Raw genomic sequence first — 288,358 nt, forward strand, 5'->3', positions numbered from 1 at the left:
CATTACATAGTAATGGCATTTGTGTCCCAAATGGCACTCTATTCCCTTTCTAATGCAATACTTTTGACCAGAACCCTATGGGCCATAATCTCGGTTAACCCAGAACTAAAGTGTCACGTAATTTGTCAGCTGCTCGATTAAATTCTGGGCCCATACGTGTTGAGAAGAGATGCTAGAGAGGGGAGCAGAACCCTCTCTCTCTTCACATGTTACAGGCCAAATGTCCCCCCTCATACCAAAATATGAAAGAGGTGAACACCTGAGAAATCAGGATTTGTACAAATAACCAGCGCCAGTAGTACTGCTGCTCATTGTCCTCCGCATTCAGTCCTGACAGATTCTCTCGGTTTACATGAAGAATCTTTCCACGAGAGATTATATGGGCCACACTAAAAAGTAGTGCACTACTTGGTACGCGTACAACACTAACGGTCTGAGGACGTGATGTTGGACATGCTGAAGCCTATTAGGGACAGACATTTACCATTTCAATGGTTACGTCCACAATGGCACACTATTCCCTATGTAGTCCACCTTTTTTTTACTTTTATGATTCCGATCTTGTCTCATCGTTGCAACTCCCCAACGGGCTCGGGAGAGGTGAAGGTCGATTTCATGCGTCCTCCGAAACATGACCCGTCAAGCCCTGCTTCTTAACACCCGGCCTCGCTTAACCCGGAAGCCAGCTGCAGCAATGTGTCGGAAGAAACACCGTTCAAAGTGCCTTAGACCGCAGCGCCACGCAGGAGGCCAGTGCACTATTTTTGACCAGGGCATAAGGTTTCTTTTTGACCAGGGCATAAGGTTTCTTTTTGACCAGGGCATAAGGTTTCTTTTTGACCAGGGCATAAGGGAGCCCTAAAGTTTCTATTGACAGATACACAGTCTACAAAACATTAAGAAACACCTGCTCTTTCCATGACAGACTGCCCAGGTGAAAACCATGATCCCTTATTGATGTCACTTGTTAAATCCACTTCAATCAGTGTAGATGAAGAGACAGGTTAAAGAAGGATTTTTAAGCCTTGAGACAATTGTGACATGGATTGTGTATGTGTGCCATTGAACAGGGTATGGTAGTAAGTGCCAGTTGCACCGGTTTGTGTCAAGAACTGCAACCCTGCTAGGTTTTTCACGCTCAACAGTTTCCCATGTGTATCAAGAATGGTCCACCACCCAAAGGACATCCTGCCAACTTGACAACTGTGGGAAGCATTGGGCCAGCATCCCTGTGGGAACGCTTTCGACTCCTTTTGTAGAGTCCATGCCCTGAAGAATTGAGGCAGTTCTGAGGGCAGAAATGGGTGCAACTCAATATTTGGAAGGTGTTCCTAATGTTTTGTACGCTGTATATGGCTACAGCTGCTCCATTACGGTAAGCACATCTATGGTGATTTGTGTTCATGGTTGTAATTTCATTACTTAGAATCATGATCTTCAGTCATATCCTACTATGTATACATTAGTATTGTTTAAGAGTATACACATCTACATCTGGTACAGGGTTACTAGTTATCATCACACAGTAGATAGAAACAAATAAAAAGCCTTCACAGGGTATTGCTGCTACATACAAAACCTCTCTGTCCATGTCTTGATTCACTGCAGCCGTCATATTAAATAACTCACAAAACATGATTTAAAAAAAAAAACGATTTGTTACTATCACACAACAGCATTTGATGGACTCGTACCCACTACTGCAACACAGTGCAACCGACAGTCTGTTGCTTACAACAGCAACTACACTCCCCTCCAGATTTATTTGGACAGCAAAGCTAAACCTTTTCATTTGGCTCTAAACTCCAGCATTTTGGATTTTAGATCACATGATTCATGAGGGTATTTTCATACATATGTTTTAACATTTAGAAAGGAAAGCACTTTATCTAGCCCCCCCATTTTGAAGAATTCACTTAGTGTAAAATAATCAAAAGTTGAGCATTTGGCTACATATTCCTTGAACTCCGTGACTACATCAAGCTTCTGGCTCTACAATTTGTTGGATGCATTTGCAGTTTGTTTTGGTTGTGTTTCAGATTATGGGGGGAGGGGAATGGATGTGGATATGTAAACCCGCGAGCAACTGCGGCCCCTCGTGATGAGTTCATATTTTTGGTGTAGACATATTGTACGAGCGCACAATACCCACAAACACATTTTACATTTTAGTCATTTAGCAGACGCTCTTATCCAGAGCGACTTACAGTAGTGAACGCATACATTTCATGCATTTTTTTTAAATATTTTTTTTTGTACTGGCACGGGCATTCCCTGTGCCGTTTCAGAAAGTTGCAGGTAAATACGAATCACTGATGCATTTTGTTGTATTATGTTAATCTTAGGCAAATGAATACAGTGAGGGAAAAAAGTATTTGATCCCCCTGCTGATTTTGTACATTTGCCCACTGACAAAGAAATGATCAGTCTATAATTTTAATGGTAGGTTTATTTCAACAGTGAGAGACAGAATAACAACAACAAAAAACAGAAAAACACATGTCAAAAATGTTATCAATTGATTTGCATTTTAATGAGGGAAATAAGTATTTGACCCCCTCTCAATCAGAAAGATTTCTGGCTCCCAGGTGTCTTTTATACAGGTAACGAGCTGAGATTAGGAGCACACTCTTAAAGGGAGTGCTCCTAATCTCATTTTATTACCTGTATAAAAGACACCTGTCCACAGAAGCAATCAATCAATCAGATTCCAAACTGTCCACCATGGCCAAGACCAAAGAGCTCTCCAAGGATGTCAGGGACAAGATTATAGACCTACACAAGGCTGGAATGGGCTACAAGACCATCGCCAAGCAGCTTGGTGAGAAGGTGACAACAGTTGGTGCAATTATTCGCAAATGGAAGAAACACAAAATAACTGTCAATCTCCCTCGGCCTGGGGCTCCATGCAAGATCTCATCTCGTGGAGTTGCAATGATCATGAGAACGGTGAGGAATCAGCCCAGAACTACACGGGAGGATCTTGTCAATGATCTCAAGGCAGCTGGGACCATAGTCACCAAGAAAACAATTGGAGTAACACCACACCGTGAAGGACTGAAATCCTGCAGCGCCCGCAAGGTCCCCCTGCTCAAGAAACCACATATACATGTCCGTCTGAAGTTTGCCAATGAACATCTGAATGATTCAGAGGACAACTGGGTGAAAGTGTTGTGGTCAGATGAGACCAAAATGGAGCTCTTTGGCATCAACTCAACTCGCCGTGTTTGGAGGAGGAGGAATGCTGCCTATGACCCCAAGAACACCATCCCCACCGTCAAACATGGAGGTGGAAACATTATGCTTTGGGGGTGTTTTTCTGCTAAGCGGAAAGGACAACTTCACCGCATCAAAGGGACGATGGACGGGGCCATGTACCGTCAAATCTTGGGTGAGAACCTCCTTCCCTCAACCAGGGCATTGAAAATGGGTCGTGGATGGGTATTCCAGCATGACAATGACCCAAAACACACGGCCAAGGCAACAAAGGAGTGGCTCAAGAAGAAGCACATTAAGGTCCTGGAGTGGTCTAGCCTGTCTCCAGACCTTAATCCCATTGAAAATCTGTGGAGGGAGCTGAAGGTTCGAGTTGCCAAAAGTCAGCCTCAACCTTAATGACTTGGAGAAGATCTGCAAAGAGGAGTGGGACAAAATCCCTCCTGAGATGTGTGCAAACCTGGTGGCCAACTACAAGAAACGGCTGACCTCTGTGATTGCCAACAAGGGTTTTGCCACCAAGTACTAAGTCCTATGTTTTGCAGAGGGGTCAAATACGTATTTCCCTCATTAAAATGCAAATCATTTTATAACATTTTTGACATGCGTTTTTCTGGAATTATTTTTTTTTTTTTTGGGTGGGGCAAACGTACAAAATCAGCAGGGGATCAAATACTTTTTTCCCTCACTGTAAATGCTCTAAGTTCAATCCATTTTTTTATATTGTTGAATTATGTTTTAATGTCTGCATTCTGTAATTCTGTCCACATTCTATGCAACGCGGATTTTATAGGGCCCTAAGAAGTGTGTGTTGGGGGGGGTGGTTTAAACCCAAATGAACCCACCTGCCACTCTGTCGTAGTCCTGCTTGGGGTCATGCCAGTACATGCTGGGCGTTGTGCACCACTGGCGGTAAAGGCGGGTGTGCAGCACAGAGAGTGCCAGCAGCACCAGGAGGAAGCCCAACGCTGCTGCTGCCCACACCGCCTCGTCTGTCCGCGGAGTGGGCAGCATCCTGTCACTGAGTCCAGCCGCGGCGCCCCCTAGCGGAGCTACGGTCTCAGTGCACTCGCTGTGGCCCACCCTACCATCACAGTCTGCTCTCCTGTCCTGGCTGTTCGCCTGTGTGACAGCCAGCTGCTTGCGCCGACTCTGAGACAGAGGCTTTTTCCTCTTGGTTGGAGTGTTACGGGGCTGTGTCTCTCCCTCGTGTCTGCTGCTCCTCACCTTTCTCTCCTGGATGTCTCCCGTTTTCCTGCTCTGCCTCTTGTCCTCTGCTTCGTTCTGGTTCAGCCAGTCTGTTTCTCTCACTTTGCCTGGGGGCTCTTTTTCATTTGTGTAATTTTCTCTGCGGCGAGGTTAAGTCACTTTGAGTCCTTGGTCCGTATCTCTCTGTGTAACCCTCACTGTGGCTGGGCCCTGTGCTTCAGGTCTGTTCGGCACGGTTTTATCCAGGGTAGTCCTGCTGGTCTTGGTGACTGCTAGAGGCGGCACCACGGTGGTCCATCTCTCTTTCTCCCTCCCTTCGTTCCCGAGTGCAGCTCGGCTCTTGCGAACCCTCCCTCTCCTCCAATCTGTCACCTCCAGCCGTCCATCCAGCAGCAGAGAGAGGGTCTCCTCACAGCACTGCTTCAGAGACTGGTGATGATCAACAAATAGGCACACTCAGTAAATCATACAGTCAAATCATTCTACGACAGCTTCAGGACATCATGTTACTTTACACCAGTGCTATTCAAAGTCGGGGTCGCGACCCTGGTTGTGGGAAAATTCTAGTGGGTTCGCCAAATACCTAAAATGTATATATTTTCAGAGTACAGAATATTTTATGTATATTGGTTCTTTTAATTTGGATAAGAGAGATGAAAATGTAATGAATTGAAGGTCATTTGTTGATGTGAAACTCAAAATGTACAGATTTGAAGGTTGTTTCATTAGATTTGGGGTGGAATGGAGTCCCCAGAAATTCTGGCCCAGAAAATGTGGTCCCCACTGAAAAAGTTTGAATACCACTGCGTTACGCTGTCTTTCAAACGTTCAAACATGCAGTGCCCTCTCCTCTCTCTGTCTTCTGGCTCACCTTCTTTGGGTATGCGTGTTTGTGATCCGCAGGATGGGTCAACAGCAAGTTATACTTCCTGTTTGGACCCACATCGCCACTGTTACCTTGTGCCGCTGTCAACTGCAGCAAATCACAGACCTCACGGGGGGGTGGTCACCTGGGACAGCTCCAGAGTGCGACCCCAGGACACCAGCGCTGACGGCTTCAACAGGAGAGAGATTCAGTCACCACAGGGTAATGTTCAGTAGGCACCAAATGGAAAAAAACTGATAAGTGCTTATCCAATAAGAAATGCTTGTTTTCCTCGTTTTGTAACTGTGTACCCTAATGAACCCTCATTTCAATGACATGCCACTGAATATATGTGTTCTACTGTGTTCCCCATTGTTAGAAGGAACATTCTGGTGTCTTGTTTCACCGTCACGACTTTGTCTATGCATCTGTTGGGATTGCAATTGAATGCCCTGCTGTCACAATAGACATGTTGTCGTCTGTTTTCAGTGTACTCTATAATCAGGTTCAACTAAGCCCCTACGGAGTGCCATCGTGGGTTTTCTAGAATCCTATTGGGAAAGACATGGTTCCCTTGGGATTTTAGCACATCTATTGGGATATCAGCCAATTCACAAGCTAGTACAGAGTAGATGGTAAATTACTTCTACTGATATCTTAGTGTCAGTAAAGGTAACGTTTCCTTTGAGACTGTCTTTATCGTGTGTGTGTGTGTGTGTGTGTGACTCACTCACCCGGTGTGTGCTGAGGTCAGGGTGTGGCGTTATGATGTAGTCAGACAGACAGCAGTGGCCCAGGACAGACAGCAGGTCACTCTGACGAACAGGAGCACACGGATGGTACAGCAACACTGTTGCTCCATGCCACACACACACACACACACACACACACACACACACACACACACACACACACACACACACACACACACACATCAGTAGAGGCTGATTAGAGAGTTGGACAATCAGTTATGGCAATACTGGACTCATGAAAAATATTAGCTATCTCTGAGGTTGGTTGTGTGTGTGTGCGGTCATGGTTTTAGTGGTTACCTGCAGGTTGTTGAGCCAGCGTTGAGGGGGGCAGTACAGGTACTCTCCACTCTCTGCCCCTACAGTCCGGTGAGCTCCACTATACAAACCACCCACATAATGACAGTATAGCAAATGGAACCCAACATAGGAATTGACATTAAGCTCTCAGAGGCACTTGTCCATCATGCAGGTCAGGAGCTGTTTCTATTTATGGTTGTCACTTGCCCAGAAAATGTATTTGGCTGTTTACATACATTTATTACATTGTCACATTAAAGAGTTATTACAAAGTAATATTTAACAGCCTGTCATATTTAACTGACAATGAGATTTGACACAGGTTCCCAGGTGAGTGTGTATTTTGTGTACTTGGTGATGTAACACTTCCTGTGTGTGTGTGTGTGTCTGCAGCATCTTACCTGTTGGGGATAGTGTGATTGTAGGTGATGGGTGTGTCCATGCAGACGTGCTCAATTGGCTGAGGTCAGACAGGAAAAGACATACAGCAGACATACGTATCAGCGCCATGAGCCGATACAAATCTCATGAAGAGACCAGGCGTGATTTCTCATTCTGCATGTCAGAGGCATGCTTAGTTCTACATAATACATCTCTATGTGAACGTTCTGCAACGCTGTGCCCTGCTGAACGGGGCCCAGGATTAGGCGACGGTCAGCATCCTATCGTTCCAGACAGAAACACTGTGATATGTTGTCTTGTTGCTGCCTCTGAAGGATAAATCGTTTTTTTTTTTTTAAATGTATGATTGGATTACATTTAATTGAACAATCAGGTCATGTGTGGATCTTTGATAGTATTTTTGTGTAAAGAATCAGTCGCTCTAAAGACTCATCACTATCAGTTATAGCTACACTAAGGGGTTGGAAATAATGTGTTCATAACGAAAGATAATGCTATTCTGCTATTCTGTTTGACAAGTTGATTGATTTACCTGTGGGGGATACTTTGTGTCAATGCTAGGAATCTTCTGCAAACAGAGGAGAGAGATCTGGTTTGCACTGCAATGGATTTGCTCGGGGAAATGCACACAACAAATGCACAATATGAAGCCAACTGCACAAGATAAATAGGCTACATAATCAGAAATGCTCAAGTTTACATGTAACTCATGCTTACAGTAGTTTACTACCAGTCGGTTTGTATGTTATGTGGAACAGTGGTTCAATAGGTCAAGTGGTTAGCTCTATGGTTACCTGGGTAGTGGACTCAGGCCAGGAAATCACAGGACAGCTCCATACAACTGACTGGGGCAGGTCTCTCCCCAGCAAGAGCTGTCAGTCACAGAAAACACATCATACAGACACAAAACTGCCACAGTTTGCTTGCTGTCTAGAGTGGTAACATACAATCGATGGCACATATATTAATCATGTCATTGCATTGTGATAGCTATGGTTTTTCTTCATGGTCGTTGTTCAGAGCGTCTAGCAATTATACTCGATGCAGGCAATACAAAGTCAAGTGAAGTGACATATGGCAGTATAAAATAGTCCATAATGATTCAAAGTGTACCTTCCCATTGTCACAGGCTTGCCACATCGACCTAGCAGCACAAGACAGAACCAAGAACAGCCACAGTCCGGACAGCAGAGTCGCCACCCGTGGAGAAATTCTGCTGCACACAATGGAGAGTGTGCTAGTCACGGCGCTGTGATCATCTTCTGGGATGTATCATTTCAGGTCATCTCTTTAGCTAAATACATTTTGTTTTTCAGAACAACCATTAGTCAACATGTGGATCATCCCATCCATGTACCTCCCACGGCTAGGACCATCAGCGCGAGCTACTGTAAGCCATTAACACTGGCTACGGCAAATCAAAGGGGACATAAAATGTAGGTTCTTTGTCCATGGTTTCTACTAATTTCTTCCACATGGTGGCGCCAAAGTATCACGTAACCATCTGAACGCTGAACACTTGCGGGCAGCAAATTTGAGACCAGTGCCGGGCTGCCCGCAAATGTGTATGTGGAAATCCCTATGGGAAATCCACACCTCAAAATTAATCTTCAAAATGTGATTGATAGGATGAACAAATACTTTCAATTACAATTACATGTAGTGAGTAGGCTTATAGAATGTGGTGTCCTCTCACCATTCCCCAAATGTTTGACCAGAAAGGTTTTGCCTAAATGTAGGCAACCTTGCAACGAAAATGAGAGTTTCTATTGGACAAATTCAGGTAGGTTCCTCCCGTTTAGTTTGGTTCCTAGTGAATACACCCCAGTGTAAAATTGACTACATTTGATCCCTTCAATACTATACCAGGATGAATTTGATTGATTAGAAATTCTTTACCCACTTTAAAGCGCCAGGCAGCTACTTGCATTCTGTGCTTTTATACCACACAGCCCTACTCAATTCCGAATTTTATTTTATTATGTTATTTATTATTTTATTATTACACTAATTTGAAGGGGTGTCCACATACTTTATTCCATGGTCATTCGTAACTTTATTCAATGCATTAATTTGGTCAGGGCGTCCTCGTGCATTTAATTGTTAAATCTTATCATTGCGTATTGATGCCCATGCTTCAGCCTATTTATTAAGAGGCACTATGCTGCATCAGTTGGGCTACAGGTGATATAGCACACCTGCCTGATAATATGGACTAATATATGATATTGGGCTCATTTATAGAGGGGAAGTATTTATTTTAAATGGTGTCAATATCATTTACATTTTTATTCATTTTGGAGTAGAAAAATCAATGTCAGAAATGTCCAAAGTAATCAGCCTCTCTTATTCCAGGTTTTCCAACACAAGACTTGTACAATTTTATTCATGATATAAACTTCAGCCTAATTAGACCTGATTTCCTATAAGACCTCATTTGCGACGATGTCTTGTCTATATATCGTTGTCAAAACAAGTCCGAGGCGCTGCGTGCTAATGGTTAGTTCTGGTGAGCGATTGGATAGCATGCACTGCAGCACACTGGGCAGCTGTGTTTCAGATAATTGGATTACTGCCAGGGGTGGTTAGACTGCGCCAGGCAGTGGTCTCATGTGGGCATGAATGTAATCCAAAACCAACCTTCATGTAAATCGTGATGATCTCAGTTACACAAATCTCACAGAAATTAGCCTACTTACACTTTTTTGTAAATTTTAGCATTGGAATAAATGTTTCTGACTAATATCAATGCCACATAGGCCGTTTTCAACCAGAGAAGTTGATTTTTGCCTTCAGTTGTTGCTATTTAAAGTAATACATAAAAATATTGGTATTTGAGTTTTGATTGGGCTATATTGACTAAAATATCACCAAAGTGTTGGATGTACAGCTATTTCTTTTAAAATGCCCCAGACCCCCTTACAGGGTGTTGACCTTGGAACCCACATCCATACCCACACATACAGTCAAATTGTGCAATCGGCCCCAGCCTTTTGGGAGCCCTAAGCGAGATTTGGTTGGTAGGCACCTGTACTTTGCGTGCAAAACATTTGACTGCCCCCCTGGCTTGATGGCAGAGAGAAACATTTTAGTTTTACAGTTAATTTCCTGCAATTCTACACATTTTGCCAAGGAGCTTAGAGAAAATGTTGCAGTTTTAAAGCACGTTTTCTGCAGTTCTACACATTTTGCCATGTGGCGGAAGAGAATGTTTTACAATTTTTTAACTAATGTCATGCAATTCTACTCATTTTGCCATGGGGTGGAGAGCAGTTTTAAAGCATTTTTTTGCAGTTGTAAAGCAAATTTCCTGCAATTCTACACATTTTGCCATTACTTGTGCCATGTTAATATGATGTCTGAGTGAGGGGGACTAACAAAATCAATGGGGGCCCCCTGGAGGTCAGGCCCCCTTGACACGCCCCATCGGGCTAATTGAGTGGTGGACATAACAAGAGAGAAACTACTGATAGACAACCACATTTCGAAATTGCACCCTGTGTATTCTACTTTCCTAACTCTCAACAGTATATTTAATTATTTATTTATTATTCACATTTTTGGTCGTGGGCCTCGTTTTTGGAAATTGATCATCAGGCCTACAAAAGGGGGGCCAACCCTGCTTTATGGTCAGAGTGGGATCTCTGGTACTTTCAGAGAAATGGTCCAATTTGTAACCATTACCACAGAGCTAGGTGTTGTGGTGGAGAAAAAAAAACAGCCAGGCTTATCCATTTCCTCTGGGTTTTTTTATCCATTCCCTCAGATGTTTTATCTGTTACCTCAGATTTTTTTATGAATTTCCTCACTTTTTATTCGTGCCCTCTTCTTCTTATGTAGGCTACCATGACGGTCCTACTTGGCCATAGCATATTGCAGCCTAAATGTAATTCTATTTAGTTAATTACATGTTTCAAATGGTGATGAGCCTATTTACAGTTTGTGTTTCATTCCCTCATGTTCCCTCATTCCGTCAAGTTCCCATGAAGCTACAGTTGTAGTCGGAAGTTTACATACACCTTAGCCAAATACATTGGTCAGGGCTTTGTGATGGCCACTCTAATACCTTGACTTTGTTGTCATTAAGCCATTTTGCCACAACTTTGGACGTGTGCTTGGGGTCATTGTCCATCTGGAAGACCCATTTGCGACCAAGCTTTAATTTCCTGACTGATGTCTTGAGATGTTGCTTCAATATATCCACATAATTGTCCTGCCTCATGATGCCATCAATTTTGTGAAGTGCACCAGTCCCTCCTGCAGCAAAGCACCACCACAACATGATGCTGCCACCCCCGTGCTTCACGGTTGGAATGGTGTTCTTCGGCTTGCAAGCTTCCCCCTTCTTCCTCCAAACATAACGATGGTCATTATGGCCAAACAGTTCTATTTTTGTTTCATCAGACCAGAGGACATTTCTCCAAAAAGTACGATCTTTGTCCCCATGTGCAGTTGCAAACCATAGTCTCTCTTTTTTATGGTGGTTTTGGAGCAGTGGCTTCTTCCTTGCTGAGCGGCCTTTCAGATTATGTCGATATATGACTTGTTTTACTGTGGATATAGATACTTTTGTACCTGTTTCCTCCAGCATCTTCACAAGGTCCTTTGCTTTTGTTCTGGGATTGATTTGCACTTTTCACACCAAAGTACGTTCATCGCTACGAGACAGAACACGTCTCCTTCCAGATCGGTATGGCAGCTGCATGGTCCCATGGTGTTTATACTTGCGTACTGTTGTTTGTACAGATGAACGTGGTACCTGCAGGCATTTGGAAATTGCTCCCAAGGATGAACAAGACTTGTGGAGGTCTACAATTGTTTTTCAGTGGTCTTGGCTGATTTCTTTTCATTTTCCCATGATGTCAAGCAAAGATAGTCCTTGAAATACATCCACAGGTACACCTCCAATTGACTCAAATGATGTCAATTAGCCTATCAGAAGCTTCTAAAGCCATCTCATCCTTTTCTGGAATTTTCCAAGCTGTTTAAAGGCACAGTCAACTTAGTGTATGTAAACTTCTGACCCACTGGAATTGTGATACAGTGAATTATAAGTGAAATAATCTGTCTGTAAACAATTTTGGGAAAAAGTACTTGTGTCATGCACAAAGTAGATGTCCTAACCGACTTGCCAAAACTATAGTTTGTTTACAAGAAATTTGTGAGGGGTTGAAAAGCGAGTTTTAATGACTCCAACCTAAGTGTATGTAAACTTCCGACTTCAACTGTATAGGGGAAAACTGGGCTAAAATGTAACACGAGTTAGTTGTAACGGATAAGCCTACATGATTCAGTCTGTATCAAATCAATAGACTTTTTCACTGTCTATTACCAGAGTGTGCTTCTGTCTGGCAGTGTTTCACAGCGACTCATGCTACAAAACATGTTGCAGCAGGACACAAGATGCTCGCAAATGTGTTTCGAATTTTGGAATATTGACAAGTAGCAGTTGGGATGCAAGTGCACATCATCTCAATCCTCATTTTGCCCCAAACAGTGGCAGACTTGAGTGATCACTATCAAACACCAACAAGTGACCACTCAATAAAGGGCTTAGGGTCCAAGTGTGCTTTCAACACAACATTGGTGAGGTATTGTCTCACGTAAACAAGTCCGAGACAGAGTAATGTGGGCAGGTCTGTCTCACTGTCTGTAGGTTCTGTTACTACGTTTGGATAGAGCGCAATCAGCGCAGCTGTTTCTCTGTGCATGACAATTCTCTGTGCATGACAATTCTCGTGTTAGTGGGCATGATTGAAATCAAAACCCAATCCTCAATTGGATCTAGGAAAGTAATAGCTTCTGTAAATCTCTCAAATCTCAGTTTTGGAAAACACTGACTTTATGACCAAAATTATGCTATTTACACTTTGCGGTCACTTAAAAAAATTGAATCAATGTTTCTGACTAATGCAACATAGACCATTTTCAACCAGAGAAGTTGTTTTTGGACTTCAGCTGCCTTTTAAGTTAATTAGGTATTAGAAATGAGTCATTTCAAAACCATGTATCTATCTCTGTTGCATCCCTAGTTATAAATTATGAGGTTAACTGTATGGATAAAAGGCAACATTCTGATGCCCTCTTCATTGACTTGTCAAATGCTTTCGATACTGTTGATCACTCACTGCTAATTCAGAGGCTTTCCTCAATTGGCCTTGACCAGGCTGTATGTAACTGGTTTAAAGATTACTTGACAGATTGAGTTCTATGTGTATCTATTGATGGTGTTTTAATCAGGTTTCCTGGATATTACGAAAGATATCCCGCAGGGGTCGATTCTGGGTCCTGCACTGTTTACATTAACAATATTGACTTGTCTGTAAAAAACTGTAACCCTGCACTTGTATGCCGATGATACTGTTGTGCATGCTACTGCCCCAATAGTTGACCAGGCTCTATCTGAACTACAGTCTGCTTTCATTGTATTACAGAAAAACTTTATTGACCTGAAATTAATATTGAATGCAGATAAAACTAAGTATATGTTGTTCTCTAGAGCGCATAAAAATAAGCTTATGTACTTTGTATGGTGTCCATATTGATCATGTCCCTGCTTACAAATATCTGGGCATCTGCATAGATGAAAGCTGTCTTTTTAAAAAGCATATCGATAAGTTAGTAAAGACGCTGAGAATAAAAATGGGCTTCTTCTATAGAAATAGGTCCTGCCTCTCGCTAAATAGTAGGAAGCCGATTTATTTAGTCAACGTTCCTATTGATCCTAGACTATGGCGACCTCATCTATGTGAATGCAGCTGCCACTTCATTAAAGCTGTTAGATGCAGTTTATCACTGCATTCTCCAGCAGAAAGTTGGTTGGCCCTCTTTGATGTCATGTAGTTTGATACATTGCTATTTTTTCATTTATAAAGCCCTTTTACAAAAAGTCCCACTCTACCTAACATCTTTACTTTAGACATACACGTTACCACCTCCGGTCTCAGGGATGGCTAACTCTAGAAATTCCTTTGGTCTCTAGGGTGTTATGTAAATCAGCTTTTAGTTTTCTTGCACCTTATTTGTGGAACAATCTTCAAAATGTTCTTGAATTTGATGTTTTGGTGCCTCTCGTGCAATTCAGAAGGCTGATTGAGGACCTTATTACTGATGAATGTGTTTGTTTTTTATGACCTTGTTTTTCTTTCTACTTGCATTTTGTGGTCATATTAATGTGTGTATTTTCTGTCATTTATGTAATTCAGGGCTCGTCTGTAAAAGAGACCTTGGTCTCAATATGACTCCCTGATAAAATAAAGGTTAAATGAAATTAAAATAAATGTAGCCTACTAGCCAAGTGTTGTGAAAGGTAGACTACACAAATAGAATAATATGTTTTAACATTTACTGTACATAAAGAAGGGGTGGTGGCTTACTGAACTGTTAGAGTTAGACCAATGGTTTAAAGTAATACAGAAAAATATTGGTATTTGAGTTGTGATTGGGGTATATTGACTGAAATATCAAGTGTTGGATTTTCCCTGTAACATTCACCAGAAACAACCATTTCACAGCTACGATATGCTATTCCTTTAAATAAATGCCCCAGGATGCCCCAGGATCCCCCATTGACCCTGACCCCAAGTTATACCCTTGGTTGGCCTACATAACCCTTTAAATTCTAACCAAACAATGTCCATAATTTGCCCCTTGGCTGTAGTTGAGAGATCAATTTTAGCACTCCAAGATATCAAAATAAAAAATTGTATTCAGTGCAATACTGTGTGTCATCACTGACCATACTGACAGGTGTAATGTTTTGACAATTATATGTTTATACACTTATTGTTTTTTTTGTACCTCCATGTACTGTGAGAAGAGATAATACATTTGGACAAACTTACAAAAACATATTATATAGATCAGACATAATGTCACGTCCTGACCAGTGAAAAGGGTCATTTGCCATAGTAGAATGGTCAGGGTGTGGCAGGGGGGTTGTTTTGTGTGGTTTGGCGTTTGTTGTTTCTAGGGGAATTTGTTCTAGTTTTATATTTCTTTGTTTATTTCATTTTCCATGTTTGGCTGAGTATGGTTTTCAATCAGAGGCAGGTGTCTTTCATTGTCTCTGATTGGAAGCCGTACTTAGGCAGCCTGTTTTCCTTTGGGTTTTGTGGGTGGTTATTTTCCATTTAGTGGTTGTACCTGATGGAACTGTTGGTCGATTTTGTTATTTTGTAACGTGTTATTCATTAAAGAATTAAGAATGAGCACTATCCACGCTGCGCCTTGGTCTATTCAATACGACACTTGTGACACATAAACAATATATATTTTTTAAAGATATTAGGCTAATGTTCTACATGCAATGTGAAAGGTCAGCCCATTACTGTGAAAAACGGATTTACCTGTTCTGCACAGGCCTACACATTTAAACAACACAACACTCACACCTTGGCCGATGGCCATATAGAAGGAGTTACTATCGTTGTAACTCAGTCAGTTCACCATTTCACAGCAAACGACGAGGTGTAACTGGAGCGGCTGTTGAGTTGAATGGAGTTCAACAGACCCAAAGGTATGGTGATCATGCACTTTTAGTGACTTTTATAGATTACCGACATATGTTTAAAGCTTTATGTGGTGTTAAAAATGTAATGGGTCTCGTTCTTTAAGTATATTCCCCGGTAAAAGTAACAATAATTTCTCATTATCACCAACTGTATAATCTACTCCAGTCTACTTTATGCGTACATTTGAAACATGTAGATATATGACACTTGAAGCGGTGCACTGTTTTGTAAAGCTCTACAAATATGTCTTTTTCAGGGTCATGCAGGAGCGTGGTCAAAATAAACCTGAAGTAAAAGTCATGCAATTCTGTGCTGTTGTTGTCACTCAACATGCATAATTCAGTTATGTCAGTTATTCTACTTAGAACAGACAATATATAGATGTAGTCAATTTGTTTTGTGCATTATGGCTGCAAATGTACTCTGAGGTGAATGCATCATTACATGGGATAGAGTACAGTGTGAGAGATAAGGAAGTGCATTAGATAATGTTTCAACCATAATATTAATAGACTTATGCCATTCATACATGAACAGTTGGCCTACGCATGTTTTGATACTCTGGTTCTCGTTTTTGGATTGTGTTTAATATTGTTTGCACTGCAAAAGCCTCAGTCTGTAGGTGATTGGTACAATAGGATACAAGTCTAAGACAACTGAACAAATATTCTAACACATGCAATACAATAAACATTGATTTGTGAATGGAAAATATAATTGTGTATTAATCTATGCTGGTTTGTGTAGTTCCAGGGCCTGTAGATGGAGATGGAGTGGGGGGAGAGGGAGGACGAGTGGTCCTGAGCCCGCTGGATGAGATCCAGCCTGGGAGGAGTGAATGGGTGCTTGCAGAGCATGGAGGGTTAGGAGGGCTGTCGGCAACCGACACCACTAACGCAGCCAAGACAGAGCCCAAAGCCCCTGCAGGAGGATCTGGAAAGGTATGTCGGAGAGGGTCAGGTTCAATGGGAGGGCTGGGGAGACAATGAAAGTAGGCCAAAAATGTTGTGATGGGGGGAGAATATAGTGCACGTTTCTTTTCATGGTTTAGTCAAAGACTCTACAAGGAAAGCAACAATGGGTCAACTAGCGTGTGTGCTAGTGCATGCGTGCAGTATGAAAGCAATAGTATATTTAACATCTATTTTTACTCTGTCATATCCATCTGTCAGTTGTAACAATTACATTCTCTCTCTCTCCTTCAGGTTGACCTGTACTCATTTGACAGCTCCCAGACTTCAGACAGCGAGGATGAGGACAAAGGCAAGAAGGAAAAGAAAAAGAAGAAGCTAAAGAAGAGGAAAAAGAAGGTGAGTCGCCTAAGTGGTTCCAGTTTTAACATTCCTTACTTGGAATGTATTGCTTACTAGAGCCTCTCAAATTTGGTAAAAGAGACCCGAACGTAAATGCAGTGTCATGTCAGTGTGCAGTTTCAGAACTGTACGCTCTACACTACTCGTTTAGGGTGTAGTCGCTCCACAGCTGAGGATGGATTTTTTTATTTGACCTTTATTTAACTAGGCAAGTCAGTTAAGAACAAATTGTTATTTACTATGACAGCCTACACCGGCCAAACCTGGATGACGCTGGGGCAATTGTGCGCCGCCCTATGGGACTCCCAATCACGGTCGGTTGTGATACAGCCTGGACTCAAACCAGGGTCTGTAGTGACGCCTCTAGCACTGAGATGCAGTGCCTTAGACCGCTGTGCCACTCGGGAGCCCCAAAAACATAGATGTATTTTGTTATTGTGTTTGCAGTAACCTATTGGAGAGTGGCTATCTGTTACCTGTCTGTCATCTCTAAGTATGTTATCTAGAAATATTGGGGGTTTTTTAATAGTGGGGCATTCTGTAAGACCCTTTTTAAATGCAATAGAGAAGCATATCCATTACATTCACGCATGAAAGGTGAAGTAGGAACTAACCAAATAGGTGAGGTATCTACTGACATGTACTTTAGTGGTGTCAATTATGCAATAACCTCTTTATTTTTCTTGTACACAGGATTCCAGTTCATCCTCTTCCTCCTCCTCCTCCTCTGACAGCAGCTTTTCAGACATTGAAGTAAGCTATGCAAATCTCTTAACATGTGACCTAATGTTCATCAGCATCACAACAAGATCTGGGCTTGATTGAGCGTGTATTGTGCAATGGAACAAATAGAAAAGTCACACAAGTGTGAACCCTGCCCATCTGGCAGTCCAGTCTAAAGCTGCCTGTTTGGAATGAGTCACTGAACAAACAGAGAGAGAGAGAGAGAGTACGTTTTGGTTGGATTGGGCTGTGTTTAGTTTTAGACAAATATCTTGTTCATGCGAAGCCAAAAGGAGACTTGAATCCCCCAATGACACAATTAAAGTGAAAGGAAGCCAAATTGCTTTATAGAGCGTGTTTTGGCAAAGATGGTATCTAACCTGAAACCAATCCAATGTTGCTTTAATCCTGAGAATTCTCTTGTCAAGCGTATCCAAATTAGGTTTCTTGCCATAGCACACAGCTTAATAAAGTGGATGTAGTATCATCTTACTATGCCACATTGGGCTGGGCAGTTTTTATTTGATAAAAATGTGACTAATGTAATTGCTTTATTTAATCTTACTCTTCTCACTTTTAGATGTCCAATCATTTAGATTTGTCTTTCATACAAGGATAAAAATGTGAATCACATTTTTTGGGAAATTTGTCTTGGGAAATGAGTGCACCTGTTTATTCGAATGTGAAATAAGTTAATTTGTTAAGATTTGCTTTGATTATCGAATGCAGGTACTTTGATGCCACAATAGAAACTCAACCGCCAGCACTGTATGCTGGTCTGGAACAACGGCACTCTGTTCTGTCAGCGTTAGTAAGCAGGAGACACAGGTTTCATTGCTTGAGATATGTGGGGTTGAAAAATGAGCTGAAAGACTAAAAGCCTCAATGAAACCCATATGGTAGGCATGCTGTGACCCTCGGGACCCAGATTTAAGATAGGCATAGGAAACACACCCAGTCATAACCTGTTGAGCTGGTGCCCACATGATCAGGAATCAGAGAGGTCCCTTACCACTCATGTGGTAGGGATTTGCTTACTCTCTGGAATATGCACTGATATGATCTGTCAAAACACTCAAACTAACAAACAAACTAACAATTATGCATAAGGTGGATGTACCTGTATGTGAATGGTGTGTGCGTGGCTGCGTGTGAATGGTATGTGGGTGTATGTGCGTGCGTGTGTGTGTGTATAAGTAATTTATTAGTCATGATTGTTTATTTCTGTTGAATGAACCTTTTTGTCACGGCAGGTCCTGGAATAAATCTTTGTTTACACCCCAATATGCCTTGAAAGGAAAGTACACCCAGTGACCTAAAAGGAGATGTAGCCAATGTTCCTACAGGCGCTTTTGTCCAACCTGTCAGGGTATATTTTTTGTTCTGATATGTTAACGTTAGATGAATGAGTCAAACTCGCTGTGAGTGTAGTAACTTCTGTCTGCAGGATGAGAAGAAGAAAAGGAAGAAGGCAAAGCAAGAAGGCGCTGGGGATATCATAGTACACGGTGGAGCCTTCATATCTGAGCCTGGTGAGTGAGTCAGTTAAGAACAAATTCTTATTTTCAATGACGGCCTAGGAACAGTGGGTTAACGGCCTTGTTCAGGGGCAGAACGACAGATTTTTACCTTGTCAGCTCGAGGATTCGAAGTCCAACGCTCTAACCACTAGGTTACCTGCCGCCCCATGTGTGTTTGTGCATGTGTACTGAAAGCTACGCACTGTAGTAAATGACTGTCTTTATACACAAATGACCCTACCTTGTAACCTGTGGTGGAAAAAGTACTCAATTCTCATACTTGAGTAAAAGTAAAGATACCTTAATAGAAAATGACTCAAGTAAAAGTGAAAGTCACCCAGTAAAATACTACTTGAGTAAAAGTCTAAAAGTATTTGGTTTTAAATATACTTAAGTATTAAAAGTAAAATGTAGTTGCTGAAATATACTTAAGTATCAAAATATTTAAAAAATCCTTATTAAGCAAACCAGACGGAATAATTTCATTTTAATTTTTTATTTACGGATAGCCAGAGTCACACTCCAACAGTCAGACATCATTTAAAAACCAAACATTTGTGTTTAGTGAGTCTGCTAGAGTCTGTGCGTGAATTGGACCATTTTCCTGTCCTGCTAGCCATTCAAAATGTAACGAGTACTTTTAGGTGTCGGGGATAATGTATGGAGTAAAAAGTACATTATTGTTTTTAGGAAAGTAAAAGTTGTCAAAAATATAAATAGTAAAGTACAGATAAGTACTTTAAAGTATTTTTACTTAAGAACTTTACACCACTGCTTGTAACCAAATATTACACCTACCTGCCTACTGCTCAAGTGACACATTCACCTCAATTCACATATGTATAGACACCATGGTTATGGCACGATTTGTTTTATAATAAAGCAATGGAATATGGGTAGGCGAGGGTGTGGTAGGTGGGTAATCACAGTCTAAAGAGCATGTATTGATTGCAATTTTACAGTTGATTGTACTTTTGTTGACTGTTGGCATTTTATCTAACCATGTGCATTGTTTATGTTCAATCAATCATCGTTATACAGAAACACCACAGAATACACAGAACAATGATACTATTCTAAATATTATATTCTTGTTCACTAAAACATATTGACATGCTGTTTGCAGGGCTTGAAGGCTGCACTGATCTAAACCATGAGGAAACACAGAAAAAGAAGACAGATGATGTAAGTGGGTTTCATAACTTGTTGTGTCATTTCTTATCATCATCATGGCCAATTTCCTTTTCCAGGAGTGTGTACAGTAACAAGAAGCGACATTAAGACTCTATATCGCAGAGTAAGTCCGCGTTTACTTCAATGTTACCGTGGCAGTATTTAGAACATGCATTTTTGTCCCCACCTCTTAGAATTCAGGCTCAGACATTGAAGAGGACAAGCAGAAGAAGAAGAAGAAGAAGATGAAGAGGAAGATGAAGAAAGTATGTACTGTACCTCTCCTGTATCAGGTGGTAACGTGTGAAATGTCTCATGAAAGAGGTCCTATTCGATGTTCCTGTTTTCTGTCTCTCAGGATTCCCGTTCCTCTTCTTCATCTTCCAGCTCATCATCCTCTTCATCATCCTCGTCAGACAGTGAGGAAGAGAAGGAGAAAAAGAAGAAGAAAACCATGAAGAAGAAAAAGGTTTGATTTCAACATGACATCAGAGAAATGTGTGGTGCCCATTTTGTCTATACAGCACACTAACTATTTGTTCGGATTATTTTTCAGGATTCCAGCTCCTCATCGTCATCCTCCTCATCGGACAGCGACAAGGACAAGAAGAAGAAGAAGAAGAAGAAGAAAAAGAAGAAGAAGCAAAAGAAAAAGGTAAGGAAATGTCTCATTGCACCATTGTGGCCAAACAATATCAAAGTGTTATAAACTGGATATCATTCCTCAACCAAATCAGCAAATCTGACTGAAACCTTACAATATGACCTGACATTATTGTGAAACATTTACCTGACGTCCTGACTCATGGACATTTCTCTTCTAGGATTTTGGCTGTTCCTCCAACAACGAGGCTGACAAAAATAAGGTAATATACAGTACCAGATTAGGAGTTCTAGCGTGTTGGTAGCATGGCAAAAACATTGAAAGCTGTTTTTAAAATGAGTCTAAAGTTACATTTGTTCTGTTCTGTTGTCTTTGGGAACAGGGAGAAGAGGGAGACGGACAGGGCAAGGATGAGTACAGCTGTTCTGCTGGCGTTTCAGCAGCTCGTATGTCATTTCTTCTTTTCAAATGTCACAACATGTCTTTTCACAGCATGTTCTACATGCAAAGCTATTCTCATCCTCGTCATTGTAAACAGAACATCACATCAGATCTTTCATGTTCATTTATCTAACGTCAATAAACATGTCCACAATGGACGCCTATCTACTTGGTTTCACTGGGCAGAAAAAATGGCAACAAGAAATGATGACCGAACCCATGTATCTCTGCAGGCGAGGAGGGTGCCGGACTGGAGGGCACCCTGGGACAGAAATCATGTCAAGGAAAAAAGAAGAAAGATGAGAAGAAGAAGAAAGACAAGAAGAACAAGAGAGACAAAAAAAAGGACAAGGTGAGGTCATCGAGGTGCATGACAACATGCACCTCATGCACCTCAGTTTTAACCTTGAAACATGTCACGTGCTGAAGCGGAAATGGTCATAATGTGGTCCATCAATGGTCATAATAAGCATGATTAGCTTATTTTACATGCATCTCTTAACCTATATCAACTGTTAAACTCTGAGCGGTTGTTTTGGACCCAGTACAGCGTCGGCTCAGCTTAAGTGGTACGCACTCCGTGGGAAGAGCAGGTGTTCCTAATGTTTTGTACACTCAGTGTGTATTTATTTAGCTTTTCCTTGCCTGCTGTTGCTCTGGCTCTGTAATAGTCAATTGGTTAATGTACACCCGTATCAGAAGCCCACGGTTATTACCTTTCTAACAGTACTAAGCGTGTGTTTGTAAGACTTATAGTTTTGAAATCGAAATGTATCTAATGAAGGTAGTTGACAATATATGTGTCGCTTAGAAAATGTCAGCAGAGAGCGTCCGAGATTAACAGGTTAAAGTTTCAAAGGAATTCAACCTCTCACTCTTTCTCTGGGCTCTGTGTCAGAGTGATGGTGGTGACAAGGTAAACACAAACATATCTACAGACAGACACTCCTCTCCTCAATTTGAATTGAAACTCTCTGTATCCACTGAATGACTGTGTCTGTTGTAATACCCTCTCCCCTATCACAGCGCAAGAAAGGCAAAGGAAAGGAGGGTGGCGCAACAGCTGAATGGATTTGTAAGTATATCCAAATAGAATTGTCTCAGAAGAGATATGGGGATTATGAAGGGGAAATCTTGAGGATGATAAAGTCTTCCTTCCCGTGACCAAAGGTGGTGGAGATGTTCCTGAAGGAATGGAAGCTGGAAATATGAGTGATGACGAGAGAGACGGAGGCAAGAAGAAAGAGAAAGAAAAGAAGAAGAAGTTGAAGAAAAAGAGGAAGGTACTCAACTCAGTTCCCATTGGCTCCCTGTGCTACAGTACAGACAACCTTTCCCACAAGTATTTAGCTGAGCTGTGTTATTCTGCCCTAGGACTTGAGCTCCTCTCCAACAGTGTAATGTATTGAGCTCATGTATTTAATTAAGTAATATAGCTGTAATTAACCTACTGAGTGTTTTTTTCAATTGAAGAACTCTGGCTGTTCATCAACCTCTTCATCCTCGGATAGCTCTTCCTCTTCAGACAGCGAGGATGACAAAAAGAAGAAGAAAAAGAACATGAAGAAGAAATCTGAGGTTTGTGGTTCCAAACTAGCAACTACATTGTTTACTATGGTATTGTTGGATGGTCCACACCATCCCAATATGACTGACGGATTGGACACTCTGTCTTTGCCACAGGATTCCAGTTCTTCTTCCTCCTCCTCCTCCTCCTCTGATAGTGAGGAGGAAAAGAAAAAGAAGATGAGAAATCCATGTGTTGTATGATTTAACACAAAACAAGCTTATTGTTTTTGTTGACTCACTATTGACTGTGGTAACTTCTGGATCACAATAAAAGTGTGTAACACCATAACTAAAACTATGGCCATCTATAGCCCTATGACAGACATCTGTCCTAGAAAGATGTTAAGTACTTCATAGTGACCTGCTTTTTGTTGTTGTCCCTCAGGATTCTAGTTCTTCATCCTCTGACAGCTCCTCATCCTCCTCCTCTGACAGCGATGGTGACAAAAAGAAGAAGATGATGAAGAAGAAGAAAAAGAAGAAGAAAAAGGTAAGTGCAGCAATGAAATGTCGATATTGCCCTAGCTACTCCGTTGGCTATTGCATTCCTTTTGGCTCTATCTCCTCAGCATTACAGCACGGAAGCAAAGGCAGACATGTTAAAAAGCTTCTTCTTCTTTGGAAAACACAGGATAGATGTCTGATTTAAAGTTTTGTCTGTTTCAGGATTCCAGCTCTGATGATTCAGATAGCGAGAAAGACAAGAAGAAGAAGAAGAGGAAAAAGAAGAGGAAGAAAACGGTGAGTGCCGATGCATACAGATGTTATTTTGAGAAACCCAGGGTGCAGGGTTATGGTTAGAAGCCCACTGGTAAGGGAATTAATTACACTCTCTTCATTTTTGGGGGGGACAGGATTCCTGCTCATCAGACAGCGAAGACAATACGAAGAAGAAGAAGAAGAGGGATAAGAAGAAGGTACGTTTTCTTCTATTGTTTGTCTTGGGGGAGGGTCTTTTCAATTTTGAAAGATATCGGCAATATCAAATGAAATTGTTCTTGTGTGTCCAGGACAATTCTGTCAGCGAGGAAGACAAGAAAAAGAAGGAGAAGAAGAAAAAGAAGAAGGATAAGGTGCGTTTTCTACTGTGCTGTCTTGGGGAGGGTCCATTTTTTAAAGAACAGTTAATTTGCGATATCTTATGACAAGAATATTTATCTTGTGTGTCCAGGACTCTGACAGTGAGGAAGACAGGAAAAAGAAGAAGGATAAGAAGAAAAAGAAGAAGGTAATGTTTCAAATGTCTGTCTTGAGGAGGGTATTTATTAAAATGTTTTATTTTGAAAGAGCAGTTCATTTGAGATATCTAATGACCTCTGGATGACCAGCATATTTCTATTTGTGTCCAGGACTCATCTGACAGCGAGGAAGACAAGAAAAAGAAGAAGAAGGACAAGAAGAAGCATAAGAAGGTAGGTTTTTTATTGGGTGTAAAACACAATTCTAATTGAAATAACTGTTCATTTGAGATATCTAATGACAACTGAATGAGCTGAATATTTCTTATGTGTGTCCAGGACTCATCTGACAGCGAGGTTGATAAGAAGAAAAAGAAGAAGAAGAAGAATAAGAACAAGGTATGTTTTTTAATTGACTGTCTTGGAGAGTGATCCTCAAACTAACAACAGTAACTATCAGAATGTGACTGTGGAACGTTCCTCCTGTGTACCCAGGACTCTTGTTCTGACAGCGAGGAAGATAAGAAAAAGAAGAAGGATAAGAAGAAGAAAGACAAGAAGAAGAAAGACAAGACGAGGAAAAAGGTAAGTTATTTATGAGCCCCTCTATGAGTTTTGAGCCCAGTGCACATAGTTGAGGCTAATAATATAAGATTGTTATGGATCAACATATACTGTATTTTATGTGTGTCTAGGACGACTCCTCGTCTGGAAGTGATGACGATAAGAAGAAGAAGAAGGAGCAGAAGAAGAAGAAAGAAAAGGTAAGTCCCCATAAAAGTAAATGTTATTTGGCGATGAACAACAGTGAGGTAAACACTGGAATCTGACGGACCATGTCCTCTGTTTGCCCTGTAGGGCTCCTCTTCTGGAAGTGATGATGATGAGGAGAAGAAAAAGAAGAAAGACAAGAAGGTAAGTACCAAGAAAGTAAATGTTATTTGGAGATGCACATGATACTGAGTTGAACACTGTCTTTCCTCCGGACGTGAGAAGGACAAGAAGACGATAAAAAAAGTTAGGGAAATTCCTGGTAGACTTTTGTTGTGTATACAAACAAACATGTGATACAAAAATAGCTTAGAAACTCATTCTCCTTAAATGTACATTGGTCATTTTTGTTGTTGTAGGACTGTTCCGATGTTGAGGGAGAATCTAAGAAAAAACAGAAGAAAGATGACAACAAGAAAGACGTAGGTATCAGGAAGTGAATATTGGAATTCTATGCAAAGAGAAAGCCAAACCCTCAAGGTTTTCCCTGGTGTAGTCCAATCATCTCCTCAATGTCTCAGTTCAAAGCAGGTATTTAGGACAGCTTTGAAGTAAAAGCCACTCATAGGTGCGAGCCTGGGAGAAGAGTTTCATTAAAACATATCAGTTCCATTCTAATAACATCCCCTTTATTCCCTTTTAGGATGGACCTGAGAATGAAAAGTGTGGAGAGCTGAAGAAGGAGGGGAAACATGCAGGTGGCTTGGTGATGGGAGGAGGGTGCATGGATACAAAACCATCTGACGAGGGATCAGCTGTTTCTCCAAAACCCACCCTGAAGTTGGAATCCTGGGGGCTGTTGGCGGACGCCAGACCCAACACTCGCCATGAGTTCCTTTATAGCTCCTCATCCTCTCTCAGTCCCAGGGATATCAGCCCCTCCCGCCTGCCACTCAGTCCCATGGAGGCCCTGATGGGGAACCCAGCCAAGACCAGTGATGGTGACCCACTGACCGGGAGAGGACCAGCCAGCAGCAGACCCACACTGCTCAAATCCATTGATCTGTTCAGGGGCCCTAAGCCTTATCAGCCTTAATTAACATGGAGATTGGAAAATAGGTCAAGATGATTCATGCTCATTACAATCAGGTGTACAGGCTGAAAAGTGATCAAATGTAGAACATTCTGTCAGAAATAAAGAAATCATGTCAATAGGTACAATTTTGTGAATCTCTTTTCCAACTGAAGCTGGTCAACTTTTACAATGAATAATCTTTTGGCTCTTTGGAAACCTCACGTGTCAGAAGGTGGGTATAGCTGGTGCATGAAGTCAGGCGCAGGAGAGCAGAATGAGTGAGCAACGTACTTTACTCAAAATAAAGGCACAAGGTAACAATACACTTGACCAACAATAAACGGTAATCAATTACGCACGGGTGAAAACGACACCCGTCGAAATACCAGCCATAACGTACCGAATGAACATAGAAACAATCACGGACAAAAACATAGGGAAAACAGAGTTAAATACATAAACATGTAATTGGGGAATGAAACCAGATGGAAAATGAAAAGTGGATCGGCGATGGCTAGAAGACCGGTGACGTTGACCACCGAACGCCGCCCGAACAAGGAGAGGGACCGACTTCGGCGGAAGTCGTGACAGTACCCCCCTTGACGCACGGCTCCAGCAGCGCGCCGACACCGGCCTTGGGGACGACCCGGAGGGCGAGGCGCAGGGCGATCCGGATGGAGACGGTGGAACTCCCGCAGCATCGAAGAGTCTAACATGTCCTCCACCGGCACCCAGCATCTCTCCCCCGGACCGTACCCCTCCCACTCCACGAGGTACTGAAGGCCCCTCGCCCGACGCCTCGAATCCAGTATGGATTGAACTGCATACGCCGGGGCCCCCTCGATGTCCAGAGGGGGCGGAGGAACCTCCCGCACCTCAGACTCCTGGAGTGGACCAGCCACCACAGGCCTGAGGAGAGACACATGGAATGAGGGGTTAATATGGTAATCGGGGGGAAGCTGTAACCTGTAACAAACCTCGTTCAGCCTCCTCAGGACTTTGAATGCCCCCACAAACTGCGGGCCCGCTTCCAGCAGGGCAGGCGGAGGGGCAGGTTTTGGGTCGAGAGCCAGACCCCACCCCCAGGTGCAAACACCGGGGCCTCAATGCAGTGACGGTCTGCTCCAACTTTCTGGCGCAGCACGGCGCGCTGAAGGTGAACATGGGCAGCGTTCGATGTTTCCTCCGCGCCGGAACCAGTCGTCCATCGCAGGAGCCTCGGTCTGACTCTGATGCCAAGGAGCCAGAACCGGCTCCAGTATGCACTGGAAGGGAGAGAGGTTAGTGGAGGAGTGGCGGAGCGAGTTCTGGGCCATCTCTGCCCAGGGCACGAACGCCGCCCACTCCCCCGGCCGGTCCTGGCAATAAGACCGCAGAAACCTATCTACATCCTGGTTCACTCTCTCCACCTGCCCGTTACTCTCACGGTGAAAACCTGAGGTAAGGCTGACCAAGACCTCCAGACGTTCCATGAATGCCCTCCAGACCCTTGACGTGAACTGGGGACCTCGATCAGATACTATGTCCTCAGGCACCCCGTAGTGCCGGAAGACATGTGTAAACAAGGCCTCCGCAGTCTGTAGGGCCATAGGGAGACCGGGCAAAGGGAGGAGACGGCAGGACTTAGAAAACCGATCCACAACGACCAGGATCGTGGTGTTACCCTGTGAGGGAGGAAGGAAATCCACCGACAGGTGCGACCACAGGCATTGTGGAACGGGTAAGGGTTGTAACTTCCCTCTGGGCAGGTGCCTAGGGGCCTTGCACTGGGCGCACACCGAGCAGGAGGAAACATAAACCCTCACGTCCTTAGCCAAAGTGGACCACCAGTACTTTCCACTAAGACAGCGCACTGTCCGACCGATGCCCGGATGACCAGAGGAGGGTGACGTGTGGGCCCAATAGATCAAACGGTCGCGGACAGCAGACGGAACGTACAGACACCCAGCTGGACATTGGAGGGGAGTGGGCTCTGTACGTAACGCCCGCTCGATGTCCGCGTCCAGCTCCCACACTACCGGTGCCACCAGGCAAGAGGCTGGGAGTATGGGGGTGTGATCCATGGGCCGCTCCTCTGTGTCATACATCCGGGACATTGTGTCTGCCTTCGCGTTCTGGAAACCTGGTCTGTAGGATAGGGTAAAAACAAAACGGGTAAAAAGCCTGGCCCACCTTGCCTGGCGAGGGTTCAGTCTCCTCGCCGCCCGGATGTACTCCAGATTGATCAGTCCAGATGAGAAAAGGGTGTTTAGCCCCCTCAAGCCAATGTCTCCACGCCTTCAAGGCCTTGACGACAGCCAACAGCTCCCGGTCCCCCACGTCATAGTTTCGCTCCGCCGGGCTGAGCTTCTTCAAAAAGAAGGCACAGGGGCAGAGCTTTGGTGGCGTACCCAAGCGCTGAGAGAGCACAGCTCCTATCCCAGCCTCGGACGCGTCCACCTCCACTATGAACGCCAAAGAGGGATCCGGATGAGCCAGCACGGGAGCCGAGGTAAACAGAGCCCTCAGGTGACCAAAAGCCCTGTCCGCCTCAGCCGACCACTGCAAACGCACCGGTCCCCCCTTCAGCAGTGAGGTAATGGGAGCCGCTACCTGACCAAAGCCCCGGATAAACCTCCGGTAGTAGTTGGCAAACCCTAGAAACCGCTGCAACTCCTTTACGGTGGTGGGAGTTGGCCAATTACGCACGGCTGCAATGCGGTCACTCTCCATCTCCACCCCTGAAGTGGAAATGCGGTACCCTAGGAAGGAGACGGACTGTTGGAAGAACAGACATTTCTCAGCCTTGACGTACAGGTCATGCTCCAATAGTCGACCAAGCACCCTGCGCACCAGGGACACATGCTCGGCGCGTGTAGCGGAGTATATCAGGATGTCACCAATATACACCACTACACCCTACCCGTGCAGGTCCCTGAAAATCTTGTCTACAAAGGCCTGGAAGACTGATGGAGCATTCATCAACCCGTACGGCATGACGAGGTACTCATAGTGCCCTGAGGTGGTACTGAAAGTCGTCTTCCACTCGTCTCCCTCCCGGATACGCACCAGGTTGTAAGCGCTCCAGAGATCCAATTTGGTGAAAAAGCTCGCCCCGTGCATTGACTCAATCGCACTGGCTATGAGAGGTAGCGGGTAACTGTACCTAACAGTGATCTGGTTGATACCTCGATAGTCAATACACGGGCGCAGACCTCCATCCTTCTTCTTCACAAAAAATAAACTCGAAGGCAGGTGAAGTGGAGGGTCGAATGTACCCCAGCCCAAGGGATTCAGAGACATATGTTTCCATAGCCGCCGTCTCCTCCTGTGACAGGGGATACACGTGACTACTGGTAAGTGCTGCGTCCACCAGGAGATTTATCGCACAATCCCCCCGTGAGCCAAATCGGCATATTCAGAGGGGATTGCCCACGGTGGAGACCTGGTCTGGACTTTCCACCGTAGTCGCACCAACGGAAACCCCTAAACACCTCCCCGAGCACTTTCGTGACCACCCCGTGAGAGCTCTCTGCTGCCACGAAATAGTGGGGCCATGACAGGCCAACCAGGGTAGGCCCAGCACCACGGGAACGCAGGAGAATCAATAAGGAAGAGACTGATTCTCTCCTTGTGACCCTCCTGCATCACCATGCCCAGTGGAGCGGTGGCCTCCCTAATTAGCCCTGACCCTAATGGTCGACTATCTAGGGTGTGAACTGGGAAGGGCATATCCACTGGAACAATAGGGATCCCTAAACTATGGGTAAATGATCTCTCAATAATGTTCCCAGCTGTGCCTGAATCTACGAACGCCTTATGCTCGGAATGCGGGGAAAACGAATATACAAAAACATGTGTGCAACAGAGGGCTCTGGGTGAGCCTGGTGCTGACTCATCTGGGGTGACACGAGAGTGCCCTGTCTGCTGCCTCGACTCCCAGAGGAACCTCCCCAGCACCGACCGGCAGTGTGCCCTCTGCGGCCACAGATGGTGCATGGACCGGCCCCTCTTCCGGTCGCCCTAAGTGCAGCACCTCCCAGCTCCATGGGCGTAGGAGTGGTGGTGATGGGGGATGGAATCGACAGACCCCGATCTGGACGCCCGCGGGTAGCCAGCAGGTTATCCAACCGGATGGACATGTCCACCAGCTGGTCAAAGGTGAGAGTGGTGTTCCTGCTGGCCAACTCCCGACGGACGTCCTCGCACAAACTACAACGGTAGTGATCGATCAGGGCCCTGTGATTCCATCCCGCACCCGCGGCCAGGGTCCGAAAGTCCAAAGCGAACTCCTGTGCGCTCCTCGTCCCCTGCCTAAGGTGGTCGAAAACTGTCCGGAAGCGGCGAGTGAAATCCTCGAATTGGTCCAACACCGCTTCTTCTTCCCCCCATACGGCGTTGGTCCACTCCAGGGCTTTCCCTGAGAGGCAGGAGACGAGGGCGGACACGCTCTCACGGCCTGAAGGAGCCGGGTGGACGGTTGCCAGGTAGAGCTCCAGCTGGAGTAGGAACCCCTGACATCCCGCAGCCATCCCATCATACCCTTCCTTCACCCGGTCCCAGTGGGATTCGGCTCGCTCTTCCGAGGGAGTAAGTAGTGGTACCCTTGGTGGTGCTGGAGTAACTCCTCTTCTCTCCCAGCGATCCATAGTCTGCAGGACGCAATCCATGGCGGTGCCGAGATGTTGTAGCATGGCCGCATGCTGCTGGACGCGCTCCTCGACCCCTAATATGGGGGTGTCTGCTCCTGCTGACTCATATGGGCATGGGTGCGTGATTCTGTCAGAAGGTGGGTATAGCTGGTGCATGAAGTCAGGCGCAGGAGAGCAGAATGAGTGAGCAATGTACTTTACTCAAAATAAAGGCACAAGGTAACAATACATTTGACCAACAATAAACGGTAATCAATTACGCACGGGTGAAAACGACACCCGTCGAAATACCAGCCATAACGTACCGAATGAACATAGAAACAATCACGCACAAAAACATGGGGAAAACAGAGGGTTAAATACATGAACATGTAATTGGGGAATGAAACCAGGTGTGTAGAAAACAAAGACAAAACAAATGGAAAATGAAAGGTGGATCGGTGATGGCTAGCAGACCGGGACGTCGACAGCCGAACGCCGCCCGAACAAAAGAGGGACCGACTTCGGCGGAAGTTGTGAGTGACATGCAATTTGTTTATCTAAAGAAAAGTGAGAAGACTGAAGATAATTGTGTGTGTGTGTACACATGCAGGAATTTCCAGCAGTGTTCATGCAGGCTTAGCTGGTCAGACTGCACACCAGAGCCCGATACCACGAATGTAGTTTAAGGAGTTAGCAAGGTAACTTTGGGACAACCCGGACCATGAAAGTGGTTCACCTTTAAGCCAGGTAAATTTGGTAAATCTGCTCCGGGGCAGGCTAACCCAGGGCTAACTACTTTTATCCTGAATGAAGTGTCTGAGTTGAGGACCAATTAAATCAGATTCTCTCCCTCTCGCAAAGATTACTTCATCATCCACTTCATTTGAGGAAGAAAACTGTCTCAAATAACTAATCTATGTAAAAATATATATATATATTAAAACTGCATGCATGATCAGAAGGATAGCTAAATATTTACCAGGAAAGATTCTTAAGCAAATAACCCAAGCATTAATTGGGAGTCAGGTGAACTACTGTTCTGGGGACATGCATCAGCAAGTGAAATTAGGAGGCTGCAGATTGAACAGAACAAAGCAGCAAGGATTGTTTTAAGGTGGAGATATGGTTCTTCTGTGGTAGTCATGCGCAATGCTCTTGGTTGGTCATCAATAAACAAGATAATTGAAAAAAACATGCTTATTTTATTTCATAATATACACCATTTAAAACGGCCAAACTCTATTCACAATAGTATTCAGTTGGTAAGAGACAGACATTCAGTAAATACTAGGTTGTCCACCATCTAAACTCAACAAAAAATGAAACGTCCTCTCACTGTCAACTGTGTTTATTTTCAGCAAACTTAACATGTGTAAATATTTGTATGAACATAACAAGATTCAACAACTGAGACATAAACTAAACAAGTTCCACAGAAATTGAATAATGTGTCCCTGAACAAAGGGGGGGGGGGTCAAAATCAAAAGTAACAGTCAGTATCTGGTGAGGCCACCAGCTGCATTAAGTACTGCAGTGCATCTCTTCCTCATGGGCTGCACCAGATTTGCCCATTCTTGCTGTGAGATGTTACCCCACTCTTCCACCAAGGCACCTGCAAGTTCCCGGACATTTCTGGGGGGAATGGACCTAGCCCTCACCCTCTGATCCAACAGGTCCCAGACGTGCACAATGGGATTGAGATCCGGGCTCTTTGCTGGCCATGGCACAACACTGACATTCCTGTCTTGCAGGAAATCATGCACAGAACGAGCAGTATGGCTGGTGGCATTGTCATGCTGGAGGGTCATGGATCAGGGTCAGGATGAGCCTGCAGGAAGGGTACCACATGAGGGAGGAGGATGTCTTCCCTGTAACGCACAGCGTTGAGATTGCCTGCAATGACAACAAGCTCAGTCCGATGATGCTGTGACACACCGCCCCAGACCATGACGGACCCTCAACCTCCAAATCAATCCCGCTCCAAAGTACAGGCCTCGGTGTAACGCTCATTCCTTTGACGATAAACGCGAATCTGACCATTACCCCTGTTGAGACAAAACCGCGACTCGTTAGTAAAGAGCACTTTTTGCCAGTCCTGTCTGTTCCAGCAACGGTGGGTTTGTGCCAATAGGCGATATTGTTGCCAGTGATGTCTGGTGAGGACCTGTCTTGCAACAGGCCTACAAGCCCTCAGTCCAGCCTCTCTCAGCCTATTGTGGACAGTCTGAGCACTGATGGAGGGATTGTGCGTTCCTGGTGTAACTCGGGCAGTTGTTGTTGCCATCCTGTACCTGTCCCGCAGGTGTGATGTTCGGATGTATCAATACTGTAAAGGTGTTGTTTCACGTGATCTGCCACTGCAAGGACGATCAGCTGTCCGTCCTGTCTCCCTGCAGCGCTGTCTTTAGGCGTCTCACAGTCCGGACATTGCAATTTATTGCCCTGGCCACATCTGCAGTCCTCATGCCTCCTTGCAGCATGCCTAAAGCACATTCACGCAGATGAGCAGGGACCCTGGGCATCTTTCTTTTGATGTTTTTCAGAGTCAGTAGAAAGGCCTGTTTAGTGTCCTAAGTTTTCATAACTGTGACCTTAATTTTCTACCGTCTGGAAGCTGTCTTAACGACCGTTCCACAGGTGCATGTTCATTAATTGTTTATGGTTCATTGAACAAGCATGGGAAACAGTGTTTAAACCCTTTACAATGAAGATCTGTGAAGTTATTTGGATTTTTACGAATTCTCTTTGAAAGACAGGGTCCTCTTTTCTATTTTTTTTCCTGAGTATATGTGTTATCCAGACAGAAAAGAAAAATAGGCAAAATAACATTTTGATTTAGAGCAATAAAGAAATGGATTACTTTAACTAAGCAAACCAGAAACCTTTCAATATATAAATTGAAACAACACTTTAAAACCATTTAAATATAATACATAGGAAGGTTGTGCTGGACTATGGTAGATGAAGAATCAATCTTTCTTTTCAGACTGTTAGAGTATTTACCTGGTCAATATGTCAGTGTATTATGTCTGTTTGTAACAGTGTGTTATATGTGAAATGTGATCGTATTATACATTTTATTTTAATGTTTAAGGACTCTTGGAAGATTAGTCCAAATGAGGACTAAAAGAGAGCCTAATAAAATAAAATAAAACTGCAAGGTGACTGGGTATATGGCCAAATACAAACAGTGTAGTCATTCCCTCCGCAAGGCAATCAAACAGGCAAAATGTCAGTATAGAGACAAAGTGGAGTCGCAATTCAACAGCTCAGACACGAGACGTATGTGGCAGGGTCTACAGACAATCACGGATTACAAAGGGAAAACCAGCCACGTCGCAAACACCGACGTCTTGCTTCCGGACAAGCTAAACACCTTATTCACCCGCTTTGAGGATAACAGTGTCACCGATGCGGCCTGCTACCAAAGACAGTGGGCTCTCCTTCTCTGTGGCTGATGTGAGTAAGACATTTAAGCATATTAACCCTCGCAAGGCTGCCGGCCCAAAAGGCATCCCTAGCTGTGTCCTCAGAGCATGTGGAGACCAGCTGGCTGGAGTGTTTACGGACATATTCAATCTCTCCCTATCCCAGTCTGCTGTCCCCACTTGCTTCAAGATGTCCACCATTGTTCCTGTACCCAAGAAAGCAAAGATAACTGAACTAAATGACTATTGCCCTGTAGCACTCACTTCTGTCATCATGAAGTGCTTTGAGAGGCTAGTTAAGGATCATATCACCTCTACCTTACCTGACACCCTAGATCCACTTCAATTTTCTTACCGCCCCAATAGATCCACAGACGATGTAATCGCCATCGCACTGCACACTGCCCTATCCCATTTGGACAAGAGGAATACCTATACAAGAATCCTGTTCATTGATTATAGCTAAGCATTCAACACCATAGTACCCTCCAAGCTCATCATTAAGCTCGGGGCCCTGGGTCTGAACCCTGCCCTGTGCATCTGGGTCCTGGACTTCCTGACGGGCTGCACCCAGGTGGTGAAGGTAGGAATAAACACCTCCACTTTGCTGATCCTCAACACAGGGTGCCCCCTCCTGTACTCACTGTTCACTCATGACTGCGTGGCCATGCACGCTTCCAACTCAATCATCAAGTTTACAGATGACAACATTAGTAGGCCTGATTTACCAACAATGACGAGACAGCCTACAGAGAGGAGGTGAGGGCCCTGGGAGTATGGTGCCAGGAAAATGACCTCTCACTCAATGTCTACAAAACGAAGGAGCTGATCGTGGACTTCAGGAAACAGCACAAGGAGCACGCCCCTATCAACATCGATGGGACAGCAGTGGAGCAGGTGGAAAGCTTCAAGTTCCTCAGTGTACTCATCACTGACGATCGGAAATGGTCCACCCACACAGACAGTGTGGTAAAGAAGGTGCAACAGCGTCTCTTCAACCTCAGGAGGCTGAAGAAATTTGTCTTGGCACCTAAAACCCCCTTTTATAGATATACAATTGAGAGCATCCTGTAAGGCTGTTTCACCACCTGTTATGGCAACTGCACCGCCCGCAGCCTTGGGGCTCTCCAGAGGGTGGTGCGGTCTGCCCAACGCATCACCGGGGGCAAACTACCTGCCCTCCAGGACACCTACAGCACCCGATGTCACAGGAAGGCCAAAAAGATAATCAAGGACAACAACCACCCGAGCCACTGCGTGTTCACCCCGCTATCATCCAGAAGGCAAGGTCAGCACAGGTGCATCAAAGCTGCGACCGAGAGACTGAAAAATAGCTTCTCAAGGCCATCAGGCTATTAAATAGCCATCACTAGGCGGCTTCCACTCAGTTACGTAACCCTGCACCTTAGAGGCTGCTGCCACATATACATAGACTTGAAATCACTGGCCACTTAATAAGTGGAACACTTTAATAATGTTAACACATATTTTTGCTTAACTCATCTCATATGTACACTACCGTTCAAAAGTTTGGGGTCACTTAGAAATGTCCTTGTTTTTGAAAGAAAAGCTCATTTTCTTGTCCATTAAAATAACATCAAGTTGATCAGAAATACAGTGTAGACATTGTTAATGTTGTAAATGACTATTGTAGCTGGAAACGGCTGATTTTTAATGGAATATCTACATAGGCGTACAGAGGCCCATTATCAGCAACCATCACTCCTGTGTTCCAATGGCACATTGTGTTAGCTAAACCAGGTGTATCATTTTAAAAGACTAATTGATCATTAGAAAACCCTTTTGCAATTATGTTAGCACAGCTGAAAACTGTTGTTCTGATTAAAGAAGCAATAAAACTAGCCTTTTTTTGACAAGTTGAGTATCTGGAGCATCAGCATTTGTGGGTTCGATTACAGGCTCAAAATGGCCAGAAACAAATAACTTTCTTCTGAAACTCGTCAGTCTATTCTTGTTCTGAGAAATGAAGGCTATTCCATGTGAGAAATTACCAAGAAACTGAAGATCTCGTACAACGCTGTGTACTACTCCCTTCACAGAACAGCACAAACTGTCTCTAACCAGAATAGAAAGAGGAGTGGGAGGCCCCGGTGCACACCTGAGCAAGAGGACAAGTGCATTAGAGTGTCTAGTTTGAGAAACAGACGCCTCACAAGTTCTCAACTGGCAGCTTCATTAAATAGAAAAGAAAAGAGTAAGATGGGCAAAAGAACACAGACACTGGACAGAAGAAGATTGGAAAAAAGTGTTATGGACAGACAAATCTAAGTTCGAGGTATTCGGATCACAAAGAAGAACATTCGTGAGATGCATAAACATTTTTACGATGCTGGAGGAGTGCTTGACCCTATCTGTCAAGCATGTTGGAGGCAATGTGATGGTCTGGAGGTGCTTTGGTGGTGGTAAAGTGGGAGATTTGTACAGGGTAAAGTGGGAGATTTGTACAGGGTAAAAGGGATCTTGAAGATGGAAGGCTATTACTCCATTTTGCAATACCATGCCATACCCTGTGGACGGCGCTTAATTGGAGCCAATTTCCTCCTACAACAGGGCAATGAACCAAAGCTCCAAACTATGCAATAACAATTTAGAGAAGAAGCAGTCAGCTGGTATTCTGTCTATAATGGATGGAGTGGCCAGCACAGTCACCGGATCTCAACCTTATTTAGCTGTTGTGGGAGCAGCTTGACCATATGGTATGTAATAAGTGCCCATCAAGCCAATGCAACTTGTGGGAGGTGCTTCAGGAAGCATGGGGTGAAATCTCTTCAGATTACCTCAACAAATTGACAACTAGAATGCCAAAGGTCTGCAAGGCCGCAATTGCTGCAAATGGAGGATTCTTTGACAAAAGCAAAGTTTGAAGGACACTATTATTCAATTAAAAATCATTATTTATAACCTTGTCAACATCTTGACTATATTTTCTATTCATTTTGCAACTCATTTCATGTATGTTTTCATGGAAAACAGGGACATTTCTAAGTGACCCCATACTTTTGAACGGTAGTGTATTCCATTCTGCTGTATTTTAGTTTATGCCACGCGAACATTGCTCATCCTAATATTTATACACTGCTCAAAAAAATAAAGGGAACACTAAAATAACACATCCTAGATCTGAATGAATGAAATAATCTTATTAAATACTTTTTTCTTTACGTAGTTGAATGTGCTGACAACAAAATCACACAAAAATAATCAATGGAAATCCAATTTATCAACCCATGGAGGTCTGGCTTTGGAGTCACACTCAAAATTAAAGTGGAAAACCACAATACAGGCTGATCCAACTTTGATGTAATGTCCTTAAAACAAGTCAAAATGAGGCTCAGTAGTGTATGTGGCCTCCACGTGCCTGTATGACCTCCCTACAACGCCTGGGCATGCTCCTGATGAGGTGGCGGATGGTCTCCTGAGGGATCTCCTCCCAGACCTGGACTAAAGCATCCGCCAACTCCTGGACAGTCTGTGGTGCAACGTGGCGTTGGTGGATGGAGCGAGACATGATGTCCCAGATGTGCTCAATTGGATTCAGGTCTGGGGAACGGGCGGGCCAGTCCATAGCATCAATGCCTTCCTCTTGCAGGAACTGCTGACACACTCCAGCCACATGAGGTCTAGCATTGTCTTGCATTAGGAGGAACCCAGGGCCAACCGCACCAGCATATGGTCTCACAAGGGGTCTGAGGATCTCATCTTGGTACCTAATGGCAGTCAGGCTACCTCTGGCGAGCAAATGGAGGGCTGTGCGGCCCCCCAAAGAAATGCCACCCCACACCATGACTGACCCACCGCCGAACCGGTCATGCTGGAGGATGTTGCAGGCAGCAGAACGTTCTCCACGGCGTTTCCAGACTCTGTCACGTCTGTCACATGTGCTCAGTGTGAACCTGCTTTCATCTGTGAAGAGCACAGGGTGCCAGTGGCGAATTTGCCAATCTTGGTGTTCTCTGGCAAATGCCAAACGACCTGCACGGTGTTGGGCTGTAAGCACAACCCCCACCTGTGGACGTCGGGCCCTCATACCACCCTCATGGAGTCTGTTTCTGACCGTTTGAGCAGACACATGGACATTTGTGGCCTGCTGGAGGTCATTTTGCAGGGCTCTGGCAGTGCTTCTCCTGCTCCTCCTTGCACAAAGGCGGAGGTAGCGGTCCTGCTGCTGGGTTGTTGCCCTCCTACGACCTCCTCCACGTCTCCTGATGTACTGGCTTGTCTCCTGGTAGCGCCTCCATGCTCTGGACACTACGCTGACAGACACAGCAAACCTTCTTGCCACAGCTCGCATTGATGTGCCATCCTGGATGAGCTGCACTACCTGAGCCACTTGTGTGGGTTGTAGACTCCTTTTCATGCTACCACTAGAGTGAAAGCACCGCCAGCATTCAAAAGTGACCAAAACATCAGCCAGGAAGCATAGGAACTGAGAAGTGGTCTGTGGTCACCACCTGCAGAACCACTCCTTTATTGGGGGTGTCTTGCTAATTGCCTATAATTTCCACCTGTTGTCTATTCCATTTGCACAACAGCATTTGAAATTTATTGTCAATCAGTGTTGCTTCCTAAGTGGACAGTTTCATTTCACAGAAGTGTGATTGACTTGGAGTTACATTGTGTTGTTTAAGTGTTCCCTTTATTTTTTTGAGCAGTGTACATTCCTTAATTACATTTTACTTTTTGGTTGTGTGTATTGTGTATGTTGTTGTGAATTGTCAGATATTACTGCACTGTTGGAGCTAGAAACACAACCATTTCGCTACACCCGCAATAACATCTGCTAAACGGTTACGTGACAAATAAAATGTGATTTAATTTAAATATTAATCAAATGTGTTTTGTGTGTTAAGAATTGTCATGTTAAAATACCTTACACATTTAGCAATGACAAATGCATTTGATACTTCACACAGTAAAACGTTTATCGATAAGAGTGAGAAAAAAGGTGCTGTGTATTGATAAGCACACCAAAGGCGGCATTAACGATAAGTAGTAAAATAAAGACGACACTTCTAAAAGCCTATTTCACACCATAACCTGCTGAATTTGAAAGATAACTTTTCTTTCATTTTGATTTCGGCACAAATGAAAATGTGGCACATGGATTGATGTTTCAGTGTTGTCTTCAAATTAATTTATATAGCCCTTCTTACATCAGCTGATATCTCAAAGTGCTGTACAGAAACCCAGCCTAAAACCCCAAACAGCAAGCAATGCAGGTGTAGAAGCACGGTGGCTAGGAAAAACTCCCTAGAAAGGCCAAAACCTAGGAAGAAACCTTGAGAGGAACCAGGCTATGAGGGGTGGCCAGTCCTCTTCTGGCTGTGCCGGGTGGAGATTATAACAGAACATGGCCAAGATGTTCAAATGTTCATAAATGACCAGCATGGTCAAATAATAGTAATCACAGCCTGCGGCTATGGTCAGGGTTCCATAGCCGCAGGCAGAACAGTTGAAACTGGAGCAGCAGCACGGCCAGGTGGACTGGGGACAAGGAGTCATCATGCCAGGTAGTCCTGAGGCATGGTCCTAGGGCTCAGGTCCTCCGAGAGAGAGAAAGAAAGAAAGAGAGAAAAAGAGAATTAGAGAGAGCATATTTAAATTCACACAGGACACCGGATAAGACAGGAGAAATACTCCAGATATAACAGACTGACCCTTGCCCCCCGACACATAAACTACTGCAGCATAAATACTGGAGGCTGAGACAGGAGGGGTCAGGAGACACTGTGGCCCCATCCAATGATACCCCCGGACAGGGCCAAACAGGCAGGATATAACCCCACGCACTTTGCCAAAGCACAGCCCCCACACCACTAGAGGGATATCTTCAATCACCAACTTACCATCCTGAGACAAGGCCGAGTATAGCCCACAAAGATCTCTGCCATGGTACCACCCAAGGGGGGGCGCTAACCCAGACAGGAAGACCACGTTAGTGACTCAACCCACTCAAGTGACGCACCCCTCCTAGGGACGGCATGGAAGAGCACCAGTAAGCCAGTGACTCAGCTCCTGTAATAGGATTAGAGGCAGAGAATCCCAGTGGAGAGAGGGGAACCGGCCAGGCAGAGACAGCAAGGGCGGTTTGTTGCTCCAGTGCCTTTCCATTCACCTTCACACTCCTGGGCCAGACTACACTCAAACATAGGACCTACTGAAGAGATGAGTCTTCAATAAAGACTTAAAGGTTGAGACCGAGTCTGCGTCTCTCACATGGGTAGGCAGACCATTCCATAAAAATGGAGCTCTATAGGAGAAAGCCCTGCCTCCAGCTGTTTGCTTAGAAAACCTGAGCTACAGCCTTCCCTGTAGCTCAGTTGGTAGAGCATGGTGTTTGCAACGCCAGGGTTGTGGGTTCGATTCCCACGGGGGGCCAGCACAGGGAAAAAAAATGTATGAAATGAAATGTATGCATTCACTACTGTAAGTCGCTCTGGATAAGAGTGTCTGCTAAATGACTAAATAAAAAACCTAGGGACAATTAGGAGGCCTGCGTCTTGTGATCGTAGCGTACGTGTAGGTATGTACAGCAGGACCAAATCGGAAAGATAGATAGGAGCAAGCCCATGTAATGCTTTGTAGGTTAGCAGTAAAACCTTGAAATCAGCCCTTGCCTTAACAGGAAGCCAGTGTAGGGAGGCTAGCACTGGAGTAATATGATACATTTTTTGGTTCTAGTCAGGATTCTAGCAGCCGTATTTAGCATTAACTGAAGTTTATTTAGTGCTTTATCCGGGTAGCTGTAAAGTAGAGCTTTGCAGTAGTCTAACCTAGAAGTAATAAAAGCTTGGATTCATTTTTCTGCATCATTTTTGGGCAGAAAATTTCTGATTTTTGCAATGTTACGTAAATGGAAAAAAGCTGTCCTTGAAACAGTCTTGATATGTTTGTCAAAAGAGAGATTAGGGTCCAGAGTAACGCTGAGGTCCTTCACAGTTTTATTTGAGATGACTGTACAATCATCAAGATTAATTGTCAGATTCAACAGAAGATCTCTTTGTTTCTTGGGATCTAGAACAAGCATCTCCGTTTTGTCCGAATTTAAAAGTAGAAAGTTTGCAGCCATCCACTTCCTTATGTCTGAAACTCAGGCTTCCAGTGAGGGGAATTATGGGGTTTCACCATGTTTCATTGAAATGTACAGCTGTGTGTCATCCGCATAGCAGTGAAAGTTAACATTATGTTTTCGAATGACATCCCCAAGAGGTAAAATATATAGGAAAAAAATTGGTCCTAAAACGGAACCTTGAGGAACACCAAAATGTACAGTTGAATTGTCAGAGGACAAACCATTCACAGAGACAAACTGATATCTTTCCGACAGATAAGATCTAAACCAGGCCAGAACTTGTCCGTGTAGACCAATTTGGGTTTCCAATCTCTCCAAAAGAATGTCGTGATCGATGGTATCAAAAGCAGCACTAAGGTCTAGGAACACGAAGACAGATGCAGAGCCTCGGTCTGATGCCATTAAAAGGTAATTTACCACCTTCACAAGTGCAGTCTCAGTGTTATGATGGGGTCTAAAACCAGACTGAAGCATTTCATATACATTGTTTGTCTTCAGGAAGGCAGTGAGTTGCTTTTTGTAAAATATTTGAGAGGAATGGGAGATTTGATATAGGCCGATAGTTTTTTATATTTTCTGGGTCATGGTTTGGCTTTTTCAAGAGAGGCTTTATTACTGCCACTTTTAGTGAGTTTGGTACACATCCGGTGCATAGAGAGCCGTTTATTAGGTTCAACATAGGAGGGCCAAGCACAGGAAGCAGCTCTTTCAGTAGTTTAGTTGGAATAGGGTCCAGTATGCAGCTTGAAGGTTTAGAGGCCATAATTATTTTCATCATTGTGTCAAGAGATATAGTACTAAAACACTTGAGTGACTCCCTTGATCCTAGGTCCTAGGACTGCAAAGTTTGAGTCTGCAAAGTTGTGCAGACTCAGGACAACTGAGCTTTGGAGGAATACACAGATTTAAAAAGGAGTCTGTAACTTGCTTTCTAATGATCATGATCTTTTCCTCAAAGAAGTTCATGAATTTATTACTGCTGAAGTGAAAGCCATCCTCTCTTGGGGAATGCTGCTTTTTAGTTAGCTTTGCAACAGTATCAAAAATAAATTTTCAATCCTCAATTAACTTGGAAAAATAGGATGATCGAGCAGCAGTGAGGGCTCTTCGATACTGCACGGTACTGTCTTTCCAAGATAGTCGGAAGACTTCCAGTTTGGTGTGGCGCCATTTCCGTTACAATTTTCTGGAACTTGCTTCAGAGCTCGGGTATTTTCTGTATACCAGGGAGCTAGTTTCTTTTGACAAATGTTTTTAGTTTTTAGGGGTGCAACTGCATCTAGGGTATTGCGCAAGGTTAAATTAAGTTCCTCAGTTAGGTGATTAACAGATTTTTGTCCTCTGACGTCCTTGGGTAGGCAGAGGCAGTCTGGAAGGGCATCAAGGAATCTTTGGGTTGTCTGAGAATTTATAGCACGACTTTTAATGCTTCTTGGTTGGGGTCTGAGCAGATTATTTGTTGCGATTGCAAACATGATAAAATCGTGGTCCGATAGTCCAGGATTATGAGGAAAAACATTAAGGTCCACAACATTTATTCCATGGGACAAAACTAGGTCCAGAGTATGACTGTGGCAGTGAGTAGGTCCGGAGACATGTTGGACAAAACCCACTGAGTTGATGATGGCTCCGAAAGCCTTTTGGAGTGGGTCTGTGGACTTTTCCATGTGAATATTAAAGTCACCAAAAATTTGAATATTATCTGTTATGACTACAAGGTCCGATAGGAATTCAGGGAACTCAGTGAAGAACGCTGTATATGGCCCAGGAAGCCTGTAAACAGTAGCTATAAAAAGCGATTGAGTAGGCTGCATAGATTTCATGACTAGAAGCTCAAAAGACGAAAACGTCATTTATTTTTTTGTAAATTGAAATTTGCTATCGTAAATGTTAGCAACACCCCCGCCTTTGCGGGATGAGTGGGGATATGGTCACTAGTGTAACCAGGAGATGAGGCCTCATTTAACACAGTAAAATCATCAGGCTTAAGCCATGTTTCAGTCAGGCCAATCACACCAAGATTATAATCAGTGATTAGTTCTTTGACTATAACTGCCTTGGAAGTGAGGGATCTAACATTAAGTAGCCCTATTTTGAGATGTGAGGTATCACGATCTCTTTCAATAATGGCAGGAATGGAGGTCTTTATTCTAGTGAGATTGCTAAGGCGAACACCGCCATGTTTAGTTTTGCCCAACCTAGGTCGAGGCACAGACACGGTCTCAATGGGGATAGCTGAGCTGACTACACTGACTGTGCTAGTGGCAGACTCCACTAAGCTGGCATGCTGGCTAACAGCCTGCTGCCTGGCCTGCACCCTATTTCATTGTGGAGCTAGGGGAGTTAGAGCCCTGTCTGTGTTTGTAGATAAGATGAGAGCATCCCTCCAGCTAGGATGGAGTCCGTCACTCCTCAACAGGCCAGGCTTGGTCCTGTTTGTGGGTGAGTCCCAGAAAGAGGGCCAATTATCTACAAATTCTATCTTTTGGAAGGGGCAGAAAACAGTTTTCAACCAGCAATTGAGTTGTGAGACTGCGGTAGAGCTCATCACTCCCCCTAACTGGGATGGGGCCAGAGACAATTACTCAATGCCGACACATCTTTCTAGCTGATTTACACGCTGAAGCTATGTTGCGCTTGGTGACCTCTGACTGTTTCATCCTAACATCGTTGCTGCCGATGTGGATAACAATATCCCTATACTCTCTACACTCGCCAGTTTTAGCTTTAGCCAGCACCATCTTCAGATTAGCCTTAACATCGGTAGCCCTGCCCCCTGATAAACAGTGTATGATCACTGGATGATTCATTTTAATTCTAATACTGCGGGTAATGGAGTCGCCAATGACTAGGGTTTTAAATTTGTCAGAGCAAATGGTGGGAGGCTTCGGCATCTCAGACCTCGTAACAGGAGGAATAGAGACCAGAGAAGGCTCGGCCTCTGACTCCGACTTGCTGCTTAATGGGGAGAACCGATTGAACGTTTTCGTCGGCTGAATGAGCGACACCGGTTGAGCATTCCTACAGCATTTCCCTCCAGAAGCCATGAGAAAGTTGTCCGGCTGCGGGGACCGTGCGAGGGGATTTATACTGCTATCTGTACTTACTGGTGGCACAGACGCTGTTTCATCCTTTCCTACACTTAAATTACCCTTGCCTAACGATTGCGTCTGAAGCTGGGCTTGCAGCACAGCTATCCTCGCCGTAAGGCGATCGTTCTCCTGTATATTATGAGTACAACGACTGCAATTAGAAGGCATCATGTTAATGTTAATACTTAGCTTCGGCTGTTGGAGGTCCTGACGAACCATGTCCAGATAAAGCGTCTAGAGTGAAAAAGTTGAATGAAAGAAAGTTGAGTGAGGGAAAAACTAAAATTATAAATGGTAATTAAAAAGTAAAAACCGTAAAGTTGTCAGGTAGCAAAGTAAGGTTAGCAACAAAAACGCACAGCAGCACGTAAACAAGTCTGCAAGTTGTGACCGGAAATGACACATCTAGACTTAATGAAGAGTTCGGCGTTCGACTAGCCACATGCGAAATGCACGTGCAGTTCCAAGCTTGCTAGAGTTAGCGGCAGGCAGAGGCACCATCGTACTACGGATAAACTCTGAACTGGAATGGGAAACCATCTGAAGCTGGCTAGCTTTGGAAAACCCTGAGTAGATCTAGCTTGCTTCGGAGTATACCCCTTTGGTCAAATAGTTTAACCAACCCAGCTCATTTAAAAATGAAGTACCTTACTGTGATTGTTTTCAATTAGAATGGTCAAAATTAAACAAAAATAGCTTCTTAGCAAAGAGCAATTTCTCAAGCAAGACTTTTGCTATGACTGTCTGGGAGTGGTCTGAGTGGGGAGGGGAAAACTGAACATTAGCTGTTATTGGCAAAAAGGTTTGGAACTCACTTTCTTATTGGTCTATTAACCCCCAGGTTTGTTAAACATACTTCCATGGTTGGTTTAATTGACTCTTCCCTTGAACTGCCCCTAATTGACCCATTTTTAGCTACAACTTCCATTTATGTTGGAGAGGATCAGCTTGAGCAAAGTGAAGTGTAGAATCACTGATCTACAAATAGTATTCCCTGACAAATAATAGGCTTTGTGTGATTAAGATTCCTAGAGGTACGCCTCCCCTGGCTTAGGCAATCCCCCCACCGATTGTCACGGCTGGGGGCCCTCAGATCCTCAAAAGGTTTTACACCTGCACCATTGAGAGTATCTTGACTGGATGCATCCCTGCTTGTTATGGCAACTGCTTGGCATCCGACTGTAAGGCTCTACAGAGTGTTGAGTGTATGGCCCAGTACATCACTGGGGCCGAACTCCCTGTCATCCAGGACCTCTAGATCTTCGTGGGCTATACTCGGCCTTGTCTCAGGGTAGTAAGTTGGTGGTTTGAAGATATCCCTCTAGTGGTGTGGGGGCTGTGCTTTGGCAAAGTGGGTGGGGTTATATCCTGCCTGGTTGGCCCTGTCTGGGGGTGTCGTCGGACAAGGCCACAGTGTCTCCCGACCCCTCCTGTCTCAGGCTCCAGTTAGTATGCTGCAATAGTTTGTGTCGGGGGGCTAAGGTCAGTCTGTTATATCTGGAGTATTTCTCCTGTCTTATCCGGTGTCCTGTGTGAATTTAAGTATGCACCCTCTAATTCTCTCTCTTTCTCTCTCTTCTCTCTGAGAACCTGAGCCCTTAGGACCATGCCTCAGAACTACCTGGCATGATGACTCCTTGCTGTCCCCAGTCCACCTGATCGTGCTACTGCTCCAGTTTCAACTGTTCTGCCTGTGGCTATGGAACCCTGACCTGTTCACCGGACGTGCTACCTTGTCCCGGACCTGCTGTTTTCGACTCTTTCTCTCTACCGCACCTGCTGTCTCTAACTCTGAATGATCGGCTATGCAAAGCCAACTGACATTTACTCCTGAGGTGCTGACCTGTTGCACCCTCTACAACCACTGGGATTATTATTATTTGACCCTGCTGGTCATCTATGAACATTTGAACCTCTTGGCCATGTACTGTTATAATCTCCATCCGGCACAGCCAGAAGAGGACTGGCCACCCCTCAGAGCCTGGTTCCTCTCTAGGTTTTCTTCCTAGGTTCCTGCCTTTCTAGGGAGTTTTTCCTAGCCACTGTGCTTCTACATCTGCATTGCTTGCTGTTTGGGGATTAGGCTGGGTTTCTGTACAGCACTTTGTGACATCGGCTGATGTAAAAAGGGCTTTATAAATAAATTTGATTGACTGAAATTTGATTGATATACCAGGCGGTGTCAGAGGAAGGCCTGTTCTCTCTGCTACCGCACAGCAAGCGATACCAGAGTGCCAAGTCTGGGACCAAAAGGCTCCTGAACAGTTTCTACCCCCAAGCCATAAGACTGCTGAACAGTTAATCAAATGGCTACCCAGACTATTTACGCTGACACTCCCAACACACAGATACACACACTACATACACACACACTAAACACACACACACGTGCATATTGATGCAACACTCACACATAGACACACGTGCTGCTGCTACTCTGTTTATTTTCTATGCTGATTGCCTAGACACTTAACCGTACCTGTACACATTGCCTAAATTACCTCAATTACCTGTACCCCTGCACATTGACTCAGTACTGGTACTCTTTGTAAATAGCATCGTTATTCTTATTTTACTGTGTTACCATTTTCCTTTTTTTATTTAGCAAATATTTAAATTTTTCTCTCACTTTAACTCTGCATTGTTGGCAAAGGGGTCCTATGTAAGCAGTGGCGAAAATCTGATATCAACTTTGGGGGGGACAATTACATGAAATTTTCTCAAGAGCAATTCCTGAGGGGGACACCAAAAGTAGTGCTGTAACACATAGCCTACATTGTAATATGGTAAATGTATATTGAGGAACCAAAGAAATAAGGTGTTTGCTGTACTCCTAACTACCGGTACCCAGAACTACACAACTACTCACAACAGCAATACCATTGCCTTTAACAAATCTTAGTTCAGTCACCAGTTTAAGTTGAGAGTGGGGGTATCCATGGCATTTTCCAATTATGTTCCTATTTTACAAGTAAAAAAAATGGAGAACCTTTCATAATGTTGCCAAACAAAGACTCAACAAACTTACCTGAGACTGCCAGTCTGTCCCTGCATATCTGTCCCCAACTCTGCTGTCTGTGTGCCATCTGTTGCCTGCTCTGCCTAATGACATCATTGTGAAACATTTCCATTAGAATTTCATTTCTTTCTTATGAACATTTTATCAACTAGTCTTTGAGATATTAGGCTACTAGGGTTCTTACTTTGCGTTTTGGTGTACTGATAAATACTCTGATGTCCATCTTTTATTTTTCTGCCATTTTTCTACCTGGCTGGCTGGCTACACACACACAGGTTATTTAGGTTATTTACAGTAGGAGATGGGCTTCTATCATCTTATCTTTTATCATTCTATTTGGGCTTCGATCTAAAAGGTAGCTAGCAAATGTGAAACGTATTAAAATGACAAGAGTTGACAGCTGTATGAGTTCACCATTTACACAACATATGCTGCAACCTTTTGTAATTTTAATAGTTTGTTTCATATTGGCTGGCTTCCAACAATAGCTGAATTTGCAAAGCAAGCGAGCACCAATTCCGTTTCAGTGGTGTTTGCTATAATCTTTGCGACCCGGGTTAAATTTTTTTTATTTTTTTAAATTCCCTTGCGACAATTTAGCTTTTGCAACGAGACTATTAAATATATTTAAGATAATGGTAGAAGAGAGTGTAGTTCTGTTCAGTTTGGACTTCAGTTTATCGCTAACCTTATCACAGGGACTTTGAAGCACTAACTTACATCATCTGCATGCTGATCTCGGAATAAATTGACGATAGCAAAGATTCCATCTTTGACGAGGCCACATAAATGGAATAGGTACTAGCTAGCTTAATAGTTAATATTTGCGCGCTAGCTCTGCATATTCAGCTAGTGTGTGCGCGCGATTGACTGGATTAACCTCACGTCAGTTATGTGCATTGAGTGCCTTTCAGACAGTAGACACGACCCCTCTGTTACCTTGCCAGTGGATCAAACCATTGTGAGGAAAAGGGTGGGGGGGGGTCGCAATCTTTTGAAACTTAAAAACGCGCTATTAAGTGTCTATAATCAGCACAATTGCTTTCATTGAGTACTATTAATATTATTTAAATTACATAGTTATGTTTCAGTGATATATTGGGGGGGACAAATCATATTTTTCCCAGGATGGGGGGGTCGTGTCCCCCCCGGGATTTCCGCCCCTGTATGTAAGCATCTCACGGTAAAGTCTACACCAATTGTATTCGGTGCATGTGACAAATAAAATGTGTTTTGATTGGAGACTGCCTGCCGGATGTGCTTCTCCCATCGCACTCCAGTGACTCCTTGTGGCAGGCGGGGCGCATACACCCTGACTTCGGTTGTACGATGTTCACTGGTCCTGTTTTAGCAGACCAATATAGACATCTTCAGGGTTGGCATTTTTTTTATTTCTGCATGCTCTGGCCAAACGCTACCCTATGTAGGCCCACGGACGTCACATCAATGGGCTCAAATCATGCGGTCAATAAGGACATCATCCACACAGGTTATCATCCAGAAGAAAAAATGTTATTTTTTTTCGAAATAAATGTTTGAATTTACAAAACGTTTTTATTGGGAAGGCAGATAATGCATTGTTATTAAAAGGAATTACCTTTGCATGTGAAAACACAATCCCACTCATTACTACACGTGCGTGGCTATGTCACGTTTGTTTTGGTCAGTGTTCGCGGTCGGCGAGCGCTGGGCACTGGCTCACGCCCCGGAGGCAGCCCCGTTCCAAAACGAAAGCAATCACGTTTCACCCGGTTCAAACTCTTCGGGCCAGATAAGCGAACCCCCTCCGTGATTGCAGTCTCAGACTAATTTGCCTATGTAGCGGACGAGACATTAGCCGAATAATTTAGTTTTAATCGTCATGCTACCGGACTAAGACTCCACCAGGTAAATGCCACCCTGGCCCAATCAGGGGCTCTTTCAAAACCGTTAAAAAAACATGATCATTGTTATTGGACAAAATCAGATAGTCCCGCCTCCATTTAAAACTCCTTATGCCGTTTTGTGCCTTCTGACCAACGTGAACGTGTGTTGGTCACGTGGTCGTGGGGTGGGGTCAACAGGTAGGTGAGTTGCATGAGTTTTTCCGTTGATAAAGTGCAACATTGCTCTTGCTGGCTGTAACTACTGCCGTGTGCTCTCAAGACAACATGGATTTCGATTTGGATTCAGGTAAATCTTGATTTCTTGAATCATAATTGAATTCAGCTCGTTCCACTCTAAAATATGATCTGAAATACAGAAACTACATTGTATGCATTTCTCAATTGATTTGGTGGTTATTAGTCTGAGATGTGAGCCTAATATTTTCCTATTATTTGAGCTGATTGAATGCACTTCACACCTATTAAGCATTTCATTATTCTGAAGACTGCCTTAGTTGAGACAATATGTTTACATTATTAATGACAGAAGGCAAATATGCCTCTGAAGGACTTATATATATATATATATATATATATATATATATATATATATTTATTACATGATTAGCAATCGAACATGGACAGGTGGAGTAGGCCTTATGTCCTTTCAGTTGAAGAACGCATAGTGCCACTGTCTATTTATTGCTATTGAGGATGGTAACCTATAATTTTTATGAAAAGGTTCTGGCCAGTTTATTAGGGTGTGATTGTTCATGTAAAGATAACTAAGCCTACATGTTCTGTCTGTTATTTTCCACAGCTGTAGGTAAAGATGATCAGGTGAAAAAGGATGATGCCTCTGGCCAGGAACAGAACGCCCTATTTGGATGGGGGAAGAAGAAGGACAAAGATGGGGATAAGGTAAGAAACATACTGTTACCATTACCTAAACCAGTTGCTTGATGAGTGCTTCAATTGTATTTCAGCCAACAATGGCAATTTGTGTGCAATTAATGCTGACAATCATACACACACTGCATACAAAGTATTCTGACTGTATACCAACTGTCAGTGTGTGTCCAAGGACAAATCAAAGGACCATGACAAATCGAAGGACTGTAAGCACCATGACAAATCAAAGGACCATAAGGAGGACAAAGACAAGTCTAAGGAACATAAAGACAAGAAACATGGTGACAAGAAGGACAAAGGTCATAAGAAGAAGAAAGACAAGAAGCCAAAGGAGCATAAGGACAAAGATGATGGGTCATCATCTTCCTCGTCCAGCAGCGATGAGGTAGTGCACATTAGCCTTGATTTGTTATTTTTGTTGTTGTGATTATTGTTCCAACGAATGTTAATATATGACTGCTATAGAATGGGGTCCAACAAGTCGTGTTGACAACCACTCCTTTAGTTCAAGGGTTCCTTACTATCAATATGGGTAAGTCAATAGAGGCTCTGCAGGTCATGCCAGTTGTGGCAGTTTTCAGGTTAAACACCCTAGTTATGTAGGTGTGGTTGTTGCCATTTACAACACTTGAGACTCAGAACTTCTACTATCACATGCGGTTCCATACACTATCAGCTAGTAAAACATCATTTTAGAAACAGATCTCCGTTTGCAGTCTATTCATGCTACCTCTTACTGTAATGGTTATCTGTTGTCGCTAGGTATCTTGGCAAGACAGTAAGACTCGTAACCTTGGTCGTGCCTTTAATGTGAAAGAGGAAATGGACAAGAATTCTCTGAGTTACTAGGTGTGTCTGTGAAAACAGATCAGACAGGAGAGCAATAAAAAGGTGTTACCTGCCTTACAGTCACATCAGGGCCTGACTGCGTATTTCACCCAAGACAAGTGTTTATTATTAGTACATGTAATGGTTCATACTGGCACCTTAATGTGATACATAATCACTAGGGTTATCTTTTATTAAATGTATGTCTTTTGTCATTTTAGGATGAAGGCAAGAAGAAGCATCACTGATTCTGGTGCTGTGAGGAAGTGCTACTGCCGGTGAACTCTTACAATGTTTTGTACTGCAATGTTGCATGCATGATATTTACTGTGTACTGTTTCCTTGTTGCTCCTGATCATGTTTTGATGTGCCAGACTGTAAAGTAGTGGTTTTACAACCGAATATTAAATAACCCAACAACCAGGATATATGGTGAATGTCAGACTTCTTTCCTCCCTAAGTAAAAAGTCTAATGTCCACCAGAAGGGGGAGGTGTTCTTCATTGAATGTTTATTTAACCTGTTGGGGCTACAGGTTAGCCTCTCTAGGCTAGGCGGGACGAATTCGTCCCACCTACGTAACAGCCACTGCTATCCTGTGGCGCGATTTTCAAAACCTTAAAAATCCTATTACTTCAATTTCTCAAACATATGACTATTTTACAGCCATTTAAAGATAAGACTCTCGTTAATCTAACCACACTGTCCGATTTCAAAAAGGCTTTACAACGAAAGCAAAACATTAGATTATGTCAGCAGAGTACCAAGCCAGAAATAATCAGACACCCATTTTTCAAGCCAGCATATAATGTCACCAAAACCCAGAAGACAGCTAAATGCAGCACTCACCTTTGATGATCTTCATCAGATGACAACCCTAGGACATTATGTTATACAATACATGCATGTTTTGTTCAATCAAGTTCATATTTATATCAAAAACCAGCTTTTTACATTAGCATGTGACGTTCAGAACTAGCATACCCCCCGCAAACTTCCGGGGAATTCGCTAACATTTTACTAAATTACTCACGATAAACGTTCACAAAAAGCATAACAATTATTTTAAGAATTATAGATACAGACCTCCTCTATGCACTCGATATGTCCGATTTTAAAATAGCTTTTTGGTGAAAGCACATTTTGCAATATTCTAAGTACATAGCCCAGGCATCACGGGCTCGCTATTTAGACACCCGGCAAGTTTAGCACTCACCATAATCATATTTACTATTATAAAAATGTCATTACCTTTTGTTGTCTTCGTCAGAATACACACCCAGGACAGCTACTTCAATAACAAATGTTGGTTTGGTCAAAAATAATCCATCGTTATATCCGAATAGCGGCGTTTTGTTCGTGCGTTCCAGACACTATCCGAAATAGTAAAGAAGTGTCACGCGCTTGGCGCAATTCGTGACAATAAAATTCTAAGTATTCCATTACCGTACTTCGAAGCATGTCAACCGCTGTTTAAAATCAATTTTTACGACATTTTTCTCGTAGAAAAGCGATAATATTCCGACAGGGAATCTCCTTTTCGGCAAACAGAGGAAAAAATCCCAAAGGCGGGGGCGGTCGGGGTCACGCGCATAAGCTAGTGTCTCTTGATCGGCCACTTGAGAAAGGCGATAATGTGTTTCAGCCTGGGGCTGGAATGACGACATTCTGTTTTTTCCAGGGCTCTGAGCGCCTATGGACGACGTGGGAAGTGTCACGTTAGAGCAGAGATCCTTAGTAAATGATAGAGATGGAAAAGAAGTTCAACAAATGGTCAGACAGGCCACTTCCTGTAAAGGAATCTCTCAGGTTTTGACCTGCCATTTGAGTTCTGTTATACTCACAGACACCATTCAAACAGTTTTAGAAAATTTAGGGTGTTTTCTATCCATATGTAATAAGTATATGCATATTCTAGTTACTGAGTAGGAGTGGTAACCAGATTAAATCGGGTATGTTTTTTATCCAGCCGTGTCAATGCTGCCCCCTAGCCCTAAAACTCACGTTTCTCAGATTTATGCGCAGGCGCAAAAAAATGAAGTGATGACATGTCAACTTCCTTGGATTCTAATTTGCTCTCTGTTTATCATAGACGCTTCAAACAACTTTATAAAGATCGTTGACATCTAGTGGAAGCCGTAGATGTTTTGCGAAATGAATCCTTTCTCACTATGGTATCTATAAAACAATGACACTAAATAGTACAGTCACAAAATTCACATTTTTTTTTTATCTATTTTTCACAGGTTTTTGCCTGCAATATGAGTTTTGTTATACTTACAGACACCATTCAAACTGTTTTAGAAAATTCAGAGTGTTTTCTATCCGAATGTGTTAATAATATGCATATCCTAGCTTCTGAGTTGGTGTAGGAGGCAGTTAAAAATGGGCACATATTTTTTTCAAAATGTCTCAATACTGCCCCCGAGCCCCAACAGGTTTTAATAGATTGAATTCAATTGCTTTCAAGTTTTTTTTGTTAAATTGTCCAGTTCAAAAGATTGAATTGCATTCTCTTTTGTTTATTTTAGCACAACTTATGGGAAAGCTCAATGTTCTTAGTTTGAAATAAAAAGCATAAGGGTGCATATACCCAAAGGTTTTCTCAACAGGGGATAGATAGTGTTGGGAGTGGGACGTAGGTACCGTGCATCAGGGGCAAAAATCTGATATCAACTTTGGGGGGGACAATTACATTACATTTTCTCAAGAGCAATTCCTGAGGGGGACACCAAAAGTAGTGCTGTAACACATAGCCTACATTGTAATATGGTAAATGTATATTGAGGAACCAAAGAAATAAGGTGTTTGCCGTACTCCTAAATACCGGTACCCAAAACTACACAACTACTCACAACAGCAATACCATTGCCTTTAACAAATCTTAGTTCAGTCACCAGTTTAAGTTGAGAGTGGGGGTATCCATGGCATTTTCCAATTATGTTCCTATTTTACAAGTAAAAAAAATGGAGAACCTTTCATAATGTTGCCAAACAAAGACTCAACAAACTTACCTGAGACTCCCTGTCTCTGCCAGTCTGTCCCTGCATATCTGTCCCCAACTCTGCTGTCTGTGTGCCATCTGTTGCCTGCTCTGCCTAATGACATCATTGTGAAACATTTCCATTAGAATTTCATTTCTTTCTTATGAACATTTTATCAACTAGTCTTTGAGATATTAGGCTACTAGGGTTCTTACTTTGCGTTTTGGTGTACTGATAAATACTCTGATGTCCATCTTTTATTTTTCTGCCATTTTTCTACCTGGCTGGCTGGCTACACACACACAGGTTATTTAGGTTATTTACAGTAGGAGATGGGCTTCTATCATCTTATCTTTTATCATTCTATTTGGGCTTCGATCTAAAAGGTAGCTAGCAAATGTGAAACGTATTAAAATGACAAGAGTTGACAGCTGTATGAGTTCACCATTTACACAACATATGCTGCAACCTTTTGTAATTTTAATAGTTTGTTTCATATTGGCTGGCTTCCAACAATAGCTGAATTTGCAAAGCAAGCGAGCACCAATTCCGTTTCAGTGGTGTTTGCTATAATCTTTGCTACCCGGGTTAAATAAAATAAATAAATAAAAGTTCCCTTGCGACAATTTAGCTTTTGCAACGAGACTATTAAATATATTTAAGATAATGGTAGAAGAGAGTGTAGTTCTGTTCAGTTTGGACTTCAGTTTATCGCTAACCTTATCACAGGGACTTTGAAGCACTAACTTACATCATCTGCATGCTGATCTCGGAATAAATTGACGATAGCAAAGATTCCATCTTTGACGAGGCCACATAAATGGAATAGGTACTAGCTAGCTTAATAGTTAATATTTGCGCGCTAGCTCTGCATATTCAGCTAGTGTGTGCGCGCGATTGACTGGATTAACCTCACGTCAGTTATGTGCATTGAGTGCCTTTCAGACAGTAGACACGACCCCTCTGTTACCTTGCCAGTGGATCAAACCATTGTGAGGAAAAGGGTGGGGGGGGTCGCAATCTTTTGAAACTTAAAAAACGCGCTATTAAGTGTCTATAATCAGCACAATTGCTTTCATTGAGTACTATTAATATTATTTAAATTACATAGTTATGTTTCAGTGATATATTGGGGGGGACAAATCATATTTTTCCCAGGATGGGGGGGTCGTGTCCCCCCCGGGATTTCCGCCCCTGTATGTAAGCATCTCACGGTAAAGTCTACACCAATTGTATTCGGTGCATGTGACAAATAAAATGTGTTTTGATTGGAGACTGCCTGCCGGATGTGCTTCTCCCATCGCACTCCAGTGACTCCTTGTGGCAGGCGGGGCGCATACACCCTGACTTCGGTTGTACGATGTTTACTGGTCCTGTTTTAGCAGACCAATATAGACATCTTCAGGGTTGGCTTTTTTTTTTATTTCTGCATGCTCTGGCCAAACGCTACCCTATGTAGGCCCACGGACGTCACATCATTGGGCTCAAATCATGCGGTCAATAAGGCAGCATGGTCCATCATCCAGAAGAAAAAATGTTATTTTTTTTCGAAATAAATGTTTGAATTTACAAAACGTTTTTATTGGGAAGGCAGATAATGCATTGTTATTAAAAGGAATTACCTTTGCATGTGAAAACACAATCCCACTCATTACTACACGTGCGTGGCTATGTCACGTTTGTTTTGGTCAGTGTTCGCGGTCGGCGAGCGCTGGGCACTGGCTCACGCCCCGGAGGCAGCCCCGTTCCAAAACGAAAGCAATCACGTTTCACCCGGTTCAAACTCTTCGGGCCAGATAAGCGAACCCCCTCCGTGATTGCAGTCTCAGACTAATTTGCCTATGTAGCGGATGAGACATTAGCCGAATAATTTAGTTTTAATCGTCATGCTACCGGACTAAGACTCCACCAGGTAAATGCCACCCTGGCCCAATCAGGGGCTCTTTCAAAACCGTTAAAAAAACATGATCATTGTTATTGGACAAAATCAGATAGTCCCGCCTCCATTTAAAACTCCTTATGCCGTTTTGTGCCTTCTGACCAACGTGAACGTGTGTTGGTCACGTGGTCGTGGGGTGGGGTCAACAGGTAGGTGAGTTGCATGAGTTTTTCCGTTGATAAAGTGCAACATTGCTCTTGCTGGCTGTAACTACTGCCGTGTGCTCTCAAGACAACATGGATTTCGATTTGGCTTCAGGTAAATCTTGATTTCTTGAATCATAATTGAATTCAGCTCGTTCCACTCTAAAATATGATCTGAAATACAGAAACTACATTGTATGCATTTCTCAATTGATTTGGTGGTTATTAGTCTGAGATGTGAGCCTAATATTTTCCTATTATTTGAGCTGATTGAATGCACTTCACACCTATTAAGCATTTCATTATTCTGAAGACTGCCTTAGTTGAGACAATATGTTTACATTATTAATGACAGAAGGCAAATATGCCTCTGAAGGACTTATATATATATATATATATATATATATATTTATTACATGATTAGCAATCGAACATGGACAGGTGGAGTAGGCCTTATGTCCTTTCAGTTGAAGAACGCATAGTGCCACTGTCTATTTATTGCTATTGAGGATGGTAACCTATAATTTTTATGAAAAGGTTCTGGCCAGTTTATTAGGGTGTGATTGTTCATGTAAAGATAACTAAGCCTACATGTTCTGTCTGTTATTTTCCACAGCTGTAGGTAAAGATGATCAGGTGAAAAAGGATGATGCCTCTGGCCAGGAACAGAACGCCCTATTTGGATGGGGGAAGAAGAAGGACAAAGATGGGGATAAGGTAAGAAACATACTGTTACCATTACCTAAACCAGTTGCTTGATGAGTGCTTCAATTGTATTTCAGCCAACAATGGCAATTTGTGTGCAATTAATGCTGACAATCATACACACACTGCATACAAAGTATTCTGACTGTATACCAACTGTCAGTGTGTGTCCAAGGACAAATCAAAGGACCATGACAAATCGAAGGACTGTAAGCACCATGACAAATCAAAGGACCATAAGGAGGACAAAGACAAGTCTAAGGAACATAAAGACAAGAAACATGGTGACAAGAAGGACAAAGGTCATAAGAAGAAGAAAGACAAGAAGCCAAAGGAGCATAAGGACAAAGATGATGGGTCATCATCTTCCTCGTCCAGCAGCGATGAGGTAGTGCACATTAGCCTTGATTTGTTATTTTTGTTGTTGTGATTATTGTTCCAACGAATGTTAATATATGACTGCTATAGAATGGGGTCCAACAAGTCGTGTTGACAACCACTCCTTTAGTTCAAGGGTTCCTTACTATCAATATGGGTAAGTCAATAGAGGCTCTGCAGGTCATGCCAGTTGTGGCAGTTTTCAGGTTAAACACCCTAGTTATGTAGGTGTGGTTGTTGCCATTTACAACACTTGAGACTCAGAACTTCTACTATCACATGCGGTTCCATACACTATCAGCTAGTAAAACATCATTTTAGAAACAGATCTCCGTTTGCAGTCTATTCATGCTACCTCTTACTGTAAAGGTTATCTGTTGTCGCTAGGTATCTTGGCAAGACAGTAAGACTCGTAACCTTGGTCGTGCCTTTAATGTGAAAGAGGAAATGGACAAGAATTCTCTGAGTTACTAGGTGTGTCTGTGAAAACAGATCAGACAGGAGAGCAATAAAAAGGTGTTACCTGCCTTACAGTCACATCAGGGCCTGACTGCGTATTTCACCCAAGACAAGTGTTTATTATTAGTACATGTAATGGTTCATACTGGCACCTTAATGTGATACATAATCACTAGGGTTATCTTTTATTAAATGTATGTCTTTTGTCATTTTAGGATGAAGGCAAGAAGAAGCATCACTGATTCTGGTGCTGTGAGGAAGTGCTACTGCCGGTGAACTCTTACAATGTTTTGTACTGCAATGTTGCATGCATGATATTTACTGTGTACTGTTTCCTTGTTGCTCCTGATCATGTTTTGATGTGCCAGACTGTAAAGTAGTGGTTTTACAACCGAATATTAAATAACCCAACAACCAGGATATATGGTGAATGTCAGACTTCTTTCCTCCCTAGTAAAAAGTCTAATGTCCACCAGAAGGGGGAGGTGTTCTTCATTGAATGTTTATTTAATAGATTGAATTCAATTGCTTTCAAGTTTTTTTTGTTAAATTGTCCAGTTCAAAAGATTGAATTGCATTCTGTTTTGTTTATTTTAGCACAACTTATGGGAAAGCTCAATGTTCTTAGTTTGAAATAAAAAGCATAAGGGTGCATATACCCAAAGGTTTTCTCAACAGGGGATAGATAGTGTTGGGAGTGGGACGTAGGTACCGTGCATGTTACTTCAGTACGTTCGTATTGTACTCCATCTATGCAGAGTTTAGATGGCAGTCCATTCCTTGTCTAACCTGAGTTGACTTAGTGAGCAGGTGCACTGGCCTTGAGTAAATTCATTCTACAAAAACTAACTAGGAAAAGCAAAGCTGTACATGACTGGGGTACACAAAATGCGTGACATGGAAATGGGAAATGTTTCCGTAACACTGGCATCAATATTGAAGTGGACCTGAACTCTAACATGGGTTGTCAGGAAAGAGGAATTAAAACATTTAACATACGGAAAAGGTTCAAATACTTAATCTTTTATACCGGGCGGAAAAAGAAAATGGAGCGATTGCAAAATGTATCAATAAATAAATAGTGTGTGGATGCTGCTATTGCAACTCCTATCACACTAGGCTGTATCACTGTTGGGATGCATAGGAGGAGAAATGAACAGATATACAGCCTGTCTTTCTAGTGAACTTGTCAGCAGAACTAGACGGTCACTTTTCATTTATGTTTTCATGGTTTATGAAATGAAAAACAAATGGTATGCTCATATGGTGTATTGGCTACTAAACTCAGCAAAAAAAGAAACGTCAACTGCGTTTATTTTCAGCAAACTTAACATGTGTAAATATTGGTATGAACATAAGATTCAACAACTGAGACATAAACTGAACAAGTTCCACAGACATGTGACTAACAGAAATTGAATAATGTGTCCCTGAACAAAAGGGGGGGTCAAAATCTAAAGTAACAGTCAGTATCTCGTGTGGGCACCAGATGCATTAAGTACTGCAGTGCATCTCCTCCTCATGGACTGCACCAGATTTGCCAGTTATTGCTGTGAGATGTTACCCCACTCTTCCACCAAGGCACCTGCAAGTTCAGACATTTCTGGGGGGAATGGCCCTAGCCCTCACCCTCCGATCCAACAGGTCCCAGACGTGGTCAATGGGATTGAGATCCGGCTCTTCGTTGACCATGGCAGAACACTGACATTCCTGCCTTGCAGGAAATCACGCACAGAACAAGCAGTATGGCTGGTGGCATTGTCATGCTGGAGGGTCATGTCAGGATGAGCCTGCAGGAAGGGTACCACATGAGGGAGGAGGATGTCTTCCCTGTAACGCACAGCGTTGAGATTGCCTGCAATGACAAGCTCAGTCCGATGATGCTGTGACACACCGCCCCAGACCATGACGGACCCTCCACCTCCAAATCGATCCCGCTCCAAAGTACAGGCCTTGGTGTAACGCTCATTCCTTCGACAATAAACGAATCCGACCTGGTGAGACAAAACCGTGACTCATCAGTGAAGAGCACTTTTTGCCAGTCCTGTCTGGTCCGGTGTCGGTGGGTTTGTGTCCATAGGCGACGTTGCCGGTGATGTCAAGCCCTCAGTCCATCCTCTCTCAGCCTTTTGCGGACAGTCTGAGCACTGATGGAGGTATTGTGCATTCCTGGTGTAACTCGGGCAGTTGTTGTGGTCATCCTATACCTGTCCCACAGATGTGATGTTCAGATGTACCGATCCTGTGCAGGTGTTATTACACGTGGTCTGCCACTGCGAGGACGATCAGCATCCATCCTGTCTCCCTGTAGCGCTGTCTTAGGCGTCTCACAGTCCTGACATTTCAATGTATTGCCCTGGGCACATCTGCAGTCCTCATGCTTCCTTGCAGCATGCCTAAGGCACGTTCACGCAGATGAGCAGGGCATCTTTCTTTTGGTGTTTTTCAGAGTCAGTAGAAAGGCCTCTTTAGTGTCCTAAGTTTTCATAACTGTGACCTTAATTGCCTATCGTCTGTAAGCTGTTAGTGTCTTAATGAGTGTTCCACAGGTGCATGTTCATTAATTTTTTATGGTTCATTGAACAAGCATGGGAAACAGTGTTTAAACCTTTTACAATGAAGATCTGTGAAGTTGGATTTTTACAAATTCTCTTTGAAAGACAGGGTCCTGAAAAAGGGATGTTTCTTTTTTTGCTGAGTTTATATTTTTATTATTATTATTATTTATTTTTTCACCTTTATTTAACCAGATAGGCTAGTTGAGTACAAGTTCTCATTTACAACTGCGGCCTGGCCAAGATAAAGCAAAGCAGTGCGACACAAACAACAACACAGTTACACATGGAATAAACAAACATGCAGTCAATAATACAATAGCAAAAGTATATATACAGTGTGTGCAAATGAGGTAGGATAAGGGAGGTAAGGCAATAAATAGGCCATAGTGGTGAAATAATTACAATATTGCAATTAAACACTGGAGTGGTTGATGTGCAGATATACATTCTCACACGTGTGTCAAATGTATTTAAGAATAACTCAAGTTTTACTGCTTTCTCAAATCATAAGGTAGTTAGTTACCAGGGGTACTTTTAAGATACAGTAATCACATCTGATAACATATGCCAGGGTTCTATAAAACGGCAACAGTATATCAGAAATAAAACAATCTGAATGGCCTCGGGCAACATAAGGAGTAGATATTTGTACCTAAAGTCAGGAGTGACAGACATATTCTTTGGAAACGCTGCCAACAACCCCAGGCAGTACGGAAGAGCTGGTTGAAACACTGGCCCTTGTCACGCCTTCTCCTCTTCTCTCATACATTTTTAATTACTCAAGTCTAAAAAGTTGAATAAGAGAAAAAGTTTTCATCAAATGTTTGTCTACAAAGCCTTGACAGATTACCAAAATATAATAATAATATATAAATATATTGGGACCAGAAGTGCTCAGGCTCTATGCATGCAGTGTTTAGTGAGACACAGGGAGTATTTTGTGCTGAGCTGTGGTGAGATCACATTTTGTTCAAGAGAACACATTGACAGTAGCCTCCCTTAGAGTTCTGTTGTTCTGTGTTGCTGGCTCTCTAATACAGGCGGTGGTGACAAAGACAACTGTGTTGGGCTTGAAAAATAACCAAACAGTGTTGGTTTGCTGTTACATGCATGCAGAAAACAACTTTTTGAAATTGAATTAGGCTTAAACTTTCTGAAAAGCTTGTCACTTCTGCAGAATTAAGATGTGCATGAAAGCTGGAGCAATCAATCAAACAAAACTTTTCAATAAACCAGATAAATGGTAACCTGGCAAGTCCATAGACTTTATTTACTTGATATCAGCTTTTATTCAGCACGTGCACTGCATTGTATGCATAATGCATTACATCCGTACACATTGGAGCTGGCTTGGAGCTGGCAGCCGTACAGTTTAATTTTTTTTACACCAGAAGGGGGCATTACTACCTCTAGTCTAGACCGGCGTCACTGGTCTCCTGGCAACAGCCCGGGCGAGTTCTCGATCAAGGTTCCAAATAGAATGCTGTACAGAAAAGGAGTGCATGTTTTGCGTTGAGAAACATGGGCCAGCCTTGTACAAGAAGAAACAACTACCCTCCAAGAAATTGTACTGTTTCATGTCTTCTGTGAATGTGTATCTACAACAACAAGACTGTCGACAATTTTCAGACCGTGCGTAAATTAATTAATGGTAAAATACCAAGTACTGTCAGCAGGCAAAATAGTGCGAGAGTGTGCGACCAACAACAAACAAATAACAGTGAACAACGAAAAGATAGGACGACCAAGAAGAAGCAAAGGTTTGGGGTGGTGGAAGTCTATGAGGAGATGCAACATTTTGTTACTCTTTCGACTTTTAGAAAATTGAACATTTTGTTTTGCGACATTAAACGCATCTGATTATTGCGTAAACCATTGGGACTGTATACATGTATGCTGTTTCGAGAGACCGTTACTTTCCATCAAATAAACTGTGAAATAACGATTTATTTAATCAAGAAGGCACACAAAACGACTTGCCAAGTAGTTACGAACCATGATGAAATTCCATAATTCGGACCTATGGATTGCTTGGCTGGTTTTATTTTGCATGGAAGGTAAGACATTTATTTATTACTTGAAAAAGTTTTTAGGCCTAGCTACTTGAGTGACATTAAACTGTCCCTGCCAGTCTAACACCATGACAAAATGTGATGGATTTTTTTTTTTTACCACTATTGACATTCATTTGAACAAACATAAGACCGGCCTACACAACAATCTTTACATGAGATGTTGTATTATATCAATGTGATCATAAGTAAGTGATTGGGATACAATATTGCATTTATGTAATCTATGATTGCAATATAGGCGACTTTGGAATTACAATTGTGCCATGGAAGCAACCTCGCCAAGAGCGCATGCCATGCTTACGTTTGATCCTTCCCTTAATATATTTGAATCTCTCTGTAAATCCCCTCCATTTCAGCACAATCTAAAGCAATGATTTAGAATTACTTTGCTTAAATAGGTTTTCCCATATCGCATGAAAATCACTTTTGATTGCTTTCATATGCACACGATGTGCGTTTTTTTGGAACATCGGACAGGGAGCTCAAATCTTTATTCTCTGTTGTTGCCAATGCCATGGATACGGAGTGAAACATGTAGTGGAACATTCAGTGTTTGTCTGAGATAGAAACGCAGATCCGTCCAGACGACAAAGGGTGGCATCGGATAATCCGCGCGATTAAGAAGAGCACTCGATTCCCTGTGACGACGCGCCCTGGCCGCCTTATCGTTGTAGCTGTACAACCTCATAAGAAGTTTTCAGAATATATAGATGGGAACTAGGTGGGGGTAGACGACAATAATATACAAAGTCAACTTTATATTACCACAAAGTATGTGCAGAACAAGTTGAAATGGCCAATGCTTGTGTAATATATTCGCTACATGAACCTGCACCCTCTGAATTCTCCCTCACATGGTTGTGTATCACAGAGAAGTGTCACTTTGCATTCTGGTTTGATCCAATTGAGTGCTAGTTATTTAACATAACACTATACTTTGCTATATGTCTGATGTCATCCTTATTCAATAGTGGACAGAGACAGAGCATCCTTCTCCCCATCCCATCCAAGTCTACTCCTGTAATCAGGGTCTCACTTTATCTGCTCTGTACTTAAAGTAATCCAGTGGAAAATGCAAGAGTTCAAAGGGTGAGGTGCAGCAGTTCTCCCTTGTACTCGAAAGAGATGACCATGTGTGGTTCATACTGTACAATGTATCCAAAGAAGACACATAACTGAACACAAGCTGTTGATTTACTTTTCAAATATGTCCTCTTTCTATCTAGGTGTTTGTCTATAAATACAGTGAACTGGCAATAGATTTCTTCTTGTTTCTGCTGTATATTGATATTGACCGCCCTTGGGTGCAATGTGCATCTCATGCATCATCACTCAGTTATATGAAGTGATCTGATCAACTCATTATAAACTCCCTGAGTTACATCACTAGTATGGGGAAGCTAGGTCTGTTGATATGGTACTACTGGTTTGTTGGGGTAAAGTGTTTGGGTGAAGAGGAGAGATACAGTGCACTCTACTGGCCCGTATTACTTCAGCGTCACTTCCCACTGGGCACAAACTGGTTGAATCAACGTTGTTTCCATGTCATTTCAATGAAATTATGTTGAACCAATGTGGAATAGACATTGAATTGATGTCTGTGCCCAGTGGGTTGTCTCCCCGTGCTGTGCTGTGGTCTCTCTTTAGCTGACTGTGGCTGTTAGTTTCCGCTAGAACTCCCCTGTGTCTGGGAGAAACCGTGTCACAAGGGAACTCTCTCCACACAAGTGACGCCAGACATAGTCCCCTTCACACTGTCGAGTTCACTGAAAGTCCCTTCAAACTGTCACCCTTAGTTGGAAAAGTAGCCTGTCCTCAAGCCTTCCAACATAAATGTTGCATTCCTGTCAATTAGCTAAGGCCAGGCAGACAGAGTACGGACATTCAGATACATGCAGAGCACAAAGTGATGCAGAAAAAGTTTTATGTAAAAAAAAAATCCAGAGCTGGTTCAAGGGACTTTTAAAAGGACAGAATAAATGGCGGATTGGTTCTGCTTGTGAAATTATGCCCAGGGCCATACCCAGAGTGTGTCTCTCCGTGGCCGGCTCTAAAGATTTCACTAGATAGCTGGAGGGCTGGAGAACCAATCCGGCATGCTGATCAATTCTGCAAATTAAATTCATCTGAAGTGGTGTCCCTGAACTTTTCAACTAGTTGTTGTTGAATATAATGCATTTTAAATTGCCTGGTTCCACCAGTGCCCCGATGTAGTGGCATCTCGTTTGAAGTTCTCCGCATCCCATGAGTTAAATGCTGTGTTGGGAAGATGAAGAGTCGGCCTAGGCGAAACATAAAAAATAAAAAAAAGCAGCAATGGAAAAACTCATAATAGCAGTAAGGTACTTTATCAGCATCAATTTAACACCGATTTCTTGGCAATAAGAGTTTCTATGCAGGGACTGTAAGCTTTAACCCTCCAGACATCAACAGGCTTTCTGAAATACCATAACCCGGGCAAAAAGTAGGGGTGTTAGCCGGGTGTCTTGGCTGAATTTCCTGGTCCCTCATAATGCTGTGGCCAGTTTCCTCTACACTGGTAATTTAGAATAAGTTCAATCAAAACACATGGTCTCTGTGATCATCTGTGGTCCTTCATGATGAGTCTCCCTTCGAAATGATATTGAATATATGATTTCAATAATCAATTATTCTTTAAAAACACATTAGAGTACGATTTATACATTAAATACGTGCTCAAGTCATTTGTGTTCGTTTTCTCTGGAAAATGTATGCGAAAATAAAAATGTTCACCGCTAAAAAGGAGCAGCTGGAATGTGTGTAGGACAGATGGAAGTTTCCACCTCGATTATTTTAAAGCTAAAAATATCTCCTCAAAAATTAAAAGACCTTTGGGACTACTTGCAAAGTGCATGAGCGACAGAGACGAGCTAGGAGGACAAGCCTTCAAAAGATGACTGTGATAGCTGGTTCTGGGGAAATGTATAAATTAATGATGGAGATATTAGAGAGAGAGAGAGACACCCAGAGAGAGAGAGAGAGAGAGAGAGAGAGAGAGAGAGAGAGAGAGAGAGAGAGAGAGAGAGAGAGGAGAGAGAGAGAGAGAGAGAGAGAGAGAGAGAGAGAGAGACCACTGGCAGACCACTAACAGTACCCAAAAGAGAAGCTTGAGGCTATTGAGCTGAGGTCATGCCAAAACACCTCAGTGCAATGTTTGGATTCGGCGGTTTGGTAGCCTAGCTGTTAAGGGCGTAAGGCCACTAACCAAAAGGTTGGTGATTCGAACTCCCAAGCTGACAAGGTGAAGAATCTGTTGATGTGCCCTTGAGCAAGGAACTTAACCGTAATTGCTCCTGTAAGTCGCTCTGGATAGGAGTGTCTGCTAAATGACTATAATGTCAATCTCATTAGTGTCATCAAACTGAGCTGTGAGAATACACACATTTTAATTGAATAGAGATAGGAGAGAGTTTGTCAGAAGGGCAGTGGATTCAAACCCTTGCTGAGACGGTATATGTGCTCTGAAGGTTGTTGCTCTAACCACTAGACTGCACGCATACGGTATGAGCAGGATTGGGGAGTAACGGAATCCGTAACATGTAAGGGATTACGAAAAAACGGTAACTGTAATCCGTTAGGTTACCAGCAAATATATTGTAATCAGATTACAGATACTTTTGAAAAACTAGATGATTACTTCAAGGATTACTTTTAAAATCAGAAAGGAAGTTTGCTAAAAAAAAAATCTTTGACACTTCTGTTTTCTCAATGACATTCAAATCAGCATTGAAAAAAGGCGCACTTTTAAGTTTGTTCCACCTGAGCGAGTCTGACTACAAGTCAGAGACCACTAGGATGACACACCAAATGGGTTTGAAGGAGCATGGGAAAGAGCTGGAATAGGATTTTGTAGGCTACAGTCCAAGCTATGTCTTCCAATGGTGCGACCGCTGTCAGCATCCAAAGATTATCCAATTTGAAAATACGCTTGGAGGTAAGGATGACAGCAGTGATGTAGTCTACGGCGATATGGATATCACTTATTATTGATATCTACATAGCGCATTGATGTGAATCACTCTGCTGCTTTCTCATTTAGCTATTTGCGCCTCATGGATTGTGGTTGTTGTGAATGGCTGTTCACAAATCTAAATGTGTGTGTGAATTCAAGAAGTTTAAGCTGCCTATCAATCATTGTTTTTGAAACCAGTGGACAGACAATGAAAAATGTGCTCTTGCAACAGCTGCGTAGTGTGGATTCCAGCCTATGGAATAAAAGTTTATTTTATTTTTTATTGCTCAATCTAATTCATGGTGATAGACTTAAAGGGGCAATCTGTAGTTGCTACATCCATTTTTGGACTTATAAATGATATATGTGGTCCCGTGTGGCTCAGTTGCTAGAGCATGGTGTTTGCAACGCCAGGGTTGTGGGTTCGATTCCCACAGGGGACCAGTACAGAAAAAATTTATGAAATCGATTCACTACTGTAAGTCGCTCCGGATAAGAGTATCTGCTAAATGACTAAATGACTATTTCTTTCATCAGACTCTCAGTGGGTCAGAAGTTTACATACAGTCAATTAATATTTGGTAGCATTGCCTTTAAATTGTTTAACTTGGGTCAAATGTTTTGGGTAGCCTTTCACAAGCTTCCCACAATAAGTTGGGTGAATTTTGTCCCATTCCTCCTGACAGAGTTGGTGTAACTGAGTCAGGTTTGTAGGCCTCCTTGCTCGCACACGCTTTTTCAATTCTGCCCTCAAATTTTCTATCGGATTGAGGTCAGGGCTTTGTGATGGCCACTCCAATACCTTGACTTTGTTGTCCTTAAGCTATTTTGCCACAACTTTGGAAGTATGCTTGGGGTCATTATCCATTGGCGACCAAGCTTTAACTTCCTGACTGATGTCTTGAGATGTTGCTTCAATATATCCACATAATTTTCCTGCCTCATGATGCCATCAATTTTGTGAAGTGCAATAGTCCCTCCTGCAGCAAAGCACCCCCACAACTTGATGCTGCCACCCCCGTGCTACACAGTTGGGATGGTGTACTTTGGCTTGCAAGCCTTTCCCTTTTTCCTCCAAACATAACGATGGTCAGTATGTCCAAACAGTTCTATTTTTGTTTCATCAGACCAGAGGATATTTCTCAAAAGTATGATATTTGTCCCCATGTGCAGTTGCAAACCGTAGTCTGGCTTTTATATGGTGGTTTTGGAGCAGTGGCTTCTTCCTTGCTGAGCGGCCTTTCACGTTATGTCGATATAGGACTCGTTTTACTGTGGATATAAATACTTTTGTACCTGTTTCCTCCAGCATCTTCACAAGGTCCTTTGCTGTTGTTCTGGGATTGATTTTCACTTTTCGCACCAAAGTACGTTAATCTCTAGGAGACAGAACGCGTCTCCTTCCTGAGCGGTATGACGGCTGCGTGGTCCCTTGGTGTTTATACTTGCGTACTGTTGTTTGTACAGATGAACGTGGTACCTGCAGGCATTTGGAAATTACTCCCAAGGATGAACAAGACTTGTGGAGGTCAACAAAAAAAAATCTGAGGTCTTGGCTGATTTCTTTTGATTTTCCCATGATATCAAGCAAAGAGGCACTGAGTTTGAAGGTAGGCCTTGAAATACATCCACAGGTACACCTCAAATTGACTCATATTATGTCAGTTAGCCTATCAGAAGCTTCTAAAGCCATGACATTTTCTGGATATTTCCAAGCTTATTGTATGTAAAGTTTTGATCCACTGGAATTGTGATAAAGTGAATTATAAGTGAAATAATCTGTCTGTAAACAATTGTTGGAAAAAATACTTGTCATGCACAAAGTAGATGTCCTAACCGACTTGCCAAAACTACAGTTTGTTAACAATACATTTTTGGAGTGGTTAAAAAATGAGTTTTAATGACTCCAAACTAAGTGTATGTAAACTTCTGACTTCAACTGTATGTATTTATTCTTGAAGAATATAAGTTATAAAAACCTCATTAGCTTATATTAACTGTCACACTCCATGAGAGGCCAAAATATTAGTTTGTTTTTCTCCAATGTTTGTAAACATTGTAAATGTAAATAAACACTGTATAGCCTCATACCATGGTTAAAACTTTTGACCTCATGGATGGTCAATCCTTGCATCCATAGCTCTGTCTATTAATCTGAGAGTGGTTACATTTCTCCAGGCCCATCCCTCAGCTTTTTACCAAAACAGAGGCGGGGCAACCGTTCTGTTATTGTTTCATCTGTGGAATTGCCCTTTAAACAGCTGCATATTACCAAGATATGAAAGTGTCGCCAACAAAAAGGTAAACAATATGCCTATAGTAAATGCAGCATATGGCATTCATTTGTCACATGTAAATGGCACTTTTCAGTAGTGCTTAAAGCATGCCATTCCATGAGCGCAGCATTCATTTTTCAACTCGAATCAATGAGCCCAATCAGTCCTCAATAACAACAAAATCATAAACAACAGAGTAGGGCTGGCTAACAAGTCCTTCGTTTTGGGGTTATGCTCAGGTAAAACAATTTTCACTAATCAATACTTCCATATTTCCAAGTCCTATTCTTGAAGATCAAGGGGTATAACATTTATTGGAATGACTGGAATTCTGATAGACTTTGTTTTTTAATGTAAAAATATAATGTAATCGTATTATTATATGTAGTAGAAAGCAATGGGTTAGAAGAAGCCTACATAACCAACCCATAAAGTAAAATGTAACATCCATATGGCCAGCTATGTAAACTTTACATTGATTTATCCTGCAATAGATGTTGTTCAATTGGTAAAATACATTTGTGTCTTCTTCTAATACCTCTTAAGGGGAAAGTAAAAGTAACTTAATGTAATCAGATTACGTTAATGAGTTTGGGTAATCCAAAAGTTACATTACTGATTACAATTTTGGACAGGTAACTTGTAACTGTAAGAGATTACATTTAGAAAGTAACCTACCCAACCCTGGGTATGATTGTACGTCCACAACTTCCTGTTGTGAAACTGTTGGGAGTAACTTTCTGTTGTGACACTTTTGTGAGTGAGGAGAGGGACACATCTGTGGTTCACACACTAACCTGTCTTTAATGTGGATTTCCTGTCCCTGTGCGTTGCTCCCAGGGCTTATGCATCTTTTAGGCGGATGTTGTCCTGCTGTAGTAGCATCCAGAGAATGGCCTCAAATTGCCATTTTGATTTTCAGCTTCAGTGGCTTGAAATTTGATGGCCTTGCAGGGGAGGGTTTAGAAATATTCTTTGTCTATCTATCTGTAATACAGAGACAGTCTTGTATCGTGCTTTATGAAGATGGCTAATTTAGTGCTGCACCTTGGTTCTCCATTTTAACACCAACGTAAAATGTAAAGCTTGCATGGCAAGCATTTTAAAGCTATCATTAAACTTCCCAGGTGCAGTTATTATTCGTAAGCCACATTCTATAACATTTAAACCTACAACACCTATAAGACACCTTGCCTCCTTGTGCGTTAGCCTATCATAATCCTCCAACAGTGTCTGATAGAGGATTATTATGTATCAGGGCATTAGCAAGGATTGTTTGTTTATAAACCGAGGGGTCAGGGGAATCAATGGGTCAGAAGGTAGAGTAGTGTGCTCTAATTCCCTTGGCATGGCAGTGACTGAGCATCCCAGAGGTTTAATGCTCTCCTGCCTTGTATGACCACATAGCTGCTGTAATCCACCTCACACACTGGCCACCAACCAGCATCACTTTATGTTTGTATAGTGTATGCATGTAAGCTTTTTCTCAGGTTCAAGGATTTATTCAATCTCAGCTTTTGTTGTATAGTGACATATAAGTAATATCACCATAGTGACAAAAAAGTAATATGTCACCTCAAGTGACATGTAATTAATATGTCAGCATAAGTGACATACAGGTAACTGCCAAAATAAGAGTAACACTTGAATAAATGAGGCATACAAAGTATATTGAAAGCAGGCGCTTTCACACAGGTGTGCATCCTGAGTTAGGTAATTAACATCCCATCATGCTTAGGGTCATGTATAAATATGCTGGGCTGGCCATTATTTTGGCTAAACCATATGCCATGGCCGTCTCGGTCACCAGATCTCAACCCAATTGAACACTTATGGGAAATTCTGGAGCGGCGCCTGAGACAGTGTTTCCCACCACCCTCAACAAAACACCAAATGATAGAATTTCTTGTGGAAGAATGGTGTTGAATCCCTCCAATAGAGTTCCAGACTCCGAGCATGCGTGACCAACTGGCAAGTGTCTTCACTGACATTTTCAACCTGTCCCTGACTGAGTCTGTAATACCAACTTGTTTCAAGCAGACCACCTTAGTCCCTGTCCCAAGAACACTAAGGTAGCCTGCCTAAATGACTACCGACCCGTAGCACTCACGTCTGTAGACATGAAGTCCTTTGAAAGGCTGGTCATGGCTCACATAAAAAACATTTTCCCAGAAACCCTAGACCCACTTCAATTTGCATTCTGCCCCAACAAATCCACAGGTGATGCAATCTCTATTGCACTCCACACTGCCCTTTCCCACCTGGACAAAAGGAACACCTACGTGAGAATGCTATTCATTGACTACAGCTCAGCGTTCAACACCATAGCTAATCACTAAGCTAAGGACCCTGGGACTAAACACCTCCCTCTGCAACTAGATCCTGGACTTCCTGACGGGCCGCCCCCCAGGTGGTAAGGGTAGGCAACAACACATCTGCCACGCTGATCCTCAAACCTGGGGCCCCTCAGGGGTGTGTACTTAGTCCCCTCCTGTACTTCCTGTTCACACACGACTGCTTGGCAAAACACAACTCCAACACTATCATTAAGTTTGCAGGCTACACAACAGTGGTATGCCTGATCACCGCCAACGATGAGACTACAGTAGAGGGAGGAGGTCAGAGACCTGGCTGTGTGGTGCCAGGATAACAACCTCTCCCTCAATGTGATCAAGACAAAGGAGATGATTGTGGACTACAGGAAAAGGAGGACCGAGAACGCCCCCATTCTCATCGAAGGGGGTTTTATGCAGCAGGTTGAGAGCTTCAAGTTCCTTGGTGTCAACATCACCAACAAACTATCATGGTCGAAACACACTAAGATAGTTGTGAAGAGGGCATGACAAAGCCTAGGGTCCTCAGATCCTCAAAAAGTTCTACAGCTGCAACATTGAGAGCATCCTGACTGGTTGCATCACTGCCTGGTATGGAAACTGCTCGCCTCTGACCGCAAGGCACTACAGAGGATAGTGCGTGTGACCTAGTACATCACTGGGGCCAAGCTTCCTGCCATCCAGGACCTCTATACCAGGCGGTGTCAGAGGAAGGCCCTAAAAACCCTAGTCAGAGCCTGTTCTCTCTGCTACTGCACAGCAAGTGGTACCAGAGACCCAAGTCTAGGCCCAAAAGGCTTCTTAACAGCTTCTACCCCCAAGCCATAAGATTCCTGAACAGCTAATCAAATGGCTACTCAGAATATTTACATTGTCCCCCCCCCCCCCTTTTACACTGCTGCTACTCTATTATTATCTATGCATAGTCACTTTACCGCTACCATGTACATATTACCTCAATTACCTTGACTAACCTGTACCCCCGCACATTGACTCTGTACCAGTACCCCCTATATATAGCCTCGCTACTGTTATTTTACTGCTGCTCTATAATTATTAGTAAAAAAAGATATATATATTTTTTAACTTATCTATTTTTTTTCTTAACACTTATTTTTCTGAAAACTGCCTTGTTGGTTAAGGGCTTGTAAGAAAGCATTTCACTGTTGTATTCGGCGCATGTGACAAATACAATTTGATTCGACACTTGTAGAATCCAAGCCACGGTGCATCGTGGTGGCCCAATGCCCTATTAAAACACTATGTTGGTGTTTCCTTTATTTTGACAGTTGCCTGTACTTTGGTTAAATGTCACTATTTTGACATATTCAAATGGGACCATGTTGCTTTTGTATACTGTAGGCAGAGGAAATTCCAACATAAGCACTGTGAGTGTGTTCTTGTTACCATAAATTCCCCTATAGACTAGAAGGAATAGAGACATAACCTCTTGAACCTGGTAGAGCTGATGATTGGAGGTTATGCCCCCGATCATAGTAATGGCTTCCAATTCCGAGATATTATGTGGTTGAAGACTATTATGTCTGATGTCTGTGATAAAATCACTGAATATTACACGGCTCCAGTGAAAACAGGAAGACCAGGAAAGTGTCTTGACCAGATAATTACCATTCTCTAAAAATACATGAAGGATAATTCATATTATTCTGAATGTAATTTAGAAAAATTGCACATAGTTGCACCCAGCGTGTCGTCTGGCGCTCTGTAATGGTGACTTCCGCGTTTCATCCCTCGAGGTACGGTTACTGACCTCCGTCGATAGCTTTCATGTGCCTGGGAATACTTTCACTTTTATATATTTAGTGTGCCAGCATGAGGTGTGCAAAATTTAAATGCTTTGAAAAGGGTTTTCTGTTTATTGGCATTTCAATGTTAGAAGCTTTTAAATGTTAAGGGAGGTGGTGTGCTCTCACTGATGGCTGTATGTAACGCAGCCAGTGGCTAGTGTATGTTTTCTTTTTAACCCAGAAAACCCAACTCAGGGGACACTGTAGTACAACGTCAGTCAAGTGCCACTGTACTACAAAATGCCTTGTTTGTCTAGATTCTCTTCCTCTGGAACTGGTCGTTCTATTGCAATTTCATGCTGTTCCTCTGACATTAAGCACAATTAATAGATATTTACCCCACCATTCAAGAGTTTGGGGTCACTTAGAAATGTCCTTGTTTTTGGGAGAAAAGCATTTTTTGCCCATTAAAATAACATCAAATTGATCAGAAATACAGTGCAGACATTGTTAATGTTTTAAATGACTATTGTAGCTGGAAACTGACATTTTTTATGGAATATCTACATAGGCACATTATCAGCAACCATCACTCCTGCGTTCCATTGGCACATTGTGTTAGCTAATCCAGGTTTATCATTTTAAAAGGTTAATTGATCATTAGAAAACCATTTTGCAATTATGTTAGCACAGCTGAAAACTGTTGTCCTGATTAATAAAGAAGCAATAAAACTGACCTTCTTTAGACTAGTTGAGTATCTGGAGCATCAGCATTTGTAGGTTTGATTACAGGCTCAAAATGGTCAGAAACAAATAACTTTCTTCTGAAACTCGTCAGTCTATTCTTGTTCTGAGAGATGAAGGCTATTCCGTGCCAGAAATTGCCAAGAAACTGAAGATCTCGTACAACGCTGTGTACTACTCCCTTCACAGAACAGCGCAAACTGTCACTAACCAGAATAGAAAGAGGAGTGGGAGGCCCCGGTGCACACCTGAGCAAGAGGACAAGTACATTAGAGTGTCTAGTTTGAGAAACAGACGCCTCACAAGTCCTCAACTGGCAGCTTCATTAAATAGTACCCGCAAAACACCAGTCTCAATGTCAACAGTGAAGAGACGACTCCGGGATGCTGGCCTTCTAGGCAGAGTTCCTCTGTCCAGTGTCTGTGTTCTTTTGCCCATCTTAATCTTTTCTTTTTATTGGCCTGTCTGAGATATGGCTTTTTCACTGTTGAAGTTGAGACTGGTGTTTTTTTTTTTTTGTTCCTGTGATTTTCTGATGCTCAGTTTTAATGAAATCTGTAAAGGAATCATCCAGAGAGATCTTCAGAGAAGCAGCGGAATATAGAGACACTGCTGCATTAAACATGCCACAAGTTTTTTTTTACAGCCATAGGTAATTCATAACCTGACAGGGTGTTATGTTATCTCTCTCTTTTACAGCCATAGGTAATTCATAACCTGACAAGGTGGGTTTTTTTTCTCTCTCTCTCTCTCTCTCTCTCTCTCTCTGTCTCTCTCTCTCTCTCTCTCTCTCTCGATGAATATACTTGTCACGTCCTGACCAGTAATAGGGGTTATTTGTTATTGTAGTTTGGTCAGGACGTGGCAGAGGGTATTTGTTTTATGTGGTTCGGGGTGGTGGTTTGTTTAGTAGGGTATTTGATTTATGTATTCCGGGGGGGGGGGTTTGGGCACTGTTATATGTTAGTGTATTTCTATGTTCTGTCTAGTCTTTCGTATTTCTATGTTTTGTTAATTGGGGTTGGACTCTCAATTGGAGGCAGGTGTTTTCTAGTTGCCTCTGATTGAGAGTCCTATATATAGGTGTGTGTTTGTTGAGTACTTTGTGGGAGATTGTTCTGTGTATAGCCTTGTGCCTTACCAGCCTGTGAACAGTTGTTGTGGTTTCTTTGTGTACGTGTTTATTTTGGTTCTCCTTCTTGTCCGATTATAATAAAGAAGATGAGTGCACATTTCCCCTCTGCATTTTGGTCTAAATCCGACGACAGCCATTACAATACTGTACATCGTGAAAAGATCTCAGAATATGTATGCAGCACAGGTTCAGTCTGGCAAAAATGTGTTTCAACTAAACATGAATAAGGTTGTAGCTAAGTGATGGACAGCGACTAGCAACGGTACATTTAACACACTGTAGAAGTTTATTGCATGATATTTTACTTCTCCACCAGAGGACAGCCAGGTTAATGTGTGCTGAGTGTCTGAATTGATCCCTAATGGTGTGTTGTCTACACAAAGTTTTCACCAGTTCCCTTACCTCACCAACTTAAAACAAGAGCCAAATGGCTTTCCAAGGCCGTGCAACATTACTTGAGTATGAACGAGCACGTCAGGTCTGATGCGTGTAAGAACTGCAGAGTGAGCATGCAGGAGATCCCATCTGTACATGGTTACAGCAGATTTCACTGACAGAGCCGGGGCCCCTGTCATAGAAGGGAGAAGGGCTACTGCAATGTGCGTATTCTGGGGGGGGGATGGATTACGTCCCCATAATCCACTAAACTGTCCTCAGTCACTGACCACACTTTGAAACCACGCTCTCAGAGAAAAATGTGATAACCTCTACCTTCACGTCACTGTGTTACGACATCATGATCACATCTTTGCACATGATGCGCAAACAGACCAAACACAAGACACAAGCTTCGTTTGGTCTTGGCACAGTTTTCCCTCTCTGTTCCAATGCAGACATGGTCATGCAACACCAACCAACAGCAGATTTAATATGAGGCACCTAATAAACAATGCTACAATGTACAGACTTACACTATATATACAAAAGTACAGGTGTATAAAATCGAGCACATAGCAATGCAATCACCATAGACAATCATGGGCAGTAGAATGGCCCATACTGAAGAGCTCAGTGACATTCATAGTGGCACCGTCATAGGATGCCACCTTTGCAAAAAGTCAGTTTTTCAAATTTCTGCCCTGATAGAGCTGCCCCGGTCAACTGTAAGTGCTGTTATTGTGAAGTGGAAACGTCTAGGAGCAAAAATGGCTCAGCCGCGAAGTGGTAGGCCACACAAGTCACAGAACGGGACCGGCGAGTGCTGAATCGCGCAGCGCGTAAAAATTGTCTGTCCTCGGTTGCAACACTCACTACTGAATTCCAAACTGCCTCTGGAAGCTACGTCAGCACAAGAACTGTTTGTTGGGAGCTTCATGAAATGGGTTTCCATGGCAGAGCAGCCGCACACAAACCTAAGATGCTATGCCAAGAATCGTCTGGATTGGTGTAAAGCTCTCCACCATTGGACTCTGGAGCAGTGGAAACACGTTCTCTGGAGTGATGAATCACACTTCCTCATCTGGCAGTCCGACCGACAAATCTGGGTTTGGCAGATGTCAGGAGAATGCTACTTGCCCGAATGCTTAGTGCCAACTGTACAGAGCCCTGACCTCAAAACCATCGAACACCTTTGGGATGAATTGGAACGCCGACTGTGAGCCAGGCCTAATCGCCCAACATCAGTGCCCTACTTCACTAATGCTCTTGTGGCTGAATGGAAGTGGGTCCCCGCAGCAATGTTCCTACATCTAGTGGAAAGCCTTCCCAGAAGAGTGGAGGCTGTTATAGCAGCAAAGGGGGGACCAACTCCATATAAACGGCCATGATTTTGGAATGAGATATTCAACGAGCAGGTGTCCACATACTTTTGTCCATGTAGTCTATCTATCAGCCCTGATATTAGTTGTGTCCCAGATGCCTTGTCCAGTGGTGTGTTACCTATTAGTGTGTGTTATCCCACAGCAGAAAGGATTAGTAGATTCAGGCTATTGAGGGGCTTTAAGCTAGTGTGGGGCGTAATTTAACGACCGCAGTTCGCAAGTACCACATGGACGCGAGACAATGTGTAAAATATTAAAGTGCTCCTCTGTTTATTTGCCCCAAATCGTTCACTAAGACAGGCTTTTCGGCAGATTACAACCCTCAGTTCCCTATGCAGTGATTTATAGATTATAGATAGCTTTGGGTTTATGTATTCACGAGACTCAGTGGACAGCAAGCCTCTTTGGCCCTAACTCACATGAACGAATTCTCTCCTCTCTCTACTTCCCTTCTTGTTCTCCTCTTTCCCTCCATCTCTCTTCTTTTTTCTCCAGCCTCTCATCATCCCTCGGTGTGCTCTGCCCTCATCCCACCACCATAATTTCTCTTTTTCCTTCCTGTATCGTCACACTTCCTGCTCCTCTTCCCTCTCCTCCCTCTGAGCCATACTTCACTCTTCTTCTGTGGATCCTGAGTAAAAATACAGCACAGTGTTATGGCCATGGGAATGAGCTAATGATTAGAGTTGAAAAGGTCTTTGGTTTGAAGCCCTGGTCCTGCGTGGTGTCTGTTTAGGTCCCCTGTGGTTATTTTTCAGTTCTCCAATATGCAATACACAGTGTTAACAATGCAATTAACATCAATCTAGTCAATATGGGTAATTAGCCATGCACAATTCATTATTAATTCATTAATCCCTGCATGTTATCACAGCAGTAATTAGCCCAACCCAACAATAACCATGCAATTGCCATGCTGTCCCATCTCTCAATGCCAACACGAAGAGTATTTCCTGTTGATAGATACTGGTGCTTTGAAGTGCTTTGAAAGGCTGGTCATGGCTCACATCAACACCATCATCCCGGAAATCCTAGACCCACTACAATTCGCATACCGCCCCAACAGATCCACAGATGACACAATCTCAATCACACTCCACACTGCCCTTTCCCACCTGGACAAAAGGAACACCTACGTGAGAATGCTGTTCATTTACTACAGCTGAGTGTTCAACACTATAGTGTCCACAAAGATAATCACTAAGCTAAGGACCCCGGGACTTAACACCTCGCCCTGCAACTGGATCCTGGACTTCCTGATGGGCCACCCCAAGTGGTAAGGGTAGACAACCACACATCTGCTACGCTGATCCTCAAAACGGGGGCCCCTCAGGGGTGCGTGCATGGCCCCCTCCTGTATTCCCTGTTCACACACGACTGCGTGGCCAAGCACGAATCCAACACCATCATTAAGCTTGCTGATGACACAACAGTGGTAGGCCTGATCACCGACAACGATGAGACAGCCTATAGGGATGTCAGAGACCTGGCAGTGTGGTGCCAGGACAACAACCTCTCCCTTAACATGAGCAAGACAAATGAGATGATAGTGGACCACAGGAATAGGAGGGCTGAACACGCTCCCATTCACATTGACGGGCTGTAGTGGAGTGGGTCGAGAGTTTTAAGTTCCTTGGTGTCCACATCACCAACAAACTATCATGGTCCAAACACACCAAGAAGGTCGTGAACAGTGGTGGAAAAAGTACCCATCGTCATACTTGAGTAAAATTAAAGATACCTTAATTAATAGAAAATGACTCAAGTAAAAGTTGAAAGTCACCCAGTAAAATTCTAGTTGAGTAAAAGTCTAAAAGTATTTGATTTGAAATATACTTAAGTATCAAAATTAAAAGTATAAGTTATAAAAAATTCCTTATATTAAGCAAACCTGACAGCAAAAAACATTGTCTTGTTTTTTTAATTTATGGATAGCCAGGGGCACACTCCAACACTCAGACATAATTAACAAACAAAGCCTGTGTGCTATGAGTCCGTTAAGTCAGAGGCAGTAGGGATGACCAGGGATGATCTCTTGATAAGTGCGTGAATTGGATCATTTTCCTTTCCAGCTAAGCATGTAAAATGTAAAGAGTACTTTTGGGTGTCAGCAAAAATGTATGGAGTAAAAAGTACATTATTGTCTTAGGGAATGTAGTGAAGTAAAAGTAAAAAATGATAAATAGTAAAGTAAAGTACATATACCCCAAAAAACAACTTAAGAAGTACTTTAAATGTTTTTTTTCTTTACACCACTGGTCGTGAAGAGGGCACGCCAACACCTTTTCCCCTTCAGTTGAATGATTTGGCAGGGGTTCCCAGATCCTTAAAAAAGTTCTACACTACAGAATTCTGTGGTAGCCATGCTGGTTAAGCGTGCCTTGAATTCTAAATAAATCACTGACAGTGTCACTATCAAAGCACCCCCACACCATCACACCTCCTCTTCGATGCTTCACGGTGGGAACAACACATGCGAAGATCTGCGTCTCACAAAGTCACGGCGGTCAAAAATCTCATACCTGTCTAATGTCCATTGCTCATGTTTATTGGCCCAAACAAGTCTCTTCCTCTTATTGGTGTCCTTTCGTAGTGATTTCTTTGCAGCAATTCAACCATGAAATTTCCAAGGCTGGTAACTCTAATGAACTTATCTTCTGCAGTTTAGATAACTCTGGGTCTTCCTTTCCAGTGGCAGTCCTCGTGAGAGCCAGTTCCATCATATCGCTTGATGGTTTTTGCTACTGCACTTGAAGAAACGTTCAAAGTTCTTGAAATGTTCCACGTTGACTGACCTTCATGTTTTAAAGTAATGATGGACTGTCATTTTTCTTTGCTTATTTGAACTGTTCTTACCTTAATATGGACTTGGTCTTTTACCAAATAGGGCTATCTTCTGTATACCACCCCTACCTTGTCACTACAACTGATTGGCTCAAATGCATTAAGAAGGAAATAAATTCCACAAATTAACTTTTAACAAGGCACACCTATTAATTGAAATGCATTTTAGGTGACTACCTCATGAAGCTGGTTGAGAGAATGCCAAGAGTGTGCAAAGCTGTCATCAAGGCGGCGATGGCTACTTTGAAGGATATCTAGTTGTTTAACACTTTTTTGGTTACTGCATGATTCCATATGTGTTATTTCATAGTTTAGATGTCTTCACTATTATTCTTCAATGTAGAAAATAGTAAATGAGTAGGTGTGTCCAAACTTTTGACTGGTACTGTAGAGGAAATATTATTATAAAAAAATGTCTTGCCCATTTTTTCCCCAATTTCATGGTATCCAATTGGTAGTTACAGTCTTGTCTCATCGCTGCAACTCCCGTATGGACTCGGGAGAGGCAAAGGTCGAGAGCCGTGCATCCTCCGAAACACAACCCAACCAAGCCACACTGCTTTTTGACGCAATGCCCACTTTACCCGGAAGCCAGCCACACCAATGTGTTTGAGGAAACACTGTACACCTGGTGACCGTGTCAGCGTGCACTGCGCCCAGCCCGCCACAGGATTTGCTAGTGCGCAATGGGACAAGGACATCCCTGCCGGCCCTCCCCTAACCTGGACGACGCTGGGCCAATTGTGCCCCGCCCCATGGGTCTCCCGGTTGCGGCCAGCTGCGACAGAGCCTGGACTCGAACCCAGAATCTCTAGTGGCCCAGCTAGCACTGCGATGTAGGCTGAGCCACTTTGAGGCTGAGCCGTTGTTGCTCTTAGACGTTTCCACTTCACAATAACAGCACTTACAGTTGACCGGGACAGGTTTAGCAGGGCAGAAATTTGACAAACTGATTTGACAAAGATGGCATCCTATGACTGCCACGTTGAAAGTCATTGAGCTCTTCAGTACGAGCCATTCTACTGCCAACGTTTGTCTATGGAGATTGCATGGCTGTGTGCACGATTTTATACACCTGTCAGCAACGGGTGTGGCTGAAGTTGCCAAATCCACTAATTTGAAGGGGTGTCCAAATACTTTTGTATATATAGTGTGCCTGTAATTTCCTTTCAAATCTACAAAGGGAAGAAAAAAAGAATCCATTTCATATTCATCATATCCAGCACCACCCCAACATCAAGATATGTGAAAATGTTTATGTTTTGTAGTAAAAAAGATAGAGGAAGATAAGTGTTTCCAATGACATCATCGGTGTGCATCGTGTGATTTTAACCAATTATGAGCAGGCATTGCCTGGTAATTGCCTAGCAATTGGTTGATGATGTCATTGGAAACACTTATCTTCTTTACTACAAAACATAGAAACGCACCATTTTCATATATGTTGATGTTGGGGTGGTGCAGATGATGAATATGGAGCTAAACATTTTTTAAATGTCCCTTTAAGTGTACAAGAAAGGAAAGATTATTGAAACGCAACCAACATCCTCATTTAGGACCTAGAGAGGAAGGCCTGTTCATAATCATGGATCATAATCAGTGAGTGAATAACAAGAGATCAGTCAGCCTCCCATGTGTGGACAAGGCTGACATTTTCACTTTAAAATTAGCACAGGTATTTCATGACACTCTCCAGAAAAAAAGGAAGAAACAGAAATGAATGGCATTGTTGGGTCTGAGGTTGTTTTGAGCAGGGTTTTCAATACATTGGAGGTATGCTTCAGCTGTCTTATTGAAATTGCCTATTGACTTTTAGCTGTGACTAAAGCTTTAGGAGAGTGGAAGAGGGACTGTAATATGGTGGTGGGCGCAGAAAGCGATGGCTTCGCTATTAGAGGTAACACAATAGAAAATTGAGGGTGGTTGAAAATGACAGAGAGCCCCATTGAGCCAACCATCCTTTTGCTCACACAGCCACGAGATGCTATTTTCAATTGCTAAAAATGGCGCCTAGATAAAAGGGTAAACGCCTGCTCGACCCAGCTATAACTGATTATATTTCGCTATGCATGTCAAAATTAGCGCAATTTTAATTCATCCTTGTTTAACATTAGGATGAAAAATTCATTGCACATTGGTATGCAGATGAGCCTGTGTGAGACTGTGTTGTAGTCAGAGTTAATAAACCGTAAAAGGGAGTTGGTTTTAGCTGTGTCGTTAAAGTGTGAGCCCAGGAATAAACTGCATACTTCCCTTTAGTTATCTGACAGACACTCCTCAGGAGAGACCAGTTGACTGTAGATGGAGAGGTCAAAGTGAATCTTTTAGAAATGCATACATGGTTGAAAGAGTCACCCACCGAAGCAAATTTCACACACGACTGCACAGCATGGTAAGGGCTGTACTGCCTCTCTGCCTCTATCTTGAGGAGAGTCAGTCAGTCAGTGTACTGTCACAGTGCAGCAGGATTACAAGGGAAAGAACTACAACACTTTGCTTGAGCTTCCTCTACCCACTTGACTTTCCTCCTTTGTGGTAACAGACCTGGGTTCAAATACTATCTGAAATCATTTAAAATACTTTAGCTGGGCGTCACTGAGCTTGCCTGTTGCAAAGAAACCAATAGAATAGCTTTGAAACGGCAAACCCTGACCATTTGGCACTCCAGGCAGACTGAAGCAAACTCAAAAAAATATTGGATTTTTTTCAAATAGTATTTGAAGCCAGATCTGCCATGGTATCTGAAAAACAATTCTAAGTTAACATCTGGATCATACCACCATGTCTTAAATCCCTGCTCTAACACCATTACCACTTGTTTGCATGCTGTCAGCTCTAATTTTGGGCAGAGGGTTTGAATCCAAACGCTTGATTTTTTGTTGTTGCTGTAAGGTTCTGTATTTATTTTCTTAGTCAACCTTGTGTTCTGTTTTGTTGTGTTCTTGAACGTTGCCCTGTTTTTCATTTTTGTTCATTGATTTCATCTGTGTTAGTTACTCACCTGGTCTCATCAGCTCCTTATTTAGTTCAGTTCATTCTGTTTGTGCCTTTGTGAGGTATTGTTCGTTTTGACTCTACTAAGCCTTTTCATAGCTCGTTTGTGAGAACCAGTTATAGCCTTCAGTCCTAGTTTTGATTCACCTGCCTGTTTACCTACCTGTGTATGACCATTGCCTGCCTGTGACCACGATTCCTGCCTTCTGCGAAGGCAAATTAAACACCTGCCGCCCTCTGTGCGTGAATCTACACCTTTTTCTCCCTGAGTTTTCATTATAGTTGCCTGGGGAGCAGTAAAATAATACTTTATTTTACATTTTATTTGGGCTTCGTTGTCTTACACCCTGCCTACAGTACCGAGGACTCAGGTGGACTGTGCATATAAAATAGAAACTAACAGCGATGACGTGTTTGGAGAAAATCACACATGCGACAGATGATATGCAAAACAGCATTCCAATACAGCCTTTTACAGTAGGAAATATACCAAGGGAAGCTGTGTGTTTTTCTTTGCTGAAAGACAGTCCTCTGGAAAGCCTCGGTTCGTTCAGAGCTTTGTGGAATCCTTAATGCCCTCACTGTCCCTAGGCACTGTCAGGGTCCCGTTTCCAACTGGTCTCCTTGGCGATGGGTCTTTGAGAGAGGGCTAGCTGGTGCCAGGACACTGGAGGTTTTGATTGTCCTGCTGCATGGCTCATTATCATCTGAATACATCATGTTTCCTGCCACCATGTCAACGGGAACAAGAGGCCCCCTGTTCCACTGGCCAGAGCTTGGGTGAAGCCTGGGCTCAGTGTGGTTGGTTGGTTGGTTTCTTGGCTGCTTGGCTTTTCAATGGCACTACTTACCAGACGTTTGTGAGCTGCTGCTGCATCACATCTCCTCCATATTCCGACCTGTAGATCTGGGGCACAATATTAAAGGGATAGTTTGCTGTTTTGAAGATTGAGCTTTTTCAACTTTCCTAAAGTGAACTATCCATTTAACCTGGCTATGTGGTGTTTCTCGGCCAAAGTGATGGTGTAAGTGCTAAAACACTTCACAACCTTAACTTAAGCCTTATTAACTGATCGTGCCCAGAGCCGGCTCCAGGAATAAGAGCCCCCGGCCCAAAGCGACCACTTTCTTTTTTTAAGGAACTCAGTCGGGGTTTCAACTTACTGTTGAGAGTTAAAATAGTAGAATACACAGAATGTAAGTTATAAATGTGGTTGTGCGTCAGCAGTTTTTCTGATATGTCAGTCACTGACAGTCACTCAATTAGTCATGTCAGCTAACAATTATTTAAACTTGCCAGTTATCTAGCCAGTTATTTAAACGTGTAGTAATCATGGCCAAATACCAACCTCCAGGGGGCCCCCGTTGATTTTGTTAGTCACTCTCAGTCAGATATCATTAACATGGCATAAGTCATGGCAAAATGAGTAGAATTGCATAAAAGTTGTTATAAAATTGCAACAACAAAAAATCGTCCCATGGCATACAGTGCATTGGGAAAGTATTCAGACCCCTTTACTTTTTACACATTTTGTTAAGTTACAGCCTTAGTCTAAAATGGATTAAATCTTTTTTTCCCCTCATCAACCAACACACAATACCACATAATGACAAAGCAAAACAGTTTTTTAGAAATCTTGCAAATGTATTTAAAAAATAACAAATACCTTATTTACATAAATATTCAGACCCTTTGCTATCAAACTCGAAATTAGGTACATCCTGTTTCCATTGATCATCCTTGAGATGTTTCTACAACTTGATTAGAGTCCACCTTTGGTAAATTCAATTGATTGGACATGATTTGGAAAGGCACACACCTGTCTATATAAAGGTCCCACAGTTGACAGTGCATGTCAGAGCAAAAACCTAGCCATGAGGTCGTAGGAATTGTCCGTAGATCTGGGGAAGGGTACCGAACAATTTCTGCAGCGTTGAAGGTCCCGAAGAACACAGTGGCCTCCACCATTCTTAAATGGAAGAAGTTTGGAACCTCTAAGACTCTTCCTAGACCTGGCCGCCCCGGGCCAAACTGAGCAATCGGGGGAGAAGGGCCTTGGTCAGGGAGGTGACCAAGAACCCAATGGTCACTCTGACAGAGCTCCAGAGTTCCTCTGTGGAGATGGGAGAACCTTCCAGAAGGACAACCATCTCTGCAGCACTCCACCAATCAGGTCATTATGGTAGAGTGGCCAGACGAAAGCCACTCCTCAGTAAAAGGCACATGACAGCCCGCTTGGAGTTTGCCAAAAGGTACCTAAAAGACTCTCAGACCATGAGAAACAAGATTCTCTGGTCTGATGAAACCAACAATGAACTCTTTGGCCTGAATGCCAAGCGTCACGTCTGGAGGAAACCTGGCACCATTCCTACGGTGAAGCATGGTGGTGGCAGCATCATGCTGTGGGGATGTTTTTCAGCGGCAGGGACTGGGAGACTAGTCAGGATCGAGGGAGAGATGAACGTACCAAAGTACAGAGAGATCCTTGATGAAAACCTGCTTCAGAGCGCTCAGGACCTTAGACTGGGGCGAAGCTTCCCCTTCCGACAGGAAAACGACCTGAAGCACTCAGCCAAGACAACGCAGGAGTGGCTTCAGGACAAGTCTCTGAATATCATTGAGTGGCCCAGCCAGAGCCCGGACTTAAACCCGATCGAACATCTCTGGAGTGACCTGAAAATCCCCATCAATCCTGACAGAACTTGAGAGGATCTGCAGAAAAAAATGTGAGAAACTCCCTAATACAGGTGTGTCAAGCTTGCAGCGTCATATCCAAGAAGACTCGAGGCTCTAATCAATGCCAAAGGTGCTTCAACAAAGTACTGAGTAAAGGGTCTGAATACTTATGTAAATGTGATATTTCAGTTTATTTATTTTTTGTTGCAAAAATGTATAAAAACTGTTTTTGCTTTTTTATTATGGGGTATTGTGTGTAAATTGATGAGGGGAAAAAACAATTTAATCCTTTTTAGAATAAGGCTGTACCGTAACAAAATGTTGAAAAAGTCAAGGGGTCTGAATACTTTCCTAATGCACTGTAATGTGTAGAACTGTAGAAAACTTGCTTTAAAACTGCAACATTTCTCTAAGCTCCTTGGCAAAATGTGTAGAATTGCAGGGAATTAACTTTAAAACTAAAATGTTTCTCTCCCGTCAAGGCCGCCACTACATTTTTAGCTGCTTGGTGAGGGGGGCCCCAACCAAATCTCACTTAGGGCCCACAAAAGGCTAGCGCCGGCCTTGATCGTGCTGACAACGACTAGTTCTCTTATATATAAGACAACAGCAAAGGTCAGGCCTCAGCCGCGGCGGAGTGATTTCACTGGGACCAATTTAAAAGTGTAATAGTGGATGGTGTCATGCCCAGGGCCTCAGGGGCCCCTGTGTACTGTGTGCATTCCCATCCTCCATATCACTGTTCTATACATGAGGCTATGGATGTGTAGCAGATTGAAATGTTACACACGCCGGTCTACCATGGTATAGCCAGGTTAGATAGTGGTGAAGACCGTTTCTCTTGCATATAAGGCATACAGAGGAGGCCTAAGTATTTCTTCTGGTTATGTTTGCATAATAAAAAATCGACAATCATGATACCTGGCAAATTTACTTCAAAATGTTTTGTAGCTTTAATGCGGCAGAAAAATGGTGGGTTCCATACACTTAGGAAGCAAGTGGGGGGGCGTCATGTATAATTGAAAATGTTGTAGAATGGTTTTATATTAACTGCAGATCTACCACACTAGAGATAGAGGGTGGAGATGGTGCTGAAACCCAGAGACCTAGGAGAGCCAGTAGGCACTGTGCATAAGCATGTATCATACACCACCCTGTAGGTTTCCTCTGTAACCTTCATCTCGTGTGTGTGTGTGTGTGTGTGTGTGTGTGTGTGTGTGTGTGTGTGTGTGTGTGTGTGTGTGTGTGTGTGTGTGTGTGTGTGTGTGTGTGTGTGTGTGTGTGTGTGTGTGTGTGTACAGCCAAAGGATTTAAAGCCCAAGTCTCCCTCATGTTCTGATCTCATCCTGTATTTAATGTTAACCTCTGATTAAGACAAATGTAATCAGTCAATCTGACTGTTGTTGTGGGCTTTTGGAACCAGGCTCCTCATCACCAGTCTTGGCAGATGACTTGGATCCCGTTTTCTCAATATTTTCCTGGCTGTATCCAAGTGGTGGTCTAACTTTGTGGGGGACTCATCATTGACCTTTTGACATCCTTTTCCTTTTAGAGTCCCTGTTGCTGATGATCAATATCTTTTGATATTGGCCAACGATATATGGGTATTTAATTGCAGTGATGGGGTTACACATACTGTACAGTGATTGGTTTGTCGATTGTTCACAAAGCAGAGTAAGCAGTGACAGTAGTTAATTAGTACTGTCAATCGGCCTATGGGTTTATCTTATTTTGCTATTTATGATGCTTTTTATATACTGAAACATTGGCATTATGATTTTGCAGGGAATACTAGTCTGGGTGAAAGTACTTTTGGGGTGTGTTTTGGATGAAATTATTGGTGGTGCTGCTGGTCCACACAAAAATAAAGGAAATATTGCACAGTATGTGTTCATTTAGGTGCAAATGTATTATATTTGAGCAATATTAAAAGGTCTGATCATCAATGATTAATAGTCGTTGTGCTGTAATCTAGGTTAGGGCCCAAGAGGGAGTGGGGATGCAAAATAAAACAAACAAATCATTCTGTATAAAGAAAACAACATGTTTTACTATCGGGCCCAGATCCTGTTAATTATACAATATAAATGTACATTTGAATGACAAAATGATCAGTAACACGTTTACTGAGGGTTTCTGCATCAGACTGTCATTATTATTGTAAGACATGCTTGCTCACATGCACACACACACAAGCACGCACAATTAAACAAAGAAGTTAATACTTACTCTTGAAATAAACAGCTTCAATTTTGACTCCTGAAAGAAAACCAGGTGCAAACACCTTGGGTCATGAATTCATGTGTGAAACTACAATCAAGTTGTGCTAATCTTCAAACGCTGTTGTTATTCTCAAAATATCTTCTAAGAGTACAGGGAAGCTTAACACACAGGACTGTGTTTTATAGGATTCGGGAGCTTAGTCTGAGCAGAACTTGAAAAGAACTGGATGAATCAAATGGCAGAATCCTACACAGTATCAAGCGGACCATGACCCAATAGCCGCTCATGCTAGTGAGAAGATAGCTTTTTAAACCAAACCAATGGGACTTGATCATGTGCTGAACCTACAGACTCATTGTGGCACCATTTGGGATGTGCTTGCAGATGAGGGATGTGTGATCAGATCGGTCTCATTCATTGCACCCAGTTATGAGGAGGTCAGTCTGAATGCGGCGAGTATTGACAATAGGAGAGAGAGGATATAGGCTCTTGGAAGCATGAAAATGGTCTGTTTTTAGAAATAAAGGCTGCATGGACGGAGGGCATCAGGACGGGGCTATCAATTATGTGTTAGTGACCTGCTTTAAGCTTGCAGGTCACTATACAATCTGGTCTTGGGAAGACTAAGGAACTGACCCGATAGCATCTTACTGAATCTATTTCTATTAACTGTACTACCACACTCCGCTGAATCCTGCCACTGCAGTTGTAACATGTTTAAGTCCACTGCCAAGCTAAGATTTAGCATGGTTTACCTGGCGATTCGACCAACAAATACCAGTAACATTTAAACCAACTACCAAAGTACACTAAAGCCAGTGTCCTCTACCTCTCAAATTATGTCTTTCTGTGCTGTCATTTGTTTACATTGCCTTGATTCATATGTTTTAATCTCCTTTTAAAACTTTACTTTGAGTACCTCTGTGAACCAAAAAATCAGCAAGGGGAATATTAGCAAAGGGATACTTGTGCTACTTGTGTTGTTAAATATGAAAACAGATTCTCAAAATGAAAACAAACTTGATATCATCAGTTTTGACACTTCTTAATTCATCTCAGTGCTTCGTACTTGTAGTGTGGCGAGGAGGTTAGAGCCAGGGTTCTACAGTAGCAGCCATCTCCGTGGTAACTGTCATTCTCTTTAAGGTGCTTGGCTGTTAGCGGACAGTTGTTTGCCTGGGTAATGGCTTGGAATTCTCACCAACGTGCTTCAAAGGTCGGAATTAAATTCAAAGGGGAACTTCAATGAAAATTGCCTTGTTCGGTTGGTATTTCTATCTAAAAAGGCTTCTGTTACAGCCTGTGATTGTCAACTGTTTTCAAATATTCATGTTTGCAACCCTGTTTGGGTTTAACCCTGTTAAAAAGCACTTTATACATGCTACAGTACATTCACATTAAGCATAAGACTGACACACCTGAAATAGAACAGGTCTAATGCTGTGTATGCTGGAGTGAGATTTACACAAAAATGATTATTGAACATTAAATCAGAATTTGTGGTCTAATTCTGTCAGTCATACGATCACTTCTCTAAATATCCAAACGACAGTGGTTTCTTATGTTTCCTGGCAGTTATCATTCATGGTAGAGGACAGCCTAGCTACTGTACATGCCTGAATCTCGGTAATCTACCGAGATTCCCTCTTTCCCCAGCAGCCAATGCTCTTGAAGGTAGCCTATTTCAGTCAGAGCACTCTGGCCCAGCTTGACAGCTGATTAAATGATTGCCCCTTCGTCTCTGAAATGAGAGCACTTTAGCGATACAGCAGGTACTATTAAAATCAATGGTGATAGCCTGTGAACGTTCTCAGTATAGGAGCAGTGAGGCAAAACGTCAGCTTCACATCTCGTTGCCAGTTCATGCAGAAAATATAGAAGATTATTAAAGGAGTCCGCTGTGCTTTGGGTGCATGTTCCTCTCCTGAAGCCATGGGGGTTTTAAAATGCTCATTTACATCAACTGGAGAATTTCTAACACTTGAAGATGCCAATGTCCAGAATATCAAACTCCAACCTTTCTCCAATGGTAGACTATATTGCATTTCACATTGGGTGTGTAATGGCATTTAAAGTGAGCGGGGAGCGTACTGCGCATTTGAGAACAATAACATTATCTGAAATGCAGTGTATTATTTACATTGATAGCGATTTCTTTGGCTGTCAACGTGGAAAAGGGGGATGGGGAAGTTGTTTGTATGATGCACCCTCCCTTACACGATACAGTAACAGAGAGTGGAACATTTCCCGTAAAACCAACTTAAGTATGACATCCAGACTGGTCCTCTCACCCCATGCAGTGTTTTGATGGCATGCCTAATGAGCTCTAGTGCTGTTATTGGTATGCTGGTGCTCACTCCAGTGCTCACTCCAGTTTCTAAGGATTCTACTCTAGGACTGTACGTTTCAGCTCGACAGAGAATCAAAGGTTCTGTATACTGTCCCCCAGAGCAGGGTTCATGAAAGCCAGTTTTTCACATGATTCTCTTCAGTTTATCGAGGCTGCTTGGGTTCGAGCTAGCCATGGAGACGCTGTGTGTTCTTCTGGGCCGTTGGATCTATGGGAGGGCACTGAGAGAGGTCCATTTAACACCAGTGGAGAGAGCAGTGAAGACGCCACCATGTTGCAATCTCTAGTTAGAAACATTCTAGTGTATCAGAGGAGAAGAGCCTGTTATTGGCCAGATATATCAAGCAGCATGCAAAGCTTGAAGAGCTTTATCACAGAAGAGCTTCCTCTCTCTCTTCAGCAGTTACTGTAACTACAAGTAATATGCTGTTTGTTATAATGTATCTCTAGATCAGGGAAATGTTAATTCCAGGAAAATAGGATAAAGGGGAATGAGAAAAATGGGATTTATGGAAAGACCCTCCTTTGGCAACATAGGTGATATTGCTGTAGCTTGAATTCCTCGGCGATGCATATTCAATTAATCTCTTAAATGCAGATGCAGTGTATGTAATACATATTTGTTATCATGCACTTTGTATACACAAGCTATGGGGTAGATAGACCCCCACACATTGACTCTGTACCGGTACCCCATGTATATAGCCTCGTTATTGTTATTTTTCTGTTACTTTAAAAATGTTTTACTTTAGTTTATTTAGTAAATATTTTCTTGACTCTTATTTTTCTTAAAACTGCATTGTTGGTTAAGGACTTGTAAGTAAGCATTTCACGGTAAGGTCTACCTACACCTGGGGCATGTGACAAATAAAACTTGATTTGATGTCAATACATATTATTATGATAAATGAAAGCCCTCCAGGACTTATATAAACTAGACTTAATATCCCTGTATCATGATGCCTGATTTATGCCTGTAAGGTTAACTCACAATGTGGTCAATTATAGCCAATCGTAATGGCGACAGCGGTGCTGATTGTAGTGGCACATTGTGGAAAACCAGTCAGCGGTGCCGTCGAGTCATTTGATCTGTTTGGCACACGATTCACTCAGTGGGGCGATGATGCAAAGCTTGTTCCCCGTTTGCAATGTGAGCTCTAGGGGATAATGGGGGTGATGGGGGCAGATCTATGAACTGTAATTACATTACCTACTGTACCGGGGGACCTTTTTAATTAAGTGTCCCATGTCAAACAGTATATGGAAAATAAATCGATGTGTTCTGACACGCTGCAGCAAATAGAGCAGGGTGCATTGAGTTTGCCATCAATTAGTGTTTCTTTCTTTTTCCAGGGATCTAAAATCACACCCCCTTGACTGCATGAGTTCAATAGAGCAAGAACAATTACACTTGACAAGGTGCCCTACCAGGAATTCAGTGTAGACGGGGGTGGATTGCCTTTTGAAAACCAACAGCTGTTCATGTTCTTGAAATGCATATTTGCATTACTTTATCTTTACTATGTATAGGCCTAAGCTCTTTTACATGCATGCAAGCGTTTGCTTCAATACTTAGCATTGTTTTCTTATTCTCTTTTCTCAGGTTCAAGATTTGATCTACACACAGGAACAGGTACCTTTTCAACACAGTTTTTGATGATTCAAGAAATAAATACAATGATGATCGTAGATTGTGCAGAATCCATCCACTAAGAGTAGGGTGAAGTGGTGGAGACATATTGAAATGCAAGATGAGAACGTCGCTCGGATGTTCAGGTGTGACACTAGTTTGAATTAAACCCTTTTTTAGGAATGGTAAGTCATTAATTTGATTAGAAATTAGTCACATTCGTCCCCTATGTACTGTTAAAGCACTGGCCTTAATATATAGTCAGGTCCATAATTATTGGCACTTTATTAAGATGAACAAAAAAGACTATAAATAAATAATACAAACTGAGCTATATTGTATGCTACATTTTGGGGGGAAATTATATTTTATACTTGTACAATTACTCAGAGAAAGAGATTTTGTTTAACAAGAAGCAAAAACAATCTGGTCCTGGGGCCCTTGTTAAGGTAAACGGCACCACAAACTTTACCTAGTACTAGCACATTTTACCCAAAAACCTGACACTTGGCCACAAGTGGTTCTCTTCCAACAAGAAATTGTATATTGATTAATTGACCACAAAAGCTCCCTGTGAGGAGTCAAAGGAAATCAAAGATCTGGAAAGATTCTGTATGGAGGAATGGTCTAAGATCTCTCCCAACATGTTCTCCAATCTCATATATACAGTACCAGTCAAAGGTTTGGACACATCTACTCATTCAAGGTTTTTTCCCTTTGCCTCCATGACAGCTTTGCACAATCTTGGCATTCTCTCAACCAGCTTCACCTGGAATGCTTTTCCAACAGTCTTGAAGGAGTTCCCACATATGCTGAGCACTTGTTGGTTGCTTTTCCTTCACGCTGCGGTCCAACTTATCCCAAACCATCTCAATTGGGTTGAGGTCAGGTGATTGTGGAGGCCAGGTCATCTGATGCAGCACTCCATCACTCTCCTTCTTGGTTAATTAGCCCTTACACAGCCTGGAGGTGTGTTGGGTCATTGTCCTGTTGAAAAACAAATGATAGTCCCACTAAGCGCAAACCAGATGGGATGGCGTATCACTGCAGAATGCTGTGGTAGCAATGCTGGTTAAGTGTACCTTGAATTCTAAATAAATCACTGACAGTGTCACCAGCAAAGCACCCCCACACCATCACACCTTGTCACGGCTGTCGTACTGGAGAGAAGACCAAGGCGCAGCGGGTTGCGTGTTTATCATGATAATTTATTAACTAAACGTGAACACGGAAAAACAATAAACAAAAGAGAACGACAGACCGACAGTTTTACAGGCTAGGTACTTACATACAGCGCAATGCAAAAACAACTACCCACAAAATAACCAAACCAAACACACACCTCTATATAGGACTCTCAATCAGAGGCAACTAGAAACACCTGCCTCCAATTGAGAGTCCAACACCCAATCCTAAACATAGAAAAACTAAACTAGACAGAACATAGAAATACATACACAACACAAACCCTCTGCCATGCCCTGACCAAAACTAATACAATTACTCCCTCTGCTGGTCAGGACGTGACACACCTCCTCCTCCATGCTTCACGGTGGGAACCGTGAGATCATCTGTTCACCTACTCTGCGTCTCACAAAGACATGGCGGTTGGAACCAAAAATCTCCAGTTTGGACTCATCAGACCAAAGGACGGATTTCCACTGGTCTAATGCCCATTGCTCACGTTTCTTGGCCCAAGCAACTCTCTTCTTATTGGTGTCCTTTAGTAGTGGTTTGATTGCAGCATTTTGACCATGAAGGTCTGATTCACACCGTCTCCTCTGAACAGTTGATGTTGAGATGTGTCTGTTACTTGAACTCTGTGAAGCATTTATTTGGGCTGCAATTTCTGAGGTGCAATTTTTTATATGTTTTATTTAACTAGGAAAGTCAGTTAAGAACAAATTCTTATTTACAATGACGGCCTACATCGGCCAAATCCGGACGACGCTGGGCCAATTGTGCGCCGCCCTATCACAGCCTGGTTTCAATCCAGGGTGTCTGTAGTGACGCCTCAAGCACTGAAATGCAGTATCTTAGAACGATGCGCCACTCGAAAGCAACTCTAATGAACTTATCCTCTGCAGCATAAGTAACTGGGTCTTCCTTTCCTGTGGCGGTCCTCATGAGAGCCAGTTTAATCAAAGTCCTTATGGTTTTTGTGACTGCACTTGAAGAGACGTTCAAAGTTCTTGACATTTTCCGGATTGACTGACCTTCACGTCTTAAAGTAATGATGGACTGTCATTGCTCTTTGCTTATTTGAGCTGATCTTGCCATAATATGGACTTGGTCTTTTAACAAATAGGGCTATCTTCTTCTGCTCGCCTCCCTACATCTGCGGAAGCACAGTTCCCGCTCAGCCCAGTCAAAACTGTTTGCTGCTCTGGCACCCCAATGGTGGAACAAGCTCCCTCACAATGCCAGGACAGCGGAGTCAATCACCACCTTCCGGAGACACCTGAAACCCCACCTCTTTAAGAAATACCTGGATAGGATTAAGTAATCCTTCTAACCCCCCCTACCCTCCCCCCCAAAAAAGATATTGATGTACTATTGTAAAGTGGTTGTTCCACTGGATATCATAAGGTGAATGCACCAATTTGTAAGTCGCTCTGGGTAAGAGTGTCTGCTAAATGACGTAAATGTAAATGAATGTAAATGTATACCACCCTTACCTTGTCACAACACAACTGATTGGCTCAAACGCATTAAGAAGGAAAGAAATTCCACAAATTAACTTTTAACAAGGCACACCTGTTAATTGAAATGCATTCCAGGTGACTACCTCATGAAGTTGGTTGAGAGAATGCCAAGAGTGTGCATGCTGTCATCAAGGCAAAGGTTGGCTACTTTGAAGAATCTCAAATATAAAATGCACTTTTTTGGTTAGTACATGATTCCATAGGTGTTATTTCATAGTTTATTCTACAATGTAGAAAATAGTAAAAATGAAGAGAAACCCTGGAATGAGTAGGTGTGTCCTAACTTTTGACTGGCACTGTATATATTTTTTTAATTAAAGGCTCATTGTCATTATCCTCGCAAGGGGAGGGTGCTAGAGTATTGAAAAAAAGGGTGCCAATAATTTTGACCTATCTTTTTGAGATAACTTGTTAAACAAAATCTCTTTCTCTGCGCAATTGTTTTATTATGAAATAATATAATTTCCCTTTTTTTTGTGCAAACAATATAGCTCAATATTTGTATTATTTATTTTATACTGTCTTTTTTGCTCATCTTTTCCGAGGGTGCCAGTAATAAAGGACCTAGCTGTACATATTCAGTGTGCAAACAGCCATAATCAGTTTAATCACATTGACTACATAGTGTTTACCATGGTGGCGTTGGCTTTAGCATAGAGCTGGTCCTAATCACGGTAAATCGAGAGTGTGTTTGTGTGGACACTAGTAATAGTGCTCTAATATTTTGTAGGGACAGTCCTAATGAAACTGTTTGGAATTCCCTTCCCCTCTCGGCTCTTTAGTTCCCCTGGGCACGGCTGTTATTCTCATATTATTACTTCTAGTATTTATTGTTGTAATGAGTCAGCACGGACAGTGCGAAGCAAAAAAGCCCAACAACATGGATATCCATAGACGCAGAGGCATGCTAGTCGATTGAACGCTTCGTCCTGCTTTTATGGGTATTTCTAGCAGATGGAGTCTTGTTGCGATTTATGTCTCTAGCCTCCCTCAGTGGATCGCAGAGTATTTTAGTCCCGAATAATCCCCACCATCTGCTGTCTCCTGTACTACGTGTTTTACTCACCTCACACTCACTCACTCACTCACTCACTCACTCACTCACTCACTCACTCACTCACTCACTCACTCACTCACTCACTCACTCACTCACTCACTCACTCACTCACTCACTCACTCACTCACTCACTCACTCACTCACTCACTCACTCACTCACTCACTCACTCACTCACTCACATACATACATACATACATACATACATACATACATACATACATACATACATACATACATACATACATACATACATACATACATACATACATACATACATACATACATACATACATACATACATACATACAGCAGATCCAGTCTGGCAAATGTAATCTGGACTCTGGTCAGGGTAGTGTTTCCTCCTGCCAACCCTATAGGCCCCTTACTGTTGGCTATTGACCAGTAGCATATTCATGTGCCTGGTGCTTACGCCTAACTGATGTCTGTTACTGTTTTATCCAGTAGCTAGATTTGAATTTAATGTTTGCTAAGTAAGCGTTATATTTGCTACACTATCAGGTAAATATTGTTATGGCTGTCAATGAGGAACAAAACTGTCAGCCATATGACCTTATGTGTACTGCTGCAGTGCGGTTTGCATATAAACATTCTCGGCTCAAAATATCAAGAGTCTGTTTCAAATGCCAGACAGCACTCTAGCATGAACGGATCAAACAATGGTTGACCATGCACAGGATGTAGTGATTTCAAACAACCAGGCATCCAGGCCTACTGTATAAACACTATACCTTACATGTTCGTCCGCCATGTTCATGTTCTATGGATTACTAATGGTTATGAATGGATTATGGAGGAATACAAATAAACTAGTGGTGACTAGTGGGGGCATGTGAGTATTTGATAAAGCCATCTATACCTCAACAGAGATAGACGTCTCATCATCAGGCACAGCTCTGCTAATGATAGATAGACACCCTCTGAGTGGATAGGATTCACATTTTCCACCCAAACCTATTATCCATTTCCAGGAGACAGTCTCTCTGCTCCGTTTCACATTGACTTTTCTCCGGATAATTCGTTTTTTCCTGAAACGATATGATAAGCCAGAGACCGTCAAAGAAAAACATTAGGGCTTATAAGCTTTTGCAGTGCGGTGTGGATTGTGGATTCCAACTGCCTAAAGTAGCTAGCTATCCAGTGAACCCATTGCAGTTTAACAAAGGCCAATATCCAAATGATGTAATTCCGCTTGCCATACAGCAACTTCGAGTTAATTATCCTTACAGTGATTTGAATGTTGGATTATTGTAATAGTCATTAATCTATTGGTTATTGAAAAATACGCTCCTTATTGAATGCTGAAAGGCACTTTTGGGTAATCAGCTTTCAGCTTGGATATGTAATAGTTTGGAGATTCTTAGTACACAGAAACCACTAAATCTTTATTAGAACTCAATTCAACCACATTTCATTGTGCTAATCTGCTGGAACAATGGGCACTGCTGCCGAAGTGAAGCAGTGTTGCAATAATGAGGTGATGAATCCTCTGTTCACAACATTGAAGTCAGAGGTGTCAGACAGCCGCTCCACTTAACACATTGTCTGTCTGAGATTGAAATACATCTGCAATAAATTGCAAATGCTCTCTGTTATACAGTTTGTATAAGCACATTGGTAGAGAACAGGGGAAAGCTCCGCACAACAGGATTTGATGGAAATTATACAACGGGTGGGTTTAATCCTGAGTGCTGATTGGTTAAAACCACTTTCCAGCCGGTGTCTATTACACAACTTACCACCGGCTAAATCTATGATGTCAAAATGCTTATTAACTCTGTTCCATCTGACTGCACAATCCACTGTCTCATCAGCCCAGCCAGGCAATTTATAAACTTGATCTCCACTATAAAAAGCATCTAGACATTCTCACATTTCTTTTACACTAACATGTAGCTTTCAACAGCGGAGATTTCTATAAACCTTGCTGTCTGTATCTCCGACAATTGCAACATTGTTTCAATTTTCAAATTCGATCTCCAGCTGTCCAGTAGTAATGAATGTGTTGGGAGTCGGGACGAGACAGACAGGCAGGCAAGCAGCGTTTCTCAGCCAGTCATCTGGCATAATTTTTATGGCTATATACAAAGAAATGTCTATTGAAAAAAGGAAAAACTAAATGAAGTGCAGCTAGTTTGCAGTCTTTCCAGCTTCAGTTTGAAGTGATTGTGTCAAAGGGGTCGTAAAATGGAGACCAAGACGCAGCGTGGATAGTGCTCATTTTCAAACTTTTTAATGAACACACTTAATAACAAAATAACAAACGACCAACACAGTCCCGTCAGGTACACTAGACTCGAACGGAAAACAACTACCCACAACCCCAAAGGAAAAACAGGCTGCCTAAGTATGGCTTCCAATCAGAGACAACGAAAGACACCTGCCTCTGATTGGAAACCATACCCGGCCGAACATGAAAACCAACACATAGAAAATGATAACTAGAACAAACCCACATAGAAACAGAAAACCCAAATTACCTTCAAAACAAACCCGCCTGCCACGCCCTGACCACTCTACTATGGCAAATGACCTCTATCACTGGTCAGGACGTGACAGATTGTGTTAGCTGTGTTGTTGGCTATCTCCTCTCAACAACAGTGTCCCGACGAATGAGCAAAGTTTCTATGCCAGGCGAAATCGTGCCTCATTAGCGCATTGTTATGGTTGTATCCAAATAAATGTCACTAGAAAACAGCCTAAACTAATGGAAATTCCGCTACTTTTCTGTTACTCTGGCTGCACTTTTTGACATGACTGTAAGTTAGCTGTAGTTAGCAAGCTAGCAAGCAAGGGATAAGAACGTTGTCAGCCAGTATTGCAATGGAACATTTGGAAAGAATGACTGGGTCGCGTCCATAGATACAGAACAAAAAGACTGAACGACTGGGTCGCGTCTCTAGCAACTCGACTTCTTCTCGGGCCTAACAACACCCATGCCAATATATCCTCCAAACACCGGTTTCTTGGGCATTATCGCTTAAATAAACGGTAGAAATCAGATCCTTCAGTTTTCAGAGGAAGTGGATGATGAATTCTTAGTTCAATTCATTCCTTGGTAGCTACAAGCCCCATACTCTATCTAAATTCCTTAGCACACCATAGGTTTGTGGAACAGTAAGGCATTTGCTGCCATCTCCATATGAGTCATTGGTAGTGTAGCAGACTGTTAGCAGAGGTGCTACTTGGCCGTGTCTCATACCACTCATTCCTCACAACTCCGACCCATATCTGTTAGAGTCCAGCCTCTGGAGAGAAGAAAAGTAGAGCAAGACCGCATGACCCAACACACAACACAGCTAGACTTGGACTCCTGGGAGATACTAAAGAAAATGAACATACCACTCAACCAACCCAGCGCCAGATCCTACTGGTTACATACTGTAGAGAACAAGGCCTGCATAGACAACAATACGGTTCACTATTTCCTTTTTGATTACTGCTAGTCAGGGTTGGGTAGGTTACTTTCTAAATGTAATCCATTACATTTACTAGTTACCTGTCCAAAATTGTAATCAGTAATGTAACTTTTGGATTACACAAACGCAGTAGCGTAATCTGATCACATTCAGTTACTTTTAGATGACTTTCCCCTTAAGAAGCATTAGAAGAAGATAAAAATGTATGTTACCAATTGAACGACATCTATTGCAGGATAAATAAATGTTAAAGTTTACATAGCTGGCCATACATGGACGTAAAATTTTACTTTATGGGTTGGTTATGTAAGCTTCTTCTAACCCATCGCTTTCTACTACATATAATAATACGACTAAATGATATCTTTACATTAATATATAAGTCCAAAAATCGATGTAGCAACTACAGATTGCCCCTTTAAGTCTATCAAAAGTGTGCGAGTTTGAGCGTGTGTCCATTAGGCCTATGGATGTATTTTCTTATCAGCATGAATTAGATTGAGCAATAAAAGCCCTACTTTCATTCGATAGGCTGGGATCCGCACTATGCAGCTGTTGCAAGAGCACATTTTTCACTGGCTGTCCACTGGTTTAAAAAACAATGATTGATAGGCAGCTTAAACTTCCTGAATTCAACAATTATTGGGTTCAAATATACATTTAGATTTGTGAACAGCCATCCACAATCCGTAAGGCACAAATAGCTAAATGAGAGAGCAGCAGTGTGATTCACGTCAATGTGCTATGTAGATATCAATAATAAGTGATATCCGCATTACTGTAGACTACCCCATTGCTGTCATCCTTACCTCCAAGCGTTTATTCAAATTGGATAATCTTTGGATGCTGACAGCAGCCGCACCATTGGAAGACATAGCTTGGATTGTAGCCTACAAAAGCCTATTCCTGCTCTTTTCCCGCGATCCATCAAACTAATTTGATGTGTCATCATAGTGGTCTCTGACTTGTGGTCAGATTCGCCCTAAACTTGCGCCTTTTTTCAATGGTGATTTGAATGTCATTGAGAAAACAGAGAAGTGTCAAAGATGTTTTTCGCAAACATCCTTTCTGAATTTGAAAGTAATCCTCGAAGTAATCATCTAGTTTTTCAAAAGTATCTGTAATCTGATTACAATATTTTTGTTCGTAATGTAACGGATTACAGTTACCATTTTTTTAATCATCCCTTACATGTAACGGATGACATGTAATCCGTTACTCCCCAACCCTGCTGCTAGTGGATACAAAGATCAGAGAGAAAATTGATCCAGGATGTATAGTGTGTGTGAAAAGGAATCACTATGGTGCTTGTTCTCCCGGATCAATCGGTTGGATGTACACTCATAGATCTCTGTTAGATCTCATATATCTCTGTTCACTTGAGTATATATCTACAGTGCATACTGTTACATTTGCTTCATTTAGCAGACACTCTTATTTAGTGTCAATGCATTCAACTAAAGTAGGTAAAAACACCCACATATGACAATATGTGATTTGCATACCACGCATACCACTTACAATTCACATATTGAAGTTGTCTGATAGCATTATCCCATGAAACCAAAAATGGGCAGTGCTAGCTAGCCATAGACCCTCTAGGCAGTGCTAATTAGCGCAGGCAGATGCCAACGATGGCAGAGAAGAACAAAAGAATGTCCTGATTCTCATTCTTCATAACACCTAAGTGTGTGTTCCCACCCGGTTCAAATCCAAAAGACCTGGGCCCCACTCATTAATGAGTCACAATTGGGGTGATATTTTTGCGGTAGGCAATACATCATGTGCACTGTTGGAAATACACATCTGTCTTCTGATGAGTAGACCAGCAGTAGCTTCTTAATCCACCCTTGTATTTGGTTTTTAGAAAAACAGATAGGCCTACTTGCTATGTTTGTGCTTTTAGATGATATATTATGTACACTATATATACACAAAAGTATGTGGACAGCCCTTCAAATTAGTGGATTTGGCTATTTCAACCCACAACCGTTGATAGCTGTATAAAATCGAGCGCACAGCCATGCAACTTCCATAGACAGTAGAATGGCCTTGTCATAGAATGCCACGTTTCCAACAAGTCTGTTCATCAAATTTCTGCCCTGCTAGAGCTGCCCTGGTCAACTGTAAGTGCAGTTATTGTGAAGTGGAAACATCTAGGAGCAACAACGGCTCAGCCGCAAAGTGGTAGGCCACACAAGCTCACAGAATGCGACCGCCGAGTGCTGATGCGCGTAGCACGTTTTAAATCATCTGTCCTCGGTTGCAACACTCACTACTGACTTCCAAACTGCCTCTGGAAGCAACATCAGCACAAGAACTGTTAGTCGGGAGCTTCATGAAATGGGTTTCCATGGACGAGCAGCCACACACAAGCCTAAGATCACCATGCGCAAAGCCAGTGTCGGCTGGAGTCATGTGAAGCTCACCACTGTTGGACTCTGGAGCAGTGGAAATGTTTACTCTGGAGTGATGACTCACGCTTCACCATCTGGTAGTCCGACGGACAAATCTGGGTTTGGCAGATGCCAGGAGAATGCTACCTGCTTAAATGCATAGTTGCCAACTGTAAAGTTTGGTGGAGGAGGAATAATGGTCTGTGGTTGTTTTTCATGATTTGGGCTAGGCCCCTTAGTTCCAGTGAAGGGAATCTTAATGCTACAGCATACAATGACATTCTACACAATTCTGTGCGTCAAACTTTGCGGCAACAGTTTGGGTAAGGCCCTTTACTGTTTCAGCAGAACAATGCCCCTGAGCACAAAGCGAGGTCCATACAGAAATGGTTTGTCGAGATAGGTGTGGAAGAACTTGACTAGCCTGCACAGAGCCCTGACCTCAACCCCATCGAACACCTTTGGAATTAATTGGAATGCCGACTGCGAGCCAGGCCTAATCGTCCAACATCTTTGCTCGACATCACTAATGCTCTTGTGGCTGAATGGAAGCAAATACCCGCAGCAATGTTCCAACGTCTAGTGGAAAGCCTTCCCAGAAGAGCAAAGGGGGGACCAACTCCATATTAATGCCCATGACTTTGGAATTAGATTTTTGGCGAGCAGGTGTCCACATAATTTTGGTCATGTAGTGTACACTATCAAATGATGACATAATGATGACATTATCAAAGACTGGGAGATGGGGTTGTGCATGGCGTTCACTGGGGTGAAGGTGTACAGCTAACCATCCGGCTTGCCCTCTGCCCTCCCCGCCCTGACCCCCTTTACCCCTCACCCATCCTTCCCTTCTCCCCGTGGGCTCCACCTGCTGCTGGTGCTGGCTGTGAGGCATCCCTCACAGCCAGGGCTCAGAGACGATTAGCGTCGCGCTAAGGGACAGCTAATTTAGAGCCTGCCGCGTCAGAGTAATAGGATCTGTAAACAAACTGCCTCCACACATCCCTGGCCGGCACCATTTAACTGAAGCACCTCCTCCCTCCTAGGGGAGGGAGAGGAGAGGGAGGGGGGAGAGATCTCTGGAGGCGTCTGTCTCCTCCAGTGCCTCTGTGGAGAGGCCTGGTAATGATGTGTCGCAGATCACAGCTCCTTTAGCTAGTTCCTACGTGCCTCTTCCCCCTCAGGAGGTTGAAAAAGTTTGGCATGGGCCCTCAAAACCTCAAAAAGTTCTACAGCTGCACCGTTGAAAGCATCTTGACTGGCTGCATCACTTCTTGGTATGGCAACAGCACCGCCCTCGATCGCATGGCACTTCAGAGGGTGGTGCTGACAGCCCAGTACATCACTGGGGCCGAGCTTCTATACCAGGACTTCTATATATCAGGTGGTGTGAAAGGCCCAGAAAAACGTTAAAGACTCCAGCCTCTATGCTTCCGCACGGCAAGCGGTACCGATGCAAGTCTGCCACCAACAGGTTCCTGATCATCTTCTATCCCCAAGCCATAAACCTTCTAAATAGCTAACAAAATGGCTACATGGACTATCTGAGTTGACCCTTGTATTTTTGTTGCACTCTCTCAATGCACACTATATGGACTCTATATACGCTCACGCACACTGACACTCCAACACACACATAACATGCACACACATTTATACTGACTCTACACACACACACACAATCTTCATTTACGCTGCTGCTTCTCTGTTTATCATATATCCTGATGCCTAGTCACCATCCCCTATACATATCTACCTCTATCACTCCAGTATCCCTGCACATTGTAAATATTGTATTGTTGGATTTTGATCTTGCAAGAAAGGCATTTCACTGTACCTTGAAACCTTGGTCATACCGTTGTAGACCCTTCTGGAATCAGAGAGCAGTTAGTGGTACGCTGTGTTCTGTTACTGGGAAGGTGGCTTAGTCCCTGGTTCTTGATATCAATGTGTTGGTGATGGATATGAATCACAGGCCACTTTACGGAGAGATCTCTGTCAGATCAAGTACAGGTGAATGGGATTGTGTTAAACCCTGAGCCATTAAGTAAATCATGTTCTTAGGTCAGAAAGACTCTCTCAGCCTTGTATCTGAGTCAGTGAACTCACTAAATGTGCTTACACACACACACACTGGCTGCTCAGTACAGGAATTACATTTTTGCACTCCAATGCATTCTTACAAATTTTTCATAAATCATATAATTCCAATTGTTTACATGCTTCCTACATAAATGACCAGGCCCAATAAGAAACACTGTTGTGCCACAGCATAGGTAAAACATACAGAGTGGTGATGGTTGTGGTCTAGCCTGTTAAGTGCCTTGCTGTAATTTCATAAACCCAGCCAGTAGCATGAAGCCACCATGTGCTGTAAGCCTAGAGTCTTCATGATCTGTCATATCTTATCTGGGAGGGAATGAGTGATGTCAGGCAACACATTGATATACTAAGTAATTATGAAGCAATTTGTTTTGGGGATGATTTGGACCACGCCACGCCATAGTGGAATCTATGAATAATGAATGTTCTCTGCTGCACAGGAGGAGAAAAGCAATAAACATTTGTATCATCTGTTATTCTTGGTGGGAAATTAAAGAATATTCCCTTTGAAGCACAGACCCATGGATCATGTTTTCCAGTCATTGTTTTTGATAACAGCTAAACATTTGCATGCTTTAATATTGTAACATTTGTCGTAGTGGAGAGAAGACCAATACGCAGCGGGAATGTGGATACTCATCTTTTTTTAATAAAACATGAGTAAAGCATCCACAGAGAAAAAACAATACTCACGACACGACCAGTGCGGCAGGCTAAACAAAGCAGTGCTCACAAACAACTACCCACAACCACAAAGAAAACCACACACACCTGTTTATAGGACTCCCAATCAGAGGCAACTAGAAACACCTGCCTCCAATTGAGAGTCCAGCACCCAACCTACACACAACACAAAACCTCTGCCACGTCGTGACCAAAACTAATACAATTACTCCCTCTGCTGGTCAGGATGTGACAAATATCTGCTCAAGGCAGGGATTGCATACGTCAAAGTCGCTGTATAGCGAGATAGCAATATTCTGTTTAAAACGAGACTATCCTCCTGTGGAATAGAAATTGTACAGAGATCTGTTTTATAGATTCGTTTGGATTAGGGTTGAATATTTTCCCGGTATTTTACAAATGTTCCATCCTGAGAATAAATCACGTTTCTCCCGAGTAACCTGGTGTTTCCCGCCGGAAGTGTAATTCAAACGCATTATAAAGCATATAAATAGGCCTATGTCTACAGTAGATTTGATTAGAGCTTTGATAGAAAATTCAAGCCTGATGCTACCTAAGCTTGATGGGCCATACATTAAAGACATTTAATGAGCCCAAGCCCAAAAAGCCCAAATGATTGTGCCGTTATCCAATACATACAGTACCAGTCAAAAGTTTGAACACACCTACTCATTCAAGGGTTTTTCTTTATTTTTACTATTTTCTACATTGTAGAATAGTAGTGAAGACATCAAAACTATGAAATAACACATATGGAGTCATATAACCAAAAAAGTGTTAAACAAATCAAAATATATTTTATATCTGAGATTCTTCAAAGTAGCCACCCTTTGCCTTGATGGCAGCTTTGCACACTCTTGGCATTCGCTCAACCAGCTTCATGAAGTAGTCACCTGGAATGCATTTAAATTAAAAGGTGTGCCTTGTTAAAAGATAATTTGTGGAATTTATTTCCTTCTTAATGCATTTGAGCCATTCAGTTGTGTTGTGACAAGGTACCGTAAGAGTGGTATACAGAAGATAGCTCTATGTGGTAAAAGACCAAGTCAATATTTTGGCAAGAACAGCTCAAATACACAAAGAGAAACAAGTCCATCATTAATTTAAGACATGAAGATCAGTCAACTTTGAAAGTTTCTTCAAGTGCAGTCATAAAAATCATCAAGCGCTATGATGAAACTGTCTCTCATTAGGACCGCTACACGAAAGGAATACCCAGAGTTACCTCTGCTGCAGAGGATAAGTTCATTAGAGTTACCAGCTTCAGAAATTGCAGCCCAAACAAATGCTTCACAGAGTTCAAGTAACAGACACATCTCAACATTAACTGTTCAGAGGAGACTGCGTGAATCAGGTCTTCGTGGTCGAATTGTTGCAAAGAAACTACTACTAAAGAACACCAATAAGAAGAAGAGACTTGCTTGGGCCAAGAAACACGAGCAATGGACATTAGACTGGTGGAAATCTGTATTTTGGTCTGATGGGTTCCTGCTTTGCTGGTGACACGCTCAGTGATTAATTTAGAATTCAAGGCACACTTAACCAGCATGGCTACCACAGCATTCTGCAGCGATATGTCATATCATCTGGTTTGCATTTAGTGGGATTATCGTTTGTTTTTCAACAGGACAATGACCCAACACACCTCCAGGCTGTGTAAGGGATATTTGACCAAGAAGGAGAGTGATGGAGTGCTGCATGACCTTGCCTCCACAATCATCCGACTTCAACCCAATTGAGATGGTTTGGGATGAGTTGGATCGCAGAGGGAAGGAAAAGCAGCCAACCAGTGCTCAGCATATGTGGGAACTCCTTCAAGACTGTTGAAAAAGTATTCCTCATGAAGCTGGTTGAGAGAAGGCCAAGAATGTGCAAAGCTGTCATCAAGGCGGGTGGCTACTTTGAAGAATCTCAAATATAAAATCTATTTTGATTTGTTTAACACTTTTGTGGTTACTACATGATTCCATATGTGTTATTTCATAGTTGTGATGTCTTCACTATTATTCTACAATGTAGAAATAATGAAAAACCCTGAGTAGGTGTGTGTCCAAACTTTTGACTGCTACTGTATATATGATATAGGCTACTGCACAACAGAAAAACAGAAAAACCCAATGATTTAGCTAGCTATATGCACTCTTGGGTAAAGAAATGAAACTAGCTCCAGTAGGCTAATCTTTTTGAGTGTGAACTGTATTGCTGTATTGTATGGACTGGAATTATGCACATCGTTCAAACCATGATGAAGCAGGGAGAGAACATGTGATTTTGGTGCAGCACATGCCTACAGAGTTACAAGTATAGGCTATCGAATTTGATTTAAAATGTTAAATAAAATAGGGCCTATTTGTATAACTAGTAGGCTGACGCATATACACCTTTCAGAATATTTCCCCTAATTTTTAGCCCACCTTCTCTCTCTCTATTGTACCTTCATTCCTTACACGCTTTCAACAGTTGAATGAAATACGTTTTGTTGTTCTTATCTTCATCATTCTAATGGCATCCTTGAATAATATAGGACTAGAATTAGATGCAGAAGGCTTTCACTTCTCTTCACGAAGATTGAATGGTTATGGGTCTGATTAAATAACTGCTATAGCCTACCGCCGTAGCGGGTTGGCTCTTCTTTCAAACTACCTGTGAGTTCTATAGGCTGTTGTATTTAACATTCAGCAAACAAGAGCTTGTGTCCCTCTTTAAATAGTCTATTGGTATAAGAAATGCAAAAAATAAAAGAATGTCCAGCAAGCTACAGTATGCTAGTTTAGATTTTCCTGCATGGGGCCTCCCAAGAGCCAAGGAGCGTTTTTTAAGGAGAGAGGCCAGCTGAGCACAGTTGGGTGCGTATTGCGCAAGAGACAGAGGCTATAAATTATAAGCTTCTTATGCATAATTAGTCACATAACATTAATTAGCTAAATATAAGGCTAATACTGCATTGAATTTATTACCTGAAAGAGGTAGGCTAAGACATCTATATATAGGGATATATATCAATCTAGAACAGGATTATCTATTTTGGATGCAATTTGAATGGAGTTGATGGAGAGACAGAGACTGCGAGAGAGTGCAGTGATAAACTGTTTTAAAATTGCAGCTGCAATTTAAAGATAATCATCTTTTCAATATAAGGTCACCTTGAAAGTCAGATGGAGAGGGGTAAATTAGATGCGCATGGTCTATATATTACTGTAGCATAGACTATGCTGCAGCAAATGCAGGCCTACCTGCCACAAGAAAAAATGTTACCATGATGAGATGATAGGTTTACATGCATTGTGAAATGCGCTCCATATTGAGATGGACTGTCTGTTCCCACCCCGAGCATTGATGATTAATCGTGCAGAGGCCGTAGAGAAGCCAGATTTAGACATTGCATATCATTTAACAGTTCAATTTCACGCCATGCTGTTCACATAAATAATTTATTGTAATTTACTGGTTTCTCGCAGTTATTGATCACGGGAAAAGAGAGTGGTTTTGGCGGTAAATCTCGGTAACCGGGTTCATTCAACTTTAGTTTGGATGTCACGATATGTGAAGTCTCGGTTTGGAAGTTCTCATTATTCAGCATGGTAGTTAATGCTACATACAAACTTCTGGTTTTTAGGTAAAGGCTACTAGACATGTTTTATTTAGTCCCCGTGCATTATTCAATAATTATTTCTACAGTCGTGGCCAAAAGTTTTGAGAATGACACAGTTTTCACAGTCTGCTGCCTCAGTTTGTATGATGGCAATTTGCATATACTCCAGAATGTTATGAAGAGTGATCAGATGAATTGCAATTAATTGCAAAGTCCCTATTTGCCATGCAAATTAACTGAATCTCCCAAAAAACATTTCCACTGCATTTCAGCCCTGCCACAAAAGGACCAGCTGACATCATGTCAGTGATTCTCTCGTTAACCTCTATGGGCTAGGCGGGACGAATTCGTCCCACCTACGTAACAGCCACTTGCAGCCTGTGGCGCGATTTTCAAAACCTTAAAAATCCTATTACTTCAATTTCTCAAACATATGACTATTTTACAGCTATTTAAAGACAAGACTCTCGTTAATCTAACCACACTGTCCGATTTCAAAAAGGCTTTACAACGAAAGCAAAACATTAGATTATGTCAGCAGAGTACCAAGCCAGAAATAATCAGACACCCATTTTTCAAGCTAGCATATAATGTCACAAAAACCCAGAAGACAGCTAAATGCAGCACTCACCTTTGATGATCTTCATCAGATGACAACCCTAGGACATTATGTTATACAATACATGCATGTTTTGTTCAATCAAGTTCATATTTATATCAAAAACCAGCTTTTTACATTAGCATGTGACGTTCAGAACTAGCATACCCCCCGCAAACTTCCGGGGAATTCGCTAACATTTTACTAAATTACTCACGATAAACGTTCACAAAAAGCATAACAATTATTTTAAGAATTATAGATATAGACCTCCTCTATGCACTCGATATGTCCGATTTTAAAATAGCTTTTTGGTGAAAGCACATATTGCAATATTCTAAGTACATAGCCCAGGCATCACGGGCTAGCTATTTAGACACCTGGCAAGTTTAGCACTCACCAATATCAGCTTTACTATTATAAAAGTTTGATTACCTTTTGTTGTCTTCGTCAGAATGCACTCCCAGGACTGCTACTTCAATAACAAATGTTGGTTTGGTCCAAAATAATCCATCGTTATATCCGAATAGCGGCGTTTTGTTCGTGCGTCCCAGACACTATCTGAAATGGTAAATCAGGGTCGCGCGCGTGGCGCAATTCGTGACAAAAAAAATCTAAATATTCCATTACCGTACTTCGAAGCATGTCAACCGCTGTTTAAAATCCATTTTTATGCCATTTTTCTCGTAGAAAAGCGATAATATTCCGACCGGGAATGTCCATTTATCTAAACTGAGGAAAGTAAACAAAGCTTTCGGTCGACGCGGGCACGCGCCTGAGTTTCACAGTACTGTAACCAGCCACTACCCAAACGCGCTACTTTTTTTCAGCCAGAGCCTGCAAAGCCACGATTCAGCTTTTTGCCGCCTTCTGAGACCCTATGGCAGCCGTAGGAAGTGTCACGGGACAGCTAAGATCCTCACTCTTCAATAAACAGAGACAAGAAGAACGACACCTTGTCAGACAGGCCACTTCCTGCCTGAAACCTTGTCAGGTTTTTGCCTGCCAAATGAGTTCTGTTATACTCACAGACACCATTCAAACAGTTTTAGAAACTTTAGGGTGTTTTCTATCCATGTGTAATAAGTATATGCATATTCTAGTTACTGGGTAGGAGTGGTAACCAGATTAAATCGGGTACGTTTTTTATCCAGCCGTGTCAATACTGCCCCCTATCCTAAACAGGTTAACACAGGTGTGAGTGTTGATGAGGACAAGGCTGGAGATCACTCTGTCATGCTGATTGAGTTCGAATAACAGACTGGAAGCTTCAAAAGGAGAGTGGTGCTTGGAATCATTGTTCTCCCTCTGTCAACCATGGTTACCTGCAAGGAAACATGTGCCGTCATCATTGCTTTGCACAAAAAGGGCTTCACAGGCAAGGATATTGCTGCCAGTAAGATTGCACCTAAATTAACCATTTATCGAATCATCAAGAACTTCAAGGAGAGCGGTTCAATTGTTGTGAAGGAGGCTTCAGGGCGCCCAAGAAAGTCCAGCAAGCGCAGGGACCATCTCCTAAAGTTGAATCAGCTGGGATCGGGGCACCACCAGTACAGAGCTTGCTCAGGGATGGCAGCAGGCAGGTGTGAGGGCATCTGCACGCACAGTGAGGCGAAGACTTTTGGAGGATGGCCTGGTGTCAAGAAGGGCAGCAAAGAAGCCACTTCTCTCGAGGAAAAACATCAGGGACAGACTAATATTTTGCAAAAGGTACATGGATTGGACTGCTGAGGACTGTGGTAAAGTCATTTTCTCTGATGAATCCCCTTTCCGATTGTTTGGGGAATCCGGAAAAAAGCTTGTCCGGAGAAGACAACGTGAGCGCTACCATCAGTCCTGTGTCATGCCAACAGTAAAGCATCCTGAAACCATTCATGTGTGGGGTTGCTTCTCAGGCAAGGGAGTGGGCTCACTCACAATTTTGCCTAAGAACACAGCCATGAATAAAGAATGGTACCAACACATCCTCCGAGAGCAACTTCTCCCAACCATCCAGGAACAGTTTGGTGATGAACAATGCCTTTTCCAGCATGATGGAGCACCTTGCCATAAGGCAAACGTGATAACTAAGTGGCTCGGGGAACAAAACATTGATATTTTGGGTCCATGGCCAGGAAACTCCCCAGACCTTAATCCCATTGAGAACTTGTGGTCAATCCTCAAGAGGCGGGTGGACAAACAAAAACCCACAAATTCTGACAAACTCCAAGCATTGATTATGCAAGAATGGGCTGCCATCAGTCAGGATGTGGCCCAGAAGTTAATTGACAGCATGCCAGGGCAGATTGCAGAGGTCTTGAAAAAGAAGGGTCAACACTGCAAATATTGACTCTTTGCATCAACTTCATGTAATTGTCAATAAAAGCCTTTGACACTTATGAAATGCTTGTAATTATACTTCAGTATTCCAGAGTAACATCTGACAAAAATATCTAAAGACACTGAAGCAGCAAACTTTGTGGAAATTAATATTTGTGTCATTCTCAAAACCTTTGGCCACGACTGTAGATGGAGACTGCTACCATCTATGAATGTTTAAGAAATTATAATGATCATTCTCCTCTATGTATTAGCCATATGCCTTTAGTTTTAACATTTCCAGTAATCTCACATGGAATGTATCGAGAGAGATGGTGTGATTCAGTCGCTTAAGTATAGATGGCTGATTTGGCTCCTTTGGACTTTTCTGTTCCAGCCAGGCCTGAGCGGTGCTATGGTGTCCCCAGCCTCTCTCTTTCACTCTTCACTCCTAAGTGTATGTGTATGTGAACAATATGCATGCATTCTCTATTTATTTATCTCTCTCTCTCTCTCTCTCTCTCTCTCTCTCTCTCTCAATTTATATTTTCTTCATACCCTCTTACTCTCCTTTCTGCCTTACCCATATTGAAACAATCTGTCTCTCTGTCATATTTCTCTTATTCTGTCTCTCACTCTGTTTTTCATCTCTCCGCTTTCGCCTCTCATCTCTCAATCCCCTCTTTCACCCCTCCCCTCTCTCCCTCCATGTTTCTCTATCTCTTTGATCCCTCTCGCCACATTTCGTTTCACAGTGAGACCTCATGCACCAATGAGATCTTGTCGAAGGGCTGGTTTCTAGTTGTCGAGTACGTAAGATTTAGCATAGGAAGTCTTGATTCATGCATTTGCGGTGTAGCGTGCATAATGGAGCAACTTAGTTTGCCAAACTCACGTTTATTGTGATACAAAAAACTGCTGAAGAATGTATCTTAACTTTATTGAGTATGTTGAATTCCGTTTGCCTCCTTATCAAGCAAACACACCTCTTATCATCAATACCTTAACCCCTTCAGACACTGAACTGGTTCGATCTTCAGATGCAGTCTCTCCTCTTTATCAAACCCTCCTGCCTCTCTCCTCTCATCTGTCTGATCCTCCCATTATCAAGTTCCTCGTTCGTCACACACTGAAAACAGAAATATGACAGATTACCTGCTATTTTTAGGGAGTCTCGTACAGTGCATCATGCCATGCATCTCTCTGTGCCCCGAGCCACTGTACACGCTTTATGTTTGGGATGCAATCTCAGTTTAACCCAAATGCAGAACCCAGAAGCTTTCTGCTTTTGCCTATCTGTCTGTAGGAATGCAAGATCTCTTAATAGAGAAATACAGACCATGGAGAATAAGAGCACCTCCTCTCAGCTGCCCACTGCACTGAGACTATGGAACACTGTCACCACCGATAAATCCACGATAATCAAGAATTTCAATAAGCATTTCTCTACGGCTGGCCACGTTATCCACCTGGTTACCCCAACCCCGGCCAACAGCTCTGCACCCCCCGCAGCAACTTGCCCAAGTCCCTCCCGCTTCTCCTTCACCCAAATACAGACAGCTGATGTCCTGAAAGAGCTGCAGAATCTGGATCACTACAAATGAGCTGGGCTAGAAAATCTGGACACTCTCTTCCTAAAATTATTCGCCGTCATTGTCGCAACCCCTATTACTAGTCTGTTCAAGCTCTCTTTCGTATCATCTGAGATTCCTAAAGATTGGAAAGCGGCCGCGATCATCCCCCTCTTCGAAGGGGGAGACACTCTAGACCCAAATTGTTACAGACCTATATCCATCCTGCCCTGCCTTTCTAAAGTCTTTGAAAGCCAAGTGAACAAACAGATCACCGACCATCTCGAATCCCACCGTACCTCCTCCGCTATGCAATCCGGTTTCCGAGCTGGTCACGGGTGCACCTCAGCCACGCTCAAGGTCCTAAACAATATCATAACTACCGTCAATTTTTTTTTATTAAGTACCGTGCAGCCGTCTTCATCGACCTGGCCAAAGCTTTCGACTATGTCAATCCCCGTATTCTTATCGGTAGACTCAACAGCCTTGGTTTCTCTAATGACTGCCTCGCCTGGTTCACTAACTACTTCTCAGATAGAGTTCAGTGTGTCAAATCGGAGGGCCTGTTGTCCGGACCTCTGGCAATCTCTATGGGGGTGCCACAGAGTTCAATTCTCGGGCCGACTCTTTTCTCAGGATATACACTGCTCAAAAAAATAAAGGGAACACTTAAACAACACAATGTAACTCCAAGTCAATCACACTTCTGTGAAATCAAACTGTCCACTTAGGAAGCAACACTGATTGACAATAAATGTCACATGCTGTTGTGCAAATGGAATAGACAACAGGTGGAAATTATAGGCAATTAGCAAGACACCCCCAATAAAGGAGTGATTCTGCAGGTGGGGACCACAGACCACTTCTCAGTTCCTATGCTTCCTGGCTGATGTTTTGGTCACTTTTGAATGCTGGCGGTGCTTTCACTCTAGTGGTAGCATGAGATGGAGTCTACAACCCACACAAGTGGCTCAGGTAGTGCAGCTCATCCAGGATGGCACATCAATGCGAGCTGTGGCAAGAAGGTTTGCTGTGTTTGTCAGCGTAGTATCCAGAGCATGGAGGCGCTACCAGGAGACAGGCCAGTACATCAGGAGACGTGGAGGAGGCCGTAGGAGGGCAACAACCCAGCAGCAGGACCGCTACCTCCGCCTTTGTGCAAGGGGAGCAGGAGGAGTACTGCCAGAGCCCTGCAAAATGACCTCCAGCAGGCCACAAATGTGCATGTGTCTGCTCAAACGGTCAGAAACAGACTCCATGAGGGTGGTATGAGGGCCCGACGTCCACAGGTGGGGGTTGTGCTTACAGCCCAATACCGTGCAGGACATTTGGCATTTGCCAGAGAACACCAAGATTGGCAAATTCGCCACTGGCGCCCTGTGCTCTTCACAGATGAAAGCAGGTTCACGCTGAGCACATGTGACAGACGTGACAGAGTCTGGAGACGCCGTGGAGAACGTTCTGCTGCCTGCAACATCCTCCAGCATGACCGGTTTGGCGGTGGGTCAGTCATGGTGTGGGGTAGCATTTCTTTGGGGGGCCGCACAGCCCTCCATGTGCTCGCCAGAGGTAGCCTGACTGCCATTAGGTACCGAGATGAGATCCTCAGACCCCTTGTGAGACCATATGCTGGTGCGGTTGGCCCTGGGTTCCTCCTAATGCAAGACAATGCTAGACCTCATGTGGCTGGAGTGTGTCAGCAGTTCCTGCAAGAGGAAGGCATTGATGCTATGGACTGGCCCGCCCGTTCCCCAGACCTGAATCCAATTGAGCACATCTGGGACATCATGTCTCGCTCCATCCACCAACGCCACGTTGCACCACAGACTGTCCAGGAGTTGGCGGATGCTTTAGTCCAGGTCTGGGAGGAGATCCCTCAGGAGACCATCCGCCACCTCATCAGGAGCATGCCCAGGCATTGTAGGGAGGTCATACAGGCACGTGGAGGCCACACACACTACTGAGCCTCATTTTGACTTGTTTTAAGGACATTACATCAAAGTTGGATCAGCCTGTAGTGTGGTTTTCCACTTTAATTTTGAGTGTGACTCCACATCCAGACCTCCATGGGTTGATAAATTGGATTTCCATTGATTATTTTTGTGTGATTTTGTTGTCAGCACATTCAACTATGTAAAGAAAAAAGTATTTAATAAGATTATTTCTTTCATTCAGATCTAGGATGTGTTGTTTAAGTGTTCCCTTTATTTTTTTAGCAGTATATATCAATGATGTCGCTCTTGCTGCGGGTGATTCCCTGATCCACCTCTACGCAGACGACACCATTCTGTATACATCTGGCCCTTCTTTGGACACTGTGTTAACGAACCTCTAAACGAGCTTCAATGCCATACGACACTTCTTTCGTGGCCTGCAACTGCACTTAAACACTAGTAAAACTAAATGAATGCTCTTCAACCGATCGCTGCCCGCACATGCCCGCCTGCCTAGCATCACTACTCTGGACAGTTCTGACTTAGAATATGTGGACAACTATACAGTGAGGGAAAAAAGTATTTCATCCCCTGCTGATTTTGTACGTTTGCCCACTGACAAAGAAATGATCAGTATATAATTTTAATGGTAGGTTTATTTGAACAGTGAGAGACAGAATAACAACAACAAAAATCCAGAGAAATGCATGTCAAAAATGTTATAAATTGATTTGCATTTTAATGAGGGAAATAAGTATTTGACCCCGTGTTGGCAATCACAGAGGTCAGACGTTTTTTGTAGTTGGCCACCAGGTTTGCATACATCTCAGGAGGGATTTTGTCCCACTCCTTTTTGCAGATCTTCTCCAAGTCATTAAGGTTTCGAGGCTGACGTTTGGCAACTCGAACCTTCAGCTCCCTCCACAGATTTTCTATGGGATTAAGGTCTGGAGACTGGCTAGGCCACTCCAGGACCTTAATGTGCTTCTTCTTGAGCCACTCCTTTGTTGCCTTGGTCATGTGTTTTGGGTCATTGTCATGCTGGAATACCCATCCATGACCCATTTTCAATGCCCTGGCTGAGGGAAGGAGGTTCTCACCCAAGATTTGACGGTACATGGCCTCGTCCATCGTCGCTTTGATGAGGTGAAGTTGTCCTGACCCCTTAGCAGAGAAACACCCCCAAAGCATAATGTTTCCACCTCCATGTTTGACGGTGGAGATGGTGTTCTTGGGGTCATAGGCAGCATTCCTCCTCCTCCAAACACGGTGAGTTGAGTTGATGCCAAAGAGCACCATATTGGTCTCATCTGACCACAACACTTTCACCCAGTTGTTCTCTGAATCATTCAGATGTTCATTGGCAAACTTCAGACGGGCATGTATATGTGCTTTCTTGAGCAGGGGGACCTTGCGGGCGCTGCAGGATTTCAGTCCTTCACGGCATAGTGTGTTACCAATTGTTTTCTTGGTGACTATGGTCCCAGCTGCCTTGAGATCATTGACAAGATCCTCCCGTGTAGTTCTGGGCTGATTCCTCACCGTTCTCATGATCATTGCAACTCCACGAGGTGAGATCTTGCATGGAGCCCCAGGCCGAGGGAGATTGACAGTTCTTTTGTGTTTCTTCCATTTGCGAATAATCGCACCAACTGTTGTCACCTTCTCACCAAGCTGCTTGGCGATGGTCTTGTAGCCCATTCCAGCCTTGTGTAGGTCTACAATCTTGTCCCTGACATCCTTGGAGAGCTCTTTGGTCTTGGCCATGGTGGAGAGTTTGGAATCTGATTGATTGCTTCTGTGGACAGGTGTCTTTTATACAGGTAACAAGCTGAGATTAGGAGCACTCCCTTTAGGAGTGTACTCCTAATCTCAGCTCGTTACCTGTATAAAAGACACCTGGGAGCCAGAAATCTTTCTGATTGAGAGGGGGTCAAATACTTATTTCCCTCATTAAAATGCAAATCAATTTATAACATTTTTGACATGCGTTTTTCTGGATTTTTTGGTTGTTATTCTGTCTCTCACTATTCAAATTAACCTACCATTAAAATTATAGACTGATCATTTCTTTGTCAGTGGGCAAACGTACAAAATCAGCAGGGGATCAAATACTTTTTTCCCTCACTGTAAATACCTTGGTGTCTGGCTAGACTGTAAACTCTCCTTCCAGACTCATATTAAGCATCTCCAATCCAAAATGAAATCTAGAAGCGGCTTCCTATTTCGCAACAAAGCATCCTTCACTCATGCTGCCAAACATACCCTCGTAAATCTCTCTATCCTACCGATCCTTGACTTCGGCGATGTCATCTACAAAAAAGCCTCCAACACTCTACTCAGCAAATTGGATGCAGTCTATCACAGTTTCATCCGTTTTGTCACCAAAGCCCGATATACTACCCACCATTGTGACCTGTATGCTCTCGTTGGCTAGTCCTCGCTACATATTCGTCGCCAAACCCACTGGCTCCAGGTCATCTATAAGTCTTTGCTAGGTAAAGCCCCGCCTTATCTCAGCTCACTGGTCACCATAGCAACACCCACCCGTAGCACGTGCTCCAGCAGGTATATTTCACTGGTCATCCCCAAAGCCAACACCTCTTTTGACTTCCTTTCCTTTCAGTTCTCTGCTGCCAATGACTGGAACAAATTGCAAAAATCACTGAAGTTGGAGACTTAAAGTTGAATTCGGAAGTTTACGTACACCTTAGCCAAATACATTTAAACTCAGTTTTTCACAATTCCTGACATTTAATCTCAGTACCACTTTATTTTCATAATGTGAAATGTCAGAATAATAGTAGAGAGAATTATTTATTTCAGCTTTTATTTCTTTAATCAAATTGCCAGTGGGTCAGAAGTTTACATACACTCAATTAGTATTTGGTAGCATTGCCTTTAAATTGTTTAACTTGGGTCAAACGTTTTGGGTAGCCTCCACAAGCTTCACACAATAAGTTGGGTGACTTTTTGCCCATTCCTCCTGACAGAGATGGTGTAACTGAGTCAGGTTTGTAGGCCTCCTTGGTCGCACACGTTTTTTCAGGTCTGCCCACAAATTGTCTATGGGATTGAGGTCAGGGCTTTGTGATGGCCACTCCAATACCTTGACTTTGTTGTCCTTAAGCCATTTTGCCACAACTTTGGAAGTATGCTTGGGGTCATTGTCCATTTGGAAGACCCATTTGCGACCAAGGTTTAACTTCCTGACTGATGTCTTGAGATGTTGCTCCAATATATCCATATAATTTTCCTACCTCATGATGCCATCTATTTTGGGAAGTGCACCAGTCCCTCCTGCAGCAAAGCACCCCCACAACATGATGCTGCCACCCCTGTGCTTCACAGTTGGGATGGTATTCTTTAGCTTGCAAGCCTTTCCTTTTTTCCTCCAAACATAACGATGGTCATTATGGCCAAACAGTTCTATTTTAGTTTCATCAGACCAGAGGATATATCTCCAAAAAGTACGATCTTAGTCCCCATGTGCAGTTGCAAACCGTAGTCTAGCTTTTTATGGCGGTTTCGGAGCAGTGGCTTCTTCCTTGCTGAGCGGCCTTTCAGGTTATATCAATATAGGACTCGTTTACTGTGGATATAGATACTTTTGTACCTGTTTCCTCCAGCATCTTCACAAGGTCCTTTGCTGTTGTTCTGGGATTGATTTTCACTTTTTGCTCCAAAGTACGTTCATCTCTAGGAGACAGAACACGTCTTCTTCCTGAGCGGTATGATGGCTGCGTGGTCCCATGGTGTTTATACTTGCGTACTATTGTTTGTACAGATGAATTTGGTACCTTCAAGTGTTTGGAAATTGCTCCCAAGGATGAAACAGACTTGTGGAGGTCTACAATTTTTTTTCTGAGGTCTTGGCTGATTTCTTTTCATTTTCCCATGATGTCAAGCAAAGAGACACTGAGTTTGAAGGTAGGCCTTGAAATACATCCACAGGTACACCTCCAACTGACTCAAATGATGTCAATTAGCCTATCAGAAGCTTCTAAAGCCATGACATAATTTTCTGGAATTTTCCAAGCTGTTTAAAGGCACAGTCAACTTAGTGTATGTAAACTTCTGACCCACTGGAATTGTGATACAGTGAATTATAAGTGAAATAATCTGTCTGTAAACAATTGTTCTAAAAATGACTTTTGTAATGCACAAAGTAGATGTCCTAACCGACTTGCCAAAACTATAGTTTGTTAACAAGAAATTTGTGGAGTGGTTGAGAAACTATTTTTAATGACTCCAACCTCAGTGTATGTAAACTTCCGACTTCAGCTGTATATCTCCCTCACCAACTTCAAGCATCGGCTGTCAGAGCAGCTTACCAATTGCTGCAGCTGTACACAGCCCGTCTGTAAATAGCCCATCCAACCAACTACCTACCTCGTCCCTATATGTTTTTTTCTCTTTTTTTCTGCTCTTTTGCTCACCAGTATTTCTCCTTGCACATCCTTACCTGCACATCTGTCACTCCAGTGTTAATTGCAAAATTGTAATTAATTCTCCACTATGGCTTATTTATTGCCTTACCTCCTTACTTCATTTGTATACACTGTATACAGATTTTCTATTGTGTAATTGACTGTTGTTGTTTTTGTCGCACTGCTTTGCTTTATCTTGGCCAGGTTGCAGTTGTAAATGAGAACTTCTCAACTGGCCTACCTGGTTAAATAAAGGCGAAATAAAAAAAAATGAAAAAGATGGACTTTCATTATTGGTGATCTTAAAGGTGATTTGTTTATCATTATGGTAACACAGTATAATATATATTTCAGTGCTTTCGGCTTCTTTTCCCCTCCCATTTCTTCACATACAGGCTGGTTGCTGTAGATTTCCCTGTGACAACCTCACCTACTCATGTCATCACTTGGCTCCGCCATGATTAAGAGGGCTCATATGAGTCTCCTTAGGTGTGTTGAACATCATCCATGATATGTGCTAAGCATCATCCATGACAGGGGTAGGCAATAATTTTGTCTCGACCGGCCACATTGGGATTTCAATATTCAGCGGGCCACACAGATTATTTTCTGTATCGAATGTTCATCAAAAGCAATGTGGGCCAGAAAAAGTGTTTATTTTAAAACGTATAGGTCCATTAGAATTTCTATACACTTTCTATCTAGTTTTAGATGTTCAAGAGTGGCATGGAGTGATTTATAACCCCAAATAATTCCCCAGATTGTATGGGCTCACGGGCCAGATCCGGCCTGCGGGCATCATCCGTGATATGTGAGGATAACAACAAGCTGTGTGTCTGATACAACAAGGATCATCCCAGATATCTGTTTTTGTGGAGAGTGTATTTTCCCCATTGTGGAGAGTGTATTTTCCCCAGTGGTCTGCTAAAGTGTTCTTACAAGGCTGTAACCTCACTTGATGAAGTGGGACATACAACGAGCTTAAAAAAAATGCAAGTAAAACTGAGTGCATGCTCTTCAACCGATTGCTGCCCGCACCTTCCCGCCCGACTAGCATCACTATTCTGGATGGTTCTGACTTAGAATATGTTGACAACTACAAGTACTTAGGTGTGTGGTTAGACTGTAAATTCTCCTTCAAGACTCACATTAAGCATCTCCAATCCAAAATGGAGCTATTTAAGCCTTTTACAAGGCAAAATAGCTTAAAAATATTTGCCCCCCCACCAGAACAGGAGGTATCTTTTCTGTCAAAAACGGCCTCTATTTAAACTATCAAAAAATGAGGAACATATGTTGGTAATAACTAAAATTAAAAAAAAGCTTAACAAATATAAAATGGGCCATTATGGCCTCATAAACTACTTATATCTCCAAAGACATTGGAGTGACACAACTGCACACATCATCGCATCTGTTTTTTCCTCTTTAGAGGAGGAGAGGACAGAGCTTTTAGGAAATGATCTGTCCTCATACATTTGTGTACGTGCAGGCCATTTGACAGAGAGCGCACTGCACAGCTTTTTCTGAATACGGATTATTACTTTACATTACAGATGGTTTTACTGTAATGTCTGTTGTTTTACAGTCTCCTGTGTCTGTCCCCTATGGTCAGTCAATATTAAGACAGTGAAGAGTCAGAGCTCGCTCATAACAGATGAGCATACAGATGTAGGATCTTAATTTGTTCACCTTGTTGCAGGAGAACTTCCCTACAGTACAGGACAGTGTGAAACTTGTAGTGTATTTAAGGTTTAAAAAGGCTTCTGAAGTTTGTAATTTCCCATTTGAAATTTGACTTGATTTTCCCTTACGAAAAATGAATGATCCCCTACAAAAATATTGAAATGTCCATGAATTATATTCCACATAATAATTCACATTTCCTGTTGCTGCAGGAATATTTTCCCACTGTAGCAAACTGACTCAAATGTAGATCTTACATGTGTACTCATATTGCTCTCTCTATTTACTTGTTAATGGTGAGGCAGCCTGTGATATTTTCTATCCTTCTTTCTATTCAGCCCACATTTAGAAATGGGGATGGCTGGAATTTCAGAGGAGTTATTCCCCCATATGACTCAGAGAAAGTATCACTCTGCACATCATCTATATACATTCTAATCCTCAAAGAAGTGTGTTAGAGGCACAGGCCAGACTGAAATGGAGAACCTCCCCTAGGAGGTAATTGATGTTATCGCATACATTTTCATCAAACCAAGATAAGGTACTGTACGCTACCCCTCTCTTGGAATCCTAGAGATTAATACAATTTCTACATTTCAAATTAGATTTTCTTTCTTTGCCAGAAGCAGGGTTTCTTTTTTTCGACAGGCTTTTGTTAGAGTGCAAGAATATGTGAGGGGCCAAGAGACAAATTGAAGGCATAAAACTCTGTTAGCCCTTGACATTCCACTTAATTTGATTCATTATGGGATGCTGCACATGCACAGTAGTTCCAGCTGAATACAGGCAACGTCTACTTATAGAATAAGGTTCCTCAGTTCTCCATATAGGCTAGTGGTCAGCAGAGAGATAGTCAGCTGGGGATCCATATTCCAAATAACAGCAAAGCATATTTCAGTAAATCTGTTCACTGTAGTAGTCATTTTCTATCCGAGGGTAGAATCAGGGTGATGGATATTACTGGTGATACAGTACATTGGCACCAACCACAGTCTATTTGTCTGCTTGGTGTTCATGACTCATGAACGCACTCGTTTGCATGCGGAGGCTGCCAAACAGTGTCAGTTCATTTACCAGGCAGTGAGCTATACAGAGGGAACCCCCTCATGGAAAATGAAAGATCTTAGGGAGGTCCATGCAGTATGATATGAAATTGGATTGAGTGTGATTGAACATTTTATTTTAATATTCACTCCCCTGACTTTGATGACCAGACAATCCATGAAATGTACCTGTATAAATGTCCTTTATGTCAGTTGGAAGGAAGAGACAGAAAGCAGAGTGTCTTTAGGCTTCATATTGGTCAGCAGTGTCATTGGAATCAATGTACAGGCTATTCTCTGTCACTGGTCAGACAATGACAAAAAACCTGTAGTGGACAATGAAGAATACAGCTTTTCAGCAGCCAGTCCATTTTTCACTGTCAATATCAAACGACTTCCTGTCACTGGCATCCCAAAGAGTTAGGGATGGAGAGTTTGCTATTGTTCTCCATGACAACCCACAAATCCATGTAATACCCAAACAGAGATAATCGGAAATAGGACTTTAGTGTGACTCTGTCTACCCTGAACCTTGTTTTTTTTTCTTCATTTTGTATGTTGAATGTAATAACAAGCCTAGTTTCTCTCTGTGTAAAACATACCTTCTCCGATCTTACCCAGAATGCTGATGATCCACCATCTTTCTATACTGTAGTACTCTATTTAAATACCATACAGTATCACTACTGCTGCTGCTCTCCACCATCACCACCTTAAAGTCATTTGATTTCTAACACCTCCTCGGGTGTGCCATAAATCACCCTATACAATAAATCATCCTATACCGTAGGCCGCCGAGGCACTAGCAAGGTGACACATATCCACCTGGCACAAACCCAGAAACACTGTCAGCACACCACAGCACTGGAGGTAGGAAGATCATTACCCATAAAGGAGTGTAGAACCTCTTCCCAACCCGTCTTAGTGGGTGGGTTGTCTTTCAAACAAACTTGATTCACATGTGAACATTAGAGAGATAGAGACATGGAGTACACTTTATTAAATCCCAGTGGGATCTATCTACCTTTAGGAAAAGTACATGTTTTCAGTTGTAGAATTGCAGGCTTCCTATGGGCATTAAGGGCACTGGTGCACAATAGAAGCCTGTTGTGTCTTAATCAACTCTGATCCGATGACTCCTTGTAGATCTTGTGATTCTCACATCATTTAACCAGTGTGAGCTACTGACCCATACAGTGTGTGGCCTGTGAAGCAGGACTGTCTCTTTGCTGTATAGTTCATGTCTAACACCCATGTACACCAGTCAGTTTCGGTTCCACGCATTTAATCACTGTGACTTGAGAAATATGCTAGTTTAACCTGTTATTTTTACTATTGACAAGTGAATATTAGGTCAGTATTTCAATGTACATGAATAGCCTACTGTACAACTTGCATCACATTCACAACATAATCATATCACTCTTTTGACTGTATTTTGATCTTATGAGCTCTTGCATCCTTTACACAATCTAAAGTAGGGTTCTACAACTGGTGGCCCGTGGGCAGAATTTGGCCCACAGTTGATTTCATTTTTATTTGTTGGACATAACAAGACTTAAAACATCAGTAAATCACCTACAAGTGATTTTAATTGTGGAAATCTGTGCCAAAGTATTCCCACGCATAATAGAGAGATATATGTGATTGTATACATATGTAAGCAAGGTTTGAAATGGTTATGTTTTAGTCAAATGTTATATCTGTTTGGGATTCTTGCAGTCAATTTGCAGTCTACAAATGATTACAAATATATAAATATAACATGCAATCATTTCAACGATTTTATTGAGTTACAGTTCATATAGGAAATCAGTCAATTGAAATAAATTCATTAGGCCCGAATCTATGGATTTCACATGACTGCTGTCCAGATGGCTGGTCTCAGACAGGTAAAGGAGCCGGATGTGAAGGTCCTGGGCTGGCGGGGTTACACGTGGTCTGCAGTTGTGAGGCCGGTTGGACGTACTGCCAAATTCTCTAAAATGACGTTGGAGGCGGCTTATGGTAGAGAAATTAACATTACATTCTTTGGCAACAGTTCTGGTGGACATTACTGCAGTCGGCATGACAATTGCACACGTTCTCAAAACATGAGACATCTGTGGAATTGTGTTGTGTGACAAAACTGCACATTTTAGAATGGCCTTTTATTGTCCCCAGCGCAAGGTGCACCTGTGTAATGATCATGCTGTTGAATTAGCTTTTTGATATGCCACACCTGTCAGGTGGATGGATTATCTTAACAAAGGGGAAATACTCACTAACAGGAATTTAAAGAAATTTGTGCACAACATTTGATAGAAATAAACTTTTTGTGCACATGGAACATTTCTGGAATGTTTTATTGCAGCTCATGAAACATGGGACCAACACTTTACATGTTGTGTTTAGATTTTTTCAAAAAAATTGTCTCTCCCTCCTTTCACCTTCACTCAATCTTTATCTGTGCATAGTGTGTATCTCACACAAAGTGTATATCAGAGTCAGACAATGGGAGTACAGAAACCAGCTTTCACAGTGCTACATTCAACACCTTGAAGTGTAATGAACTCAGGCCAGTAAAGGAGGGAAGGTTATGAGAATAGCTCAGCAGTAGGTAGCTATGCAATCACCACCATCTCCACAGAGGGTATTACAGTACCATTTTCACACTACTGAGCCAAACGGAGCTGAGCCAAGTCAAGCTGTACTAGGATGGCCTGGTTACGCATCCAACATAGTTGCTGAAGAGGGCATAAAGAAAAGAAAATATCTGAGCCAGCACAGTACAGTTCGGGTCAGCCCTATAGTGGGAATCAAGCACAGGATGGATGTTAAAAATAAACTGCAGACTACACTCTGTAGTTGAGGGTTGAGGGTCAGGTGGGGACTCCAGCTGGTTCTCCAGTTCTCGATGAAAGGCATCGTAGATGACAGGATATGCACAGCTGATTAAGCCTCCAAGTTTTTTCTGTTGGTGTCAGCTTGACATCAGCTCACGCATGGCTTCCTCTCAACAAGTACACCCCCCCCCCCCACCCCCCGAACTGAAACACAGCACAAAGAGCAAAGCAAGTTCTTAAAACCATTCCTCCGTGAAGCTGTTATTTTTTTTTTATCTCACTGTGTTTTCTTAAGACATATACAGTACCAGTCAAAAGTTTGGACACACCTACTCATTCCAAGGTTTTTCTTTATATTTACTATTTTGTACATTGTGGAATAATAGTGAAGACATTAAAACTATGAAAGAACACATATGGTATCATGTAATAACCAAAAAAGTGTTAAACAAATTCTTTAAAGAATTCTTTAAAGTAGTCAACCTTTTCCTTGATGGCAGCTTTGTACACTCTTGGCATTCTCTCAACCAGCTTCATGAGGAAGTCACCTGGAATGCATTTCAATTAACAGGTGTGCCTTGTTAAAAGTTAATTTGTGGAATTTCTTTCCTTAATGCGTTTGAGCCAATCAGTTGTGTTGTGACAAGGAAGGGGGGGTATACAGAAGATAGCACTATTTGGTAACATACGAAGTCCATATTATGGCACAAACAGCTCAAATAAGCAAAGAGAAACGACAGTCCATCATTACTTTAAGACATGAAGATCAGTCAATACGGAAAATTTCAAGAATTTTGAAAGTTTATTCAAGTGCAGTCACATAAAACATCAAGTGCTATGACGAAAATGACTCTCATGAGGACCGCCACAGGAAAGGAAGACCCAGAGTTACCTCTGCTGCAGAGGAATAGTTCATTAGAGTTACCAGCCTCAGAAATTACTGCCCAAATAAATGCTTCACAGAGTTTAAGTAAGAGACACATCTCAACATCAACTGTTCAGAGGAGACTGCGTGAATCAGGGCTTCATTGTCGAATTGCTGCAAAGAAACCACTACTAAAGGACACCAATAAGAAGAAGAGACTTGCTTGGGCCAAGAAACACGAGCAATGGACATTAGACCGGTGGAAATCTGTCGTTTGGTCTGATGAGTCCAAAGTTGAGATTTTTGGTTCCAACCGCCATGTGTTTGTGAGACGCGGAGTATGTGAATTAATGATCTCTGCATGTGCGGTTCGCACCGTGAAGCATGGAGGAGGAGGTGTGATGGTGTGGTGGTGCTTTGCTGGTGATACTGTGTGATTTATTTAGAATTCAAGGCGCACTTAACCAGCATGGCTACCACAGCATTCAGCAGCGATACGCCATCCCATCTGGTTTGCGCTTAGTGGGACTATCATTTGTTTTTCAACAGGACAATGACCCAAAACACACCTCCAGGCTGTGTAAGGGCTATTTGACCAAGAAGGAGAGTGATGGAGTGCTGCATCAGATGACCTTGCCTCCACAATCATCCGACTTCAACATAATTGAGATGGTCTGGGATGAGCTGGATCGCAGAGGGAAGGAAAAGCAGCCATCAAGTGCTCAGCATATGTGGGAACTCCTTCAAGACGGTTTGAAAATCATTCCTCATGATGCTGGTTGAGAGAATGCCAGGAGTGTGCAAAGCTGTCATCAAGGCAAAGGGGGGCTACTTTGAAGAATCTCAAATATGTTTTGTTTTGTTTAACACTTTTTTGGTTAATACATGATTCCATGTGTTATTTCATAGTTTATGTCTTCACTATTATTCTACAAATGTAGAAAATAGTAGAAATAATGAAAAACCCTTGAATGAGTAGATGTGTTCAAACTTTTGACTGGTACTGTATATGTATTTTTATGTCAGCCCTTGTCATACATGTCTGTGCCTGCTCATGGCTTTTATTTAGTGGGCTATGGAATGGAGTGATGCCCAGCTCTGTCAGGGTGTATTGGGTAATGCGCACACACACAAACACACACAGACACACACACACACAGTCGTCTTTCTTGCTGTAGTCAATTCTTCTGCATGGCTTGAAGTGCTTCTAGCTTGCTCGATGGAGACATTTCGTTTTCCAAATTCATTCTATGTACAATAACCCTGTATACTCAACCTCTCCTTCTAGTGAGACAGACTCTCACCCAATCCCATACATAACTCTAAATAGATCTGAACAAAGCAATTCTCTCTCTGGTTGTCTGCAGTGAGTCTGTTCTCTTCATACCACTTTTGAAGTGCTACTTTTGTGTTTACATTTGATCAGAATTCTAAATGTAAAAATAGAAAATGAAAATATAAAAATAGCTAGAGCCGCATGGACACTCTCACACGTACACACACACACACACACACACACACACACACACACACACACACACACACACACACACCTTGAATGACTGTTCTCACCAATTACATCCTTGCTCGTTGCCTTGCTGTGATGTGCCAGACAAATATCATTGAGAGTTTCACACCTAAGCATTTCATTACTTTTGCTCGACAAGTGGTTCTGTTTATAGCCGTATCCCCACTTGATCACACATGTATAGCCTAGTTGACAATATTTCAAAGCAGTTTGGTCCTGCCAAGTTATTAACCAAGGCAGAATTGTACATATTTTGCCTGATGATAGCGCACAATAATAAAGTGCCCAGAATTGGAAATGTTAGATTGTAAACGAACTCATATATCCTGGGCATATTCTCCTGTGCTATTTAATACACACGGGATTAATTAAAAGTTTGCACTTAAACTGCAAGTTGTCTTCACTTCATACTTAGTTTTTCCTCAGGCAGATGCTAGACTCTATATACAGACCGTTTCTCCTCAATCCTCAGATGCTAGACTCTATATACAGACCGTTCCTCCTCAACCCTCAGATGCTAGACTCTATTTGCAGGCTGTTTCTCATCATACCTCAGATGCTAGACTCTATTTGCAGACCTTCTCATCAATCCTCAGATGCTAGACTATTTGCAGACTGCTTCTCATCAGTCTTCAAACTGGGATGTCAGTGAATTCTGTATGTGGCACGTGGAGCTCCAAAATACACCGTTGAGCTCCAAACTACACTGTGGATCTGCAAACTACACTGTGGAGCTCCGAAATACACTGTGGAGCTCCAAACTACATTTCTGCATATAGAGGATAGTCTAAAACCACTCATTTGTACCGATGTGGCCCTACAGCTACGAGACTAGTGTGTACGGTATTGTAGAGTACATCAAAAGTACAACTGAATCTTGCTCATGAAAAGCCTTTGTGGCTGTGTATAGCTCTGCCAAAGATGTCCGGGGAGGGGAGTGGAACAAATATTAATTAATTGGCAAGTGTTCCATTCCAACTTTGGAATGCACTTCAAAGTCTAGGGCTCATGTGTTAAACAATTAGTGCCTAAAGTGAAATAGGTTGAGAGAGCACACACTTGAGGATGACTGCTGCGCTTCTAGGGGAAAGGCAGCACACACACGGCTGTTGTTGTTATTGTTGTTGGAAAAGCCTTCAGGAGGCATGAATGTTCTCGCTACATGGATCATTTAACGCTACTGAAGCGGGAGCGACTTAGAGCGCTTATATTGACTTATTGGTTAACCAAATATGCATGTGGGTAATATAATGTTTTGTACGGAATGATTTGTTTTAGAGCTTACTGTTTTACATAGTTTTGTAGTGGAATTTGAAAAGGCATACTGGTGTAACAGCTGCCCTATGCTATTTGACAAAGAACAACATTCCATACAGCACCAACCCAAATATACAAAATATTTAAAAGGTCAAAACATTTAGGATACTAATGCATGTGATGATTTACATTGATTCCCGAGAATGTAGTTAGGGAGAAATTATCTACTGCACTGTACAGAGAGAACGGCTTAGCTATGCCTCTTTTTCATAAAGACCCAGTTCCATCTTTCTGACAGACAAGAGGTTTCTCCAATTTCCCCACCAATAGCCTACTGTTTCGTGTTTCCCTGGCTGTATCTCTGACCCAGCTGTCCCATGTCCCTGGCCTCTCTCTCTGACTGTGGCTCGCAGTGGCTCTGTGTTACCATCACACCTGGGTTCAAATATAATTTGAAATAATTTCAAATACTTTATCTGTGCTTGTTTGAGCATGCCTGAGGCAATGACACCAATAGAAAAGTCTCAAAAATGCAAACCCCGCCGACATTGCATTCCAGGCAGGGTTAAGCAAATGCTCAAAGCATTTGAAATATTTCGAATAGTATTTGAACCCAGGTGTTGTTACCATAGAACCCTTTTCGCTGGGCATTGGTGTACATCTATTCCAGGGATCTGAAGAAAAAGGTCAGCCACGTAATCTACAGTCTGGGCAACCAACGTGGGTCACATAATTGGTCACATGATCCCTCCTCGGTCTACTCCCCGTCCAGTGGTGCCAGCTGTCGCTTTAGTGTGAAATAGAAACAGGCCAAAACCCCAAATCTCTCTCCCTCTCGCCCAATCCTCAGTGCACGCTCTTCTTCATAACTCACTCTCATTCCACTCTCTATTTCTCTCTCTTTCGCTCTCTCTAAATCCTCAGCGCACACTCTTCTTCATAACTCACTCTCACTTCACTCTCTCTCTCTAAGCGTCGCTGTCTGTCTGTCTGTCGTGTCTGTCTCTGTATAGACTCTCCACTCTGGTCTCAATCTCCTCTTACCCATGCCTGACAGACCCTCTCTAAACTCACTGGCTTCTCAGATGATTCTTGGTCCTCTCCCTTCTGCTCAATGCAAACTCTTTCCCTGAAACCTAATCACAGCAGAGAATGACTACTGCTCAAGGGCTGGAGGGACTATTGTGAAACATTACAACATGGTTTATTTTCAAATATATTAATCTGTTCAACACACCCCAATCAAGTAAGAACCTTAAATAACAGGTTTTAACTGCATATGTTTCTAACAGTTTAATATTTAAGCCATAAATATATATTTTGACCTTTTTGGTGGTTTGTAGAGCTGGCAGATAAGCTCCAACTGATTTAGGCAGCCTTCAGGAAATTACCAAATATATCTTCCTCCATTCGTAATGGACATTCCAGGAAAAGTATCAGTATGTCTGGTTTTAGGTAGACATTTGATTTAGTCCACATTTGTCAAACTCTGCAGGTTTTCGCTCCTCCCTTGTACTTGATTGACGAATTAAGGTCACTAATTAGTAAGGAACTCCCCACACCTGGTTGTCTAGGACTTAATTAAAAGGAAAAAAACTAAAACAAGCAGACACATGGCCCTCCATGGAATGAGTTTGACACCCCTGATTTAGTCCAACAACAACTATTCCAAAACAACTGGAACTGAGGATCATGAAACATGTTGATCCATTCTATTTCTACACATTATATTTCTATACAAATCTATACATTCTACTTCTACACATTCTATGCTGGGGACTAGGGTTATACATTTTGGGGAATATTCAGAGGTGGAAACTTTACGTGGGAATTAACGGGAATATAGGGGAATTAACGGGAAAATATGGGTATTAACGGAAATATATGCAAATTAATATTAATGCCATTTAAATGTAGATGTTTTTTGCATTTTATATACACTGCTCAAAAAAATAAAGGGAACACTTAAACAACATAATGTAACTCCAAGTCAATCACACTTCTGTGAAATCAAACTGTCCACTTAGGAAGCAACACTGATTGACAATCAATTTCACATGCTGTTGTGCAAATGGAATAGACAACAGGTGGAAATTATAGGCAATTAGCAAGACACCCCCAATAAAGGACTGGTTCTGCAGGTGGGGACCACAGACCCCTTCTCAGTTCCTATGCTTCCTGGCTGATGTTTTGGTCACTTTTGAATGCTGGCGGTGCTTTCAGTCTAGTGGTAGCATGAGACGGAGTCTACAACCCATACAAGTGGCTCAGGTAGTGCAGCTCATCCAGGATGGCACATCAATGCGAGCTGTGGCAAGAAGGTTTGCTGTGTCTGTCAGCGTAGTGTCCAGAGCATGGAGGTGCTACCAGGAGACAGGCCAGTACATCAGGAGACGTGGAGGAGGCCGTAGGAGGGCAACAACCCAGCAGTAGGACCGCTACCTCCGCCTTTGTGCAAGGAGGAGCAGGAGAAGCACTGCCAGAGCCCTGCAAAATGACCTCCAGCAGGCCACAAATGTGCATGTGTCTGCTCAAACGGTCAGAAACAGACTCCATGAGGGTGGTATGAGGGCCCGACGTCTACAGGTGGGGGTTGTGCTTACAGCCCAACACCGTGCAGGACGTTTGGCATTTGCCAGAGAACACCAAGATTGGCAAATTCGCCACTGGCGCCTGTGCTCTTCACAGATGAAAGCAGGTTCACACTGAGCACATGTGACAGACTTGACAGAGTCTGGAGACGCCGTGGAGAACGTTCTGCTGCCTGCAACATCCTGACCGGTTTGGCGGTGGGTCAGTCATGGTGTGGGGTAGCATTTCTTTGGGGGGCCGCACAGCCCTCCATGTGCTCGCCAGAGGTAGCCTGACTGCCATTAGGTACCGAGATGAGATCCTCAGACCCCTTTGTGAGACCATATGCTGGTGCGGTTGACCCTGTGTTCCTCCTAATGCAAGACAATGCTAGACCTCATGTGGCTGGAGTGTGTCAGCAGTTCCTGCAAGAGGAAGGCATTGATGCTATGGACTGGCCCAGACCTGACTCCAATTGAGCACATCTGGGACATCATGTCTCGCTCCATCCACCAACGCCACGTTGCACCACAGACTGTCCAGGAGTAGGCGGATGCTTTAGTCCAGGTCTGGGAGGAGATCCCTCAGGAGACCATCCGCCACCTCATCAGGTGCATGCCCAGGCGTTGTAGTGAGGTCATACAGGCACGTGGAGGCCACACACACTACTGAGCCTCATTTTGACTTGTTTTAAGGACATTACATCAAAGTTGGATCAGCCTGTAGTGTGGTTTTCCACTTTAATTTTGAGTGTGACTCCAAATCCAGACCTCCATGGGTTGATAAATTGGATTTCCATTGATTATGTTTGTGTGATTTTGTTGTCAGCACATTCAACTATGTAAAGAAAAAAGTATTTAATAAGATTATTTCTTCCATTCAGATCTAGAATGTGTTGTTTAATAAGTGTTCCCTTTATTTCTTTGAGCAGTATATTTACCATATTATATGGAGACAGAAACATAAACCTTTTATCTTATTATAGGTAGACATAATTGCAAATGATTAATCCTTCCAATAGAAATAAAAAAAACAATTTAGTTATGAATTTAACTTTAATTAAATGAGTTGACTCTTCACATGGGATGATTTCACTGAAGAACAAAATAAAGGGAATATTGAATGATCCCCAATGATCCATCGCATCTCCCAAAAACGTTTTCAACATACATCTGTAAAATGATAGTCTAGAAACTACAGCTTTGGTTGTCTTCCTCTCAGGCTTCCATGTCTTCTTCCTGGACCTCTTCAATATCCACCTCTTGAACATCAGACTCTGAGGCCTCATTGTCACTGTCACTTTCCGACCTTGTTGAGTATGGCTCGTTGTAAGGCTAAAAAAGCCTCAAATTTACCCTTGTATTGGCTAGCCTGTTGCGTGCTTTGGTGTGTGTGTGTTCCCAAACAAGGACCAGTTGCGCTCTGAGGCAGCTGATGTTGGTGGGATTTGGAGGATGATGGAGGAAACAGGGGAAATAGCCTCAGATACACAAAGCCCCTTCCACCAGGTGGCTGATGAGATATGTTGGCACGACTGCCATATTGCATCTCCATCCCAAAGCCCTTGCTTGGAAGTGTACTTTGCCAGACTGCCAAGAACCTTGCCCTCATCCAGGCCAAGGTGGCGAGACACGGTAGTGATGACACCATAGGCCTTGTTGATCTCTGCACCAGACAGGATGCTTGCCAGCATACTTGGGGTTCAACATGTACGCTGCGGCGTGTATAGGCTTCAGGCAAAAGTCTTCATGCTTTTTGATGTATTGCAGAACTGCAGTTTCCTCTGCTTGGAGCAACAGTGAAGTGGGCAGGGCAGTACAGATTTCTTGGAGAGACTCCTTCCCCTTCAGGAGACTGTCAAACATGATGGCAACACCACCCCAACAGGTGTTGCTGGGCAGCTTCAATGTGGTGCTCTTATTCTTCTCACTTTGCTTGGTGAGGTAGATTGCTGCTGTAACTTGATGACCCTTCACATACCTAACCATTTCCTTGGCTCTCTTGTAGAGTGTATCCATTGCTTTCCGTGCCATGATGTCCCTGAGGAGCAGCTTCAATTCATGAGCAACACAGCCAATGGGTGTGATGTGAGGTTAGGACTCCTCCACTTTAGACCAAGCAGCCTCCATGCTCGCAGCATTGTCTGTCACCAGTGCAAATACCTCCTGTGGTCCAAGGACATTGATGACTGCATTCAGCTCATCTGCAATGTAGAGACCAGTGTGTATGTTGTCCCTTGTGTCTGTGCTCTTGTAGATTCCTGGTCGAGGGGTGGAGATGATGTAGTTAATTATTCCTTGCCCACGAACATTCGACCACCCATCAGAGATGATTGCAATACAGTCTGCTTTGTCTATGATTTGCTTGACCTTCACTTGAACTCTGTTGAACTCTGCATCCAGCAAATTAGTAGACAAAGCATGTCTGGTTGGAGGGGTGTATGCTGGGGGAAGAACATTCAGAAATCTCTTCCAATACACATTGCCTGTGAGCATCAGAGCATCACAGCTCGAGAAAGACATTCATCAGCATTTCTCTGACTACGTTCCTCCATTGAGTCAAAAAAACTTGATTCCAGGAGGACCATGAGCTGTTGCTATCAATACGGTTCATCATTTTAACCTTGAATAGAAATTTACCGGAAAGTTTCCGACCCTTTGCAACCCTACCGGTGATCTCTCGATTGCCCTGTGGTGCAAATGCTTGTCTTTTGGAATGCACAGAGTAGCACTAACAGGAATAAGCTTCATATAGCAGACAGGGTATCAACTGGTTTCATGCGAGTATACACTGCAAAAACAGCACACACTGTAATGGAGAAAGCCAGTATGGTCCTGTGCATGGATTTTCTTCCCGGCAAGCTAAGTTACCGTACCTAGCATTGCCTTTCAAATCAAATCAAATCAAATCAAATTTATTTTTATATAGCCCTTCGTACATCAGCTGATATTCTCAAAGTGCTGTACAGAAACCCAGCCTAAAACCCCAAACAGCAAGCAAAGCATGTGAAAGAAGCACGGTGGCTAGGAAAAACTCCCTAGGAAAAACTCCCTAGAAAGGCCAAAAACCTAGGAAGAAACCTAGAGAGGAACCAGGCTATGAGGGGTGGCCAGTCCTCTTCTGGCTGTGCAGGGTGGATATTAAAACAGAACATGGTCAAAATGTTAAAATGTTAAAATGTTCATAAATGACCAGCATGGTCAAATAATAATAATCATAGTAGTTGTCGAGGGTGCAACAAGCACGTCCGGTGAACAGGTCAGGGTTCCATAGCCGCAGGCAGAACAGTTGAAACTGGAGCAGCAGCACGGCCAGGTGGACTGGGGACAGCAAGGAGTCATCATACCAGGTAGTCCTGAGGCATGGTCCTAGGGCTCAGGTCCTCCGAGAGAAAGACAGAAAGAGAGAAAGAGAGAATTAGAGAGAGCATATTTAAATACACACAGGACACCGGATAAGACAAGAGAAATACTCCAGATGTAACAGACTGACCCTAGCCCCCCGACACATAAACTACTGCAGCATAAATACTGGAGGCTGAGACAGGAGGGATCAGAAGACACTGTGGCCCCATCCGATGATACCCCCGGACAGGGCCAAACAGGCAGGATATAACCCCACCCACTTTGCCAAACTGTAATTCACAGAGTAAGCTTCACAAGATAACAGAGAATGGAAAAACATGATCAAACACATCTCATGTCAACTAGATACTAGCCCAAAAAGAGATCAGATATATTTGGATTTTAACTATGCCCTCTCTACTTGTCTGTGGAGTTTCACCATGCATTTTCCAGCAAATGAATTAGCATTCTATCATTGATCATCTCCTTATGTGTGACTTAGCCTAACATTTTTTTTGAGACACCTCAAGACTCTTTTTTTGTAAGTCCCAACAGCTGTGGCATTTGAAAGATTGAGAAATTGTGTAAACAGTTATTTACAGCAAAGGCAACCAGGAAGGCAGGGATCAGACTTTGAAGGCCTGGCCAAACTACTGGGGTAGGACCAATGACTCCCCAGCCTGGCCTGTTATGTGAAGCCAGGGAAGATAGAGTTTCCCATGTCGCTGAGTGAGGTGGTTATTCCAAGGATACGGTTTAATCTTTGCAATGTTCAAATACCAAGGCTGTGACTGTCTCAAGAAGTGAGTTCTAATTCGGAGCCCCTTCTCAGATAGTGTCACATGCCGGTAGATGTGCGTCTCTTTCCAGGACGTGCACTTTATGAGAGCCAGTCCGAGTGGGGGAATTGAGGGCGTCAATCATAGAGTGTCAAGGTGCTCTTGGTCGGTAAATATTGCAACTTAAAGCCCCGTATTTGTCAATTACTGGATAATTGCCTTGATAATTCCTTCTTGTACTGGATAGGAGACTTTTGACATGATCTATTCTGTTGATTGATCATTATGACAAAGCTGTGAGAATTGTTTTCTTGGGTTGATCTTCTCTTTAGGTCTGTGAGAACTGTGGTGCATATGATACGATTTGCAAGCGATCACTTTTAACCATTCGCGCTGCATAGAGGTAGTGTTATGCACCTCACGTCAGCGCCAATTAAGCCAGTGCAAACCGGAGCCCCTTAAGTGTGATTCTTCACAGAGGGAGCGTGAAATCCCGAGGATGAGATCCAAATTACACAAAATCTATATTCAGACCCTAAACCGAGCTGCTGCCCTTATACCTCCCCATGCCTATGAGTCAATATTCCCCACACGTCCTTGTTGAGGCCCCTCAATACCATACAAGTATATCTGCTCTGCTCTCTGGTGACACTGGATGAAATGTCTGACAGGTTCTATGGATAGTTTTCCAGCAGAATCACTGGATGGATATTCTCAAGTCTGTTCATGTTGGTAACTCTGTATGTATTGTGGTTAGCTAGGGTGTGAACTGACAGTATTTTTAGACACACAGTTCTCTCTCTATCTGATTGCACTAATGGAGTTCACACGTGTGGTATCACACTCCGAGGTGTGAATGTCTGAGCCAGGTGTGTATACAGTACGTGGTTCCAGAGAGAGATGGGACTCAACATGTAATTAGGAACTAAAGTGTCTTAAATGATTTCTGTACTGTTGAGTGATCGTAAAAGGCTTGTTAAATTGTGAGGAGACACAATGCCCTATTTGAAGTAGTATTAATAGCAAACAGTCTTTAATAGTTGACCGTTGCCTGAAATAAAAATGGCCATTTGTCTCAATGTTCTGTCTGGTGTAGAGGAGGTCATATAGGCTGCAGTCTTGTCTTCTTCCTATGCCCAGGGATGTAGTCATTACTGCAAACCGTAGAAAATAGTTTTGCGTTGCAAAATGTGAGTTTCTATTGGGCAAATTCTGACAGGTCCCTCCCCGTTTCATCCTGTTTGGGTTCCTTTGTCCTAGTGAGTACATCCCAGGACTGTGTTCTTTAATAAGACAGCATAGCCCTGTTGAATAGACTGAATCATAGGACAGTCATGACCCAGTCTGGCTCCATGAATGAAGACTACAGAACCACTAACAGAAGACAGTGGCACTGTCATGTGGAAAGAGAAAAGGACTCTATGGGTTTCTGTGTTCATTCTTCAGTTAGGTTAGAGCTTTCTTCGTAATATTTGGCTGGCTTGGAGGGGCTCGGATTTCAAACCAGTGAATATGCTGTTGAGGGCTTGTCACAGACGTGTGGTATGATGGAGTATCCAATAAGCAACAGAAACCTATGGAAATTTGGAAGTCTAATCTGCCTTATGCTGACCAAGATAGGAGTGCAGCTGATGTGCTGTTTACATAAATTCATATTACAACTACTGATCCTTTGGTCTACCTCCTTCTCACGGTGTAGTATGTGTTGGCCAGATTCATAATCCTCACTGTTAGTAGCATAACTGTGACGTCCTTGAAACAGCCCATGGGTCAATCATGTGAATTATCTTTCATTTAAGAAGAGTGGCCTTGTTGTCCGACACCCACACATCCAAAATACATTAGTTACAGTCCACAGTCTCAAATACTTTTTTCTTAAAATTAGAAAAAAACTCTCAAAACCTATTTGTCTTTATTTAAAAGGGGTGGGGGATAGAATTTAAGAGAATCTGATTATGCTAATTGATATTCGAAACTTGCACATCTCATGCCGTTGGCAAGGCCAATTTCTATTTAATTATATAGGATAACTTACAAAACTTTTTTTGGTCTATCTAAGCATAACTTTAGATTGCACTACTTGAATTATTTTAGCAGACAACCTCCAGAGGACAGTCTTCACTTATTTCTCTCAAGAGCGTTATCATCAAGTTTTAGGAAACCATCTTGAAAATAGTCACTCAGCAGACAAGTTACCTTACAACTGGCAGACAAGTTACCTTACAACTGGCAGACAAGTTACCTTACAACTGGCAAAAGCATGTATTGTAATACAACTTCACCTCAACATAGCCCACATGCAGTAAACAAGTTACTGTAGTTGAAGAAAACAATATATTTTCCTAGTACTGTAATGTTGTTTCCTGAAGTCTGAGAAGGACCTTCTGGCATGTCTAGAATCTTGGCTGTAGCTGTCGGGCCAATCTGTGCCATTATAGTGATTTTCAACATGATCAGGAGCATGGTACAATAGATAGGTAGCTATTTTGGTCAGACAATAATGCCATATGTCCTAGAAAGAGGACCATCCCCAAGACAAGACCTCTCCAGCAGAGTCTTTCTGGGACCATCCCCAAGACAAGACCTCTCTCACAACTGTTCCAAGGTCATCCATTTTTCTTTCTGCCTTGACAGCTCCGTGGTAATAATGTGGGTCAGGGTGTTCGAGCACGTGCTCAGTTTCACCTTCATTCATTGGAAAGGAGATCTGGAAATCTCATTGGTTTAGATAATGAACCCCGTTTTATTGACGTACTATGGTGTCAAGAATTGCGATAAGCCTCTCCAGTATAGTGAGAGCGGCTTTATGTGACTTTTAGATTGCGAAAACGTCTATCATACATGTCAGATTTCATAACATGGTGGATTGTCTTCTCTCGAATGAGCCATTAATCATATTTTTGCGATATTCCTACCTAAAGAAATATGTAATTTAACAGAGGGTTCACCACATTTCTCCTATTTGTCTGCCTCTTCAGTCCAGGGCGCATTGCATGGTGCCGTTGCATGGCCATTGCGAATGTCAGACTCCACTCTGAGGCACGTCAATCTGCAAGTTGAACATGGTGAGACATTTGTGCCATTTTCTTTAGAGATATACACTTTTTGTGCGTATGGAACATTTCTGGGATCAAACATGGGACCAACACTATACATAATGTGTTTATATTTTTGTTCAGTGTATTTTGTCATTTTGAAAATGTATAATGAAGTTTGAGGAGGCATATACATGATTCTGTTCTCGTCATATCTGTCATCTATTTAGGCATATTTTACAGCATACTGCACTTTCATGTGATCCTAACTCACGAAGCATGTTCAGAGTTACGTAACCTAGAGTTAACCATATCAATTTGTAGCCTCATCCATAATCCAAAGGAAAAACATTAGCTGGCTCTCTCATGTCTGACTAGTCTATGTTCAGGCTCTCTGACTGCCTCTGCGCTGTCTGAGGCAGTGGTGATTCAGAGGAGGAAACACAGGAGTAGGATGGGAGCTACACTGAGTATACAAAACATTAAGAACACCTGCTCAGTTCATTACATAGACTGACCAGGTGAATCCAGGGGAAACCTATGATCCCGTATTGATGTCACTTGTTAAATCCACTTCATGAAGGGGAGCAGACAAGTTAAAGAAGGATGTTTAAGCCTTGAGACAATTGAGACATGGATTGTGTATGTGTGCCATTCAGAGGGTGAATGGGCAAGACAACAAAAATATATATAAGTGCCTTTGAACGAGGTATGGTAGTAGGTGCTAGGCACACCGGTTTGTGTCAAGAACTGCAACACTGCTGGGTTTTTCACACTCAACAGTTTCCCGTGTGTATCAAGAATGGTCCACCACCCAAAGGACATCCAGCCAACTTGACACAACTGTGGGAAGCATTGGCGTCAACATGGGCCAGCATCCCTGTGGAATGCTTTCGACACCTTGTTGAGTCCAAGTCCCGATGAATTGAGGCTGTTCTGAGGGCAAAAGGGGGGTTGCAACTCAATATTAGGATGGTGCTCCTAATGTTTGGTACACTCCATGTAGGTGTTCACTATGTCAGTGATTAAACCTCTGTGTGTGTGTGTGTGTGTGTGCCTGTGGATCTGGGTCGATCAGGTATCCCTCCCTACACACTCTAGGGTGACTGCACGTTCTCAGCGATGATGAGATTACGTAATAACAATGTTGCGGAACCTTGATAGTTGATAAACCCAGCTTACCGTGGATTATTTTCCACCCCCTCTGTGGTCCTCTGTGGGGGGGGGGGGGGGGGGCAGTGGTGAATGACGCCGTAAACGCTAAAGCCAGATGGGACAGGCCTAAGCTGCTTAGAGTCACATTAATCATGGGGCTAAGTTGCCATCAACGGTGTGGCATCTCATGCTAGAAGGGGTACACTGTACACACACGCCCATATCAGTGAAACGCTAGAGAGAGGGAAAGGGAGCAGAGCAGTAGGAAGCACAATTAACATATTAGTCTGTTAAAGAGAGCTAGAGAGTGACAAAAGAGACAGTATTACGCTCATCCTCATGCTACCATGATATTAGACACGAGAGTATGGAAATTACATGGTGGGTGTCACACTAGAAGGATGAAGGCCTTAGGGAATGGAGAAAATCAATATTGTTTTGTCAACAGCAATCTGTTCGGAATTGAAAGTTGAAAAAAATGTATTAAGGAGAAAGAAATAAAGTGAAATGTTCAGTGACTCCAGCCTTCCATCCCTTCCACAAATACACAGCAGACATGGAACATCAAATCACAAATCATGTGTTTTGACGTGCTGACTTCGTTGCGTAAACACATGAACCATAACAATGTTATGAAGTGTTCTCTTTCAAACATTTTATTTTTATCTGCACACCCACTCTGAGGGAGAGCCTTCGCCACAGAAAAGCTGCAATACCCACGAGAGTGCGTTGCATGAATGTATTTACCTACATCAGTATTCAATAATGAGGCAGTAGCACTTCACAAAGGGAAGTAATCACAAATTTATTTATTCGTGTTTTTGATATGCCATACAATCACACATCCCTGTTCTCAAGCTCCCTAAAAGCAGTATAGGAAATACCGTGGTTCACAGTAAAACTGACCGACGTAAAGACCACTATCTATACTACTATAGCCCGCTAGATCAATGATGGACATTAGAATACGGTTTTTATAGCACTTTTTATGGTCTGTGTTTATAGTGACTGAGCTGCCGGAGAGTATCGTAGTCTTTGAAGGTAGAGTGATGACAACCAGTCCACTCTCCCCTCATTAAATATGCAGCTTGCTTTTGATGGTATTCATTTGAATACAAATGTCCTCCTGATGAAAAGCTCTCATTGCCTGAGTTAAAATGTTACCATAGTAATAGTAACACACGTATTATCCTGGAGCTATTGGAGGTGTAATCTCACATTTGTTAGGAATGTCCTGAAGCAGACATTTTGATTGAAAATCAACAATCTATTGGAATGGGGGAAAACATTAACACGCTAGCGTAATGAAATTCCTTATCAGTCTATAGAATTGATCAATTAATTAATCAATACATGTTTTACTGTTATTTCTTAATTGTCAATAGAAAGCCAAAGGATCTAGATGACATTGTGTGTGTATTAACATCCACAGGGCAAAATAATGTGAAATGTCACAGTGCTGCTGCTCACTGTTACATAGAATACCAATTGCTAGCTACAGTAGCTACATTGCTTGGTTGTTGTCAGTGGAAAGGTTGAAGTAGGTGTTAGCATTCTCTAAATGCAGCTACAGTTAGATTTGAGGGAATGGCTTTGTGTCACGTTCTGACCAGTAAAGGGGTTATTTGTTATTGTAGTTTGGTCAGGACGTGGCAGGGGGGGTATTTGTTTTATGTGGTTTGGGGTGTGTGTTTATGTAGAGGGGTGTTTGGTTAGTGTTTTCCGGGGTTTTTGGGCTATGTTCTATGTTAGTATATTTCTATGTTCTAGTCTAGTCAGTTCTATGTTTAGTTTATTGATTTGGCCTTCAATTGGAGGCAGCTGTTCCTCGTTGCCTCTGATTGAAGGTCCTATATAGAGGGGTGTGTTTTGTTTGGGTTTTGTGGGAAGTTGTGATTGCATAGCTGTGTTTAGACCGTTCGGTCGTTCGTTTTCTTGTTTTCTTAAATGTTCAAAATAAATATATAATGAGCACTCAACCCGCTGTGCTTTGGTCCACTTACTACGACGACCGTTACACTTTGTCTGTGTTCAGTACGTTCCAATCTCCGTGTAAAACGACTACAGTACTCCTGGAGGTTTTCAAAGTCTTTCAGTTGACTCCTGAATTCAAACTCTTTGTTTTCTGTACTTTTCACCCTAAGGCTTCATCCCCCCTTCCCCACCTCCCTTCATGTCCTATCTAGCCCTCAGGACTTCTCTTCCCAGCGTTGTCTTCTTTTTCGCATGCCTTTTGCCCTCTTTCCTTAACTTGCTGCTTCGTAGAGCTCTTTTCTTATTGCGTTTAGGGTGCATGCTAACTTGCATTTCAACCCTTCCACTTCACCTATGTTATCTTTCCTCCACTCCCGTCTCTCACTCTCTAGGGTCTCCTTCTAGATTATATTGTGGTTATATAAAATTCGATCATATACAATTTATATTTGAAGAAGTGTATCCTTCTATAACCACAATGAATCACTATGTATGTTAATTTGATTGTAGGAGTCATCCTTCCGACCTGCTGGGGATCCAGCCAACATAATATAAGGACTCTCCTATAGTCTGCTGCACCCCAGGCTTGTCTTTGACCTATATTGATACCACCTATCATTGGGTGGGGAAAGCGCTCCCCTGTTCACCCCACCCTCATATACTGTATCACCTGGCATTTAGCCTTCACATCTCATATCTCCTCCATTATGTCATCATATCCTCAGGATGATGGGCTCTTCACTTTTTACCTCCATATTTCATGTTACAGTAGCACTCTTCCTGAATCTACCCTTCTTAGTCCGTCCAAGAACGAAGGTTATTGAACATAACCCATTTTATAGTCCATTCAACATGATAGTCTTACATCTCTCGTTATTTTTTCATTTGCAACACTATGGATTTCCATTAGATTAATAGATGAGGGGAAATGGCAAATTAATGAAATTGGACTGAAAACTCAAAGTTTTTTTTTTTTTTTTTTCTTGAGCGGATGGTAGGTGGGCTGGAACATGTTAATTTGAAGACCTTAAGAAGCCAAAACAGATATAATATTTGACTAAAACATAATAATTTCAAACCTTGCCTACATTTGTTCACGATCACATATTTCTCTATTATGCATGGGAATACTTGGGATCATATTTCCAGAATTAAAATCATTTGCAGCTAATTTCCGGGTGTTTTTACAGTCTTTTATGTCCCCCAAAAATGATAAAATAGAAAATAGTTGGGCCCAGAAAACTTGGGGCCAAATATGCCCGAGGGACACCAGTTGGGGAACCCTGCTATAGACATTTTTTAAGCGATTGCGTTTAATGTTCTCTTTGGCATACGAGACAACAATAGAATATGGAGGGTAACTGTTTGTATGGTAATTAGTCTGAATATGTTTACATTTACATTACATTTTAGTCATTTAGCAGACGCTCTTATCCAGAGCGACTTACAGTAGTGAATGCATACATTTCTTTTTTTTTTGTGCTGGCCCCCCGTGGGAATCGAACCCACAACCCTGGCGTTGCACACACCATGCTCTACCAACTGAGCTACAGGGAAGGCTAATGTTCACTCCTGCAGGAGATGGGTGTGAATAGCTCAAGTGGTTATTGAAGACTAGGTGATTAAAGGAAATGAAAACAAGGATTTGGAGAGACTTGAGACCACAGTCAGCCACAGCAGTATTAGCAGCCACAGTTAACACAGTAACTGTCTCGGGCATCATACGGTCAACCATCAATGCTCTGCAGTTATAAAGTGTCAGACGTCTTATGAGTGGTCATAGAACACTGTCACGTCCTGACCCTTGGAAGAGGTCATTTTCCATAGTAGAGTGGTCAGGGCGTGACAGGTGGTTGTTTTGGGTTTTCTGTTTATATTTGGGCTTTTCCTAGATTTCTATTTCTGTTTTGTTTTCTACTTTTTGGTTTCCAATCAGAGGCAGGTGTCTATCGTTGTCTCTGATTGGAAGCCATACTTAGGCAGCCTGTTTTTCCTTTGGGTTTTGTGGGTAGTTGTTTTCCGTTTTGTTTATGTACCTGATGGAACTGTTGGCTGTCGTTTTTGTTATTTTGTTTAAGTGTCGTCATTAAAAGAAATATGAGCACTTTACATGCTGCGCCTTGGTCCCCTTCATACGACCTTTGTTACACTCACTTTAATATCCCACCACAGTGCATTTTATCTATTGAAACAGAAGCATGATTTGTAGCAGCACGGCTCTTGTACTTGTGTAAAAGGGTGTAACATATCACGCCTTCAACATTTAACCCCCAGATTGGATTGACTCTGGGTGAGGGCTTGGAGTCTGGCCTCATAGGGGCCTATATAATGGGATTCTCTCTGCTCTGACTGGTGTGTTTGGCAGGTGATAATCTATCTGCCTGTGGAGGCTATGAATGCTGGGTAGGGGGGTTTAAGAGACAGATCCTGCTTTCTGGGACCCCCAGGGTCCTAATATCTTAATGCCCTACGTCAGCACTCCTAGCACCCGTCTCTCGTCTCCCTCATCCCCCAAGCTCTCAGTCCAACAAGCTCTCACAGTCTCACTGCAAACGTCAAATTTCAAAATGTTTTTGACACCCTGGGTTGCCCCTGCTGCTCTGTATCGTTCCTTTTCTCCAAACACATTGTTCTACTGTGCATAGGGTCCTTTGGGGGGCATGGTGGTTGGGTTGGAGGGTGGGTGGGTGGCTAGATGTAATTTACACCACCTTTGTGATTAATCTGGGCTACAAATTACAGGAAATCGGAGGAACGTTTGTCTCAGAGTGACTACATCAGCTGTTGTGATGTTTGCTGCCGGCCATGATGATGCACCTGAATTGTGTCTCGGGTTCCTGTTTCTTCTCGCTCTCTCTTATCCCCCTCTCTCTTTCTCTTCTCCCTCTCTCTATTCTCCCCCCTCTCTCTTATGCGGAGGAGGAGGAGTGCTTACCAGCCCATATGGCTTTGCCTCAGGCTCCGGAGCAGATGTGCTTGGCATAGGGCTCCGCAACCCTGTGCTGCACGCCTGTTACCGACTGTAGAGGTCACACACTTACAAAAACCCATGCTACCCCCACTGCACTGGCTGTCATGTACATGCAGAGCAAAGCACATAGAGCGGCTCACACTCATTAGCTAGCTTCGCAACAGGAAGCGTTTCCCCCCTCTAATAGAAGGCTATACACTGAAAAGAAAAGACAGTCAGATGCAGAAATTTCACAAGTGTGCCGTTGAGTGAGTGGTTTATGATGTACTGTAACCAGCAAATGAAAGTCCACTTTCTGTGTGGTGCTCTATGGGGGCTCCATACAGTGTTTTCTCATTCAGTTTGGGTTGTAGGCTAACAGGCTAACCCATTGCTGGTGGGTATGTTTTAAAAACCATCCAAAGAAAGTGTCTGTAGTTTCCGTGTATTTAGAGAAGCAACCTGTTAGTGCAGCAAGAGAGATAGCCGAGTCAGCTTATTTGTGTTGATTTTCATCCCTGCTTTTTGCTGAATACTGGGGGAGAAGGAATGCAAATGATGACCAGCGTGCGGTATGAGAAAGTTTCCCTGAGCCGTTTGCTGAGGCAGCATTTGGCCTGCAGACCCCCAGAGCAGACAAGGCGCTAAAAACCTTAAAAACCTCATGGTCAACACTTAGACATACAGAATATCAAAGGGAAATCCAGGCCTCAATCTAACATCACTTGCTGTACAGTGCCTTCGGAAAGTATTCAGACCCCTTGACTTGTTCCACATTTTGTTACGTTACAGCCTTATTCTAAAATTGAATAAATACTTTTTTCTCCTCATTAATCTACACACAATACCCCATAATGACAAAGCAAAAACAGGTTTTTCGATTTTTTTGCTAATTTATTACAAATAAAAAACTGAAATATCACATTGACATAATTATTCAGACCCATTACTCAGTACTTTGTTGGATCACCTTTGGTAGCAATTACAGCCTCGAGTCTTCTTGGGTATGACGCTGCAAGCTTGGCACACCTGGGCTCCCGAGTGGCGAAGTGGTCTAAGGCACTGCTTCTCAGTGCAAGATGCGTCACTGCAGTCCCTGGTTTGAATCCAGGCTGCATCAGTCCCAAAGGGTGGCGCACAATTGGCCCAGCGTTGTCCATTGTAAATAAGAATTTGTTCTCAATTGGGGAGTTTCTCCCATTCTTCCCTGCAGATCTTCTCAAGCTCTGTCAGGTTGGATGGAGAGGGTCACTGCACAGCTATTTTCAGGTCTCTCCAGACATGTTTGATCGGGTTCAAGTCTGGGCTCTGGCTGGGCCACTCAAGGACATTCAGAGACTTGTCCCGAAGCCTGTGTTGTTTTGGCTGTGTGCTTAGGGTCGTTGTCCTGTTGGAAGGTGAACCTTCACCCCCAGTCTGAGGTCTTGAGCGCTCTGGAGCAGGTTTTGATCAAGGATCTCCCTTTACTTTGCTCCGTTCATCTTTCCTTCAATCCTGACTAGTCTCCCAGTCCCTGCCGCTGAAAAACATCTACACAGCATGATGCTGCCACCACCATGCTTCACCGTAGGGATGGTGTCAGGTTTCCTCCAGATATGACTCTTGGCATTCAGGCCAAAGAGTTCAATCTTGGTAGTCAGACAAGAGAATCTCGTTTCTCATAGTCTTTGCCTTTTGGCAAAGTCCAAGCGGTCTGTCATGTGCCTTTTACTGAGGAGTGGCTTCCGTCTGGCCACTCTACTATAAAGTCCTGATTGGTGGAGTGCTGCAGAGATGGTTGTCCTTCTGGAAGGTTCTCCCATCTCCACAGAGGACCGGAGCCGTCAGAGTGACCTTCGGGTTCTTGGTCACTTCCCTGACCAAGGCTGTTCTCCCCCGATTGCTCAGTTTGGCTGGGCGGCCTGCTCTAGGAAGTGTCTTGGTGGTTCCAAACTTCTTCCATTTAAGAATGATGGAAGCCACTGTGTTCTTGTGGACCTTCAATGCTGTAGAAATGTTTTGGTACCCTTTCCTAGATCTGACACAATCCTGTCTCGGAGCTCTACAGACAATTCCTTCGACCTCATGGTTTAGTTATTGCTCTGACATGCACTGTCAACTGTGGGACCTTATATAGACAGGCGAGCGCTTTTCCAAATCATGTCCAATCAATTTAATTTACCACAGGTGGACTCCAATGAAGTTGTAGAAACATCTTAAGCATAATCAATGGAACATAATCAATGGAAACAGCCAGTTTATAATGATTAATTAGACATTGATTGTTGTGTTTGTAACTTCATTGGTGGTAATAGTGTCTCTTTCTCTGGGTGTCTCTCTCTCTCTCTCTGGGTGTCTCTCCTCTCTCTGTCTCTCTCTCTCATATTCAATTTGCAGCAATGTACATATTGCCAAAGCTTACTTTGGATATTTACAATATGAAAATAATAAGAATCAAAATTGACAACTGTCGCAACAATAACCAAGGGTCAAAGTAACCATACATTGGACAATAATAATAAGCATACAATAGAGGACATGTGCAGGTTGATTGGTCTATCAGACACTGTCCCTCAACTTATGTCAGGCAGCAATCTAGTGCGCTGCCAATCCACAGCTCTCTGCGTCCTCCCCCAACAGGACGGGTAGCCTATCCTCATCAGAGAGGTCTTTGAATCCTTGAATAAGGGTTTCACATTTGGAGAAATGATACTCTAATTGTTTTATATTTTTGTCAGCTCTCGCTCTCTCTCTCTCTCTCTCTGTGGGTGTGCCTCTCTTGTGTGTCCCGTGTGGCTCAGTTGGTAGAGCATGGTGTTTGCAACGCCAGGGTTGTGGGTTCGATTCCCACGGGGGGCCAGTACGAGAAAAAAAAAATGTTTTTATGAAATGTATGCATTCACTACTGTAAGTCGCTCTGGATAAGAGCGTCTGCTAAATGACTAAAATGTAAATGTAAATGAAACAGGATGCACCTGAGCTCAATTTTGAGTCTCATAGCAAAGGGTCTAAATACTTATATAAATAAGGTATTTCTGCTTTTTGAATTAATTAATTTGCTAACATTTTCTAAAAACCCGTTTTCACTTTGTCATTATGGAGTATTGTGTGTAGATTGCTGAGGAAATTGCTTTATTTAATACATTTTAGAATAAGGCTGTAATGTAACAAAATGTGGAAAATGTCAAGTGTTCTGAATACTTTCCGAAGTAACTGTATGTACCGATTGATATTTGAAGAATATCACTTATAAATGCCTCATGAGCTTAGTTCAACTGTCGTACCCCATCAGAACCCAAAATATATACGCCCAAATCAAATCAAATTTTATTGGACACATAAACATGGTTAGCAGATGCTAATGTGAGTGTAGCAATATCTAACAAGTAATCTAGCAATTCCCCAACAACTACCTAATACACACAAATATAAAGAAATGAATGAGAATATGTACATGTAAACATATGGATGAGCGATGGCCGAGCGGCATTGGCAAGGTGCAATAGATGGTATAAAATACAGTATATACATATTAAAGAGGCATTATTTAAAGTGACTAGTGATCCATTTATTAAAGTGGCCAGTGATTGGGTCTCAGTGTAGGCAGCAGCCTCTCTGAGTTAGTGATTGCTATTTAGCAGTCTGATGGCCTTGATAGAAGCTGTTTTTCAGTCTTTCGGTCCCAGCTTTGATGCACCTGTACTGACCTCTCCTTCCGGATGGTGTGAACAGGCAGTGGCTCGGGTGGTTGTTGTCATTGATGATCTTTTTGGCCTTCCTGTGATATCGGGTGCTGTATGTGTCATGGAGGGCAGGTAGTTTGCCCTGGTGATGCGGTCTGCACACCACCCTCTGGAGAGCCCTGCGGTTGAGGGCGGTGCAGTTGCAGTACCAGGCTGTGATACAGCCCGACAGGATGCTCTCGATTGTGCAGCTGTAAACATTTGTCAGGGTTTTGGGTGACAAGCCACATTTCTTCAGCCTCCTGAGGTTGAAGAGGCGCTGTTGCGCCTTCTTCACCACACTGTCTGTGTGGTTGGACCATTTCAGTTTGTCTGTGATGTGTACGCCGAGGAGCTTAAAACTTTCCACCTTCTCCACTGCTGTCCCTTCGATGTGGATGGGGGGTGCTCCCTCTGCTGTTTCCTGAAGTCCACGATCATCTCCTTTGTTTTGTTGACATTGAGAGGTTGTATTCCTGCCACCAAACTCCGACTGCCCTCACCTCCTCCCTGTAGGCTGTCTTGTCGTTTTTGATAATCAAGCCCACATAATCAAGTGTCATCTGCAAACTTGATGATTGAGTTGGAGGCGTGCATGGCCACGCAGTCGTGAGTGAACAGGGAGTACAGGAGGGGGCTGAGCATGCACCGTTGTGGGGCCCCGTTGTTGAGGGTCAGCGAAGTGGAGATGTTGTTTCCTACTTTCACCACCTGGGGTCGGCCCGTCAGAAAGTCCAGGACCCAATTGCACAGGGCGGGGTTGAGACCCAGGGCCTCCAGCTTGATGATGAGCTTGGAGGGTACTATGGTGTTGAATGCTGAGTTGTAGTCAATGAACAGCATTCTTACATAGGTATTCCTCTTGTCCAGATGGGATAGGGCAGTGTGCAGTGTGATGGCGATTGCATTGTCTGTGGACCTGTTTGGGCGGTATACAAACTGAAGTGGGTCTAGAGTGGCCGGTAAGGTGGAGGTGAAATGATCCTTGACTAGTCTCTCAAAGCACTTCATGATGACAGAAGTGAGTGCTACAGGGCGGAAGTCATTTAGTTCAGTTATCTTTGCCTTCTTGGGTACAGGAACAATGGTGGCCATCTTGAAGCATGTGGGGAGAGCAGACTGGGATAGGGAGTGATTGAATATGTCTGTAAACACACCACACACGCCAGCTGGTCTGCGCATGCTCTGAGGACGCAGCTAGGGATGCCATCTGGGCCAGCAGCCTTGCGACGGTGGCACGGTATTATCGGGACGCGACGGTGGCATGGTATTATCCTCAGAGCGAACAAAGAAGGTGTTTAGTTTGTCTGGAAGCGTGACGTTGGTGTCCGTGACATGGCTGGTTTTCTTTTTGTAGTCCGTGATTTCCTGTAGACCCTGCCACATATGTCTCGTGTCTGAGCCGTTGAGTTGCGACTCCTTTGTCCCTGTACCGGCATTTCGCTTGTTTCATTGTCTTGAGGTGGGAATAACTACACAGTTTATTTTCAGCCATATTCCCAGACCTCTTTCCATGGTTAAATGTGGGGATTCACACTTTCAGTTTTGCACGAATGCCACCATCCATCCACGGTTTCTGGTTAGGGTAGGTTTTAGTTACAGTGGGTACACCATCTCCAATGCACTTTCTTATGAACTCACTCACCGAGTCAGCGTATAGATTGATGTTGTTCTCTGAGGCTGACCGGAACATATCCCAGTATGTGTGATCAAAACAATCTTGAAGCGTGGATTCCGATTGGTCAGACCAGCATTGAATGGTTCTAGTCACTGGTACATCCTGTTTGAGTTTCTGCCTATAAGACAGTAGGAGCAAGATGGCGGCGTGGTCAGATTTGCCGAAGGGAGGGCGGGGGAGGGCTCTGTATGCATCGCGGAAGTTAGAATAGCAGGGATCGAGTGTATTACTCCCGCGAGTACTACAATCAATATGCTGATAGAATTTAGGTAGCCTTGTTCTCAAATTTGCTTTGTTAAAATCCTCAGCTACAATAAATGCAGCCTCAGGATATATGGTTTCCAGTTTTCATAGAGTCCAGTGAAGTTCCTTGAGGACCGTCGTGGTGTCTGCTTGAGGGGGAAATGTACACAGCTGTGACGATAACTGACGAGAATTCTCTTTGGAGGTAATATGGCCGGCATTTGATTATAAGGAATTCTCGGTTGGGTGAGCAGAAGGACTTGAATTCCTGAATGTTGTTATGATTACACCATGAGTCATTAATCATGAAGCATACACCCCCGCCCTTCCTCTTCCCAGAGAGGTGTTTATCTCTGTCGGCGCGATGCATGGAGAAGCCCGGGGGCCGAAACGATTCCGACAACATATCCCGAGAGAGCCATGTTTCAGTGAAACAGAGGATGTTACAATCTCTGATGTCTCTCTGGAAGGCAACCCTTGCTCGATTTTCGTCTACCTTGTCAATATACTGGACATTGGCGAGTAGTATACTCGGGAGTGGTGGGCGATGTGCACGTCTACGGAGCCTGACCAGAAGGCCGCTCCTGGTCATAATGTTGGTAAGTTGATGTCGCTCTTATATCCAATAGTTCTTCCCAGCTGTATGTAATAAGACTTAAGATTTCCTGGAGTAACAATGTAAGAAATAATACATAAAAAACCAATATACTGCATAGTTTCCTAAGGACTCGAAGCGAGGTGTCACACCCTGGCCATAGAGAGGGTTTTATTCTCTATTTTGGTTAGGCCAGGGTGTGACTAGGGTGGGCATTCTATGTCCTTTTTTCTATGTTTTGTATTTCTTTGTTTTGGCCGGGTATGGTTCTCAATCAGGGACAGCTGTATATTGTTGTCTCTGATTGGGAGCCATACTTAGGCAGCCTGTTTTCCTTTGGGTTTGGTGGGTGGTTACTTTCTGTTTAGTTCATGTTCCTGACAGAACTGTTTAGCTGTCGTTCGTTTTCTTGTTTTGTTGAAAGTGTTCTATTAAAAGTTAATGATGAGCACTCAACACGCTGCGCCTTGGTCTACTCCTTTTGACGGCTGTTACACGAGGCGACTATCTCTGTCGGGAACCATCTTGTGAAGCTTGATTCACTCCAATGTTTGTAAACAAAGTAAATGTAAACAAACACTGTATAGCCTCAAAATATGGTTTAAACTATACATTTGATATCATGGATGGTCAGTACTTGCATCCATAGCTCTGTCTATGAATTTGAGAGTGGTTACATTTCTCCAGCCCCATCCCTCAGTTTTTTTACAAAACAGTGGTGGGGAGTGTGGGTGTGTAGAGCTTTGGAAAATAATCTGTCCATTTGCAAACATTTCTAAAAACCTGTTTTCGCTTTGTCATTATGTGGTATTTTATATATATATATATATATATATATATATATTTATATCACACTGCCAATTGGTCTACCAACCAATGAAACACTTATTACTCACATAACCTTGGGCTTGTTTCCTTCCTCTTCTGTAGTGCGTTCAGAATAAGGCAAATCAACCTGGAACCTTGATGCTTAATTTAATTATTTTGGGATTTCATAAGAACTACTGCCCATCCTATATACTATTTTTTGGGAGTTTATTTTTGACCAGATTTCATCAGAACTAAACCGGATCACATCCATTGTCTGATGCTAGACCACTAGCATAGCGCAATCTAAATGAGATTATTAAAATAGTTTACAGGAAATCCCCAAACAATAACATTGCATTGCATGGTTATTTATCATCAGGATTTCTGTATTCAGTGGGACCAGTTGTCCATAGGGTCTCATGACCTTTGCCCTCTGTACATTTGACCTGCTGTGGACGAAGGTCACAGGGGTCGTGTGTGTGGCTATGCCTGTCAACTCTTAGAGGACTAGAGGGCAGTCAGACTCAGTCAGCCTTCTGCTTTCTCTGCTTCCTACCTTGTAATGACCACTGATCTGACTTAATTGAGCGAGGTTACTACAATACCAAATTACAGATGAGTCAGATGAGTGGTTTTTACCACAATGAACGAATGAAGGGAGAAGGGATTGTAATAGTATCTGAACAGGGCCGGTGATTTCCTTTCTGGGGTTGAATAGTGATGACCGTTGGGATTAAATGGTAATGTCCATTGTCAGATCCTTTGGTTGGTGGCGTTGCCCTTGTCTGACCAACAGTCCCTGTGCACTTTTCAGTCCTTTGACTCTCTTCTGACTGACACTGATCTTGTCCTGTAAAGTATGCACTCAGCCTCTTTTCTACCCTCTCTGTCAATTTCTCTGTCACTCAGTCAACTTCTTTCTCTGTAAAAAAAATGAAAAGCTACAACCTTCGGTACAGGCATTTTCTCCCCCACTTCTCCCCTCTGTCCTGCTTTTTACATCCAGTGCATTTAGAGGCTCAGTCTAACAATCACTGACATTTTCCCCATTTGACAGAGCCTGGGGAGAACATTGCTACTTATACAGTAGTTTCCTCTTGTCTTACTCATGTATTTTATGCCATTGCTTTAGGCGTACGGTAGCTAGATCACTAATGGTTTACCTGTCATGGAAGTGAAAGCAAACCATTTCATCATGCATGCTAGGCTATGATTAGTCCATGAATGTTCTATTACGATGCATAGAATAAGTAGGAGTTGAGGTTGAGATTGAGTTCATCGACGAGTTAAAGTAAGATGCTGATAAATACTGTTGGCCCTGACGACTTGAGCACGACTGACCAACTCACCGGCAGACAAACAGCCATTGCTGTGAGGCTTGGCCAGCCCTGGCAGGCAGAGCTCTTTATCGGCAGGCAGTGAGAGGGAGAGCCAAGAGGTATTTTACAGGAGAGGCTATTATCTACAGGCAGTATGGAGGCCAGCCAGAAAGGGAGGGAGGGAGGGTTTACCTGCAGCCACAGCAAGGAAGGAGGTCGTTCCTGGAATAGCCCCTTATCTGCAGGTGGTGTGAGGGCATGCCAGGCCGAGACGCGAGAAGAAGCGGCTTACCTGTCCTGTCCTGCAGATAGACAGTGTGGAGGGGAGGCCCTATCAGTACCCAATGGCAGCAGCCCCAGTCCTGGAGTGGTTGGCTTGGCAGGGATACTGTCTGTCTGTCTCTGTAGCAGTACAAAGAACGGGGAAGTCCCTATACCGACCAGCCATTGGAGATGGAGCTACTTTAGTCACGTCACAGATGATGCGAAAGCCGTGCTGACCACCGCTAGCTGCGAGGATAATGCTGTGCTTATTCAAGCATTGCCTCTAGAGACCCAGGAGCACATGACAACAGCACGTCTGTTTTTCTTTTGTTGGGTTGCCTCACTATTCTGATCCAGTGGTTGTATGTAGGCCTGTTGGTTATATGTTGTATGTATTAGTTGTATTACAATATGTATTACTCTACCCTGTTTGTCTTCTGCAGGCAAGGCTGAAGCTTGGGGACAAATGTGGTGGTCCTATAGTGTTAAAACCTGTACACTGCACTACTGCACAAAGGCAACGTAGTCATGGCAATAATGCTCATGCACACAGACAATTTGTGGCTGTGCTCTGTCCAAACTGCGCTCCCTGTGTTAACAGTGGTGCTAAATAGCACTAGCCTACTGCTGTGTGTGTAAAACCACAGACACTCTCTGGCCAGGCTGCATGTGCGGGAGACCAAGCCATCTGTCTGCAGCTTTAGCAGTCTTCTCTTCCAGCACTAGCTAGGTGGGGTTAATCCGGGCATGAGGGGCCCTGGCCTACTTTAATGTTCTGCTCATCTCACTGTCGCTGGTCACTCACTGTCCCTCGCTGCAAGGCTCTTGTGTTCACAGTCTCACCAGTCTGGAGTGCTGAGAAAGTCCAGGACAGAGTGGATGGCTGGATGCAGTTTACAGAGAGCTCTGTCTCGTTCCACCCGGGCCTGTGTTTACACATAAACAACATCTCTCACAAAAGCCCCTCTTTTCACTGATTGTCAATAATACCAGTGAAAGGGGACATCATGGCCGAGCCCTGCACTAGAAGGCTACTTTTAACTGCAGTGATGCTTCAGTGCCATCCTGTGCATGGCTACTAGCACTTTCTCACCAACCACCACTCTCTCTGACCTGTGTGGAGACTGGGGAAGCTAGCCTTCTCAGCCCTGTGAGGGCTAACACAGTAGTGTGTGGGCTACTGTGGGGCGGGCTAATTTCAGTGTAGGTGGAGCGGTGTGTCTGTGTTAAAGACTGGTTGGTCAGTTGGTGCTGAGTAGTAGTAGTAGTAGTAGTAGTAGTACTAGTAGTAGTACACTGCAGTGGCAGTGTTTACAGTAGCAGTGTAGGGCAGTATTAGCCTAAGTTATGTTGAGCAGGCTCCTTCAGCATGTGTGGGCTGGTGAGAGGGGTGGCTGTGGCTGGGGGTCACGCGGGCTGGGGCCGGGCGGGGGAGGGTGAAGAGGAGGGAGGAGAGGGTTTATGGTTCTTTCATTGGGCTTGGCATAGCGGGAAGAGGGGGCCAGCTGGATTAAGCATGGACAGTCATGTGAAAAGTTCTGGCAGACAGCTGACATTAAAAAAAAATATATATATATATATATATATATTTCACCTTTATTTAACCAGGTAGGCAAAATAAAGGTGAAATATATATATATATATATATATATATATATATATATATATATATATATATATATTTCACCTTTATTTAACCAGGTAGGCAAGTTGAGAACAAGCTCTCATTTAACAATTGCGACCTGGCCAAGATAAAGCAAACCAGTTAGACACATACAACAACACAGAGTTACACATGGAGTAAAACAAACATACAGTCAATAATACAGTAGAAAAATAAGTCTATATACAATGTGAGCAAATTAGGTGAGATAAGGGAGGTAAAGGCAAAAAAGGCCATGGTGGCAAAGTAAATACAATATAGCAAGTAAAACACTGGAATGGTAGATTTGTAGCGGAAGAAAGTGCAAAGTAGAAATAGAAATAATGGGGTGCAAAGGAGCAAAATAAATAAATAAATAAATAAATATAGTAGGGGAAGGGGTAGTTGTTTGGGCTAAATTATAGATGGGCTATGTACAGGTGCAGTGATCTGTGAGCTGCTCTGACAGCTGGTGCTTAAAGCTAGTGAGGGAGATGTGTTTCCAGTTTCAGAGATTTTGGTAGTTCGTTCCAGTCATTGGCAGCAGAGAACTGGAAGGAGAGACGGCCAAAGGAGGAATTGGCTTTGGGGGTGACCAGAGAGATATACCTGCTGGAGCGCGTGCTACAGGTGGGTGCTGCTATGGTGACCAGTGAGCTGAGATAAGGGGGACTTTACCTAGCAGGGTCTTGTAGATGACCTGGAGCCAGTGGGTTTGGCGACGAGTATGAAGCGAGGGCCAGCCAACGAGAGCGTACAGGTCGCAGTGGTGGGTAGTATATGGGGCTTTGGTGACAAAACGGATGGCACTGTGATAGACTACATCCAGTTTATTGAGTAGGGTATTGGAGGCTATTTTGTAAATTACATCGCCGAAGTCGAGGATCGTCAGTTTTACGAGGGTATGTTTGGCAGCATGAGTGAAGGATGCTTTGTTGCAAAATAGGAAGCCAATTCTAGATTGTTTGATGTGAGTCTGGAAGGAGAGCTTACAGTCTAACCAGACACCTAGGTATTTGTAGTTGTCCACATATTCTAAGTCAGAACCGTCCAGAGTAGTGATGCTGGACGGGCGGGCAGCTATCGGTTGAAGAGCATGCATTTAGTTTTACTTGTATTTAAGAGCAGTTGGAGGCCACGGAAAGAGAGTTGTATGGCATTGAAGCTCGTCTGGAGGGTTGTTAACACAGTGTCCAAAGAAGGGCCAGAAGTATACAGAATGGTGTCGTCTGCGTGGAGGTGGATCAGAGACTCACCAGCAACAAGAGCGACATCATTGATGTATACAGAGAAAAGAGTAGGCTCAAGAATTGAACCCTGTGGCACCCCCATAGAGACTACCAGAGGCCCGGACAACAGGCCATCCGATTTGACACATTGAACTCTATCAGAGAAGTAGTTGGTGAACCAGGCGAGGCAATCATTTGAGAACAAGGCTATTGAGTCTGCCGATGAGGATGTGGTGATTGACGGAGTCGAAAGCCTTGGCCAGGTCAATGAATACGGCAGCACAGTATTGTTTCTTATTGATGGCGGTTACGATATTGTTTAGGACCTTGAGTGTGGCTGAGGTGCACCCATGACCAGCTCTGAAACCAGATTGCATAGCGGAGAAGGTGCGGTGGGATTCGAAATGGTCGGTAATTTGTTTGTTGACTTGGCTTTCGAAGACCTTAGAAAGGCAGGGTAGGATAGATATAGGTCTGTAGCAGTTTGGGTCAAGACGTTTAAAAAAAAAAAAAATCAAGAGTGTCCCCTCCTTTGAAGAGGGGGATGACAGCAGCTGCTTTCCAATCTTTTGGAATCTCAGACGACACGGAAGAGAGATTGAACAGGCTAGTAATAGGGGTTGCAACAATTTCGGCAGATAATTTTAGAATGAAAGGGTCCAGATTGTCTAGCCTGGCTGATTTGTAGGGGTCCAGATTTTGCAGCTCTTTCAGAACATCAGCTGACTGGATTTGGGAGAAGGAGAAATGGGGAAGGCTTGGGCGAGTAGCTGTGGGGGGTGCAGTGCTGTTGACCGCAGTAGGGGTAGCCAGGTGGAAAGCATGGCCAGCCGATGGAAAAATGCTTATTGAAATTCTCAATTACAGTGGATTTATCGGAGGTGACAGAGTTTCCTATCCTCATCATCCGGTGACCAGCTGAATTCCCCAGCCAGTCAGCATTGACGTTGTGCAGGGCAGACTGAAGACACTAGGCTAGGCTAAGCCCCGTTGTTTTGCTCCAGCCCAGCCAAGGTTGTGTGCAGAAGCTATGGGGGCACCGTGATAAAATATGAATTAGTTTCTTTAATGTAGTCCCTCAGGTGGCTTCAGAGTGAGCAACTCGAGTCTCATCCCCCCTCTGTTCTGTTCCACACATCATGCAAGGAGCTGCATGTTCCTCAGAAACAGCTTTTAGAACACTGTTTATTACTTTTTTTGTTCATGTCAAACATTTATGCCGCTGTACTGTTGAGTCCAATGATTCTATGATGAGGAATTCACAGGTTTCAAAATCAGAGACGATATGGGTAGTCATAGTCCGTTCATGGAGAAGTTATTTGATATAGAGGACATCTTAAAGGTTAACAAGTGAAGCTTGAAAGATGTACGCTAAAGCAGAGACAAAGCAAACAGTGTTGCTTGTTAGAGGAGTGCAATTTCCGAGAACGCTTGTTTTTTCCCCCCTTCTCTGCGACGCTTTGAGCGGAGTCATTTGGAAGGTGCCAAGAAGCAGCTGGGCCCAGCTACCACCTGAGTTTCACACGGTAGGGCCTCGCGGGGCCCTCACAGATCACAGGCCCTCTCTGTGAAAGCACCGCACTGTGAAGCCCCTGGGCCCCAACAAGGCCAGGGACAAATAACCCTTGGTTTGTGTGTGTGTGTGTGTGTGTGTGTGTGTGTGTGTGTGTGTGTGTGGCTCCATGTTTCTGCCTCCTACTGACTTTTTGTCTTTGGGAACACTTTGGTCTGGTTCCTGTCGTTCTGTTGCTGTCCAGAGGTTCAACAGTCATGGCAAGGCCACTGGGAGTGTGTATGAATTCAGAATGGTGTATATGTGAGAAGAGATTGGGGAAGCAGGGATGTACCCAACACAAGCAACTTGGTGCCATTCACATCACATCAGCTTTCCTTCCTTTCAAGAGCATTAGAATAGCACTCATTTTTGGGTGCTGGTAAAGAAATCCCAAAAGGGACTATTTTTCAAAGATGAATAAAAAAGGGACTATGTTTCCGTAGTGACCCAGCTGAGTGATGAGGTTAGATCTTTCCACCATCCTCGAGTGCGGTGTTTGTTTTAGCCTCAGGCCACCCAGTGATGGTACAGCAGCAGTGTACGCCAGCCCAGCAGCAGTAGATCAGAGCATCAGGGCATCTGTTGGAAACAGAAATGAAAGTAGCAACATGAATAAAAGAACCCCATGAATAAAAGCACGGGCCTGTGATGCAAATGAGCTGGCTGGGAGTGAGGAATTTAGAGTGAGGCTGACTCGCCCATGGCAGAGGTGCTACTGTGATGGCATGGAGAGCTGTACACAGAGCGAGAGAGAGATAAAATGATGTGTTTTCACTTCCATCCCCTATGCTCATTTGTAGCATGGCAGGCTTCCTATAGGCATCAAGGGCACTGGCGCACAATAGAAGACGGTTGTCATGTCTAAATCAACTCTGATCCAATGACTCCTTGTGGATTTTTTGATCTCAGTAGGATATTCTCACATCATTTAACCACTGTGTGTGTAAAAGAGAGAGAGAGACAGATCTCCTCGCAGTGGTATGGTTCCCATGCATTAATAAACAGGAATTCTTAACACTCGGCTCCTGGATGAAAAGAGGAATCTGTTTTAAGCGAGATGTCCGCTGCAGGCTCTTTTAGGACTGCCTAAGGTGACTTTTTCCATTAGAGTTCCCTAGGAACACAAACACAGCCTCACTCCCACTGTCGGTGAATGGACATATATACTGTACAGTACAGTCGACCTCCAGAGAAGAGGGGTAGTGCATAATAAAGCCCAGTTAGCGGTAGTAGTAGTGTACTCCACATCCTTCCAGGCTGGCTCTGGGGCTTCAGCAGTGGAATGGAAGACAGGATGTCTATTAAAAAGTCATGGGACGAGTGGGGTAAACAAATGGGTGTGACATTTAGCTCATTAGCATTACACACTGTCCTACACAAGCCGAGAGAGGGGGAACACGTCGATGTACAGTACTTAGCACTCAAGCGTGAGTGGTTCAACTCCAAACTCGTATGCTGGTAGGTTTGATTACCAACAACGACGAGGTGAGAGCCCTCGGAATGTGGTGTCAGGAAAATAACCTCACACTCAATGTCAACAAAACAAAGGAGATGATCGTGGACTTCAGGAAACAGCAGAGGGAGCACCCCCCTATCCACATCGATGGGACAGTAGTGGAGAAAGTTTTAAGTTCCTTGGCGTACACATCACGGACAAACTGAAATGGTCCAACCACACAGACAGTATGGTGAAGAAGGCGCAGCAACGCCTCTTCAACCTCAGGAGGCTGAAGAAATTCGGCTTGTCACCAAAAACACTCACAAACTTTTACAGCTGCACAATCGAGAGCATCCTGTCGAGATGTATCACCGCCTGGTACTGCTACTGCTCCGTCCATAACCGTAAGGCTCTCCAGAGGGTAGTGAGGTCTGCCCAATGCATCACCGGGGGCAAACTACCTGCCCTCCAGGACACCTACACCACCTGATGTCACAGGAAGGCCAAAAAGATCATCAAGGACAACAACCACCCGAGCCACTGCCTGTTCACCCCGCTATCATCCAGAAGGCGAGGTCAGTACAGGTGCATCAAAGCTGGGACCGAGAGACTGAAAAACAGCTACTATCTCAAGGCCATCAGACTGTTAAACAACCATCACTAACATTGAGTGGCTGCTGCCAACATACTGACTCAACTCCAGCCACTTTAATAATGGAAAAATGTATGTAATAAATGTGTCACTCTTTAAACAATGCCACTTCATATAATGTTTACATACCCTACATTACTCATCTCATATGTATATACTGTACTCTATACCATCTACTGCATCTTGCCATATTGATGTAATGTATCACTAGCCACTTTAAACAATGCCACTTTTATATGTTTACATACCCTACATTACTCATCTCATATGTATATACTGTACTCTATACTATCCACTGCATCTTGCCTATGCCGTTCTATACCATCACTCATTCATATATTTTTCTTATGTACATATTCTTATTCATTCCTTTACACTTGTGTGTATAAGGTAATTGTTATGAAATTGTTAGGTTAGATTACTCGTTGGATATTACTGCATTGTCGGAACTAGAAGCACAAGCATTTCGCTACACTCGCATTAACATCTGCTAACCATGTGTATGTGACAAATAAAATTTGATTTGATTTGAACTACAAGACTAGGTTTGAGCAATTCAATATCTACACCAATGCTTTATCATAAAAGGACGGTTCCCTTACTCTTTCTGTGGACACTTTATTTATGCATGAGCATTTCATTTTTCAGAGCTTCCCCACTGGGTACAGACGTCCCTTAAATGTCTAGTTTTGGTAGAGTTGTCAGCTGACGTGAAATCAACAGAAAATGTCACCATGTCTGTGGATTTAGGTTTAAAAAAAGACTAAATTCTCTTACGTTGATGACTTTTTGCAATTTCCAATCAGTTTTCCAAGTTGATTCAACGTCATCACATGTCATTTTTGTTGTTGAAATTACGTGGAAACAATGCTGATTCAACCAATTTTTGACAAGTAGATCCAGGCTGTATCACAACCGGCCGTGATTGGGAGTCCCAAAGGGCGGCGCACAATTGGCCCAGCGTCATCCGGGTTTGGCCGGGGTAGGCCGTCATTGTAAATAAGAATTTGTTCTTAACTGACTTGCCTAGTTAAATAAAGGGTAAATAAATCTATAAAAATAAAGAAGAGCTGGTGCAGCTCTCTCTCACAGAAAAGAGAAACATAAAAAAACTAAAACATGTGAAGTGGTCAACTGATTATTCATGTAGTTTTTCGAACAAACATTCACATTCTGGTGACCTTATGAGGGTTTAGTAAAATGGGCGTACAGGAATCCATTGCCAAACCATAAATTAAAAATGTTTCAGGTGGTACTGTACATTTCTCCTTGAGGCCTCTTATCTAAGGATGGCGCGGGAACGGGTATGGGAGTGGATTCTGGCTGGTATGCTGGGGCTGTTCTGACTCCTCATCAGCCCATTACATTTTAAGATACATCACTAAGTACTTTTAGTAGTCCATTATCCACCCTTAAGTACTCACAAGTTTGGGTATACCATTTAACAGTCTTGGACATGGCCATTTTCACTTTTCCACCAACAGGTTAAGCACTGCAAAACTATCAGGCATGCCAGCCGATCACTTTGCCTTCCTTTGGTGTTAGATCTAGCAACTCAAATGTCACTCAATTTCCCCAATGCTTTGTGTGTTCCCAAGGGATGGCCAGGCCATGTGCATACATCTCTCCAGGCAGTAAGATTTGAGTGTGGTGCATTCTGCAGTCATGAGAGCTTAGGCTCTTGAGCACTTGTCCCCATAATCCAGTTTTTTGAAAAGGAGACTCCAGCTGTTCGGGGCAGAAAGCTGCAGCCTTGGAGGAGTTTGGAAAAGATAAGCGCTTGTGTCTTCCATTTTGCCTCAAGGACCTTTTTCTTCTCGTGCGACTGGCTTTCTTTCTTTCTTTGCACTGCTTTATCTACTTTTAGAATACACTTATTATAGGGCTGAGAAAGTATTAAAAATGTATGTTCGGCCTCCCGAGTGGCGCAGTGGTCTAAGGCACTGCATCACAGTGCTAGCTGTGTCACTAGAGATCCTGGTTTGAGTCCAGGCTCTGTCTCAGCCAGCCGTGACCGGGAGACCCATGGGGCGGTGCACCATTGGCCCAGTGTTGTCCGGGTTAGGGGAGGGTTTGGCCGGCAGGGATGTTCTTGTCCAATTGTGCACTAGCGACTCCTGTGGCGGGCCGAGTGCGCAATGCACGCTGACACGGTCGCCAGGTGTATGGTGTTTCCTCTGACACATTGGTGCGGCTGGCTTCCGGGTTAAGCGGGCATTGTGTCAAGAACCAGTGCCACTTGGCTGGGTTGTGTTTCAGAGGATGCACGACTCTCGACCTTTGCCTCTCTCGAGTCTGTATGTGAGTTGCAGCGATGAGATAAGACTGTAATTACCAATTGGATACCATGAAAAAGTGGTAAAAAAAATCAAATACATATGTTCATGTCTTTTGGGTTCAGAACAGACCTGGGTTCAGATATTATTTGAAATCGTTTAAATATTTTGAGCGTTTCATTGTGGCGGCCTGGAGTGCCAGATGGGCGGGGTTGGCACTTTTGGAACAATTTCATTGGCTCCTTTGCGCCAGGCTAGCTCACTAAGTGCAGCTAAAGTATTTGAAAGAAAACAAAATTCTACTAGAATCCAGATTTGGTTGTTTGGGTTCAGAGGTTTGAGTTGTTCCATTGAAATGGGACCTCCATGGCTTTGAAAAAAATCTCCTGAGGTCAAGGATGGATCACAGTCACCTAAGGCCATACATAGCCTGTGTTATATTAATTTATATTCCTTTCTTGTTGTATTAACTTCCTTCATTTCTCACTAATCTGAGATAAATGTAGAGATTGATTTAGAAACAAATCATTGGAGTTTCTCAGTATTAGAGATGAATAGACTGACCTTTACAATTGTTGACAGTGACTTTTTTAGATTATTTTATAAACTTTCTCAGATTTGACCTGAAAGACAATAATAGCCTGACAGCCACATTGTAAAGTAGAAGCAAAGCTTGAGAGCAATTGAGTGGCAGTAGCCACAACATCTTAATATGTTTGTAATATCGCAGAGAAGTGTTTCAACCAGGCCTACCTTTAATGCTTTAGTCTCTATTCCATTGGGTTTAAAGGCCCAATGCAGGCATTTGTATCTACATATCAAATCATTTCTGGGAAACAATTTAGTACCTTTCTCTAATAGTTTTCCCTTAAAATGGTAAAAAATAAACAGAAATAACAAAAATAATTTCTCAAGCAAGACTTTTGCTGGAACTGGTGTGAGTGGGGAGGGGGAAATTGAAAACTGGCTGTTACTGGCAGAGAGGTTTGGAACTCTTTGTTATTGGTCTATTCAAACTTATACTGCCTGGTGATGGCACCAGGCAAGCGAAAACCCGCTGATTATAACGTCCTGTGTAGAGGATCTTTTCAACCAGAAATGTTCAGGAAATAACTCTGATGCAATTTTTTCACACATTTACAGTGTTAGTTTCAGCAGATGTCAAATCAAATCAAAGTTTATTTGTCACGTGCGCCGAATACAACAGGTGTAGACAGTGAAATGCTTACTTACAAGCTCTAACCAATAGTGCGAAAAAAAGGTGTGTGTGTGTAGGTAAGTAAAGAAATAAAACAACAGTAAAAAGACATTTGAAAATAAGAGTAGCAAGGCTATATACAGACACCGGTTAGTCAGGTTTATTGAGGTAGTATGTACATGTAGGTATGGTTAAAGTGACTATGCATATATGATGAACAGAGTAGCAGTAGCGTAAAAAAGAGGGGTTGGCGGGTGATGGGTGGGACACAATGCAGATAGCCCGGTTAGCCAATGTACGGGAGCACTGGTTGGTCGGCCCAATTGTGGTAGTATGTACATGAACGTATAGTTAAAGTGACTATGCATATTAGAGGTCAACCGATTATGCTTTTTCAACGCCGATACCGATTATTGGAGGATCAAAAAAAAGCCGATACCAATTAATCGGCCGATTTTGTATTTTTTTTGTAATAATGACAATTACAACAATACTGAATGAACACTTATTTTAACTTAATATAATACATCAATAAAATCAATTTAGCCTCAAATAAATAATGAAACATGTTCAATTTGGTTTAAATAATGCAAAAACTAAGTGTTGGAGAAGAAAGTAAAAGTGCAATATGTGCCATGTAAAAAAGCTAACGTTTAAGTTCTTTGCTCAGAACATGAGAACATTTGAAATCTGGTGATTCCTTTTAACATGAGTCTTCAATATTCCCAGGTAAGAAGTTTTAGGCTGTAGTTATTATAGGACTAAATCTCTCTATACCATTTGTATTTCATATACCTTTGACTATTGGATGTTCTTATAGGCACTTTAATATTGCCAGTGTAACAGTATAGCTTCCGTCCCTCTCCTCGCCCCTACCTGGGCTCGAACCAGGAACACATCGACAACTGCCACCCTCGAAGCATCGTTACCCATCGCTCCACAAAAGCCGCGGCCCTTGCCGAGCAAGGGGAACAACTACTCCAAGTCTCAGAGTGAGTGACGTTTGAAACGCTATTAGCGCACACCCCACTAACTAGCTAGCCATTTCACATCGGTTACACCAGCCTAATCTCGGGAGTTGATAGGCTTGAAGTCATAAACAGCTCAATGCTTGAAGCACAGCGAAGAGCTGCTGGCAAACGCACGAAAGTGCTGTTTGAATGAATGCTTACGAGCCTGCTGCTGCCTACCATCGCTCAGTCAGACTGCTCTATCAAATATCAAATCATAGACTTAATTATAACATAATAACACACAGAAATACGAGTGTGTTCTTAACTGACTTGCCTAGTTAAATAAAGGTGTACATTTTTTTTTTACACATTACCGATTGTTATGAAAACGTGAAATCGGCCCTAATTAATCGGCCATTCCGATTAATCGGTCGACCTCTAATGCATATAAGATAAACAGAGAGTAGCAGCAGCGTAAAAGAGGGGCGTAAAAGAGCAGCGTAAAAGAGATGTACTATATGATACAAAACAAAGGAAAAACACTTTTTACTGCAATGGGCCTTTAAAACTCTGTTGCTAGCCTGTGTGGTACACTGTCTCTCAAGACGTGCTCACTGAGATTCTCGTGTTTCTCTCCTTCTGGAGCTTGGGCTCCGGGCTGAAGTGTTCTTGCCAGAGGAACAACGCGTAGGAAGTGATTTTAGTCAGACAAGGAAGGAGCAACGTGTCAGTGATAATAACGTGACAGCTGGCTACATGCATACTCCTACCTATACAATTGGTTTATGTCAGCATCATCATCCTGCATTATGGACTCAGGACATGCCAAATTTCTCTAAGTTGATTATGGGCATTGTGTTCCTCACTATGTCCAGATAAGATTACTCCCACCCCCCCTCTATCTATTTCATGACAGCTAAACAGGATACCGATTGGTTCATTTGGGATGATAGCAAACCGATCCTACTGTTCGTATAGATAGAGTTGGTGGCCTATAGAGGGTTGGCAAAAGTACACATGATATAGTCATTAGTATTCCTGCTTTTCTTGTATATGTTTAGTTTGTACATATTTGATGTGATATTTCAAAATAGACTTGGATGTTTGTTTGGCTGTGGAGAACATTTTAAGGAGTAGCTCTGATATTACATTGTGTTTATTTTGCTGTGCAGATGGAAATGTTGAGATAGGGTTGGGTATGACGTTGTGCCATAAGATTAAACGTGACCTTTCGGTTTGAAATATACTGCATATCCATTTAGAGGTACATTATGCTGGAACTTTACTCTTCAACCATAGGAGATTTGAGAAACAATTATTGGAATTATGGAGTGACTGAAATACTTTCTGCCCATGATTCACCAATAACTCCAAGAGCAGGGATCTCAGTGATATCTAGTCTAAATGAGTTAACCTTACTTTTAGGCTATATCAAAACAAAAGCATTTAAATGTTTTCGAGTATGACTTGCTGTTAAATATTTCAGATACAGGAAATGTCTCTATCCACAGTAAATTTTTACAGAAATGTTTCTATCCACCCACTAAATCTCTCGGTATGTTTTTCTCTGTAGTGAGTGTGAGGGCGTTGGATGTCACAGTGACCCAGAGCAGCATCCAGGTAGCCCGCGGCCAGGCGGCCATCTTGCCCTGCTCCTTCTCCACCAGCGCTGCCCTCAACAACCTCAACATTATCTGGATGGTCATCCCGCTGTCCAATGCCAACCAGCCCGAACAGGTAAACCTCCTCTAAACATGTTTATGTGATCTGCGTAGTCTGTGTGCCTCAAAACCGTGTTATCCCTTTGAACTAAAGTCTAGGCATTAGCTGTAGAAAGCTAACACGTCTTCAGGACTCAGACAAGGTTACCAGCCCATACACCACCATCACATCCTTCTCCACAGTTCCATACACCTACGCTCCCTCCCTAACCAACAAAATCTCTCAACACAACTTTATTGACACGCCAGACTGGTCACCTCAGTGAGGATTTGTGAATATACTGTACTGTTTTCCCATGGGACCCACATGAGTCACACTCGGGACAACAATCACACTGCACGCATCTATGCCAGGCCACCCAGGTATTGTAGTGTTTGGAGTGTGGCGTGTACAGCACACGCCTGGCACACTGGACTAGTCCCTGTGAACATGAAGCATGTGCAGACTTTATCTATAGCCGAGCCAGAACCGTATGTAAGCGGCTGCTCCTGTATGCCCAAAGAAGGTCGCTGTTGTGGTTTAAGGCCATGAAACAAAGCACGCAGGTTTCTTCTGGCCCTTTGATTCGGTCTGATTTCCTCTCATCTGCAGCTGCAGGCGTCACAACCTCACCTGCCTCCAACACGTTTAACCTCATCCACATAACGTAATAATCTTATGCACTAATTAACCTGGAGCAGCTGTTCTCGCCACACACACAGGCACACATGCACACACACACTCAGATAAACACACGGATGAATGGGAGCACGCACACACATTCACACAATCAGGCAGACAAGCACACACATGCGTGGACACACACCACATACACGCACACACACAATGAGAAGTAATAACAGGGGTGTAACTTTGGTTTTAGAAGTGGGGGGGGGCATAATTATATGCATATATTTATTCAGTCAGATAAACACTCCAAACAGCCTACCCGACCGCTCGGAGGCGTCCGCATGGTCCTAAAGCACAACGTTGCCTCGTTTTGTATCACATTCCAATGATAAAACTGGGTGTGACAAAAATGCAATTACAGAATGCAACTTTCACCGTCCCTGGTGAAAGTTGCGCCCCTGTGTAATAAACACACATACATGACACACACAGTGTAACCACACTCAGAAAAACATACTGTACATCGAGGTGCGTGCAACTGAAAAATACTTATCCGGCACACATGTGCACACACACGCACCATGCTCACACACCACACCTCACACAAGGTTGCACTGCACAGGTATCTACATGCACACACACACACAGAGGCTGTTTTGACACAGTCAAATGCACAGATGGAGAGTGAATTGCTAACATCGAGCAATTGGCTGCCTTAACCTCCTTCACGCCTGTCTGAGCACCCTTTTGGTGTAAACGGCGAGGCTCGGGAAACATTGTGTCTGGATGATTCTAGCAGGAAGGAATTATTCCACCACATTCATTTGGTGACATAGTCTCAGAGGAGTACAGATGTGCCGTGTGTGCGTGCGCGTGTGTGTGCGTCCGTGTGTGTGTGTGTGTGTGCGCGCGCACTGCCGGCTTTCAGGCACCAAGACAACAGGATGAAGACAGAGTCAGCTCTAGGCTCGCACGACAACACCTCATCAGAGCTACAGTACAGTATAGAAGGCACCTACACTCATCAACTTGGGTGAAGTAGTTTGAGTGCAGCACAAGCGTGTAAAATTGTCCACCTGTTACAATAGATATGTTTTGAACCAGAGTCAATACCAGTAGAATAACCAGTTGTAATTACCCGGTAACAAGCTAATAAATACATACAATTATGACCTAATGTACTTACCACTTCAGTTCGGTAGTACTGTGTCATTGTCTGTAGTTGACATGCTTATTAAAAGGGTAGTTACAGAAGATATTCTCTAAGAGTAATAGTGGAATAGTACCAGTAATATAAAGTATTGCCGTAAACCATTACAACATTTCGTACGGGTGCAAGTTCAGTGAATGCTTCAAATAGAGAAACTTTGCCATTGTTTTTAGTTCTATCACAAGCGTGCTAGTACTGCTTCTTCATGTTGTCTGGTGGGCTGTCTGAAAAGTTCACTGTGGTTTGAGTGTACACCGCTGCCAGTGTTGCGACAGCACAAGGCCACTCTGTAGGAAATGGTTGTCATGAATGATTATGGTTCGAGCCATACACCATGGATCATTTCTGAAATGATCTCATGAATGTAAGTTTATGACGCACGCATCATTTCTATAATAGAAAATAGGCAATTATGAAAAGGGTACAGTCATTTAAAGTCCAAAAGTTTTGTCACATGTGAAGTTTGATCACAGTGTCCCATTTTATATGATATAAAAATGATATGATTTATATTCATTTATATGATAAGTCTTTCTAAAAGAACCACAGGAGTGTTATCACTGGAAATGTCAGGCTTTGTGGGGCCCCTACTTTGAGCAAATTACGAGTCTTTTGGGCGTCAATATTCTAATGTTGGGATCGGTATCCAATTTATGGACTGAAAGGAAGCATTGACAATGCACACTAACTCTTCCTCACATACCAGACATAGGCCTATGCATACTTGTTTGTTTATTAGTGCAGACTCTCTGACTGCTTCGTGTATTTGGTATCTTTTAGACCATCCCTGAGGTCATGAATAATATATAAATAAGTTGTTGATAGAGTTTAGTTCACCCAGCTTTAGATTAAACGTGAGAACATCAGTTGTGCTCCTCAAAGACTCAACACTTAGAAACCAACCTTTTAGGCTGACTGACGATCATATCCCTCTGCTCACTTCGCGAAGAGAGCTCTTCTAATTCTTCTGTTTGTTTATTCTAATCTTTCATGTTTAGCCTCAGATTAAAGGGGCAATCTGCAGTAGCTACATATACTTTGGGACGGATACAGCGCCTTCGGAAAGTATTCAGACCCTTTGCCTTTTTCCACATTTTGTTAGGTTACAGCCTCACTCTGAAAGTGATTACATTTTGTCCTCATCAACCTACAGTGGATCGTACTTTAAAAGTTGCTGCGTACTGCAGCACAGCTTGCATGGTGCCGCAGAATTCTATGGCACGTTATTTAAGTGTCGGCCATTTTTTACCATTAATGCTAGTTAGTGCTAGTTTGACCACAAGAGGACATCTTTGAGAAGCATTTGATAGCCTTCAATAGTGGCTGTACTTGGGAATTTAAAAACTTTTTTGTAAGAACAAAGTATATGGGACTGATTTTAACAAATGTTGTACACACAATACCCCATAATGACAAAGCAAAGACTAGTTTTTAGATTCTTTTGCTAATTTATTAATAATAGAAAACTGAAATATCACATTTACATAAGTATTCAGACCCTTTACTCAGTACTTTGTTGAAGCACCTTTGTCAGCGATTACAGCCTTGAGTCTTCTTGGGTATGACACTACTAGCTTGGCACACCTGTATTTGGGGAGTTTCTCCCATTCTTCTTTGCAGATCCTGTCAGGCTCTGTCAGGTTGGATGGGGAGTGTGGCTTAACAGCTATTTTTAGGTCTCTCCAGAGATGTTCAATGGGGTTCAAGTCCGGGCTCTGGCTGGGCCACTCAAGGACATTCAGAGACTTGTCCCGAAGTCACTCCTGCGTTGTCTTAGCTGTGTGCTTAGGATCATTGTCCAGTTGGAAGGTGAACCTTCGCCCCAGTCTGAGTTCCTGAGCGCTCTGGAGCAGATTTTCATCAAGGATCTCTCTGTACTTTGCTCAGTTCATCTTTGCCTCAATCCTGACTAGTCTCCCAGTCCCTGCTGCTGAAAAATATCCCCACAACATGATGTTGCCACCACCATGCTTCACTGTAGGGATGGTGCCAGGTTTCCTCCAGAAGTGATGCTTGACATTCAGGCCAAAGAGTTCAATCTTGGTTTCCTCAGACCAGAGAATCTTGTTTCTCATGTTCTGAGAGTCTTTAGGTGCGCCTTTTGGCAAACTCCAAGCGGGCTGTCATGTGCTTTTACTGAGGAGTGGCTTCTGTCTGGCCACTCTACCATAAAGGCCTAATTGGTGGAGTGCTGCAAAGATGGTTATCCTTATGGAATTGTCTCCCATCCCCACAGAGGAACTCTAGAGCTCTGTCAGAGAGACATTCGGGTTCTTGGTCACCTCCCTGACCAAGGCCCTTCTCCCCTGATTGCTCAGTTTGGCCGAGCGGCCAGCTGTAGGAAGTGACTTGGTGCTTCCAAACTTATTCCATTTAAGAATGATGGAGGCCGGTGTATTCTTGCGGTCCTTCAATGCTGCAGAAATGTTTTGGTACCCTTCCCCAGATCTGTGCCTTGGCACAATCCTGTCTCTACGGACAATTCCTTCGACCTCATGGCTTGATTTTTGCTCTGACATGCACTGTCATCTGTGGGACCTTATAAAGACCGGTATGTGCCTTTCCAAATCATGTCCAATCAATTGAATTTACCACAGGTGGACTCCAATCAAGTTTTATAAACATCTCAAGGATGATCAATGGAAACAGGATGCACCTGAGCTCAATTTCGAGTCTCATACTGTAGCAAAGGGTCTGAATACTTATGTAAATATGGTATTTTTGTTTTTAATACATTTGCAAAATTTCGAAAACCTGTTTTCGCTTTGCATTATGGGGTATTGTGTGTAGATTTCTGAGGAAATTGTTTTATTTCATCCATTTCAGAATAAGGCTGTATGTAACGTAACAAAATGGGGAAAATGTCTTTCCGAAGTCACTGTATATATCGAATGATTCTTGAGGAATATCACTTAAATGCATCATGAGCTTAGTTCAACTCTTGTACTTCATCGGGACTCAAAATACCGTAGAAGCTTGTTTTACTCCAATGTTTGTAAACAAAGTTTATGTAAACAAACACTATATAGCCTCAAAATATGGTTTAAACTATACATTTGATATCATGGATGGTCAATACTTGCATCCGTAGCTCTGTCTATGAATTTGAGAGTGGTTACATTTCTTTAGCCCCATCCCTCAGCTTTTTAGCGAAACAGTGGTAGGGAGGGCGCTTTGTTATTGTTTCAACTGCTGATTGCTGCTTTAAGCCCGATTGCATGCAGACGGTGAGGCCGGGTGTGAAATTAATCTGTCCATTCTCCTTTACTCCCTAATAAACCACTGCTGTATCCTGATGCTGGGTTTTATAGGAAGTATAGGAGATGATCCAGACCAGGGTCGTACACCAGGGTCCTATTCACTAGGCACGAAATGGAAGAAAATGGGCCGAAACTATTTGAACTTGCCCAACCCATGTCATGGCTGATGAGAATGTTGGGAGGGGGGTTTGTTCATTGGTTTACAGGCAGGGAGAGGGAATGGGATAGCAAGAGGAATATGGCAGTGGACATGGTCTTTGGGGCCATGCCAGTTCTTACTAGGGATCACTGCCATTTGCACACTGGAGCGTTCAGCACTCAGGAAACTGCGGCGCCGCAATTTACATGGGGTTAAGCAGCAGGTTGTAGAGAGGGATGTAGGAAGGGACGGAGGGAGGAAGGGAGAGGGGAGAACATCACGCAGCGTTACTGAGATGGTTCTGTGAATCCCTGGGTCCTTTGAACAGAACAGTTCAATGGGTGTTTCAATCACCGCTGAATAGCCTCCCTGATTCCCCAGCATGCTTTTATGTGCCTGGCTGAAGGGTTAGGTGTTTTTTTATTTAGAAGGTGCGCACAAATGGCTGCTTCTATCAGAGTTCAAAGCAACAAAAAGCTTTTGAACACCTCCGACTCTCAAACCTGCAGCTCGGAAGAGCTCAAATCAACAGGTTTCATTTCAATAGTACTTATATTTTTCTGGATGTTTGTCCACTTGGCATCACTTTACTGAGGAGAAATTGCATTGCAGATGAATTGACCATGTCAATGGGGCTAGGCTTCTTCATATTATTACCATAGTTACCATAGTTTGGTGTTTTAGTTCCTTGTGTGTGATGGAAACCGTATGTTGACTATTGAGCTGTGCCCCTCTTTTTGCTCACAATTTTAAAGCTTGGAAGCGGCTCTTGAATTCATGCTTGTTGTAATTTAACATACTTGTATAGTTCAGGATATTTTAAAATGATCATATTCTGTGTATTATCATTCAAGAACATCTATGTTATACATGGACGGACCACCTTCCATCCTTTCAGTTGTCAAGCGATGCTTCAGTATATACTGCAACACTAGGTCGCCCTCTTGTGAAAGTTTGTTGCACCTGCACTCTTTAGTATCCAGAATCATCCACTCACTTGCCTGGCTGTTGATTCTCTGCTGTTTGGTTTTATTTAACTGTGGGATGAAGTATTGCATTTTAATTAACTTAATTAAACATTACTTGTTGAATTATCTCTAGTGTGTACCAGAGAGAGGTTTTTGAGTAACTTTCTACGATTACATTTAACCTCAGTGATTGTTTTTCCATTCACATTTAAGATACCGTCATACCCTTTATTTCCTCAAGATGAATCAATTCATTATGTTTGTACCTCAATATAAAGCTTGGCATCAATTGACATCTAGGTAATACACTTTCCTCTGCTGACCCAGGATGGACACAGTTGGCCACAGTTTCATGAACTCACATCTGGATCTACAGTGGACAGAACATCTCTGATGTTCCATTGAAATAGAAGTGGTCATTCGCACATGCTAGAAAAATAACAGAAAGGCCTGCACACTGTACGTTCCTAATGACCACCTAATGACCAACATTTCGATCCATAGGATCTTTGTTAGGTCAAACTAATGATATTCCATAGAAACGGTGTGAGTGAATCTCTGCCTTTTTGTCTTTCTCATCTCAGGTGATCATCTACCAAGGTGGCCAAGTGTTCAGTCTAGCCAACCACTTAAATGGCCGGGTGGGCTTCGTGGCCACCATGCCGAGCACAAGTGCCTCTATCTTCATCAACAACACCCAGCTGTCAGACACGGGGACCTACCAGTGCCTGGTCAACAACCTCCCCGACAGAGGGGGGCGCAACATCGGGGTCATCGGCCTCACCGTGCTGGGTAAAACACACACACTGCTGCATTAGAATTACAATTAAGGGGTTGCATACTATGCACATATAGCCTGGCAACTCTAACTTGACTACAGACCAGGCTACTGTGCATAGCCTACTGTGATAGAATGGATGCATTAAAAGTAGGAAGTGTAAACACATTGCATATTGTAAGAATTCTATTGTGTGACATTTATTGTGACAAATGAGTGTCCTAAGCTGGTTTAAAAGAGGACTCTTATAGCATGTTGGCACACCACAGTTCTGTTTGTGTATGCTATAAGAAAAAGACCTGCTTTAGATAGGTGCATCTGTTAAATTACTGAAATGTAACGTAACGTGTGAGACCCGATGCCTCTTCAGGAGGCTAGGATCTGTCTGTGCTGATCACTAAGGTACTAACTACACCCATCTCCTTTCGGTCTCTCCAGTGCCCCCGTCGGTGCCCTCGTGCCGTGTCCAGGGCACACTGGACGTGGGCGCTGACATCATGCTGATGTGCAGCAGTGAGGAGGGGATTCCCACACCCAGCTACGCCTGGGTGAAACTGGAGTCGCTGCCCAAGCTGCCCCACACCGCCATGCAAGGTATTAAACCCCTGGCCATGGGCGTGCCCTTTTGCCCCACCTTCGCTGGTAAATCAACAAGTATCTTTGGTAACGTCACCGTGGCTTCCGCCCACCCGCCCCCAACTCTGCCCCTCAGGGTGCCACCACCCACCCTGGTCCAGTTCAGAGCCTGCATTCACAAAGCATCTCAGAGTAGGAGTGCTGATATAGGATCAGCTGGTCAACAGTTCCAGTCATTTTATTCATTATGATCTACAAGGCAAACTGATCCTTGATCACCACTCTACTCTGAGACGTTTTTTTGAATACGGACCCAGTTTTGTGTGTGTGTGTGAGCCGTGCAGTGGCCTCTCCTCTCTCTCTCCAGCTGTGTCATCACAGCACAGTGTGATTCTTACCGTACTACACTACTGCTCACTTCAACACAAGGCTATCCTCCACAAGGACAAATCGGCTTAGGTTTCCTAAGGTTTCCTCACTCCTCCTCCTGCCTGTCTGTGTTGTTTTACACAGTAGATATCAACTGTACCAACACTGCCACCATGATATCTGTCTGCAAAACAGCCCATGTTACAGAGAAGAGGGTAGGGGTGAAATCTAGGCCAGTAATCTGGATTAAGTGCTTATGTGGTTTGTTCCAAGCTCCTATGGTAGCCTTTTCTTAAAGGCAGTAGTGTAATATAATGTAATACTCCATAAATTATCAGACATATGAACAACGGCACTGTAATTGGGTTTATATCAGCAAGGCACTGTATAATGTACAAAATATTCACCAGCCGTTTTGCGGTAAGTGATTTGGTGCCCTCTATTGGGTTTTTGCCAGTAGTCCCAGTTACTGTACCTTATCCTAAAGCAAGTTGAATAATGCTGTTATTTAAAGTAACATATCTGCATAATACTAAATAAGATGTGCTCAACAATAATTTCAACTGCCTAAATTATTAGAAATGATTTTGGTTATTTAAATTATGTAAGTAATGTATGAATGTTTTGGAACACGTTACAAGCAAATGGTTACATGAATTATTAGTCCTAAAGGAATTTCATTCATATTTAATCCCAATGTATTTTAATTAGATGTTTTTGTGTCTTGTCTATTTGTTCGGAGAATGTGGATGGTGTTCCCCAGTGATGTTTTAACCCTAGACTGGCATGGTTTGTGTTTAAACCCCAGACCAGATGCAAGGGACCGTAACACTAAGGAACATCAGTACCAGTACCTCTGGTCTGTACCAGTGTACAGCCTCCAACGCCATCGCCAAGAGCACCTGTCTACTCAACCTGCAGGTTGTGGCACGTAAGTACCCAACATAATGATGACATAAGCATGGTTTTGTGCAGTACCACTCGGAATAAAACATTTAAAAAAACCCTATTGGAACTTATCAATGTTAAATCCTTGGACCTGACCTTAAAAATATAAATGATATTGTTCAAAATGATTTCACTCTGGATATACTCAAGGATTTATATTTTATTTTTTAATTTGTCATTTTTTAAAGGGGTAGATCAGCTTTAATATTGCAGATAGAAGCCACAGTCTATCAAAGTAATTGTCTGCATCATTTCCAATACCGCATATATATTTTTTGTAAATATATACAGTACAAGTCAATAGTTTGGACACATCTACTCATTCAAGGGTTTCTTAATTTTTATTTTTTTCTACATTGTAGAATAATAGTGAAGACATCAAAACTATGAAATAACACATATGGAATCATGTACACTACCGTTCAAAAGTTTGGTGTCACTTAGAAATGTCCTTGCTTTTGAAGGAAAAGCACATTTTTGTTGTCCATTAAAATAACATCAAACTGATCAGAAATACGGTGTAGACTTTGCTAATGTTTTAAATGTCTATTGTAGATGGAAATGGCTTATTTTTAATGGAATATCTACATAAGCGTACAGAGGCCCACTTTCAGCAATCATCACTCCTGTGTTCCAATGGCACGTTGTGTTAGCTAATCAAAGTTTATCATTTTAAAAAGGCTAATTGATCATTAGAAAACCTTGTGTTAAACAAATCAAATCAAAATATATTTTAGATTCTGGATTCTTCAAAGTAGCCAAACTTTGCCTTGATGACAGCTTTGCACACTCTTGGTATTTTCTCAACAAGCTTCATCTGGAAAGCTTTTCCAACAGTCTTGAAGGGGTTCCCACATATGCTGAGCACTTGTTGGCTGCTTGTCCTTCACTCCACAGTCCAACTCATCCTAGATCATCTCAACTGGGTTGAGTTCGGGTGATTGTGGATGCCAGGTCATCTGATGCAGCTCTCCATCACTCTTATTCTTGGTCAAATAGCCCTTACACAGCCTGGAGGTGTGTTTTGGGTCCTTGTCCTGTTGAAAAACAAATGATAGTCCCACTAAGTGCAAACCAGATGGGATGGCGTATCGCTGCAGAATGCTGTGGTAACCATGCTGGTTAAGTGTGCCTTAAATTCTAAATAAATCACTGACAGTGTCACCAGCAAAGCACCACCACACCATCACACCTCCTCCTCCATGCTTCAAGGTGGGAACCACACACGCAGAGATCATCCATTCACCTACTCTGCATCTCACTAAGACACAGTGTTTGGAACCAAAAATCTCAAATTTGGTTTCATCAGACCAAAGGACAGATTTCCACCGGTCTAATGTCCATTGCTCGTGTTTCTTGGCCAAAGCAAGTCTCTTCTTCTTATTGGTGTGATTTATTAGTGGTTTCTTTGCAGCCTTTTGACCATGAAGGCCTGATTCATGCTCTGTCTCCTCTAAACAGCTGCTGTTGAGATGCATTTGTTACTTGAACTCTGAAGCATTTTTTGGGCTGCAATCTGAGGTGCAGTTAAATTTAAGGGACGTATCCTCTGCAGCAGAGGTAACTCTGGGTCTTCCTTTCCTGTGGCGGTCATCATGAGAGCCAGTTTCATCATAGCACTTGATGGTTTTTGCGACAGCGCTGCAAATTTTCCATATTGACTGACATTCATGTCTTTAGGTAATGATGGACTGTCTTTTCTCTTTACATATTTCAGCTGTTCTTGCCATAATATGGACTTGGTCTTTTACCAAATAAGGCTATCTTCTGTATACCACCCCTACCCTTGTCACATCACAACCGATTGGCTCAAACAAGGCACACCTTCTAATTGAAATGCATTCCAGGTGACTACCTCATGAAGCTGGTTGAGAGAATGCCAAGAGTATGCAAAGCTGTCATCAAGGCAAAGGGTGGCTAATTTGAAGAATCTAAAATATATTTTGATTTGTTTCACACTTTTTTGGTTACTACATGATTCCATATGTGTTATTTCATAGTTTTGATGTCTTCACTATTAATCTACTGTAATCATGTGCGCTGAGAGTTGGGAAGCAAGTTCAGGGAGTGAGTGTTTTTATAAAATAAATGGAACATAATACAAAACAAGAACCTCGAACAACGCACAGACAAGAAACAGAAACAATGACGCCTGGGGAAGTAACCAAAGGGAGTGACATATATAGGGCAGGTAATCAAGGAAGTGATGGAGTCCAGGTGAGTCTGACGACGTGCAGGTGTGCGTAATGATGGTGACAGGTGTGCGCCATATCGAGCAGCCTGGTGACCTAGAGGCCGGAGAGGGAGCACACGTGACATCAACAATGTACAAAATAGTAAATATAAAGAAAACCCTTGAATGAGTAGGTGTGTCCAAACTTTTGACTGGTTCTGTATATATTTTTTTAAATGTTCTTTATTATTTTCCCCTAACCATACCACCCCTCCCTAATTGGAGTGAATTAAGTGACAACAATAATTTGTCTTCCACTTCCAGCTTATACATACTACATACATTTCATGGACAGAACATTTTATATTAGTTATATTTAGTTTGTTTTTAGTCCTATCCTTCAGCTACTCCAGGAAAAGGTTGTTCTCACGCTCCCCCTCTCACAATTCCACCCCTGCCAGTGGGTAGTAACACTGTCACCTGAGTTATTATACTGCTACTGCACTCGCCTGACCCTGCCTTAGAGTAGTCAGTCGCTGACACCAGTGGCAAATTTAGTGAGTGGCTCGTTTGGGGTTTGTGACTGTCAAGGAGTAAATGGCATGTCACTGGTTGTCACCAGCGCGGTAGCTGTGGCTGTGATGAGTGCACTGACAGAGACACAGGGGGCTGTCTGTATGTCTGTCAGGGAGGGGACCCACTGTTAGATCAGGAGAGTGATCCTATAAAAATCGTTATCGCCACTCAGCAATCTGTTCAGCTGTCAACAACGACAGCATCATTCTCCCAGCGTATGTTGCAGCATGTATGATTTAACACCTTCCACTGTACTACTGTCTCTGATCTGTAGAACAAAATACTGACCTAAAACGGCCCTCATAGTGGAAATGGCTAGTATTAATACACATTTCTGTTGTGGTTTTTAAAACTCACTAACAAATCGTTTTCTGATAAAAGCACAATGGTACAGGTATTATAGATATTATGGTTCAGATATTATGCTAAAATTCAAACATCATAATAGACATCCAAATGAAATCACACTTCAGTCCAATTAAATCTTTCCTCCAATTCACTATGGTAGCATAATAGAGCCATTTGCATCCATGGATATATTCAATGTACTGTATTAACATAATTAGTGCAAGTAGCTTTTTTGGCACAAATGAAAAGTTGCCTGATCAAATAGACAATGACCGCTGTGTGTATTTAACTCATTAAGAAATATTCACAGACAGCACAAACTCCCTGTGAACACAGCTTTTCTTCTCCATCCCTCCCTCCCTGTCTCCCTCTTCAAAGTGTTTACCTGGGGGGGATGAGTGAGGACATCATTACAGGTCCTGGAGAACCACGGGGCATTTTGTTGGCGTTCCACCAAAGCTCCTCAATGTTTTATTCATGTCATAATGCGCCTGCAGCTTTGAGTGGCTTCATGCCACGAATGAATAGCTGTTTGTGCTGAGTTTCAGGAGCTAGCAGTATTGAAAGTAGCTGTTGTAGAGGCATGACTGGTCGTGTGTGATCTAGGTCCCGTTCATTAGGGAAAACCGAGCAAAACGTTATGTATTGGAAAACAAGTGTTTCATATTTGAGAGGTTCAGGTAGTTCCTTTTCTTCTGCTTTGTATTTAATGAACATGACCCCAGGACTTAGTCTCTCTTTCTCTCTCTCTCCCCTGGTCCTTCAGCCCAGCCCCAGAGTGTGGGTCTCATAGCTGGCACTATCGCCACGGGCGTGTTGGCTGTCATCATCTGCTCCCTACTGGTGCTGGTGACACTCTTCTACTGGAAGAACAAGAACAAATACGAGGAGGAGGAGATACCCAACGAGATCAGGTGGGTTTTCCATTGACTTCCTGCTTTCTTCCATTTCCCGCACCTCTCTGTCCATCTATAGCAACACACTAGTCTAAACATTAGACTCTGAACTCACCGTAACTGTTCTGGTGCTGTGCATTTGATAGGCTACATAGACTATGCAGTAGACAAGTGTTGAAAACGGAGATATACTGTATCTTTGAAATTGGATGATTACCCTTTTGAAGTTAGTTTTATCCATTTGTTAAGGTGTTCAAACTTTTCTTCATCACACCCAATTTGTCATTTCAAATACTATGTGAATTCTCTGTCGCTTGTATTAATGGCCTGCTATTCTTCCTCTAAATTACTTCATAAATCAATTTGAAGATAAATCATTGTTGAAATGTTTCAGCTCTGTGCGAGTGGGATAACATCTGCCTCATTTGGGTGTTGATAATGTCCCTGAATTTAAATGTGGTCTCAGTGTGGTGCCTCTGTACTTATACCACTGACAATTAAAACAAAATGTAAACAAAATGTATCAGGACCAAGCTGTGGAAGTGAATGTCACTCCTCATAGAGTGATAAAAAGTTTAAGAATGGACCTCTTAAACCATATTTTTTTTCATTCCAGTTTTAACCACTTGTCTTTATTTTATTTTGGCCATCCCAATCATTACAAGCACTATTCCGACTAATAGGATACCAGTATTGCATTTATAATATCATGAAACACAACAGGCCACTGTGGCTCATCTGAAGCCAGACGTAAATATTATCTCTCTGGCTAATGTAGGTGTGCCAAAAGGTGCCTCATACTGTATCTGTTTAACTATACATTTTTAAGATAAGTCATGCATATTGCATGTTCATTTAATAGACTGTCTCACTTAAATCCCTTTTTATATCAGAGACATCCACATCGGTATCAGGTGCACTAAGTTTCATCTGCGAAGAGAGAGTGTTCAAAACAGTGTTATATCTAATTAGTGGAGATCAAACACAAAACCTTCTTGAAAAAGTTTTTACATTAAACATTCGCAGTAAGGAACACTGACTGCTCAGACTGGTGTTGCAAATGGATTTGCCTATTTAAATGTTCATAACCTTGAAAGAAACAGTTTTTTTTAAACCAATCCCACTATTTGCAATTATGAGTCCATTTCCGACTAGCGTTTTCATTAACAGCACAGTCAAACATGAAGAAGACAAAGAAGAAAACCCAGTAGGCCTTAAGCTGCAGATTACTTCATAGGGCATTGACTAAACAGTCAGAACTGGAAGGGAAACCTAATTGTGTATTAAGATGATATTTGGATGTTGCAACACACTTGTTAACGTAAAAGCACCAAATACGATGGCACGTTCCAATGGCACGTTGTGTTAGCTAAAAAAAAACAATTTTGCAATTATGTTAATACAGCTGAAAGTCCTCAACTCGCAGCTTCTTTAAATAGTATCTGGAAAACACCAGCCTCAACGTCAACAGTGAATTGGCAACTCCGGGATGCTGGCCTTCTAGGCAGAGTTGCAAAGAAAAAGCCATATCTCAGACTGGCCAATAAAAATAAAAGATTAAGGTGGGTAAAAGAACACAGACTCTGCCTAGAAGGCCAGCATCCCGGAGTTGCCTCTTCACTGTTGACGTTGAGACTGGTGTTTCGCTTTTACTATTTAATGAAGCTGCCAGTTGAGGACTTGTGAGGTGTCTGTTTCTCCAACTAGACACTCTAATGTACTTGTCCTCTTGCTCAGTTGTGCACCGGGGCCTCCCACTCCTCTTTGTATTCTGGTTTGAGCCAGTTTGCACTGCTCTGTGAAGGGTGTAGTAATCAAATCAAATCAAATGTATTTTTATATAGCTCTTCGTACATCAGCTGATATTCTCAAAGTGCTGTACAGAAACCCAGCCTAAAACCCCAAACAGCAAGCAAAGCATGTGAAAGAAGCACGGTGGCTACACAGCGTTGTACGAGATCTTCAGTTTCTTGGCATTTTCTCGCATGGAATTGCCTTCATTTCTCAGAACAAGAATAGACTGATGAGTTTCAGAAGAAAGTTCTTTGTTTCTGGCTATTTTGAGCCTGTATTCGAACCCACAAATGCTGATGCTCCAGATCCTCAACTAGTCTAAAGGCAGCCAGTTGTATTGCTTCTTTAAATCAGGAGAATAGTTTTTAGCTGTGCTAACAAAATTGCAAAAGGGTTTTCTAATGATCAATTAGCCTTTTAAAATGATAAACTTGGATTAGCTAACACAACGTGCCATTGGAACACAGGAGTGATGGTTGCTGAAAGTGGGACTCTGTACGCTTATGTAGATATTCCATTAAAAATCAGCCGTTTCCAGCTACAATAGTCATTTACAACATTGACAATGTCTACACTGTATTTCTGATCAATTTGATGTTATTTTAATCGACAAAAATTGTTGCTTTTTTTCACAAACAAGGACATTTCTAAGTGACCCCAAACCTTTGAACGGTAGTGTACGTCACATATGATGTTGATGGAAATAAGATTAAGAGTGACATATTACTTAAGAGATTGAGTTGGATATGAGAAACTGTTAACCCTATAGTGACCTCCCCGTGCCCTTTGTGCTTTACAGGGAGGACGACCTGCCCCCTAAGAGGTCGTCTTCAGTGAAAGCGTTTCACGCCGACGCCTCATCCTCTGAGAACGACACCCTGACGTCCACCAACACCTACAACAGCCGGTATTGGCACAACCCCAAGCCCAACTACGACACCAACTCCTACACCCGCTACAATGGCGACACGCGCCAGACGTTTTCTACGGGGCAGGCAGGTCACACAGGTCAAACGGGGGGACATGCAGCGCACACAGGACACGGGACGCTAGCTCCGCCGGGCTCCGCCCCCCTGGCCCGCCAGGCCTACTCCAATGGTAGCCACACCCTCCCCCCACCCAAGACTCTGGTGGTCACCACCAACTCCGCCCCCTCCCCTCCCACCATGGTGCGCAGCAATGGCTCGGTGAGCCTGAAGCCCGTGACGGTGGCATCGCATTGCGGGTACACGCACTCGTACGCCGTAAGCCAGGCCACGCTGGAGCGCATGGGCGCCGTGCCCGTCATGGTGCCAGCCCAGAGCAGAGCAGGCTCTCTGGTCTAAAGTAAACTGTTACTAGGCTGAACCAGCCTGCCTCCCCACTTCTCTGATTCTCCCTTTTAACTCATAAACAGGATTTTACAATACCGACTTCATCTAATGCCAACGTCTCCAAGTACAGGACGCCGTTTAAAAGCAGCTCCAGGTGTTCTATTCCTATTGGTTGGTTTTGTGTCTCTTCTTTGGTGTGGTTGTCTCTCACTGGTTCCTTGGATTAAATGGCTGTAACCAGTGGGATTATCGCACAAAAGTTACACATAATCTTCAGACTTTTCAGGTGATTGTGGCTGTGGGATTTGGACTCATCACGACAGTGAGCATTAACCGTTTAATCTCTGTTTTAACCACATCTAGACACTCCGAATCCTGCAAGTCCCAGGGAGAGGCATCCGATCGTGCATGTATATTCCATTGAAAACTAACAACCAGATTCTTGCTATTATTTCATATCACTCAGCTATTGCGGTGATATTAATTGTTTCGTATCTTAAAAAATTACAGAGATGTTCTTTGATTCACTGCAGTGGTCTTACATGAACAGAACCATGGCGGTGGAAATGGCCTTAGAAGAGCAGAGAGTTACGGAAGGGATTTCTGCTGAAGTACCAAATAGCAGAGACAACAGAATGGCACAACACAGTAGGCTGGTCCCGTAACTGGACAGGGGTTTTCTGATTCTGTCCATTAGTTCCAATTTCAACATGTTCATTTGTTTTTGCACAGTAGCACACTTTCATCACCAACTCCTCTGAAGAAATGTCTTATTACAGAACGGTCTTAGTGAATGCATCCCCTTACCTCTACAGTGTTACGAATGGGAGAGATATACTGTAGCCTCTCCAGCGCCAACTTGTAAGGGTTCAGCATTTATATTGATTAGGTCCAGTATTGATAACTATGGTCTTACCTCAAGATTCTATTATATATAAAAATAAAAAAAATCCCTGAAACTTGAATCTGCAGTTTGAGATGTACTGACAGTGTTTATGGAAGTATGTGCTATTGTAAACATGCTGCTGATTCATTTTAACAAAATCCAAATCTCACATCAGTGCTGCTTTGACAATAAAACATAGGGGGCATCTTATTTGATACATCCTTTCTAAGAAAAATTATATTTAAGGGGATTTCCCTTGAGAATGCTAATAATTACTGTTTTGTACCTACTGTAAATATTGTAACTACTGGTAGGCTTGGTTGTGAATTGAAAAGAAATACTTTTATTTCCAATGGATGCATATTTTACAACTCGTGTGTCTTAATTTAAGAGGTCTATTCATTTCTGTTAACAGACACTGAACTGTGTTTTGTAGACTCTTGTCTTGCATTTGTTACAATTAGGAGTCCTCTGTGGGTGCAGCTGCAAGTTTGGGCGGTGCAATTCATACAAAATGGCAAAGTATCACAGAAACCTGTATACTAAAATGACTGTCTGCATCTCTTGATAGTAATAATGTAACCCTAGTGTAAACAAATGTATACTCTACCAATTTTTTTCCAGGGCAGTTGGATTTTTTTACAGCTCCAAAATTCCAGCACTAAATATCCACAATGATAGTTGAAAATAAAGTGAATACCACCTGTATGAAATATCTAGGTTTGTTCCAGCAGTGTTGTAAAGTGTTGATATTGAGGTAAGAATCAGAGCGTTTCGGAGGGCCATATTTTTTGACAGTTTTTAGACCTGAAACTGCTGATTTATGTTTTATGTGAATTTTACAATATTATCTATCCTGCTCTTTGCATCGAAAGTCCTATTAATATTCAACTTAATCTTTCACTTGAAAGACAATATTGATATTGTGTGATATTAAATTTGAAAAAAATGTACTATTCATTTTAGGGTAACCAAAAAGATACTTCACTCTTGAGAAAAAGCGTCTCCTGTATTTGGTGTCAGGATCTTTCTCGTTCAGTCTCTACGTATAATGTACTCAATGATAGATGTGTTCTCTACAGTATGAATTCAGCCATTCAATGTGCTCAAGCTGAGCGTTATTGAAGTTCATTGAAATATGCTCCAGTAAGAATCCATTAGACGTATTCAATTAAACCTCAAGTAAATCAATAAGGATGGTAAGCGGAACTTTCTGTCCTGAAGCAATAAAGACCAACCAGGTGAACCACATTAGGAGGACTTGTTGATGTACAAGATCTTTATCAAACTGTTCCTTTTCTCACACACTCAGCTCATTGGCTGAGGTCCCTGCTCATTGGCTTACGTGTTATGTCTCATTCCATCTGTCAGGGAACCAAGATTATATTCATAACTTAATAATTCAAAAAATATTTCTTAATTTTAGCTCAAATCGGTCATGACTAAAACACTGTTGGGTATGATCAGGTAATACTCACAACTTTGGAGAGTATTCTTTGCGTATGTTTGGCGTTCAGAGACTTGTTTCAACATCAGAGTGCATCCATATGATTTATGTATGTACTCTTATGTACAGTGCCTTCAGAAAGTATGCATACCCTTTGACTTATTCCACATTTTGTTGTGTTACAGCCTGAATTTATTGAAAAGGAAATACAGAAATATCTCATTTACATACTGTATGTATTCACACCCCTGAGTCAATACATGTTAGAATCACCTTTGGCAGTGATTACAGCTGTCAGACTTTCTGGGTAAGTCTCCAAGAGCTTTGCACACCTGGATAGTACAATATTTGAACATTATTATTTTCAAAGTTCTTCAAGCTGGTTGTAGATCATTGCTAGACAGCCATTTTCAAGTCTTGCCATAGATGTTCAAGCTGATTTAAGTCAGAACTATAACTTGGCCACTCAGGAATATTCACCGTCTTCTTGGAAAACAAGTCCAGTGTAGATTTGGCCTTGTGTTTTAGGTTATTGTCCTGCTGAAAGGTGAATTCATCTTCCAGTGTCTGGTGGAAAGCAGACTGAACCAGGGTTTCCTCTAGGATTTTGCTTGTGCTTGGCTGAAAAACTCACTGGTACTTAAATGATTACAAACATACCCATAACATGATGCAGCCACCACTATGCTTGAAAATATGGAGAGTGGTACTGAGTAATGTGTTGTGTTAGATTTGCCCCAAACATAACACTTTGTATTCAGGACAAAAAGTACATTGCTTTGCCACATTGCAGTGTTAATTTAGTGCTTTGTTGCAAACAGGATGCATGTTTGGAATATTTGTATCTTTGAAGTGACTTGGGTGTATTGATCCACCATCCAAAGTGTAATTAATAACTCCACCATGCTCAAAGGGATATTTAATATCTGCTTTGTTTTCACCCATTTACCAATAGGTTCCCTTCTTTGCGAGGCATTGGAAAACCTCCCTGGTCTTTGTGGTTGAATCTGTGTTTGAAATTCACTGCTCAACTGATTGTATGTGTGGGGTATTGTATGTGTGGGGTAAAGAGATGAGCTAGCCATTCAAAAAAATCATGCCAAACACTTATTGCACACAGAGTGAGTCCATGCAACTTATTGTTGGTATTGGTATTTTGTTAGGATCCCCATTAGCTGTTGCAAAAGCAGCAGCTACTCTTCCTGGCGTCCACACAAAACATGAAACATTACATAATATGTGAGCACATTTTTACTCCTGAACTTATTTTTGCTTGCCATAACAAAGGGGTTGAATACTTATTGACTCAAGACATTTCAGCTTTTCAGTTAATTTGCGAACTTTTCTAATAACACAATTCCACTTTATGGAGCATTGTGTGTAGGCGAGTGACAAAACAATGATCTAAATTGAATCCATTTTAAATTCAGGCTGTAACACAACAAAACATGGGAAAAGTCAAGGGGTGTAAATACTTCCTGAGAAGGTAGTGTGTATGTACTCTGCTGGTAACCTGGGGTTGTTCACTAGCTTGTTGTGTCTGGTCAGACAGACAGACACAACTGCTCTTTAACTCTGAAAACTATTATTAAAGAGCCACAGGTTCATGTCAGATGAGGTAAGGGTATCCGTTTTCTCGGTTAGACATCTCTTGGGGCAAATCCTAACTTCCACTTAAATGTTTACTTAGTCATGCATTGATATCAATGGGAGACTTAAGTCAAAATTCAACTTAAAAGTTAGGATTTGTCCATTAATGACCCTGGCCCGAAACACAACTACTTGAACTAAACCCAGACAAGTGATGGTGGATTGTCTGCTGTGGCCATAAGTTCATCAGGTCATGTGTATATAGATATTATATTGCCAATAGTAAACATTGTAAATATGTAAAATATATATTGTGTTTAAAAGTTGGATTGATATGAAATATGACATTAACACTGGAAGTTGTAATTAATAAATATTGTTAATACATTCTAACTGTAGTTGTGTTAATTGACTTAGTCATTTTAAGACGTATTATTTTATGAATACAGCTGATCTTATTGGTAATATACACCGAGTATGCCAAACATTAGGAGAACCTTCCGTCAAAAACTGCAACGCTGCTGGGTTTTTCACACTCAACAGTTTCCTGTGTGTATGAAGGATGGTCTACCACCCAAAAAACATCCAACCAACTTGACACAACTGTGGGAAGCATTGGAGTCAACATACTCATTATTTTTATTCACGGTGTGTTTATTCCTTGTGTCACTATTTCTTTTTTGGATTAATGAAAAAAATTCTAAATAAATAAAATAAAAATAATTCGGAATGAATCTGGATCTGCAATAATTCTGAATAAGTAACTGAATTCTCTTAAACAGTGAAATTGGTCATTCAAATGGACCAATATGCTTATTCGTTAATGGACTTTCTGGGTTTGAATGGTTGTTGCTGATGGATTTAGATTAGCTAAACACTCTGCAGTTTGTTTGAGTAATCAACTATATTCATATATTGGAGCAATGGCAATAAGGACATTTAAATCACAATAATCCTCAAGGTGTTGCTCGCCATACTATGTCCTTAGTGTTTGTTTTTTTACCTTCCTCCTCCAATGGAATCCTATGAGGGATGGTTTGTAACAGAGGCACTAGCTCTGCTGTGATAAGAGAAATTGGTATTCTTAGTGTCACGCCCTGACCATAGAGAGCCCTTGGTTCTCGATGGTGTTGTAGGTCAGGGCGTGACTAGGGGGTGTTCTAGTTGATTAATTTCTATGTTTGGGATTGAGTATGGTTCCCAATTAGAGGCAGCTGATTATCGTTGTCTCTAATTGGGGATCATACTTAAGGTGTCCCTGTTCCCACCTGCTTTTGTGAGATAATGTTTGTATATGTGCTTGTTGCACTACGTTACTTCACGTTTCGTTGCGAAGTTTTCATTTAATAAAAGGATGTGGAACTCAAATCACGCTGCGCCTTGGTCCATCCATTATCACGACCATGACAGAATATCCCACCATTCAAGGACCAAGCAGCGTGCTTGGGAGGATAAAGTGAGTTGGACCTGGGAGGAAATCCGGGCAGGATGCGAGACCCTTCCTTGGAGAGAATTGCAGAAAGATCAGGAAGGACAGCGACGACGCCGGGGACCACAGCCACAGAAACCCCAAGATTTTTTTTTTGGGGGGGGGCACATGGGGTGGTCGACTGAGCAGCGGGGAGTGCCAGAGCCCGTTTGGGAGTTGGTGGAGGAATTCAAGGAAAGATACCGGAAAGAGGTGGTAGCGAGGAGTATGCTGCAGCGCAGGCGTGCTGAAGAGCGTGACACCAGTCCGGTGCCATCTGCGCCGGCTCTACGTACCAGGCCTCCAGTGCGCCTCCCCAGCCCGGTACGTCCTGTGCCGGCTCCCCGCACTTGCCCTGAGGTGCGTGTCATCAGTCCGGTGCCACCTGTGCCGGCTCCACGCACCAGGCCTCCAGTGCGCCTCCCCAGCCCGGTACGTCCTGTGCCGGCTTCCCGCACTCGCCCTGAAGAGCGTGTCATCAGTCCGGTGCCACCTGTGCCGGCTCCACGCACCAGGCCTCCAGTGCGTGCGTACAGTCCTGAGACTCCAGTGACGGTCTACAGCCCGGAACCTCCAGCGACGGTTCACTGTCCAGAGCTTCCAGCGACGGTTCACAGTCCAGAGCTTCCAGCGACGGTTCACAGTCCAGAGCTTCCAGTGACACGGTGTCCAGTCCCGCTCCCTGGCAGGAGCCTTCCTCTGCGCCGGTGCCCAGTCCAGGCACGGCGTCCAGTCCCGCTCCATGGCAGGAGCCTTCCTCTGCGCCGGTGCCCAGTCCAGGCGTGGTGTCCAGTCTCCCTCCAAGGCCGGAGCCTTCCTCTGCGCCGGTGCCCAGTCCAGGCACTGCGTCCAGGCCCGCTCCATGGCAGGAGCCTCCCTCTGCGCCGGTGCCCAGTCCAGGCACGGCGTCCAACCCAGCTCCATGGCCGGAGCCCTCCTCTGCGCCAGTGCCCAGTCCAGGCACTGCGTCCAGGCCCGCTCCATGGCAGGAGCCTCCCTCTGCGCCGGTGCCCAGTCCAGGCACGGCGTCCAACCCAGCTCCATGGCCGGAGCCCTCCTCTGCGCCAGTGCCCAGTCCAGGCACGGCATCCAGTACCGCTCCAAGGCCGGAGCCTTCCTCTGCACCGATTGCCAGTCCAGCCACCACTGACACTAGTCACCCCCTGACCCTCCCCATTTGGTTTCAGGTTTTGCGGCCAGAGTCCGCACCTTTGGGGGGGGGGGGGGGGGGGGGTACTGTCACTTAAGGTATCCCTGTTCCCACCTGCTTTTGTGGGATATTGTTTGTGTATGTGCTAGTTGCACTACGTTACTTCACGTTTCGTTGCTTGTTTATTGAGAAGTTTTCATTTAATAAAAGGATGTGGAACTCAAATCACGCCGCGCCTTGGTCCGTCCATTATCACGACTGTGACATTTACATTTTAGTCATTTAGCAGACGCTCTTATCCAGAGCGACTTACAGTAGTGAATGCATACATTTCATACATATCATACTTTTTTTTTCTTTTCCATACTGTGATACTTAGAGATATCGCTCAATTAGTGAATTTGCCCTTGAGACAAGCGGTGTGAGCTATTGGGGGGGGGGGGGTGGGTGAAGATTTTTTTTATTGGGGACTTGAATAGCATGAAGCACAACATATTATCAACCTCCACACAACATATTATCAACCTCCACACTGGGCCAAAGCTCTAAAAGGGTTGGTTATGGCTGTGTTTTTATCCTTAGGCTCCCTGATCTCCCTGCGCTGTCCTTCTTAACACTGATAAATGTATTTATAGCCAGGAATGACAATCTGGAGTATAATTTAAGCACCTGCTACTGTTGATCACTACAGAAACCTTTTAACTTTATTAAACTGTCAGAGCATGGCCAGTCTTTTATGCCTGGCCATGGAGTTTTACATGAGATGCCATACATGTGGCCTTACTGCTGCTATAAATGAGACTGATGGGACACTGCATATGGGGCTTTTCTACATTGGCTGGATAAGACCCTTTTTTTTTATATAGGTGTCACAGTGTATCATATCATATTTAAATATATAGCTCAGGATTTACAAGTAAATGACAGACTTTCTTGATATTTTTTAAAGGCTCAAAATAAGTTTTGCTTATCAATGTTGATCTATAACACATTTCCTCATGTTGAATGAACGTTTAGACGACATTCTCAAAACTATAAAGGCCCGATTGATTCGATTTTTCCATGTATTTCTTTCTCCCAGAGAAAAGTTGTGTTTACGTTTGATTTGGGTTAAATGTAAATGTCATCCATCCTGAGGGCATTGGTGAAGCGATGGCTGAACTAATGGAAAATCTCTTTCATCCGTTTTCCCAAATGTTCATTCTAGTATAACTTTACCCAAACAATACCCCCAAAGCGACACACCCCATCTTCATCTATCACATGATCTCAAAGACAAATGGGTAACCAGGGACGAGGTGAGCAAATTGAGACCATTTAAGGGCCTCGCGTTTCAATTTGAATGCACTGTGGTTCTCTCAGGAAAGCACTTGAACATTCATTACATGCCCAAATCCGAATAGATTTTTGTTAGCAGCATTTGTGTATCTACAGAACACCCACTACATAATATCCTCCCAGAGCTAGGGTTTCATTTTTATTCTCCTGGCTGGCTGGCTGTCTGCTATGGCCCTATTTAGGCCTTTGTTATTCATGACTTGGGGATGCAGAGGAAGACTGCTGCCCGGTGCTTGGTGATGCAGGGGCAAAATAATTGGCCTCTAAATGAAATTGCCATATAAGAATGCACTCTCTGAATACCTCATCAACCCACGGTGCAACCCACATACATTAAACAGTAAGGTGCATACAAAATATAAATTGTTTGCTTGGGTGAAAAATATATTTCTTCAGTATAAGTACAGGCTGGCATATCATAATATGTGATTATACAATGCTTTATACAAATGTGACTAGTTACAAGATCCTAAGGTTATTGTAATTTTTTAAAACAAAAACTGTTCTTTACAGTTTATAAAAGTACAGACTCAGACCTTCAAAATGGCATATCATACACTGCAATTGGAAAAGGTAATGGGAAAGTTATGCTGGTATGAAAGAAGGCGAGGTCAGTACAGGCGCATCAAAGCTGGGCCCAAGAGACTGAAAAACTGCTTCTAAATCAAGACCATCAGACTGTTAAATAACCATCACTAGCCGGCCTCCACCCAGTAACCTGCCCTGAACTTACTCACTGTCATTAGCCGGCTACCACCCGGTTACTCAACCCTGCAACTTAGTGGCTGCTGCCCAATATACATAGACATGGAATCACTGATCACTTTAATAATGTTTACATACTGTTTAACTAATTTCATGTGTATATACTGTATTCTAGTTAATGCCGTCCTATTCAACTATTGCTGCCCCCCCTCCACACACACACACACACACACACACACACACACACACACACACACACACACACACACACACACACACACACACACACACACACACACACACACACACACACACTATTCTATTCTACAGATATCCTAAACACTCAATCCACATACTGCCAATAATGTCTATACTTCCCATCACATATATATATATATATATATATATATACAGTTGAAGTCGGAAGTTTACATACACTTAGGTTGGAGTCATTAAAAATGGTTTTTCATCCTCTCCACAAATTTCCTGTTAACAAACTATAGTTTTGGCAAGTCGGTTAGGACATCTACGTTGTAATTTTTCCAACAATTGTTTACATACAGATTATTTCACTTGTAATTCACTGTATCACAATTCCAGTGGGTCAGAAGTTTACATACACTAAGTTGACTGTGCCTTTAAACAGCTTGGAAAATTGCAGAAAATGATGTTATGGCTTTAGAAGCTTCTGATAGGCTAATTGACATCATTTGAGTCAGTTGGAGGTGTACCTGTGGATGTATTTCAAGGCCTACCTTCAGACTCAGTGCCTCTTTGCTTGACATCATGGGAAAATCAAAAGAAATCAGCCAAGAACCCAGAAAACAAATTGTAGACCTCCAAAAGTCTGGTTCATCCTTGGGAGCATTTTCCAAACGCCTGAAGGTACCACGTTCATCTATATAAACAATAGTACGCAAGTATAAACACCATGGGACCACACAGCTGTCATACTGCTCAGGAAAGTGACGCGTTCTGTCACCTAGAGATGAACGTACTTTGGTGCGAAAAGTGCAAATCAATCCCAGAACAGCAGCAAAGGACCTTGTGAAGATGCTGGAGGAAACAGGTACAAAAGTATCAATATCCACATTAAAACGAGTCCTATATATCGACATAACCTGAAAGGCCGCTCAGCAAGGAAGAAGCCGCTGCTCCAAAACCGCCATAAAAAAGCCAGACTACGGTTTGCAACTGCACATGGGGACAAAGATCGTACTTTTTGGAGAAATGTCCTCTGGTCTGATGAAACAAAAATAGAACTGTTTGGCCATAATGACCATCGTTATGTTTGGAGGAAAAGGGGGAGGCCTGCAAGCCGAAGAACACCATCCCAACCGTGAAGCACGGGGGTGGCAGCATCATGTTGTGGGGGTGCTTTGCTGCAGGAGAGACTGGTGCACTTCACAAAATAGATGGCATCATGAGGGAGGACAATTATATGGATATATTAAAGCAACATCTCAAGACATTAGTCAGGAAGTTAAATCTTGGTCGCAAATGTGACGATCGTCGTAGAGAGGAGACCAAGGTGCAGCGTGGTAAGTTTTCTTGATTAATATTTATTATAACTCAGAACACTAAATCAAAACAACAAACAAAGGAAACAAACGTCACGTTCTGCAGGCTTTACTGAGCTGTACAAAAACAAGACACACTTTCCTCCCACACTGAAGGATGAAAAAAGGGCTGCCTAAATATGATTCCCAATCAGAGACAACGATAGACAGCTGCCTCTGATTGGAAACCATACTCAGCCAAAACAAAGAAATACAATGACATAGAATGCCCACCCCATATCATACCCTGACCTAACCAAACAGAGAAAAACGTCCCTCTCAGGTCAGGGCGTGACAGCAAATGGGTCTTCCAAATGAACAATGACCCCAAGCATACTTCCAAAGTTGTAGCAAAATGGCTTTGGGACAACAAAGTCAAGGTATTAGAGTGGCCATCACAAAGCCCTGACCTCAATCCTATAGAAAATTTGTGGGCAGAACTGAAAAAGTGTGTGCGAGCAAGGAGGCCTACAAACCTGATTCAGTTACACCAGCTCTGTCAGGAGGAATGGGCCAAAATACACCCTAATTGTGGGAAGCTTTGAAAGGCTACCCAAAACATTTGACCCAAGTTAAATAATTTAAAGGCAATGCTACCAAATACTAATTGAGTGTATGTAAACTTCTGACCCACTGGGAATGTGATGAAAGGAATTAAAAGCTGAAAACAACCATTCTCTACTAGTATTCTGTCATTTCACATTCTTAAAATAAACTGGTGATCCTAACTGACCTAAGACAGGGATTTCTTGACCAGGATTAAAGGTCAGGAATTGTGAAAAACTGAGTTTCAATGTATTTGGCTAAGGTGTATGTAAACTTTCGACTTCAACTGTATTTATACTCCGGACTCCGACATTGCTCGTCCTAATATTTCTACTTAATTCCATTGTTTTACTTTTAGATCTGTGTGTATTGTTGTGAATTCTTCGATATTACCGCCCTGCTGGAGCTAGGAACACAACATCTGCTAAATATGTGTATGCAACCAATGAAATTGTATTTGATATACTTGTTTACCCAGTTTTGAGAAAAATCCCTTCAACGTTTTTGTAGAGGTTTTTAGATTTGCTGAAGAGCACTTCTTTGTGTAAGCCCATTCAGCATCGTTCACACCCTCTTAACCCCAACCATATCATTAAAGATGTCCTCCAGCGATTTTTTTACTTTTACTGTTGAAAAGCAATATCACAAGTATAAATACAATAAAGTACATACACTAAAGGGTATAAAAATGTGTTTTGAGCAAAATTGTGTTTAAGAAAAGGAGTATGGCATTCAATGAGTTGGTTTGATGGGAATTTGTGATGTCATCGGCCTCCCCCTTGCTTGAGGAACAATAAAGGAGGAGTATTTAGCAGATGTTATCAGCGGTGTAATACAATTACTATGTTCCTAACAATACAAAACGATACACACAAATCTAAAAAAGGTAAAAAGAAAGGAATTAAGAAATACAGAAATATTACAAAGAGCAATGTCATAGTCCGGAATATAAATATATATGTACAGTACAAGTCAAAAGTGGAATGCCATTGGAATGCCTTCCACCTAGTTCGAATACGCGAAGGAGACGAGTGGAAGACGGCCTTCAACACAGCTAGTGGACACTATGAGTACCTGGTCATGTCATTTGGACTATTTATTATTATTATTTCAGGTCCTGGTCAACGGTGTGCTCAGTGAGATGTTGAATAGATTTGTGTTTGTCTACCTTGACGACATCCTTGTTTTCTCCCGTTCTGCTCAAGAACACTTCCTCCATTTCCGCCAAGTCCTTCAGTGCCTCCTAGAGAACCAGTTGTTCGTGAAAGCTGAGAAGTGCGAATTCCACCGCTCCACTATCTCCTTTCTGGGATACGTCATCGCTGAAGGGAATGTTCAGAGGGATCCTGAAAAGGTGAGAGCGGTGGTGGATTGGCCTCTTGGGATTTGCTCATTTCTACCACCGCTTCATTCGGGGCTACAGCACCCTGGTGGCTCCCCTCTCTGCACTCACTTCTCCCAAGGTGCCGTTCACATGGTCCCCAGCTGTTGACAGGCCGTTTTTGGACCTCAAGCGTCATTTTACTACAGCCCCCATCATCCATCCGGATCCGTCCCGTCAGTTCGTGGTTGAGGTCGACGCTTCTGACATTGGTGTGGGGGCCAACCTGTCCCAGCGGTTTGCCCAGGACCAAAAGCTGCATCCCTGTTCCTTCCTGTCCCATCGTCTCAACCCCGCTGAGAGAAACTATGATATAGGAAATCGGGAACTTCTCGCAGTCAAGATGGTGTTGGAGGAGTGGAGGCACTGGCTGGAAGTGGCGGTACATCCATTTTTTTGTGTGGACCGATCATAAGAATCTATAATATATCCACACCGCCAAGCCCCTTTAATTCTAGGCAGTCCCGTTGGGCCCTGTTATTCACCAGGTTCAACTTCACCATTTCCTACTGCCCCAGGTCCAAGAATGTTAAGCTGGACACCCTCTCTCGCCTGTATAGCTCCGCTGCCACACTGCCTGACTCTTAGACCATCCTCCCTACCTCATGTCTGGCAGCTACAGTTGTCTGGGGAATCGAGAGCCTGGATAGCAAGGCACAACGTTCCCAGTCGGACCCTGGGGGGGCCCGATTAACCGAATATTTGCCCCTGATTCAGCCCGAGCTCAGGTCCTGGTATGGGCTCATTCCTCCAAGCTCACCTGCCATCCCGGCTCCCGTCGAACCCTGGCCTTCCTCCGACAACGCTTCTGGTGGCCCACTAGGGTTCCTGACGTCTCAGCCTTCATCACTGCATGCACTGTATGTGCTCAGAACAAGACTCCATTGCAAGCTCCGGCTGGCTTCCTTCAGCCACTCCCTGTTCCTCATCGCCCTTGGTCCCATATATCCCTGGATGTTGTCACTGGGCTTCCTCCGTCTGATGGCAACACCACTATCCTGACAGTAGTGGATAGGTTCTCTAAAGCCGCCCATTTCATCCCTCTCCCCAAGTTACTTTCAGCCAAGGAGACGGTCCAGCTCATGGTGCAGCACGTCTCCCGAATCCATGGACTCCCTATTGACATTGTCTCTGATCGTGGTCCTCAATTCTCATCCCAATTCTGGAAGGCGTTCTGCACCCTCATTGGGTTGTCAGCCAGCTTGTCCTCCGGGTTTCATCCCTAGTCTAATGGCCAGTGGTAGCGTTCCAATCAAGACCTGGAGACTGCGCTTAGGTGCCTCGTCTCAACCAACCCCACCATCTAGAGCCGGCACGTGGAGTACGCCCGGAACACTCTTCCCTGCTCGGCCATTGGGTTTTTGCCCTTCAAGTTCTCATGGGATATTAGCCTTTGCTCTTCCCAGAGCAAGAAGAAGTCAACATACCCTCGGCCCAGATGTTCATCTGTCGCTGTCGGAGTACCTCTAAGAGAGCTCGGTCTGCTCTTAAGGCCACCTTCAGGTATCGTCGACAAGCGGACCGCCACCGGACTCCGGCTCCCCGCTATTGTCTCAGGCAGAGGGTATGGCTATCTACGCGGGACCGACCCCTCCGGGTGGAATCCCATAAACTTTACCCCCACTTTGTTGGTCCTTTCCCCAACTCTAAAGATCTTAGTCCCACTGCTGTTAATCTTCTGTTGCCCCGTACCCTCAGGATACATCCCACTTTCCATGTGTCCAGGATTAAGCCCTTGTCTCACTGTCCTTTGTCTCCTGTTTCCAGGCCCACCCCTCCTCCCCGTCTTATCGACATCCATCTGGCTTATCGACGGCCATCTGGCAACTCCGGTATGCTGGCCTTCTAGGCAGAGTTGCAAAGAAAAGCCATATCTCAGACTGGCCAATAAAAATAAAAGATTAAGATGGCCAAAATAACACAGACACTGGACAGAGGAACTCTGCCTAGAAGGCCAGCATCCCGGAGTTGCCTCTTCACTGTTGACGTTGAGACTGGTGTTTTGCGGGTACTATTTAACGAAGCTGCCAGTTGAGGACTTGTTTGGTGTCTGTTTCTCAAACTAGACACTGTAATGAACTTGTCCTCTTGCTCAGTTGTGCACCGGGGCCTCCCACTCCTCTTTGTATTCTGGTTAGAGACAGTTTGCGCTGTTCAGTGAAGGGAGTAGTACACAGCGTTGTACGAGATCTTCAGTTTCTTGGCAATTTCTCGCATGGAATAGCCTTCATTTCTCAGAACAAGAATAGACTGACGAGTTTCAGAAGAAAGTCTTTGTTTCTGGCCATTTTGAGCCTGTAATCCACAAGTGCTGATGCACCAGATACTCAACTAGTCCAAAGAAGGCCAGTTTTATTGCTTCTTTAATCAGAACACAGTTTTCAGCTGTTCTAACAATTGCAAAAGGGTATTCTAATGATCAATTAGCCTGTTAAAATGATAAACTTGCATTAGCTAACACAATGTGCCATTGGAATCACAGGAGTGATGGTTGCTGATAATGGGCCTCTGTAAGCCTATGTAGACATTCTATTAAAAAGCAGCCATTTCCAGCTACAATAGTCATTTACAACATTAACAATGTCTACACTGTATTTCTGATCAATTTGATGTTATTTTAATGGACTAAATGTTTTATTTACTTTCAAAAACAAGGACATTTCTAAGTGACCCCAAACTTTTGAATGGTAGTGTGTGTGTATATACATATATATACTGCTCAAGAAAATAAATGGAACACATAAACAACACATCCTAGATCTGAATGAAAGAAATAATCTTATTAAAAACTTTTTTCTTTACATAGTTGAATGTGCTGACAACAAAATCACACAAAAATAATCAATGGAAATCCAATGTATCAACCCATGGAGGTTTGGATTTGGATGCACACTCAAAATTAAAGTGGAAAACCACACTACAGGCTGATCCAACTTTGATGTAATGTCCTTAAAACAAGTCAAAATGAGGCTCAGTAGTGTGTGTGGCCTCCACGTGCCTGTATGACCTCCCTACAACGCCTGGGCATGCTCCTGATGAGGTGGCGGATGGTCTCCTGAGGGATCTCCTCCCAGACCTGGACTAAAGCATCCGCCAACTCCTGGACAGTCTGTGGTGCAACGTGGCGTTGGTGGATGGAGCGAGACATGATGTCCCAGATGTGCTCAATTGGATTCAGGTCTGGGGAACGGGCGGGCCAGTCAATAGCATCAATGCTTTCCTCTTGCAGGAACTGCTGACACACTCCAGCCATATGAGGTCTAGCATTGTCTTGCATTAGGAGGAACCCAGGGCCAACCGCACCAGCATATGGTCTCACAAGGGGTCTGAGGATCTCATCTCGGTACCTAACGGCAGTCAGGCTACCTCTGGCAAGCACATGGAGGGCTGTGCGGCCCCCCAAAGAAATGCCACCCCTCACCATGACTGACCCACCGCCAAACCGGTCATGCTGGAGGATGTTGCAGGCAGCAGAACGTTCTCCACGGCGTCTCCAGACTCTGTCACGTCTGTCACATGTGCTCAGTGTGAACCTGCTTTCATCTGTGAAGAGCACAGGGCGCCAGTGGCGAATTTTCCAATCTTGGTGTTCTCTGGCAAATGCCAAACGTCCTGCACGGTGTTGGGCTGTAAGCACAACCCCCACCTGTGGACGTCGGGCCCTCATACCACCCTCATGGAGTCTGTTTCTGACTGTTTGAGCAGACACATGCACATTTGTGGCCTGCTGGAGGTCATTTTGCAGGGCTCTGGCAGTGCTTCTCCTGCTCCTCCTTGCACAAAGGCGGAGGTAGCAGTTCTGCTGCTGGGTTGTTGCCCTCCTACGGCCTCCTCCACGTCTCCTGATGTACTGGCCTGTCCCCTGGTAGCGCCTCCATGCTCTGGACACTACGCTGACAGACACAGCAAACCTTCTTGCCACAGCTCACATTGATGTGCCATCCTGGATGAGCTGCACTACCTGAGCCACTTGTGTGGGTTGTAGACTCCGTCTCATGTTACCACTAGAGTGAAAGCACCGCCAGCATTCAAAATTGACCAAAACATCAGCCAGGAAGCATAGGAACTGAGAAGTGGTCTGTGGTCCCCACCTGCAGAACCACTCCTTTATTGGGGGTGTCTTGCTAATTGCCTATAATTTCCACCTGTTGTCTATTCCATTTGCACAACAGCATGTGAAATGTATTGTCAATCAGTGTTGCTTCCTAAGTGGACAGTTTGATTTCACAGAAGTGTGATTGACTTGGAGTTACATTGTGTTGTTTAAGTGTTCCCTTTATTTTTTTGAGCAGTGTATATAATATATATATTTCAATCAGCCCTACTGTGAAGTAGGAACTCGCATCAAATTTCCACCTTCCCGAATGCGTTCTCAATAGTTTTCTTTGAAGGCAGCATTGGGAGGACCATGCTTTTATATACAGTATGCAATATATGCATTCGGAGTATCCTGGATAGAGACATCACAGCCTACTCTTTAACTCACAGTTGATCAATTCTTCATTACCTTGTGCCTGCTCTATAAATAAGGAATCCAGCTGCATTTATTCAGTGAAATGTAATAATTTTCTGTATTGAAATACCAGTGGAGCAGAAAGAGCGCTTTATAATTACTCTTCCTGAACTAACTCTTGTAATTCTCCCTCTCTCTCTGGCTTATTTCTTCCCCTTTGCCTGATTGCTTTTCAGTCCAGGCGGGAGAAGAGCAGAACAATCCCTATAGTCTAAAGCACGGTGACAGGAAACACAGCTCTGTGACTTCAATTGAAACAGGGAGCCGAAATGGCCGTCTAATAGTGTTCTCTGTGTATTGGGGCATTGACTGAGCCTCAGCCCTCTGGAGAGCCGTGTGAAACTGTCTAACTGTTGGAGCTGCTGCATTGGACCGTTGCTCTGACCAGAGGCGAAGTGGTGCAAAGTGTCCAAGAGCAAAACACTCATTAATCAAATGCTCTCAACAGAGTCGGAAATAATCAACTGTGGGGGCCATGTGACCGAGCCCACGGGGTAGTTTCACTGAAAATAGACAAAGGAATGATTTATCAAGAGTTACAATTGAAACTGGAGCTTCAACACTCATTAGTGTTATGCTCTAACTACTGTGCGTCTCTGAGATGAAGATGCAAAGTCTCCTCTTTTGTCGTAAATTACACATTGTCAGGGTCAGTCATATGCTGAATGTATAAGTATAAATCTAGGTCATGTGTTTCTCAGGCTTTAAAAGTTCCTAGTTATTCTAAAGAACATTTGTTTAATCTTTGTGATACAATATAAAAGATGACTTGTGTTTATTGATGAGGTTGCTATATTTGCAATGCATTTCACAGACGCGGTATGTAAATCAAAGTCGAGCTGTACAGTGACGAAGAGGAGGATCCAGAGATCTACCAGCTAGACAAGAGACTTCCAGCCAATGTCAAACCAAAAGGCAGCTGAAGCCTACTTTCAGGGCATCGAGCTAAAGCATTTTATGTTGCCTTTTAAGTCTGACTGACACAATGAATAAAGTGATTTAATATCAATTCACAAGCATTGTTTACATGAGGTCATGCACCTCCAATCTGAATCTTTAATTGCTAACAGGAAGTGGAAGACAGCCATCTTTAAATTAGGAAATCTATTTTTCATTGATAGTGGAGGAAAGATGATTAAAAAAGAGTGGGATTTAAAGAAAGCAACATCCATAAAGTCTTTAGGTGAGCTTTCGCTTGAGGTGGCAAAAAAAGGAGTGTCTTTTCCTAATAGTATTGACTTTGCTGATAAATGCATTGTTGAGGAAAATGTACTTTATACAATTGTCTCACCTGCATATTACATTTTAGTCATTTAGCAGACACTCTTATCCAGAGTGACTTATAGTAGTGAATACATACATTTCATGCATTTTTTTGTTGTTGTACTGGCCCCCCACGGGAATTGAACCCACAACCCTGGCATTGCACACACCATGCTCTACCAAGTGAGTACAGGGAAATCCTAGCTATCTTAAGATGAATACACCAATTGCAAGTCGCTCTGGATAAGAGCATCTGCTAAACTACTAAAATGTAAAATGAAATATTAACAACCATGAAGTCTTGAGAGAGAGAAATTATCACCATTACAGCAGGTGCAACAGTAGTTAGTGAGAAAAAAGAGAAGCTGTCTTCTGGCTGTTTTTAAAATGGCAGGCCCATGAATGCCTTGTCTCTCAAAAGAGAAAGGGTATAAAACATGCACAATGACATGGACTTGACAGCAACAAAAAAAACATGATTTTTCAGTGATTTGATTATACGGTTACGAGCAGGAGATGGATGAGTGTCAGGTACACGTGTATTTGAAGGTGGTGGAATGTTTAAGGTGTTTCATGTTTTTCATTTGGAAACTGTGATTGATTGTAATGCCCAGTCGGGTTTCTAGGTTTCTACTCAGAGTAAGGCAGCCAAACAACCTTGCTATAATGCAGACATACAAATGAATGTTACATCAACCAACCGCACAAGCAACCCAGCATAAGGCCCTTACCCACTCAAGTTGTACATTTGATGTACAACACATTTGGCACAATGGTTGTAATACTACAGAGTTTTTCTGCAGAAACATTATTACACAAGAGTTCTGGAGACACAGCACAATTGTAAAAATGTTTGTGTAGGCAAACTCTCCATTACAAAAATATCAGTTGCATCACAACCATTGTGTCAAATACATGGTACATCAGTTGAACAACCTGAGTGTGTACGGTGGCACAGTGAAGAACTCCATTTGGTGTCATGATATTATATATAAAGTCCTGTTTGCTTAATACATGCAAAAATTTGCAGTAGATTCATAAATGGACAGCAGTTCATCCCAACATTGTATTGAATAACTACTTGCATGTCTAAAATATATTCTAATAGCTATTCAAGATGTCTGTGGGTTTTTAGGAGTTTCTGCTCATCTGTGACATTTGAATACATCACAACTCACAAGTGGTCTGCTCTGGCTTGATTTTAAATAGCTCCTGGAACACGAGTGCAAAAGAGAGGTGCTTCATTATACACAGTCTGCTCCAGAAGCTTTAAAGCGGAGTAATAAATGAATAGCTGATTTCAAAGACAGTGGCTGACCTGTTGATGAATCAGTATCGTTTCATCTTGCCATGAGTCAGTGTTTCATAATGAGGACTAATAACAAGCCAGTGCGCAGACAAAATAGTTATTAACAAGATCTTCTGGCTTTAGAAATGATAATGGTGAGACAAAAAGTGTAATATCTGTACGTTCTCACCCCAGAGTTGAAAATGAATTTGTACTGTAGAACATTGTGGAACTTTCAATACATGTGGTAAAGAGATCAATGGAACACAGACCGTAGGGGAAAGAGCAACGATGCTGTCATTGGTACACATTAAAAAAATCTGATTTTACAAAGTGGATCTTTTTCAAATCCGTCATAATTTTTTTTCTTCTAAAGCCTTGTTCACACTATAGGCCTTAATGTTCAAATCAGTTTTGTTTTGGAAATCCATTTTGGAATAGTGACTGTCCAAACAGCAAGTTACAAGTGACCAAATAGGATTTGTGTCACAGTCATTTGCTGACATGGCTACACTAGTTGTCATAGTAATGACGGGTGTGTGCGCAGTGGTATAAGTTGTTTGGTGGTGGTGCTTGTGGTTCCTATCACTCAGAACTTATGTAGCAAGCTAAGGTGAAAACAATACCTGCCATGGATGTTTCCCAGTTGCTTTGAATGTTCAAAATCATAGTGTAAGAACACTTTTAAGGCATCCAACGGGTCATTTTTGGCTAGCCACAGCTAGCTAGCTGTTTAGCTTTCTAGCTCATTCACTAATGTGTTTGTAAACAATTAACAAGTTAGTTAGCTACCACATGTTCTTGTCAAACATTCAACAGAGTAGCTAGCATTTAACAAGATATGCCACTTCATGGCAAAAAAAATCTGACTTTAATTAAGGTTCAGACACAATTTGCATGGCCAGGAATCATTTGTATCTAAATTGTATCATTTGTATCTGAAATGTGGCTTGAAATATACAATTCCATGTGCTTTTTGGCTGTTCAGACTGCAAGAAAATGATCAGATTTTAATAGGATTTGAGTAATTTCGAACTGCCAATGTCAACAAGGCTTAACAGGCTCACAATGTGGTTACTTAAATCCAATTTGGATATATTTCGCTATTTTCACTGCATAATATTTTGAAATAGTAATTTTTGTGGTTAGAAAACAAGTCTGCTAAATGCTTCTCCTGTTCGTATAAGCTGGCAGCATAGCTAGCCATATGGAAATCAATGGTGGTACTTGAAGCCGTTTTTAAGTGTAATGCAGTTGATTGGTGACTGTCATGAACATGTATTGGGGTTGACATCCATACAAGCATTATACTGCAATTTTTACCCTCAAATAATGTAGGCAAATTTTGATTCTGAATATACGCCTGAGTAGCGTTACCATGGCATTTCCATTGTTTTGGTCAAGTTCCATTGATCTCTTTTCAGCATCTACTGTTACATCTGCTCCTGCCACGCCCTCTAGTGCTCATCCTGTATCTCCTTGACCTGCCCGCCTCTCCCCCAGTGCTCTCTCCCTGTGTCTGTCTATGTCTGTCTGTCTGTGTCTGTCTTTGTGTGTCTGTCTTTGTGTCTGTCTTTGTGTGTCTGTCTGTGTCTGTCTTTGTGTGTCTGTCTTTGTGTGTGTGTCTGTCTTTGTGTGTCTGTGTGTCTCTGTGTGGGCAAGACAAGTGTGCTGGAGTCAGAGCAGATCCCCACCAGCACAGGTGTGTTATCTTGATTTGATCAGTTTCTCACAGCAGGAATATAATCCTGCAGCAACAGGAAATGTAAATTATTATGTGGCTTGTAATTATTGGACATTTTTGTAGGGGTTGATAACATTTTAGGGCAAATTAAGTCTGACATTTCTTTATGGTAAATTACAAAATTTAGAAGCTTTTAAAAAAAACTCTAATAAGTTTGCATTTCCTAGGAACATTCTCTCTGACAACAGGGCGATCAAATTAAGATACCTGAGGGGTATACTACCAAGAAAGATCAAGGAGTTAGCCAGCTAACTTGCCTGAATATTCTGAAATAATGTTTTCATTTTTTGAAAGATAAGCTTGTAATGGGCATGGTCTAATTGACTCAACAATCAAACACACAACCATTTATTATTTTTTTTTCATATTTTTTTTGTCATTTAGCAGACGCTCTTATCCAGAGCAACTTACAGTAGTGAATGCATACATTTCAATTCATTTCATACATTTTTTTTTCTCGTACTGGCCCTCCATGGGAATCAAACCCACAACCCTGGTGTTGCAAACACCATTGCAAACACCATGCTCTACCAACTGAGCCACAGGGAGGCCATGTTTAGCTTTCTTAATGAACAAGAAAATCAACTGTTATTTCTGGTTGTTTATCAAAGTTAACTGGCTAATTCATTGATCCTGCTTTGTAGTATACAAACCTACCAAAACCAGAAACCGTGGATAGACGGCAGCATTCGTGCAAAACTGTAAGTGAGAACCGCATTTAACCCTGGCAAGATGACTGGGAATATGGTTGAATAAAAACAGTGTAGTTATTCCCTCCGTAAGGCAATCAAACAGGCAATAAGTTAGTACAGAAGTCGCAATTCAACAGCTCAGATACGAGACGTATGTGGCAGGGTCTACAGACAATCACAGATTACAAAGGGAAAACCAGCCACGTCGAGGACACCGACATCATGCTTCCAGACAAGCTAAACATCTTCGTCGCCCAGTTTGAGTGCCACCTACGCGGCCCACTCCTAAGGACTGTGGGCTCTTGTTCTCCGTGGCCAATGTAAGACATTTAAGCATGTTAACCCTCGCAAGGCTGCCGGCCCAAAAGGCATCCCTAGCCGCGTCCTTAGAGCATGCGCAGACCAGCTGGCTGGAGTGTTCACGGACATATTCAATCTCTCCCTATCCCAGTCTGCTGTCAAGATTTCCACCATTGCTTTCTTGGGTACAGGAACAAAGGTAATTGAGCTAAATTACTATCATCCCGTAGCACTCACTTCTGCCATCATGAAGCGCTTTGAGAGGCTAGTTAACCTGTTAGGACTAGGGGGCAGTATTTGCACGGCCAGATAAAAAAACGTACCCGATTTAATCTGGTTACTACTCCTGCCCAGTAACTAGAATATGCATATAATTGTTTGATTTGGATAGAAAACACCCTAAAGTTTCTAAAACTGTTTGAATGGTGTCTGTGAGTATAACAGAACTCATATGGCAGTCAAAACCCTGAGACAAATCCTGACAGGAAACTGAAATCTGATGTATGGATATCACTTCAAACATTTGCCATTGAAACACACAGGGGCTTGTGATTCATTTAGCACTTCCTATGGCTTCCACTAGATGTCCCCAGTCTTTACAAAGTAGTTTGAGCCTCCTACTATCAAAATTGACTGAAAGAGAGGATGTTTACCTTGGTCACAGGGGATGGGCCATTACCATTGTGACGTCGGCGCCCATGGGTACTCTCCCTTTTCGAAACGTTTTGAAAGACAATGCAACCGTCCCAATGGAATATTATTGAAGCCCTGGTTGAAAAAAACCCCTAAAGATTTATGTTATACAACGTTTGACATGTTTGAACGAACTTAAATATATATTTTTTGCTCATTCCTGACGACAAGTCAGACGCACACGGTACATTTTCACTAGCCTTCGGAGCGTGCTAACACTATTGGGACATAAATTATTAACTTTTTTGAACAAAACTACATTTGTTATGGACCTGGGATTCCTAGAAGTGCCTTCTGATAAAGATAATCAAAGGTAAGGGATTATTTACAATAGTATTTTTGATGGTTGATCGTTCCAAGATGGCTCCAACATTTATAGCCTAGACTTTTTTTCTGGGCATACCACGTCGTTTATTGCAAAGTGTGATTTCACAGTAAAGTTATTTTTAAATCTGGCAAAGAGATGGCATTCAAGACATGTTAATCTATAAGTCTTTGAATGACAATATTACATTTTAACAATGTTTTCGAATAGGAATTTTGTAAATTGTAGCGCTGATCATCGGAAGCATTTGAGGGAAAAGATTTTCTGAACGTCATGCGCCGATGTAAAATGCTGTTTTTATATATAAATATGAACTTTATCGAACAAAAAATGCATGTGTTGTGTAACATGATGTCCTAGGAGTGTCATCTGATGAAGGTTGTCAAAGGTTAGTGCTGCATTTAGCTGTGTTTTGGGTATTTGTGATGCATGCTAGTTGCTTTGAAAATGGCTTTTGCTGTAAAGCCTTTTTGAAATCGGACAACGTGGTTCGATTCAGGAGAGGTGTATCTATAAAACGGTGTAAAATAGTCATATGTTTGAGAAATTGAAGTTATAGCATTTATGAGGTTTTGCATTTAGCGCGACACGATTCCACTGGCTGTTGATTAGGGTGGGACGCAAGTGTCCCACTGGCCCAGACAGGTTAAGGATTAATTTGCTTACCGCCCCAATAGATCCACAGACAAATAAGTTTAATTAAAGGTTACACATCCACAGACGATGCCATCGCAATGCACACTGCCCTATCCCATCTGGACAAGAGGAATACCTACATCAGAATGCTGTTCATAGCTCAGCCTTCAATACCATAGTACCCTCCAAGCTCATCATTAAGCTTGGGACCCTGGGTCTGAATTCCGCTCTGTGAAACTGGGTCCTGGACTTCCTGACGGGTCGCCCCCAGTTGGTGAAGGTAGGAAACAACACCTCCACTTCACTGATCCTCAACACACGGGCCCCACAAGGCTGCATGCTCAGCCCCCTCCTGTACTCCCTGTTCACCCATAACTGCGTAGCCATGCACGCCTGCAACCCAATCATTAAGTTTGCAGACGACACAACAGTAGTAGGCCTGATTACCAACAATGACGGGAGGAGGTGAGCCTATAGGGAGGAGGTGAGGGCCCTGGCGGAGTGGTGCCAGGAAAATAACTTCTTCCTCAACGTCAGAAAAATGAAGGAGCTGATCGTGGACTTCAGGAAACAGCAGAGCGAGCACGCCCCTATCCACATTGATGGGACCGCAGTGGAGAAGGTGGAAAGCTCCAAGTTCATCGGCATACACATCACTGACAAACTTTAATGGTCCACCCACACAGACAATGTGGTGAACAGAAGGCTGATCAAATTTTACCTGGCCCCTAAGACCATCACAAACTTCTACAGATGCAAAATAGAAAGCATCCTGTTGGGCTGTATCACCGCCTGGTACGGCAACTGCACCACCCGCAACCGCAGGGCTCTCCAGAGGGTGGTGTGGTCTGCCCAACGCATCACCTGGGGCAAACTACCTGCCCTCCAGGACACCTACAGCACCCAATTTCACAGGAAAGCCAAAAGATCATCAAGGACATCAACCACCCGAGCCACGGCCTGCTCACCCAGCTATCATCCAGAAGGCGAGGTCAGTACAGGTACATCAAAGCTGGGACTGAGAGACTGAATAACAGCTTCTATCTCAAGGCCATCAGACTGTTAAATAACCATCACTAGCCGGCTACCACCCGGTTACTCAACCATGCACCTTAGAGGCTGCTGCCCTATATACATCGACACGGAACCACTGGCCACTTTAACAATGGAACACTAGTCACTTGAATAATGTTTACATACTGCTTTACTCATCTCATATGTATATAATGTATTCTATTCTACTGTAATTTAGTCAATGCCACTCCGACATTGCTCGTCTTAATATTTACACTACTGTTCAAAAGTTTGGGGTCATTTAGAAATGTCCTTGTTTTTGAAAGAAAAACAAATGTTTTGTTCATTAAAATAACATCAAATTGATCAGAAATACAGTGTGGACATTGTTAATGTTGTAAATGACTATTGTAGCTGGAAACGGCACATTTCTTTTGAATATCTACAGAGGCCCATTATCAGCAACCATCACTCCTGTGTTCCAATGGCACATTGTGTTAGCTAATCCAAGTTTATCATTTTAAAAAGGCTAATTGATCATTAGAAAACCCTTTTGCAATTATGTTAGCACAGCTGAAAACTGTTGTTCTGATTAAAGAAGCAATAAAACTGGCCTTCTTTAGACTAGTTGAGTATCTGGAGCATCAGCACTTGTCGGTTTGATTACAGGCTCAAAATGGCCAGAAACAAAGAACTTTCTTCTGAGACTAGTCAGTCTATTCTTGTTCTGAGAAATGAAGGCTATTCCATGCGAGAAATTGCCAAGAAACTGAAGATCTCGTACAACGCTGTGTACTACTCCCTTCACTGAACAGAGCAAGCTGTCTCTAACCAGAATAGAAGGAGTGGGAGGCCCTGGTGCACAACTGAGCAAGAAGACAAGTACATTAGGGTGTCTAGTTTGGGAAACAGACACCTCACAAGTCCTCAACTGGTAGCTTCATTAAATAGTACCCGCAAAACACCAGTCTCAACGTCAACAGTGAAGAGGCAACTCCGGGATGCTGGCCTTCTAGGCAGAGTTGCAAAGAAAAAGCTATATCTCAGACGGGCCAATACAAATAAAAGATTAAGAAGGGCAAAAGAACACCGACAGTGGACAGAGGAATTGTACACAACACGTGTCCAATTAATTGGTCAGAGAGAGGCCCAAACATAAAGTAAACAATTTGCAGGACAATTACATGAGTCAGGGCCTTTTTTCAGTTGAAAGATGTGCTTCTTACCATAACCTGAACAATGCTGAGGCATGGGTTGCTGGACTGCCAAAGTGATGTTTGAGCTTCCCATGGACCATGTCGGTGAGTACTACCTCTAGTGACATGGGATTGCCATCTGTCATACCCTCTAAACCAGGCCTGGGCAAAGGCCGGCCCGGGGGCCGTATGCGGCCCGCGGAATCATGCTCAGATCGCATATAGAATTTGCGATAGTAAAGTTCTGAAAAACCATTTGTTATTCAAATTAAAAGCCCAATGAATTCTCGTCTTTGTGTAATGATTTAACTCCCACCGCTTGTGGGACATTTATTTTGAAAGCACGTATAAATACCAACTACACGAGGACAGACAGTGAGTGACAGGCTGACACACACACAGTTACAAATAGTAGCTAGCTAGAAATTGTGTAAAAAATAGTTTTTCAAAGATTAAAAAAAAAGGAAAATAGACAATGAATGTAGGGTGTTCCAGCAAGAGTGGACATCAAAATATTTATTTATTGAAGTATCAGGGAAAGCTGTGTGCTTAGTGGGCAAAGAGACCATCACTGTCTTGAAAGACTACAACTAGTCCTGACACTTCCAGACGAAGCACGCAGAGAAATATAGGGATATGTCTTCTGAGCGGAGGGCCAGTGCATCGAAAGAGTTGCTTTCTCAGTTGCAAAAGCAGCAAGGACTTTTCACAAAACTGCATTCAGCAAACGACGGAATTGCGAGAGCTAGCTATATACTGTCCCACAAAATTGCTAAACATAGCAAGCCATTCCCTGAAGGTGAATTCATTAAAGAATGTTTAATTGACTCAGCAATACTTTGCCCCGACAAGAAAGAGCTGTTTGAAAATGTTTCCCTGTCAAGACGAACAGTGACACGGCATGTTGAGGACATCGCAGAGAATATGGAACAACAGTTGAAAGACAAGGTAAAGGATTTCACCTGTTCCTTCTTGGCCCTGGATGAGAGCAGTGATGCACCAGACACGGCGTAGTTGTTGATATTCTTATGAGGCATAACCTCAGACTTTGAAATTACAGTGGAGCTTGCTTCAGTGCAGTCAATGAAGAGCACAACCACAGGGAAATATTTATTGGAGGAGGTTAATAAGTGTGTGGCAAAGCTGAGAGTTTTGAAAAGTTATCGTGTGACCACTGATGAATGCCCAAACTTGACAGGTAAAAATTTGGGCCTTTTGAAAGGATAAAAGATCAAGTAGCTGAGCTGAACCCAGATCAGAAAATTATTTTCCTGCATTGTATTATTCAACAAGAGGAGCTCTGTAAATGTGTTCTGAAACTGAGCCAAGTTGTGGATACAGTCACTAAAGTGGTAAATGTAATAAAAGCAAAATCTTTAAACAACAGGCAGTTTGTCTCGCTATTGGAAGAGACAGAGTCGGGTCATGCAGATCTCCCCTACCACACAAACGTGAGATGGCTGAGTTTGGGGAAGGTGCTTAAAAGGGTGTGGGACCTGAAGTTGGAGATTGCTGAGTTTTTGAAAATGAAAGGAAAGTATGTGGATTTCCCTCAACTGCAAGATAAAGTATGGCTGGCTGATTTTGCCTTCACCGTGGACATCATGGCCCTCATGAATGAAATGAATTTCAAACTACAAGGGAAGGGCCTTTTTGAGCATCAGATGTACAGCCTTGTCAAAGCCTTCAAGGGAAAATGAAGTAGAAGCCAACAATCTCACCCAACTTCCGACACCACTAGTCTGTTCCCTATCAGATGACCAACAGGAGAAGTATATATCGCTGCTGTGTGCTTTGAATGGTGAGTTTTCTCGTCGTTTTGAGGATTTCAAAGTGTTGGAAAATGACATGCTGTTGGTTTCACCTTCAATGTGGATAACACTCCCACTGACCTGCAACTTGAGCTTATTGATATTCAGTCTGATGCAGTGATTGGAGAACTATTCAAAACAATGTCACTGATGAGGTTCTATGTATCTCTCAATTAACAAAACTTTCCATAGATTAGGAGTCATGCTCAGAAGATGTTTGTACTGTTTGGGTCAACCTATGTATGTAAACAGACATTTTCAGTGATGAAATATAACAAGTCAAGGCACAGATCTCTTACTGACTCTCACCTCTCAGCAATCCTGTGCATAGCGACGTCAGAAACTATCCCTGACTTCACTGCTCTAGTCAAAGCCCATCAGAGACTTCACTCCTCACACAGATTGAGTAGTTTAAATGTAATGTTGAGCTCTCGCTCTCCTTCTTTTGTTTTTGTTAAGTTCTGTCTGTGGTGCTGAATGTACTTTTCCCTCCGGGTAGTTCATTGCATAGCAAGCCATTCCCTAGGGGCAGTAAGTAGCCTAGTGGTTAGAGCTTTGGACTAGTAATCGTAAATGTTGCAAAATTGAATCCCCGAGCTGACAAGGTAAAAACCTGTTGTGCTGCCCCTGAACAAGGCAGTTAACCCACTGTTCCTGGGGGGCTGTCATTGAAAATAAGAATTTGTTCTTCACTGACTTGCCTAGTTAAGTAAAATAAATGTCATGTTTTAATAATGACGATATTTACCAAAAGGAGAACATGGATGTGGTTTATTTCTGTGCATGTTAAAAAAGTAAAATAAGTAGCATATCAGGATGTGATTTACAGTAGATATCTGTCAACACAGTCATACACATGATGTATAATCCTGTAACATGATTCTGGCCCGCAATGGCAAAAATATATTGTAATTTGCCCCCCATGGAAAATAATTGCACAGGCCTGCTCTAAACTCAGCGACAATCTCAAAACCAACATGAAGCACTTAAAAGGGGAAGTTCAGGATTTTACAACTTAGTCTATGGGCCAGGACAAAACTATAATCAATGTTTTGGTTTTCTTTAACACTAAAGCAGTCATTTGGACTGCTCATGAATTGAATTGTTTTATTACTCTGCCAGTTGTGGGTGGAGAGTCTAGACACACTTGACTGTGTGGCTCGTTTTTACTTAGATCCCTTTCATGCCCATCCTAACCCTGGTTCGGCTTTCTCTAAACAGCCACTACAAACATTAGCTAACATTAGCCACCTCTAGATAACGATTAATGTGTGCATGTTTTCCCAAATAACATCAAACAAAAAAGGGAGATGATTTCAGCTGAAATATTGACAATTGCACACATACCCCTATCACTCCAATTGATGTTTAGCTAGCGGTGCCTAAAGTTAGCTGAAGTTTGTAGTGGCTGTTAAAATCTATTGGGGCTAGGGGGCAGTATTTGCACGGCCGGATAAAAACGTACCCGATTTAATCTGGTTACTACTCCTGCCCAGTAACTAGAATATGCATATAATTAGTAGATTTGGATAGAAAACTCTAAAGTTTCTAAAACTGTTTGAATGGTGTCTGTGAGTATAACAGAACTCATATGGCAGACCAAAACCTGAGAAGATTCCATGTAGGAAGTGGAAATATGATTTGTGGAATCACTTTCAACACTTTGCTTATGTAACACACCGTGAGTTAGGATTCATTTAGCACTTCCTAAGGCTTCCACTAGATGTCAACAGGCTTTACAAAGTGGTTTGAGTCTTCTATGGTAGAAACTGACCGAAAGAGAGGCTTGGAAAGTTGGTCACAGGGGGAGGGCCATTACTACTATGACGCGGGCGCCCATGGGTACCCTTTTGTTCCGAAACGTTTAGTAAGACAATGCAATCGTCCGCCTTGAATATTATTGAAGCTCTGATTGAAAAAGGCCCTAAAGATTTATGTTATACAATGTTTGAACGAACGTAAATATATATTTTTTGCACATTCGTGACGACAAGTCCGGCGCGCCTGATACATTATGAGTAGCCTTCGGAACGCGCTAACAAGAAGGAGCTATTGGGACATAAATTATTAACTTTTTCGAACAAAACTGCATTTGTTGTGGACCTGGGATCCCTGGAAGTGCCTTCTGATGAAGATAATCAAAGGTAAGGGAATATTTACAATAGTATATTTGATTTTAGATGGTTCCAAGATGGCGCTAACCTGTATCGCCTAGCCTATTTTTCTGAGCATAGTCCGCTCGTTTATTGCAAAGTGTGATTTCCCAGTAAAGTTATTTTTAAATCTGGCAATGCGGTTGCATTCACGAGATGTTAATCTATAATTCTTTGAATGACAATATTACATTTTAAAAATGTTTTCGAATAGTAATTTTGTAAATTGTAGCGCTGATCCACCGGAAGCATTTGAGGGAAAATATTTTCTGAACGTCACGCGCCGATGTAAATTGCTGTTTTTATATATAAATATGAACTTTATCGAACAAAAAATGCATGTATTGTGTAACATGATGTCCTAGGAGTGTCATCTGATGAAGATTGTCAAAGGTTAGTGCTGCATTTAGCTGTGTTTTGAGTATTTGTGATGCATGCTAGTTGCTTTGAAAATGGCTGTGTGATTATTTTTGGCTGGGTACTCTCCTAACATAATCTAATGTTTTGCTTTTGCTGTAAAGCCTTTTTGAAATCGGACAACGTGGTTCGATTCAGGAGAGGTGTATCTATAAAATGGTGTAAAATAGTCATATGTTTGAGAAATTGAAGTTATAGCATTTATGAGGTATTTGTATTTCGCGCGACGCGATTCCACTGGCTGTTGACTAGTCCCAGGTTCCCAGACAGGTTAAGAGAAAGCAGGGTTAGGATGTAAAAACAAGCCATACAGTCAAGTGATCTGGATATGCAATCCGCAACTTGAAATGTATTGAAGAATGAACTTTTCCTTAACTAATTAAATATGCTCTTAACCTGTTAAGAGCAGCCAGTGATCGTTATCCCCACCTCCCAGCCTCTCAAAATTAAATACATTAGAAAACATGGTTAGTGTTGACTTAGGAGTACTCATATGTTGCAGAGTCGGTAAACCTCAAAGTGCCTCTGAGAGGCCACAAACATTGTTACAAACCTGACTGGAAAATATTGGCTTGCCATTGTGTGGTGAACCAAAGCTAATTAACTTTAGAATAATTGCAATACTCCTTCTGGAATGAGGATTTATGGAGTGCTCTGCCAATTGATTACTGACAACAACCAAAAGTATTCCCGTCATTAAGAGAAAAACAAATACCATCTATGGCGACACAGAATACACAGTGACAAATTTAATGAAGACGTATGACAACTAATATTTGACAACAGGGTCGGCATAGTCAGCATACCAAGTGAAGGAAGGTCGACTCCTGTACGACTTTACAGACAGCCTGAGAATAAACAGCAGGAGAGCGGAGAATAAGTTCATCCAGGAGATGTTGAAGGTGAACGAAGAAATGTGCTGGTGCAAGGGCTGGTACTCATGGCAGAGCAGCTGAGGGACACGACAGGCTCCAGAGTAAACCTGGTGACAAGTGCCTCCCCAATTACAGTCCCCATAAACAACCTGCTAATTAGTGTTAGCGTGTGTGTCCGTGTGTGTGTGTATGTGTGTGTGTGGATCCCAGTGAGGCTGATATGTGGGCTAGCCACCTCAGGGACGCTGATAAATTGTGACACCAGAATAGAGCTCCCCCACCTGACAGGGCCACATCTGCCACGGCCCCCTCCGACAGTACTAAGCGCTCCATTTTTCATACATAGCTGTACAGTCTTGTACAGCTAACCATGTGGGGACACACAATTCCGTCCCATTCAAAATTCTATTTTCTAACCTATATTCTTACCCTAACCCTAACCTTAACCCAAAAACCTAACCTCAACCCTAACCCAAGCACTAACCCTAGCTCCTAACCCTAAACGTAATTCTAACCCTAACACTAATTCTAACCTGAAACCCCCTAGAAATAGCATTTGACCTCGTGGGGACTAACAAAATGTCCCCAGTTGGTCATTTTTTGTTTGTTTACTACTCTTGTGGGGACTTCTGGTCCCTACAAGAATAGTTGAATAGTTATACACACACACACACACACACACACACACGCGTAGCTATACACACACTCACTTTTGTACTCTCAGTATCTTCCATAATCAAACAGCATATACACCCACAAACATCCTTTCAGATCTATGCCTTCTCCCATTTCGGGCGGCAGGTAGCCTAGTGGTTAGAGTGTGGGGCTAGTAACCAAAAGGTTGCTGGATCAAATCCCTGAGCTAACAAAGCAAAAATCTGTTCTGCAGAATGACCCCGGTAGGATGTCATTGTAAATAAGAATTTGTTCTTAACTGACTCACCTAGTTAAATGTACACTGTCATGACCCGAACACATGGATGCTCACACAATCTCCCCTGTAAAAAGCCTCAAACATCTGTCACTCAGGGTTCTTTCCCCATCGAATAGATTTGACACGTTTGTTTACTCAGAGGAGACCTCAAACAAACCTGTCAGGATCCCAGGGAGGATATTAATGGCTATCCGTCTTAACCAGGAGTCTTCCAGAAGAGAGAGACAGGCAATTAGCACTTCAGATGGTGCCCAGGCATGACTGTTGACACTGGCAGAAGAGAGATGCTCAGCGGTGGCGGGTGCCATTCCCTCTGTGTGTGGTCAAAGCGGGCACGTTTCAGATAGTCACACTGAGCGCTTGATGTAGGCAGTGACACGGCCGGCCTGCATCAATAAGGGTCACTTAAGGGAGGGCCTGGTGATGCGCTTGTCTGTTATCATTAGTCACTTGACTCTGGTGGCTCCTTCTCTCCCATACAGAGAGAGACTGACGTCTGGCCTGTCTCTGAGGCTCAGTGTGTGTCTGTGATAAACACACAGCTACTGTAGAACACAAAGAATCAACGTGTCATAGACAGGAGGACCATGTACGGGGCATTTGTTTACATCCTTAAATACATGTGTGGACACACCTACACACACACACACACTGCTTAGGTGTCTGCCCTATAGATACTCTTTACTTTCACCCTGTTACCCTGCTCCTGATGATTTAGTTTGTCACATGGTGCTTACTGTTGAATGATTTACAGTATTTTACACCTCGCTAATACTGCCCCATTATCTAATTGCCTGCAGTCAAATCAGCTATGGCTAAAGTCAACGCGGCAGTGTGGGGAGAAGGGAGAGATGTGACAATCTCCTATGTCTCTTTCTCCCCCTCTCTCTTTGAGCGGCCCATGGTTTATGAGGTGTGACAAGAGGCAGACTGGGTCACTATTAGGGCCATTGTCAGCTACTAAGATCTGAGGCCGAATGGCATGAAGGGTCTGTCGTGGCAGCGGCCTAATGGCCATTCAGCAGCCATGCACAGGTTAACTAATTTAATCATGGGAATATGCTGGCTGCCAAAGCAGTCTCCTGCACAAATCAACATGGGCAGGAATGTTTCTCTGGCCATTTTAGCCCCACAAAATAGTTGTAAATTCAACCTGGTTGCAGAGATACGCTTTATTCTCCAGTCGATATACTGCTTCTCTGGCTAATGGCGATGGAGCTGGTCCAGGCCAGGATAAGTCCTCGTTATAACATGACAGGGATAAAATGTGAGGAGGTGTAACGCCCTGGCCATAGAGAGGGGTTTTTTGTTCTTTATTTTGGTTAGGCCAGGGTGTTACATTGGGTGGGCGTTCTATGTTCCTTTTTCTATGTTTTGGTATTTCTTTGTTTTGGGCCATGTGTGTGGCTCCCAATCAGGCACAACTGAAGCTCGTTGCTGCTGATTGGGAGTCACACATAAGGAGCATGTTTTTCCTTTGGGTTTTGTGGGTAATTGTTTCTGTTTGAGTATTTTCCTAACAGGACTGTTTGCTGTCGTTTTTGTTCATTTTGTAGTGTTCTCTTGTTTATTTGAATTAAAATTCTAATGATGAACACATCCTCTGCTGCACCTTGGTTCCCTCTTACAGACAGCCATTACAGGAGGACTGTTTGAGAGTTTATTCAGGGGGTGTCTGAATAGTGTGGGTTGATATGTATATGTATAATGGACACAGTGCCAGTCATGGTTGAATTATAAATAGCCAATGGGATATCGGACAGCAATAGTTCTGGGTAAAATTTGAATCTACAATTCAGTCAATGAGGCATGAGTAATTTAAATAACTGCTCTATCGTCATCCAGCAAAAACAAATTAAATTGATTTATAACTTGGACAGGCCAAACTTTTGTCATTATGTCTGGCTGTTGAATTTAGTGAATTTGTTTTGTAACGTATTATCATAATCTACCTTCTTTACCACATTTAAGTAGTCCCCTTTGACTTGAGGGATCATATTTCTTTGGGAAAGGGGGTTTAAGGCAAGCTCTGCATAATGAAATGAGTAAGGAGCTTGCATACCAGCTGACTGCACGGATTACACAGACGGCTTGTTGCTCGTCATAAAATATCTAATTGAAAATCTTGACTGTTGGGGAGTGCGACAACCTGAGACACAATAAACGTGTTTGAAATTGGGTTGCAGACTTCTAGTGATTGCTTTGTCAGACAGGATTGTATTCCACCTCAAGCTGCGGGGGAAAATACACTGAAAGGTACACAGAGGACTGTACTTAAATAACTCGAGGCAGTTGAACAACCGCTTCATCACTGCATTTATAAGTTCTCTCCATTGGCGCAGGCAGCCACGCTTTATCGTGAAATGACCCGACAAGGGTTATAACGACACAGGGCGAGACACAGAAGGCAGATGGTTCGAGTGTCTGATATTTATTAAACAACAAGGGGCAGGCAAGAGGCAGGTCAAGGATAGGCAAAAGTTCATTAACCAGGTCAGAGTTCCAAACGGTACAGGGAGGCTCAAGGTCAGGGCAGGCTGAACGGTTAGGCAGGCGGGCTCAGAGTAAGGGCAGGCAAAAGGTAAAAACCAGGAGGACTAAAAAAACCGAGACAAGGAAAAAAAAAGCAGGAGCGCGGAAAAACACGCTGGTTGACTTGACAAGACAAACTGGCAACAGACAAACAGAGAACGCAGGAATAAATACCCTGGGAATAATGGGGAAAACAGCTGACACCTGGAGGTGGGTGGAGACAATCACAAAGACAGGTGAAACAGATCAGGGCGTGACAAGGGTGCCGTTGTCTCAGTGATTGTAATAATTTTGTGTAAACATAAAAACTAGTAAGGAATAATGATATTGATTACAATATCTAGTCTTTAAACGAATGGGTAAGCCTATCAATGACAACAATGCACTAAATTTGTTGATTCACCATCATTCTTAGACCCTCTGGTATCTCACGGCCTTACAATAACAGTACTTACAATAGCTGCCGCATTTGTTGAACCACCTTGGAAATTCAGTCTGAAAACTTCAACTCGTCAAAACGACCTTTTTAAAAATTTAAACATTTTGTTTTACTACCTTCGTACATATCAGAATGAGCTGAAGTCCTTGCAACAGGTATCAGTCATAGCACTACCCTAGATGCATTGAGACTAGAAACATTTAGAATATTTACGACAGAGGTTTTTTGGCCACCAGACAATGGCACTGTTATTGTCCCCAGGTTTCCCTTGTGTACAAAGGAGCTCAGGCAGAGAGGGTTGAACAGGTTGTTAACCTGAGAGCAGAGGTCAAGAAAGTCCATCTGAAGTCTGTCTGAGGTTAAATGGAATGGAGTAAAATTAGATAGGATGAACAAATTCAGCGCAGGAATGAACAAGACTAATTTCAGAGAGATTGCCTCTGAGATGTCACTAGAACTATTCAACACTGTGCAACAAGGGTCTTTGGAATAATTATATCATTGCCGCACACAGAGATTTGAATTGCAGATGACCTTTACGTGGAAGAGTAGTTACTCAATAATTCATTCTATATCTACCACTGCTGACTACAGAGTGACCTAATAAACACTTTCTGGGTCTGAAATGGCACCTTTTCCATATATATTCCACTACTTTTGACCATTAGTATTTGGAATACTAATGGTCAAATATGAATTGGCAACACGAATATTTTGGAAACAGACAAAGAGAGTGCACTGATTTCCTGAGCTGCATGATTACGATCTGTGTACATCAAGGGCAGCAGCTCTGTTGCTTTTAGCTACACAGGGAAAGAAAACGTGGGAGTGTCTTTTGTCTTGAATAGATACGTAAAAAGGGTTGATTGAGTTTATTATGGACATTTTACAAGACCAGTGATGAGGTTAATTTGCCTTTTACATTAGAGAAACGGAAGAATGTGACATGCATTCATATTACAGATTAAGATATCATTACAGTAACTCTTAGCCAACATGGTATCATTAGAATGTCAAAATACTGACATGTAACCATTGTAGTTATATCACCTGCATTGACATTACTTATAGGAAGATATTACGTTATGCCTCAAGCTACACTGAGTGTACAAAACATTAGGAACACCTGCTCTTTGCATAACAGGCTGACCAGGTGAATCCAGGTGAAAGCTATAATCCCTTATTGATGTCATCTGTTAAGTCCACTTTAAATCAGTGTAGATGAAGGGAAGGATTTTTAAGCCTTGAGACTATTGAGACATGGTTTGTGTCTGAGGCCAGCAACTCAGAGAGGAGTGCTAATTACGGTAGCCTGTGATTTGGTTAGTGTGTGTATGTTTGTGCTTGTGAGTGTGTGTGCAGGCGCTCTCCTGTGTGTGTGGAACATTCTCTCTCCACCATCTCCAAACACTTTTTGCTTATTATAGTCATACTGCCAAACTTCCCTACTGAGCTCTCTTCAAATAAACAGGGTGGTGAATGGATAGTGCTGTTCAAGCTCAAAGCCTATGTTAGGGTTCCCCAACTGGCGGCTGATTTTATTCCCCACCCCTAAATAAAAGTTGTATTTTTTTAGTTTTATTGTTGGACTGTAAAAACACCAACAAATCTGCTCCAAGTGATTTTAATAGAGAGGTATATGTAAACGTATACAAATGCAAGTTTTGAAATTACGTTTTAGTCAAATATTATATCCGTTTGGGCTTCTTGCGGTCAATTTGTAGTCTACTAATTATTTGTAATTATGTTCTGGCTCCCTGACCATCCACTCAAGAAAAATCATCCAGCAGATGAATCTAGTTGATGATCCCTGGCTTATATCATAGAAGTCCACACTTAAAATATATATATATATTTCACCTTTATTTAACCAGGTAGGCCAGTTGAGAACAAGTTCTCATTTGCAACTGCGACCTGGCCAAGATAAAGCAAAGCAGTTCGACACATACAACAACACAGAGTTGCACATGGAATAAACAAACATACAATCAATAATACAAATCTATATACAGCATGTGCAAATGAGGTAGGATAAGAGAGGTAAGGCAATAAATAGGCCATGGTGGCGAAGGAATTACAATATAGCAATTAAACACTGGAATGGTAGAATGTGCAGAAGATGAATGTGCAAGTAGAGATACTGGGGTGCAAAGGAGCAAGATCAATAAATAAATACAGTATGGGGATGAGGAATATTGGATGGGCTATTTACAGATGAGCTATGTACAGGTGCAGTGATCTGTGAGCTGCTCTGACAGCTGGTGCTTAAAGCTAGTGAGGGAGGTAAGAGTCTCCAGTTTTAGAGATTTTTGCAGTTCGTTCCAGTCATTGGCAGCAGAGAACTGGAAGGAGAGGCGACCAAAGGAAGAATTGGCTTTGGGGGTGACTAGTGAGATATACCTGCTGGAGCGCGTGCTACGGGTGGGTGCAGCTATGGTGACCAGTGAGCTGAGTTAAGGCGGGGCTTTACCTAGCAGAGACTTGTAGATGACCTGGAGCCAGTGGGTTTGGCGACGAGTATGAAGCGAGGGCCAGCCAACGAGTGCGTACAGGTTGCAGTGGTGGGTGGCATATGGGGCTTTGGTGACAAAATGGATGGCACTGTGATAGACTGCATCCAGTTTGTTGAGTAGAGAGTTGGGGGCTATTTTGTAAATGACATTGCCGAAGTCGAGGATCGGTAGGATGGTCAGATTTATGAGGGTATGTTTGGCAGCATGAGTGAAGGACGCTTTGTTGCGAAATAGGAAGCCCATTCTAGATTTAATTTTGGATTGGAGATGTTTAATGTGAGTCTGGAAGGAGAGTTTATAGTCTAACCAGACACCTAGGTATTTGTAGTTGTCCACATATTCTAAGTCAGAACCGTCCAAAGTAGTGATGCTGGATGGGCGGACAGGTGCGGGCAGCGATCGGTTGAAGAACATGCATTTAGTTTTACTTACATTTAAGAGCAGTTGGAGGCCACGGAAGGAGAGTTGTATGGCATTGAAGCTCATCTGGAGGTTAGTTAACACAGTGTCCAAAGAAGGGCCAGAGGTATACAGAATGGTGTCGTCTGCGTAGAGGTGTACAGAGAATCACCAGCAGCGAGAGCGACATCATTGATGTATACAGAGAAGAGAGTCGGCCCAAGAATTGAACCCTGTGGCACCCCCATAGAGACTGCCAGAGGTCCGGACAACAGGCCCTCCGATTTGACATACTGAACTCTATCAGAGAAGTAGTTGGTGAACCAGACAAGGCAATCATTTGAGAAACCAAGGCTGTTGAGTCTGCCAATAACAATATTGTGATTGACAGAGTCGAAAGCCTTAGCCAGGTCAATGAATACGGCTGCACAGTAATGTCTCTTATCGATGGCGGTTATGACATCGTTTAGGACCTTGAGCGTGGCTGAGGTGCACCCATGACCAGCTCTGAAACCAGATTGCATAGCGGAGAAGGTACGATGGGATTCGAAATAGTCGGTAATCTGTTTGTTAACTTGGCTTTTGAAGACCTTAGAAAGGCAGGGTAGAATAGATATAGGTCTGTAGCAGTTTGGGTCTAGAGTGTCTTCCCCTTTGAAGAGGGGGATGACCGCGGCAGCTTTCCAATCTATGGGAATCTCAGACGATACGAAAGAGAGGTTCAACAGGCTAGTAATAGCAGTTGCAACAATTTCCGCAGATAATTTTAGAAAGAGAGGATCCAGATTGTCTAGCCCGGCTGATTTGTAGGGGTCCAGTTTTTCAGTTCTTTCAGAACATCAGCTATCTGGATTTGGGTGAAGGAGAAGTGGGGGAGGTTTGGGCGAGTTGCTGTGGGGAGCGCAGGGCTGTTGACTGGGGTAGGGGTAGCCAGGTGGAAAGCATGGCCAGCCGTAGAAAAATGCTTATTGAAATATTAAACTATAGTGGATTTATCGGTGGTAACAGTATTTCCTAGCCTCAGGTGCTCTTATTCTCCATGGACTTTACAGTGTCCCAGAACATTTTTTAGTTTGTGCTACAGGATGCAAATTTCTGCTTGAAAAAGCTAGCTTTAGCTTTCCTAACTGCCTGTGTATATTTGTTCCTAACTTCCCTGAAAAGTTGCATATCACGGGGGCTGTTCGATGCTAATGTAGAACGCGGGCTGTACGATGCTAATGCAGAACGCCACAGGATATTTTTGTGCTGGTCAAGGGCAGTCAGGTCTGGAGAGAACCAAGGGCTATATCTGTTCCTGGTTCTAAATTTTTTGACTGGGGCATGCTTATTTAAAATGGTAAGGAAGGCACTTTTAATGAATAACCAGGCATCCTCTACTGACGGGATGAGGTCAATATCCTTCCAGGATACCCGGGCCAGGTTGATTAGAAAGGCCTGCTCGCTGAAGTGTTTTTGGGAGCGTTTGACAGTGATGAGGGGTGGTCGTTTGACCGCAGACCCATTACGGATGCAGGCAATGAGGCAGTGATCGCTGAGATCTTGGTTGAAAAGAGCAGAGGTGTATTTGGAGGGCAAGTTGGTTAGGATGATATCTATGAGGGTGCCCGTGTTTACGGATTAGGGGTTGTACCTGGTGGGTTCATTAATCATTTGTATGAGATTGAGGGCATCAAGCTTATATTGTAGGGTGGCCGGGGTGTTAAGCATGTCACAGTTTAGGTCACCTAGCAGCACGAGCTCTGAAGATAGATGAGGGCAATCAATTCCCATATGGTGTCCAGGGCACAGCTGGGGGCAGAGGGTGGTCTATCGCAAGTGGCAACAGTGAGAGACTTGTTTCTGGAAAGATGGATTTTTAAAAGTAGAAGTCCGAATTGTTTGGGTACAGACCTGGATAGTAAGACCGAACTCTGCAGGCTATCTCTGCAGTAGATTGCAACACCGCCCCCTTTGGCAGTTCTATCTTGTCGGAAGAAGTTATAGTAAGGGATTGAAATTTCAGGGTTTTTGGTGGACTTCCTAAGCCAGGATTCAGACACGGCTAGGACATCCGGGTTGGCAGAGTGTGCTAAAGCAGTGAATAACACAAACTTAGGGAGGAGGCTTCTAATGTTAACATGCATGAAACCAAGGCTTTTACAGTTACAGAAGTCAACATATGAGAGCACCTGGGGAGTAGGAGTGGAACTAGGCACTGCAGGGCCTGGATTAACCTCTACTTCACCAGAGGAACAGAGGAGGAGTAGGATGAGGGTACGGCTAAAGGCTATCAGGACTGGTCGTTTAGTACGTTCAGAGCAGAGAGTAAAAGGAGCAGGTTTCTGGGCGTGAGAGAATAGATTCAAGGCATAATGTACAGATAGAGGTATGGTAGGATGTGAGTACATTGGAGGTAAATCTAGGCATTGAGTAATGATGAGAGAGATATTGTCTCTAGAGACGTTTAAACCAGGTGATGTCACCACATACGTGGGATTTAGAACTAAATGCTAGGTTAAGGCATATTGAGCAGGGCTAGAGGCTCTACAGTGAAATAAGACAATAATCACTAACCAGGACAGTAATGGACTAGGCATTTTGATATTAGGGAGAAGCATGCGTAGCCGGGTGATCAATAGGGGTCCAGTGAGTGGTCGGGCTGGCTGGAGACACGGCGATTCAGACAGCTAGCAGGGGCTAGCAAGCTAGCAGACCGGGGCTAGCAAGCTAGCAGAAGGGCCTTAGAGGGACGTCTCGACAGAGGAAAGTCTGTTTAGGCCTCCACGTGCGGTGACGTCGATAGACCAGTCGTGATGGATTAGTAGGGTTCCAAGTAGCAGTGGGGTCCAAGTCCAATTGTCAAAATAGGTATAGTGGCCCAAGAAATTGGCCGATTTCTAATCAAGACTTATGCCATGCAAATCATATTTAAATCAGCCCAATAGTAGACAATTTCATGTGTCTCCCTTTGACAAAAATCAAACATTCAAATAAAGTCAAGTCCTCCAGGTGAGTGAATAAATACATCCTTCGTGTCCTTGTCCTTCCTAGCGATAGGAAAGGAAGATCGTCATTCGTTAGTCGGTGAGATATTTACTCAATCATGAAAATATGCTAAAAGTATGTATGATAAAATAAAAATGGGCCATCCAACATATATGTCAGTGTTGTTTAGATGTTTAGCCCGGTATATGCTATTATTTACTGCCTCAAGTATACTTTGAATTAAACTTTCCTCCAAACTTACAGTACCAGTCAAAAGTTTGGAAACATCTACTCATTCCAGGGTTTTTCTTTATTTGTAGTATTTTCTACATCGTAGAATAATAACTCTACCCTTGGGCGGGTGGTTATTCACTACTGTAGGTCGGAAACGGTGGGCGAACTCCTCAAACTGGTCCAACGCCGCATCTCCCTCTCTCCACACGGCGTTGGCCCACTCCAGGGCTTTCCCGGTGAGGCACGAGATGAGGGCGGACACCCTCTCACGACCCGATGGAGCTGGGTGGACAGTGGCCAGGTAGAGGTCTAATTGTAACAGGAACCCCTGGCAGTTCGGAGCCCTCCCGTCGTACTCCTGGGGCAAAGATAGATGAATCTCACTGGGTTCAGGCGGGAAAGGGGCGCTCAGGGGAGACCGCGGCTGTGCTGGTGGAGATGCTGGAAGAACTCCCTTTCTCTCCCAGCGGTCCATTGTCTGGAAAACGCGGTCAATGGTGGTGCCAAGGTGTAGTATTGCTGCATGCTCCTGGACGCGCTCCTCCACTCCTATGGCCGGTGTCATGACTGTCCTGATCAGGTCAGGGTACAGGAGACCACCACCCTACAGATTATCTCCCAAACCCCCAACAGAGGAGGAGAGATCTAGGGGTCTGAAGATGTGGGGGGTTTTATGACACCTCACGCCCATAATAAACCTTAGGCCACTGAGAAATTCCTTTGTCCTCTCACTATGGAGAACTGGCCTCAGAACATTAAAACATGCAATAAAGGGACTTTGGAACAATGGTTTCCGTCAGCCACAATGGTGGTCATGACGAGAGGTGGAATATGAAAATGTATGTAACTTTTGAATTGTTATTAAAGGTTAAGAGATGACGTTATTATGAAAACATTGTACCTTTAAGAGTTTTCCCAGTATATGCCTGATGTTTATACATTGTACGTTGTGTGGAAAATATCAAAATCAAAGAGAATGTTTTGGTAAAGATGAGATGTGAAGGTAGTGTCTAAAATAGGATTTGAGTCAAATCTAGGCCTTGCCCCTTAACTTGGTCCGCCCAGAGAATTGCCCTAAAGGCGGTTACGCCCACTTCTGACCCAAGGGTATAAGACAGGAGAGTGAAGAATTAACATATGAGACTAATTGACCCCAAGCTGCAGCGAAGGTCTAACAAAGTCAACGAACCCCAAAACGAAACACAAGGTTGAAGACAAAGAAATCTTTTTCTACACGAGCTACGGACGAGTAGCTGTGTCTAAGCGGGTGAATTCAAGCCAAACCACCCAGCCTCCACTCTCCATTGAATCGTGATATATACACCGTTCGAGTCGGAAGCTGTGAGCTCTGAGCTGTCTGTCCTCAGAAGACCCCTTTCAGATCAAGGGCGAGGGATCAGACCACTTAGCCAAGAAGGACACTGACATCGTGAGGACAACCAGAGAGTTGCGCCGGAGAAGTGCGTCATTGAGAAGCCTAAACGACACACGCGGAGCTTCCCACCTGAGACCTCCAACACGTAATTACGTCATTATATTCTGACCCATAAGAGCGGCAGTTCGGGGCAAGGCTAGGTTTAAATAAGCATGGCTGACAAATGAACCCAAATGTATATTTCTCTCGTGTACTCTCTTGGTTTCTCTCTCTTTTAAATCCCCATTTTGGGTAACACGCGCCATAGTGTGTTGGCCCGTTATACTAAGTCCTAATCAATAGCTAGACTGTGTTTTGTGTATGTGTATTTTTATCATCATTTTAGCTTGCTAGTAAATAAATAATCAACTAAGATTGGTGTGGTAAACTCATTGGTGAAGCCCGGGTCCGTGCAGATTCCCGGATTATGCGACGTTCAGAATGAGACTGTAGAGGAAATTGATTAATTTAGCGACTGTTGTAAAATCGATATTCTGATATCCTTTGAGTTAATTTGGGAAATAGAAACTCAATCAAAATACTGTTCCCATGGTGCCCCAGGTTGATGAGTTAATAATTGCTTGATTCATTGCTTAATTCATTTAATCACGCAATTATAAACCGTTAATCATTCGATGAGCAACAGTCGTCACATTAACTATTACAACGTCTCAACATATGGCGCCCCCTGTGAGGAGTCTAAGATAGGACTAGGCCACACTGTTGGGTTATTCCATATCAATTGTGTAGCAAGATACATACATTCCATTAATAGCTATAGGCAGGACTAGTGCGGGAGAGAAGTGTGTGTGTCGGTCCATTTCACCCAGATACTGGTCGGAATAGAACGACCCCGGTTGTATATCTGACCAAAGCAGTGTGAAGGGGGGTCTACTGAATGCTACGAGCTAGGACATATGTACCAGCCGATGTAGGCATTCTGAGAAATAATTCTCGTTGGGCCTAACGTAGTGTTATTTCTGTCGATCGCTTTCAGGAGTGATCTGACTCGGTCATAAGTAATTCCTAGAGCAGAGGACATATGAGCCAGCCATTACGGAAATTAGAGTAGATCTATTTTTATTTTTTTATTTATTTATTTATTATTTTTGTATTTTATTTTTTTGATATATATTTTTTTTATTTTTTTTTTATTTTTTAAGTTTGCACAAATCTTTATTTAACTTGCTGTAAATAACAGTAACATGCAAAACATAAACATAACAGCCAGAGGGAATCCAAAGAAATTAGAGAAAAAAATATATATATATTATATCAAATCAAATACAGACATATATCGAATACATTTTTTTGACATATTGTTTTGTATACGTTTTAAAGATTCTACGTACTGTTCCAAATCAGATAAAAAAATTAAGAAAAGGGGCTTTTTCTTCATAAATTTTGATTTATGGATAAAAGATTTTCCTAATAAAATAAAGAGATTTATGACATACTCACGTTCAATTGTGGAATCAGTGTAGTAAAATAATATGTCAAACTTAGTAATATCAATGGTTGTATGCAATTTGCGGCTAAGATATAGTTTTACATCAGTCCAAAACACTTCACTATATAAACAATTACAGAATAAGTGTTCAATAGATTCAGTTTCTAGTTCACAAAAACTGCATTCACTGGTAACGTCAAATATATATTTAGAAATCAAGCTATTACACGGATAGCATCTATGGATTATCTTAAAGGAGATCTCCTTTACTTTATTGGTCACCATAAATCTGTGTGGAGTGAGCCAAGCATGGCGCCAGTTTACATCAAACGATGAAGCCCAACAAAATATCGCAGAGGGAATAGACTTCCTGTAGAAAATATCCCTTATTAAACGATTGTTGAATTTCGTATCTAGTAGACCAATGCCATTCACCTGAATATCGCTTACAATCGGAGATATTCCAAAATATGCATTATTCTGAAGTAAAGTTTTTATCCCACTAGGTATAGCTTTAATAACAGTGTCATATTCCTTGCTTGAAACCTCAAAGTTGTATATTTCCATAAATTCTCTCCATGTAAATAGATTCCCACTGTTATTAACCAATTGGCTGACAAGAACAATGTTTTTCGAGAACCATTTATGGTTAAATAACATCTTATTTCTATGTAATATTGACCCATTGTTCCAAATAAAACATTTATGAGGTGAAAAGTTGTGTTTATACAACAAAGCCCAGCACATTAAAGCCTGCTTGTGAAAAACCGCCAGTTTCACAGGAATTTTACCCACAATATATGGACATTGTAGTAAAAAATTAAGCCCGCCGAACTTCTGAAAAACAAAATGAGGTATAATATTCCAGAAGCTATGAGGATTTTTTATGTACCTTTTAATCCAGTTGACCTTTGATATCTGATTGAAGAGAGTGAAATCTAAGACATTTAGACTGCCATCACAAACCCTGTTGGTGATAACATCTCTTTTTATCTTATGTGGCTTGTTTTTCCATATGAAGTTGTACAAAAGCCTATCTAAGGTACAGCAAGTGGATTTGGGAATGTCAATAGATGAAAAAAGATAGGATGCACGAGATAGCCCCTCAGCTTTGGATAAAAGCACCCTTCCTTGAAGACTTAAATCCCTCCCTAACCATGAGGATAATTTTTTTTTGACAGATTCAGTTACAGGGTTCAAATTAAGATCATTCATAGCCTTAAGATTTTTGGTGATCTTTACACCGAGGTAGGTTACAGTATCTTTTTCAGAGATGTTACAATCTGCTGGGTTGACAGCTCCTTTCACAACAAACAACTCACATTTGGAAAGATTTAAAGTCAAGCCTGAGATTTTGGAGAACTGCTTCACGATATCCAATGCTAATCTAGCTTGAGATACATTTTTCAAAAAAAGTGAGGTGTCATCTGCCAGTTGGGATATCTTGATCTCTCTGGACTGGAATGTAATGCCTTCAAATGGACTTTTATGAACTAATGAGCATAACATTTGAGAAACTAACAAAAATAAAAAAGGTGAAATTGGACAACCTTGTCGTATTCCTTTGTAAATGTTAAATCTTGAGGATGTTCCATGACAGAGTTTGATACAGCTATTGCCACCATTATACAGAGTTCTAATAGCATCAACAAAGAAATGACCAAATTTCAAATGCTTAAGACAATCAAAGATAAAATTGTGACTTACTGTATCAAATGCTTTCTGAAAATCCAGAAATAGGATAACAGGGAAGTCATCTAATAGATCACGATACTCAACCAAGTCTAATATCAGCCTCAGATTATTAGATATATGGCGCCCTTTCATAAACCCTGATTGACATTCATCAATCAGATCATTTAAGCAAGACTTTAACCTTTTTGCAAAGATTAAGGCTATAATTTTGTAGTCGTTATTTAGGAGTGTGATTGGACGCCAATTATCAATACTTAGGAGATCCTTGTGTGGTTTAGGTATAAGAGTAATAACCCCTTGCTTCAGAGAGGCAGGTAGTTCTCCCTTCTTTATAGCCTCCTTAAAGGTTTCAAGTAAAAAAGGTGCAATTTCTTCAAAGAAGGTTTTGTAAAATTCAGAGGTTAATCCATCACAACCTGGAGATTTGTTCTTTTTTAACTGAGCAACCCCGTACTGGATGTCCATAATGGATAAATCTTGGCAACAAGACTGATTGAGTTCTTCACTAATCGAATTAACATTCTCTATAGAATCAAGGAGATCCTTAGAGTCACTCAAATTGTTATCTAAGGAGTAAAGATTCTCATAAAATTTAGTGGTAAATTCTGATATCAACTCTCTATCCTCAGTGGTAACCCCATTAATTTTAAGTTTCCGAAGTGTGTTGAGTTCCCCTCTCCTCTTCTCCAAATTAAAAAAGTATCTACTGTTCTTTTCTCCTTTTTCAAGCCATTGTTTTCTAGATCTTATGAAAGCTCCTCTAGCCTTTTCCTCATACAATGTATCTAGTTGATTCTGTAAATCATTCAATTTAGCTTTCTCATTAAGATCAAGATGCTCAATATCTGTGATATCGGCAATTGTCTTAGAGAGTTCAGCTACCTCACATCTCCTTCTTAAAGCAAGCCGTTTTCCATAAGTAATACAGGCTGAGCGGATTTTAAATTTCAGCAGTTCCCAATATTTCCCATATTCTGCATTAGATGTAGCTAAACTCCAGTAAACAGAAATTAGATTCTTAATCACATTTTTTAAATCATCATGCAATAACAATGAGTTATTTAGTTTCCAGTAACCACCAGAGTATTTCTTACCATCATTACTGCATATTCTTACAGTCAACCATATGACTTTATGATCCGTCAGGACTGCAGGCAGTATTTTCACCTCTACAGTGTTGGGCACAAGACTAGAGGTTATCACCCACAAATCAATTCTTGATTGTAAGGAACGATCTCTATTACTCCATGTGTATTGTATCTCTCCAGGGTTTTTTACTCTCCATATGTCAATTAAGTCCAGGCTTTGGCAGAAATTCACCAACTTGTTCACACCAATGTTAGGCCTATGAGGCAATCTATCAGTCTCATTAGAATAAACCATATTAAAATCTCCACCAACTATTATCTGACTGGATGTATATTTTCTCAGAAGATTTTTAAGAATTTCTTCAATTTCCTCTAGAAGTAAGTTATTTGGAGGACTAGAACAGTATCCATATACATTACACAACACAAATAATCTGTCCATGTGGTTGATGACCGCTACTAGCCAATGTCCATTGGAGTCCATTTGAGTAAACAAAAATTTCCCTTTGAAATTGTGTGCTAAAATTGCAACCCCAGCTGAATAATTTGTCCCGTGGGCCAAAAAAATGTCACTGCCCCACTGATTTTTCCAATAATTATAGTCCTCTTTGCATGAATGTGTTTCTTGAACGAATACAAGATCTGCGTTGCAGTCCTTACAAAACAAAAAAAAAGCTTTTCTCTTCAACATGTTACGTATCCCCCTGGCATTGATTGACATAAACTTCAAGTCATATCTATAGAATAGAAAGAAAAATCCTATGCAATCTCAACTTTACCCTCTCTATAAAAAGTTGCTTCATATATGTATTAACAGAATTCTTAACTTGTAAAATAGTAACACCATGTTTCAAAAGTAGAACGTTCAGTTTGCAGTGGGGAAGGAACTACCTTGTAAACCTACCGACAGAACAAATCAAATCACACCGGTCGTATTTCTTTACCGTTGGCGAAAAAAGCTCTGATTCCCCTGTAGTATCCACCGTTTCCTTGATTTCGGGCCTGTTGTACGAGAGGCCACAATTTTGCCTTTGCTGCCTTGTCTGCTGCAGTCAAGTCCTCACCGAATCTAAGTTTTCTTTCTTTCAGAAAGGCGCTTTCCTTTGCTTTCTTCCAAACTGCATCTCTCGCTGTGCGAAAAGCAAACTGGATGATGATCGATCGGCTGACGATGGCATCTTGTTTCTTCCCAATACGATGAGCGACATCCACAGCCATATCCATATATCCATCGGGGAAGTCCGGTGCCACACGGTTACAGATGTCTCTTACTAAGCGCTTCACATTCTCATCCTGGTTCTCGGGGACACCGTAAAGCCGTAGCCCCCACCTTCTCCGGTATCGCTCTGCTTCCGATAAGCGCTCTTGCATGTCTGCGATGGTCTTCTCCTGAGCAATGCATTTCTCAGACGTAGCAGTGTTTGCAAGTTTAAGCTCTTCGATACTCTTGTATGCATGATTCAGAGAGGTCTCGAGGTCAACTATTTTTGATGTGTTTTCGCGTATCATTTTCTCCAGACCGTCGGCTCTTTCGTTTACAGCATCGATTATGTTGATCTGTAGTTCGCGCAAAGATAATTCTTTGTGTCTTTTTGGGTGCAGGACTATTGACTGCATTTTCAGAATCAACCGAATGTCCAGAATCCTCCATTTCTTCTCCTGAGGAGTCAGGTGGCGGTTTTTCTCCAACGTATGAGTGCTCAGCTAGCAACTGCCTTCTCCTCCCTTTGCTCTTTCGCACATTTTTTCCTTCCATTTCTCAAAGTTATGAATCAAATTATCGGTCAACTAAGTGTTGTTCTCTATTGTGTTTACTATAAGCCAAGTTCCGTTACATTTAAGCAAGTTTGAGAGGGATAAACGTTAAGGTTACTCGGAGCAAGCTGAAATCTCGTCTACACTCGCCGCCATCTTCCAGCGCCTCCCAGAGTAGATCTATTCGTTTGACCGAAGCGAAGTTATTATCTCTCTACCTCTCGCGTTTGGTAAACGGGAAGAGGTTAAGGGTTGAACGTGAGACGTCACCAAGTAAACCTGTTCACTTGTTGGAGGGAACTTCCCTTGTGCGGCGAGGGGGAAACCCCGCGCAAGGAAAGCTAAGCATTGCGCCAGATGCTAGACTAAAAAAGGGGAGCAGCCATTTTTGTTTTCCTCTTTGTTCATAGTGAATTCCCGCGTTAGGCAGGAATCCTGTGAGATCTCAGCTGGGGCTATCCGTAACTTCTGGCGAAGAATCGCCAGTCATTTTTCGTGAAATAAGTCAGGTTACGCTGTAGGATATCAAACCAGTCTCAACTGATTGGATATCATTGTCTCGTTCAATTTAATATACATTAAATTGCTACACTACCTGTCCAGGTTGGTTATTGGAATAATACGCAAACTAATGTGTTCTAACCAATGAGACATAGTTAAACTTTTCAACGTTAACTTAGATATAGCAACTACTTCAGGTTAATTAAAGCTAATTCCTTTAGCCTATACGGGGTTGACTAATCATTCAAATTGATTAATAGATTAAAGCTGTTTTACCAGCTTAATGGTGTTTAGGTAGACTTTTTAACAGTATTGTAAAATTCTATTTTCACTGGTACCCTGTCGATTTTAGCTTGTGTTAACAGTGACCTCCGGTGGTGAAGAATCACCAGTAATTATTTTTAAATAATTCAGGTTATGCTGTACGATATCTAACCAGTCTCAACTGATTGGATATCATTGTCTCGTTCAATTTAATATACATTAAATTGCTACACTACCTGTCCAGGTTGGTTATTGGAATAATACGCAAACTAATGTGTTCTAACCAATGAGACATAGTTAAACTTCTCAACGTTAACTTAGAGATAGCAACTCTTTCAGGTGAATTAAAATAAAAATTCCCAAATAGCCTATACAGGTTAGATTTATCATTAAAATCAATTTAATCAATTAAACCTGTTTTGGCAAGTTAAGTAATAACCAACTCACATTACTGACCCAGTCTTGATGATTCATTGACGTTTACAAACTGAGTTAAATCGTGTTTGCAGCCTCCAACTAAAAAACCCAAACATTACGTAAATTGAAATAACTGACAATCATAATAATGAGCAATCCATCAGATGGGTTTCCACGGAAAGATTGATCGCGGACCTCAGCAACGATGCAAATCCTAACTATGCCGAGGGGCTGAAAATGTTAGATTTCAATGCCATAAGCGAGAAAAATGCAGACATTGCGACAGACGCTCTTCAAAATAGACCATCAGGCGGAGGCCTTGTGAAGGTTCTCTCCAGTTTAGCCCTCAACTATGCCCACCAGCAGAGATGGACAGTGCACCAGTACCTCAGTGCCCAGCAGAGGCACGAGCAGGAAGCTGGGGAGTTCAGGGTACAGGTGGAGAGAACCAGGGAGCTGGCATCGAAAGCCGAAAAAGATAAGCTACTGCTAGCCGAGGAACTGTGTGTGAGAACAGATAAATTGGAAGATCTGTCTAACACTTATAACAAAGAACGCGAACAAACTCTTGACCAAGTCCGTATTCTAAAAGAACAACTCGGTTTAGCTAAAACTAAATACGATGAAGTCCACGCGAAACTAGATGAATCGGACGAGCTAGCTAGAAAACGGGGCGAGCAAATTGATGCCCTGCAAGCGGTTGTGAATGAAACCACTCAAAGCAATAATGCTCTATTCCAAAAGCTGCAGACCAAAGACGATCAGTTAATGAACACAATGACCAAGTTGGAGGACAAAACAGCAGAACTCATTGAAGTCGCTGATTTAATGAAGGATGAGAAAGACCAGGTGAGAAAGTTTGAAAATGTGACCTCTAAACAAAAGGAGGACATCGCATCACTGGATCTCTCACTCCACACTCGCGACCTCTCCCTGCAAACCATGACAGATAAGTATGAGGCCGAGCGAAGCAAGGGCGACACCTACGTGTCGAAAATAAACACCCTCAACTCCCAGGTGGACTCTGCGATGCAGCATAACACCACCCTTAGGTATCATCTGGAGAAACTCCAGAACAGTCACGCGCTATCGCGGGACAACCAAACCAAGCAACCTAGCTCACATCCGGAGCTAAGAGAACGAGGGAAGGTAGATGACAGGAGATTTCAGCCCCTTTCTCTTGGCCATTCGGCCCACAGTGAATTGGGGCCTCCTCGCCAACACAACCACAGCTTGACTTTTCCTCTTGGCCTCTCGGCCCACAATTCTCCACGGGAGAGTGCAGATGCTCCCCGCGCACTTGGCGGGGATCGCCTTGACAAAATCGTCAAAAACTTCCGCCTCTTCGACCCCGTTCCGGGAAAGCCAAACGACACTGAGACATTCTTAGCAGACATAGAGGACGCCTTGGATGGCTACCCAAACGCTACGAATGCAGATAGGCTCTATCTTTTGAAGCGAATGTCCAACAAACACGTGACAAGGTTCATCCGTCTACAAGAGCAACACGTGCAAAACGACTATGCTAAACTTGCCACGGTTTTGAAAATAGAATTCAGTGGTTCTGCGACTCGCAAACACGATAGTTCGTTGGCTAACAATATCAGACAAGCTCGAAATGAACACCCACAAGCCTATTATCCCCGGCTTCATTCAGCTTACTTTGGCATGCTCACTGAAACAGGAATGGAAGACCTATTACCGTTCAAACAACTTTTTCTGTCACACATGTCTCCCAACTTCATTAACTACTTGGGCCCTACTGCCCACGTCGGGTTGCCAATCTCGACGCTCCGAGAGCTGGCAAGCACCGCTTTTGAAGCATCAAACGCAAGCCGGGCTAAGAGCCCGGACCCCTCGACTTTCGAGCTTAGGCGGGAACCATCACTCGAATTAGAAGGGGCTGCATCAGGGACATATGCGGTAAAAGAGGACGATCAAAGGGGGTGGCTACCAAGTAACCACCACCCCGACAACCACCGCCGTAACAATAGCTACGATGAACGTCCCCAATCTAACAGGTCCCGTAGAGATCAACCATGCCCCTCCGCCTAACTCTCACAAAGGGTCAGGACACAAGGGTAACAAGCGTAACAAGGGCAACAAAGTGTTCAACAATGATTTAAACGCTAACCGAAATGATATAGAAGCTCTGATAAAAGATGTACTGCATCGTAAGAAATTTGAGAAAGAGGACAAGGATAAGTCCTCATGACTAGGCGTAAAATCGTTGGAAACCGAGTCCGCCGAAATTCATGCAATTCAAGAGGACGCAAACATTTCCATTACCCCCGCCCCCACTCAAATCCCTGTCCAGGTACCGCTCGTTCTAGACACAAGCCCGCAGGTTTTGTCTACAGACTTGGACACGGAGGTGGAGATGCACGAGATAAGCAGCTTTGCAACAGATGATTCCTCTCCCATTCCGATAGAGGACCCACTGGGTCACGTAGGTGACTTATCTGTCTTGGAAATCGACGCAGATTACAAACCGCTCCGTTCTCCCAACCCACTCCATTTTGTTGGGGATATGACGAGAAAAACCAACTCGAACAGGCCATACCTTAGAACAGTCCTGGAGGACTGTGTGACCTGTCACGCTCTGATAGATTCGGGTTCGACAATTTCCCTCATATCCGAAACCTTGCTGGATGAACTAAAAAGGGCAGTGGACCCAACAAAACGTTGGTTGAAAACGGAACATTGCGATACGAATCTTCGAGGTTTCACTCAAGCTACCTCGCCCCTAACCAAACGTCTCCTACTTAAACTCAACTTCGAAAGCGTGTCACTGATACACCCCGTGTATGTGACTAGCATCGAAATCGAACGGATGCTGATTGGGAGTGATTTAATTGACCGTTTGGTACCACTAATGGATTGGAAAACCAATCAAATCTGGTCACAAATACCTATGCCAACTCCGTTGACTTCGCCGCATTCTTCCAAGGCTACCTGCCATACATTGTGCAACGACGTGGGTCCGACGTCAGCATCTGACGCAAACCCGGTGAACTTGGCCATGAGCCCGCCATTTGTGGCAAATGACAATGTGGGTTCGACTCGGAACTTAACCGAACATGAGGTTTTCTTGTGCGGCTTGGGTGATTCACCAGCCGACACTTACCGCCCTCCTCTGATAGGGGGCGTGTGCCTGAACGGCACTATGGCTGAGGATACCAGGCTGGCCACCTGGTCAGAAAAATCCGCAATCAGTTTGGAAATGTTCAACGAAATTTCGAAAACAGCTAACTGCCATCCCCTTGTGCCGAAAACGTTTAGATTTCCACTGGGAACGACTCCCCAGACAACACTCACCGCAATAGGGGTGTGTGCGCTATCGATCCGCATTGGAACCAAGGAATTATCCCACTACCTACTGGTTGTCGCGGACCTCCCACATACAGTCTATGTGGGAGCGGATATCTTGGTAATATTGGGTGTTAAACTTGATACCATACACCAAGTTCTTTGGTCTTTGTCGCAGCCAAACCAACATGCCTTGTCTTTCGACCCGGTGCGAATGGCTTCCGGGCAGACTATTCCTGAAGCTTGCAAGGCGATAACTGAGTCCGCCATGTTGATACCGGCAAGAACCACAGAGGTTTCTGTAAGACTGAACCTGGCGCCCGGATACCGGATGGAAGGCACCACTGCGTGCTTCCAACCCTCTCCAAAACTATTCGACTTGGGGCTAACTATCAATGGCAACCCACTGTTGGAACTAACCGCTAGATCCACTTACCTCCTGGTACAAAATCTGACTCAAGCGGATATTTCCATTCCTCGGCACACTCAGCTAGGAACATTGATCGATTACGCCTTCCATGATTTTGAACTAGTTGTTCCCGTGATTGGGCCTCTTCCGTCCTCCCTAGACCTAGATGGCGAGGGAGGTACACTGTTTACTTGTCAGTCAAAAGCAATAGCACTAACTCCCGTATTGCCACTGGACGACACATCGGCGTTCCGGCTGGATGTCGATCCTGTCAGCAACCTGTTAATATACTCCATCGTCACGGAGGATGATATTGCGTCTCCTCCGACATGCGAAGTACACTCTTGTGAGGTAACAACCGATGACTCTTCCAAAAGTGACAGGCCGTCACCACCCGATGAAGACCTGTATAATGTCGCCGAACCATATCCTGGTTTCCATACACAGGTAATACAATTACTGTCGGAGGCTGATGCTCTTGTCAATGACACTGAACGCCATCAGTTGAGAGAATTGTTTAATAAACACAGTGAGATCTGGTCGACAGACTCGCTGGATTGCGGGGTTACGGGTATCCATGTGGTGCGTATTCCTACGCCACCCGGAGCAACTCCTACGTTTGTTAGACAATACAAAATCCCGCTCGCAGCATACGCAGCAGTACAAGAGATTATCGATTCCTTATTAGCTAAACGGATAATCAGGGAATGTAACAGTACGTACAGCGCTCCCGTGTGGCCCGTTCTGAAACCAACGGGTAAATGGCGTCTTACCATTGACTATAGACAACTCAACAAACTGGTTCCGTTGTCTCGTTGGCCAATGACACAGCTCGACCAAGAGTTGCCAAAGGTGGCAAACGCCAAGTACTTCTCCACCGTCGACGTGGCAAATGGTTTCTGGACCATGACAGTCGACCCGCGTGACCAACACAAGTTGGCTTTCTCTTTCTCGAACAAGCTCTTCACGTTCAATCGTTGCCCATTCGGGTATGCGAACTCCCCCTCAGAGTTCAACATCTTCCTGCACAAGGCGATGCCAGACGCAGCCTCTAGGGGGACGATAATTTACGTGGACGACGTTCTCATGAGAAGTGAGACTTGGTCACATCACCTCAATGAAATGGACCACGTTCTCACCCAACTCGGGACTGCAGGGGCTAAGTTGGCCATCATGAAAGGACAATGGTGCAGGACCAAGGTAAACTACGTTGGGCTTCTGGTGGGTGCCGAGGGCATCCTGCCACAGTCTAACCGAATCCAAGCAGTCCGCAACATCAAAACACCTACAAAACCTTCACGAGGTGCGCAGCTTCTTGGGAGTATGTAATTACTCCCGTCAATTCATCGAAAACTACGCCGACTTGTCAAAACCGTTGACTCACCTTCTTCAGAAAGACACCCCATTCGTTTGGGATGCCACTCACAACGAAGCGGTGGCTTCCTTGAAAAACCTGCTTTGCGAGGCACCCTGCCTGGTATACCCCAACAAAGACAAGACATTCTTTTTGGAAGTCGGTTTCTCAGAGCACTGCCTTAGCGCTGGGTTGTACCAAAAATACGACCAAGACAAACGTGTGGTTGCTTACGCGAGCAAAACACTCAACCCCGCCGAATACAAATACTCAGACTGCGAAAAAGCGCTGCTGTCGACAGTCTGGGCAATCAAACACTTCACCAGTTATGTCGGCGGACAAAAGGTGATCATAGAAACATGTCACCAGCCTGTGACTTTTCTGAAAAGCCAACGAATCCGTGAGGGTGCTGTACACAACAGCAGGATAGCGGCTTGGCTCATGACGCTGCAGAGCCATGATGTAGTAATCAACTACGCAAAAGCAAAAAACCTGCCTTTGGGCAGTGCTTTGGCGGTGTGTCAACACTGTGGTGACGATGAAACCGACTCCGGACCACCCCCGCGTGACATCGCTCCGCCATTGCCTTCGAACCATCACTATTTCGAAGAGAACGTGTCTCGACATGCCGATGGCATTTGTAGATGGCTGTTCTTACCGCCATCTAGACCACTTGCAAGCTGGGGTGGGATTGGTATGGCACAACGACATTCCGTGCAAACCACTTCAATTTCAGCTCGGCAACAAGACCAGCCAGTTTGCAGAAGTGGCTGGCGTGCTGATCACCCTGCAAACAGCGGTAAAACACGAATTGGCAGAACTGGCGATCTGCACCGCCTCAAACTACGCGAGACTCACCTTCTTATGCCACTTGCCGTTTTGGAAACAAAAGCACATGACTACTTCAAGTGGTAAAGAGGTGAAAAACAAAGAGCTCATTCTAGCTTGTGATGACCTCATCACCAAACACGACATACAGGTGTATTGGAAGAAAGTCAAGGGACACTCCAAATCACCTGGTCGTGACAAACTTGGCAACGACCATGCTGACAGCATGGCGAAATCTGGTGCAATTCACGGCACCCCTTGGGTGTTTGATGCTCGAGACGAGAAACCCACTGAGGAAACTATGGTGTCTGCGGTAACGCGTAGCCATGTAGCACCACGGAAAACGTCTTCGCACGAACATAATGTGCTGCTAACGCATTCATTCATGAATGGCGACCTGGTAGCAATGCAACACCAAGATGAGTCCCTCGCCACTTTGATGGCATTCCTGTCGGATCCTGTCAACCACCCAGTGTCCGAACTGGCTTTGGCAGGTTCACACGACTTGCGTTCGCTGTACGCAACTAAACAGCACCTCACACTTGTAGATGACCTATTGGTGTATGTTTCAGAAACCGACACAGCTCGAAGGTGGGTGGTTCCTAAAACACAGAGGGGGATAATGATGGCTCATGCCCACGACGAGCCATGTGGAGGCCATAGGGGGGTCAAGGCTACATGTGAAACATTGCGACAGATGGCCCACTGGCCTCACATGGAACAAGACGTGGCACGATACGTGAGGGGGTGTCTAGTTTGCTGCCAGTTTCAACCCACCAAGCCACTTCACAGAGCACCCCTGCAACGCAAGGGTGTGTCTTACCCCTGGAGCTCGATCCAGATCGACTGGGTCGGCCCAGTTGCGAGGTCGGCCAGAGGCAACAAGTACCTCCTCACAGTGACTTGCGCATTCACAAAGTGGGTTCTCGTGCCTGCCGGCGACCAATGACACAGCGGAAACCACTGCCGTTCTTTTGCTAAACCACGTTTTCAGTCGTTTCGGCCTGCCAGGAGAAACCGTGGACAGCGACAGAGGAACCCACTTTTCGGCAGCTGTAATGACCGAACTGTGGAAACTCCTGGGAGTCAAAGCTAAACTCCACATCGCGTACCACCCTAGGAGCTCGGGGGAGGGGGGGGGGGGGGGGGGGGGTAGAAAGGAGCAACCAATCAATTGTCAGAATCTTGAGGAAATATGTGGCAGCCAACCACAAAGATTGGGACCTCAAACTCCCATTGGTACTGATGGCAATCAGAGCCACACGCAACAGGTCTACGGGAATGACACCCTTTGAGATGATGACGGGCCGGCAAATGACCCTTCCACTGCATCTCCTGTACCAACCGGGAGATGTCGCCGCAGCCACCGCCTACACGGCTCATCAATACGTGACCGACTTGCGGAACCATCTCCAGACTACCTTTGCGTACGCTCAAGGACAATTGGAAAGAAGTGCAGAAGGTGACAAGACCTATTACGACAAAAAAGCCTCACACCAGGTGTTCGAGGTCGGATATAAGGTGTGGTACTACATATACACCAAACCCGCGGGCGTCGCAACAAAGTTCCTGCCCCACTGGACGGGGCCACACGAGATTGTGGTGAAGCTATCACCTGTAGCTTACCAGATCAAAATCAGCAAAGGTCGACAAAACGCCACATTAAAGTGGGTCCACCGGAACCAAATCAAGTTGTACACTCCCCCCATGGGAATAGAAGGGGTGCTAGCCAGCACCGAATAGATAAAAACCCTAGCAAAACCAGAGGTACTAAGAAAATTCTTAAGTACCCTCAGCTGATCCCTTCCAGGAGACCAGTACGTTGCACCTAATATCTTTTATTCTCTTCCCAGCTACCAGATATACATCTGTTGTCACTAGTGATATCGTCCTGCGCTGTACTGATTAAAAATAAGAAAAACAGAAAAATAGTTGTCAAAACAATTTTTGTTTACGAATACAAATAACTGAAATAATCCAACAATCTCTGATTATGCGTTTCTGTAGGATGGAGTTCCTTTGGATGATCCTGACACTCTGCGCCCTGGTCAAAACCAACCCAGCAGACGTAATCACGAACGGACCCCCTACGGGAATCGTTCTCCGCGACGATCCAGGACTCCTCATAACTAACTGCAGAGTACACACGCAGAGGGTATATGTCCGCCTAGATGCAGAGAATGTGTACCGCCAACACATTCCACCTGCGGCGCATTTGAGTTGGGCCGGGGCTGACTGGACCAGCCAGGCAACTAAGCACGCCCAGCTAGACACTGCCCATATGTTGGCCCAACTCCAAAAGTTCACAGTAACATAGTCAGAACTAGCTGAGCCCAGGCGAGAAAAACGATTCGTCGGGGCGCTACTATCGATAGGGGCAGCTGTAGGGTCACTATTTGCCCTAGGTACCACTGCCGTCAACGCAGTCAGTCTAGCCACAGTCAAGAGGAATGTTAGGGAGATTACTGAAGAGATGCCACTTATCCAGCAACAGATGAAGGCACAGGCCCTTAGGTTGCAACATGTGGGAAAGTCTCTCCAGGACACTATTCTGGTGGTCAACACACACGCTACTCTCCTGAACAAAACTATCCTGTCTGTAGGAAAGCTAGCAGAGGTCATGAACCATGACTATGCCCATGTCCAATTGGTTCGATTGTTACTGGAGGATTTTCTCCGTGAAGTTAGCTCTTCTATGGACCACTTGGCCATGAATAGAATCCCCTCATATCTAGTGCCCCTCTCAATGGTGCACGACATATTGACCTCAGCTACTTCAACCACGATAAGGCCGTTACAGTCACATTTGGCCTATAGTCTGGGGTCGGCCATCCCAATACACGTTGATGTTGATCGTAATGAAGTGGGTTTTCTACTGACGCTGCCGGTTGTTGAACTGGAGAATATCTATAGATTGAAAACGGTTCTCAATGTAGGATTTTGGCGCGACAGTACCCACGTAAAGATTGCCACGCCCCCAGTTGTAGCTTACCAGGAAAACAACCCAGATTTCTATCTCACCCCTAACCTGCTAATGTGTACTCTAACCAAAGATGTCCACTACCTTTGTCCTAGCAAACACCGAGCGTCTTTGGTATTAAAGCTATCACCAGCGAAGAACGCTGTAGAGCCAAACTAACAGCCAGGAATGGGGCCACCACCACACAAGTGGAGGTGGTAGGGAACCGATGGTTGGTCAACACACCGTTCGCGTCCGCCACTATGACTTACGAACGCCATGACTCCATCACCCAATTGAACCTCCCCAACCAGACTGTTTTTGTTACGGTACCAGAGGGGGCGATTATTCACGTAGACGACCTCGCTCTATACCACCTTCCCGACGACCGGATAGACACAGAGATTAAAATGCCGGACGCTTTTGCTAAACGTTCCCTTGAGTTACCACAAGCCATTCAATACCAAATCCAGTACGAGGGACCCATGACTGTTGATCTTAGCGTACTGGATGAGGCACTGTTAGTCGACCCGACTGACTACAGACCAAAAGATTTGTCTGTCGCCCGCTCTTGGACGGTGCCGGACAGTATCCCGACTGTGACTATGATCCTTGGTCTCATTTCCCTTGGCGTGTGCACCTACTACGTACACAGGCGCACACGTGCAATGGAAGACCTAATGAGGTCTAATACTAGGATCACCCGTGGGACGGAAGCGATCCCGATTTTTGGAAAGTTGGCAATGGATCCGGAAACCCTCTTACAGGGCCCAGTCCCAGCCTCCTCTCCCGAACTCGCTAGGTCAGCCCAGTAATGTCCCTAATGTAAGCTTTGGCCTTCAGGGGCCAAGTTTTTCCAAGTGCCTTAACTACCCACCTGCAAGTAGGATCACCCTAGACATGACATTAGAGACAATGCCATGATAGAGCTATTTAGCCAAGACGCCGCTCGTTTGGGGAGGAAATGTAATGATGTATTGCCTGAGTGTTGTGCGTTATTAACGTCTGCCAAGTTACTGCCTAGGTCCACTAGCCGGGATAACCGGACGACGGGCCGGAACACAGAGCCACTGCCAGACCTCCTAGGTCCATTCTGGTGGTGATCCACAGCTTGCGGAAACCCTACCAGGGTGAACCACCAAAGGGGGGGGGGCTGCTCTGATGATCCACAGACCAGGACATCCGATGGTCATTCTTATGGTGGGTTGCAACATGCAGAATCATTCCAAGTTGAACCTATCAGAGGGGGACTGTCATGACTGTCCTGATCAGGTCAGGGTACAGGAGACCACCACCCTACAGATTATCTCCCAAACCCCCAACAGAAGAGGAGAGATCTAGGGGTCTGAAGATGTGGGGGGTTTTATGACACCTCACGCCCATAATAAACCTTAGGCCACTGAGAAATTCCTTTGTCCTCTCACTATGGAGAACTGGCCTCAGAACATTAAACATGCAATAAAGGGACTTTGGAACAATGGTTTCCGTCAGCCACAGTGGTGGTCATGACGAGAGGTGGAATATGAAAATGTATGTAACTTTTGAATTGTTATTAAAGGTTACGAGATTATGAAAACATTGTACCTTTAAGAGTTTTCCCAGTATATGCCTGATGTTTATACATTGTACGTTGTGTGGAAAATATCAAAATCAAAGAGAATGTTTTGGTAAAGATGAGATGTGAAGGTAGTGTCTAAAATAGGATTTGAGTCAAATCTAGGCCTTACCCCTTAACTTGGTCCGCCCAGAGAATTGCCCTAAAGGCGGTTACGCCCACTTCTGACCCAAGGGTATAAGACAGGAGAGTGAAGAATTAACATATCAGACTAATTGACCCCAAGCTGCAGCGAAGGTCTAACAAAGTCAACGAACCCCAAAACGAAACACAAGGTTGAAGACAAAGAAATCTTTTTCTACACGAGCTACGGACGAGTAGCTGTGTCTAAGCGGGTGAATTCAAGCCAAACCACCCAGCCTCCACTCTCCATTGAATCGTGGTATATACACCGTTCGAGTCCGAAGCTGTGAGCTCTGAGCTACAGAGCTGTCTGTCCTCAGAAGACCCCTTTCAGATCAAGGGCGAGGGATCAGACCACTTAGCCAAGAAGGACACTGACATCGTGAGGACAACCAGAGAGTTGCGCCGGAGAAGTGCGTCATTGAGAAGCCTAAACGACACACGCGGAGCTTCCCACCTGAGACCTCCAACACGTAATTACATCATTATATTCTGACCCATAAGAGCGGCAGTTCGGGGCAAGGCTAGGTTTAAATAAGCATGGCTGACAAATGAACCCAAATGTATATTTCTCTCGTGTAGTTTCTTGGTTTCTCTCTCTTTTAAATCCCCATTTTGGGTAACACGCGCCATAGTGTGTTGGCCCGTTATACTAAGTCCTAATCAATAGCTAGACTGTGTTTTGAGTATGTGTATTTTTATCATCATTTTAGCTTGCTAGTAAATAAATAATCAACTAAGATTGGTGTGGTAAACTCATTGGTGAAGCCCGGGTCCGTGCAGATTCCCGGATTATGCGACGTTTAGAATGAGACTGTAGAGGAAATTGATAAATTTTGTGACTGTTGTAAAATCGATATTCTGATATCCTTTGAGTTATTTGGGAAATAGAAACTCAATCAAAATACTGTTCCCATGGTGCCCCAGGTTGATGAGTTAATAATTGCTTGATTCATTGCTTAATTCATTTAATCACGCAATTATAAACCGTTAATCATTCGATGAGCAACAGTCATCACATTAACTAATACAACGTCACGACACCGGGGTACTGTCTCCTGCTGACTCCATAGTAAGGTCGGAGATTCTGTAAGGGGTGTTTAACTGGTGGCAGAGAAGTCAGACGCAGGAGAGAAATAACTGTTTCCAAAGTCGCATTTTATTACAAAAAAACCCACCAGAAAACATAATAAAAATCAATGGGTAAACATAACCCGACTCACACCAGTACAGACGTACACAAACACTTACAATAAACAATCTCCGACAAGGACATGAGGGGAAACAAGAAGGTTAAATACACATGTAATTGATGGGATTGGAACCAGGTGTGAAGGAAGACAAGATAAAACCAATGGAAAATGAAAAATGGATCAGTGATGGCTAGAAGGTCGGTGACGTCGACCGCCGAACACCGCCCGAACAAGGAGAGGGACCGACTTCGGTGGAAGTCGTGACACATCTCAATAAGTCGGCCAAGGAATACTCATTTTACTCTCCTGTTCAAAATAGCGACTTGAGAATTGACCTTTTTCTATTACCTGTGGGTAAAGGACACTTGATTCACGTTTGTGAATATGTAGCTAGACCCATATCAGACCATTTATCGCCGCTAATCTCTATATACCCATCACTAAATTACACTCCCCTCCTAAACGTTGGAGGTTAGGCTCATATCTACTTAATGACACTACCTTTGTAACATTTATAAAATACACACATTTATATATTTTTAAGTACTAATACTAATTCTGCATCCCCTGCAATTGTATGGGTGGCCCTACAAGCATATTTAAAGGGAACAGATCATCTCATGTACAGCCAGTGTGCGGAAGATACAGTATATACAGCATAAGTAGAGTCTTTGAAAAGAGAAATTAAAGACCTTGAGAATGAACATAGCACAACATTTGAGGACGCAACAAAACAAAAACTGACCTCAAAACAGCTAAAATACAACACCTTAATGAGCCCTAAAGCAGAAAATGCGCTCTCTAGACTTAAACAGAACTATTACGAACATGGGGATAAGGCAGGAAAGTTACTTGCCTGGCAAATAAGAAAGGAGGAAACTAAGAGAGCCATAGATTCAATTATATGGCCTAGTAACATTTTACATTTAAGTCATTTAGCAGATGCTCTTATCCAGAGCAACTTACAGTAGTGAATGCATACATTTCTTTTCAAACATTTTTTTTTTCTGTGCTGGCCCCCTGTGGGAATTGAACCCACAACCCTGGTGTTGCAAACACCATGCTCTACCAACTGAGCTACAGGCTAACATTGTAGTCCAGAGTCCTGATGATATTAAATTGGTATTCAAGAGCTTTTATGAGAACCTATACATGTCTGAAGGAGGTTCGTTAGAAGTGATGCAGGGGTTTCTGGATAGAGTAAAATTAGAGTCCTTGCCCAATGAGGATAGAGAAAATCTGAAAGAGGATATTTAAATCTGATGAAATTCAGGAAGAATGAAAATCTGAAAGAGGATATTTAAATCTGATGAAATTCAGGATTTTTTGAATTGCAGGGGGAAGGCACTTGGGCTGTTAACCAAGCCTGGTACAAGACTTTCCTTTCCAAATCAATTGAGCCACTCTGTAATGTGTTCAGACATGCTATAGTGACAGGCAAACTACCAGAACATCTAGAGTAAGCCCTCATTACTTTATTGTATAAGCCAGGGAAATACTCTTCCTAGTGCAGCCCCTATAGGCCCATATCCCTACTTAATACAGACTAAAATGATTGTTAAACTCAAAGCCCATGAACTCGATGAGGTCTTACCAGGCTTGGTTATTGTAGATCAGACAGGCTTTGTACGAAACCGACCGTCATCAGACAATATTATGTATTGTGTGAAGGGTATACAGGACCTGTGGTGATGGTTGGATGCAGAAAAGCATTTGATCAGGTCGAATGGAGTTCTTCTGGAAGTTTTAAAACATATGCATTCGGAAAGTATTCAGACCCTTTGACCTTTTCCACATTTTGTTAACTTACAGCCTTATTCTAAAATTGATTTAAATAAACATTCCTCATCAATCTACCCACAATACCCCATAACGACAAAGCAAAAACAGGTTTTAAGAAACTTTTATTTACATAAGTATTCAGACCTTTTGCTATGAGACTTGAAATTGAGCTCAGGTGCATTCTGTTTCCATTGACCATCCTTGAGATGTTTCTTCAACTTGATTGGAGTCCACCTGTGGTAAATTCAATTGATTGGACATGATTTGGAAAGGCACACACCTGTCTATATAAGGTCCCACAGTTGACCATGCATGTCAGAGCAAAAACCAAGCCATGAGGTCGAAGGAATTGTCCATAGAGCTCCGAGACATGATTGTGTTGAGGCACAGATCTGGGGAAGGGTACCAACAAATGTCTACAGCATTGAAGGTCCCCATTAACACAGTGGCCTTAATCATTCTTAAATGGAAGAAGTTTGGAACCACCAAGACACTTCCTAGAGCTGGCCACCCGGCCAAACTGAGCAATTGGGGGAGAAGGGCCTTGGTCAGGGAGGTGACGATGAACCCAATGGTCACTCTGACAGAGCTCCAGAGTTCCTCTGTGAAGTTGGAAGAACCTTCTAGAAGGACAACCATATCTGCAGCACTCCACCAATCTGCCAAAAGGCACCTAAAGACTCTCAGACCATGAGAAACAAGATTCTCTGGTCTGATGAAACCAAGATTGAACTCTTTGGCCTGAATGCCAAGAGTCACATCTGGAGGAAACCTGGCACGATCCCTGTGGTGAAGTGGCAGGGACTGGGCGACTAGTCAGGATCGAGGGAAAGATGAACTGAGCAAAGTACAGAGAGAGCCTTGATGAAAACCTGCTCCAGAGCACTCAGGACCTCAGACTGGGGTGAAGGTTCACCTTCCAACAGGACAACAATCCTAAGAAGACAGCCAAGACAATGCAGGAGTAGCTTCGGGACAAGTCTCTAAATGTCCTTGAGTGGCCCAGCCAGAGCCAGGACTTGAACCCAATCAAACATGGAGACACCTGAAAATAGCTGTGCAGCAACGCTACCCATCCAACCTGATAGAGCTTGATAGGATCTGCAGAGAAGAATGGGAGAAACTCCCCTATTAAATACAGGTGTGCCATGCTTCAGTTTATTTTAGAAAAAAAATAATCTTTGCTTTGTCATTATAGGGTATTCACCACTCCTTTTTGCCCTGGCTATTGAACCCTTAGCAGAAGCTGTTAGGTCTCAGCCAGCTAGGTGAATGGGAACACACTATTTCTCTATACGAGGACAACATTTTGCTTTACTTATCCAAACCAGAGCAATCACTCCAAGCACAAGTAGAAACTTTGAATGAATTCAGATCCTTTTCAGACTACAAGATTATTCTGACAAAAAGCATAATTATGCCACTCAATAAGGCTGTGACACAAAATCCAATCTTAAATTAACCTTTTACCTGGAGGTCTCAGATAACGACTTATTTAAGAAGGCAAATTCCAACAGAAATGGCTAACACCTATAAAGTAAATTATGTACTGTACCATTACTTAAAACGGCTGGGGAAGAACTAGGTAGGTGGCATGATCTACCAATAGACGTATTAATTGTGTCATAGCGTTTGCTGTCATTAAATGTGAAGACTGTATATTATCAAGTCAATTCTCTATGTGTAATTATTCCTTACATGATTAAACTAATCATGTAACTTTAATTAACTAGGAAGTTGTGGCACCACAGGAAAATGTTTATAGAGTCTCTATTTCCCGAATTAACTCTTCAGATATTTTCTTATCTTACTGATTACAGTCTTCTATTAATGTATTATTACCTCATCATTCTCATTCCTGTACATCATAAACCCTTGGATATCTGCACAAACCCTAACATCATCATGAATCATCGATATACAAATTTGCTTAATTATTTATTTACTAACTAACTAATCAATCACAGGATTACATAAGCACACACACACAATAGGTCATACATTGGTTCCTAACATGACACAAATTCAAGACCCTAGTGGATGAAACCAATCTGACGGCTTGGTAGACAAAGGAAAGGGGTGGGGACAGTTCAAGAGCGGGAAACTCAGAGTGGACCCACTGTAATGCAGTTCATAACTACACATGTAAATGCTAATACTTTGAACATGAACAGCCGCTCATTGGAAAATAAATAGCAATTTACATATTTACGAGTGTATGCCTTTGTTGTCCCTCTCAATGATCGCCGGTCCATCTGCTGGATAATAGTCAGTCGACAGAAAGCCTCTGGTTTGTCCAACAGAGATCAAAGTCTGCCATAGATGTCGGTTGTTTTAATGGATACATCAGAATACAATTCGGAAATGTTCTTAGATAGGATGCGTTTACCAGACTAAAGTATTTAAACATCTGCAGCCTGAATAACAGGTCTTTAGTTTGAAGGTTTCTTCACCATTTCCGTATGGGGATGATCTCCATGTTCTCTGGTCCTGCCCTTTTGTAGAGGTGTAGTTTAAACCACTTCACACAGCAGCATCACCCGGTATGTTTTGGTCTAGAGTAGTAGCCATTTCAACGTGGGAACCCTGTCCGGGCGTCATCTTGACTAAATGTACATTTTGTCACGAGTCTTTTTATTCTGGAGTAGAAAAGGGGGCGTTCCATGACGCCGATGTAAATGTCTGCTCACGGGGTGTGATCACTGACTAGTTAAAACTTTACATGAAAAACCATACTCTCATTTAGAAGGCTAACATCACATTTCATCTTTCAAAAGTAGTCCCATACTCAATCATTCATTTTATACAACATTCAAATGTAAATCAGGTAACTGGGAAATATACACATTCAGAGAAACAGTTATGTTGTGCTGCTGTGGTAGGTACATAAAACATTTGTAAGGAATTCGGCATGATTGTTCTTTAAGTAGTGGCCGCTGCCACTCTAACCTGGTGGTCCCAGCGCGCACGACCCACGTGGAGTTCCAGGTCTCCGGCAGCCTCTGCCTCACACAGGAAGCGGCGCAGGTCCTAATCCAGGCACTTGTCATCTCCCGTCTGGATTACTGCAACTCGCTGTTGGCTGGGCTCCCTGCCTGTGCCATTAAACCCCTACAACTCATCCAGAACGCCGCAGCCCGTCTGGTGTTCAACCTTCCCAAGTTCTCTCACGTCACCCCGCTCCTCCGCTCTCTCCACTGGCTTCCAGTTGAAGCTCGCATCCGCTACAAGACCATGGTGATTGCCTACGGAGCTGTGAAGGGAACGGCACCTCCATACCTTCAGGCTCTGATCAGGCCCTACACCCAAACAAGGGCACTGCGTTCATCCACCACTGGCCTGCTGGCCCCCCTACGTCTGAGGAAGCACAGTTCCCGCTCAGCCCAGTCAAAACTGTTCGCTGCTCTGGCACCCCAATGGTGGAACAAGCTCCCTCACGACGCCAGGACAGCGGAGTCAATCACCACCTTCCAGAGACACCTGAAACCCCACCTCTTTAAGGAATACCTAGGATAGGATAAAGTAATCCTTCTAACCCCCCCCCCCCTTAAAAGATTTTAACCTTTTGAGGTTACCGTACTGCAAAGTCTTTCTCTGTGGTAACAAAGGAATTCTCAACCTTCATTTTGGCTGAGTGGGGTTGTCATGGGTGTCGTAGGGATTTGACCAAAACGCAGCGGGAATTTGTATACTCATCTTCTTTTTTATTTCAGAAGGAAAACAGAAATGAACACGTATACAAAAACAACGACAAAACAGTCCTGTAAGGCTACTAGGCTATACAAAGAACAACTACCCACAAATACCCCATAGAAAAACACCCCTACTAAATAGGACCTTAAATTAGAGGCAACGAGGAACAGCTGCCTCCAATTGAAGGTCAAAACAATAAACTAAACATAGAAATAGAATAAATAGAACATAGAAATACAAAACATAGAACACTACCCAAAAACCCTGACAACACAAAACAAACACACCACTGCCACGTCCTAACCAAACTACAATAACAAATAACCCCTTATACTGGTCAGGATGTGACAGGGGTAAAGAGTTTTAGGTATTTATGCGTGAGAGCGTGAGAGAGAGGGCTATGCTAAAAATGGTGCGTCGTGACAATTGTATCCAAAAATGTTATATCTGTTCCAAACTCTACCCATGCCTCTGCCTAAACACTTTTTCAGACAAATTAAGACTCTGATTTCTAAATTCTTATGGAAAAGGATGCTCCTCAGAGTTAATCTCCCTACTTTGTGCAGACCTGATTCAAAGGGTGGTCTTTCTTTGCCCGGTATTAGGATTTATTACTGGGCATTGCAACTGAAGGTAATATGGGTGTGGCAGGACACCAGTTCTGATCCACTGGCTTGGAGGCAAATTGAAGAAAAATGATCTTCATTCCATGTTACCTGGTAACCGTGCCTTACATATCACCACCCAAAGCATTTAGTATCTCCATAGATAATTCCTTTATAAAACATTTGCTTAATGTATTTACAGAAAGGAGGAAATAAATCAGTATAAGCAAACTCCATTTTATGAAAATTCTACGTTACCAAAAGCCTTAAGAGATATTATCAGTCTTTTCTCATTCAACAAAGGTATAAGGTCATTTGGTCAATTGTATGAGGATGGGGTGATGCTCTCTTTTCAAATAAATAACTTCCCCAATCTCACCTTTTCAAGTATTTACAGTTCAGACGCTACATAGCTTTTCAACAGAGAGGTAGATCACAACCTCTGATCTCAACTGCAGCTGACAAACTACGGCAGGATAGAGTGGGGTGAAAGGCTTCATTTCATGCATATACTCTGGTCTACAGACCTTGATAGAAAAATGAAGCCCTAAATGTATGTTCTGAATGGCAAGACGACCTTGGCCTCATTATTGAAGAAGAGACGTGGGAGAAACTTTTCTTAGATGCCCAACAGTTATCTTTTAGCACTAGGCATCGAATGATGCAGTTTAATTTGCTGCACAGGGTATACGTCACCCCGGTGAGGCTTCATAAGATTAACGCAAAATACTCTAAATACTGCCCTCGATGTGAGGCAAAGGTGGAGTGCATTTTGGGAGGTCACATTTCAGATCATACGCATCTCAAGTGATGTCTTTGACTATTCCAATAATTCCCTCCCTAGTATTTTTAGGAGATGAGTCTCGATTGCCAACTAGAAGTCAATATAAAGCTACATTCGTTAAATTAACAATTATATCTGCTAATAAATAATTCAGCTCTGAGCAAACAAATGTGGCAAAGGGAGTTGTCCTCTTACATTCTGTGTGAAAGCATAACTCACAAAAGATAATATAAAATATTCTGAAGAAACCTGTATTCAGGGAGGTTTTGGGAGACTTCATAGACTAGATTCTACTGCATAGGGTGTGTGGAACGTGTGGAATTTGCGGTGACTTTGGATGTGGGGCTTTAAAACGGATCTATTTTTTCTTGTTTCTATACTGTGCATTTAGACCCCTTCCCTTTTGTTACATTACAGCCTTATTCTATAATGGATTAAATAAATGTTTTTCCTCATCAATCTACACACAATACCCCATAATGACAAGTATTGCAAGTATTCAGACCGAATGCACTTAATTTTTTATTTCACCAGGTAGGCCAGTTGAGAACAAGTTCTCATTTACAACTGCGACCTGACCAAGATAAAGCAAAGCAGTGCGACAAAAACAACAACACAGAGTTACACTGTCAGTTAGCTAGGTCGATTTGTGATAAGTAATAAGTGATGTATATAAAAAAAAACTTATTCATGTGTAAATACGATCTGATCACTGTTTATGTACATTTTACTATCTATTTTGTTTGTAATTTTTTTTAATCATTACAATTTTTTTTAATGTAGGCTTATCTGTCGAGCTAGTACTGGGGGAATATGGATAGGAGGGGACTGGTGAGGGGACTGGGTGTCACGACACCTACGGAAGGTGGCGCCCCTCCTCGCCCGGGCGGCGCTCGGCGGTCGTCGTCGCCGGCCTACTAGCTGCCATCGATTTATGTTTCACGTTCTGTTAGTTAGGCCTAGGTTAGTTGCGCACCTGTTTTGTGTTAGTTGTTAGTGGGGAGGGGTATTTAGGCTAGTTAGTTAGGTTTGTTGTTTGTGCGGGATTGTTCGTTTGTCAGGGTGTGTTTCATGTGGTTCTGTATATTTTGGAGTTACGCTATTCCTTTTGGGCTGCGTCCCTGGTTACGTTCTTTTAAAGGTGGTGCGTTACTTTTGCACACCTTGCACTCCATACCTTGCATATTTTTCCGTGGGGATATTTTTATTAAATTCATTAACGGAATCTTTCTGTCTCCTGCGCCTGACTCTTCGGAATCCACAAACCACCCATTGTGACACTGGGGAAGGGTTGGGAGGGAGCCCTACGTGCTGTTAGGATACTAGGGACTCTGGGGGGATATAGAAATTAGTTGTTCATATTAGGGTTGTACGTCTATGTATGTTTATGTTGGAAAATGTTGAATAAACCACATTTTCAACAAAAAAAACAACAACAAAAGAGATAATGCTTCTGTATTATTTTTTGTTGGTCTCCAAAGGTAGTTTTTCGGGTGCTGAAGGAATTCCATTGAAGGTACTGCATTATTGGATGTGCCTCTCCAATCTCCTTCTTCCATTCATTGAGGATGTTATATTGCCAGTTTGAGGTTTCTTGTATTCAGCTCATTGAGAGCATGCTGTAATTCTGAGCACTACTGCTTAACAAAAGTATTATTGCAAATAATTCCCTCATCTGAAAACCAATCAAATTTAAACTCATCATTAAGTCTGTCATCTTTTACAATTGATTGATTCATTTTCTATAGCATCATCATTTAAAATGTGAACACGTACACTTGTCTAACAATGGGTAATTCATTATAAGACAGGATATAACAGCTGGCGGCTTGTTAATGAAATAAAAAATGCTTCAGTAAGTATCTAATGACCAATACAGTAGGTCTATGTACGCAGAATACGTTTCAAAGCATTGTGATATACTAGTCTGCTGCCTGTGTGCCTCTGAGCAACACATAGATCTAGTCACAACCTTGTACACTCACTGCACTGTCAGTGGCAGTTACCTCCCCACACGAGTCAATTTGAATTGGTAATTTTCAGTAGTACTGTAGCAACCATCTCTTAGTGGCAGAACATTATTCTATGAAGATCTGAGACTAATCTCCCTTTCCTCTCCTTGCTAATTAGAGAAGTAACTGCACCAGTGTATGGATTCTTCCCAAATCCCACAACACTACACTTACACATAATCCAATTCTCCAAGGACTAGTACTTCTGCATTCATTTACTGTACCATACATCTACATTGAATAGGAATACATGTGCTCTTCCTCGCCTAGTGTGTAATATGTATAACAAGAGGAGAAAAATCCATCTGTACGTACTCAGCAAGGAGAATCTCCTCATTGTGGCTAATTTCAGATAGGATCTAAGGGGTCCTCTCCTGGGTGAGAAAGAGAGAGACCGAGATTGGGCTGGATTATACAAAGCCACAGCTACTATGTGTCGGCCTGTGTACATGTTAGTATGCATAACTGTCCACACAGGGAGAATAATTGGTCCCAAAGAAATCAGGTTTAGATGGAGGCATTAATAAAACATATACACTCACATATTACAGACTTCAAATCCTAGAAATGTCCCCCAGTATTAGACAAGTGGCCCAATGCTAAACCAAGCAAATCTTCTCAGCTTTCTTCAAAGTAATTCATATCTCGCAGTACACATACCATCAACATTTAGGTTGTTTCTATATTGAGATGTTTTTCACATCTCTTGGTGACCTGATTTCAATTTGTAATTCTTTAGACATATCTATGATGGCTAAATACTGATTTGAGATACAGACTAAAGCACTTAGGAGTCTTCATCTGACTGACAGTAGATAATGGAAGGTCTCTGAGACCTGTGGTTGTTATGTTGTTAAGATTATAAAAAGCTGGAATTGTTGTCCCCCACAATGAGATCTGGTCTACCATGATGGATTTTCTGCGATTTTGAATTTTGCGAAAAATATTTAAAACACTACTGTTCTGGTACTGAATGACTGATCTGCATGAAACTTGATATGTGGCATCTATGGACAAGGTCTCTCAATGCAATATTTTCCAGACTAGTACCTAAAAAGAAATTGTGTGTGTGGGGTCTGGCACATAAATGCATATAAATCAGTCAAGGACATTTGTATTATAACACAATTTGGTACACATGTTGCAAACACTCAATACTCCACATATGCAAGAACAGTCATAATGAACACACGGTGGAAAGTGTTAAAATCTCTTGATCTCTTTGACTTAGACTGCTGAAATTTGGCACACTTGCTCAGGGATATGAGTCTAGCTAACCTACGCGATCACAGACACCACTGTCTCTGATTCTAATTAAACTTGATACGTCTTGACATAAATAGCCGTCATTTACAAAATTATACTGATTTGCCCAAGGGCTGCATCATTCATGGGGGACAAAATGTTTACTGTTGCCTTGTTATTGACTGACCCAGACACTGGTTACAAACAGACAATGAAGCAATAGTTACAAAAATATACAATTACACTCAAGGATTTTTCATAAAGTTTTTGTGGATCAAGATGAACAGTTCAAGGAGGTATGGTTTATGATTGAAAGACACCATTGAACAATATACTGTGGCACAGTCAGTGTAATTGTTTTTCACTATATATAAATATATATATATATATATATATATATATATATATATATATATATATATATATATATATATATAGATAGATAGATAGATAGATAGATAGATAGATAGATAGATACTGTAATGCACTGTGTACAGACAAATAGCAGAAGTGATATCTTTCGATGACCCAAGAATAGAGAATGAAATGTGAACATTAAAAAACCCATTATGATTGAAATTAGTCTCTTTTTTATGGCAAATTTTTGGGGGGTTGCTCACTGCTGTAGCCAAGAAACATTATTTTCCTTCATTGTCTTTTGTCATTTTTTTGTCTGTTCAAAATGTTTCTGCCTTCTCAGTCTATCTTTTCCCTCTGCCAGGTCTGAGTGTTCCTCTCAAGGCTGGGCTCCCTAGTTCCCAGATACACTACTGGTCAAAAGTTTTAAAACACCTACTCATTCAAGGGTTTTTCTTTATTTTTAAAATGTTCTACATTGTAGAAAAATAGAGGATATAACAAATGGAATCATGAAGTAATCAAAAAAAAGTGTTAAAACAAATCAAAATATATATTAGAGATTCTTCAAATAGCCACCCTTCCCCTTGATGACAGCTTTGCATTCTCTCAACCAGCTTCACCTGGAATGATTTTCCAACAGTCTTGAAGGAGTTCCCACATATTCGGAGCACTTGTTGCCTGCTTTTCCTTCACTCTGTGGTCTGACTCCTCCCAAACCATCTGAATTTGGTTGAGGTCGGGGGATTGTGGAGGCAAAGTCATCTGATGTAGCAGTCCATCACTCTCCTTCTTGGTAAAATAGCCCTTACACAGCCTGGAGGTGTGTTGTGTCATTGTCCTGTTGAAAAACAAATTATAGTCCCACTAAGCGCACACCAGATGCAGAATGCTGTGGCAGCCATGCTGGTTAAGCGTGCCTTGAATTCTAAATAAATCACTGACGGTATTGGGGTGCTTTGCTGGTGACACTATAACACCTCCTCCTCCATGCTTTATGGTGGGAAATACACATGCAGAGATCATCCGTTCACCCACACCGCATCTCACAAAGACTCTCACCAAGACACGGCGGTTGGACTCCAGACCAAAGGACACATTTTCACAGGTCTAATGTTCATTGCTCGTGTTTCTTGGCCCATGCAAGTCACTTCTTCTTATTGCTGTCCTTTTAGCAGTGGTTACTTTGCAGCAATTTGGCCACAAAGGCCTGATTCACACCGTCTCCTCTGAACAGTTGATGTTGAGATGTGTCTGTTACTTGAACTCTGTGAAGCGTTTATTTGGGCTGCAATTTCTGAGGCTGGTAACTCTAATGAACTTATCCTCTGCAGCAGAGGTTACTCCAGGTCTTCCTTTCCTGTGGTGGTCCTCATGAGAGCCAGTTTCATCATAGTGCTTGATGGTTTTTGCGACTGCACCTGGAGAAACTTTCAAAGTTCTTGAAATTTTCCAAATTGACTGACCTTCATGTCTTAAAGTAATGATGGACTGCATTTCTCTTTGCTTATTTGAGCTGTTCTTGCCATAATATGGACTTGGTCTTTTACCAAATAGGGCTATATTCTGTAACCCCCCGCCCCCTACCTTGTCACAACACAACTGATTGGCTCAAAGGCAAGGACCCTTTTAAAAAATGTTTACCTGAAATGACATACCCAAATCTAACTGCCTGTAGCTCAGGCCCTGAAGCAAGAATATGCATGTTCTTGATACCATTTGAAAGGAAACACTTACGTTTATGGAAATGTGAAAGGAATGTAGGGGAATATAACACATTAGATCTGGTAAAAGATAATACAAAGAAAACACCAATAGTTGTTTTGTATTTTTTTGTACCATCATCTTTGAAATGCAAGAGAAAAGCCATAATGTATTATTCCAGACCAGTTGCAATTTAGGTATTGGCCACGAGATGGCAGCAGTGTATGTGCAATGTTTTAGACTGATCCAATGAACCATTGCATTTCTGTTCAAAATTTTGTGTCAAGACTGCCCAAATGTGCCTAATTTCTTATTAATATCTTTTCAAGTTCAAAACTGTGCACTCTCCTCAAACAATAGCATGGTATTATTTCATTGTAATAGCTACTGTAAAGTGGAGTTAGATTAACAGGAACTTAAGCTTTGTCAATATCAGATATGTCTATGTCCTGGGAAATGTTCTTGTTACTTACAACCTCATGCTAATCGCATTAGTCTACGTTAGCTCAACCGTCCCGTGGATGGGACACCGATCCCAAAGAAGTTTTAAGGGAAGAAATTCCACATATTAACTTTTAACAAGGCACATCTGTTAAATGAAATGCATTCCAGGTGACTACCTCATGAAGCTGGTTGAGAGAATGCCAAGCGTGTGCAAAGCTGTCATCAAGGCAAAGGGTGGCTACTTTGAAGAATCTCAAATATAAAATATATTTTGATTTGCTTAACACTTTTTTTGGTTACTGTCACGTCTTGACCATAGTAAGATGTGATTTTCTATGGTAGAGTAGGTCAGGGCGTGACAGGGGGTGTTTTGTGTTTTTCTTTGTTTTCTATTTCTATGTTTAAGTTCTAGTTTTTATATTTCTATGTTGTTGTTTTTGGGGTTGATCTCCAATTGGAGGCAGCTGGTCCTCGTTACCTCTGATTGGAGATCATATTTAAATAGGGGTTTTTCTAACTGGGTTTTGTGGGTGATTCATTTGTGAGTAGTGTGTATTTCTCTCTGCGTCACGGTTTTGTTGTTTTGTTATTTCAAGTAATTGGTGTATTGCAACGTTTCACGAATATAATAAATATGTGGAACTACAAACACGCTGCGCTTTGGTCCGATCCTTTTGACAGCCGTGACAGTTACTACATGATTCCATATGTGTTATTTCATAGTTTTGATGTCTTCACTATTATTCTACAATGTAGAAAATAGTAAAAATAAAGATAAACCCTTGAATGAGTAGGTGTTCTAAAACTTTTGACCGGTGATGTAATTCCATAGCTTGTTTTTTTATTTGTATGCTTCTCCTGTTGAGCAGTCATGCATTTTCCCTGCTTTGGTCTCAATCGCACAACTGCAAAAATGAGTTTCAGTTCTCAGCTGCCAATTCCTGAGTTTCAGTCATGGACACAGTCCATCCCAGAATCCATTTCAAAACCATATAGCATTAGGTTTGTGATATTCCACTTATGAAGAGCGATTGTACTGAAAACATTTCTGAATAATGTCATGTTAGCTTTGCAATGTCAATAAAGTAAAGTGATATGACATATTTTTGAAATGGTAACTATTCCTCTCCACAGTATACTGTACCTTTCAAGAACGGCTATTACATGTGAAAATAACCATCATTTGTGTGTGGTAATTGAGCCAGGGAAATAATGTGGTAAAATGCTATAAAGTAGCTACCTTCCTAATGAAATATGGTTAAGCACACTGTTGAATTAGATTTCATATTACACCCACCATCTTTTCCTGATATTCCGTATAGCTGTTATAAGTGGGAAGTCTCAATCTTACAAATCACAGGATGCACTCTTCCTTTTAGAGGTTCATTTCAGAAGCCATTGACTTCCTTCCTGGCAGAGAACAAGGACAATGGGATGATTGAATAAAATGGCTATGAGCTGATCCTTTCTGACAACTTATCAATTTACAGGCAACACCACTTTATCTGTCAGTGAGGAAAAAGGTGTAAGGGGTGCTATTACAGGGGGAGACTTCTAATAATGTTCCCTCTATCTTTCACCTCAATGAATAACACAACGGATTGAGGGATGTGATGCCCTCTATTTCCATGCTAAATTGTGCTTGTTACAGCAGCGTAGGTTGATTGGCTGAGATACAGTAAGGTTGTTGATCAATTGTTGTGGTGATAGAAATGTTTGTTGCTAGAACTCAAGTATATTTCACTGCTGACTATGCATCTTACAGGGGCCCATACTAAAACATTCAACTGGATGGAGCAAGGGGTATAGACAGCCAGGTCAACCGTTTTAATGGGGGGAACCAGGTTTCTAACAATGGGACTTTGAACACAGATTTGGGGTAAGCACTAAGGTTTGCTTGTTAGAACTCATAACTTCTCTTCAACTTTTCCTTGCCACACATGGCTGGGGAATATGGTGCGCATAGGGTCTGCTGTAACGGCAAGGATGCTTGAGAGATGGAATGGCAAGGCTACTTGAGAGCTGTCCAGGGTCCTGACTTCTCTAGCCTCTGTCTTCTGGTGGTGCTTGAGTTCTCTGCATGTTGATCGACACCCTCTACATATACAGAATCCGGAGTAATGTGGTGAATAGCAGTGGGGTCAAGGAGAGACTGTTTATAGTGGTAAAATACACCAAACTAAACTATGATAAATGTTCAATAGCACAGGGAGCAGAAGAGGAAGTCCTGCCCTGGCTGTTAGCTTAGCCAGATATACATTCTACAGCCCATCAATGTTTTTCAGTTGGCTTATATAAGGAATCCATGGAAAGTAGAGTCTTGATTTTACCATTTTGTAATTGCATGGATGATTATCTATCAAATAGATTTTCTTTTACAAAACAACGCAACAAGTCTTATTCAATTGCTAAAAATTAAGGCAATAAGAAAGAAAAAAAAAATCTGAACTGTTGTTGCTATACGTCGCATGTATTAGCCAACAAGCAAAACACCTGGAATGGATAGCTGGCTAAGATCACAACTGGACGGGACTTCTTCTTCTGCTTCCTATTTTAACCTGATTCAAGCATTATGCTATTTGTTATACAATTATTATGTATCATCCTGTGCAGATCAAGACAGGTTAACCCTGGTAGTCAGGCAACTGATATACTTTAATAGCCATTGCGCCTCTATTGACTATTGTATCCCAAAAGGCACAAATTGACTAGAAGCACTAAGGAAAAACACCCTTGTCTCAGAACACTCCATACGAGGTCACAAAGGAAACATCCTCCATAAGACGTGACAGAATCAGAGCTGTGTGTCTCCAGCACGAGCATGACTGATCTGGAGACACAGCAGTTCAGAATGTGGGCTAGCATGCATCTCTCGCTCTCTCCCTCTCTCTCTGATGAGGGGCCTCAGCCCCAATCTGGAGGAAACGAAAGTGTTCCAGTCCAGTGTCCAACCCCTGAGTACAGCGTAGTCTCAATGTTTCCTGGCCATGATGAATTACCTGTCCAAATGCATCCCACTCTCACAGTCAAATGCATCTCCAAACTCTACAACCAAACCCTTGCATGATGGTTTTCTGTTACAAAAGCTTTGTCTAATGGCTGGTTTAAACAGAAGGAGCTCAAACAGGGGATCAAAAGCATGGGAATGAGGGTTTTGACAACTTGGCTATAGGCTACAGACACAATGTTAGTTACTGTAAAATTAGAGAAAAACATGCTACACATGGCACTGCTATGGTAACATCTATGGGTGCCTGTTTGCTAGAATGTAGGAATTCAGACTTAAAGAACTCGAATGGTGAAACTTTGAGTGTCAGGCATGAGTTATCCATAAAGGATGTTATAAGGAGCCATGAGCCATTACAAAACTTTATATAAACACGTCTTGTAATGTATTATATCAGGGCTCAGGCTAAGACCCAGATGCAGACACAGGAGGCGGATAGTACGATTCTCAGAGTTTCTTATAGGGGTAGGCAAAAGGTAAGTCAAGGCAGGCAAAGGGTCGTAATCCAAATCAGAGTCAGGCAGGTACAGGACGGAAGGCAATTGGTAGGACAAAGCAGACAAAAAGGTCAGAACTGGGAAGACTAAGAAAACCAAAAACTAGAGCACATGACCCCGCTGGTAGGACTTGATGGGACAAGACGAACTGGCAACAGACGAACAGAAAACACATGTATAAATACACAGGGGATAATGAGGGGAGACACCTGGTGGGGGGTGGAGACAAGCACAAAGACAGGTGAAACAGACCAGGGTGTGACAGTATTATACATCCATAAATGCTTTTAGAGGGATTAATAAAATGTTATGGAGGTTTTACAGCAGGTCTTATAATGTGATTAAAGGTAGTATGATTGGACTGTACACAGGTGGCTCAGAGAATGTGATACCACTCCCATTCCACAGCCCTCTGTGGAGTATCCCGTCACTGTGTATGTCCAGATAACCTGAACACTATCTTACACTACACACACCCCGTTCAGCAGTCTGCATATACAGTACTCTCTCCATCAGATACCAAGTCGACTCATGAATTGTTCATGAAAGCATATATGCCAGGCATAATTTACATTGAATTCACAAGACTTGCTCTTTGAATCTATTTTCTGCCTCAAAGAGAAACGTATAATTTCTTTGGTCATGCAAATATTGCATCCACTTGGCAATAGACATCACTTATAAAACGTGAGATGTTTTTTTTAATCCTTGTTTTGATGTGTAAACTGTACTCTTTTATCACCTCGTCATGGTAAACTGGGATTATTTTGAACCACAGAACGTTCCTATACGCTCCTGTACGTTTGTGCCAAACTTTCCTAGCTCTCAGCACTAACAGAAAGTTTAATTATAAACATGTGGTAACAACTCCCCTGTACTCCTCCCCTTCTCCCACCGTAAGAAGTGAGTTTAGCAGTCATTTGGTGAAATTATTTTCTCTCTAATGACCAGCTTTCCATATCAACCCAGACTGCCGCCATAGTTCAGTGGAAAAGAGCAGATGATTGATTTAGATAAGGCACATTGTGCTTTTCCATAATGCCTTATTTGCACAGCAAACTCCCTCTGTGTCTTGGTTACATTTGTGTACACTGACAGTCACAGCAGACTGACAAACACTTTATAGCCTTGAATAATTCAACTGTCACACATCTTCGAGACTCCAACCAAATTTACAAGCAAACTGTAAATATTGTGTGTATTTAGAGTGTACATCTTTGAGAGTGTATTTCTAAACTTTACATTATTTACTGTGTCATAACTTAAGTTTTTTTGACTTCGCTCGTCATCTCAAAGCCCAAAGCAATCCCTGAGGGATTCATGATTAGAGTAAGATTTACATTTTTGTAATTTAGGAGACGCTTTTATCCAAAGCGACTTACAGGAGCAATTAAGGTTAAATGCCTTACTCAAGGGCACCGACAGATTTTTTTCACCTAGTCTGCTGTGGGATTCAAACCAGCAACCTTTTGGCTGTTGCCCAATACTCTTAACCGCTAGGCAACCTGTCGACCTTTAGATCAGCCCCACATGAACATTCTCCCTAAAATGAATCGCCCATGTGGAGTTTGTTTTGTTATAATCTTTTACTTGCATACAAAGTCACGTTTTGTCATCATGCCAAGTGACAGATGGGATCTTGGCCTGACATACCTAATATAATATTTACTGGTTTAAGACAGTTTGATGGTTTGTGACATGGATTATTGACCAAATGTCAGAGAGAAATTAAGACATTTGGAAAATGAAGCTGAGGTCCTCTAGCCGACGAAAAATGTGTAACATTTGAGCATTTGATTATTCAAATGTGGTGAGTATTTGTTTCAATTGGATAATTGGATGGATTTTGATTTCCTATGGGTACTGCATGCAACAACACACTATTGGGTACTGAGGAACAATATGGATGCCCTAGCCCCTGGGTGCAATTAGCCTGGTCCCAGATCTGTTTGTGCTATTATGTCAACTCCTTGTCATGCCAAACAAAGGTACCAGTCTTATACGACAAACAGATCTGGGACCAAGCTAATGGCACCCACAGTATCTGTGACCCGTTTCAGGAAGCTAGGCCTATGTCGCATGTCACTACTTCACAAAAACAAATGTTTTTTGGGGGGTCAGAAATGCATTCTGGAAGATGTGAACTTTCATGTGCCTTAATAATATCAAACTTCTATTCTATCTGTAAATACAAATAAAATTGTTAAATTACAAGCCTAGTTGGTTTAGCCATGGAAAAATACAGGAACCTTCCCGCTAGCCATGATTGGCTGAGATAAAGGATGGGCTGGCCTGGAGATGAGTTTGGATTGGTCTGCCATGTAGCATGCTTCTGTCTATAACGTGAGTTGCTCAATATGTGTTGATAATCCTTTCTACAGCGGCTTTTTTGAAAGATAAATTATTTACTACTTTTTTCTACAACATTGATGCCCTGAATTTAGCAGGCACTATTGACAGATCAGTTGGAAAACGTTGTGATGGGCTACTGACTTGACACAACGCTAGCTAAACAAGATGTAGCTACGAACAAAACGGAGTTAAATGGTTCCAGTCTGCCGTGAAGAGTTCATCCAGGTAATGTATATGGGTAAGAGTCTAGCTACATTTTCAGGTATTATAAGTTTCAAATTTTGTCAGGATGTAATTTCCATTGCAAGTTAAAACGTATTGTTCGTTAGCTAGCAAACCTTGGCTTGCTTGCTAACGTTATGTGTATGATCTGTGTAGTAATATTATTTGAATCAGAAACCCATTTGCATTGCTAGTTATAGCTTAATGTTAGCTAGCTAACAACAAAAATATAAACACAACATGTAAAATGCTGGTCCCATGTTTCATGAGCTGAAATAAAATCCCAGAAATGTTCCATACACACAAAGTGTATTTCTCTCAAATTTTGTTCACAAATTAGTTTACATCCCTGTTAGTGAGCATTTCTCCTTTGCCAAAATAATCCATCCACCTGACAGGTGTGGCATTTCAAGAAGCTGATTAAACAGCGTGATCATTACACAGGTTCACCTTGTGCTGGGGACAATAAAAGGCCACTGTAAAATATCCAGTTATGTCACACAACACAATGCCACAGATGTCTCAAGTTTTGAAATGTTCACCAGAGCTGTTGTCAGAGAATTGAATGCTTATTTCTCTACCATAAGCCTCCTCCAACATAATTTTAGAGAATTTCGCAGTACGTCCAACCGGCCTTACAACCGCAGACCACTTGTAACTACGCCAGCCCAGGACCTCCACATCTGGCATCTTCACCTGCGGGATTGTCTGAGACCAGCCACCCGGACAGCTGATGAAATGGAGGAGTATTTTTGTCTGTAATACAGCCCTTTTGTGGGGGGTAAAACTCAGTTTGATTGGCTGAGCCTGGCTCGCCTATGTCCTCCCAGGCCCACCCATGACTGGCCCCTGCCCAGTCATGTGAAATCCATAGATAAGGGCCTAATTCATATAAACTGTAACTCAGTAAAATTGTTGCATGTTACGTTTTTTAATATTTTTGTTCAGTATAGTTGCTTAGCTTTAGCTACCTGCATATTCATATTATAGCTAAGACAATCAATTTGTAATGGTAGTAGTATGAGTTGATATTATGCCGGTTCATTGTTTAGCTAGCTAGCTACATGTCTAAACAATAGACTCCACTTGGCCAGATGATTACATGACGCATCAAGTTAGCCAGGTGTGTCTGGGGGTGATTACGGCCACCTATTGTATTCCATGAATACAGTATGTGTACATGTCTAAACAATAGTGACCCATTCACTAAGCTAGATGAGGCTTCACATGACCCATCTGTTTAGAGAAGTGTGTCTGAGTAAGCGTCATCTCATAATTATCTGGACACTTTCTGTTTTTGATATTGCTACTCTGCAAATATGCAAGTAAACATTTCACTGTACCGTTTTCACCTTCTGTATCCTGTGCATGTGACAACTTAGATTTTATTTGATAGAGTGGGTATTTACTAGAGACGGCAGACTCCAAAAATTAGGGGTTCAACAGGGGTTCTTCGAAGATCTTCAAAGTTCTTTGAAGAACCTTAGGGTTCTTGGCACTGGAAATTGCCCCCAGAAGGTTTTTCCAAGAATCCCATAGAAGGTGGGGTTCATCGAGGAACCTCTTTAGTTGATGTGGGGTTTTGCAGGTACCTAACTGCCCAACTGGAACATTTGGATTTGAATTTGAGGGACAGCAGGTGCAGGCACTTAACTGAAAAAATGTAAAGATCTCCTCAATTTAAAGTTAAGGTTTGTCCCTTGTACGATCTAAATTGACATTGGGTTGTGATGATACCATCTATATTTTCATATTTGTGCAAATCTTTCTAAATCCGAAAATGGACACAATTCAATGGATATCAATCAACAAAGAGGTAAGAATATGTAGGCTATAAGAATATGTTGAAGGCTAGCTGTATTGGGAGCAGATGACTGAACTGCTCACTTTTGTGTCGGTGTCTGCAGGTACACAGACAAGGAGGCATACAGAGGTATGTCTATTGTATTGGCAGATCACATGTACCATTCTCCTCCCTTACCTCTTCAATGAATATCCCATAGGCCTCTACATTATGGACAAGGTATGTGTATGAAAACCATTATCAAAACACTTTTTTTTCATTCACATTTACTACAAAAACCAAGGTATGAGTACTGTTGTGTGCATGCTTTGTTAAACATCTGTATAATTACTATTTTTGGGATTCACAGACTTCACCCTCCCTACACCTGTGATGAATTTAACAGGAGACATGTTCGATCACCAAGCACTGCAAAATCATTCTGGCTATGGTTACGGAGAACATCAACATCAACACGCCAGAGGATATAGCCATTGGACTTGGGGCTCTGCTTTGCCACTGAAATCATAATAAACACTGACAACTAAAATATGGTGTTATTGTCTATTATGCATATTAATAATAATAATATTAATAATAGGGGGGTAGTTCAAAAAATGTACCCAAAAACGTTCTTCAAAAGGTTATTCGAGGATCCATTAAAAGGGGTTCCCACACAGTTTCAATTTGAAGAAACCCTAAAGGATACTGCAGGAACCTTTTCTTTTTAGAGTGTAGTGTGAAGAACAACATGACCTGCACCAAAGTCAGATTAGGATATAGGCCAAGAACTAGATAGTGTATTTTTACCTGGAGTTTTTTCTTATTGTAGGCTACTACTTTTACCACTTTTAGTCTTCATCTTTGGTTGTTTACAGTAGGTGTACCAAAACATTCAAGGGCAATTTTCTGAAAAGTGGGGTTGCAAGTTTATCAAAGCAGAATTACTTTCACATTGTTCCTCAACTGCAGTGTATGATATACCATGTTGTAGCTCTGAGTCTCTACTTTTATCCAAAGTAAAAAACACAATTTAAAATGTTGCTACATAGGACCAAATCCAGGTGTTGGGCTAAATATTGTTCTGTAGTACCCAACATTAGTGTGATGCATTAGGGTGTTGTTGCGTACAGCACCCAAACTTCGTATGACAAGGAATGGGAAGGAGTGGCGTGATGACACAGACACCCAGGCTAGGGTGCCATTTCATGTCAAATCGAACCTAAATATATTTTGTAAGGTTGTTTTCTAGATTCTTTCCTGCAGTATAATTTGATAGCAAGTTGTATATTTATGTTGAAATCAAAGCATCTCGATTCATTATGAATATGACACATTTGTGACAATAATTTAAAATGTGAATTGGAGCTGGCCCACTAGCATCAACCAATATACTACCAGGTAAAGTGGGAGTTGAGACACTATGTAGAGATTGGTAGAGGACAATCTAAATTCGAAATGAATCAGTCAGCCAATAACTGTAACAATCCCACTCTACTAGGTCTCATACAATAATGGCATGAATTAAGCTCCAGTTCAAAGGTTTTTTTAATAAAACACACATTAGAATTTGAAATATTCACCAGACTGAATTGGCTCCTGCGAGTCTCTCATTTATTTATCTATAGTCTCCTTAGTCTTTTGATTGAAAGCAGCATTCAGAAGCTATCAGGAGTAAGTCCCGTATGTGTCGTGGCTAAATGTTGTTAATATTCTAATTTTGATCCATAACCTGTGAGAAAGGGTGTTCTGACCTGATGGTAATTGGGGGAAACATTTTGTAATAGATTGTAGTAGAATAACTGGAGAGAATAATTTGTTCAACCCATTTTAATTAATTCATTGGTGCCTTCATTTATTTAGAGTTCCTAAAAATGTAGTTTTATCCTCAAAACATACATGTTGGCCAAAAATACCTTCCACACACACACACACACACACACACACACACACAGCAGATCTACAGAGTAAACACATTCGGTAGAAAAAGTAGCAAAACTCCAACAGGCTAGAAACGGTATGGATGTTACTTCTTTTCAGTAACTGACAGTCCTCCTAATTAGTTTTCAAATTTTAATTTACTTGGCCATTTCAGAAGATTAATGATAGGATTACACTACCCCAGTCCTAGCAAGTACAAAGTGTCTTTCAAAGAGCCTCAGACGACTTACATGTGTCTATTCCTCATTGCTCTCTGAAGGGGTGTCGTTGGGAATGATTTAGCCTGATCACAGTAGCCTTTTATGTTTAGTGCCTCTAGTCCTAACAGAAGGAATGTGCTTTCAATGTACAGAAATCCAGTGTCTGGTTTTTCCATATAGCTTTCAAAGAGCACTGATTACTTAGCCATGATCAACTCTGTTTGGGTTATCGATCTACTCTAGACTAGACTAAATATTCACTTACTTTTTGAAAATCTTCCTCTGATTTTCAATCCAAAGGGTCCCAGCTACAACATGTAGTGTCGTTTTGTTAGATAAAATCCTTCTTTATATCCCAAAAAGTCAGTTTAGTTGGCGCCATCGATTTGAGTAATCCACTCGTTCGACATGCAGAGAAAGAAATCCAAAAAGCTACCGCTAAACCTTGCTTAAACAAGTCAAAATACATTTCTATTTAATCCTCAGGTACCCTAAAATGTAATTAAACTATAATATTTCATACAGAAAGAAGTATGTTCAATAGGAAAGCGATATTAGCAGGTGCGCATCCTCTTCATCACGCGCACACAGACTGATTTTGGTACTAATTTCCCAGTACTAAAACTCATAATTCTTCCTCGTTTTGGAAGAAACAAACCTGAAACCTTGAACAAAGACGGTTGACATCTAGTGGAAGCCATATGAATTGCAATCTGGGAGCTGGATTTTGATATGCCCCATACCTTCCATTTTAAGAGCATGGGCTCTCTCTCAAAAAAAAATCTGGTTGGTTTTTCTTTGGATTTTCTCCTACCTTAATATAGTCTCATACATTATTTTAACATTTCTACAAACTTCAAAGTAGTTTCTATCCAATGGTACCAATTATATGCATACCCTGGCTTCTAGGCCTGAGTAACAGACAGTTTACTTTGGGCACGTCAGTCAGGCGGGAAAAAAGGACCCTAGCCTGAAGAACGAGTTTTTCCTTCATGGCTAACTTGATGGAATTGCCTGCATGCAGTTTCAGGCTATCCTTATTCCGTTGATTGAACATAGACCGTGAAGCAATCACTGCTGAAGGCAATTATCATAAGCTACAATCAGTGGCGGCTGCTGAGGGGAGGATGGCTCAATAATGGCTGGAATGGAGTCTAATTACTGAAATTGAATGGAGTGAATGGAATCAAACATGAAAACCATGTTTGATACCGTTCCATTGACTCCATTCAGGTCATTATTATGAGCTGTCCTCCCCTCAGCAGCAAACTGCAATTTGTCATTACTCGAAGATTAGTACTTGGGGCGGGCAACCTGAAAGATCTCAGAGAAGCATAGTCAGTGAAAAAGTCTTAAGATAAATGGTCTTAAAGAAGAAAAAAAAATCTTAACACTCTTTTGAGTGTTTCTTTGAGTAGACTCACTATGGCCATAAAATTCAAATCTGTACCTTCGAAGCCAATTCCACTGCTTTTTAAATTCTTCACCTCTAATCAGGGACTGATTTAGACCTGGGACACCAGGTGTTTAAAATGAATTATCATGTAGAATAGAAAACCAGTAGTACTCTGGTAAACTTTGAGTACCCCTGCAATTTGGGTGGTCTCCCACAATTCCAAGCACTTTTTTCACACCCCCTCAAATAGTTCCCACTCAAATTGCATTCACGTGTTTGTCACACTGAGCCTGTCTGTATGGTTGTGAACAGAAAAAATGTAGATGGACCCCCCCCCCAAAAGAAATGGGATCCAGCCATGAAAAATGCAAACCACGAAAGGAATAACAGTAGACACTTTGGGATTTTGTGTCTGACAATTTTGGATGAAGCTAATGCTTTTCCAATGGGAGTCATTCATTGACGGATTAATGACTACAAAGATGGCTGTCCAACAAAAAAACACAAACGGTCTGTCTTTTGGCAGATGCAGTTCGTCTGAACTTGTCCATCTGCATTCATTCAGCTAACATTTTACATTTTTGTCATTTAGCAGACGCTCTTATCTAGAGCGACTTACAGTAGTGAGTGCATACATTTTAATACTTCTTTCATACTGGTCCTCCACGGGAATCGAACCCACAACCCCTGCGTTATGAGATTGTCCCCATCATGGCAGATTCTTTTTAGGTCTCAATTGTCCTATTTGCATTCAAAGAAAAGGTTTGGGTATTTCGATGTCAGTTTTCAAAATCATGTTCCTTCCAAACAATAGTGCACAGATTATATATATATATACACAGTTGAAGGCAGAAGTTTACCTACACCTTAGCCAAAAACATTTAAACTCAGTTTTTCACAATCCCTGTTTTAGGTCAGTTAGTATCACAACTTTATTTTAAGAACGTGAAATGCCAGAATAATAGAAGAGAGAATGATTTCTTTCAGCTTTTATTTCTTTCATCACATTCCCAGTGGGTCAGAAGTTTACATACACTCAATTAGTATTTGGTAGCATTGCCTTTAAATTGTTTAACTTGGGTCAAACGTTTTGGGTAGCCTTCCACAAGCTTCCCACAATAAGTTGGGTGAATTTTGGCCCATTCCTCCTGAAAGAGCTGGTGTAACTGAGTCAGGTTTGCAGGCCTCCTTGCTCGCACACGCTTTTTCAGTTCTGCCCACAATTTTTTTATAGGATTGAGGTCAGGGCTTTGTGATGGCCACCCCAATACTTTGACTTTGCTGTCCTTAAGCCATTTTGCCACAACTTTGGAAGTATGCTTGGGCTCATCGTCTATTTAGAAGATTAATTTGCAACCAAGCTTTAACTTCCTGACTGATGTCTTGAGATGTTGCTTCAATAAATCTACATAATTTTCCTGCCTCATGATGCCATCTATTTTGTGAAGTGCACCAGTCCCTCCTGCAGCATAGCACCCCCACAACTTGATGCTGCTTCACGGTTGGGATTGTGTTCTTCAGCTTGCAAGCATCCCCCTTTTTCCTCCAAACATAATGATGGTCATTATGGCCGAACAGTTCTATTTTTGTTTCATCAGACCAGAAGACATTTCTCCAAAAAGTATGATCTTTGTCCCCATGTGCAGTTGCAAACTGTAGTCTGGCTTTTTTTATGGCGGTTTTGGAGCAGTGGCTTCTTCCTTGCTGAGCGGCCTTTCAGGTTATGTCGATATAGGACTCGTTGTACTGTGGATATAGATACTTTTGTACCCGTTTCCTCCAGCATCTTCACAAGGTCCCTTGCTGTTGTTCTGGGATTGATTTGCACTTTTCGCATCAAAGTACGTTAATCTCTAGGAGACAGAACGCGTCTCCTTCCTGAGCGGTATGACGGCTGCGTGGACCCATGGTGTTTATACATGCTTACTAATGTTTATACAGAAGAACGTGGTACCTTCAGGCGTTTGGAAATTGCTCCCAAGGATGAATCAGACTTGTGGAGATCAATTAATTTCTGAGGTCTTGGTTTATTTCTTTTGATTTTCCTACGATGTCAAGCAAAGAGGCACTGAGTTTGCAGGTAGGCCTTGAAATACATCCACAGGTACACCTACAATTGACTCAAATGTCAATTAGCCTAACAGAAGCTTCTAAAGCCAAGACATCATTTTCTGGAATTTTCCAAGCTGTTTAAAGGCACAGTCAACTTAGTGTAAGGTAACTTCTGACCCACTGGAATTGTGATACATTGAATTATAAGTGAAATGACCTGTCTGTAAACAATTGTTGGAAAAATTACTTGTGTCATGCACAAAGTAGATATCCTAACCAACTTGCAAAAATAATAATTTGTTAACAAGAAATTTGTGGAGTGATTGAAAAACTAGTTTTAATGACTCCAACCTAACTGTATGTAAACTTCCGACTTAAACTGTGTATATATATATATAAATACATTTGACAATAGCTTTTTGAGGCAGGCAATATATTTGCCCGAGATGTTCTCTTAAGGAGCAAACCGTTACGTTGTTACAGGCTTTGTTTTTTCCATTTATATTTTGAGTTTGGATGTTAGGTTAGTACGTGGGGGACATCGATTGGTGTTGCCTCATTAGTCAGAATGTGTTACACCTGTGCTGGATTGTCCATCTCGTTAGTCGGAAGGTGTTTCAACCTTGCTGTCCCAGGTGATGTTTAAGATGTGGCTGGCCCAGTGCTCCAGTTGTCTTGAGAGATGTGGAGGATTAATGCCTTTGGTTGGTTCTCCACATTTGATTTCTAGAAAAACAATCCTATATCTGATCTTCCCTGTTTTTTGGTTTGCTTCCTGTCTAAGTTTGGTGTGGGTTTTTCTTTTGTTTTCCTCTAACTGGGCAAATTTTGTGGGCGCTCATGGTGGGTGTCTTTTATGTCCCAGTTGTTAAAACTCACCTGTTTCGTTTTGGTTGTTGTCACTGACTCTTTTAATTCCCCCTTCTGTGTGTGTGACGTTTTTTGGTTTTCTTGCTGGGGAATGTAAAAACCCCTTAATCCTTGAGTCTATTGATGCGCAGTCAGTTTAATCTAGAGATCTGGGTTTTTGCATGGGCTATGTCTCAATCCACCGCATCCGCCTATGTCGGCCTTCTGCATTTGCGGTGGAAGGTGCTGCACTACAGCGGTGTTTGTCAGACTATGAGACACCCCGAAAATCGTTCTTATGACAATGTGGGTAGCGTCCGAAAAGGTTTGGCCTGAAGTCAGTAACGCTGATGTGTCAACTGTCTGTAGCGTCAGAACCATTTGGGCTACAAACTAATACGACCTCAATGTGGGAAGGGGAGTCTCTAATGAACAGGATGGTATTTTGCTCTACTTTTATCTGCACACAAATAGAAACTAACATATTATTTCACACATTGTCACATGACATGTTTGGGTTGAGCAAGCAGGATGTGGTGTCCTGATGGTTATTTATCACTATGACCAGCATGTCTTCAATGAAATAGAAAAACCATGCGTGTCAGAGAGCCTACATGTGAGAGGTGTTGCTGAAAGTAATTATTTGTACAGACAACTGAGAACTTGATGATAATTGACTGCAGTCCCTGGCCAGTTGCTCTTACATACTGCTCTTAAATGCATCCTAATGGGATGCCTTTGCATGCTAAACTGCAGCGATCTCATTGATTACTATATCAGACAGTAACAGAAATACTATTCAGCCTTGAATGTGAATTGTGTACACACAATGATTCTCTAGCAGAACATGCATAATGAAAAGCTTGTGGTTCAAATGGTGTATAACAGGTAGAGAACAATATTCAATAAGGTGTTACGCATCACATCCAGACATCCTCCTAAGCCACTTCTGTTTTTCTTTTCAATTATTGAAGCTGTAATGTCTTTGGCATTCATACTTAACAAATGACTAGGATCTGAGCATAATTGAATTCAGCAACACCAGTCATTTAGCTCACCAGGGTTTACAAGAGGAGACTGAGCTGTAGAAGCGGGAATACAACGACATGTTCAGGCAGCATCTGCTTTCATTGCCATCACAATAAATCCAGTAAGATTCAGGAAGAAAAAACAATTCTTGATCACAAAAAAAGACGGTTGCCACACTGAATGAAATTGCAGGAATTGTCTAGATTAGCCTTGCTGTCAGTCGTGGACAAGTAAAACGGTAGATGAGAGGACCGTGTTGGGTAGGCAGTAGAGAGAGCGAGGAATAGAGCACAATAAAGGGAAGAAAATGTTACCTCTCCCTCTCTGCGTGTCACTCCCTGTCTGTTCCTCTCTCTCACAGGCCATTTTTTAGTGAGTATGGTCACCTGGACTTTGATTGATCTCAAGTGTCTTTACAAACAGCCCACCCTCACATTGCCTGCAGGATGAATGAAGAAGGTCTCTAACCAAATGTCACTATTAGTATTCCACAGATTTCTGTGCTGCTATCCTCCTCTCCTGTCCTCTGCCAAGCCTCACCTCTGGTAGGGACACACCTCATGCGGTACAGAGGACTGTCGTTGGTTTACAGAGGGTAGCCAAAGGTCATCCCGCTCTTGAGGACTGCTGTGTGGCTGTTGAAGGGTTCATAGTAGGTAGCTAGAGATCTCTTTCAACTAGTATGGGTTATAGTATGTTTTTGGACTATATTTTGGAGAGAAAAAAATATCATTGATTGCACATCACATGCAACAAGAGAATCAATCTGGATTAAGTTGGTGATATAACTGTAATTGGGTGCATTTGCCCTGATTTATTGTCTTGGTTTTGTAGTAGCTAATGCATCAGAGAGACCTGGAAGTTATGGCTAGAGTAGCTACAGTGGTGTTAATAGGCAAAATAGATCAAAGTAAAGTAAAGTGGATCTAGACACAGAGGCAGACATTCATTACAATATGTCAGATGTGAAATCATTCATCAAATTTAACAGGTCATGTCAGATGTTATGCAATGTTTCAGAATGCTATTCTAGACGTGACTGTCAATCCATAAGGCGTTGCTGAAATACTAATTCAATTGCACAATAAACAGTTGGAACATAGGCTGACCGGTTACACCCCCGTTCAGCATGAGTCCATATCCTTATCAATATCAGAAGAGTATATCAAACTTCCTTTTCTAGGTACTTGTTTAACCACTAGGTGGCATTGACGACGAGGAGAGGCAAGCGCTGAAGCGCACAACTAGTCGTGATTGCAAAAAGGATGCGTTTAGAGCTCGCGCACTTGAGTGAGTTGTATAGTGCTCTGCAGCATTAGGACATAGCCTTGGAGCTATACGCCCTCAGCATCATTTCTATCAAAAGACGATACTGCCTGCTCACGAAATTATTGCAAGAGACCTGCACTAGACGTCCAGGAGAGGTTTTGGAGCTGACGAGGACAACATGAATTGCTTCTGGATACACACAATTTGGATCCCGGGGTTCTTTTTCGTCTTTGGATTTCAAGGTACGGGTTGCAATCTAGTTCAATTTTTATTTAATTATGTTAGATTATCAGACACATTGCGTTTTTCAGTTTGGAGTTAGAGGAATTCCTTTTATGTACCTACGCCTGCTGAGGCTCTGCTTTTGGAGCTTTGATTGGCTACCTCTGGTGTCCAAGACTTATTATTTATCCCACGTATTTATGACGTTCATCCTTTGCCGATTTTATTGCTCTCTTGACACGGTGTACTTACGCACACAGGGAAGTTGGCTACACTTACACACGCAGAGAGGGAGATATTGAAACGTACTTGAAGATGACAGCCATACGGTTCAGAGTGGGTGGTGGCGGAGGAGACGTTCAGTTGCGAGAGTTCAAGCCACCAATTATTAAATTATTCCTGAAGTGATTTCTCTGCGATGTCCCTGCTGAGTTTGAGTCTTGTTGCGATATTTTTTCTTTACCCTCTTTGTGGTTCGAATCTGATGGCTTCATCTGTCACCAGTGACGACCCGTCATTCAGGGCAGGTGGTGCAAAAAAAATGTTTATTTTGGGATTAATAGGTGTCACACATCAGTTTGCAAACAATGTAAAAAATAAATAAATGGAACAAAAAATGTGTTAATAAAGCCGCATACAAACGTGGTCTCTTTTGCTTTCTTAAGGCAGCTCCAAAATGCAGGTGTTTCAGCCTAGCTCAGTACTTTCTGTGGTGGTAGGGCAGCCAGCAGAAAATACAGAGTTTAGGGGTTGGTAATGTTCTCTAGTGGCGCCGTGATTGGCTCAGTGTTCTGTCACTCATGGGGACACTACATCCCCGCCAAATCTCAGGGTAAAGCTCGAAAATTCAAGCCCCTTGTTCTGCCATATAATTACATTAGAAGTGCCCATCCAAGAAGGCTCAGGGTCAATGGCCACTGATAAAATGACGTCAAATCACGTTATATCTACAGCTGCTTTGATTGGACTGATCATACTTTCAATATCTAGCCAGCAAGCTAGCAGTCATCATCATGAGTCAAGTCGACAATCTACTGGCAAATCCTTTTTAATCCTTGTCATATGAAGAGAAATAATGAAGAGAAATTATAGATAAAATGTATCGGTGCTCATCGGCCATAAACATTACACAACAAGTTAGAAATTGCAAATTCAACAGTGAGTGGTCTGGAAGGAATCAATGGCTAACTGCAAGCATTGCAAAGCAATCAATAGCCTGTTATTCAGTGGAGTGGCTGTATGGTCCCAAGTCTGGGTTTAAGGGTCTCTTTTCCAAGCTTAAAAGGTTATAAACATTAAACATTGGCCATGGTGTCAATCCAGCATGACTTCTGCCACGCTCAAAACAACTGGAAACTCAGAACTGGGAAATCTGATTTCAGTGAGTTCAAGACAACTGGGAACTCGGGGAAAAAAAACAAGCTCCAACTGGGAAAATAAGTTTTGAACGGTCATCCAACTCGGACTTGCGAGTCGGGAACTCGGGCCTCTTTCTAGAGCTCCGACCTGAAGATCACTGACATCATCATGATTCAACCTTGTTTTTTTCCGAGTTCCCAGTTGTCTTGAAAGCACCATAAATCCAGAGAATGCCAGACTTTGATTACAAAATTTGCCTACGAAGTACCGCCGCGCCACCTTCCTGTTCAAGTGAGCAAAGCACAACAAGGTGAGTCCAAAAATGTATTGTATGCTGCTGCATACATTCTGTAATATGCCAGGGAGATATGTATACTGTAGCTAAGAAAGTAATATTAAGTGTATGTTGTGTAGGAAGCTGTTAGTATCCCATGTGCCTCACCCTAATAATTTGGTCCCGTTTCACCTTCCAGTTTTGCCTCCTGTTCTGATTTGGTGGTGCACATGTAGCCTGTTTTAGAGAAATATAATCATTGAATATTGTAAGACCTTTCATTGTCTGCTTATATGGCCCCTTTATTTATCCTACAGCCCTGACTTGGTGTAAGAACGGCCCATGTTCCGAATTGTCGCTGTACATTTCAAAAGTGCTGAACAAATAGTTATATTGACTAACGTCCATCCTAGCTCGCTCATTAATGTCTTAATTTAAATTACGGATTGACACTTATCTGCTCGTCATCCACTTATGCCTTAGTTTGTACATCTAAATTGTCAGTAGAAACAACTTTGTTTAAGCATGTGCAATACAACATCTATGCATAACAGCAATAGGCCTCCCTTGAACAGATTTCTGGTATTGTACTAAGGTAATGTCCACTAGTATGTAATCCCTCTCTTTCCACAGTTCCTTATGCCTGTGCACATCTCTGATGGCCTGATGGCAGCATCCCAATACTAACACTAATGTAGCAAATTTGAGGGATGGCCTGCACAGGATTTGAACCCACTACCTTGTGACTGTCAGTCCAACTCCTTTTTGTATGCTTTTGCCAAGAGTTCAGTGTTGTTTTAGGTGTTCATGATGATGACCAATGTGTGCAGGCTAATTCTAATTTGGTCAATTGTTACCGTAGTGACATGACTATTGAAGTAATTTGGTTAGCTGTGTGTGCAGTAATGGAGTGCTGTCAAACCCAGCGTAGCAGTCAATAAACAACTCAGTGGGGCTTAATTACCAAATGGCTTTGAATGAAACCACAACTTCCGGGTCAACAACAGGAGTTTCTAGTTCTAACTTATTAAATAAATAACATATTCTCTATGAAATGCAATGCATGACTCAATCTGAACTACAGTCTGCCTTGTATTACAGAAACTTTACTGACATGAAATTTGTATTGAATGCAGGTAAAACTAAGTATATGTTCTCTAGAGCGCATAAAAAGTACTCTGATTTAAGCACAGAGTGCCTTCAGAAAGTATTCAGACCCCTTGACTTTTTCCACATGTTATATTACAGCCTTATTCTAAAATTATTTAAATAAATATTTTCCTCATCAATCTACACACAATAGCCCATAATGGCAAAACAAAAACCGGTTTAGAATTTTTGCAAATTTTATTACAAATAAAAAAACGGATACCTTTTTTACATAAGTATTCAGACCCTTTGCTATGAGACTAGAAATTGACCTCAGGTGCATTCTGTTTCCATTGATCATCCTTGATGTTTCTACAACTTGATCGGAGTCCACCTATGGTAAATTCAATTGGTTGGACATAATTTGGAAAGGCACATACCTGTCTATATAAGGTTCAACAGTTGACAGTGCATGTCAGAGCAAAAACCAAGCCATGAAGTCGAAGGAATTGTCCATAGAGCTCAGAGACAGGATTGTGTCAAGGCACAGATCTGGGGAAGGGTATTAAAAAATGTCTGCAGCATTGAAGGTCCCCAAGAACACAGTGGCTTCCATCATTCTTAAATGGAAGAAGTATGCAATTACCAAGATTCTTCCTAGAGCTGGCTGTCCGGCCAAACTGAGCAATCGGGGGAGAAGGACCTTGGTCAGGGAGGTGACCAAGAACATGATGGTCACTCTGACAGAGCTCCAGAGTTCCTCTGTGGAGATGGTTGTCCTTCTGGAAGGTTCTCCCATCTCTGCAGCACTCCACCAATCAGGCCTTCGTGGTAGAGTGGCCAGACGGAAGCCACTCCTCAGTAAAAGGCACATGACAGCCCGCTTGGAGTTTGCCAAAAGGCACCAAAAGACTCTGACTAGGAGAAACAAGATTCTCTGGTCTGATGAAACCAAGATTGAACTCTTTGACCTGAATGCCAAGTGTCACGTCTGGAGGAAACCTTGCACCATCCCTATTGTGAAGCATGGGGGTGGCAGCATCATGCTGTGGGGATGTTAATCAGCGGCAGGGACTAGTAAACTAGTCAGGATCTTGGGAAAGATGAACGGAGCAATGTACAGAGAGGGCCTTGATGAAAACCTGCTCCAGAGCGCTCAGGACCTCAGACTGGGGTGAAGTTTCACCTTCCAACAACCCTAAACACACAGCCAAGACAAAGCAGGATTGTTTTCGGGACAAGTCTCTGAATGTCCTTGAGTGGCCCAGCCAGAGCCCGGACTTGAACCCGATCGAACTGGTCTCTGGAGAGACCTGAAAATAGCTGTACGGCCACGTTCCGCATCCAACCTGACAGAGCTTGAGAGGATCTGCAGAGAAGAATGGGAGAGACTCCCCAAATACGAGAGTGCCAAGCTTGTAGTGTCATACCCAAGAAGGTGCTTCAACAAAGTACTGAGTAAATGGTCTGAATAATTCTGTAAATGTGATATTTCAGTTTTTATTTATAATACATTTGCAAAAATGTCAAACCTGTTTTTGTTTTGTCATTATGGGGTATTGTCTGTCGATTGGGGGGGTGGGGTGGGGGGGGGGGATATAGTTAATTTAATAATAAGGCAGTAACGTAACAAAATGTGGAAAAAGTCAAGGGATCTGAATACTTTTCGTATGCATTGTATGTACTTTGGATGGTGTCCATAATGATAGTGTCCCTGCTTACACATCTGGATCGATGAAAAGCGGTCTTTTTAAAAATAATATTAATGAGTTCGTTAAGCTGAGATTAAAAATGGCTTCTTCTATAGAAATGGGTCCTGCTCCTCGCTAAATAGTAGAATGCAGATTATTCAGTCGACGTTCCTATCGGTGCTAGACTATGGCAACATTATCGATATGAACGCAACTGCCACTTCATTAAAGCCATTATGTGCAGTTTGTCATAGCGCACTACGCTTTATTACGGCCAACAATTTTAGTACTCGTCACTGCATTCTTTACCAGAAAGTTGATTGGCTCTCTGATGTCACATAGGTCGATACATTGCTATGATTTCATTTAAAAAGCCCTTTAACAAAAGTCCTGCTGTACCTAACATCTTTACGAAACTTTTAGACATACTGTAGGAGTTACAGCAACCGGTCTCAGGGATGGTAACTCTGAGTTGGGTAAATCAGCTTTTAGTTTTCTTGCACCTTATTTGTGGAATAATCTTCAAAATGGTCTTAAATTTGAGGTTTTGGTGCCGCTAGGGCAATTCAGAAAGCTTATTACTGATGAATGTGTTTTTGTTTTTTATGACCATGTTTTTCTTTCTGCTTGCATTTTGTATTACCTCATGAAGCTGGTTGAGAGAATGCCGAGAGTGTGCAAAGCTGTCATCAAGGCAAAGGGTGGCTACTTTGAAGAATCTCAAATATATTTTGATTTGTATAACCCTTTTTTGGTTACTACATGATTCCATATGTGTTATTTCATAGTTTTGATGTCTTCACTATTATTCTACAATGTAGAAAATAGTAAAAATAAATAAGTAGGTGTGTCCAAACGTTTGACTGGTACTGTAGGTAAATTAAATAATCTAAAGGAAACATTTTTGTAATTTATTAGCCTAGTGGACATAAGTATTTTAAGCATATCATGTGAATTAGGCTTCATGTAAAATCATTGTCAAAAGCGCTACTGTTGCATGACTAACAGGTGCTGTTAGATTACCATATAATGTATCTGCCAGTTTGGAACAGTGTAAACCATGCTAAATAAAGTATAAGTAAAACCGGAGCGTCTGTAATAAAAAAAAGTAAAGCTTTTTTAGCAAATAGCAAAGTTTAAAAACAGACGGATTTGGGAAATAGGATATTAAACAAACACTCTAATTAGGCAACAGAAGAAGGAACAGCATAGGGCTGAGTGACTCACTCATTCCCGGCTTTCGTTCAAAATACGTTATATTATAATGCAGGATTAAAGACACATTCTTTCTGATGCAGTCTCTCCTCTCACTACAGCTAATTTCGTTAGAATTATTATGTGGATTATAATAAATTAATATATTTGTAGGGGTTGATGCATTTTTTTGTCAGGGTAAATCTGGTCTGTGATATTGAGTTAGAAATGTAAAACTTTAGACTACTTAAGCATCGAATACATTGCAAGGTTGCCCTTTTATGGCCATTAGGCTACTCTTTACAATAGGACACAACTCTGACTGACCGCAGCATCTATTGGTAGTCTAAACTGTGGCACAAATTGGGGACTTTTTCACACCAAGCTGAGCTATTAGACTATCCTTTTGTAAATTAATGGAGGTGTGAATGTTTCAGTAAGTCTCCCTCCTATTGCACAAGAGTCCTGCACCAGGCAAAAAAATCAGCTGACGGGTGGTCCCGGAGTTGAGAGAGAACTTTGGTAAATACAATGGCGCACTTACACTTGGCATAGGATACTTGTACCTTACAGCCCATTGCATAAACAACGAGTGGATGTTACCACCACGGAGTGGAACAGTGAAGCTTAAACTGCAGATAACAGAAGGCCAGCTATTGTGAAAGAATACTTGTGGATCTTGTTGATTTCCTCTATCGTGTCGAGGCCTACTGTCCACCTGGTAATTGTGTGGTTGCAAAGGATAAAGCGTCACCTACAGATGGATGTGTGGTTTCAGCCTGTGATGAGGGACAGTGGATGACATCCGTTTCCTGCACAGCAATTTGTAGAAATCCAGTGATAAATGGACTGTTTTTGAAGTAGTGTTTTAGTATATTTATTTGTTGTCTAATATTAGAGTTGTCAGTTGTCAGTTGTCAATATTAGAGTATTCAGTTGTCAATGTGCCGCATTGCATTGTGAAATATATCTGTTCTTAATTCGTGGCGTGGTTTCTTTTTAGCCAAATGTTAAATAGACATGCAGACAAATTAATGCTGGAAAATAGGAATAATAGCCTACGGTCAGTAGTCATAAAAACAATTAGGCTAAATAAATGGATATGTTGTTGGGTAACTGGTCGGCTCTCGGAACTCATTGAGGCGGCTTCTATCTTCAATATAATCATTAATTCAGAAGGTTAAACCCATAGGTCTTAGGCCTGCAGTAAATTAAATTAGATTACCAGGTTCATTTTTCATTAGGTTATAATAATCCATGCCTTCTGAGAATGTTAAAGTCCAAAAGTTATGGGCGGTTTAGAAATTTGTCTGTCAGAAGTATTACAATGGAAATTAACTTTTTAATCCGGCTGTCTGCATATTTCAAGAAATGGCATATAGGTGTGCAGTGAGATGGGTTGGACGATAGTTTTCTCGTCAATCATCTTGAAAAAACGTATACTTAACTGAATCAACTAATGTCACTCTTTAAATGCTTTATTAATCCAAATGTTGAAAGTGCATGTGGGCGACAGAGAGAAACAAAATGGTGCAGTTTGAGGCCATGTGACGGTGAGTGATGTGGGCGCTGGAGATGGGGGTGTGAGCAGGTGGTTCAGGGCAGGTGTTATGTAGTTGTTGTTTATATGTGTATGTTTTGTATTGTCTAAAAAGAGCAAATAAAATCGTACAAAGAAATTAAGGAAAAATGACAAGCTTGTGTAACTCCCTCCAGTAACCACGAGCACAACCGTTCCTTGATTTTAACTGGCGGCTTTATTCTGTAGTTTAGTCAGAATTATCACCTTCCGTGAGAACTATAAAGTAAATTAAAATACAGTTTAAGCACACTCTTACACCTTCTTGTCTTATGAGTGACTTATTAGCTTGGTATAACTCTGAAGTGCTTACATGCATAAACAGTTTAGCCGGAGCTATAACAGTATCAGATTGAACACACGAATAAAGGAAAAAATACCTCATTGGCTGCTTATTACAGAAGGGAGGAAATCAAACTTCACACTTATTATTCCTGGCATGAATTCACGCTTCATCCTAACATACACATATCAACCTTTACGAACTACACCCGGTAACATGAAAACTTAGCTAACATCGCGCGGGAATGCATTCACCCCCAAAGATGTGTTGCTACGATAATGATCCCCGTTACAACAGTTATTAGCCACGTAGTTCCACCTGTCTTATCATTTCCCCCGCATAGCGAACACATAAACAATTCAAACAAAAAAACAACGACAGACTTACAGATGAATTGTCAGTTACAGCTTGCAACACGCATCTGATTATTCATTATGAATAGGATTTATTTGATTTATTTAGTTTACATTCTTCATTGTAACCACAATGTCACAAATTATTGAACACACAACATGAGCGGAATAAGTTATTCAAAACATTTCTTTATTAAAGACTATCAGAAAGAATGTTGGTACTTATTTATTTTGATACAAAGCCACAAATGAGTGAGTCACACAGCTTTATCCCGCTGAAATAGCCTACTAAATAGGCCAAGCCTAAACTAATATATAAAATTGCCTAAATAAACTACTACATTTCATAAATAAATGAAATGGCTTAGGTCTTCAAAATATGGGCAACCTTTTTCACCTCCCTATCCTCGCTGGACTCTCGTTCATTCAGTTTCTTCTTCACATCAGCAAAGAAGGACCCTGTTTCAGAAACTCACTTTATATAGAGGGTCTATCACTCTTTCACACTGTGCTAAATAAAGCCAGTTTGTTATTTAAAATTATTTCTGTCTGTTTTTAGAGGCAGAGAAACCAAAAGCCCAAACGTCCCTATTTTTTGAAAATCGTCTGCCCAAGTGTTAGTGCGCCATTATTTACCCAAGTACTCTCTCAACTCCGGGACCACCCGCCAGCAATTTCTTTTGTTGCCTGATGCAGGACTCTATTGCAAGAGAAGAGACTCTTGGACTGAAACATTCACACCTCCATTAATTTATGAAAAGATAATCAATTTGTGCCACAGTTCAGGCTACCGATGGATCAGCGTTATAACTTCCCCTTGTGATAGTGAGGTGCAATGATAGAATGACACAATTTACCACCATCTATCACAAATGTTCGCGGTATAAGCTAAAAAAAATGTAATTAAGGAGCCACTGTAAGAGCAACAGTGCGCCTAGAAAAATGAAAGATTCTAGCTTTAATATCTCAAATTTGTTATTGTGCTCCTACATTTCTTTCTGTTCGGCTGCATTTTTCAACTTAGGCTCACAGGTGCTCCTTGTAATAAAGGTCAGCGTAGAGCCCTCACTAGGTCTGTTTACATGGACCCACAGCAGGAGAGACACAGCAGCATTTGGACATTGATCTCCAACAGAACCCTGTATGCTTAACCAGTCTGGCCATGTCTCACGCCTTGGGGCGGTGTCACAGGTCGGTGGTGTCGACCACGTCGGACCCACCTCGCTGGCCCACTTTTCCTCTTCATCTAACTTTAAATTACCCTTATTAGTGTATTAACATAATGCTCATTTGTTTAATGAATTGGGGTAGGCAGGGCAAGATGCTGTTCTAAATGCCCACTGTTCATTTCTCTGTGGAGATGGAGCCCCTTCTGAATACAGTGCAGCCAGCATGGTTAACTAGTAATGAAACGGCACCATAGATTACTATCGTAGTCAGGAGAAAGTCTAGTTTTTAGTATGGCTGCTTCATATAGCACATGTACTGTTTGGGGCTGTCATAGCACATACAATACTATACAATAGTGTATTGTTCCCGTATGTTGAAAAAGAAACATGACTTTGCAGTTGAAAAAATAGGAAGAAAATAACAGTTTGGCCTTAACTCTACCTACATGTACAGTTGAAGTCGGAAGTTTACCCACACCTTAGCCAAATACATTTAAACTCAGTTTCACAATTCCTGACATTTAATCCTAGTAAAAAGGCCATGTTTTAGGTAAGTTAGGATCACCACTTTATTTTAACAATGTGAAATGTCAGAATAATAGTAGAGTGATTTATTTCAGCTTTAATTTCTTTCATCACATTCCCAGTGGGTCAGAAGTTTACATACACTCAATTAGTATTTGGTTGCACTTTCTTTTTTGATTTGCACTTTTCGCACACCAAAGTACTTTCATCTCTAGGAGACAGAACGAGTCTCCTTCTTGAGCGGTATGACGGATGCGTGGTCCCATGGTGTTTATACTTGCGTACTATTGTTTGTACAGATGAACGTGTTACCTTCAGGCGCTTGGAAATTGCTCCCAAGGATGAACCAGACTTGCGGAGGTCTGCAATTTTACATCCACAGATACACCTCCAATTGACTCAAATGATGTCAATTAGCATATCAGAAGCTTCTAAAGCCATGACATAATTTTCGAAGCTGTTTTAAGGCACAGTCAACTTAGTGTATGTAAACTTCTGACCCACTGGAATTGTGATACAGTGAATTATAAGTGAAATAATCTGTCTGTAAACAATTTTTGGAAAAAATATCTGTGTCATGCATGAAGTAGATGTCCTAACCGACTTGCCAAAACTATATTTTGTTAACAAGAAATTTGTGGAGTGGTTGAAAAACACATTTTAATGACTCCAACCTAAGAGTATGTAAACTTCCGACTTCAACTGTACATTATTACCTCAATTGCCTCGACACCGGTGCCGCTTGTATATAGCCCCGCTATTGTTATTTACTGCTGCTCTTCAATTATTTGTTATTCTTATCTTTTTTTCTTTTTATAATTATTTTCTACACTGCGTTGTTGGTTAAGGGCTTGTAAGTAAGCATTTCACTGTAAGGTCTACACCGGTTGTATTCAGCGCATGTGACAAATACAATTTTATTTGTGCCATGCATTGTCTTTCTTTTCTGATGGAAAGTATTAGGAACCTTGAGCTACAGTTGTTTAAGGGTGTTCATGCATTGCTGTTAATCTTTTCAGAGGAGAAATGTCTTTTGTCACTTATCCAGAGATGGCATAGCAGAATTGGAATAGAATAGCCGTGGATAGAATTGAATTGATTTCTTATTTTTCTGTTCATCCAAATAATTGCATTTCATGTGGTGATCAATGCACACTAAGGCCCCTGGGAGGAACACACTTGTGAAATATGCTTATTCAAAGGAAAATAGTACGATCGCCTTGGAAACAAGAGAACGCTCCTTCGATTCTGTAGTCTGCTTGGAATGGCCTCTAGGATTGGCCCCAAAACAGCCATGGGCAGAGAACTAAGAAACATTACCCAATACCCATTAAATAAACCTTCAGAATTTCAGGCACATAGTTTCCGAAATCAACTGGAAAGATTGAGTTCAACAGTCCGAATAATTAATGCAATCAGAAGACTTGTATGATGCGCTCTCTCGCCGGGCCTTTCACTGGAGTCCGCGTTGATCTCTCTTTGGGGACTAGTGATTTTCCTCCCCACGTTAGAGTCCAAAGTCTCCCTCTACTGAAATTGATTCAACTGAATTGACTCCAGTGTGTTTTGTTGGGTCTTCCTGTATTCCAACCATGTCTCTGTGGTTGGTTGTAGGCAGGATGTGCTGGGGGTTTCTCTTACGTAGGGCTGTTGCGGTGACTGTATTACTGCCACACTGGCAGTCACAAGTCATGAAGGCAGTCAAATTCCACGTGACCATTTAGTCACGGTAATTCGGCTTCTCCAAGCTCTGATGCTGCTGATGGTCATTAGTAGCCTTCCAAACTGCCTGGTATCAGCACTGTCCCTATAATCACTCTGACATCAATGCAAATGTAGTCGAAAATCTAATCAAACACTTCATGAGAGCCCATTAGCTAATTTTGCGCAACATTTCTAGAGGCTATGCAATTGTGTGAGAAAACAGAGTGATGGACTCTATTAAAAAGAGAAGGATCCCATCAGCTTTCTATACGCTAGGCCTACTATTTATTTCTCAACTTTCCTAATATTAAGCACATTGCTTCTCTTTTCAACAGGAGTATAGCCTACCTGGCTGGCATTAAAAAATTAACCACTGGAAAAGCGTCCTCCTTTTGCTATTTAAGTGCATAGATGACATTTATTTTTTCCCGCTGCCACTGTTTCGATACAGGTGCATGATAATAGTCCATTCTAAATCAAAACAAATTTCACACATATATTATTTAATATAAGTAAAGACAAGATTAAATCAAGAATATTCTGATGGGTGACAAAAAAAGCCTATCACTTGTGGATTATATATGATGCCCAGCGTAAGGCAAGAAACAATGCCTTTTTTTTGTGCAACTTTTTTAAATTGTAGTCGCACACCTCATGTAGCCTAGCTCATAGGCCTATGTGTTTTGATAAGGTTTGTATCACAACTAAAGTGGCCAAATAACTTAAAATTAAGCACACTAATCCACTTCACAAGGGTTGTAGAGCCTAACTAGCATACAGTACATAAGCACTGTGAGTTTCAAGTTTGGGGAAGATCATTTTCACCATAAAAATGCACCTTTTATAATAAAAGCATTACATGAAGAAAATCGAATTTGCAGTCACTTTTGATAATGGTGTTTTCCCACTAATGGAACATTTGTGCTTATAGCCTACTGCACTTATAATGTGAATAAATAGCCTATCAACATTTTAAGCTAAATTTTATGATCTATTGTGTAAAAAAGGTATTTCGATGCTAGTGGTTATATTAACTGTCCCAGACTATGTTTCAAATATTTATTTCTCGCACAGAATAGGTCAACTTGTGTACTATGGGGGATAGTAAATTGACATAGGCTAGTGCTTTTGCTGTTCGTTAGGCCGACTTATCGTGTTGGCTGATGAAAACTAAATGGACAGTTCTTCCAATATCTTCAAAATGCATCTCGGAATTGGAGAAGGATGTACGCAGTTGCGTGTCCGATGTGTCTTTCTTCGCTTCTAGCCTGTGAGAAAGACCGATCACGTGATGAAGAGCCATGTGAGTGAGAGGTGCAGCGAGAAGGGAATTATAATTTATATCTTTAGCCCAAGTGCACAATGGCCACTGGCCGCAAAAGGCATGGATTTTTTTGTGTGCATTACGGCCACACAAAGGGAATGCTGCCGAGAAATTCAAGGAATTATCAAGTGCTTGTCAATTTGTGAATGAGAGACTGATGAAGTGTGTACAGCATGCACAAAAAAGAGACTGGGCCTGAGTTGGGTCTTGAATAAGACACAGTAGAGCGGAACCACAGCAATACACCTTTATACTCCTTCCGTGCCACCTCGCTTTTGCCCTCTTTAATGTCTGCAAAGCTCCACTACTCAGAGCCCCATCCCAGGAAAATTGCAATTAGCTCTGTGTTCCCTGTACAAGGCTTCTGGTGCCTGTGATCTTCCGGTACTTTTGGGTGAAACATGGATCGCTAACTGTAAACATGGTGTCTGTTGGTGGGGCTTTTTCCCTCATCCCTCCAGGTCAATGTGCTTAGTGTGGTTGTTGTTGGTTGTCCAGAGCGCAGGCTTGCCTCCCTTGAGCAGCTTACACTAAACTCTCTTCAATACCTCCAGTGGGCACAGGAGAAGGATCTGTGCACTTTAGAAATAAAAACTGCTGTATACCGTCTCAGATTATAAGACCCCAGACCTTTATAATATACAGTTGAAGTCGGAAGTTTACCTACACCTTAGCCAAAAACATTTAAACTCAGTTTTTCACAATTCCTGACATTTAATCCTTGTAAAAATGTCCTGTCTTAGGTCAGTTAGGATCAGCACTTTATTTTAAGAATGTGAAATGTCAGAATAATAGTAGAGAGAATGATTTATTTCAGCTTTTATTTCTTTCATCACATTCCCAGTGGGTCAGAAGTTTACATACACTCAATTAGTATTTGGTAGCATTGCCTTTAAATTGTTTAACTTGGGTCAAATGTTTCAGGTTGCCTTCCACAAGCTTCCAACAATAAGTTGGGGGGTATTTTGGCCCATTCCTCCTGACAGAGCTGGTGTAACTGAGTCAGGTTTGTAGACCTCCTTGACCGCACATGCCTTTTCAGTTCTGCCCACAAATCTTCTATAGGATTGAGGTCAGGGCTTTGTGATGGCCACTCCAATTGTCACGATCGTCATATAAATAATTGGACCAAGGTGTAGCGTGAGTAGAGTTCCATATTTTAATAGTGAAACTTCTCAAAACAACAAAAATATAATGATGTGAAATACATAGCGCACATACAAAACAGTATCCCACATCGCAGGTGGGAAAAGGAACACACTAAGTATGATCCCCAATTAAAGGCAACGATTATCAGCTGCCTACAATTGGGAACCATACACATACACCAACATAGAAATATACTATCTAGAAACCCCCCTAGTCACGCTCTGACCTATTACACCATAGAGAACCCCGTGGGCTCTCTATGGTCAGGGCGTGACACCAATACCTTGACTTTGTTGTCCTTAAGCCATTTTGCCACAACTTTGGAAGTATGCTTGGGGTCATTGTCCATTTGGAAGACCCATTTGCGACCAAGCTTTAACTTCCTGACTGATGTCTTGTCACGGTTGTCGTAGGAATGAGCGGACCAAAGTGCAGCGTGTGTGTCATTCCACATTTTATTTACACTGTGAAACTACGCAATACATAAATAAACTGAATAACAAACCGCGACGCAGAGGTGAAACATACACTACTCAAAATTAATCTCCCACAAACCCAGGTGGAAAAAAACCCCTACTTAAGTATGATCTCCAATTAGAGACAACGAGGACCAGCTGCCTCTAATTGGAGATCATCCCAAACAAAACCAACATAGAAATACAAAACTAGAACATCAACATAGCAATACAAAACATAGAAAAACACCCCGTCACGCCCTGACCTACTCTACCATAGAAAATAACATCTTACTATGGTCAGGACGTGACATATCTTGAGATGTTGCTTCAATATATCCATATAATTTTCCTTTCTCATGATGCCATCTATTTTGTGAAGTGCACCAGTCCCTCCTGCAGCAAAGCAACCCCACAACATGATGCTGCCACCCCGTGCTTCACAGTTGGGATGGTGTTCTTCGGCTTGCAGGCCTCCCCCTTTTTCCTCCAAACATAACAATGGTCATTATGGCCAAACAGTTCTATTTTAGTTTCATCAGACCAGAGGACATTTCTCCAAAAAGTACGATCTTTGTCCCCATGTGCAGTTGCAAACCGTAGTCTGGCTTTTTTTATGGCGGTTTTGGAGCAGTGGCTTCTTACTTGCTGAGCGGCCTTTCAGGTTATGTTGATATAGGACACGTTTTACTGTGGATATAGATGCTTCTGTACCCGTTTCCTCCAGCAACTTCACAAGGTACTTTGCTGTTGTTCTGGGATTGATTTGCACTTTTCACACCAAAGTACGTTCATCTCTAGGAAACAGAACGCGTCTCCTTCCTGAGCGGTATGACGGCTGCGTTGTCCCATGGTGTTTATACTTGCGTACTATTATTTGTACAGATGAACGTGGTACCTTCAGGCGTTTGGAAATTGCTCCCAAGGATGAACCAGACCTGTGGAGGTCTAAAAAAATAATTCTGAGGTCTTAGCTGATTTCTTTTGATTTTCCAATGATGTCAAGCAAAGTGGCACTGAGTTTGAAGGTAGGCCTTGAAATACATCCACAGGTACACCTCCAATTGACTCAAATTATGTCAATTAGCCTATCAGAAGCTTCTAAAGCCATGACATAATTTTCGGGAATTTTCCAAGTTGTTTAAAGGCACAGTCAACTTAGTGTATGAACACTTTTGACCCACTGGAATTGTGAAACAGTGAATTATAAGTGAAATAATCTGTCTATAAACAATTGTTGGAAAAATGATTTTGTCTTGCACAAAGTAGATGTCCTAACCGACTTGCCAAAACTATAGTTTGTTAACAAGAGATTTGTGGAGCTGTTGAAAAACGAGTTTTAATGACTCCTACCTAAGTGAATGTTAACTTCCGACTTTAACTATATGACAGAGTTAACTGCATTTAGATATATTACATTTTATTGTTAGCACTTTGCGTTTATTTGACATTTCCTTCTGAAAGTGAAAGCACCTGCAGTGGATGGGGCGGAGAATACATTATATGTACACTACCGTTCAAAAGTTTGGGGTCACTTAGAAATGTCCTTGTTTTTGAAAGAAAAGCACTTTTTTTGTCCATTTAAAATAACATCAAATTAATCAGAAATACAGTGTAGACATTGTTTATTTTGTAAATGAGTATTGTATCTGGAAACGGCAGATTTTTTATGGAATATCTACAAAGGCGTACAGAGGCCCATTATCAGCAACCATCACTCCTGTGTTCCAATGGCACGTTGTGTTAGCTAATCCAAGTTTATCATTTTAAAAGGCTAATTGATCATTAGAAAACCCTTTTGCAATTATGTTAACACAGCTGAAAACTGTAGTGCTCATTTAAAGAAGCAATAAAACTGGCCTTTAGACTAGTTGAGTATCTGTAACCTCAATATTTGTGGGTTCGATTCCAGGCTGAAAATGGCCAGATACAAAGGACTTTCTTCTGAAACTCGTCAGTCTATTCTTGTTCTGAGAATTGAAGGCTAATCCATGCGAGAAATTGCCAATAAACGGAACATCTCGTGCAATGCTGTGTACTACTCCCTTCACAGTGCAGCGTAAACTGGCTCTAACCAGAATAGAAAGAGGAGTGGGAGGCCCCGGTGCACAACTGAGCAAGAGGACAAGTACATTAGTGTCTAGTTTGAGAAACATACGCCTCACAAGTCCTCAATTGGCAGCTTCATTAAATAGTACCCGCAAAACACCAATCTCAATATCAACAGTGAAGAGGCGACTCCGGGATGCTGGCCTTATAGGCAGAGTTGCAAAGAAAAAGCCTTATCTCAGACTGGCCAATAAAAATAAAAGATTAAGATGGGCAAAAGAACACAGACACTGGACAGATTCTCTGGTCTGATGAAACCAAAATTGAACTCTTTGGCCTGAATGCCAAGTGTTACTTCTGGAGGAAACCTGATACCATCCCTACTGTGAAGCATGTTGGTGGCAGCATCATGCTGTGGTGATGTTTTTCAGTGGCAGGGACTGGGAGACTAGTCAGGATCCAGGGAAAGATGAATGGGGCAATGTACAGAGAGATCCTTGATGAAATCCAGCTTCAGGGTGCTCAGGACCTCAGCCTGGGGTGAAGGTTCACTTTCCAACAGGACAATGACCCTAAGCACACAGCCAAGAGAATGCAGAAATGTCTTCAGGACAAGTCTCTGAATGTCTTTGAGTGGCCCAGCCAGAGCCCGGATTTGTACCCAGTCGAACATCTCTGGAGAGACCTGAAAATAGATGCGCAGCGAAGCTCCCAATCCCTGACAGAGCTTTAGGGGATCTGCAGAGAAGAATAGGAGAAACTCCCCAAATACAGGTGTGCCAAGCTTGTAGTATCATACCCAAGAAGACTCAAAGTTGTAATCTTTGTTAAAGGTGCTTAAACAAATTACTGAGTAATGGGTCTGAATACTTATCTAAATGTTATATTTCAGTTGATATTTTTTATTCTTTGCAAAGGTGTCTAAAACGTGTTTGCTCTGTCATTATGGGGTATTGTAGATTGATACGTAAAAAATATATGTTTTATCAATTTTAGAATAAGGCTGTAACGTAACAAAATGTGTAAAAAGTCAATGGGTCTGAATACATTCCGAACCCGGGCTAATATGTAATATGTATGCTAATATGTATCTTTCTCTCAGCCTTTGTTTTACCAGTCCTCTCTATAACACCTGGCATACTTAATAGTGTGCTTCAGTGACTCCAGAATAGAGTCGGAAACATGTTTCATCTGTCAGGTTCCAGCTCACTACCAGAGTGTAGTCTTTACAACGTTAAGATATCAAAACACTCTTTAAATGGAGGATTTAAAACACCACTTGTTTCTCGGACCACATACTTCATTTTGTCTCTTATTGTGTTTGACAAACTCTTCCTTGGCTCCATTTCTTGTGTTCAAGCCTTCTGGTTTCATCTTGGCTTTACTGGCAGATGCACATCTCCAGCATTCCCAGAAGACAGTGATATATTTTTCATGCGACAAGGGGTGAACATTCAAACTGGAATTGATTCTGGTACTCTAAAGTGACTTTATTCAGATGTGGCTGGGAAATGTCAGCTAATAATAAGAATGAATCTCTCTAGATTATAAATGATATTATGTCTCAAGAAATGTTAGGGTGTGGTGAACCTTGCAGGAAAGCAATTTGTCTTATGTTTCCTTTAATATCCACTGCCATCCTTCTCCTCTGGAATCCAGACCCTTAACTCTTTTCCCAAAGCTCCGTAATTAAGATGGACGTCATAATTGTGAATGGATCTGTTTCAGACTGCGGTTTCCCTCGTAATATACTATGAGAAACAACCACTGACACACTGATAGTGCTGACTTGTTGAGTGTTCTGTTTGCAATATTTAGACTCTGAGCTTTAGAGAGTTGTTAGTTCTGTTTCCAGTCTTTCCACCAGCCAGACAGCATGTTGGTTTGACATGCGTGTAGCAGGGAGTGTTTTCTAATTTCTTGTTTATCGGGATGCCAAA

At 42.5% G+C, this 288,358-nt stretch overlaps 5 protein-coding genes across 12 annotated transcripts; 4 read left to right on the forward strand and 1 right to left on the reverse strand.

Annotated features, from left to right (window-relative positions):
* Positions 1-1,449: 1,449 nt before the first annotated feature.
* On the reverse strand, positions 1,450-8,189 carry LOC145858068 (uncharacterized). The gene is made up of 8 exons (XM_082956195.1): positions 7,858-8,189; positions 7,539-7,616; positions 7,277-7,312; positions 6,744-6,802; positions 6,343-6,421; positions 6,025-6,140; positions 5,297-5,480; positions 1,450-4,854 (listed from the first exon to the last, which is right to left on the reverse strand). Exons 1-6 carry the CDS (start codon positions 7,882-7,884, stop codon positions 6,054-6,056), a joined length of 366 nt encoding a protein of 121 aa, XP_082812321.1. The 5' UTR covers positions 7,885-8,189; the 3' UTR covers positions 1,450-4,854; positions 5,297-5,480; positions 6,025-6,053.
* Positions 8,190-15,124: 6,935 nt separating this feature from the next.
* Positions 15,125-25,710, forward strand: LOC106612646 (uncharacterized). 6 transcript variants are annotated; one of them, XR_014378878.1, is made up of 27 exons: positions 15,125-15,262; positions 16,005-16,198; positions 16,463-16,567; positions 17,264-17,323; positions 18,741-18,825; positions 19,940-19,998; positions 20,181-20,252; positions 20,345-20,455; positions 20,543-20,641; positions 20,811-20,852; positions 20,973-21,036; positions 21,265-21,383; positions 22,058-22,106; positions 22,202-22,314; positions 22,505-22,609; positions 22,986-23,090; positions 23,267-23,341; positions 23,455-23,517; positions 23,611-23,673; positions 23,772-23,828; positions 23,950-24,012; positions 24,118-24,177; positions 24,274-24,363; positions 24,474-24,542; positions 24,637-24,693; positions 24,909-25,080; positions 25,193-25,329. XR_014378878.1 is itself a non-coding variant. In XM_082956196.1 (27 exons), the coding sequence occupies exons 1-27, from the start codon at positions 15,241-15,243 to the stop codon at positions 25,583-25,585; spliced, it is 2,457 nt and encodes an 818-aa protein (XP_082812322.1). In that variant the 5' UTR covers positions 15,125-15,240; the 3' UTR covers positions 25,586-25,710. The 6 variants fall into 6 exon arrangements, 5 of the variants coding, with proteins under 5 accessions (XP_082812322.1, XP_082812323.1, XP_082812324.1 ...); XM_082956196.1 differs by having other exon boundaries at positions 24,909-24,971; positions 25,193-25,710; XM_082956197.1 differs by having other exon boundaries at positions 23,950-23,989; positions 24,116-24,177; positions 24,909-24,971; positions 25,193-25,710.
* Positions 25,711-48,830: 23,120 nt separating this feature from the next.
* LOC106612645 (uncharacterized) lies at positions 48,831-50,840 on the forward strand. Of its 2 annotated transcripts, none has more exons than XM_014214004.3 (4): positions 48,831-48,981; positions 49,495-49,595; positions 49,759-49,971; positions 50,636-50,840. In XM_014214004.3, the coding sequence occupies exons 1-4, from the start codon at positions 48,960-48,962 to the stop codon at positions 50,660-50,662; spliced, it is 363 nt and encodes a 120-aa protein (XP_014069479.2). In that variant the 5' UTR covers positions 48,831-48,959; the 3' UTR covers positions 50,663-50,840. The 2 variants fall into 2 exon arrangements, with proteins under 2 accessions (XP_014069479.2, XP_014069478.2); XM_014214003.3 differs by having other exon boundaries at positions 48,833-48,981; positions 49,747-49,971.
* Positions 50,841-55,452: 4,612 nt separating this feature from the next.
* LOC106612644 (uncharacterized) lies at positions 55,453-57,441 on the forward strand. 2 transcript variants are annotated; one of them, XM_014214001.3, is made up of 4 exons: positions 55,453-55,594; positions 56,096-56,196; positions 56,348-56,572; positions 57,237-57,441. In XM_014214001.3, the coding sequence occupies exons 1-4, from the start codon at positions 55,573-55,575 to the stop codon at positions 57,261-57,263; spliced, it is 375 nt and encodes a 124-aa protein (XP_014069476.1). In that variant the 5' UTR covers positions 55,453-55,572; the 3' UTR covers positions 57,264-57,441. The 2 variants fall into 2 exon arrangements, with proteins under 2 accessions (XP_014069476.1, XP_014069477.1); XM_014214002.3 differs by having other exon boundaries at positions 55,456-55,594; positions 56,360-56,572.
* A 3,585-nt stretch (positions 57,442-61,026) lies between these two features.
* LOC106612643 (immunoglobulin superfamily member 11) lies at positions 61,027-183,710 on the forward strand. Its single transcript, XM_014213999.3, has 8 exons — positions 61,027-61,636; positions 90,315-90,344; positions 163,289-163,452; positions 170,208-170,415; positions 170,840-170,995; positions 172,155-172,277; positions 176,158-176,305; positions 178,881-183,710. Exons 1-8 carry the CDS (start codon positions 61,576-61,578, stop codon positions 179,404-179,406), a joined length of 1,416 nt encoding a protein of 471 aa, XP_014069474.2. The 5' UTR covers positions 61,027-61,575; the 3' UTR covers positions 179,407-183,710.
* The last annotated feature ends 104,648 nt before the right edge of the window (positions 183,711-288,358 follow it).

This window comes from Salmo salar, chromosome 09 (genome assembly GCF_965601325.2).
Source record: "Salmo salar chromosome 09, fSalSal1, whole genome shotgun sequence".
NCBI lineage: Eukaryota > Metazoa > Chordata > Actinopteri > Salmoniformes > Salmonidae > Salmo > Salmo salar.

Coding starts and splice junctions, on each gene's coding strand:
- LOC145858068 (XM_082956195.1), bottom strand. CDS start 7,884: ATGTGGCAAGCCTGTGACAATGGGAAG. Junction 6,803..7,276: donor ACACAAAGTATCCCCCACAG/GTAAATCAATCA, acceptor GTCTGACCTCAG/CCAATTGAGCACGTCTGCAT. Junction 6,141..6,342: donor GCTGGCTCAACAACCTGCAG/GTAACCACTAAA, acceptor ATGGAGCAACAG/TGTTGCTGTACCATCCGTGT.
- LOC106612646 (XM_082956196.1), top strand. CDS start 15,241: ATGGAGTTCAACAGACCCAAAG. Junction 23,091..23,266: donor AGAAAAAGAAGAAGAAAAAG/GTAAGTGCAGCA, acceptor TGTCTGTTTCAG/GATTCCAGCTCTGATGATTC. Junction 23,674..23,771: donor AGAAAAAGAAGAAGGATAAG/GTGCGTTTTCTA, acceptor TTGTGTGTCCAG/GACTCTGACAGTGAGGAAGA.
- LOC106612645 (XM_014214003.3), top strand. CDS start 48,960: ATGGATTTCGATTTGGATTCAG. Junction 48,982..49,494: donor GGATTTCGATTTGGATTCAG/GTAAATCTTGAT, acceptor TATTTTCCACAG/CTGTAGGTAAAGATGATCAG. Junction 49,596..49,746: donor AGGACAAAGATGGGGATAAG/GTAAGAAACATA, acceptor ACCAACTGTCAG/TGTGTGTCCAAGGACAAATC.
- LOC106612644 (XM_014214001.3), top strand. CDS start 55,573: ATGGATTTCGATTTGGCTTCAG. Junction 56,197..56,347: donor AGGACAAAGATGGGGATAAG/GTAAGAAACATA, acceptor ACCAACTGTCAG/TGTGTGTCCAAGGACAAATC. Junction 56,573..57,236: donor CCTCGTCCAGCAGCGATGAG/GTAGTGCACATT, acceptor TTGTCATTTTAG/GATGAAGGCAAGAAGAAGCA.
- LOC106612643 (XM_014213999.3), top strand. CDS start 61,576: ATGATGAAATTCCATAATTCGGACCTATGGATTGCTTGGCTGGTTTTA. Junction 163,453..170,207: donor ATGCCAACCAGCCCGAACAG/GTAAACCTCCTC, acceptor TTCTCATCTCAG/GTGATCATCTACCAAGGTGG. Junction 170,416..170,839: donor CATCGGCCTCACCGTGCTGG/GTAAAACACACA, acceptor CGGTCTCTCCAG/TGCCCCCGTCGGTGCCCTCG.